The following is a 278325-nucleotide window of genomic DNA, read 5'->3' as shown; positions in this document are numbered from 1 at the left end:
TTAATTTGAAATATTTAAAATAAAAAATCCAGCTTCTCATTCTCACTAGCCACATTTCAAGTACGCAAAACTTCATATGGTTAGTTGTTACCGTAGTGGGTAGCTCAGAATCAGAGGTGGATTTAACGGCGGGTGCACGGTGCGCCCTGGGCCCCGCAAAACCCCAAATTTACTTTTTTCTAAGGTAAGAGGCCCAATATTTTCTTCTGTTCCCGGGGCCTCAACCGACTTTAATCCGCCTCTGCTCAGAATGGACTGTTTCCATCAACTTTGTGAATTTCTCTCCTTTACACTTAACTCTCCCTTCTGAGAACACCCTCTTCCCATACTGCTTCCCCTTATAACTATCATCATCCTTACCGTGTCTGCAACTACTTGCGTATTTGAATAGACTGAGGGTTCCAGGTTGTCAGGGATTGTTTCTTACTACTGTAGCTCCAGTGCTTAGCCTCGCGGCCCAGGCACTTAAGTAGTTTAGTAAATGTTTCATTAATGAGTGACAGAATGGGGGACCTGCTAGATACACTCAAGCCTTTTCCCCACGCCGACAAGCTCCTTACGAGTCTCCAGCGTTTTTCATTTTTAAGCTTTTATAAGCATCATCTTAAAGAAGAGAGAGAAGCGCTAAGCAGCGCTGATGGCAGCAGCTCCCGGGGCTGTCGCAGGGAGCCTCGGCGACCTACGCTCCTGGGCCCGCCCCCTCCCGCCCCGCCCCCTCCCGCTCGCGCCAAGTCCCGGAGTCCGCGCCGCCACCCTCGGCTAGTCACTGCGCAAGTGCGGCCGGAGAGCGTGGGGCGTCTCGCAGCTGCCGGCCGCCGGCCCCGAGGAGCGCGGGGGTTTGCGGCCTGCGTTCGCCGGACTCCGGCGCGCACCACCTGAAGCAGCGAGGCTCAGCCAGCGAACTGTGCCTGCGCACTGGGCAGTGTGACCATGGAGAATCAGGTGCTGACGCCTCACGTCTACTGGGCTCAGCGACACCGTGAACTGTACCTGCGCGTGGAACTCAGTGATGTGCAGGTAAAGGCCGGGTTCGGGCGGCGGGACACGGGCAGGGCCGGCGATCCCGGGACTCACTGGGACCCACCCGGACCCCCTGCTCTTTTGTCCGGGTGTGCGCAGGAGAGCCTGCAGTGCGCCAAATGGGATCCGGGACGCGGTGCACTCACGGTATCCAGCCCGGGGTAGCAGCAAGCCCGGGGCACAACCCCCTGGGGGCTGCAGGTACCTTCGGGTGCTGAGCGATTCTCGCGGGGGCCTCCTCTTTGTTCGTAGTCTTCGGCCTGCTGGAACCCGAGCCTGGCCCTGGAGGCCTGGAGGACGGTCAGGGTTTGGGTTTGCCAAGGCCGTTGGAGGCGTGGGATGAGCTCGTTGGGTGAAAGGTGCAGTGTGCAAGTGACTTGCTGGGCCGTGGGTAGACGTCTAGAGCTGGTCTGAGGTCCATCCAGTCCCTTCGGACCTTCACGAGGCCTGCCGCTGCCTCAGAGTGGCCACACCCACCCCCCAGCCATTCAGTGATGGAAGTCATTCTTGTTAATTCTGAAGTCCGGAAGACCTCGAAGAAATTATTTTTACCCCTTGTTCTGAAGGCTGTGTGAGCTCAGGTTTGCTGAGTTGCAGAGAGAACTTAAAATTATCTTAAGTTACATTGAGCATTTATGTTTTATCTTATTGGCTCCCTTTGTGTACAAGCTGAGGCCTCAGTGGTGGAGACCTCTGGACCCACCCCCCTATTTCTGTCGGGACTGTCCAGGATCCTAGTCTTTGAGGAACTGGAGTTTTAGTCTGGAATGTGCTTTCTACAGCCATCTTTACTCCGTACTCTCCTTGACATGTCTTACTTTGTAACCTCCTTCATTCTACTTAAATTCTCCGAGTTTATGTTTGGATCTGTCAGCCTGTCTGTCATATTGTCTTGCAATGGTGCAAGACTTTTGAGTGTGGTCTTGAATTTGTTGAATTTAATCTTTACATCTGGAATATAAACCTGTTTTCTCATAGAAAGATAAAAGATAATATTGGCCAGAATGCTGTTAAGTAGGCTGTGACATTGTACAGTTTTCATTTAATGTGTTAAACCAGGCTGAATTAAACTTTTTTCTCAGAGGTTGAATAAATGTGCTGTCTCTCCCTTATCTGCTCTAGAGTGTCTTAATAAAAAAGGAAGAAAACAAAGTTTTTCTAGATGGGGATCAAAGCCTCCATGTAGAGAGGCCTTTTTCCAGTAACCAATAAGAAAAGATGTGTAGGCTGGGTAGATCAGTTGATTAGAGCATCATTCTGATACTCTTAATGTTGTGGGCTCCATCCCTGGTCAGGGCACATAGAAGAATTAACCAATGAATGCATGAATAAGTTGAACAACAAATTGGTGTCTCTCTCTCAAACCAAGAAATAAATAAAATAAATTGTCCAGTATGTTACAACAGTCTCTCTCTTTAAGTATTTAGAATTATGTAGACCAATTAAATAAACTCAGACCCTGCTCTTTCTAGATGTCATGTAATAAGGATATAATATTCTGGGATACTTTTGAAGGTACAAACAGAAAAGGTGTTTTTAGTAGGGAAAGGAGTGGTGGTGGTAGAAAGACATTGAAGTCAGTGGAGAAATTGAAGAATGCATAATACTTATATTAATATTTTTTCTAAGATTTAAGGCTTTTAGTTAAGAAACATGAACATGCCAGCCATATTTGGTATATTTAAAAATATGAAGGTATATGTTTGAAATACAGTTAAAGAAATGTAAAGGTGGAGAAAGAAATGGAATTTTCTTTTGCAGAGAGAAATCCTTTTTTAACTTTTTTTGGAAAATAAATCTATTTTTTTAATCAAGTTTTTTAAAAAATTTTATTTATTGATACTTTTTTTTCAGGGATTTCCTATGTACAATTCTGAGGCATTTATTTCAGCAACCATTAGTTTAAAAGCACATGTTCATACCATTTATAAAAAAGTCTTCTGCCACATGTAAGATACTAGAGATTTACAAAGATGAGTCAGACAGATTCAGCTTTCCAAGGGCATACTATCTAGAAGGAAGCACAATATATATAAACCAAAAGTTTTTTGCATAAGTATTTTTATTGATAAAATTGGAGTTGAATATTGAACCAGGCCCCAGGTTTTAAAGGCATTTGTTACTTTTCTTTTGTTTAGTTAGAGATGACTTCCTGAAATAAGATGAAGAATTCTTGTCAAACTGGGAGTAGTTTCCAGAAGAGAAAGGCATAGATTTTTAGATTGTCTGACTTGTACCATGTGAATGCCCTCTGGCTAAAGACTGCTAGGGACAGCTATTTCAACAAATTGAGTTTATTACTCTTTTTAGCAAGGGAGGGCATACCTCACAGTATGTTTTAAGAGGGTGTTAGAAAGAACTGATTATAGGATGTGGACTTTAATGATTCAGGGATAGTCTAAGGATGTGGGGTTTGCTTTAGATGCTGTCATAAAGTGGGGGCAATTTTGTGGTTGGTTATCTGAATAAATATTATCTATAGAGAAGAGAGACTAGCGTAAGAATAAAACTGTATTTGGTAGGGAAGTAGCATTCACTTACTTCAGCCAAGAGAGCAATAGTGTCTGGTATCTTATGGGTGACATAGTGGCCATGTCTGTGCTTGCACAAAGTTATGAAATGGCCTTTGTCTCATTTTTATCAAGGTTTCAGAATAAGCTTGTCTGAGGTTGGTATTCTGCCAGATTGTTTATGTCGAATAACATGCCTTATCTGTGAATGCCAAGCCAGCTTTGTTATGTTAGGGGCTGCTTTTTATTTTTATTATTTTTTAAAACTTGTTAATTCATTGCTCTATGCAGGCAGGACCTGTGAAACCAGTGATTCTGGCTCAAGATGAAGCAATTCGTTTATTTGTTCTATGAAAACTGTTTGTGCAGTACCTACTCTTATCTCTCATTAAGCTAGGACAGCTCTCTGTCAACCCCCTGCTCCCTCAAGGAAGACCCGTAGCTTATGTGTAAGTTTTAGTATTGAATTCCAGTTTAGGGAGCGTCAGTTGTGCTTCCTTCCCTTTCTGAGACAGAGAACCATTTTTTTTTTTAATGCAACTTAGTAAAACATATCTCTGTTATTTCTATGGAGCTGCAGGGTTAGTGGTTGATGAGAAACCACTATGATGTGAAGAGTGATGGTATACAATAAAAACTTTTTTTTTAAGTGAGAAGAGGGGAGATAGACAGACTTCTGCATGTGCCCTGACCAGGATCCATTCAGCAACCTCTGTGTGGGGCTGATGCTCGCTCTGACCAACTGAGCTATCCTCAGTGCCCTGGGACAGTGCTCAAACCAGTGGAACCACTGGCTGTGAGAGGGGAAAGGGAGAGAAGCAGTTGGTCAATTCTCTTGTGTGCCCTGACATGGAATTGAACCCAAGACATCCATACATTGGGCTGATTTTCTATCCACTGAGCAAAAATGCCACAGCCCACAATAAAAACTTTAACAGCAGCCTTGCCTGTGTTTGAAGTGAGCGATAACAAAGAGGCTAGCTGGAGCCGGGGGAAGCTAAGACAGGATTACTTTCAGAATAGAGTTTATTTTCAAGATAGGCATAATGGACAGATTAATGGACAGATTTGTCTCAGCAACCCTAGTTGACATAGCATTTGTTCACTTATCAAGACTTTTGTTTGTTTTAGTTGTGTGTGGACAAAGTGCATAGCTCTAGGAGCTGTTTGAAAGATACGGTCTTGTCCTTACTCAGTAGTCTGGTGGAAAGAGTGGTAACCGAACTCATGAGATTGGGTCCTTGCTCTTCTACTACTATCTGGTGGCCATGGATAATTCTGTTTACCTTGATGAGTCTTGTCCTCTTCATCCAAATAAATGTGAATAGTAACACCTAATTCACAGTATTTGTTTTGAGGTTTGAACTGGAAATTGAATTTGAAAGTGCTTTGTGAATTCTCATGTACTATTCAAGTGTAAGGGATTATTATCATGATGTTAAACCGTAGATGAGAGAAATTTAAAGAGCAACAGATTAGAAGATTAATGCGTAAATGAAAACTCACTGTGCAACAGTATAGCTTTACAAATCAATATTGGAAAAGATGTACCATTCAGGAAATTGTATTGGGATAATTGGTAATCCAAATGGCAAAAAGATAAAATAAGATCTGTCTGCGTACACAAAAAGTCAATTCCAGGTGGGTTGATAACATAAATGCATAAAGCAAAACTACTAAAAGATTATATAAGAGGATGTATGGTATTGGAACAGGGAAGAATGCATTAATCAAGACACAGAAAACATAAACTTTAAAAAAAGGTTTACAAATTTGAGACAAGCTTGAAACAGATATTGTGGCACATATCACTGATAAATGACTAGCATCTTGAATATATGAAGAACTACCTATAGATCAATAAGAAAATATATTACCCAATAGAAAAAAGGGTAGATAATAAAAGCAGTTTAGAGTAAAAGGTAACAAGAATGACCAGTAAACCTGAAGATGCTTGACCTCATTTATAATCCGGCACGTTTAAGTTGAAATGATAGGACATGCCTGGCTTTTGGTGGTGCAGTGGGTGAGCATTGACCTGGAGCGCTGGGGTTGCAGGTTCAAAGCCCTAGGCTTGCCTGGTCAAGGCACATACTACAAGCAAGCAATGAACAGCTGAAGTGTAGCAGCTCTGAGTAGATACTTCTTGCTCCCTCCTCTCTTTTCTCTGTAAAATCAATAAATAAAATCTTTCTTTTTTTTGACAGAGAGAGACAGAGTCAGAGAGAGGGACAGATAGGGATAGACAGACAGAAAGGAGAGAGATGAGAAACATCAATTGTTCGTAGCGGTTCCTTAGTTGTTCATTGACTGCTTTCTCATATGTCCCTTGACCAGGGGGCTCCAGCAGAGGGAATGACCCTTTGCTCAAGCCAGTGACCTTGGGCTTCAAGCCAGAGACCTTTGGGCTCAAGCCAGTGACCATGAGTCGTGTCTATGATCCCATACTCAAGCCAGTGACCCCGTGCTCAAGCTGGTGAGCCCACGCTCAAGCTGGCAACCTCAAGGTTTAGCATCTGGGTCCTGTGTCCCAGTCTGACTCTCTATTCACTGCGCCACTTCCTGGACAGGCAATATAAATAAAATCTTAAAAAATAAAATAAAAATTAAATGATAGGACATTTCATTTTAAAAGTCTAACATTACCAACTATTGGCAAGGTTGCTCAACGATGGGACATTTTTATACAGTGGGAATATTAATTGGTACAAATGGTTTAGAGAACAGTTTGGCGCTATCTAGTCAAGCTGAAGATGGGCGTATTCTTATGACTTGGAAGTTTTGATTCTTTGAGATACTCTTCCATTCATGCCCAAGGAGACAGCATGTTTGTTGCAGCAAAAAATTTAGAAACAATTTAATTCTTACTAACAGAAGAATGGATAGATTGTGGTGCATTTATACAATTGCACACTGTACAAAAGCTAAAATAAATGAAACAGAACTGCATGTTTTTATAAAGATAAAGCTTAGAAATAAAATATAAACTAAAAAGCAAGTTGAAGAATTATATTGATGTGAAACCATTTATGTAACATATAAAATAATGAATATCCAATGTGTTATAAATGAATAAAGAAATACAGTGGAAATGATAAACTCCAAATACCGGAATAGTGGTTACCTGTGAAGATGGGATGTGTTTGAGAGAGGACAGTGGGATTGAGTAATTGTTTAACTGTACCCATTTCTTTGAAAAACAACAACAACACCTGATGGAAATAAAGCAAAATGCTAATGGATGCTAGGTACATGGTGTTTGCTGTATTTTTCTGTGTATGTCTGATTGCTTGAAATATTCCATAACAAAGATTAAATAAGTCTAAGCTGTTTAGAACCACAGTACAAAAACATAAAGTTGTAAAGTAATTAAATAATTTGGTAACTATTGAGTGAGTACCCACAATGGTCCATGTACGTACCTACAATGGTCCACGCACAATGCTAGATAGATACTAGGGAGTTCAGTGGGCCTCATGCTTACTCTTTTTATAGCTCTATTCTGCATATATATTAATTACACATGCCAGCAAAGATAAATACTAACAATTTGAACTAGAAAGGAAAACCATTATCTAAAGAGTTAGGTAGCTCATTGAACTCTATAGTTCTGTCAGATATTATGAAAATGGATGAATTGATTTAATTTCAGTTTATAGAATAGTTTATTATTGAGGCATTAAAGATTCAGAGATTAATAAGACCCAGTCCCTGCTTTCAGGGAACCCAGTTCTAGAGGGGCAGATAAACCAATAAGCAATAATTACAGCTTGACCAGGCGGTGGCGCAGTGGATAGAGCGTCAGACTAGAACACAGAGGACCCAGGTTCGAAACCTCAGGGTTGTCGGCTTGAGCGCAGGGTCACTGGCTTGAGCGTGGGATCATAAGCATGACCCCATGATCACTGGCTTGAGCCCAAAGGTCGCTGGCTTGAAGCCCAAGGTTGCTGGCTTGAGCCCAAAGTTGCTGGCTTGAGCAAGGGGTCACTCACTTTACTATAGTCTCCCTGGTAAAGGCACATATGAGAAAGCAATGAACCACTAAGGTGCCACAACAAAGAATTGATGCTTCTCATCTCTCTCCCTTCCTGTCTGTCCTTCTCTCTGACTCTCTCTTGTCTCTGTCAATAAAAACAAAAACAATCCCCCCCCAAAAACCCAATAATTACAGAACAGTGTGATAAGTATTAAAGGCAAAGACAAGGTAGTAAGGAAGCTATTAATTTTGATACTAGAAGTGAGTAGGTGGGAAGAGAAATTAACATTTGACCTGGGCTTTGAAAGGTCAATAGAGAGGGAATCTTAGAAGAGTATTCTGGTCACTGTGGATTTGAAAGTGAATGATAAAAGGAAATTGATAGAACTCAGCTCCATTTGACTTCACAGCAACCTTTTACCCTTTTCCTTATTCACTTTTTTCATAAAGGCACAATTCCATCTCTAGTAAAAGATGGGCTAAGTTGTGCAGATCAACCTTTCTGCTATAAACAATGAAAACTGTTCAATATAAAATTTAAAATTATCAAGTAGTCAACAAGTTAGAAAATAAAATGGGTACTCAGAAAGGTAAACTGAACTCTGAAATTGCTTTTGCTTTGAGAACATTTGCTCAACTGCATGAATTTGTACTTTGGTTTTAACAGCCTGACAGGGGCAGAGGTAAGATCAAATCCCACCAGAGATGTAGTGTGTAATAGGAAACCCTTTTCTCCATGAACTGCACTTTAGAGGACGACACACTTGTAGAGGAAGGATGAATTAGGGTATGGGGAACAGAGTTAGGCAAGAAGTGATGTAGGTAGGGGGAAATTTACTTCCAAGACATCCCAGAATTTTAGCATATTTACATCAAAACCCTGTTTCCCTTGCTGCTGAGGAACCATACCCCTGATGTGTAGCCTTTTTTTGATTAGGTTTTCTAACTCCCTCTTCCTGACACAGAGATCAATCAGATCATTATCCTAGATAACAGTCTAGGTCAGGGGTCCCCAAACTATGGCCCGAGGCTGCATGCGGGCCCCCTGAGGCCATTTATCCTGCCCGCTCTGTGGCCGCAGCACTTCCGGAAGGGGCACCTCTTTCATTGGTGGTCAGTGAGAGGAGCACTGGAGTACTGTATGTGGCTGCAGCGTTGCTCCTGTACAGTACTACTTCCGGTGATGCGGGATGCACGCGTCATGGCTCCAGAAGCGCATCATATCACTTGTTACGGCTAGCAGTGACAAATATGGAACCGGACATTGACCATCTCATTAACCAAAAGCAGGCCCATAGTTCCCATTGAAATACTGGTCAGTTTGTTGATTTAAATTTACTTGTTCTTTATTTTATTTTATTTTTATTTATTTATTTTTTTTTCATTTTTTCATTTTTCTGAAGCTGGAAACGGGGAGAGACAGTCAGACAGACTCCCGCATGCGCCCGACCGGGATCCACCCGGCACACCCACCAGGGGCGATGCTCTGCCCACCAGGGGGCGATGCTCTGCCCATCCTGGGCGTCGCCATATTGCGACCAGAGCCACTCTAGCGCCTGAGGCAGAGGCCACAGAGCCATCCCCAGCGCCCGGGCCATCTCTGCTCCAATGGAGCCTTGGCTGCGGGAGGGGAAGAGAGAGACAGAGAGGAAAGCGCGGCGGAGGGGTGGAGAAGCAAATGGGCGCTTCTCCTGTGTGCCCTGGCCGGGAATCGAACCCGGGTCCTCCGCACGCTAGGCCGACGCTCTACCGCTGAGCCAACCGGCCAGGGCTTTGTTCTTTATTTTAAATATTGTATTTGTTCTCGTTTTTTTTTTTTAATTTAAAATAAGATATGTGAAGTGTGCATAGGGATTTGTTCATAGTTTTTTTTTTTATATTCCGGCCCTCCAATGGTCTGAGGGACAGTGAACTGGCCCCCTGTGTAAAAAGTTTGGGGACCCCTGGTCTAGGTTCTCAGCCAGTAGTCTATACTGGGGAGGTTTTTAACATAAAGCTTGGCTCAAATGGTCCTTCCACCCCAAGCCTTCATTATTCCCCTTTTCCTAACACTCTTGGCTATGAATAGAGCATTTAGGCTTTCACTGCCCTAATATTACATAGTATACCCCCTGTCCAACCTCTGTCTGTCTTATTGGTTCCCTTTGATGCATGATCGAGCACATATAGCTGAGCCTACAGGAGAAATATGAACTAGTTTTGGCCCTGGAAACATGCTGCTTCTTGCTTATTAATTGAGCTGGGAGGTAGGAGGTGAGTTGTTTCTCATCCACTGGAAAAAGAATTAAGGAGGTGAGTTGTTTCTCATCCACTTTAAATTGTGCTGTTGGGCTCTGGCGGGTTGGCTCAGTGGTAGAGCGTTGGTCGGCCTGCGTGTGGAAAGGTTTGATTCCCTATCAGGGTACACAGGAGAAGCGACCTTCTCCACCCTTCCCTTTCCTCTTTCTTTCTCTCTTTCTTTCTCACTTCCCCTCTCGCAGCTATGGGTTCCAGCAAGTTGGCAAGTTGGCCACAGGCGCTGAGGATGGCTCCATGGCCTCATCTCAAATGCTGAGATGGTTCAGTTGCCAAGCAGTGGAGCAGCACTCGAAATGGGCAGAGCATTGCCCGGTAGATAGCTTGCTGGGTGGATCCCGGTCGGGGCTCATGGGATTCTGCCTCCCTGTCTCCTTACCTCTCACTTCACTAAAAAAAAAGGTGCTGAAAGCATGTAGCAGCCTCTGGGAACAAATGAACAATTTGGAGAATTTCGATCTCTTCTCATCTTCGTTTGAGTGGGGGTTAAGGGAACATGGAGCCTGAGGTTAAGGGAGTGCATGTTTAATTTTTATTTTATTTATTGATTTTAGAGGAAGAGGACGGAAGAGAAACATTGTTCTGTTGTTTCAGTTATTTATGCATTCATTATTTTATTTTATTATTATTTTTTAAATTATTGGTTGATTCGTGTGTGTGCCCTGACCAGGGATGGAGCCCAAAACCTTGGCAAATTGGGATGACACTAAACCAGCTGAGTTACCCAGCCAGGACTGCATGTTTCATTTTCATCCAACCACTCTTAATTCCTGTACCTATTGGGCTTTATTTATTCTTCGTGTTGCAACACAGTCCTTACATTTGGTGAAGCTTTCCCCAATCATTGTTTCCTTTGTGCTTGTTGACTTAACTGTAACACTTACTGCTTTTTACTACTCTTTTGCTCATGAGTGTGTTATTTGTTATTTGATATCTTCTCACGAAATTACTGTTCTGTTCCACTAGATTCTGTGCCTCCACAGCTCAGGGACTGAGACTTAGAGATTGCACTATTTGGGGTTATAAGAATTGACTGGCTCAGTATCTGAGTGTTCTGCACAGTTAGAGCAGTTTATGGTCCTTCTTGAAGGAGCCTACAATCTCAGATGGGTACAGATAGACATAGAGAAACTCTGCACAGAGATGTGAATAAACGACTAAATATATTTTCTGGGGGAGGCACAGCGTAAGAGGTTGAGTCCTCAAGGGGAAGGATGGAGAGAAGTTAGCCCCTGGTTTTAATTTCATTTTTCTCCTCATTAAAATGCCCTTCTTGCATCCTTGGTCTCTTTCCACAGAATCCTGCCATCAGCATTACTGAAAATGTACTGCATTTCAAAGGTCAGTATTGGGGCAAATGCTCCTAGGTCTCTTCTCTACACAGAGGCATAATGGTGGTATCTTTTTATTTTTATCTATTTGTTATATTCACTTTCTACTTATGCTCACTTCTCTGATACTCTTGGGGTAAACTATATTGTCTTGAAATTCATGACTAAGAAAGTCAAAGAACTTATTTAATTTTTTAATTTTAATTTTTTTTTTCATTTTTCTGAAGCTGGAAACGGAGAGACAGTCAGACAGACTCCCGCATGCGCCCGACCGGGATCCACCCGGCACGCCCACCATGGGGCGACTCTCTGCCCACCAGAGGGCAATGCTCTGCCCATCCTGGGCGTCGCCATGTTGCGACCAGAGCCACTCTAGCGCCTGAGGCAGAGGCCGCAGAGCCATCCCCAGCGCCCGGGCCATCTTTGCTCCAATGGAGCCTCGGCTGTGGGAGGGGAAGAGAGAGACAGAGAGGAAAGCGTGGTGGAGGGGTGGAGAAGCAAATGGGCGCTTCTCCTGTGTGCCCTGCCCGGGAATCGAACCCTGGTCCTCCGCATGCTAGGCCGACGCTCTACCGCTGAGCCAACCGGCCAGGGCCTCAAAGAGCTTATTTAAAATCCTGCTTTACCCTCAGGCAATAGTTATAGCAAAAAAGAATCCTGGGCTAGAAATGAGATCTTTTAGACTACCTCAAACAATCATTTACTTCTCTGGACCTATAAAATAGCATATTGGGTTATAAGTTCTGTTTGTGTTTCTCAAACTTAAGGACCTACAGGCATCTGAGAATATGTTCTTAGCATACTCCAGGGCTATAGACCAAGATTGAGAAACATGTTAAGAGTTAAATATGGTCACTTTAAGCGATGTTGGCTTCATTGTGGCTGTGAACCCAGTTGGAACCACAGCCACTGAACTTGTATGGTAGTGTTTGTTTATAAAGTAGCCATCTAGGTTATATATATGTTTTTTAAGATTATAACGAAACCAAAAATTAGAAATTTTCTTAATGAGGCTTTGTGGCCCCCTGATATTACACTTACTGTCCAGTTTAAGAAACACTAGATAGTACCTATGGTTTTTCCAGCTCTGACAGTCGGGTTTTTGTTTTTTTTGTTTTGTTTTTTAAGTGAGAGGTGGGGAGGCAGGGAGACAGAAAGATAGAGAGACAGACTTCCGCAGGTGCCCTGACCAGGATCCACCCAGCAACTCCTTGTAGAGTGATGCTTTACCCATCTGGGGCTGCTGCTCCATTGCTCAGCAACCAAGCTATTTCAGCGCCTGAGGCGAGGCCATACAGCCATCCTTAATGCCCAGGGCCAAATTGCTCCAATGAACCATGCGAGCCACAGCTATGGGAGCGGAAGAGGCGGGCAGTAGAGAAGCAGATGGTCACCTCTCCTGTGTGTGTGCACCCTGACTGGGAATCCAACCTGGGACTTTCACACGCCAGGCCGACATTCTACTGCTGAGTCAACTGGCCAGGGCCAACAATCTGATTCTGTGAATCTGCCTCCATTTTCCTTCACTTTAGTTCAGCAGCGCATTTGCTGCTGTGCCTTGGAGGGCAGGTCAGGATTTATTGTTACCCACTGGGGTGGGAGTCTCCCTAATCTCTTTCTATTCTAGTTCCTAGGAAGGTCATTAGTAAGTGACTAGGGTTATGGGACATTGAAGATTTTGTGTTTTACATGCGATTCCATCTGCCTTCATTAATATACTTGCATGAAAGCACAGCCTGGCTTTTATATCTACTTCTCAAGGTGAGAGCAGTGGTGGCAGCAACTCAGGATTTTTTGTTTTTTGTTTTTTTTTAGAATTATACGCTTGAAAGGAAGTTAAAGTGATAAAAGTGTATCTTGCCACTTGGAGCTTATAGATTGTCCTATCTTGATTTAATGAATTTATGGTCTTAGGAGACAGTAACTACCTGTAGCAAATATTAGGCAAGTGTACCACATGTGGCCGAATGAGGGAAGGGACGCCTAGGAGGGAACCGAATTGGATAGACAAGTCAGAGGGTTAGACGGGGAGTGATCCCAGCAGTCACTGGCACCTAGGCATGGCTGGATTTGGGGAAAGGGGCCATGTCAAAGCACAGGGATGGCCTGATGATCAGCCCAGGCACTTTCCTCCCAGTGCCGTTTGTCCTCCCTTAGGAGTAAGCTGAGACAATTATCTTGCTCCTTTTTTGTTCCATTTGGGATGTGCTAAAGCAGAAAGCAGCTTCTCTACTGTCTATCCCTGGTTGGGAGGAGTTAGGTTCGGTGCTTTCTTTGAGACAGTTCAGCATGTCCGTATACCCGGCAGCTGTCCTTAACCTGGTTTTTCTCTGCTCTGGATTTAGCACCAAGGTACTTGTGAAAGTCAAATTTATATCTGTGTGATATCTTTGGCTTTGCTTTCTGTATTCTTTTTCCTGGCTATTATTTGTGCTGGGCATCGTCAGGGCCACAGTGGAAGATTAGGTAAATACTCTGGCTCTGACCATCAGAAGGACAAATGGAGATAAACTTTTGACCCAGATTTAGCTTATCTATGTAGCTGTTGAGTAGCTAGCTCATCTCCCAAGCCCCACTCCTTTTGGCAGTACCCATTAATAACTGTATGCTTGTGAAAGAACTGCGCTAAGCTTCAGGATGGCCCTTCTCTGCTCAAGGTCATAGTAACCCACATTTCTTTCTTTATAGCTCAAGGACATGGTGCCAAAGGAGACAATGTCTATGAATTTCACCTGGAGTTCTTAGACCTTGTGAAGCCAGAGGTATGTTTTCCCCTTTCTTGCTTCCCTTTCTATTGTAGGAAATAAATACTAGTAGTTTTGTGAAATGGAGAGCAGGGGTTGTAGGAAAGAAGATAAAAACCAAAGGAGAATATAGTGCTTTTATCTGAAAGAGGTTTTAGCTGTACAGGAATGGGGTAGGTCCAAGACCTTGAGGTGAATCTGGGCTCTGCCATTTATTAGCAGTAGGAACAAGTCCCTTCACTTTTTTGACTACCAGTTTCTTTATGTGTTAAATGAAGGGTTGGATAAATGATCTCTAGAGTGTTCTCCAGCTCTGATTTTTTTTTTTTTTTTAGTGATGACAGAGGAGGAGTATGGTACCCATAGAGAGCAGAGTCACATAGGGCAGGTGAAGCCTACACTAGGGCTCTGCTTTCATGTGACTTTGCCAGAGGGGCACTAGACATCAGAACAGGCTGAGGCAGTTGATGTTTGGAAAGCATCCTGGACATACATTGAAGTTTCCCTTCTCTTAGAGCTGGAGGAAGCTTCTGTAACAGGAAGGGAGAGAATCCAATACATGGTATATTTCAGTTTCTAGAATTACACTAGTATCTCTGGGGGCTTGAGCATATTGATTTCTTTCTGTTTCAATTGTTTTAATAGTCAGCAGTAGTTTAAGGGGTAGAGAAGTTCTCATGGGTCTTGCTTTGGAGGCCAAGGGAAAGGCTATATAGAATAATAATGAACTAGAACAGCCAAGAATTTTAGTTTCAGTAGGGAAGACTCCCTAGACTGATTCTTGTGAAAAAGTTGTATCTGATGTGGTCCAGTTCTGGCCTTGATTAGACCTCTCTAAAACACGGACTTTCTATGCCAGGGACTGTCAGCCATTTATTTTAATTCAGTCATCTTCATGGGAATAAAATCTGAAGTGAAGATGCACTTGAGTGATTGGATGTAGGGCCTCGCATGATGTAGATCTGGCAGGAGGCTCATCTGGTTTCTTCTAGGGTAACCAGGAACTGTCTGCCAGCCTTTTTCCCCCCTCCCCTCCCCTCCCCTCCCCTCCCCTCCCCTCCCCTCCCCTCCCCTCCCCTCCCCTCCCCTCCCCTCCCCTCCCCTCCCCTCCCCTCCCCTCCCCTCCCCTCCCCTCCCCTCCCCTCCCCTCCCCTCCTATTTCTCTTTTCTTTCTTTTTAATTTTGAAATTAAATTTAATGGGGTATGACAATAAGAGTACATAGGTTTCAGGTGAACATCTTTATAGCATTTGAACTGCTGATTGTGTTGTATGTCCATCACCCAAAGTCAGATCATTTTCTGCTACTGTATATTTGTACCTCTCTACTTCCATCTCCCGACCCCTTCTCTTGGTAGCCACTTCACTGTTATCTATGTCCGTTAGTCTCAGTTTTCTATCTTACCTATGTAGGGTGTGTGTGTGTGTGTGTGTGTATTTGTCCCTTTTTACTCCCCTGTGTGTGTGTGTGTATATTTGTCCCTTTTTACTCCCCTGTGTGTGTGTGTGTGTGTGTGTATTTGTCCCTTTTTACTCCCCTGCCTTCTGTATCTGCTTTTCTTATCCTGATTTTCTCCTGTGTCATTCATTGGGAGAATCAAAAGACAGTGCTGTTCTTACCGGATCTCCCCTGTACCAGCCCTAGGTCTCTGTTCTCTTTGTGTCAGTACTTCTAGGAACAGAGAGGGAAGGGGGGAATAAGCCTACCCTGCATTTTCTCTGTCTGGTCACACTGGCTTGGGGCAGTTTCAGGGGAAGGAGTGGGGGACGGGAAGAAGGCATTCTCACATTCTCATTTTCTCTCTTAGCCAGTTTACAGACTGACCCAGAGGCAGGTAAACATTACGGTACAGAAGAAGGTGAGTCAATGGTGGGAGAGGCTCACCAAGCAGGAGAAGCGCCCGCTGTTTTTGGCCCCTGACTTTGATCGCTGGCTGGATGAGTCTGATGCTGAAATGGAGCTCAGAGCAAAGGTCAGTAAGGAACCTAGGATCTAGACAGAAATCATGAGGAGCCCAAATTATCAGGGTCAGGCAGAATAAATACAGAGTTACAAACTGAGTTAATGACCTGGAGACGTGGTTTTATAGAAGTACTGGTCACACATTTTGTGGTGTTCCTTAGTGGGATTTGTTTGATTTTTTTTTTTTAATGATTAGACTAGGTGATAGGTTTAGGGGGAGGAAGACCACAGAGGTTTCATTCTTATGCCATGTTCTGGGTACATACTATCAACATGACTTACACTGTTGATACTGATCTTGTTCATGTGGCTGAGGTAACATTGTCAGGTTTCTTCACTGTAATCTTACCTCCTCCCCCCTTTCCATACTGGACTCTTTGGAAGGAAGGTATTATGCACAGCCCATACTTAAGGAGTGGGGACTTATGCTTCCCATCTTCAGGGTGGAGTATCTGCCTACTTTATTTGGAATTATTCTGCATTGGAGAGTATTCTCTCCCATTTGCTTATTCAGTCATTTTTTAAAATATCAGTATGGTCTCATGAATGAATATTTATTTTATAGTTTGAGTTTAATTCAGTATTGTGCTATTTATTTTGTTGCTTTAATTATTTTAGCTTTGGCCCTTAGAACTCTTTCAGTTGGCTCTTTTGTCCCTTTGACAAACTCAAAGTTCCATTATTGTGGGGCACCTTCCTGCCTTCCTACCTTTCTGCCTCTCTCCCTCCCTCCTCTCCTTCCCTCTTCTCCCTTCCCCATCCCTCCCTTCCCTTCCTTTCAGTTTTGAGTTCTTCCTTAATATCTGGCACTGTAAGCTGTTCCAGGCTTTTCTTATATATTCCCTGTTCTAGCCCTAGAATCAACCATTCTTCAAGGAGTTCTGTTCTTTTTATTGGAGAATTGTAGAGGAAACTAATATCTGGGCTCAGGTATGCTCATTGCTGCTGGGGTATCATCACTTCTGAGCCCTCTCAGCTGACAGAACGACAAACTGTATGTGTGCATACTAGCATATACATATGTCTATACATATTTCTGTATATAACCATCTATATACAGTATTAATCCAATATGAGTCCGTACTGATATGGAAACATGATTTTGGGTTTTGGAAAAATTATACTAAAAATCTAGAGGTGTTAAAAAATAAAATAGCAATTTATTTAAATTTCTGTTTTGTTTTTACAACCATGACAAATCTGGATGTCTTTCCAGCTCTAAAATTTCAATTTGTAGTTTGGTAGCTAGCCAATTGGCTTACTTCTGTGAGCACTGGATGGGCATTCTGTGATGCTAATGCTACTCAGTAAAGAGGAGTCAGGCTTTTTGGTACCATAAGCCAGGAAATCTTCCCCAGTGAAGCATGAACACAATTGGAGGAGGTGGCTTTAAGGGAGTTGTATCACTTATCCAGCATGTAGACTAGCGCAAGCATCTGGGAATTCTAACGTGTTCTTGGAAAACTTCTGTCCAAATTCTAGGAGGAAGAACGCCTAAATAAACTCAGAACTGAAAGCCAAGGCTCCCCTGAAAGTAAGTTGCCCCTGCTGCTACGGTAGCTACCAGTTCACTTGTGATGGACACGGGGATATGGCTGAGTGTGATGAGGTAGGAGAGCTAACACTGTGCAGATGAGCAATGAGCAGTCCTTAGCGTCCAGTGCTTACACTGTGTACACTCGCACTAGAAACCTTTTACTTAATGTTTCCCTTTTGTTCGGAGCCTAACATCATCTGAGTATGCCAGGCTGGTATAGCAGTATGGAAGAACCTTAGTCTCCTGGCTGGTCTAATGTTAGGTGACAGCATGTATTATTGCATGGACATGTGAATGTGGGTCCAAGGCTACACTTCTTCCAGCCTGGTGTTTTTTTCACAATTGAGATCTTAAGGGCTGGGCCACAGATAAGTATGGTTGTCACCCTTTAAAAAAATCCATTTCTATTTCTATCTGCCCAACTACTTATAAGCAAGAAGCTCTGTAAGTGTATTATCTTCTGGGTGACATAGATGAAATTCAACTATTTTTAAATTCTTGCTGCATTGAAAGCATTTGTGCTACTCCCTTGAGGGGTGGAGCTGATGAATTCATCAGCTGTGCTCTAAAGAGCTTACATTCTAGAGGGAGGACTCTGAAAGTCTGTAAGTTAACATTAGTGCTGAAAAAAACAATAAAATAAGGGTTCTTCATTTGTTCATACTTTTTCAAGTTTTACGGTTGCTTATTTGGCATGCTATAAATAAGGAACTGGAAAGTTGTAGAGCACTGGTTTTCAAATTGTGTTCCATGGTACCCCAGGGGTTCCCAGAGGTACTTGGAGGGATAGGCCAACTGACAGTTTGACTTTAGTCAAAGCAACTCTGCTTTTGTGTTTTATGTATTGGTGTTGTAAATAAAATTTTTCTTGAAAAGGAGGTTTTATTGCTTTAAAAAAAGATTTGACAACTGCTAATTTAGAGAACTATTCCCTAAGAAAAGCTAGCGGGGGAGACAATTAGTGGAGGTAAAGAAAACAACAACATAAAAGGCTACCTGAGATTTAAATTAACTTTTTGGTTTTAGAGGGATAAACTTTAAAAATATGTAAAAATGCTTATATGTGGACTTTTAGGATGTTAAAGTTTTAACTATTTTATTTAAATTCATAGTTTCCTGATGAAAGAAGTTCTTTTTGTGTGTGTGACAGAGACACACAGAGAGAGACAGAGAAAGACAGACAGGCAGGAAAGGAGAGAGATGAGAAACAGTTCTTTGTTGTGGCTCCTTAGTTGTTCATTGATTGCTTTCTCATATGTGCCTTGACCGGGGGGCTACAGCATAGCGAGTGACCCCTTGCTCAAGCCAGCGGTCCTGTGCTCAAGCCAGATGAGCCTGTGATCAAGCTGGTGACCCCACACTCAAGCCAGCGACCTCAGGGTTTCAAACCTGGGTCCTCTGCATCCCAGTCCAACGTTCTGTCCCTTGCACCACTGCCTGATCAGGCTGAAAGAAGTTCTTTATGATGGGGAAGTGTAATGAGCTTCTATAGTTTTGAAGAAAAAATTTTTAATTAAACATTGTCAGAAGTCTAGCTTTTTTGGCCCCTTAGACTAAGCTTGTTTCTGCTTAACCGCAGTACCTCTTGTGTGAATAATAGAGTATAAACCAAGTATGTGTGCAGAATATCTGTAGTCTAGGATTAAAATTGTGGCAGCAGAATATGAGCCCATAGCTTTTTTCTGAGAATTATCTTTTTCTTTAGCCTACTCCTTTAACTCAACCATGACTCTAAGTTCCTCTTTCCTTTTTTAGTGAGAAAGAGAGGGAGAGAGATGAGAAACATCAGCTTGTAGTTGAATCACTTTGGTTGTTCATTGATTGCTTCTCATACGTGTGCCTTGACTGGAGGGCTCAAGCAGAGCCAGTGACCCCGTGCTCAAGCCAGCAACGTTGGGGTTTCGAACTTGGGACCTCAGCGTCCCAGGTAGATGTTTTTATCTACAATGCCACCACCAGTCAGGCCTTACAGCTGTGTCTTCATAAACTTTAGGCTACAAAATTAATGTCCCTTAGTCTCTTGCCTCTTAATTTGTAATTTCCCTTCTTTGGTTATATCCTCATCCTACGCATCTCCAAAGCCCAGTTCAGATACTTGCCTGTTCCTGCTTCCCCAGTCTAATGTCATTTTCTCATCTTGAAATTTTCGCAAGACATTGCATGTCACTCTAGCTTGTATTATGGTTTTAGATTGTAAGGTCTTTGAATCCCAGTAGTGCCCCTTTGTACCTTGGATATTGTAGGTGCTCAGTTAATCCTTGACTGAATGAATATATCAAGTAACAGAATTTTTTTTCATTATTTGTTCTTTCTCTTTGAGCTAGTTTGACCTGCATGACCTTAAAATTTTCCAGGAAAGAACAAACTATAGATTATACATATTATGATGACAAGAACAGGAGCTGAGTATAGCTTTTCCCCCTACTTTAATGCCTCCTAAGATATATTCTTTTCTTGGATTTGTTATACTTGTATACTTATCCTTTAAGGATAAGTCTGTGGGGAAAGACTGTTGAAAACATATCTTGGAGTACAATGTTCCCGTAGTTTTTCCTTATCTGTTTCTCTATGGTACCAGGAGCCAGGCTGGTGCAGACCTGGGCCGGGTATTTGTATGGGAGCTTGGGGCAACAAGTAGGAAAGAGGGGTGAAGTTATGCTGGCGTGCCCTACACAGCCCTCCTACTGTGAATATGACGGCTGCTCGTACAGTTCACTGCCTGGCTTTGCTTTTCAGCCTTTATAAGCTTGAAGAAAGGATACCTGTTTATGTATAATCTTGTGCAGTTCTTGGGATTCTCCTGGATGTTTGTCAACATGACTGTGCGGTTCTTTATCTTGGGAAGAGGCAAGTACCAAATTTTAATGCTAGTTTTCTTTTTTTAGTAGATTGACGCACTGCTCACCAAAGGTAATACTCTCTGCCTTTTGTATTAGTAGTAACCCATGTTTGTATAGCACTTCATGCCTTTCATTGTACTTTCACATATTTTATTTCCCATGGCCTCTGAAACAGGTGGGCTGATTTTCTGTCTATACAACAGGTGAGGAAGTAGGCTTAGAGATGGCCAAAGAAGTGGTCTATGTCCACATAGCTTGCCAGGGGATATCTTGGGTAGCATCCTTTCTCTAGTCTACTTGATAGTTTGTAACTAAAGAAATGGATGTGATGCTTCTAGTGCCAAAGTTATGCATCCTTTAGGAACCTAAATAATTTCTCAACTGGACTGTTCTAAAACGGAATGAAAGGACTATCATAAAGATATTAGTTTTTGATAAATTAATTTGCACGTTTAACAGAATTCTGGCCGAAGTCAATGACAATGGAAGATATTTGAGAATGTGATCTAAAGTATTCTGAAATTTTATTGTAAACAATAAGTAGATAATAAAATTTGGGATAAGAAAGATAATGGGACAGGAGTTTTTCTACCTGATATGAAAGAATAATAATTAAAATAGTATAGAGGCCCTGGCCGGTTGGCTCAGTGGTAGAGCATTGGCCTGGCGTGCGGAGGTCCCGGGTTCGATTCCCGGCCAGGGCACACAGGAGAAGCTCCATTTGCTTCTCCACCCCTCCGCCACGCTTTCCTCTCTGTCTCTCTCTTCCCCTCCCGCAGCCGAGGCTCCATTGGAGCAAAGATGGCCCGGGCGCTGGGGATGGCTCCTTGGCCTCTGCCCCAGGCGCTAGAGTGGCTCTGGTCACAACAGAGCAACACCCCGGAGGGGCAGAGCATCACCCCCTGGTGGGCAGAGCATTGCCCCTGGAGGGCGTGCCGGGTGGATCCCGGTCGGATCCCGGTCGGGCGCATGTGGGAGTCTGTCTGACTGTCTCTCCCTGTTTCCAGCTTCAGAAAAATACAAAAAAAAAAAAAAAAAGTATAGAATTAGTATGAGAATAGACTAGTTAACAGAGTAGATTAGGTGGCCTAGGACTAGCTCTTACATTCTATACATATATGAATTATATATGATAAAGGAATCATGAACTAATGGAAAGGGAAAGATTATTCAATACTTTTAGATAAATGTTTCCAAGGAAAATTAGTTGGGTTTGGGTACATGAGGGAGCAAGGACTCTGTTTGACTCTTTGTCCTCACACTGTACAAAATTAAATTCCCCCAAAGGATTTAAGAATTATGTGTCAAAAGTTGAACCATAATAGAAGATATATATACATTAATGTTTATAAAAATCTTATGTGGAAGGTTATGCCTTTCTAAGTTTAAAAGCATTGGAAGAATCATAAAGGAAAAGGTCAATATATTTGACTACAATAAAATATCTAAATTCCTATATATCTAAGCCACCCTAGCCAAGACAGCCTTAAAGATGAAAAGAATAGGCCCTGGCCACTTGGCTCAGTGGCTAGAGCATTAGCCCAGCGTGGGGACATCGGGTTTGATCTCTGGTCAGGGTACATATGAGAGGCGACTATCTGCTTCTCCCCCCCTTCTCTCTTCTCTCTTTCCCTCTCTCTCTCTTCCCCTCTCTCAGCCAGTGATTCAGTTGGTTCGAATGTCAGCCCTGGACACTGAGGATAGCTTGGTTAGTCTAAGCATCGGCCTTAGGCTCCGAGGATAGCTTGGTTGATTTGAGCCTTTGATGGGGGTTGCTGGGTGGATCCTGGTCAGGGCACATGCAGGAGTCTATCTCCTCTCATCTTAGTTTAAAAAAAGATTAAAAGTATATTGAGGTTAGTGTGGGGATGGAGGGTTGGTAGGAAATTGAACAAATATTGGCAAGGGTTGATTTCTTTACAATTTATACAAGTTCTTTATAAAGAACTTGTATAAATTGATTTAAAAATGTAAAAACTCTTAACGAATAGATAACCAAAAGTATGTACAGGAAATTCTTAAGAGGAAATAAAACTATTTATTATGTTAAATAAAAAAATTTAACATACAGAAAGAATGTTTAACTTAGTAATGATGAAGAAAGTAAAAAATAAGACAGTTTTTATTACCAGTTTTGCAAAGTTAAAAAAAGATACTTAAATCTAGAGGACATATGCTAAAATAGACACACCAGTGGCTACTGTGAGGGTGTGTAATTACAACAACTCTTGGGAAATCATTGGGTGAAGTAAATCAAGAACCTTAACTGTTCATATCCCTGAACCTGGCAATTTCACTTCTGAAACTATGTTCTAAAGAAAGAATTGAAAGTACAAGAGAAGCTTTTTCAAAAAGATAGACATGGCATTTTTATATTAGTGACAAATTAGAAACTACTTCAGTATCCAGTGAGGCTTTAGAATATGCCCTCAGTGGAATGTTGTGGAACAAATACAGAGTATAGTATTTAAAGAGTTTGTAATAACATGGGAAAATACTGATGACATACTAAAGAAGTAACGTATAAATTTGTTCTTCCAGTTTGAACACACCCATATAAAAAGGAGAAAGTGAACCAATACATGCATAAAGATTGGAATAAAATGCACCATTTTTAAGTGGTTTGAATGTGAATAATTAAAATTTTTTTATTTTGTAAAATAAATGAGAAAAAATATAAGTATAATAGAAAAATAGAAACTCTTTAAAAAGAGAAGAAAACTCCTGTAGACTTGTATTTTTCACTCCTAAATTTTTCCATGTGAGGTTTGTGGAAGGTGAGTTGTAGTTAGTTAGGTCTAGAATCGTTTGAAGGATGTGCACGTTTTTTCAGCCTTCTTTACACCTTGGAATTCTGCAAATCACAGTGTAAACCAACACAGTTGGATTGATTCTGAGCGTTGCTGTGCGAGCCTGCTGGCTGTTAGGTGATGCAGTCCCAAAGCTACTAAGTTATCTGGGTCATGTGTGTTTAAAGTAAGCTGCCTGGATTTGTAATTTCTATTTTGGCTCTGAGCCCCTCCCTAACCAGTTACTAGAATGGAGCTGCTGGTTTAATTCTTCCCTTACCAGTCCTGAGAGAGGTAATAAGGAGCTGGGGCCTGGCACCCAGGGTCATAGTCTGCCCTTGGCAATTTTCTCCTTTTGAATAGAGGATGTTGGTGAATGGCAGATTTCACACATGTATTTGTTTTTTCATGTAAATATGTACTTTGCTAACCTTCGTATGCTAAGAAAACCTGAAGCAGACTCTTGGGGTTATACTCTTGTTTGAGCTTGTCTGGCTCGCTATTCCGTAATACTTTTTTAGTAAATGAATTTTTAATTTTTTCCCCAACTATAATAATTACAGAGGGGAAATCAGAAAGTAAAGACTTAAAAGACTCCGCTATAATCCTGACTTATGAAAGCAACAGGTTCTTGGCTCTTTGGTTCTTGGCATCTTTCCCACATAGCTTCTTGGGACCAATTCCTGAAGTGGATTTGTGAGATTAAAGGACAAATTGTTTTTAAGGGTTTTGATGTATATATAATGCCCCAAAAGAGTATATACTATTTAATACTACCACTATTTAAACCCATATTTCATTAACATATGAGTTGGCTTTTCCTACTTTCAAAAAAGTTTTTTTTCAAATCATAAAATTCAGTGTGCTGGTTCAAGTAAGTGTGTAAAATGGGAAGACGGGAGTGAAGGTGTGGGGCAGGCGGGAGGGCGAACAGGCCACTGCTATTTCCAGACATTGCCTTTTACTCTTTTTTCCTCCTACAGTTAAAAATGATAATTATACTCTGTGTACAAATTTGCGTCTTGCTTTTAAAACTTTATAAGCATTTTAATGTCACTAATATTCTTCATAACTATCATTTTAGAAATCAGATTTCTATTCTTGAATTGAAACAAGAATCAATTTTCCATAAAATCAGAGGGAAAGCCCACAAGATCTAATTTTTGTTTACCATATTGCCACATCTTAAATCACAGTTTTCTATTTCTAAGTATAAGAGGTCTCCCTTTTTTAAAGATAATTTTCCTAGGAGAAATGCCATTTAAAGTAAATCCCCTCCTAAAGGATACCAAAATTTCATTCCAAATGGTGACAAAAAAAGATATGATTGGGATTTTATCTTGAAAAGTGGCATTTAAAATTATGAAAATAAATTTTTATTTTATATGTAACAAAATTTATAATTTTGCATTTTTTTTTTCAAAGAAAAAAATTAGTCAAAAGTTGGAACTACTTATTGGTAGAATTCTTCTGATAAAATTATACATTCATGTAAGGAGATAAATAGTTTGAGAAATAATTCTGTTGGAATTTGCCAATTCATTCACCCTTAATGTATTTTTGTCCCACAGAGTCCTTCTATGACACATTCCACACCATGGCTGACATGATGTATTTCTGCCAGATGCTGTCAGTTGTGGAAACTATCAATGCAGCAATTGGAGTCACTAAGTCACCAGTGATGCCTTCTCTTATCCAGGTATTGAATAGTTGATCTCAAGGGTGGGGAAGGAGAGATTTCAGCGTTTATTTAGTGGGTATGCCACAATTTGCTGAGAGGTCTCAATTAGTAAAAATACCTATTGGCACAGGAAAAGCATTGTTTTATCTGAACAAGGAGGAAAATTTTAAGTCTTAGGAATATTTTCCAAGGTAAACTTTTACTGTTTCAGTTAGACTTCATTATAACATCTTCATGAAATCACAGTTCTATAAAAAGGTGTGAAACTAGGGAAACTTGACTGTCAGGCAGGAGCAGACAATCCTACCCTCAGCCTTCTCAGTTAGCGATATGCTTGGTCTCCTCCCACCTTGAGTAGGTGAAGGCAGTGTAATACGTAGGAAGTCTTTATACTTTGTACTTTCTTTCATATATGAAGGTGGCTCTTCTTACTTATGTGGGGATCCCTCCCCCCAATACATCTATGCCTTTTCCTAATATTTGGATGATTGTTATCAGGAATGGGGCATCAAAGCCTTTTATCCTCCTGTTTCTTAACTATGCAATTATATACAATTAAATACCAACTACCCAGACACAGAGGGAACCAAGTGATTGTTGGTAGTCTTTTCTGGAGTAGTTTTTATAATTCTACCCTTTGTGGTATACCAACTCTGGCGTGCTAATAGTTATCCGTTGCATTGTAAAGGGTGTTAATACAATAGTCTTGTTAATTAGGTTTCCTGCCCTTGGAAAGAGGCTGCTTTGTTTAATTAGTTTATTTATTTTTACTTTTAGAGAGAGAGAGACAGACAGACAGGAAGGGAGAGAGATGAGAAACATCAACTCATAGTTGTGTTGCTTTAGTTGTTCATTGATTGTTTCTCATATGTGCCTTGACCAGGGGGCTCTATCTAAGCCTGTGACCCCTTGCTCAAGCCAGCAACCTGGGGCTTCAAGCCAGTGACCATAGAGTCACGTCTATGATTCCATGCTCAAGCTGGCAACCCCGCACTCAAGCTGGTGAGCCTGCGCTCACAACCCTGTGCTCAAGCTGGTGAGCCTGCACTCAAGCCACGTGAGCCCACGCTCAAGTCAGTGACCTCAGGGTTTCAAACCTGGGTTCTCAGCGTCCCAGGCTGTTGCTCTATCCACTGTGCCATCACCTAGTCAGGCTGTATTGTTTAGTTTAAAAAATAACAAGGGGATAATGAGTGACCCACTAATATGGAATAATATTTTTTGTGTATCAGTGAAGTACAAAGAAGCATTAGGGTCAGTGGTGGGAGTCAAATAATTTAAGAACCGGTTCTCTGAAAGGTAGTTTATTGTTTCATGCATTTAATACTTAAATAAGAAAAGAACAGTAAAAGAGGTACACAAGACTAGATTATAAGTTTTAAAATATTAATGAAAAATATTAAATAATACCTGACAAAAAATAATAAAACTGTTATTTAAGATATACTGCTCACAAAAATTAGGGGATATTTAAAAATGAATGAAGTTATAAAATATCCCCTAATTTTTGTGAGCAGTATATTTCCATATTGCTTCTTGATTGGCATCCTCATTTGCAATTTTCTTTGCTTTTATCCGAGCATCATTGGCTGTGTGATTTATCCTTAACTGTCTTTTCACAGTAGGAGTTGGGTCCCATTCCTTTAGAGGCAGGCTGATTAGACTAATAGTCACTGTGTTTGATATATTAGAAACAGGCGACTTCTCTTCTCTGAACATGCTACGTTCATCTTTGAGAAACCCGTTTCCGCTTCTGCTGAACTTACAGCTATTGTTCTGACAACATTTTTAGCTCTTTGAACACTTTCAGGAATTGCATAGTTCTGGGAATTTTAAAAAAATTCTCTAAGGCACCCACCTTAGAGAGAACCCTGATTACAAGTGCCATTTTAACAATTGGTTTGCCGAACTCAACAAAAAATTAGGTATCGGCTCTGCTGAACCGGTGCGAACTGGCTGAATCCCACCACCGATTAGGGTAGAATTTCTAGGGCAGGATGGATGGGACAGGTTCCATATCACATTGCATGGCTCCAGCGAGTGCTGTTCACATAGAATACAATGTGAATGAAGCCACCAGAAGCAGGGCAATGCCACATGATTCAATGTGAATCAATGTGGGGAACATAATATTGAGTAAGAACTAAGTTAAAGAATAAAATTGTATAGTATGATTTCAGAACATTTAAAAACAGGCAAGCTGAGCCTGACCAAGCTGTGGTGCAGTGGATAGAGCATCGGACTGGGATGCAGAGGACCCAGGTTACCAGCTTGAGCTCCGGGTCACTGGCATGAGCATGAGATAATAGACATGACACCGTGATTATTGGCTTGAAGCCCAAGGTTGCCGGCTTAAGCCCAAGGTTGCTGGTGTGAGTAAGGCGTCACTCGCTCTGCTGTAGCCCCCTGTAAAGGCACACATGAGAAAGAAATCAATGAACAGCTAAGGTGCCACAATGACGAATTGATGCTTCTCATCTCCCTTCCTGTCTCTCTGTCCCTATCTGTCCACCTCTCTGTCTCTGTCAAAAACAAACAAACCCAGGCAAGGTGAAATAGTGTACTGTTTAGGAATACACACATAAGCAGTAAACCTATAAAGAAAGCAATGGAATGGTTAACACAAGATAGTAGTTACTTACAAGGGGGGTGCCATACTTGTAATGTTCTGTTTCTTAACTTGGATTATGCCAACACAAATGTTCATTTGGCAGTATCCTTTAAACCAGGGGTCTCAAACTCGCGGCCTGCCGAACAATTTTGTGTGGCCCGCAGACTAATCCACAGTCTACGGGCCGCACAAAATTGTTCGGCGGGCCGCATGTGGCCCGCGGGCCGCGAGTTTGAGACCCCTGCTTTAAACTGTGTTTGAATGTGTATTTTTTGTGTGTGACAGAGACAGAAAGTCAGAGAGAGGGACAGATAGGGACAGACAGACAGGAAGGGAGAGAGATGAGAAGCATCAATTCTTCGTTGTGGCACCCTAGTTGTTCATTGATTGCTTTCTCACATGTGCCTTGACCAGAGGGCTACAGCAGACTGAGTGACCCCTTGCTGGAGCCAGCGACCTTGGGCTCAAGCTGGTGAGCTTTGCTCAAACCAGATGAGCCTGCGCTCAAGCCAGCGACTTCGGGGTTTTGAACCTGGGTCCTCCGCGTCCCAGCCTGAGCTCTATCCACTGTGCCACCACCTGGTCAGGCTGAATGTGTATTTTTAAAAACATGCTATTTGTGATGATACATTTACACAAACACATACTCATTTATCCAGAATGTCTAGTTTGGATATTGAACTTGTTCCAAAACTAGAGCAGAGGATTAAATCAATTGAGCTCAATCTTTTTCTATTTCTGGGGTTAGGTTTGAGTTAACACATCTATATGTTTTTTAAAATACATTCTAAAACATTTTTCTCTCTTTTGGGTCCTTTTAATAGCTTCTTGGACGAAATTTCATTCTGTTTATCATCTTTGGCACCATGGAAGAAATGCAGAATAAATCTGTGGTTTTCTTTGTGTTTTATCTGTGGAGCACAATTGAAATTTTCAGGTGGGTAGAAATGTTAGGGTGGTGTTTGAATTCCTCCTTTGTATCAGCTCTTTTCTTTAGAGAGTTGCTATCTTATCCAGGATGTCATTTGGTTTGGGATGTGTCTTATCCAGAGTGTCGTTTGGTTTGGGATGCATCTTATCCAGGGTGTAATTTGGTTGTAGCTGCATCTCTGTGCTCTGTAAAAGTGAGGCAGAAGTTTTTTTGTTTGTTTGTTTTGTTTTTAAGTGATAGGAGGGGAGGTAGAGAGACAGACTCCACATGTGCCCAGACCAGGATCCACCCGGTGATCCCAGTCTGGGGCTGATGGCTCGAATCACCTGAGCTTTCCTCAGTGCGGGGGCCAATGCTCGGACCAGCTAAGCTATCCATAGTCCCTGGGGCCGATGTTCAAACCAGTCAAGCCACTGGCCGTGAGAGGGGAAGAGAGAGAGAAGGGGGAGAGGGAGGAGGAAAGAAGCAGATGGTCACTTCTCATGTGTGCCCTGATTGGGGATTGAACCCATATGTCTGCATGTTGGGCCACTGCTCTATCCATTGAGCAAACTGGCCAGGACTGAGTTTTTTTTGTGTGTGTTTTTATTCTTGATTTTTAGAGGGAGAGAGAGAAACATCAATTTGTTGTTCCACTTCTGTATGCTGTCATTAGTTGATTTTTATATGTGCCCTGACCAGGGATCAAACCTGCAACGTTGGCATGTTGGGATGAAGTTCTAAGCAACTGAGCTACCCAGCCAGGGTCTGAGACAGAGTTTTTTTTAAAGCAGACTTTGGATTATTGTTCTAGCCTGGGCACTGGGAGCAGGAGAGATCCAGAGAAATGAAAAGACCCTTACCCTCTAGGATTGTGCTGTCTTGTTGGGAAGAATGGACTCGTTCACATAGAAAAACTCATGAAAGGGCTGAAGAAATATGGGGTTAAAGGAATAATCCATGTTGGATGGAACTAGTGAAGACCAGCCTTCCAGAAGGGATGGTAGAGATGAATCTTTTACTACAAAATTTCTGAAGTTTAAATTGACCCCTTAACAGACTTCCATTCTCAGAATCTAGTTAAAATAGATGTATTGTTCCCTATGAGATCATACATATGGAATACCGTATAATTTGAGGCTAACAGTCATTGGTATACTTAAGTATTTTGATAGCATTCATTTATCCGGAGATAAAGTACCTGTCAATATGTCCGTCATTTTTACCTACTTGGAATGTCAGTCAGAAGTAGGTATAGCTCTAGCCAGATAGCTCGGTTGGTTGGAGTGTTGTCCTGATGCACAGAGGTTGCTGTTCGATCCCCGGTTAGGGCATATATAGGAGCAGATCGATGTTCCTGTCTCTTGCTTCCCTCTCTCTCTAAAATCAATACAATAGACATTAAAAAAAGAGAAAGAACTAGGAATAAAGCCAAAAAGCTTTTGAGCATCCATTCCAGACACTGAACTATTCCAAAGAAGGTTCCTTTGAGACTAATACTTAGTCTGTCATTAAAGAGAGTTCACATTCTTTGAAGATTGGGGGAAGAGCATGATGGCAGTTTGTGGGTAGATAGCCCAGAGTTATAATTCTGTTCTGAAGAAGATATGTGTGGCTAATTGTGAAATGGTTCTGTTTGAGTGATGTTCTAGGGTTGCAATCAGAACCTGAAGTGGATTTTAGCATCTGAATTCCTTATTTTCAATAGGTACCCCTTCTACATGCTTGCTTGCATTGACATGGATTGGAAGGTGCTCACATGGCTTCGTTACACTGTGTGGATTCCTCTGTATCCTCTGGGATGTTTGGCGGAAGGTACTTTCAGGAACCCTAGGTTTTATAGCTTAGCTCCAAGGAATAGCTAAGCCAAGAGGCCAGATCTTTCTTCCTCCACCAAACTTAGTCAATACATGGATGTTGGGCTTTTCAAGATTTGCTTCCTAATGGCTTCCTAGTGGTACCCCAACTGTTCCAGGGACGTAGCTCATTGGGAGGCTGGTGGGCACATATGCATGCTTCCTATTTATATGGTAGTTTTAATTTTCCAAAGCATATTGATGATTTTATTTTATTCTGAAAAACAACTAGTGGGTGAGTCAAGTATGTATTTGTCTCTTCATTTCATAGAATAGAAACTGAAGCCCAGTGTTATCAAATGATTGTTTCTTATTAATTTTCTATTGTCAGCTTGGAGGTTCATCTCAGGAAAACTTGGGGGGGAAAAAAGAAGAGGCATAAGCTCTCTGTGCAAGGAAGAAGGAAGCATTTTTTTTTTTTGTATTTTTCTGAAGCTGGAAACGGGGAGAGACAGTCAGACAAACTCCTGCATGCGCCCGACTGGGATCCACCTGGCACGCCCACCAGGGGCGATGCATTGCCCACCAGGGGGCGATGCTCTGCCCCTCCGGGGCGTCGCTCTGCTGCGACCAGAGCCACTCTAGCGCCTGGGGCAGAGGCCAAGGAGCCATCCCCAGCGCCAGGGCCATCTTTGCTCCAATGGAGCCTTGGCTGCGGGAGGGGAAGAGAGAGACAGAGAGGAAGGAGGGGTGGAGAAGCAAATGGGTGCTTCTCCTATGTGCCCTGGCCGGGAATCGAACCTGGGTCCCCCGCACGCCAGGCCGACGCTCTACCACTGAGCCAACCGGCCAGGGCTGGAAGCATTTTTAAAAAACCCATCGCTGAAACTGGAGGGGTTAGAAGGCTCTGTCCCTATATGGGACTGTATTTTCCTTGTTTCTAACATGCTATTTCTGCTTTCAGCTGTCTCAGTGATCCAGTCCATTCCAATATTTAATGAAACAGGAAGATTCAGTTTCACATTGCCATATCCAGTGAAAATCAAAGTTAGATTTTCCTTTTTTCTTCAGATTTATCTTATAATATTATTTTTAGGTAAGTATTGGCTCTGTAAGAGACTTTTTCCTCTCACTTGTTTAGAGGGTAGAGTTAAATGATTCCAGGTTTAAAAGTCTTTAGGACTCTTATTTCCAAAAGAGTAGCATAGGGTTAGAGAGAGAGTGCTCGCAGAACAAACCCACGAAGAGAGAATGCGCTATATATGGGAAGTATTTCTTCCCAAATCCCATGGTTGAGTTCGCTTTCTTGAAGTGCTCTTGGTCATTAGGAACTCACCATAATATATTTCATGTTTCAAACAATGTAGGAAGCCCTTATAAAATAGAATAAGCTCATTTTCAGAATACAAGTAGCAGAAAGGCAGGAAGAGCAGCCAAGAGGCGCCGTAGCACCCCCACCTAACAACAGGCGGCCCCTCCTCGTGTAAACCTGCCTGCCTGTTTATTAATTTACTTTTATACAAAATATAAATTCTTGCCTTAATTCATAAAAACTAAAAGGGGAAAAAACATAAACCTAAATTATTGCAAATATAAGAGCTTCATAAGCTTCCTAACTTTAAGGACTGTTTACTTTAGATAAAAGTTCTAATATAGTTTAATATAATTTATGTATTTATCCTTGCTTTAGTTCACAAAAGTCTTGAGTTGGCCCTAAATAAGTATGGCTGGCTGGTCACCCAGCAACAGAGCATGTGGCAGCAGAGAGTATATTAGCATCTATTGCTGTGAAACAAAATTACTCCAAAATTTAGCAGCTAGGACAACAAACATTTATTATCTCACATGGTTTCTGAGGGTCAGGAAAGCAGCCTAGTTGGATGTCCTTGGCTGAAGGTCCCTCATGGGGCTTCAGGTGAGCTGTTAGCTCAGCCAGGGCTACAGTTCCTGCAGCCTTGGCTGGGGCGGGAGAACCTGTCCCCGGCCCACTCGTGTAGTTGTGGACAGGAGGCTTCAGGTTCTTGCTGTAGTTCTTCTCCATGTGGCTGCACATGACAGGGCTTCCCCCAGAACAAGTGATCTGAGAGCCAGAAGCCACATTGCCTTTTAAAAAATTTTCATTAATTTTTAATTGTTTGACATGTAGCATTGTATAAATTTAAGGTAGACAACATGTTGATTTGATATATCTATACATTGTAATATGATTGCCACTGTAGTGATAATTTAGCACCTCTGTCATGTTCACACTGCCTTTTATAACCTAATCTCAGAAGTGATATACCGTCACTTTTCCCATATTCTGTTGGTTACATAGACCTACCTAGTACAGTGTGGGAGGGACTACACAAGGATATGAAATATCAGGAGGTAGGATCACTGGGGACCATTTTAGAGGCTGGCTAACCCAGACAGTGTGAGGAAGACCACAAAATGTAAATCTAGAAGCCAGAAAGCCCAGCAGTCTTGGTCATTTAGTGTTGGGGGCAAAGAGACCTACACTTCAGGATATCAGCACATGGCAGAAGCACAGTTAAATAATATACATTATGGATGTAGGTCATTTGGCAAAGGTTAAATTTTATTCCATTTCTTATTTCCTATTTCAGAAAGGGTATACCTTTAGAAAGATTTCTAATCAAGTGTTAAAATGGTTGGCCATTGAAGGGAGTAAGCTTCAGTATGGAAAATGCACTCATCAAAAGAGCTCTTTAGCCCTGGCTGGTTGGCTCAGTGGTAGAGTGTTAGCCCGATGTGCAGATGTCCCTAGTCAGGGATTGGTTCCTAGTCAGGGAACAGAAGAAGCGCCCATCTGCTTCTCCACCCCTCCCCTTCTTCCCTCTCTCTTTTCCCGCAACTATGGCTCAGTTGGAGCAAGTTGGTCCCAGGTGCTGTGGTTGGCTCCATAACCTCTGCCTCAGGTGCTGAGAAAAGCTTGATTGCTGAGTAACAGAGCAACAGCCCAGATGGGCAGAGCACCGCCCCCTAGTGGGCTTGTGGATGGATCCAGATCAGGTGCATGTGGGAGTCTCTCTGCCTCCCCTCCTCTCACTGAGTTAAAAAAAAAAAAAGAGTTCTTTACCTCTATTACTGGATAAATCTACTATTACTGTAATTAGGCTCTATGAGGTGGGAATACTCAAAGTGTTAAAGTATTAGAAAAACCCTTTAAATATTTTACTAAAAAAGTTAGAAGGGTAGAAGTATTTTAATGTACACTGACTCTAGTGGCTTTCTTCATGTTGCTTATGTTGTCACACACTTGTATTTTCAAGATTTTATACTCATATTTAGTTTTCCTACAATGACCATGTAGTTGTCATTATTCTTAAGAATGAAATAAATCCTGAATTTGTATAATTTAGAAGCAGTATAGAACCAGTAACATTGGTATATAGATCAGAGTACTTTTTTCTTTTCTTTTTTTTTGACTGAGAGGAGGGGATATAGAGAGACAAAGTCCTGCATGTGCCCCAACCGGGATCCACCCGGCAACCCCATCTGGGCCATGCTTGCAAACGAGCGATTTTTAGCACCTGAGGCAGAAGCTCCACAGAGCCATCCTCAGCGCCAGTGCCAATGTGCTTGAACCAATCAAGCCATGGCTGCGGGAGGAGGAGGAGAGAGAGAGAGATAGAGAGAGAGAGAGAGAGAGAAAGAAGGGTGGGGCAGAAGCAGATGGGCACTTCTCCTGTGTGCCCTGACTGGGAATATCCACATGCCAGGCCGAAGCTCTACCACTGAGCCAACTGGCGAGGGCCAAAGTATTTTCTTCTAAACCTGCATTCTCTCACAAAGTAAGTGTTTTTAACATTGTATAATGAGGAAACTTAGGTGAGGCTAAGCCACAAAATACAGTCAGTGGTTGAGTAGAATTGAAATCTATTTTTTCTGAGAAAGTCCTATTTTCTAACTCACTAGATTGTGCTTCCTAGAAGAGTGTCACACTTTTTTTTTCCCCCAACTGTGACTCCAGACAGGATCCAAAGAGGAGTTTTACCCATCTCTTCTTAGGGTTTTATGGAGACTTACTTTACCCTTCTGTGTTAGCCTCGTAAGGCACTGCATTAGCCTTAAAAGGGCTTAGAAAAGGGCATCTTAAACTTGCTTACCACAGGTTATTGCATAGCCTTGCACTAAAAATTGGGTTGTTTCTATACTTCAGAGATGTGTATTTTATGTCAGCCTTTAAAAATGAAAAAAATATTATGGACTCCAATTAAGGAAACGTTTAGAGATACTGTAACTGTCATTGAAAAACATCATAAATAAGGTGGGAACAATGGGTCTGTGAAATCTAGGTGGTCTTGGCTGTACAATAATCTTTTTGTATGTTTAAAATTTTTGTAATAAAATATGGGAGAAAATGAAATTGTAAACCCACTGGGAAAAAGTTGAGTTGTCTCTAGTGCATTGTTAATAATTTGTTAAAACTTATTAAGTTGTATTAAGTTGTACTTCCTGAGCAGCTGCAATAAGCACAGAGGGATATAAAAAAAAAAAAAGACAGACAACCAGAGTGTCCCTGCCTAAAAGCTTCTGGTTGTAAACAAGGACAAAGATTCTCATTTCTTTCTTTTTGTGACAGAGAGAGGGACAGATAGGGACAGACAGGAAGGGAGGGAGATGAGAAGCATCAATTCTTCATTATGGCATCTTAGTTGTTCATTGATTGCTTTCTCATATGTGCCTTTATGGGGGGGGTATATAGCAGAGCGAGTGACTCCTTGCTCAAGCCAGTGACCTTGGGCTCAAGCTGGTGACCTCGGGGTTTCAAACCTGGGCTCTGTGCATCCCAGTCTGACGCTTTATCCACCGTGCCATCGTTTAGTCAGGCAAAAGATTTTCATTTCTAATTGGCCTCTTTTCTTTTTCAGGGTTATACATCAATTTCCATCACCTTAATAAACAGCGCAGGCGGCGCTTTGGACAAAAAAAGAAAAAGACTCACTAAAAAGAGACTTAGAGGACTTCTTGCCATTTAGACTTTTGAGCCTAATCTACACTTCTTACAGTTTTACCTTCTTGTACTGATGTAAAAGGTTTTTTAAAGTTAAATGATTCAATTCTCAGTTAGGCTGTCTTCCCTTTTCCCCAGTAACATCCTGAATTTGTGTTATCTTAGTGTAGTACTTGCATGACATCTGCTGGCAGGTTTGTCTTTTGTGTTCTGTTAGTGACAGCAGACTCGGCACAGCCCCACCCACGCCGTGCCCAGGCACTTAGTGTCACACCAGCCAGAGGACTTCAGTACCCTGAACCTACTAGGTATTGGCCGTTCTTACAGCTGGAATTTGTTCTTTTCAGCTATTGACTGTGGAAAAAAAAGCAAGACAGTTTTGCTCTATAGGAGGCTGTGAAAGTGACTCAGGCAGGATCTAATGTATTCTGTACCCAAGGGGTTACTTGTTAAGTGGGGTGGCATTGATTTTTTGAAAATCAATTCAACTCAGTCATTAATAAAACACTTCTGAGTCCAAGCGGGCCTAGAGAACACACATTACCTCTGCATTTCTTGGCCTCTCTAATGATATCTGTTACTATACAGAGCTTACCTGTGTGGGCACAGAATAATTTGAGAGAAACCAGTCAGAACCTTGGAAGACCATGATCACTTACTTCATTCCAAGATAAATCAGAATTATTTTCAACACTAAAAGATGAAACATTAGTTAGAAAACAAGGAGATTATAAGAGTTCCAAATCCAAATGGCTCCAGGGGGTCAGAAGGGTCAAACTGGCCAGAAGACAGCTGCTGGCAAGCCAGACTAAACGCCTCTAAAATTGCCTTTGGCTGTGCACAAACATGAAATGGTCAGTCTTCCCTCCCCTGAACTCACTAAGTCCATTTACTTGTACCTGTCAGAGTAAGTGCTGGGGCGGTTCGTTTTTTGAACAGACCTCAGAAACACCTGCCCTTATCCTGCTGTTGTCTCACCTCTCCGCAGTACAGTGGACAGAGGACTCTGGCTGGAGAACCACCAACTAGCTTGTCCTTTAACAAGGATCCCTGGCAGGAAACTCACCAGCAGAGGAACTGAAAAAGAATCTAGGCAGTATGAAGTTTGGCCACTGTCAAAAACATGTTTTTCCACTACATTCCAAGTAAACCAAGTAAAATGTCTTAGAAGTAACGCCTGTTTGTATAAGAGAATCTAAGGCACGATTGCCCTTTCTGATTTGCCATTCCCATTGTTCCTGGGGAGAGGGGACTGAATGAGTTATGCTGTTTTTCTGAGCCCAAGATGGAAACTTGGTTGGACCTAAAAACATGATTTGCGTAGTAGGCTGGCTGATTTTTTACAAGATCATTGCACTGAAGGATTTTTTTTGCATGTCTAACTTCTGTCAATACTTGTTTGTCTTCACTTCTGATGTTCTTCCACCTGGCTTTCTGTGTATCGGCAGAACAGCTTGCAGTCGGGTATGCCGCCTCTGTGGCAGAATCTTTCATTCTTTTAAGCCCTCTTGTTGCTGTCTGAGAAAGCAAAAGATTGTGTTTCTATTAAAAATTTACAGTCAAAATCCTAATAACTTGTGTTTAAAGATCATTTACTCTAATGGTTTTCAAATTGTTACTGACAAAGTCCTTTGTTCAAACAACACATAATATAGCAGTTCAGCATGTCAAACCAAAACTGATTACTCAGGTTGAAGCCTGAGGAAGTAATACCTGAGGTGGTCCACGGCGCACTGGTAATGTAAATAAATGTAAAGAAGCTATAGGACTTGGCCAAGGCCATGAGGCAGCTGATGAACTGGAAGGATGGCTGACTGCGGTGGCTGTCAGAACCTACCTGGATGGAACCTCGCTTAGGCAGTGAGGCCCAATGGTGTCAGAAACAAGGAAGTCAACATGGAACCCAAAGAACCCTTATGGTTTAATAATCTGTGCCATATAAAAGTGAAATTACATCCAGATAGGACAGACTAAAAGGCAAAGACTCGTTAGTTTCCCAGTGAAACCATTTTATAGAAAACATATTTTTTCATTAAAAAACCCCTGAAGAAACAGTAATGATTTTATATGTTTATGGTTGCTATTTAAAAGTCTGTATCTCGATACCAAAAGCACCTAAGGGTTACCACCAAGTTCCTTTCAAATTCTAAAGAAAGTTCCAAAACTGATGGTGTAAGGCTTGTGCTCAGCAAGCCCCAGACAATCTGGGTTGCTCATTCCAAGGCGGAATCTTGAAAAAGTCCTTATGATCGAGAGAAGATGCCTTTCAGAAAGCCAGAAGACCCTTGCAGGTTAGGTTTCCTGAGGAACAGGGAGAGCTCTGCCCATCACACCTTCAAGCTTCTGAGGTGATGTGCCCATCATGGGAGCAACAGGTGTCTTTTGGGCTGAAAGCCCCAGAAAGCTAAAAGTCAAAGCCCAAGCAGCCAACCACCCTTCGAGCCCTTCTCAGAGAGTAGCAGCACTCGTTCAAACCAGCAGGTGGAGCTTCTGGGGCAGCCTCAGGGAGGTCTTGTGGTTACTGCAGAGGTGAACATTGGAAAACTTTTTACCCTAAATCATTTTCACTTCAAATGATAAAAAGGAGGGCTCCCAAAGACAGCTTCACATTCTTTCAGTGCTGCTCCCAGAGAAGTCTGTCTGCAAAGGTGTGATGTTGTGGTCATAGCCGGCATACTCGGAGGTGCCCGTGCTGGCCAGCTTGAGCTGCTGGGCCGCGTGGGTGAGCTGGAACGCAGCATCGGGGTGGGCCGTGTCGGGCAGCAGTGTGCACTCCCTTTCCAGCATGTCAGCCACCCCTTTGAGCAGGTCCAGGAAGCCAAAGGCCAGGGCAGCCTTTCGTAAACGGTTCAGCTCCTGAAACAAGATTTTAAAAAAGATGTTGTGAAAACACATTTTCCTCATCACATACTTTTTTTTTTTTTTTTTTTAACAAACAAAGGTTTCCTTATTCCAAGGTATGGCTGGGTAAGTAGTTTGTTTACAACCATTCTTGTGAAATACTTTTTAAGAAAATACAACCAACTTCTTAAAAACAGACACATACCTCAACTAGGATGCTCTAATTTCTGGTGGATAATGTATATGATAATTATACTGGTCCCCGCTTCTTGGTGGATTTCTATTCCCACTTGGTTTTCTACCACCTGCCACCCTCCTGACCAGCTCCCTCGTTGGCTCTGTCTACCTACCCAGCCAGTCCACCCTCCTGACCAGCTCCCTCGTTGGCTCTGTCTACCTACCCAGCCAGTCCACCCTCCTGACCAGCTCCCTCGTTGGCTCTGTCTACCTACCCAGCCAGTCCAGCCTCCTGACCAGCTCCCTCGTTGGCTCTGTCTACCTACCCAGCCAGTCCAGCCACTCTTCTGTCTGGAATTATCACATACTTTCTAAGTCCACAGCTTAGAATAAATTCTCCTGGACCCCAAACTTAAACGAGCATTTTATATAAGAACAAATGCTTCTACAGAGATGCCTATAATGAGCGTGTGATGGCATGACTGAGAAGCGGTTTCTCCACAGGTGACCAGAAAGCTGGGCAAGAAAGACAGCTGACTGGAACACAGGTCATCGCCACAATGAGCACTATGGCAAACGTGAGGCACTCTGCACATATCATCTCGGTTACTCATAATGCCAAGCAGGGTTGCTTTTCCTGTTATTCAGGTATGGAGAAAGCTTGTCCCACACCTCAGAGGACGCTTAAACCTCTCATGCCTCTTGGGCTGGGACTCAGGGTGAACAACATTATTTGGAGGAGGCTCTAGAGGAGTCAGGAAGTTTAATCTGAAAGATAGCCACAAAATGAAAGCTGGGGTAGTGACTGGATGCAGAGCAACAGGAAGTGCCCCATCAGTATGATTTAGGCTAGTCATGTCCTCTCTGGGTCTCAATGGCCTCATTTACAAAATGAGAAGGATAACCCCCCTGCAGGGGCTGATGCAATCACCTGGTAGACGCCCTTCCCCGCTCTGGTATATAGGGTTATATAAAACCAGAAAAGCCTGACCAGACGGCGCAGTGGATAGTGTTGGACTGGAATGCAGAAGGACCCAGGTTCGAGACCCTGAGTTCGCCAGCTTGAGCGTGGGCTCATCTGGCTTGAACAAAAAGCTCACCAGCTTGGACCCAAGGTCACTAGCTCCAGCAAGGTGTTACTTGGTCTGTTGAGGCCTCCAGTCAAGGCACATAGGAGAAAGCAATCAATGAACAACTGAGGTGTCGCAATGAAAAACTGATAATTGATGCTTCTCATCTCTCTCCATTTTTGTCTGTCCCTATCTAGCCCTCTCTCTGACTCTCTCTCTGTCCCTGTAAAAAAAAAAAAAAAAAAAAAACCAGAAAAGATATGAGCTTTCTGACCAGTTCTCTACTATCATCTGTTAAAAAGTAAAAAGTGAAAAAGGCCCAGGACAAGTGTGTCACCTTGAACAGACAGCTGATGATTGTTGGCAGAGAGCTCTGCAGGGAGCAGGTCTACAGCCAGAGTGGTCCTCAAGGGCCTTGGGAATCACGGGCTTCAGTTAGGGGGCATGGCAGGCTGATAACTCTGGTTGGCTTTCGCTTGATTTTAACAGCTCACTACACAATTAGGTTTGAAGACAACTGTGACATAAAGGTAATGAAATAACATCCAGACAAAGGCGCATGTATGTTCTCTAGAAGACATGCTAGCCTGGGGTCTGGCTGGCTGTATGTCTATATATTTTTCTGTGTGTGTGTGACAGAGACAGAGATGGGGGCAGATAGGGACAAACAGGCAGGAAGGGAGAGAGATGAGAAGCATCAATTCTTCATTGCAGCACCTTAGTTGTTCATTAATTGCTTTCTCATATGTGCCTTGGGGGGAGGGTTGGGGGCCTCCAGCTAAGCCAGTGACCCCTTGCTCAAGCCAGTGACCCTGTGCTCAAGCCAGCGACCCTGTGCTCAAGCCAGCAACCCCACACTCAAGCTGAATGAGTCCGCGCTCAAGCTGGCAAGCTCGGGGTTTGAACCTGGGTCCTCCACGTCCCAGTCTGACGCTCTATCCACTGTGCCACTGCCTGGGCAGGTGTGTGTCCATATTTTAAGATTAGCAAGCGAGAACTCAAGTGACAACACAGCACAGCTCACACTGCCGTTTCATTTGATTTCGGCCAGACACCAGAGGGACAGGGGAGAACTGAGTGAGCATAAGTGTCCCACACTCCACCATTGGAACTTTATTCCCTCTACCAATGGATCTGGGATTAGCTAGGTATGATTCCTGAGGGCCATCCTTTTGCAGTTCATAAACGTGCAATTTTAGAAGTCATTCCTGAAAGTTCTGGTACAGTAAGAATGTTCTGGGCAATCACCATCCCAGGAAATCACACAATGGTTGGCTGGGGTTGGATGGGATACCGCGTGGGAATGGTGAGAAGGGTTAAGGGCTACGAGGGTTAAGGTCCTTTCCACTCCTTCCCTCAGCTAGTCACAGCAGCCCACCCACAGAGAAGCCCTTCTGCACAGAGCCAGGCCGTGTAAGCACTTCCAGTTCTTTGATTTTGGGCCAAAAACTTGTACTGACTTTATTGATGAAAAACTGAGGCACAAGCCATACATCTCCAGTCCCGGCCCACGCTCGCCCTGCTTCCCCACACTGACTGCGCAAACCATTTACTCTTGGCACCCGGCCCAGGCCTCCCCCTCTCTCCCTGTAATTCTGACAGTCTCACCTTATAGAATGTCTGTGTTTTTTCAGGTAGTTTTCTTGCATTTCTTAAAATCTTCTGTACATCTGTCTATCAAAAGTAAAAAGAATTCAACATTAGAATTCTGTGGTAAAGGGGAAAGAATACAAATAGATGGCTCTAAATGTTTAAAGAAATGAAAACACAAACTGAGCCAGAGTGTCAGAATGAGGATTCCTTCTGAGCTAATGTCACTGTTCTGTTAAACATTAGTAGAGCCCCTCCCTCCCTCAAAGTGCTTGATAATAAATCCGTTGGTGACAGAAATGAACTTGTCTCACAAAAACACACCCAGTAATCATACATACATATAAATATATACGTGGCCAGCTGTTTTTTTTTGATAAGGGTGCCAAAATCATTCAATGGAGGTAAGAATAGTTTCAACAAATGGTGCTAGGACAACTGGAGAGTCACATATAAAAGAATGAAGTTGAACCCTTACTTCACACCATATGCATAAGTAAATCATTGCCCTGGCCGAGTAGTTCAGCTGGTTAGAGCATTGCCCTAACACACAAAGGTTGCAGGTTCAATACCCGATCAGTACATATATAGGAACAGACCAATGTTTCTGTCTCTCTTTCTCTCCTTCTCCTCTCTCTAAAATCAATAGATTTTAAAATATAAACAAACTAAAATGAATCAGAGACCTATAAAACTCTTTGAAGAAAACATAGGGGGAAATCTTCATGACCTTGAATTTGACCCTAATTTCTTAATTACAATAGCACAGCAACAAAATAAAATAATTTATTTGATGAATGTTCATAGCATTATTCAGAATAGCAAAAAGGTAGAAAGAGCCCAAATGTGCATGAACTGAATGAATGGATAAATAAAATGTGTCATGGTTATACAATGGACTATTATTTGGCCATCAGAGAAATGAAGTATTGATATTTACTATAACATGAGTGAACAGTGAAACCATTATGCTTAGTGGAAGGAAACCAAACAAAAAGGGCCACATGTTATATGATGCCATGTATAGGAAATATTCAGAATAGGCAAATCCACACAGACAGAAGACAGGTACGTGGTTCTCAAGGGCTGAGGGAAGATGGCAATACAGAAGAGTGACTTGCTTAATGGGTACCGGGTTTTCTTTTGGCGTGATAAAATGCCCTGGAACTTCTCAACCTGTGGGTTGCGACCCCAGTGGGGTCGCCTAAAGCCATCGGAAAATACATAATGCATATCAGGTATTTACATTCCGAATCATAATTGTAGCAAAATTACAGTTATGAAGTAGCCACCAAAATTATCTTTTGGTCTGGGGTCACCGCAACATGAGGAACTGTATTGCGGGGTCACAGCATTAGAAAGGTTGAGAGCCCTGGCCGGTTGGCTCAGCGGTAGAGCGTCGGCCTAGCGTGTGGAGGACCCGGGTTCGATTCCCGGCCAGGGCACACAGGAGAAGCGCCCATTTGCTTCTCCACCCCTCCGCCGCGCTTTCCCTCTCTGTCTCTCTCTTCCCCTCCCGCAGCCAAGGCTCCATTGGAGCAAAGATGGCCCGGGCGCTGGGGATGACTCTGTGGCCTCTGCCCCAGGCGCTAGAGTGGCTCTGGTCGCAACATGGCGACGCCCAGGATGGGCAGAGCATCGCCCCCTGGTGGGCAGAGCATCGCCCCTGGTAGGCGTGCCGGGTGGATCCTGGTCGGGTGCATGCGGGAGTCTGACTGTCTCTCCCTGTTTCCAGCTTCAGAAAAATGAAAAAAAAAAAAAAAAAAAAAAAAAAAGAAAGGTTGAGAACCACTGAACTAGATAGTAGTGAGGGTTGCACAACATTGTGATTGTACTAAATGCTACTGAATTGTATATTTTAAAATGGCTGAAATGATAAATGTTATGTGTATTTTACCACATAACATACATCCAGAATAAAAAAATTTTTTAAAAACAATTTTAGAAAAATTCAACTATCCTTTTAATAGGGAAGTGCTGAGGTCAGGGATGGCAGAAAAGAGGGAGGCCTGATTTTCTAAAAAAGAGAAGAGACCCTACTGCCGTAGCCATGGAGGATGCATCGTCTCCACGAAGGGGGGCAAGGAGAGACTATGCCAGCAACAGAAGCTACTTCTGCTATTGGGGGTCTGAATGCCTCTTTTCATCTGGCTTATGTTGAACCCACTGGAAGAACAGGAAAAAAAAAAGGCACTGAAATGAGAAAAAGAAGACCAAAAGTGATTTTTAAAGATAGGTATAAAGAACTTTATGTCAATGGAAAAAAAAAAATGTCACTGAGTATCTTGCCTGAAAATAGCCTATGTTGCTAAAAGTATACTCTCAGCTTCCCATGAAAGTGTTTCGGAGGAATCAGTGTAATGCTATGGTATGGGCTCTACTGCAGGAATGAAATAACCACATGAAGATTTTTACATTTTTCTCAAAACTGTTGTTAAGGGTAACACCTATTATATTATCCAATGCCTCAGCATGTCCAAAATTTCACATTAAAATTCAATGCCAGGAAAATGTCTTTCTTAGAAATTGACATTCTTCCTTTTATCAGATCTATAGCCCTATTTAACATAATGCCCTACATGTTTCTTCTCTGACCTTGGTAGCAGGAAGCTTAGAGCCAAATTGCTCAAATACAATGATCATTTTGCCTTGGGTTCAACTGTCTCCCCTTTTCCTCTAGGTTTTGTTATTGCTCTACATTTTGTTAAAAAGTGATTTTGCTGTAGAGTATATCTTTTGCCGTAGGCCACTTCAAATCCTTTTTGGAAATAACGACAAACATAAGAAGTAAATGAATTACTAAGTATCAAAGGAAAGGAAAATCAAATCAAATCAAACGTCTGCCTGCCTCCCAGAATCCTCCTCCTGCCCCCAGTGGAAAGCAACGTGAATGATGTTACCTGCAGGCCACTGGGTTTGATCCAGACAGTCACGTTCTGGGCATAACTGCGCTTGTTTTTGGGCTGCAGGGGGAATGGGCTCTTATTGTCGTCCTCACCATAAGGGTTTTCTTTGGCATCTTAAAAGAAAATGGCATTCTTAAAATGACATCTGGCAAAACACAATCAATTACATTTTCAATTAGGCTAGAAGTTCTTTGAATCATTCAATATTCTGCATCCTGTTATTTCGCTAATTAAGAAAATTCATTAACTTCGGTCAGGGTGGAGAACTTATTTTCAATAAAAAGCCGCTGATACCAGTCTACTAAGGCCCATATAAGTGAAAATCAGCTTACTGTTCTTAAGAACACTTATCTGCTTTATAAATTAAAGTCAGAGAAGATAAAACCAATACATACAAATAATACTAATGTTCTCTTTTTAAGATTTTAAAAATTCATTTTAGAGAGACAAGGAGGGGGAAGGAGCAGGAAGCATCAACTCCCATATGTGCCTTGACCAGGCAAGCCTGGGGTTTCGAACTGGCGACCTCAGCATTTCCAGGTCGACACTTTATCCACTGTGCCACCACAGGTCAGGCCACTAATGTTCTATTTTTAAAAAATAAACATACATACTGAAATTCTGTATAGTTTAGTCAGCATTCCCCAACAGAACTTTCTGCAATGATAGAACGGCAGCCACTAACCCATGATAGAACGGCAGCCACTAACCCATGTGACCACTGAACACTTTTGTGTAGCTAGTGTGACTAAGGTACTAAATTTTATTTTTAAAAAATTTATTATTGATTTTTAGAGAGAGGAAGGGAGAGAGATAGAGATGGAGAAATATCAATTTATTGTTCCACTTACTCATGCCATTATTGGTTGATTCTTGTATGTGCCCTGAACGACGATCAAACCCATAATCTTGGCATGTCAGGATGACTCCCTAACAAACTGAGCTACTCAGTGAGGACCAAAATTTTGTTCATTTTTATTAAATAGTCTCATGTGGCTGGTGGCTACAGGATTAGACAACATAGGTATAGGCACTGGAAAAATTACAAAGGAAAATTATATATAGCCAAATTCAGAAAAAGGGCATAGGAAGAAATAATTTTGGTGAAACATACCCCACCTTGTTATGGCTATTAGTTTATTGCTTCCAGAGAACTGAAACCATATTGGTTTGAGAGCCACGTGGATAAACAAGGGTGCCTTTTTTTCACCTGCTTCCTGAGCCAATGAAACTGCCAGGAACTTACAAAGCACACCTACATCTACTGGCTTATTTTATCATTACCACCCCTTCTGGGGTAGAAAGAGCAGGAATCACTTTCCCACCCAGTCAGGGAGCTTATTATATCCCTTGCCCAATGCTCATGTTGAAAACTGGACTTAGCTCTGGCCAGATAGTTCGGTTGGTTAGAGCACCCTCCCAAAACACAGAGGTTGCCGGTTTGATCCCCAGTCAGGGCACATGCAGGAACAGATTGGTGTTTCTGTCTGTCTGTCTCTCTCCCCCTTCCTCTCTTGCTAAAAATTAATAAATAAACATTTGAATCTATTAAAAAAAATAAACTGGAATTTCTCACTGGAAACTCCAGTTTCTCTCACTGAGCCAGCAGCTTTCTAACCCTGATTCAGTCATTAGTTTACTGCCTTACACTGGCTCCATACCACCTCTGTCAGTTCCTCCTCCTGACCCCTCCAAAAAGTACTGATCCAGCTTCCCAGACTTATTTCCATGACACTTGTCTCTGTAAAAACCTTTGAGTCAGGCCAAGACCCCAACAGTCCTCTCCCATGCAACATGCTTATTTCCCAGCTTCCCGCCACTATTGCTGTTACTTCCCATGCCTGGAATGCTCTCCTGCCCTTGTTCATTCATTCCCTCCCTCACTATTCATTATCTACAGTAATACCCCGCTATGCAGCAAGCACTGTGCTAGGAAGTATGGTTAGAGAAGATACTTCTCTGGCCTCAAGAAACTTATAGAATAAAAATCATTTATTAAATCCCAACTATACACCACATACTATAGATATACAATTTTCTTTACAGCAACCCTAGAGCGTAGATACTATTAGTCCCACTAAATAGGAGGAAACTGAGGCTCAGAGAGGTTGGACCATCACAGGTTTTCACAGCGACTCTGCTGGGCCTGGTTCCAATGCAGCACTTTTCCACCGCTCAGTACTGCCGTGCCTCACCCACCCAGACTTACTGACGTTCCGGGTCCAGATCCCAGGCTATCTCCAACATGAAGTTGTCCCAAGGTTTTATGGCAGTCAGTGATTTCTCTAGACCAGGGGTCCCCAAACGTTTTACACAGGGGGCCAGTTCACTGTCCCTCAGATCGTTTGAGGGCCGGACTATAAAAAAAAAAACTATGAACAAATCCCTGTGCACACTGCACATATCTTATTTTAAAGTAAAAAAACAAAACGGGGACAAATACAATATTTAAAATAAAGAACAAGTAAATTTAAGTCAATAAACTGACCAGTATTTCAATGGGAACTATGGGCCTGCTTTTGGCTAATGAGATGGTCAATGTGCTCCTCTCACTGACCACCAACGAAAGAGGTGCCCCTTCCGGAAGTGCGGCGGGGGCCGGATAAATGGCCTCAGGGGGCCGAATGCGACCCGCGGGCCGTAGTTTGGGGACCCCTGCTCTAGACCCTTCTATTCTATAGCACTCAGTATTAGTATCAAACATTTCAACATCTAGTCATAGCCCAACCTATACTGTCTAATTGTTTGGAACCTGTATGTAGTAACTGGCTTAGCTGACAGAAAATACTGCATTTATGAAAAAAGAACAGGAGACTCTTAGAAATAAGAAATATGATAACAGAAATTTAAGAAGAAAACATTGCAGCCCTGGCCAGGTAGCTCAGTTGGTTACAGTGTTGTCCAGAAATACCAAAGTTGCAGGTTCAATCCCTGGTCAGGGCTCATATGAGAATCAACCAATGACAGCATGAGTAAGTGGAATAACAAATTGGTGTCTTTCTCTCTCTCTCTCCCCCCATTCTCCTCTCTCTAAATTCAATAAATAAAAAAATTTTAAAGTTGAAGATACCTCACAGAAGATAGAAAAAGTGAAAAATGGGTATGCATAGATAAGAAAACACGTACACAAACAAATCATGTGTTCTAGAAAGGAAGAACAGAGAGGGGAAAATAAAAGACATAATTCATGTTCCCAGGACTGAAGAACATGAATTGCCAGATGGAAGGGCCCACTAAGAGCCCAGCACAATGAACAAAGAGATCAACAACTAAGTACAGCATTCTGGAAATCCAGAACACGAGGGACACAAAGAAGAGCCTCGAGGAGCCCAGAGGAAATAGAGATCGGGTCAAAGCCTAGCAGTCAGCATGGCACTACTCTCTCAGGGGCAACACTGGAGCCCAGAAAAGACGACAGAGCAATGCTTCAGAACTCTAAGGAAAAATGATTCCCAACCTAGAACTCAATATCCAACCAATCTTTCAATTGGGTATAGGGGATGAAATACAGACATTTCTTTCTTACTTTCTTTCTTTCTTTCTTTTTTTTTTTTTTTTTTTTTTTTTACAGGGACAGAGAGAGGGATAGATAGGGACAGACAGGAATGGAGAGAGATCAGAAGCATCAATCATCAGTTTTTTGTTGCGACACCTTAGTTGTTCATTGATTGCTTTCTCATATGTGCCTTGACCGTGGGCCTTCAACAGACTAACCTCTTGCTCGAGCCAGCGACCTTGGGTCCAAGCTGGTGAGCTTTGCTCAAACCAGATGAGCCCATGCTCAAGCTGGTGACCTCGGGGTCTTGAACCTGGGTCCTCTGTATCCCAATCCGACGCTCTATCCACTGCGCCACCGCCTGGTCAGGCCAGAGATTTCTAAATATAGAAGATTACAAACATCTACTTCCCATGTACCCTTTTCTCAGGCAGATTCATGAAACAGGAGATCCCAAGGAGAGATGTAAAGGGAAGATTCAGAATGACAATGATGGCTGAGAGAACAAGTCCATTTTATGAGATAAGAGGAAGAAAGACGACTCTAAGAAAAAAAGGACACTGATAAAAAATCCCTGAAGAATGTTTTTTACAATGGTAGGAATTATTGATAGGTGTAGAGAAAACAGCAAAGAAGAAAGGAAGGCAAGGAAGGAAAGAAGGAAAGGAAGGAAAGGAAGGAAAGGAAGGAAAGGAAGGAAAGGAAGGAAGGAAGGAAAGGAAGGAAAGGAAGGAAAGGAAGGAAAGGAAGGAAGGAAGGAAGGAAGGAAGGAAAGAAGGGAGGAAGGAAATGGAAGGGAAGAGAAGAAAGGAAGGAAGGAAGGAAGGAAGGAAGGAAGGAAGGAAGGAAGGAAAGAAGGAAGAAGGAAAGGAAAAGAAAAGAGGAAGAGAGGAAGAGAGGTCAGGAGCAAGCCTGGGGGTACTGTGCTCATCTGCTGCTGGCTTCCCCACCACCTGGCTACCCAGCTCTTTCCTGAAGTCTCAGAGGAACCTTAGTGCCTTTCCAATACAGCTTTCTTTTCAATTGAAGTTAGAATATATGTATATCTGCCTATCAGAAAAAAAGAACAGCCTGGCCTGTGGTGGCACAGTGGATAGAGCACTGACCTGGAACACTCAGGTTACTGGTTTGAAACCCTGGGCTTGCCTGATAAAGGCACATATGACAAGCAACAAGCAAACAATGAACAGCTAAAGTGAAGCAACTATTCTTCTCGTGCCCCTACCCCTCTTCTCTCTGTAAAATCAATACACAAAATCTTAAAAAAAAAAAAGAATAAATATAATTTTAAAAATAGCTGGGGCAGGGAAGAAAGAGTTGCAAAACAAATGTAACTGGTATACCACATGGCTTAGGTGTAAATAACATTTACATTATCTAACAAGGACCGAATACTAATTTAACCAAAAGAACACTATAACCATATTGCAAGGATAGAAGAAGGGAAAAATGTGCTTCTTGGGTAATAGGTGGGTGAAAATGGTCATGGTAAGAGAGCTAAGCAGTCATCCTTAAAAGATGACATTTAAACTGAAAAGTCAAGAAATAGCTGTACACTTACTTAGAAATGTAAGTAAATACCAAATGAAAAATAGTTGAAAGTGGCTGTCTCTAGACCCTGGCCAGGTAGCTCAGTTGGTTAGAGTGTCGTCCTGAAATGTCAAGGTTGTGGGTTCTATCCCAGGTCAGGGCACATACAAGAATCAACAAATCAAAGTGCAACAACAAATCAACGTTTCTCTCTTTCTCCCTTCCTCTCTAAATAAAAAATAAATTGAAAAAATTATAAAAGTGGTTGTCTCTAGGAACAGAATCAGGAGTAGGAGAGGTAGGTATAAATGATACTATTTCGCATACCTTTTATTTGTTATTTGTTTTGTTTGTTTTGAATAATTAAAAAGCAGGATCTATCATTATTATTTATCTACTGTGTCAGGCACTTAATATCATATTTATTCCCTTAATAAATTCTCTCAACAACCCTCTAAGGTAGGTTTTATTATCAATTACTACTTGTTATCATAATGACAAGCCCAACCTCATAAGACTATTGAGAGAATTAAATGAGATGATACATTTCACTGTGTCTAGCTCAGTGTCTGGCAAAAACGTTAATAAAAAATGTTAGCTCTTACAACAGACTCAAATTATTATCACCTAAAAGTATGTATGTACACATTTGTATATGTTTATGTGAATGTGTGTGTGTGTGTGCGCGTGTGTGTGTGTATATATATATAATAGAGAGAGAGAGAGAGAGAAAGAGAGAAGGAGAGAGGGAGAGAGAGAAATGGAGATGGAGGGAGGGAGGGAGAGAATTTCTGATATATACTTTAAGTTGCCTTCAGATGATAGTCATGTTTTCCAAGAGTATTGGAGGGAACCTACACACCTATTTAGGATCGTCACATGATTAAAGGTTACTTAGGGGCCCTGGCCAGTTGGCTTAGCGGTAGAGTGACGGCCCAGTGTGTGGAAGTCCCAGGTTCAATTCCTGGTCAGGGCACACAGAAGTGACCATCTGCTTCTCCATGCCTCCCCTTACCCCTTCTCCTTCTCTTTCTCCCATCCAAGTACTAACCAGGCCCGACCCTGCTTAGCTTCCGAGATCAGACGAGATCGGGCGCGTTCAGGGTGGTATGGCCGTAGACTCCTTCTCTTTCTCTATTCCTCTCCTGCAGCCATGGCTTGAATGAGCAGGTTGGCCCCAGGTGCTGAGGATGACTCCTTAGCCTTGCCTCAGGCACTAAAATGGCTTGGTTGCTGAGCAATGGTGCAACGGTCCCAAATAGGCAGAACATCAGCCCCAGAAGGAGATTGCCAGGGGAGGGACACATGGTTGCTAAGGGATGCAGGTGGACATGCTGCTGCCCAGTGTGGGTCACTCGGTGTGCCCCACTTGCCTGGGTTGCTCACTGTGCTGCACTTGCCAGGGTGACTTGCTGTGCCCTGAACCTCTATGCTTGTCATGCCCAGGCTGCAGTTCTGAGCCCCAGGCTCTTCTTCATGTGGCAGCTGTTGTGGCCTCCAGTCGGAGTGGGAGTTTGTCTCTCTGCATCCCTGCCTTCTCTTCAACTGAAGATGGTTCTCCCTCTTTAGGGACTTCTGATTACTGAGCTGGAGCCCCCTGCTGATTTGTAGGTTTAACTTCTCCAGGATGCTTTGGATGTGGAGCTGTGGTCGCCTCCTGGGTTAAAGAAGATTCTGTCTCATTGAGGGGCTAAGGAGGCTGAGTTGAGACTTCTTGTTGGAGTGATGGAGGTTCAACCTCTTCAGAGGTGTATGAAGGCTCAAGTGGAGGGTTTTGCTGATCCAAAGGTCAGGGCTCGGTTGGCCCCAGGGGTACAGAGATCAGCAGCTCAGGGTCCAGGGCCAACTCTGGAGGCCACAACAGCTGCCACATGAAGAAGAGCCTGGGGCTCAGAACTGCAGCCTGGGCATGACAAGCATAGAGGTTCAGGACACAGCAAGTCGCCCTGGCAAGTGGGGCACACCGAGTGACCCACACTGGGCAGCATCATGTCATGATTGGCATGTCCACCTGCATCCCTTAGCAACCATGTGTCCCTCCCCTGCCTCAGGTCCCAACCTTTATTAGCTTGGGCTAAGAGTGAATGCAGAAGAGCAAGTCCTTCTCCCAGAATCACCAAGAACCAAGTGGTCCTTTCCCTCGCTCCATCCTGAAGAGACCACAACTACCTCCCACTGTGGCTCCACATCCCCCTCACAGTGAGGCAGGCTTTGGGTTGCACATCTGGGTGGCCCCAACTCTAGCAGCCCAGAGGTGGAGGGATGCTGCGGATAAAGAAGGTTAGTGTTTAGGAGGAGGTGCAGAGCTTCCCAAGGAAGCCATAGGGCTTGGCATCCCAGAAAGTCAGAAGTGCTAATCCACTCTGTCAATCTAAATTCTCCCTCCTCAAAGCTGAAATCTGAGGCAGTCTTCCTCCCCTTGGCCATACTGCTTCCCAGAAACGTAGCTGACACACAAAATGAACATGAAGTAGGGCAGCAGGCAGAGGGACACACTTCACAGTTCTAAAATGTTGCTATTTCCTTGAAATTCTCAGTACTCATGTCTGATTTTTAATTCACCACTCTCTGAATCAGTGATGACTCCAAAATTTCTATAGGTGGGGTTTTGGAGGGTAATTCATTCTGGAAAAGAGGGTCTGAAACCAAGTGACTAAGACTTTACAATGGCCTGGGAAAACATTCCCTTCCCACCTTGACTCAATATAGTCCCTAATCTAGAAAAGTAACAATGCCACCTTTCCGAGGTCTACCCTGTTGTGCACATACAGAGAAAACAGGGTGTTAAGGCCAGCATGTTACATAATTTTCTTAAAATACTGTACCTACGTATACCCAATTTGCTTCCTTCACAGCCCTTTTTATATTCTACTTTATTTTACTCCCTGTTTACTCTCTGGCACAACTTCTAGCATCTAAGCTCCAAGAGAGAAGGGGCTGCATTTATATCCAGTGTCTAACACATAATAGTGGTTTTTAAATGGAAATGATTCCAAGATTGGCCTCATACAGGATAGATCTTGTTATAATCAGGTTTCCAAAACCGTTAGCATTGATACTGAATCCCTTCCTTACATACTTTCTTTCTTTTTTTTTAAATTCACTGAAAGGAGGGAAGGCAGAAACAGACTCCTGCATGTACCCCCACCGGGATCCACCTGGCAAGCACACTGGAGGATAATGCTCTGCCCACCTGGGGTGTTGCTACATTGCTCGGCAACCAAGCTATTTTTAGCACCTGAGGCATAGGCCAAGGAGCCAGGGGCCAACTTGCTCAAGCCAATTGAGTCATGGCTGCTGGAGGAGGGAGAGTGAGGGAAAGAGAGAGAGAGAAAAAATAGAGAGAAAGAGAAAGAGTGAGAGAGTAGGGAGGGATGGGTTGGAGAAGCAGATGGTTGCTCCTCCTGCGTGCTCTAACTGGGAATCAACCCAGGTCTTCCACACAATGGGCTAATGCTCTACCACTAAGCCAACTGGCCAGGGTGTGGTCATCAGAGGTTCTAATTTCAAAATTCTAGCTAAGTATTTTCAGAAATCCCACACAAATTAAGTATAAGAAATATTCTATTTCAACTATGATTTAAAAATTTTTAAATGACAAATGCCTGATTTCAAGGTACTATCAGAACTTTACCAAATGCCTATTCAAAATAGCTTTCTAGCCTGACCAGGCAGTGGCACAGTGGATAGAGCATCGGACTAGGATGCAGAAGACGCAGGTTTGAAACCCTGAAGTCCGCTGGCTTGAGAGTAGGCTCATACAGCGTTAGAGCAGGCTCATCTGGCTTGAGTGCGGGCTCATCTGGCTTGAGCATGGGCTCATCCGGCTTGAGCATGGGCTCACCACCTTGAAAGAAGGGTCCCCGGCTTGAGTATGGAATCATAGACATGACCTCCTGGTTGCTGGCTTGAGCTCAAAGGTAACTGGCTTGAAGCCCCAAAGTCTCTGGCTTGAGCTCAAGGTCGTTGGCTTGAGCAAGGGGTCACTCGCTCTGCTGCAACCCACCCCCCACCCCCCGCTGTCAAGGTACATATGAGAAAGCAATCATTGAACAACTAAGGTGCCACAACAAAGAACTGATGCTTCTCATCTCTCACTCTTCCTGTCTGTCAGTCCCTATCTGTTCCTCTCTCTGACTCTCTGTCTCTGTCAAAAAAAAAAAAAAAACTAAAAAAAAAAAAAGAGTTTTCTATACAATTGTTCTCAAGGTATTGGCAAAGTATGTCATAAAATCCTATACGTTGAAATAACTTTGAATTTTAACAATGAAAACAAAAGCCTATTCATCCAAATATCTCTAGTTTAAACAAAATGAGATGATCGGCCTGGCGTGCAGGAGTCCTGGGTTCGATTTCCGGCCAGGGCACACAGGAGAAGCGCCCATCTGCTTCTCCACCCCTCCCCCTCTCCTTCCTCTCTGTCTCTCTCTTCCCCTCCCGCAGCCAAGGCTCCATTGGAGCAAAGTTGGCCTGGGTGCTGAGAATGGCTCTGTGGCCTCTGCCTCAGGCGCTAGAATGGCTCTGGTTGCAGCAGAGCGACACCCCAGATGGGCAGAGCATCACCCTCTGGTGGGCATGCCAGGTGGATCCCGGTCAGGTGCATGCGGGAGTCTGTCTGACTGCCTCCCCATTTCCAACTTCAGAAAAAAAAAAAAAATGATTTCAATTCAGTATCAACAAGTTGTCATCTCTACAGTAGCATGTCATGTGAGCACCTTACATACTCATTTAACTTTTTTTCTCAATAAAAGAAAAACAATCTCTAGTGAATAAGCCTTTTTAAATCTATGATTTTAGAAAATAACCCAGACATATGAAAAAAATAATTTGTTTTACCAAAATTCTGACATTTTTTCAAGAAGGAACTAGACAGCAGTATTCTTAATAAGATAGCAGATCCACACACCTTAAAAATAAGTAATTGCAAAGTAACACATATTTGTATGTGTGATATTTGGGCTGGTATATGGAACAAGTATTGTGCCTCGTGATCACTGCTCTTCTAACTAAACTTAAGCAGAAAACAAAGGGAAAGCTTCAGGTAAAACTCACAAGGTGATACACTTTTTTTGCGACAGAGACTGAGAGAGACAAAAAGAGGGACAGACAGGAAGAGAGAGAGATGAGAGGCATCAAATCTTTGTTGCTGTACCTCAGTTGTTCATTGATTGCTTTGTCATATGTGCCTTATCGAGGGGCTCCAGCCGAGTCAGTGACCAATTGCTCAAGCCAGCGACCTTCGGCTGAAGCTAGTGACCTTGGGCTTCAAGCCAGTGAGTGACCTTTGGGCTCAAGCTAGCAACCATGGAGTCATGCCTATGATCCTACACTCAAGCCATCGACCTCGGGGTTTCAGACCTCTGTGCCCCAGGCCAATGCTCTGTCCGCTGCGCCACCAGCCAGGCTGCTCATTCCTCCTCATTTTCCTTTACCAGCACCCTTTCCACTGTCCCCAGTAGTTGGCCCATTCTAGGGGCTTGGCCCTTCGCTCTTTTTTCTTCTTCTCCTTATTCTATATACTTTCCTGGTGCTAGGGCTTTTTAAAGTGTGGTATGGATCACTTGGATTGTAATCAAGTGAGTAATATTAAAACTGCAAGTTCCTGGGCCTGAATCCAGACCTACTGAATCAGAATCTTTGTAGGGCCCAGGAAACAGAATTTTTATTCAAGTTCTCCAGGTCCAGTTTGTGGACCTCTGCCCTAAGTAATCTCCCTCATGCTCACCATCTTAACTATCAGTGATATGCTTATAATGTAAAATTCTATTTCCAACTATGCCTTCTCTCCTGAACACTAGACTCTTATATGAATTGTTTCTAGGCACCTCCATCTAAATCTCGTAGACATAAACTCAACATGCACAAAAGATGTTCTTCCCAAATCCACTCTTCCTCCTCTGTTCTGTTTTAATTAATAGCACCACCTTTCTCCCTGCAGCCCAGGTCAGAAACCTGGGATCATTCTCAATAATTGTCTTCCCTTTATTCTACCTTGAATATATGTTTTGCATGAATTCTCGTCCTCTCTGTCCCCAGCCACTGCCCCTTGTTCTGGCTTTCACCTTCATATCTTTATGACCATAGTTGACTTCTAACTGCAGGATGCCCTTGCCTATTCAAATCCACACTCGACAGTTCTATTTCTAAATGAAAATTTACTCTCATTCACTTGGATTTCAGTCATATTGCACAACACTAAGGGGCACCAGTAGCTAGAATATAAAGTCTCCTGACCGGTATTTCCCCTGTTCTCATTACAGCCAGATGGATTAGATATATTACTCCCCTTCGGTGACTTCCCAGCATCTGCAGAATAAAGCCTCAGCTCCTCCCATTTCAGATGAGGCCTGCCCTGCTCTAGCCATCGCCATCCTCTGCCCTACCACCTGGCCCTCCACCTCCCGCTCTCACTGTCTGTGCTCCTGGGCACCTTTCTCTTCTGGAGGCGGTCCATTTGTCCAGGATGCCCCTTCTTCCTTCATTGGCTCACCAAATTCCTTTTCCTTTTTTTCCAAAAGTCAGTTAGGATATCTCTCCTCTGTGAAGATGTTCTGAGTGCCCTAGGCAGAAGTGATCCATCCCCTCCTACAGGCCAACTCTGACCTTGTGTCAGTCTGTTTATTATTGAACTTTCCATTAGACTTTGAGTAACTTCTGCTTACTCTTTTATCCCCTGGACCTGGCACAGAATGAGTACCTTGGTAGATGTTCCTGAAACTACGATGGGCCCACACAAGTCAAGGATGACTCTACAGTTGGAACCTGAGTACCTAGGAGTACAAAGGCCTTCATCAGAAGAAGTAGGAAAATCAGAAGGAACAGTTTAAGAGGGAAGGGGTGAGACACGTAAGAACATACTGAGCTTGGGACTGTGGGAGAATATCCAGGCACAGAGGTCCAGCCGGGAAGTGGAAATATAATACGCAAATTCCAGGGAGAGATCAAGTGGGACTAGAGGATATATTTGGGGGAGTCTGAAGCTATAATGGTTGATGAAATAACCAGGAGAGAATATTAATGCCAGAGAAGGCAAAGAACATCATGAGGCAAGAAAAGATGACAAGAAAAAGAAAAGTTGCCAAAGAAAAAGGTTAAGTACTAGGAGAAGGCAGTGTTTGGAAAGCCAAGGGCAAACAGTTTCAAGAAGGAAGGTGATTAAATTATCTAGGAGTCACTGGGATTTACCTGGGCCGACAATTATACTGAGAAAAAATAAGTTTATGGACAGTAGCTTTTCACTCTAAGCAGTTAGAGCATTTATATGTACTTAAAGCAACGTGCATGGTGGTTTCCCAAGCTATGAAGTTAAACAGTTCAAACATCCAACTCTCTTGGAGTCCTCTATACACATATCCGGCATCAGAGGACAGGGCACAGCCAGAAGGGAGAGCAGCGCTCTGACTACACAGTCAGAGCCATTCAGAAGAGCAGAGAGAAAACAAAGTCATGATAAATAAAATCAGATCTGGGTTATACCTGAAATAGGACCCAGCTGTGCCATTCTCCCTAGCCATGGGAGAGGTTCTGGCCCAGGCTCAAAGAGAGACATCATGAGGTTTGATTTCTTCTTGCTGTCAGCTTGGGAGTAGAGCATTCCATGCCATTCAGGACTAGATGGAGAGAAGGTGGAAGATCAGAAGAATATCAAGCCTGTGACTGTTAAATACGTCTAACCTGTGTATTTCTCTTGAGCGACATGGGCTTCAGCTTTGATACAGGTGTATTACTTTTACTAAAGCCAAATCCAAACCTGAAAATGCATGCTGCTGCCCTCTAATATTACCATTCCTTTGGGACATGTATTCTTATTTAATTATGTAGACATGGAACTCAAAAGCAGTCTTAGAAGGGCGGGAGGTGGCTGCAGGGGTGGTGAGGCGTAAGGGCTGTGATCCTTGTCTTCTCAACTGCCTGCCTGAGTCATTCACAGCAGCGCCAGCACAGGGAGACCCTGTAACAACAGGCACAAAGCCACCACCCCGCTCGACTCCCGTTTCTCAAAGGACCCTAGGTGATTTGCATACGCAGAGCCAGTACAAGTAGCGTGGGTACCAAGAAATATAGAAAACTAATACTAAAAAAGAACTTCATTCTTCTTTTTGGACCTGCTAATTTTAACTTAAGCAGAGATGGAACCATGCTTTCTAACAACAGGTGTTACAGAAAGGGAAGTAGGTAATTTTGCAAATTTTGAGACTGCAGTGAATATGGAAATTAGAAGGGCTCCCCTCATAGGGAAGGAATACAGCAGAGTGGTTACAAGCATTGGCTCTGGAGTCAGAATGCATAGGGAAGGATCCTGGCTCTTTCATTTACTAGCTGTGTGACCTTTTTTTTTTTTTTTATGATTATCCTTTCTCCATTGAATAATCTTTTTTAAATTTTTTAATTTTAATTTTAATTTTTTACAGAGACAGAGTTGAAGAGAGGGACAGACAGGGACAGACAGACAGGAATGGAGAGATGAAAAGCATCAATCATTAGTTTTTCATTGTGTGTTGCGACACCTTAGTTGTTCATTGATTGCTCTCTCATGTGTGCCTTGACCACGGGCCTTCAGCAGATCGAGTAACCCCTTGCTCGAGCCAGCGATCTTGGGTCCAAGCTGGTGAGCTTTTGCTCAAACCAGATGAGCCCGTGCTCAAGCTGGCAACCTCGGGGTCTCAAACCTGGGGCTTCCACATCCCAGTCTGACACTCTATCCACTGCGCCACCGCCTGGTCAAGCACTGTGTGACCTTGAGCAAGTTCCTTGACCTCTCTAAGCCTCAGTTTCTTATCTATAGAATGAGGGTAATATCAATACCTCCTTCATAGTGTTTGTGCGGAATTAAATGAGTTAACATATAGAAAGTACCTACAGGGGTGCTTGGTACATGGTAAAATGTTCGATCCATTTTATCAGCATCTTTTTTTTATTTATTCCTACCTCCTCATTTTATGGCTGAGGAGTCTGTTAGTAGCATGCTATAACTGAATCTAGATTTCCTAGATAAAACAGAAAAGAGGAAAACTTCGGATTTAATCTAAGAGCAATATAATAAAAGGCTCATTCAGTACTTATTCTAGGGGATGATTTAAAGAGCAGTTTAGAAGGTGATGGTAGGGGGAAGGATATGTTAGGGAGAGGGAAAAGGTGACAAAGGCCTTTCTAAAGAAAAGTCTGTGAAATACTTCACTTTGTAAACCAATTTTCCTTTCATTTAACCAAAGCTAAAATGTTTTTTACCCTAGTTGAACTATTGCTACCATTCCTTCCACTTTTAGGCTGCCATGGAGCAGGACACAAAAGTTGGGTATTTTGCCTGCAATCTGATTGGCTGGATTTTCATCTTCATTATCATCAGTTATGCCAGTACCCACCTCATCACCTTCTGGGAAAAGAAGAGAAAACAGGTCAGACTGAAATTCGCTAAAAAAAAATCCCAAACTCCAATTATCCTACTGGCTTTTTCTAGCCTTGGAAGAAAAGTATATGCAGTTATAAAAGGAATACATAAAAAATAAGGAAAACTCATATTCTGGTTTTCTATGTCCATGTAAAAATCAGTTTTCATGTTATATGGATTCTATTTGTATGAAATACCCAGAAGAGGCAAATCTATAGTGACAGAAAGGACACGGGTGGTTACCCGGGACTGAGGGAGACAGAGGGCTAAGAGTTTTAAACTCTGAATCTAAAATTGATTATGGTGATGGTTGCACAACTCTGTCAATATACTAAAACTTACAGAATTGTATACTCTAAGTGGGTGAAGTGTATACATGAATTATATTGTATTTTAGTGAAGCTGCTACACAAAAAATCAGCTTTCACAGTTTCTACTAGGACATGCAGCTAGGTGCTCTCTGGGGGTTTCAGGTACCATCTAAACAGAACCACAGATTCAGAGGTGTCTAGAGTAGTCTCAACTGACAGCCCCAGGCAGTACATGGACAGGCAGCCCCTCAAAGGGGAGCATTGTCACTCCATAAATATCTTGATCCAACTCTCCAATTCCAGGGTCTTTCATATACTCTGCTGACAAATGCATCTTCCTACAGCTAACTTCCCTCTGAAACTGTCTGCTCAATCTCATTCAACAGGAAGAATTATCCCAGTTTAGCTTGACATTCAACAGCCCCTAAAACATTGCTACATTCTGTCTTCACATACTTTTCTTTCCACAGTCCCCCCCCCCCCCCCCCCCCCCGCCGCACAAATTCTTCATTTTGCCCACTTTCTTTCTTGGCAATTTATATGGGCATGCAGAATCTCTACCCCCAACCTCAGACCTTAGAAATAAGAAAAACATGGTTATCAATATTAATATCAAGAACACAATAAGGTAAATTATAAATTATAAACAATAATCACAATAAGCCATCAGTGGGCACATATTAAGATTCTGTCTGTGAATCTGAGACGGAAGGTTGTGGAATACCCAATTCTACAATTGAGCTAACAGACATAAATGGAATGTGATCACAACTCAATGAGTAGAAACCTGATGATCATATACAGTGGTACTTTGAGATACGAGCAGACCAACATACCAATTTTTTAAGTTACAAGCCGCGACTCGGTCCATATTTTTGTTCGAGATCCCAGTGAAATTCTGAGATACGAGTAGTGATTCAGGAAACTGCCACTAGTTGGCACATTGGCACACGGGTCCAGTATCAGCAGCACAACATCAGCATCTCGTTCTTTCTCATGTGTTACCCGCAGAATCAAGTTGAATCTTGTGCGCTGTCTCGTTCTTGCATCATTTTTGCATTTTTTACTAACATATTTTGTGTGTTGTCACAGGGCCAAAGAAAGTGAGTGTAAAGGACAGTGGTGAGAAGAAGCGAATGATGTTGATAGAAGTAAAGCAAGAAACAATAGAAAAACATGAGCGTGGTATACAAGTGATTGAACTGGCAAGGCTGTATAACCACAATACATCTATAATTTGTATCATCTTTAAACAAAAGGATGCCATCAAAAGTGCAAATCCAGTGAAAGGAACTACAATTCTGTCCCAATTAAGGACAAATATCCATGAAGAAATGGAGAAGCTTCTGCTGGTGTGGGTGAAAGAGAAAGAGCTGGCAGACTGTAATATGCGAAAAGGCACTTATTATTTATGGCGTCTTGAAGAAGAAAGATCCATCAACCTCAAAAGAGGCAGAAGATACGTTTAAGGCAAGTCATAGATGGTTTGAAAATTTCAAGAAGAGATCTGGCATCACTCAGAGGTGAGGCATGGTGAAGCTGCGAGTGCTGACGTTAAGACAGCTGAGGAGTACATCGCACATTTTGCTGCTCTCAAAGGAAGGCTACATCCCCCAACAAGTGTTCAACTGTGACGAAACAGGATTGTTTTGGGAAAAAGTGCCCCGGAGGACTTTCATCACCACAGAGGAGAAGAAACTGCCAGGTCATAAATCCATGAAGGACCGTCTGACCCTTGCATTGTGTGCAAATGCTAGCGGTGACTGTAAAGTAAAGCCACTGCTAGTGTACCATTCCCAAAGTCTTCGAGCCTTTAAGACTCACAAGATTCTTAAAGAAAAACTGCAGGTTATGTGGTATGCCAATGCTAGGGCATGGGTTACGCGGCAATGTTTTATTGAATGGGTAAATCTAGTCTTTGGTCCTGCAGTGAAGAAGTTTATTTCTTCAAAAAAATAAACTCCCAATGAAAGCATTATTAATCCTTGAAAACGCTCCAGCCCACCCACCTGGTCTTGAAGATGACATTCTAGATGAGTTCAAACTCATGAAAGTCCTCTACCTCCCACCCAACACTTCAATCTTGCAACCTACGGATCAGCAGGTCATTTCCAACTTTAAAAAGCTTTACACAAAGCACTTGTTCAGCCGCTGCTTTGAGGTGACTGAGAATACAAATCTAACCCTTCAAGAGTTTTGGAAAGATCACTACAACATCATGATATGTTTATGCATTATTGACTTGGCATGGCAAGAGGTTACAAGAAGAACCTTGAACTCAGCATGGAAAAAGTTATGGCCTGATGTTGTTGCAGACAGGGACTTCGAAGGATTTGAACCAGAGACTGAGACCAAGACCGAGACCGAGGTAGAAGCGTGGAGGAGATTGTGTCCCTTGGAAAGTCGATGGGTCTGGAGGAAGATGAGGGTGATGTAAATGAGCTTGTCGAGGAACATGAGGAGAAACTCTGAACTGAGGAGTTGAAGGAGCTACAGATGATGCAACATACGGAGCTTCTGCAAGAGATTAGTAGTGAGGAGGAGGTAGAGTCGGAGGAAGTGATTTCTACAAGTGAAATTAAAGACATGCTGGCAATGTGGGAGAAGCTTTCAAGTTTCATTGAAAAGAAACACCCAGAAAAAGTTTCAACTGGTTGTGCTTCAGCACTTTTAATGACACTTGTTTGTCACATTTCTGTAACATTTTAAAAGGCAGGTAAAAGCAAACCTCTTTGGATAGATTTCTATTCAAAAGTCCTGCAAGTGGCCCTGGCCCGTTGGCTCAGTGGTAGAGCGTCGGCCTGGCGTGCAGGAGTCCCGGGTTCGATTCCCAGCCAGGGCACACAGGAGAAGCGCCCATCTGCTTTTCCACCCCTCCCCCTCTCCTTCCTCTCTGTCTCTCTCTTCCGCTCCCACAGCCAAGGCTCCATTGGAGCAAAGTTGGCCCAGGCGCTGAGGATGGCTCTGTGGCCTCTGCCTCAGGCGCTAGAATGGCTTTGGTTGCAACAGAGCAACGCCCCAGATGGGCAGAGCATCGCCCCTTGGTGGGCATGCCAGGTGGATCCCAGTTGGGCGCATGCAGGAGTCTGACTGCCTCCCTGTTTCCAACTTCAGAAAAATACAAAAAAAAAAAAAAAAAGTCCTGCAAGTGAAAGTGCTGAAAGAACAGCCAAAAAGGCAAAAACAGATGATGATTAAATGAAAAATATGTAATCTTAAGCTTAGGTTAAGTTTAAAGTTAATAAAGTGTATTTTTTTACATTTAAGTTTTTGTGGTTTCATTTTAAGAAAGTGCAGTTTTAGTTTTGTTTAAAGTAAAGAAAATGCAGTTTTAGTTAACATTTAGTGTTAAGAAAGTGCAGTTTTAGTTTCTGTGTCTGCATCCCTTCCTCCCTCCCTCCTCCTCTGCCATTCACCTCCATTTGCCTCACTCGTCTGTCTCCAATGTAAGAATACAGTACTAAATAACACTTTTTTCTTTTATTTCATATATTTTGTTATGCATTGGTAAAGTATACATGTATATTTCTTAATTAAAAACATGTCTTTTTTCATAATTTAGGATGGTTTGGTGATGTTTCACAGGGCTAGAATGGATTAAATCTATTTCAGTTATTTTAAATGGGAGAAATTTGTTTGATATACGAGTTGACTGACTTACGAGTTTGGGTACAGAATGAATTAAACTCATATCTCAAGGTACCACTGTACATTTCTTGAAGAAAGCTGGTGAATATAAAGTAGAAGGTCAGCCTAGAAAGAGAAAAGAGAAGTTTCAAGTGCTAAAGCCTAACATTCTCCAGAGAGATGCTGAATTTGGGGAAATGACTTTACAGTTCCTGGAGACCTTCATTCTGTAGTAATGAGCCCGACAAGGGGCTGGATTCTTCCCCTTTACTGAGTATCTACTATGTGCTAGGCACTGGTAGAGAACAGATGTAGATTCTTCCCTTAAGATGTATTTGACTCCACATTCCTCAGGCAACCTGAGAATAACTCTGGCTTCTCGCCATGCTCCTACCAGGAAAGGCAGAGTCCTGTTAGGGACAAAGCGTTCTCATCTCTAAAGAGGACTTCCACTGTAAACGAACAAAGCAATTCACAATAAATACGTGTCAATATGCTTTCTACAGTGTATAGCAGCAGAATTAGTTTTCTAGTATATTAGGCAACATTCCATTTTCTAGTATATTAGGCAAAAATCCAGTCCAATCCTATAACTATTTCTTTCCTCCAAATTATGCAAAATGGGCTACCCTCCTATCTAATATTTAAGAATAACTCTAGATAATAAGACACTTCATATGTATCACTGTATAGGAAGAGAACTCACCTTTATTAAGTGCTATAGGTAGGACCAGATGTCTAGACAGAACTGGGGGACTTGAAATATCAGCTATATCAATAAATCCCACTATTTCCAAATCTGAAAATAAGGAATTAACATAGAATTAATAGGTTCTCTAGAAAAGTATACTGTTTTCTAAGTATTAAATTTCATAAACACAATGTTCAATTTAGGTGCAAATTTCAAATATGATGACTAGAAAGGTTATTAGAAGTTTTTCCAGATAACTCTAATAAATTTTCATTTAAATAGCTCAAAAATAAAAAGTCCTTATTTAATGAATTTAAGTTATATGACAAATCACCTAAACTTTATTTTTATGACGCTAGGTCCCCAGCCAAGGCAAAAGGTTAAAGGTCAAATCCCTCTGTATCATCAGGGATGTTCAAGTCACCAGGAGGCGTCAGAGTCACATATTTCCACAGCTGCAAGCAACCATCCTTGGAGGGTAGAGCTATTCTGAGACAGAATAGATTCTCTACAAAACCAAGGTAGCAGTCTAAATATGACAATGGTATCTCTGTTTTATAGAGGCCTATTAACAACCAAAAATATTTGTTGGAAACCTAACGTAGTGAAAAGTAAAAGTTGTAATCCAAAGTACTTTTTAAAAGTTTTTCCGATTAAATAAATAGTATAAAAGCTCAGAAAACACTAAAAATTGTAAAGAAGAAAAGGTTACTTTATATCATGAAAGGAAACCTCCATTAATATTTTACTGACTTGATTATCAGTCTTCTAGGCATATATACACACTCATATTAAAAAAAACTTTTATAAAATTGGGGTCATGGTAACTACACTACAGATCTAAGATAACAGTAAATCTGCTTCTCTGGAGATTTGCCTTCCTTACTCTGTTTAGCTAAATCACAAATGAATCATCATAAGCAGTTATATATTTTTATTTTGAGTAGAAAATAGTTGAAATATAATCTATAACAAAGATCTTGGACTAAAAGTTTATACAGGAAAGAAAAGACCTATTCAAAGTAACCCATCAAAAAAGGATGGAGGGGAAGTGGAATCTGACTAGTTTGAAGGCAAGAAAATATTTGACATAGCTTAATAAATGCAGTCACAATGAAAGAGATTGATGTCTTACTTCCAGACAGCCAGGAGCTAAAGGCACAAAAAATAAAAAGCCTGTACTTAGCCCTTTACTCTAAAATTCCTTAACACTGTACACACAAGAATGAAACGAACATTTATTGTGCACTTAATTTGAATCATCTATTGATTGAATGATTACCTAGTCAGCATCTACTAAGCATCAGACACTATGCTAGGCACTGAGTATACAATGTGACTGACAGTGATGGTTTAATGTGTACCCACAACTCAAGGAGTCCATCCTCTAACAGGAGACAACTCTCCTCTCCCCTATCCTTGTTACCTTTCACTTTTCACATTGTCAATCTTAGCTAGGAACAGCACCGGCAACATGAACATGTAAAAACATGGCACACTGCTTTCTTTTAGCCATAATATAAGCAGCAGGGCTAGAGAAGTACAATGTATCCGAGCTCAGACTTTAGAAACCATCACTCACCTAGAAATCCTACTCACCTAGTTAATAAGAATGAGAGGAAGCGACTTGTCCAGGGTCACACAGGAAGAGTCACACAACCTTTATATCTGACCTCAATTATGATAATTATGATGCCAATCAATCTTAGTCTCTATTAAGAATTACCTCAAGGATTTCAATGACAGTGAATGTGGCCATGATTTCCAACTCTAGTAATTCGTGGTTATAATTATCTAGGGTAGGAGATTAATTCATGATCTCTCCGTCACCACACAGGACTACTAATCGGCCACCCCTTAAGCAATGCATCCTCCCATCCAAAGTGTATTACTGATGACAACAGCACTCTGGTATCAGAATTTACATTTCCTGGATAGAGTGGAGTAAAAGTCAGACGTTCGGAAAAGATCAGGGTAACAGAACAAAGAAGTAAGTTTTAAAAAGAATTACCTGTATTAATGACTTTAGGGATAGGATCGATTTCCTCATCTACAACGAAAGGCTCCGGCCTGGGGAAGACTTGCACATCAGCGGTCAGGTGGCCACACTTGAGGATGGCATGGAAGGGCGTATATGCCAGATCTATCAGTTTTCTAGAATATGATGAGCAATTGTTATAGGAAGAGTAATACGATACTTATCATTTCTTTCAAGATGCTGTTTGTTTTTCCTTTGAGTTGACTCCAAAACAATGTGACCATTTTGAAATAGAACAAAATCTGACATTTTTGGTGAAGCAATTTTAATTCTGACAAGCCCTAAAGCAAGTTAATCTTTTTGAAATTGTTGAGTCAGTGACAGGAAGTCAGTATCTATAGGCATCATAGATTTATTCATGCTTAATTTAATAGGAGATGATCTTTGTAAAATCACTACTACCAAGCATTTTATTTGAAAAATGTGAAACTTGAGGAAAATAAAATGATACAAGTAGAAGTAGTAAAATAGATATTTCTGGATGTCAAATTATAATGGATTGTAAGAAGGCACACACACAAAAAAATAAGTACATACTCACCCAAACATAGACTGTACATTTTTTAAGCATAGTGGGCCATCAATGGTAAAAATCTGCCCTTCACCATTGTTCAAATCTATGAGACGTTCAAGGCAATCCAAGGAATCAGTGCTCTGAAGCTACAAAGCAAAACAGAGGCCTCGTTTAAAGTGGCACAAAATGCCAAATGATCATCAGCACATCACGGTTACACCCATCACAACAACACAGGCAATAAACATCCTGGAGATGATATTTTAACAATGTGAGAAGGAAAATAATTATAACAATTTTGATTCATAGTTACCAAAAAGGAAATGTCATATAAAATGATACAGGTAGAGCTATTTTGTTCAGATGTGGTTTTACAAAGATTCTCAGAGGTGACTGCTGTTGGTATTTATACAGTATCTTTTCTCTAAAATGTTCCTAATATCTTTTGGTCTTTTGGTAAGTACCACTATTATCTACATTTTCCAGATAAAAAATGGAGATGAAGATAGGTCAAATGAATCTCTTGAGTACAGTAAATGGGAAAACCAGGCCTGACCAGGCGGTGGTGCAGTGGACAGAGCATTGGCCTGGGACACAGAGGACCCAGGTTCAAAAGCCGGAGGTTGCTGGCTTGAGCATGGGCTCATCCAGCTTGAGTGCAGGGTCACTGGCTTGAGTGCAGGGTCATAGACATGACCCCATGGTCTCTGGCTTGAGCCCAAAGGTCGCTGTCTTGAAGACCAAGGTTGCTGGCTTGAGCAAGGGGGTCACTGGCTCAGCTGCAGCCCCCGGTCAAGGCACATACGAGAAAGCACTCAATGAACAACTAAGGTGCCACATAGAGGAACTGATGCTTCTCATTTCTCTCTCTCTTTTTTTTTTTTTTGTATTTTTCTGAAGCTGGAAACGGGGAGAGACAGTCAGACAGACTCCCGCATGCGCCCGACCGGGATCCACCCGGCACGCCCACCAGGGGCGACGCTCTGCCCACCAGGGGGCGATGCTCTGCCCCTCCGGGGCGTCGCTCTGCCCTGACCAGAGCCACTCGAGCGCCTGGGGCAGAGGCCAAGGAGCCATCCCCAGCGCCCGGGCCATCTTTGCTCCAGTGGAGCCTTGGCTGCGGAAGGGGAAGAGAGAGACAGAGAGGAAGGGGGGGGGGTGGAGAAGCAAATGGGCGCTTCTCCTATGTGCCCTGGCCGGGAATCGAACCCAGGTCCCCCGCGCGCCAGGCAGACGCTCTACCGCTGAGCCAACCGGCCAGGGCCTCATTTCTCTCTCTTCACACCTGTCTGTCCCTATCTGTCCCTTTCTCTGTCTCTCTCTGAGTCTGTTGCAAAAAAAAAAAAGAAAGAAAAAGGAATAACACATACATCAGAGTAATGTTACCAAAAAAAAAAAAAAATCAAAGCACACTTCTGTCAACATTCCTGGTGGAATGGACTTAAGAATTCCTATATGAGGCAACTACTCAACACCATAAAGAACATTTTACCACCTGAAGTGTCTTTGTGGGAAGTATGATGGATAAAAAACTCTAGCTATGTTTCCCAAGATAGGGCAACACTTTGAACTTTCAAAGAGCATTTGAGCTCGAGTCTTTTCAAAGATTATTAGTAACCAACCTCAGCTGAAACCAAAAGAGTTCAATGTTACAGTAACCAAATATATATACTAATAGAATATGCATACTAAAAAATAAACTGAGTCCTTAAAATATATCTAATCAAAGTAAAAAGAACTTAGCAAAAAGCATTACCTCCTCCAAATTTGCCATGCACATGATGTATAACTTAGACGGGAAAGGAAAAGGCAGCGGGAACCGGTTGCTCTCACTTCGCTGACTGTGCGTAGCTAGGGAATGCCGCAGCGACCCTCTACCAATGCCAAGACAGCCATCTGTCACCAGAACAACCTGAGTGCAAAAAGTGAGAGGTCTGTATATAAAATAACACTCATTTAAAGCAGCCTCGCTTAGCAATTTCATTTATCCCCAATTGTATTTACACAGAAAACCTACCACAGCAAGATACAAGCAATGATGTAAATACATCTTAACAACATTGTTGAGTGAAAAGATGGCAGACACACGGTATGATTCTATTTACATAAAGTTCCAGAATGGGTAAAACAAAGCTAAGAAAAAACAAATAGGTTATGGGCATGGGGGGGATACTACTAGAAAGGGGCATAAGGAAATTTGGTGGAGTAATGGAAATGTTCTGTCTTAACTGGAGCAGAGGTTACACAGGTGTACACATTTGTCAATATTCAGTAAACTTAAGAGCTATGCATTTTACCATATTTTATCTAATTAAACCTTAAAAGAAAGCACCTAGGAACATTTTTTAAAAAGACAAAAACAGGCCCTGGCCGGTTGGCTCAGCGGTAGAGCGTCGGCCTAGCGTGCGGAGGACTCGGGTTCTATTCCCGGCCAGGGCACACAGAAGAAGCGCCCATTTGCTTCTCCACCCCTCCGCCGCGCTTTCCTCTCTGTCTCTCTCTTCCCCTCCCGCAGCCAAGGCTCCATTGGAGCAGAGATGGCCCGGGCGCTGGGGATGGCTCTGTGGCCTCTGCCTCGGGCGCTAGAGTGGCTCTGGTCGCAATATGGCGACGCCCAGGATGGGCAGAGCATCGCCCCCTGGTGGGCAGAGCATCGCCCCTGGTGGGCGTGCCGGGTGGATCCCGGTCGGGCGCATGCGGGAGTCTGTCTGACTGTCTCTCCCCGTTTCCAGCTTCAGAAAAATGAAAAAATGGAAAAAAAAAAAAAAAAAAAGACAAAAACATTTGTAACTAATTTAGTTAACTATATTAAAATAGAATCTTGGCCCTGACCAGTTGGCTCAGCGGTAGAGCACTGTCCCGGTGTGTGGAAATCCTGGGTTCGATTCCTGGTTAGGGCACAAAGGAGAAGTGACCATCTGCTTCTCCACCCCTCCCCCTCTCTCTGTCTCTCTCTTCCCCTCCCACAGCTAAGGCTCCATTCGAGCAAAGTTGGCCTGGGCACTGGGGATGGCTCCATGGCCTCTGCCTCAGGCGCTGGAATGGCTCTGGATGCAACAGAGCAAAGCCCCAGATGGGCAGAGCATCGCCCCTTAGTGGGCATGCCAAGTGGATCCCGGTCAGGCGCATGCAGGAGTCTGTCTGCCTCCCTGTTTCTCACTTCGGAAAAATACAAAAAAAAAAAAAAAAAAATCTTATCTCTTAGATAAGGATGTGGTATCTAAGGTATCAATGTAAAAAACGGCATGAGGGCCTACTTTACATATCCCTAGAAAGTACCAACACAGAATATGAACCATAACACTTTATTTTCAAAGGTGACAAACTCTACCTCTGGTTAACTAGAATGATAACTGCTTTAAAAATATATCATAAGCCTGACTGGTGGTGGCACAGTGGATAGAGCATTGACCTGGAATGCTTATGTCCCAGGTGTGAGGCTCCGACATCACCAGTTTGAGCGCAGGCTCATCTGGCTTGAGCACAGGCTCACCAGCTTGAGTGCAGGCTCACTAATTTGAGCCCAAAGGTTGCTGGCTTGAAGCCCAAGGTTGCTGGCTTGAGCAAGGGGTCACTGGGTTGGCTATAGCCCCCACCCCCACAGCCCCTATTTCTGGTCAAGGCACATCTGAAAGGCAATCAATGGACAGCTAAAGTGCTGCAACCTGCAAGCTGATGCTTCTCATCTCTCTCCCTTCCTGTTTCCGACCCTTCTCCTTCTCTCTCTCTTTCTCTCTCTCTCTCTCTCACACACACACACACACAATATATATATATATTTTCATAAAAGCCATTTAACTGCACGTGTAAAAGACCTTTAAAACGCATTCTTTTTTTTTTTTAACACAGTAAAGTTTACTACCAATGTTTATTCCAATCAGAAGTCCCTGGAATACTGCAGATTACCATAGAAGGAAGGGAGAAAACTATCTTTTTTTTTTTTTGTATTTTTCTGAAGCTGGAAACGGGGAGAGACAGTTAGACTCCTGCATGCGCCCGACCGGGATCCACCCGGCACGCCCACCAGGGGCGACGCTCTGCTGCAACCAGAGCCACTCTAGCGCCTGGGGCAGAGGCCAAGGAGCCATCCCCAGCGCCAGGGCCATCTTTGCTCCAATGGAGCCTTGGCTGTGGGAGGGGAAGAGAGAGACAGAAAGGAAGGAGGGAGTGGGGGTGGAGAAGCAAATGGGCACTTCTCCTATGTGCCCTGGCCGGGAATCGAACCCGGGTCCCCCGCACGCCAGGCCAACGCTCTAACGCTGAGCCAACCGGCCAGGGCCTAAAACGCATTCTTAATCAACCTGTAATTTGAAAAAGCCTTCAAAATATCCTAGCGATACTCCATAATTACAAGTCATTTTCCTTTTCTTCATTGCTTCAAAGCAATCCTGTTGGGGAGGGGCACTTTTCCAAACATTATGCGGGGATTATTTTAGCTCTCGCTAGCCCATCCTAGTAACTCGGTAGTAACTGGACAGTAAGGGAGTATTAGGTAGTTGCACCAAAGTCCCAAGATTGGCACTTACTTCTACGACCCAGGAATGCTTACTAGAGGTCTCCTGGAGCAATGTCATCTTTTAGGAAGACAGTCAATTGACTACATGGTAATTTCCTCTTCTAGGCACCAATAATTGCTTATATAATCACTTACTTCTGCCACTAGCTTTTTCAGACACTGAATTATAATGAAATATATATTTCATGTAATGTCAAAACAAGGCAGATTTTACTCAACTAATAAAGAGACACAGTCTAGCTGTCTCAAAGGCTGGTTAAAAAAATCCATATTAAAACAAATCTGCTTGACAGTGATTGATTATAAAAATAATCACTAATAACTTCCACCTCTAGTCCAATGTTTAAGAACTGTTCACCCCAAAACTCATCAAGCAAGTCTAAGTGGATTCAAGCCCATTCTCTTGCCCTCAGGGGACAAGACATCTCAAATTTAGATTCTTCCTTTTTGCAAAGAAAAAACATTAAAAGGCAGATATCTTTCTGGTGCACAAAGTCTCTGAGTTTCTTTTCCAAAATTACTAAGACTATGGTGATAGAAGAAGATTTGACTTTGGGTAATAGACACAAAATGCAATATACAGATGGGGTATCATAGAATTGTACACTTGAAACCTATATAATTTTATTAACCAATGTCACCACAATAAACTTAATTAAAGAAATAAAACTACTGAAGAAGTAGCAAATGAAATTGTGCTACTTACAAGCTTCCAGTTCAGAAGATACTGACAACAAAACTTCCTTTATTCAGTATATTGTTAGGAAGATAAAGATCAGTTCCATCTCTTCCCATATTCCTTGGTCCTACATTTGAGTCACCCCTCACCCCCAGGCATAAATATTAGTCACTGATGCCACTGACACTACTGAGAAATCTCATGTTTGACCCTATAATAAATATCATACACTATGGCCCACTGCCTGTTTTTGTAAATAAAGTTTTACTGGAACATAGCCATGCCCATTTATTTACTTATTTTCTATTGCTGCTTTCCTGCTATTAGAGCAAAATTGAGGAGTTGCCACAGACACTTGCAAAGCCTAATACAGAAAAAGTGTGATGACTTTTGCTGTAGACTATAATTTTATGATTTTCCTTTTAGCAGCTTTATTTCCTCCTTAAAATATACTACCACTTCCTAAAGCACCTATGTATAGCAAACTTCCAATACTATTCTTCAGCTACTACTCTGCTCTGATTTAATGCTAATGTGGACCTACTGCAGACAAGTAAAGGGCAACGGATTATATGACATTCATACTCCTTGCTTCTTAGATAATTTAGATAGCTGACATGGTTAAAAGTTTGCTAAATAAATGCAACAATGAGATAATGAAGATAAACTCCATTGTACTGATGTTTACAATTCTATCACTCAAAAAATTAAGATAAACTCTTCTAGGGAGTGCTCTAAAATTCCACTGTGAGCCCTTTGTATTTTATCAAATAATACTAGTTTGCAAAAAGTCAATTTACTAGGAAGATGCTTTCCTTAATGCATAATTGTGCTGCTTCTGAGCATAATAGGGTTGATCTAGTGCCTTCTTTGAAAAAGATACCAATAGCATATAACATAGTTTGTAGAAATTACAATGTGTGCTGTGTTAGAGCTTGAAGAAAATCAAAGCACCTCAGCAGTTAACATGTTTAATTTAGGGTAATGAGAAAGAATTGATAATTACCTGGCAAGGAATTGCACCACCCCATTCTTGCTGAACAATGTTGCAAACACCAACTAATGCAGACTCCAAGCAGGTTTTATCATAATCATCCATATTACTTAGTGCTTCCTAATTGAATAAAAGATACAATTGCTCATTTTAATTTGTTATCAGAAAACAACATAAACTGATAAAAGCATGAATGATATACAGGGGACATTGCTTCTGAGAGTCTCAAAGCACAGGTTCTTAAAAACAGTAAAACAGACTTCCTCAGCTATAAAGGATAATTAAAAGAGCTTCCCTTTATTCTGTCTTCTTATCAGGTAAGAGTAAGCCCATCAAGTTCATATTTTTATAAATGAAACTTGAAGGAAATAATTTAAATGAAGCACTTTTAAATACATTATAAAAATGTCAAAAGTTATTAATTATTTACTTTTTTGTGATAGAGACAGAGGCAGAGAGAGGAACAGATAGGGACAGACAGTAAGGGAGAGAGAGAAGAAGCATCAATTCTTCATTGCTTCTCCTTAGTTGTTCATTGACTGCTTTCTCATATGTGCCTTAACGGGGGGGGGGGGGGCTACAGCAGAGAAAGTGACCCCTTGATCAAGCCAGCAACCTTGGGCTCAAGCCAGAGACCTTTGGGCTCAAGCCAGCAACCATGGGGTCATGTCTATGATCCCACACTCAAGCCAGCGACCCCGCACTCAAGCTCGTGAGTGTCAACAGTTAATAGAAGACTAACAATATCTAAACACCATTCTATACACCTGACATGCATCTAATCATCACAACACCCTATATATTATTAACCTGTTTTTAAAATGAGGGAACTAAGGTACAGAATAATCAGGTAACATCCCATGCCTAGACGTGGCAGAGTCTAGATTTGAACCCAGTCAGTTGGACTCCAGGACTCCAGGTTTTAACAATTACTCTGAGCCACTTACATAATCTCTAAATTTCAAACTGCTGGCCATCCAAAATCCTTAGTTCACTCACTTATAAGACTTCCAGTGTAATTTAAAAAAAGCTTTTGAGTCACTTAAAAAAAGTGAGATAATAAAAGGAATGATTTAACAAAATTTTATTACTTTAAGAATCAAACTACATTAATCCTGGATTTCTAAACTTCCTAGCAATTATTAAACCATTCAATTTAATTTCACAAACACTTATTGATTGCTCACTATGGGTTAGGCACTGCTAAGTACTGTTGGGAATGTTAGTGATTTAGAAATGTCAGAAAGTAAGTTCTGAAGCCTGGCGTGTGGTGGCACAGTGGATAGAGTGCGAACCTGGAATGCTGAGGTCATTGGTTCAACACTCTGGGTTGCAGGGTCAAGGCACATATGACAAGCAACCAATGAACAGCTAGGCTGAAGCAACTACTTCTCGTTCCTCCCCACCCCTGTAAAATCAGTTAAAAAATAAAAAGTAAGTTCTTGAGTATATCATAGACAACACCTTTGGAAGATGATAACCAGTTAATCGAGGTTTAAAAATGATCATTTCTTGGCATCTATTAATCAAAAGGCTATTTGTTAAAGAAGAAATAGAATTTTTAATTACTCCAGAATAAGACTTTTTACAAGGAAGGGCTACTTTTCATCTCCTCAAGTTTTATAGGAAAAGTAGTAGTGTTGAACCCAAAGATCCTGAACATTGGGGAATGGGGCACTGCATCCTGAGAGAATTCTAGAAAACTAATAGAAGAAAATGAGGCAGTTAGAGCTGTGAGGCAACAACTCACAGCTCTAACTCATATCTCTACCAAAGGCATAAAATCTACTGGTTGTGAATTTTTGTTTCATAGCTACTCAGATTTTATACCCACAGACATATTATTAAATAATACCAAGGTCTAAAGATTCAGTACAACATGATAACACTTTTTGCTCCCTATAAATTTGGACCTTGTACATATAATAACTCATTGTTTTTGTACCTGTAAGGTGTTATAATCTCTTGTGAAGGGAACCATCAGTTCCCAGAGTGATGAAAACACCACCAGAGCTGTAAACTCAAGCTTGTAATTTGTGGCCATGTGCTCAAACAGCATCGTCAAACCATGGGCTGCTAGGTGCTTGCGCTGATATTCTTCAGACCCCTCGACAGACACAGGTCGGGTCATGGAAAGGGATACGTCCATTACCACCACTGTTGGCATGATGAGAATGATCCCAATGTCCCCAGGCAGAATGCAGACAGACAGCTATAAACAGAAAAATGCTGTAGAAAATAAATATGATTAAGCTACATGTCGTGGAGTGTAAAAGTATTTTTTTCACCATAATTTTAAACAAACTTCCCAGAAATGAGTGGAGGCAAGCCCTTTAAGTTGAGGTATAGGAAAATCTGCAGAGAATTTAGTGGAAGGAAAGCAAGCAAGCAATCACGCACTAAATGGCCAGAAAGCAAGGATGACCTTAAGTATTTCTATTTTTTTTTTAAAACATTAAAATTCTGGTAGTTCTTGACTTTCATCGTTCCAAATTTTATAAATTTTATACAACTTAACATAACAAACACTCCTACATCACCTCTCCAACACTTAATTTCTTTTATATTCAAAGTAAAATAATTTACTACATTCAGAAAAAGTGAAGCAAGATTATATAAAGTTGTCATTTCTAAGGTAAGTTTGAGTATATCTCAAATGAACGATTATATTTGAATGTATTTCAGGAATTAAATAATATTTTTATTGTTATATCTTATATGTATGATTGTTATATCTTATATGTATATAATTATATACTATACAATTCATTCATGTATATTGAATAATTCAATATTTTTTAGACTATTCACAGGACAGGTAATCATTACCATGACCGATTTTAGAATATTTTTATTACTTAAATAATAAACTCTCTATTCATTCATAGACACCTCCAACCTCAAACTCAGTGCTAGGTAACCAGGAGTCTACTCTCTATTTCTATAGTCTTGCCAATTTGAACATTTGTATAAATAAAATCATACAATATAAATGTGGTCATTTGTGACTGACTTCTTTCACTTAGTATAATGTTCTCTATGTTCATTCATATTCTTGTAACAGTATGGTATTTATTTTTGATAAATTATATTCCATTGTATAGAACTATTTTATTTATCTATTCATTAGTTGATGAACATTTGATTTGTTTTCACTCTTTGGCTATTATAAATAATGGTGCTATCAACTTCATGTATATATGTATTTTTTCTTTTAATTTTATTTTGGACTAGTTGTACCCGGCCACGCGTTGCTGTGGCTCAGTCTGGTTAAATGGAAAAGAAAGAAAAGAGAAAGTGCGCGTTTCTAATGTTTAATTTAACAATGCTTGTGGGTATACAATATTTTTTGTTGTTCCATTGTCTGTGCAGATATAGATTGTCTGGTTTGCCGACTCTAGAACATGCATCATATAATTGTCCATGTGAGAAGCAATCCGTGTCTAGATCTAAACTGCACAATTTTAAAGATTGGCCCTGAGCTTTGTTGATGGTGATTGCAAACGCCAATCGAATTGAAAACTGCAATCTCTTAAATGGAAATGGCATATCCATTGGAATCATAGGAATGTAAGGAATGAGGACATCTTCACCTTTGAAAGGTCAAGATTGTTGCTTCTATAACGTTGCTCATTAATTTTTTTACTGCAAGCTGCGTGCTGTTGCAAAGCTTTGGCTGGTTGATATTTCGCAACATGATAATTGGCATGCCGATTTTCAATTGCAGTACGTGCGGTGGAATCCTTGGCAGATCGAGTGAATTCAAAAATTCTGCTGGGGCCCTGGCCGGTCGGCCTGGCGTGCGGGGGACCCGGGTTCGATTCCTGGCCAGGGCACATAGGAGAAGCACCCATTTGCTTCTCCACCCCCCCCTCTTCCTCTCTGTCTCTCTTCCCCTCCCGCAGCCAAGGCTCCATTGGAGCAAAGATGGCCTGGGCGCTGGGGATGGCTCCTTGGCCACTGCCCCAGGAGCTAGAGTGGCTCTGGTCGCTGCAGAGCGACGCCCCGGAGGGGCAGAGCATCGCCCCCTGGTGGGCAGAGCGTCGCCACGTGCCGGGTGGATCCCGGTCGGGCGCATGCGGGAGTCTGTCTGACTGTCTCTCCCCGTTTCCAGCTTCAGAAAAATACAAAAAAAAAAAAATTCTGTTGGATAATTAACCGCTTCATCTACTTCTACAACAGTGTCGATGGACTTGTATGTGACTGCCTCGCTTTGAATGTTAGACTGAATAATATTGTTAAGTTTGTAGATGTCTTTGTTCTTGGCCACAAGAATAGCTCATTCACTCAGCCAATCGTGATTCTTTTCTTCTTTTTGTTTAGAGACAGAGAGTCAGAGAGAGAGACAGACAGGAATGGAGAGAGACGAGAAGCATCAATCATCAGTTTTTTGTTGCAACACCTTAGTTGTTCATTGACTGCCCTCTCACACGTGCCTTGACCATGGGCCTTCAGCAGACCAAGCAACCCCTTGCTCAAGCCAGCGACCCTGGGTCCAAGCTGGTGAGCTTTGCTCAAACCAGATGAGCCCGCGCTCAAGCTAGGACCTTGGGGTCTCGAACCTGGGTCCTCTGCATCCCAGTCCGACGCTCTATCCACTGCGCCACTGCCTGGTCAGGCCAATCGTGATTCTTATAATTGGTTTGAATATTGGGAAATACTTTTTCAACCAATTCTTCTTTTGATGTCACCTAAATTGCAGAAGTTTTATGAGGCAATGAAATTCGTCCTGAGGTTAGATCAACCGGCACTTTTCTGTTCCCAATTTCCAGCAATTGATATGAGAATATCTCACCTGATCAATTGTTTTGCAGCTGGACACACGTATTTGTAGTTAATTTTAACGTCTTTACGTGTTGCCACAAAGTAGAGCATTTCAGGCAAGCATTTATTTCACCCGCTGGTGTTGATCGAGGCATTACAGGTAATGTTTGCCTGAAATATCCTGCAAGCACTATTAATGCATTCCCAAATGGTCTGATGTTTCTATGCAAATCTTGCCATGATTAATCAAGAGCCTCGAGCGATTTTTTGTGCGCCATTGTGCATTCATCCCAAACAAGAAGTTTGCATTTCTGCAATACTTTACCCATGCCAGAGGCTTTGGAAATGTTGCATGTGGGAGTTTCAATGAATTGCATGTTCAATGACAATTTCAAAGCAGAATGAGCAGTTCTTCCACCTGGTAGCAATGTCGCAGCTATTCCGGATGATGCAAGAGCTCAGGCTAAGTCATTTTGGGATCGAATTGCTGCCAAAAATCAATCTAATTAGGATCGTTTGACCAGTTCCTCCTGGCGCATCTAAGATGATTTCTCCAACCCTGTTATTGACAGTTTGCATTATTTGATCATAAATGCCTTTTTGCTCAAGTGTTAGCTTAGGAATATTTGATTGCACATATGACAAAAGATCACCCGTGTTGTAATTTTGTTCACAATGCAATTCTACATCAAACGAAGCAGCAGCAGATCAATTCGATGATGGCATTCCCAATTGAGAACTTTGTTCGCGATTTCTAAGCACAAATCTTCAATCATTATCAACACTTTGTTGTAGATTTCTGCTGTGAAATCCATGTTCATATTTGAATTTTCCTTGCATATTTGATAGAAAATATCTTCAGCCATGTGCGATTTATATTTCTCCCATAACATTGAAATGGAATCGTAAAATATTTAGTATAGCGTGTTGCTTTTACGTCCAACAGATGGCGCTGTTTTTTCAAAAAAAGCATGTTTTTTTACCCGTCACAGGTGTGACATCCATATAATAGTAGGAATATAAAAACATAAAAACACTTGCGTATTCAAATGCAACGTTGTGTCAAAATTTCAAAGCAATCGGTGAAGAACTTTCAGAGATTTAAGATTTTGAACAAACATTTACATTTTTATTTATATAGACTGAGTTCAGGTGTATAACTTAGTGGTTAAACAATCATATATTTTACATAATGTCCCCTCAATATTATCAGTACCCAAACTGGTATCATAAACACTTATTACAATATTATCGACTATATTCCCTATGCTTTACTTACATCTTTGTGACTATTTTTCAACTACCAATGTGTACTTTTTAATCATTTTTACCTCTTTTACTCAGTCCATCAATCCCCTCCACTCCTCTGGCAAACACCTGGCCACTCTCTTTTTCTTTCTTTTTTTTTTTTTTTTTACATAGGCAGAGGTAGACAGGGACAGACAGACAGGAACGGAGAGAGATGAGAAGCATCAATCATCAGTTTCTCGTTGCGCATTGCAACTTCTTAGTTGTTCATTGATTGCTTTCTCACATGTGCCTTGACCGTGGGCCTTCAGCAGACCGAGTAACCCACTGCTGGAGCCAGTGACCTTGGGTCCAAGCTGGTGAGCTCTTTGCTCAAGCCAGATGAGCCCGCCTCAAGCTGGCGACCTCGGGGTCTCGAACCTGGGTCCTTCCACATCCCAGTCCGATGCTCTATCCACTGCGCCATCACCTGGTCAGGCGACCACTCTCTTTTTCAATGCATTTATTTCACTTTTGTTTGTTCATTTATCTTGTTCTTTAGATTCCACATATAAGTGAAATCATATGGTGTTTGTCTTTCTCTCATTTCACTGAGCCAAACAGTCTTTAGTCTATTCATGCTGTCACAAATGGTAAGATCTCATTCCTTTTCGTCCAACACTTAATTTACTAAAGAATGTTTTTAGTTGTCATATGGTGGTGCTTTTTTACAATCAACCAGTCTTTTGGGCACCATCACTATCTTAATCAATACAACAACAGTATTTGTGCAAGCATTTGTTTAATTATATTGTTGCTTGGTGCCCTCTTTTTAATTAAAATGAATGCAAAATATAAAAATGAAAGGGCTAATAAAATCATAATCCAAATTAGACAAAGCTGAAAATCATTAAGCATGACAAAAGCAACAGACTGCTAGCCTCAGCAATACTCATTTAATATAACCTGGCAACAGGGCTTTAACTGTGAAGGAGAAGAACAAAATTAAAGAATATGCAAGGGCCCTGGCCAGTGGCTCAGTGGCTAGAGACTCAGTGTTGCACCGAGGTCGCAGGTTCGATCCCCAGTCAGGGAACATATGAGAAGCAAACAATGAGTGCACAACTAAGAACAACAAATTGATGCTTCTCTCTCTCTCTCTCTCTCTCTCTCTCTCTCCTTCTCTTCCCACTTCCCTCCCCCATCAAATCAATGAAAACAAGTTTTAAAAAAGAACACATATGACAGCTGGCATTATCCCATGAAACTGTATAAAAGTCGAAATGGAGAAAACAAAGAGTTCTTTAAAATTATGTATTGAGAATTAGCATGAAGAAAACATTTCTGTGCTCAAAAATAAAGAAAAAAGTTCACAGATATATAGACCTGCTCTTGGGAACACAGCTTGTTGCTACTCTATTATTAAGCAAACTATAGTATATTGACACAAAGAAATATATAAATAAATGACATATATAGTTGTCAAAAATATGTATATATAGTATTAGTAACTGGAAAAAGCAGGTCACAGGATTGTATGTATACACTGATTACCACTTCATGAAACTTATATTGTAATATACAATTAGGGAAGACTGAATAAACATAAACAGGTTAGAAATTTAATGTTCACTAATTTCTTTTTTGGAACTTACTTCAAAACACTTAACAGTGGCCCTGGCCGGTTGGCTCAGCGGTAGAGCGTCGGCCTAGCGTGTGGAGAACCCGGGTTCGATTCCCGGCCAGGGCACACAGGAGAAGCGCCCATTTGCTTCTCCACCCCTCCGCCGCGCTTTCCTCTCTGTCTCTCTCTTCCCCTCCCGCAGCCAAGGCTCCATTGGAGCAAAGATGGCCCGGGCGCTGGGGATGGCTCCTTGGCCTCTGCCCCAGGCACTAGAGTGGCTCTGGTCGCAACATGGCGACGCCCAGGATGGGCAGAGCATCGCCCCCTGGTGGGCAGAGCGTCGCCCCTGGTGGGCGCATGCGGGAGTCTGTCTGACTGTCTCTCCCTGTTTCCAGCTTCAGAAAAATGAAAAAAACAAAACAAAACAAAACAAAACAAAAAAACCACTTAACAGTGGTCAGACTGCTTGTTTTGGTATAATTTCCAACTGCAAATGTGTGACATTCTAAAATTCCATGTGTAAATAGGCTGTCGGGAAGTAAGAACACATTGGTTCATGGAAACAATGTTATAAATGAGGGCCAAGGACTCCAGTAAGGTAAGAAACACCTTACCACATAATGACCTGCGATACATTTCAAATACAATAAAGTCTCACCTATCCAACATCAATAAAGATTAAACTAGAGATATAAATTCTTTCCTGACTCCTTAGAATTCCAAAATGTTTAACCATTTTGATACACAAAATGAAAATGTGTATCCCTCTTCTCTGCCTCTTAAACACTGGATGCTAAACATAATCCACATTCTTATGATGACTTGACATCGCCACTCTAACCACAACTACTGCCCAGCACACCGCTACCCTGATGTTTTATCATATTTATACTAATTAGTATTCCCCCAAGTGTGTGCTGCAGAACACTGTTCTGGAGGGATCCTTCAAGGAATATTAGTTCAGGCCTAATTACAGATGCTGAGTTCTACAGCAAAGAATCTAGTTGAATTTGCTAACCCTGTGCTTGTCACTTAACCCTTCTTTCTTTACATAATCGTTAAGGTTCCATAGAATAAATATGCTATAGAATATACATGGAAACAATGTCTTGTATTCAAGAAATCCAGGCTATTGTGCTGTTTTGGTGCTTCCTCTTTATAATTAATTTTTAGACCATTAACTTGCATTTCACTTTTTCTCAGTAACCCTCTGTAATCATCCTCTAATTTGCTGTTTCTTGGATACTATAGGCTGGAGAGCTAGATAATCAAGCTCCTTAAAACTATGTCCAAAGTCAGTGTTAACAGTTCTGAGATTCCGCGGGTTTCTTCTAGTGTCAAATGCATCAGCTTAGGGGTACCAACTTGATACTATTTCATCTACTCAGTTTTGTTTTTTTTAATTTCCTTTCTGGGTCTCAGTTGCATTGTTCAAGTGAGGTCCTGTACAGTATTGGTTCAGTTACACTACATTAGATAATATACTCAGTAAGGGTAGGGATCCTGTCAGATTTTTCCCACCAACGTCTCCTCAGAGCTTATCACAGTACACATGAAGTGGTACATAGTAAGTCCTGGACAAATGTTTGATGACTAATGAACTAGCCCTGATTATCATATATAACAATAACTCTCTGGCAAAACACAAGATGAATTTTAACTCTGGACACCAGAAACCCTTTCCTCCTGTCCTCATTCAAGCAGAGACACCAGCGACTCCTATGACTCTATCGACCTTCACAGTTTATGCAGCTTCCATGACAGTCCCAGTCACGCAGAGGCCTTTACGTTATTCCAAGTTGGGAGTCATAAGGTGTACTACCTTTGCCTCTTAGAAGAATGGGATATAGGATAGATTTATATCAGGTATAAGAAAGTACTTCTGGCCCATGAAATCTGCTGTAACACTGGAATGGGTGACCATAGCAGGCAGTCTTGACTTCTCTCTCTGTACACACCTCCATACTCCTGACTGATGCACTTGTGTTTACCGGCAAATACACCTCCTTAACAATGGCAAAGTCACAGCAAGCCAATTTAGTAATTCAGGTTAGAAGTATAGAAAGAAGTAAAAGGAGGAACTGAATGTTCTTGAAGGATGGTTCACTCAAGCAGTCCAAACCTGATAAAAGAAAATCCCTGCTCAGCACAGTCCAGCAATTTTGTGAGAGCATGATACATTTCTCACTGGGGTTGATTCTCACCTGTAGTCCTCATCCCCGCACCCCACACCTTTACGCGCGTTGTTTACAAACAAGGCGTAGGACAACCTGGGGTCTCTTTCTCAAGAACAGTTTAACCTCATAACAGACCCTAGCCACCTATTTGGCCTCCATTAGTACACATTTATAATCCTTCCCTTAAGGTGACAATGAGCTCATTCATAAAGAATGGATTCTCAGCAGTTTCGCTCTCAAAGCGTAAGAGAGTCAGAGAGAATAACAGAGAAGAGAGGAAGATGATGGGAGGGAAAGAGAGAGAGGGAAAGATATGTGGAAATCTCTTATGGAAGGAGAGGGCGCAGAAGACTGGGCAGGGGCCCGAAATCATGTTTATGCGGGCTCGGAGACCCCCGAACCGCAGCGATGGGGAGGCCGGGCGCCGGGCCCCGGAGCTGGTGCCGCAAAGACCGCACGGAGCGGCTGCCGGGACAGCAGCAAGGCGGCTGCCGGGACAGCAGCAAGGCCGGGCGCTGGCCCCGCGTTGTTCCTCACCCTTCACCCCTGCTCCTAAAAGCCCAAGAAGCGACGAAAGACAACCTGAACCCCCAGCCGCCCCCACTCACCCGGCGCCCAACGCCGGCACAGTCCGTCCACATAAACTTTCCGCCCGCGCGCCGCAGCCGGAACTCTCGGGCCGCGCGGCGAAGGGAACCTGGCGCTGGGACTGCGCGCGGGGCTGGGGCGGAGCTCTAGAGACCGCGTGGGGTGGGCTCCGGCACGGCGGGGCCGCTAGGGGCGCGCTCTTCGCCGCGCCTGTGGGCGCAGGCCTGTGTCCGTGACGACCCCTTTCCGCACAAATCTCCAATTCCGCTAAAGGCTGGGCTGTGTCCGCCGCCTCCCTCTCCGTTCTCGGGCTCTTCCTCCATTTGCCTCTAGCCTCTTGCCCACCTCCCCCTGGTTCCCTTAACTCTGTGACTCCTTCACACTTTTGTCTCCTACTCACCTGGGCCCGTTGGTACCACCGGCCCGACGCACTCTGACATTTGCCCCTCTTCCCCGTCACTTTTCAGACCCCTCGCTCATATTCTCTGAATTAGTTCACAGAATCTTTCTCATACTTTTAAAATTATAATTCCTGTCTGAGGCGTGCTTGTATTAAGCACTCTGTGTTTTTCTTAGCCGACCGGAGCCAATATACACGGCAAGACTTTTTCTCCCGCCTGACCAGGCGGTGGCGCAGTGGATAGAGCGTCGGACTGGGACGCAGAGGACCCAGGCACCAGACCCCGAGGTCGCCAGCTTGAGCGCGAGCTCATCTGGTTTGAGCAAAAAGCTCACCAGCTTGAGCCCAAGGTCGCTGGCTGGAGCAAGGGGTCACTCGGTCTGCTGTAGCCCCACAGTCAAGGCACATATGAGAAAGCAATCAATGAACAAACTAAGGAACCACAAGGAAGAATTGATGTTTCTCACCTCTCCCTTCCTGTCTGTCTCTCCCTCTCTGACTCTCTGTCTCTCCCACAAGAAGAAGAAGAAAAAAAAAATACTTATTCTCTTGGTCTCCCCAGTATGTTCTCACTTGATCCACCCCACTCTCCTTTCGGGGAAGCAGAGGGAACATGCAGTTAGTTCTCCCTACCTTGGCCGAGGTACATTGCTGAGGGGATTTGCACGCAGATTTTCGTGTGGAGCATCATGGCCCCTCACCTACCTCACCTTGGAACACCTGATGTCCCCTCAGCAGCCTGTGATTCAGTAGGGTGTTTGAAGGGGCAAGAAATAAATTGCTCGCTAGCCATGTAGGGAGCCAGGAAACGCTTGCTAGTGAGTTAGGCCTGAACAGATGCCAGCAGGCCCTGGGTAGGTGTGGTTCAAAGAACCGTATTGTACCACAGAGATTGCTAGTGGGAACAGAAGTCTTTACCTCTTTTTCTTTTAGTGGGTGGGATGGGGTGACATAGACAGGGGGTCAAGGAGGCAAAATGCTTTGAACTAAACTACCAAGTCTGACTTTTCACAAGTTCTTCTGTGGGTGAGTGCAGGCTCTAGTTGCTAGCAGTTCTTCCTCGTCCCCTCCTCATATTAGAGGTGGCAGAGGAGACAAGTCAGTTCCTGGGAATGTTCCTGCCAGCACCAGGACCCAAGGGCCTGCAGGCTGTCTTGTTTGCTTCAGAACTGCTCTCCTCAACTTGCTGGTCTCACCATCTTAAGACCTTGTTATGCTTGAGCAGGCACTGGGATCTAGGTAAGTAAGGCTGCATCCTGATTGCTTGATTATAATTCTAATTCTTTCCCTAATGGGAGAGATATGGCCAAGAATGTGTGGGCAAGGGAGTTGTCTAGCTCCCCCTAATGTGATAATGACACAGTCATAGAGTCACTGTTCTCTGGTAGTCCTAAAGCTTAAGTTTACTAGTTTGATGATGGATGATGAGATCTTGGTGACCTTGTTCTCTGAATATAAGCTATCAGGAGACTAGGGAAGTAAAAGAACAATTTATTAAAGTTACAATAAAACCTAGAACTACCAACAAGATTGCATCATAGGGCAACTGGTGAGTGCTTTTGTTTTTGTTTTTTAATTCTTAGTAGAATCCCATTAAAACCAGAAGGTTTTTCAGTGAATATAAAATCAGAGAACATCAGCACAAAGAGCTAGAAGGTCTTGAAGGAGATGTCTTTCAACCCACAGCTGGCTGATGAATTTCTTCTTTCTCACTAAAGAGACCCTCATCATTTGCATATTTCCAAACCCATATTAAAGGAAATCAACAAACAGCATCTTTACATAATCTATCACTTTTTTTTTTTTTTTTTTTTTGCTTTGAAACAGCGGACATTGTTCCAGAAGCTTTGAAAGGCAGAGTGGTTTGGTCTCCAGTCTGGCAGAGTAGAGGTCAGTGATAGAAATAACAGTCTGCTCACAGGACCAGGTACTGAACTCAAGGAAGGTTCATATAGTCAATTCTCCTAGGGCACCTGTTCAAAATTAGACTGGCAGGCTATGTGGACTAAATTGGAATTTTGTGGTTTGGTGCTGGGAATCTTCATTGTTAAGTCCCAAGATGATTTTCCATCCACAGAGATGAAGGGTAAGGAGTGAGTGAAGAAAAGAGGAAGAGAGAGAGAGTGGGGCAAAGCAGTGAGCCCAGATCCCTTTTCTGTTCTCTCCCTTTCTCTCTCCTGTACTGCCTTTTGCCCTGTCTTCCTTCCTGCCTCCTCTAGTCTGGACCTTGCCCACTCCCAAATCATACATCCAAGCTCTAGACTGTCCCGTTCTCCCATCCCCAAACCACATTCCACTATTTTCACCAAAGTGAATGTCAAAAGAAACCGTAGTTATATGACCCTTTTCTCTTCTTAAAATATTTTATTACTGGAAAATTTCAAACATAGACAAAGACAGGGGAAATAGCATAATAAATCTTTGTGTATCCTTTACCCAGCTACTGCTGTCAATTCTCAATCTTATTTTCTTTATACCTTTACCTACTTCCCCCAACATATTATTTTGACGCATAATCTAGATCGAATGAATTTTGTCCATAAATATTTTAGTATGTATCTCTAAAAGACAAGGACTTATTTTTTAATTAATAAGCTTTATTTTTAGAGCAGTTTTAGATTCATAGCAAAATGGAGTGGAACATACAGCGAGTTCCATATTTTCTGTATACACACACACACACACACACACACACACACACACAGCCTTCTGCACTATCAATATACCAAACCAGAGTGATGTATTTGTTATACTCTTATACTCCATGAACCTACATTGACACATCATTATCACCCAAAGTCCATCATTTACCTTAGGGATCACACTTGGTGTTGTATGTTCTATAGGTTTGACAAGTATATAACAACATGTATCCACCATTGTAGTATCATGCAGAGCAATTTCACTTGTCTAAAAATCCTCTGTGCTCAGCCTTTGTATCTCTCTCCCCTGACTCCTGGAAACCACTGATCTTTTTATTGTCTTCATAGTTTTGCCTTTCCTAGAATGTCCTGTATATAGTTGGAATATAATTTCCTCCATGTCTTCTCATGGGTTGATAGGTTATTTCTTTTTAGCACTAAATAATATTTCACCTTGTGCCTGACCTGTGGTGGCGCAGTGGATAAAGTGTTGACCTGGAATGCTGAGGTTGCTGGTTCCAAACCTTGGGCTTGCCTGGTCAAGGCATGTATGGGAGTTGATGGTTCCTGGTCCTCCTACCTTCTCTTTCTCCTTCCCTCTCCTTTCTCTCTCTGAAAAATGAATAAATAAAAGCTAAATATATATATAAAATAATAATAATAATAATAATAATGTTCCACCTTGTAAATTGGGTTCCTTTTTCTGTCTTTCCGGACTGTATTGAGACTGTATTAGGTAGTTAGTATGAGAAGGGAAGTAACTAAATCCGGTTCTGCCTGCAGGAGTCTAAAGGCAAGGTGAGCTGACTAGCAGAGGTCACCCCACTACCCAAGCTTGCAACATTCAGAATGACTCCGGGACACCCAGACATGAAGACAGCTTTTCCACCGGAGTGAGGCACCTTTGTGTACTTCAGGAGAGGAAGCTGGGTACCTTCTTACTGTTATAGGCCACTCAGGGGGAAGTAGGGCAGGGAGAGGCCGTGAGGGATTACTTGCTATTTCCAGTGAAAGTAATCAAAGTGACATGCTATTCATGTACCTTGGGGGAAATGGGAGGGGAGAAAGGAGCAGTAAGTGTCAGGCAGAGTCAGCTGAATGAGTGGAATGGCTGCCAGACCCAGAAGTAAGATCACAAGACTCCCAGTTGCCTCACTTCCTCCCACTCCATTCAGCTCCAGCCCTGAGTGGGAAACACAACTGCTGGGGTATGTTGAGATGGTTCAGTCCGCTCTGGGGAGATCTGTCCGTGCTCTTTACCCCAAGGATTTTCCTTAGGCCTAATAAAATATTTTGCATGTGTGAAAGCCTTTAAAGTTTGTAAAATATCTTCCCCACATTCCCTCATTTTAAAAGAAATAGACTATTTCTTAGAGCAGTCTTAGATTCACAAAAAAATTGAACAGATATTTCCTTATTTCTCATATCCACCTTATAAATAGGTAGGTCTGGTATTATTATTTCCACATTTACATTTAGAGTACATTTGGAATCACACTGTAGCAAATGCAGCTTGGTGCTAACTGAGGTCTTCTGATCTCTTAAGCCCCAGGCACTTTCTCTTAGTTCCCACACAGTGAGTTGGGAATCTTTCCTTTCCATAAGCATGGAAACCTCAGACCACCTCTCATTCCCAGAGCTTCTTAGAAGCAAGTTTGAGAAGTTCCCCCAGTTTCTTCCTTGACTGTAGGGGCCCAAGAAAGCCCATCTGTGTCCCTGGTGGAAGGTGCACCCTCTTAGTCTCTGGCAGAGGCACCCGGACCCAGAACTTGTACAATGCCCTATAAGCTTCTTAGGAGTGGGTATTAGCAGGGATTGAATATTCTTCCCCTGAGATGCCCTTCACACCCGACCCTGCCTTGAATTAGGATTCCATAGGCAAGCTGGGGTCAGGCGAATGGGGTATTCCCTACCGTCTAGCTTCAGAACAACTCATTGAGACCCTGGATTTTGACAAGTTTCCAGAACTGAGAAGACACCCCAGATGTCCATGTTTGAAGGTAAATGATGTGATTAGTAGGACGGATCAGTTGGGATGCCAGCTCAGCTCTGTTATATAACATAGGCATGCCAGAAAGAGAGACCCTCTGCAGATTCTTTTGGAGATTTGAAATGTTGCATTTATGGCATGGGAAAGGATGGTCAGGGAGATGGCGGAAAGACAGTTATAGGGATCAAGGACAAAGAGGGACAATCACTTCTTTTGTGGTTCTCCTTTTGCTTGTCTCTCTTGATTTTTAAGACAATTGCATTAGCATCTCTAATTCTTGTGGTGTGCTGGAAAGATTGAGGCATTAGAAGGCTCATCTGCATTGATACTCAATAGCTATGTGACACTGAGCAAGTCACACAAGCAAGGTCTCTCTGGACCTCAATTTCTTCATGTCTCAAATGGGGAGATCAATAAACAGTGTTAGTAACTTCTTCCAACTTTAACCACCTAAGATTCTGTGGGTTCCTCGCCTCACTTCTAATTACTTCCTATGCAAAACCGGTCATTTCTAGTTAGTGTTTTGTAATAATCTGTGGCCATTGATTAGCAATTTCATAAATATTTACTTGGACTGGGCCTTATTGCCCTTTGTAAACTGAGGATTCTGTGAGAGCCTCTCATGTTCTTTCCTTCTGTGTTGTTACATAAAATAGCCCGTATGAAGCACTTGATTCTGCCCAGAGCTTGTCACAGCCCTTATGTGTGTTACTCTCCCAACATTCCTATGACTAGGCATTGTTATTACTATTAACATAGCTAGATAATGTTATTACTATGGTTACTTCTATTAAAGTGAGTTAAGTTAAATTTAAATTTAAAATATAACATCTGTATGATAAAAAGGTTAAATGGTCAAATTGAACAATAAGGTATACCGAAAAGGAAGTCTTCTTTTGACCCTAGCCTTTAGTTTCCATTCTCCAGATGTCCTTCCAGAGATTATCTTTGCATAATCAGCATATGTGATGCCCCCTTCACAGATGAGGCATGGAGACTCAGCCTGTCCAGGGTGACACAGCTGGCAAGCCACAGAGCTCGGAGTCCAGGCCTTTGACTCCATTTTCCAGTCATCACACTGTCTGGGAACCATCATGACATTAACATTTAAGTTTTATCCTCTCTGGATGATATGGTATAATTGTGCTGTCAGTTTGAAAAAAACATACAGAGTCTTGATGTCTCTAGCACTGTCTTCCACTGCTGCCTCTTTTTGTCTAAAAGCTTATGCCTTTAATAAGGTGAGATCTGTGGCCTGGGGCACCAACTACATATGAATGAGCTCCTAGCAATTCAGGTTTGGACCCGAGTAGTGCTGACAGACCTTGGGTGGACCCAGCTTAGGAACCTAGGCTGTTGGCATGCTTACATAGCAGAGGACCCCTGCATAGTCTTTCCCTCATGAGCAGGGGGTAAAGATAGTTTTACTCCAACTGAAACAATTGTCTTCCACCACAAAGGGCCCAACATGAATCATTACTGTCTTCCAGATGAGGGTTTGATGGATCCCAGTCTTCCTCTTAGGGACAAATAACCTATTTTTTTTCTCTCTCTCTCACTCTAGGTTTGTGGATATTTGCTGGCTGGGTTTCATGGAGAAATCTTCCCTGATCACCAACCTGAATCCCAGAACAGCCTCCATCTTTCAATGGACAGAATGAGAGACCTTCTGTAACCCGGCATAGCTGGCCATCATGGGGAAATTAATCAGGATGGGAACACAGGAAAGGCGGTTACTCCGGCCAAAACGGCTTCAATGGAGTCGCTTCCTCTTCCTACTGGGAATGTTGATCTTCGGTTCCACCTATCAACACCTTAGGAACCCCTGGGGCCTCCCTTCACTGTGGGCAACAGTCTCTTCCCAACACCTTGTAAAAGTGGCCAGCCGGGACATTCCCAGCAATGAGATGATGATGGTGAGCAGTGATCCTTTAAAAGCTAGTTCTAAAATGGAGGGTGAGACACTGGCACCCCAAGTCACAATGGGCAAGGAGGAAGCAACGCCTGGCATAACAATGGAGAATACCCCCAGTACACCCAGAAGAACTGCCAACATCTCTCCAACAATACCCAAGAATAACTACAGCCCAACAGCAGCAAGCACAGGAAGAGTGAAGGAAAACACCCCAGCCCCACCAAGCGGAGTGCTGAATCACTACATCCCAACCTCAGGTGGATCAGCGGTAAAGCATTATACCCCAACAACACCTGGAGGAGAAATGAAGCGCTACAGCCCAACTCAAGCCAAGGGAATAAAAAAGTACATCCCATCCCCATATGGCAGAATTGTAAACTCTGCACCACCCACATATATTACAATGCCAAGAAGCCATGAGATCACCTCCAGAACAACAGTGAACGATAGTGAAACTATGGCAACCTACAAGATTTTGGAGACCAGTTCCTCCAAGGGAATAGTGGAGGAAACCACCCCAACTCCTCTCAAGGGGATAATTGATAATACCCCAACTTTCCTGATAAATGACATAGAAACAAACATCTTGACTTCTCCTAGGAATATGGTGGAAAAGGACACCCCACCTACTCCCAGAAGAGTGAACAGTAACGGCTTAGCCAACCCTCGGGGGATAATGGGAGAGAACAACCTGATGACTTCCCAGAGGACGGTCTTAGAGCACACTGCAGCCACCTCAGAGGGGCAAGTGAGCACTAGCACCACGACAGGAACCAAAGCCTCTACTGCTACTTGGAGGGTTAGGAATCCCTCATCCAGAACCAGTGCACCAACTGTGGGAATGTCTTTAGCCACCTTCTTGGGGCTGGCAAATAAACCTACAACACCAAGCACCTCAGCAACCCCCAGTGTTAGGGCAAATCCAGCCACTCAGGTTCATCACTGTGTGGTAGTGGAACCAGCTCCAGCCAAGCCCACCATCCCCTCCTCCAGCCTGACAACGGCCCTGCTCCCAGAGGTGCCCAGTAGCAGTCCCTCTGTGCTGCCTCCCAGCTTGCCAGACCACCTCCCTAAGGGAGAGTACCCTCCAGACCTGTTCAGTGTGGAGGAGAGGCGACAGGGCTGGGTGGTCCTGCATATCTTTGGCATGATGTATGTGTTTGTGGCCCTGGCCATCGTATGTGATGAGTTCTTTGTCCCTGCCCTGGGCGTCATCACAGACAAGCTACAGATCTCGGAGGATGTGGCAGGTGCCACATTCATGGCTGCTGGAGGCTCTGCCCCTGAGCTCTTCACCTCCCTCATTGGCGTCTTCATCGCCCACAGCAATGTGGGCATCGGCACCATTGTGGGCTCTGCTGTGTTCAACATCCTCTTTGTCATCGGCACCTGTGCTCTCTTCTCCCGAGAGATCCTCAACCTCACCTGGTGGCCCTTGTTTCGTGACGTCTCCTTCTACATCCTTGACCTGATGATGCTCATTCTCTTCTTCCTGGACAGCCTCATTCTCTGGTGGGAGAGCCTGCTGCTGCTGCTGGCCTATGCCTTCTATGTGTTCACCATGAAGTGGAACAAGAAGCTCGAGCACTGGGTGAAGGAGCAGCTCAGCAGGAGGCCAGTGACCAAGGTCATGGCCCGAGGGGACTTCAGCAAGGTGAGAACGGGCTAGCCTTCTCTAGCCCCTTTGTGGCGAAAAGGTGGGAGGGGCTGGGACTAAAGAATGGGAAGTGCCGTGTCAGACCTCAAGAGATGGGTGCTCTAGGGCCTTTGCTATTGACTCAACATTTAAAATATTATCCTCTGTCAGGCACTATGTTGGGATCTTTGCCAAGAGTGACCTCGGGTCAGCCCCCAGTCATCCTATAAAATGGTTATTATTATGATTTCCCTTTGGCAGGGGAAGGAACTGAATCCTAATGAAATCAAACCACTTGTCCAATGTCATAGAGCAAATAGGTGGTGGAGTCAGGATTTGAACTCAGATTGGTCTGACTGGGTCTTTAGAAATGACATTTGAGCTGGGCTTTGGAAAATGTCCAAGGAGATATCAGGCAGGGAAATGATAATCTCTCCCATGTGCCTGGTGTTTAGGGTTTATCTAGCACCCTCACCCGCATTTAATCGTATTTGTCCACATTCCAGACTTGGAGGCTCTGGTTTCTTGGATGGGGTCCGAGAAAGTGGGGGGTAGGGGGGACAGGGGAGGATTTCTTTGGTTTTGTTTGTTTTTAAAATAGTGAAGATGAGAGCTCCACTCACCACTGACAAGCCAGCCCTGGGAGCAGCCTTCTCTCTGTGCTGACTGGAGGCCAGACACCAGGAGCGCTAGCCCTGTGGCTTCCTCCTGGCCCCAAAGGTCCTTTCCGAGAAAGTCTCTGTCCCATGAGGGAACTTCCTACCAAATTCATTGCATAATTCAGTAACCTGGGAGGTTAAATTGGAAACATGTTCTCTGAAAATTCATCTCAAAGTTGTTTATTCCTTGAGACTGCAAAGCGAGGGCACCATAGGGCACACAGACCCCATTTCTCTTCTGCTCCTAAAGGTTGAGTTTGGGCGAAAGCTGGCTCATCGCCGGTTTGTTTCAGGTCTCAGAGAAGCCACTGGTGTAAGCAGAAATTTGCGTGCAAAGAGTGGAAGGACTTAGCTACTTTAATCCAGAGCAGTTTTGATGAGTGGGCAGGACGGAGACCAAACTCAGCAACACGACTAGGTGGGATGCATGACCAAAGGAGATAAAACGTACTTCCTTTGGGATTTTTAGAGGTAATGTGGTATTCTGGCCAGAGCATGAAACTAAGAGTCAGGAAACCTGGGTTCTTTTATTTTTTAAGTGTTTATGTATAATTTCCTTCTTTTCATTATTTTTTTATTTACTAATTTTTTTTTAGAGAAAGAGGAAAGGAGAGAGAATGAGAGAGAGAGAGGGAGATAAGACCATCAATCTGTTCCTGTATGTGCCCTGACCAGGAATTGAACCAACAACCTCTGTGCTTTGGGACAAAGCTCTAACCAACTGAGCTATCCAGCCAGGGCCAGGAAACCTGGGTTCTGATCCGATTCTGCCTCTTGCTAATTGTGTGACCTTGGACAGGTTCTTCTCCTTCTTTGGGGGAAGTGACAAAGTCCAGCTAAGCACCAAAAGGTCCTGTCTAGTTCTAACATTTATTGATAATGTCCTGTATCCAGGTGAGTTCGGTTCTGGCAGGCCCAGCTCAATGTTTATTCGTCTGGTCTGATCAACTGAGCTCCAGGCTTTATTTGCAAACTTTTCTTCCCAAAAAAGGAGAAATGTCTGCCCAAGGTCATACAGCCAGCAGGTATCAGAACTGGTATCCAGGGTCCTAACCCTCGTTTAGCGCTGTTTGCTGTGAGACTGCTGCTCCATGAAGCTAGAGGCTTAAAAAAGGCAGAGAGGCTCAGAGTGTCACATCACTCACTGTGAAGAAACAGGGGCCTCCTTCTAATGAAGTCCTCAGGGCAAGCCTCGCTAGGGGTGGCCGTGGCACCTGGTACTCTCCTCTGAGAGAAACATTTAATGCCTGGTAGACATCAGGCCTTCAGTTTTCAAAATGCCTCTGACTTGTCTCCCAGTCTTTCATAGTAATTCTGTTTTTATTTAAACTACAAATCCTGAATTGGCCATTTTGTCAGAGCTAGCCCATCAAAGCAAAGCCTGCCCGGGAACTGAAGCAGAATCATGCTTTCAAAAGAGAATGTGTAATCTACTTCAGGGACTTTTCAAGGGCCTTTGTAACAGCCCTTTGCCAACTGGTGAGAGGGGGTGCTTATCACAACTCTGCTCTTAGCAATTTGTTGAAACAGATCTAGTATGATTTTTAATTATCAGAATTATTTTGTTAAAAGCAGATTGAATTACTGGCTACACTTGAAAGCAAATCTATATATATTTAAAATAAAAAACCTATAGTTTAGACTTTCTAGCACTAACCACTGCCTCCTAAAAATTATTCCAAATAACTCAAGAACTATATGTATACTTGTTTTGAAATGGTTTTTAAAAGCTGTCTGGATTTGGAGTTTCGCATAGGTTTCTTATAGCCAGAGTGGGGGGGGGGGGGGGGCGGGGACTGCCTTTGCCTGTATCTTATCTCTGTGTTTGGCTGGCCAAGACCGATGATCTGGTTAGAGAGAGATTAGTTATCCTGAGTTTCAGTGACATACTGAGGGCAAGCCATTCTGTTTGGAGTTCATGAAGCAAATCTCTGAAAATCAAGTCTTTGATCTAGTAACCTGGGTTGGTGTTCATTTTGGTGGTTCACGCAAGAGTGCCTACCCACCCCTGTAAATTATTTTACTTTAACTATGAAAATAAATATGGCTTGCTCTCTTCCTCACTTTTACTGACTTAATGGGTTCACAACTCTCCCTTCTTTGAGTATGACCTCAGGAAAGCAGGGGGCCAGGGAAACTAGTTTTATTTAATCAGCTATGCTTCTGAGGTGAGGCAGTCAGAGAGAAGTAGGCAAGGCCAGACAGGGTGGTAGGGAGCCGAGGAGGATGGCTGGGAGGCGGGGTCAGAGCCACAGCTGCTTAGGAAGTTTAAGGAGCAGGAAGAGGAGGGCAGTGGCATCTGCTCCTCTTTGGAGAAAAACAGGAACAGGAAAGACACCCACTTCCTCTGTTGCCAGACTGGGGTGAGGTGTGAAGGGGGTGGCCACACCATCAGGCTCATCATTGCTACTAAACGGGGAGACAATCTTTGTATCTACGAAAGGGCTGAGCCCAGGGTCTCATCCTCAGCAGAAGCTCCATATTATTTGGTTTAGTTTCCTCAGGGAACCCGAGCAGTTTCAAGAGAGAAAGGAGTGGGGAAGGGAATCTGTATTTATGGAGGGCCTATTCCGTGCATACATTATCCAACAACTTCTCATGAAAACCCAACAAGGAATAGATGGTTGTTCCCATTTTGCAGATGAAGAAGCTGGGAGCTCAGAGTAGATGATTAACTCGGCCCGAGTTACATGGCTAGTTGGAGGTCTCTACCACTGGTATATAAATCTGTATATCTGGCTTTTAACCCAGGGTCCACTGCTCACACTCCCTGTCACCCTGGGCAAGTCAATGCAATTCAACAAAGCTTTATTACTAAGCACTGAAATGGAAAGCAGTGTGGGAAATGATAAGATTGTGTCCCATCCAGGAGAGGGACAGGCATAGGCAAGAGTAATTGTAATAAAGGGAACACTGGGCAGAGTGCTACAAAGTCACTTTGCTTTTCATCCAGGCCTAAGATCGCTCATCTGAAAAGTAAATGGGATGAACTAGTGCAGGGGATGGCAGACTTTTGTTATAAGGGACAGACACAAAATATGTTAGCCTTTGTGGGCTGTATAGTCTGTCACAACTACTCGACTCTGCTGTGTGAATGTAGCCACAGACAATATGTAAACGAATGGGAATGGCCATTTGGTGTTTTTCTAAGAGCAGCGAAGTCACAGGTTTCTCCTACCTGAAGAACTTGGGGACCTAAGATTGGCAGAGAACGATTCATTTCTTACTGAATATGCACCCAGTTCCTATCTGTGGAGTTTCTAAGCCAGAGTTCCCTTCACTTTACTTTTTTATTCTGCTCTGATCATCTAGAACCAGGATTAAAAGTTTTTGGGGAATGATTCTAATCAGAATTTAATTAAGAGTATTTTCAGAAAAAATAAATGACGTAACATCAGACAGAGACACATAACAACTATTTAAGAGTCTCTTTTTTGACACTGGCTGAAAAAACAAATCCTAAAATATGTCAGATAACATTGTCACACTGAGGCATTACCTCAATAAGGAAATGGTAAGTGTTTGTATGGTTATCAACACATTCTACTTAGCTCGCTCTGCAACTTTATACCTGATTTTGAAGCTCTCAGTGTATTTGTTTTGGCAAAAATGAAAGAAGTATAGGATCTGCCTTGACTATAGATACTCAAAGAAAACCAACAAGCAGCAAAATTGAGGCGCTAGCCTGTATTTGAAGGACGATGGGCACTAGAGAGAGAGTTTGAACTTAGCTGAGAAGGACCAGACGTTTGCATGAGATGCTGACTGGGAAGACAGCCCGTGGGATGCCAGTGGTGAGAAGGGATGCGAGGCAGGCAGTGAGCCTAGTGCGGGCCCCTTGGGAGACGCCGTGCCCACATCCTGACCCTCAAATACTCCAGAATGTGAAAGTCTGAAGGCAAGTCTGCCACTCTTTCCTAAATGCATCAGCGACTGCTTTCTTCCTGGCAGGATTGTTTATTAAACCAACCAACAAGACCCCCAAGCAGGCAAACGTGGGGCCTCCTTAGGTTTTAGGTCAAGGGTGACATCTGCCCCAAGGGCTTCCCTCAGTGGCCTGAACTGCCAGCTCCCGGCTGTGGAGGCAGGGCTGCCAGGGCCCCTCCTGTGTCTGTGGGCAGGGACTCCACTGTGCTTGCGAGAGCCCACCCTAGCCTGGGCTGAGTCTTCCCTCTTTTAACTCCTTGAATAATAGTCAGCTTCCCCCCAGTTAGCAGGAAAAGATGGCGAGAATAGAATTCTCAATTGTTAAGCTTCCTTTCCTCGTAAGATTTTCTTAAGCTTTCCATGGTCCCCTGCTAGGGGGTGCTAGCAGATGACAAAGTGAATGCATAAGAAACAAACAGACATTTACGAGAAAAACTCAAGCATGTGATCATGCCTGGTGCAGTTTCTTGTTGTTTTTATGGGTGTGTGTATGTTCGTAGTTGAGATTTTACATGTATTCATGCAACACAGCACGCCTTCTACTAGTGTATATAATGGGATTAAATATGAAATTAGGTATTCATTGTATTCTACAAAGAACATGATTTCTAGATGCTCTGCCACCTATATAAATCAGAAACATAAGTTCAACAGAACAGTTTTTTAGTATGGAGGAATGGACACATGGATGATAAACAAGTACAAGATGATCTCAGAGTGTGACAGGTGCTGCGAAGGAAATGAGAGCATGAGGTGAGGAGTGACTGTAGCTAGTGGGCCCTCTAGCGAGAGAGAGAGCTGGGGGAGGGCTCTTGGAGGAGGAGAAATCCAAGTAGAGCTCTTCAAAATGAGAAGAGAAACACCCCATGTTCTGAAGAATTCCAGAAGGGAAACAGCATTTGCAAAGGCTCACTGTGGGGAAAGAGCTTGGTGCATTAGAGGAAAGAGTTGGAGGCCAGTCTGGTTAGTAAGCAAGGGGAGAGTGTCACAGGACAATGCCCAGAGCGGAGGGTGGGAGCTGCTGCATGTGAGGGCCATGGACCGGATATGGAGTCTGGGTTGTAGTTGAAGCTCAACATGAGCCGTATTTAAAAGGTTACTTCCTAACTGCTATGTGGAAATGAATTTTTTACGTGTACAGGGTGGAAGCAGGGAGTCCAGTTAAGAGGCTGTTATGGACATCTAGTATAGATAGATAGATTTGAGAGATGTTTTAAATACAGAATCATCATGGCCCTGCCTATTGGCTCAGTGGATAAAGCATCAACCTGGAGTGCAGATGTCCCAGGTTTGATTCCCAATCAGGGCACACATGAGAACCGACCATCGGTTTCTCTTCCCCTCGCTCTCCCCTTTCTCTCTCTCTTCCCCTCTCTCAGCCAGTGGCTTGATTGGTTTGAGCACTGGCCTCAGGTGCTGAGGATGGCTCAGCTGATTTGAGCATCCACCCCAGACAGGGGTTGTTGGGTGAATTCGGTTAGGGTGCATGAGGGAGTCTGTCTCTCTATCTTCCCTCTCTCACTTAAATAAGTAAGTAAGTAAATAAATAGATAGATAGATAGATAGACAAACAGAGTCATCTGGACTTGGTAAGGAAGTGGATGGAGGGTGAGCGAGCAGAAGTCAGGGTTTCTGGCTTGAGCAGCAGGGGCAGACGCTGGCGCCAGGGAAGACTAGAGGAAGAACAGGGCTAGGGAGACTCAAGAGTTCCTCCTCAGGAACGGCGAGTTTGGGTGCTGTGTCACCTTCCGGTAGAATGTCTAAGGGCCTGCAGCTTAGGAGCAAAGTCTGGACCGGAAATGGAAAGTTGTGCATCACTAATAAATGTATGGCAATTAAAGTCAAGGACTGGCCAATGCTACTCTGAAAGAGAAGAAGGGGCAGTCTCGGATTAAGCCCTAAAGAACTTCCATTAATTTGGAAAACATTTATTGAATCCCTTTGTAAGAAGCCTGTGTAGGATCTGGAGATACAGTGAGAAATGAGGCGCAATCCCAGCCCACAAGGAGCTCAGACTAGTGGTGGAGTGGGAGTCGATCCACGTTTTGTGGGGCTCAACACTCAAAGAAAAAGAATATAAAACCATTGCTACAAAATTAAGCACAGGTCTTGACAAGGGTTAGTGTAGGGGAGAGATGAGTACTAAAGTATAAACTTCATTAGCTCCCTGGTAAATCCTCCTCAGTGGGGAAGACAGACATGGAAGACTAATACATACCACATCATGTGTGATGATACAAGTAAGTGCCGAGGGATGTTACACTGCAAAGAGGTCACATCTCAACAGACCAGGGAGTCTGAGAAGGCTTCCTAGGGGAGGTGACGCTTAGTGGAATTTTGAAGGACGAGCAAGGGTTGGCTGACTGAAAAAGGAGTATGAAATCTCCTAGGTATGTAGAAAGGCCTGGGGAATGAGAGAGCTTGAAGAGACTGTAGCCACACTGTCCAGTATTGTGGCTACTATCAACATGCTGCTCCTTAGCTCTTGAAATGGGGCTCATTGGCACTATGGAAAACAGTGTAGAGGTTTCTCAAAAAATTAAAAACGGAACTGCCTTATGACTCAGCAGTTTCACTTCTGGATATATATCTGAAGAAACCCAAAACACTAACTCAAAAGACTATATTGCACCCCTATGTTCATTGCCGTGTTATTTACAATAGTCAAGCTAGGGAAGCAACTCAAATGTCCATCAGTGACAAGTGGATAAAAAACACTGTGGTAGGCCCTGGCCGATTGGCTCAGCGGGTAGGGCATTGGGCAGCATATGGCTGCCCCAGCTTTGATTCCTGGTCAGGGCACACAGGAGAAGCAACCATCTGCTTCTCTCCTCTCCCTCTCCCCCATTGCTCCTTCTTCTTTCGCAGCCAGTGCCTCAATTGCTTTACCCGTCAGCCCCAGAGACTGAGGATACCTCAGTTGGTCCTAGCACATTAGCCTCAGGCATAAAAATAGCTTGGTTGATTCAAGCATAGGGCTCAAATGCGCGTTGTCACATTGATCCTGATTGGGGCACATGTAGGAGTCTGTCTCATTATCTCCCCTCCTCTTACTTAAAAAAAAAAAAAAAGAAAAGCTGTGGTACATATAGGCAATGTAATATTACTCAGCCACAACAAAGAACAAAATCTTACCATTTGAACAGCATTGATGGACCTAGAGGGTATTATGCTAAGTGAAATAAGTCAACCAGAGAAAGATAAATGCCATATGATTTCATTTATATGTGGAATCTAAAGAACAAAATAAATAATCAAAGCTGAAACAGACTCATAAATACAAAGTACAGACTGATGGTTGCCAGAGGGGAGGAAATTGGGGGACTAGATGAAAAAGGCGGAGATTGAGAAGTACAGATTGGTAGTTACAAAACAGTCATGGAGATGTAAAGTACAGTATAAAAACTATAACCACTAAATTGTAATAATTAAGTATGTTACCATTTGGGCACTGGAAATATTAGGGGGAACACTTTGTAAAGTATATGATTGTCTAACCACTATGTTGTACATTTGAAACTAATACAAAAAATATTGAATATAAACTGTGATTGAAAAAAATAATAAAAATTTAAAAATATAAGCATGTTAAGAAGGTTGACATTTATATACAGAAAAAGAAATGGGACTAGCAGGTATGAAAAAGAAGGAAATTTTACCCTTTGCGACAGTATGGATGAACCGAAAGGGTATTATGCTAAGTGAGGAAAGCCAACCAGAGAAAGACAAAGATGATATGATTTCATTTATATGTGGAATTTAATGAACAAAATAAACAAACAAAATAGGAACGGAGACATAGATACAGAGAACAGACTGACAGCTTTCAGTGGGGTGTTGGAGGACTGGATGAAATAGGTGAAGGGATTAAGCAAGAAAAAAACCCCTAGGCCCTGGCCAGTTGCTTCAGTGGTAGAGTGTCAGACCGGCATGTAGAAGTCCTGGATTCGATTCCTGGTCAGGGCACACAGGAGAGACACCCATCTGCTTCTCCACCCTTCCCCCTCTCGTTTCTCTCTATCTATCTCTTCCTCTCCCACAGCCAAGGCTCCATTGGAGCAAAGTTGGCCCGGGCACTGAGGATGGCTCCATGGCCTTCACCTCAGGCACTAGAATGGCTCTGGTTGCAACAGAGCAACAACCCAGATGGGCAGAGCATCGCCCCCTGGTGGGCATGCTGGGTGGATCCTGGTTGGGTGCATGCGGGAGTCTGTCTCTCTGCTTCCCTGCTTCTCACTTCAGAAAAATACAAGCAAACAAACAAACAAACAAAAAACCCCCAAAACTTGTAGACTCAAAATCAACATGGTGACTACCAGAGGGAAAGAGGAGTGGAGGAGGTAGAAGAGGGTAAAGGGGGGATAAATGGTGACAGAAGGAGATTTGAGTTAGGGTGGTGAACACACAATACAATATACAGATGATGGCCTGACCAGGCGGGGGCGCAGTGGATAGAGCGTTGGACTGGGATGCAGAAGACCCAGGTTTGAGACCCTGAGGTCGCCAGCTTGAGCGTGGGCTCATCTGGTTTGAGCAAAAAGCCCACCAGCTTGAACCCAAGGTCACTGGCTCCAGCAAGCGGTTACTCGGTCTGCTGAAGGCCCGCGGTCAAGGCACATATGAGAAAGCAATCAATGAACAATGAAGGTGTTGCAATGTACAATGAAAAACTAATGATTGATGCTTCTCATCTCTCTCCGTTCCTGTCTGTCTGTCCCTGTCTATCCCTCTCTCTGACTCACTCTCTGTCTCTGTAAAAAATAAATAAATAAAGTTAAAAAAATATATACAGATGATGGATTCTAGAATTGTAGGCTTGAAACCTATATAATTTTATCAATAAATGTAACCCCAATAAATGAAATAAAAATATTTTTAGAAAAGAAATGAGGCTAGTAGAAATTGCTATAAATGTAAAATACACATTGGGTTTCAAAGGCTTAGTATGAAAAAAATGTAAAATATCTCATTAATACAATATTTTAGATATTAATTATGTTGAATTATATCTTTGATGTATTAGGTTAAAGTATATTATTAGAATTCGTTGTACCTCTTTTTTACTTTAAAAATGAGACTACTGAAAATTAAAATTATGTATGGGCTTGCATTCTGTGTGACAGCTGGACTGGAGGAAAGCAGGAGGGGGGTGTCTGCTCAGCCTCGGAGCCTGGGCTCCCCTCTGAGGACAGTGGGCTCCCAGGATGCAGGTGGGGGGGCGTGATATGTTCTGCTCTGAACATCACTGACTGTGGGGTGGATAATGAACCAGAAGAATAGGTCAGTAGTCAGGAGCTGCTGCAGGATTGTAGGCAGGAGTGGAAAGATGAGACCAAATTTGAGGGCTTTCATGAACTGGGTCCGACAGCTAATGGGACGTGGGTTGTGAGGGCGAGGGAGGAATCTGGGTAGACTTTTGGGTTCATAGCCTGAAGAAATGAGTGGATCGGGGTGCAAGACTGTACTTAGTGAAGGGATTCAATGAGGGGTCACCAACTACAGTGAAACTTGGGTGAAGGCAGGACTCAGATCAGGGGTTCAGTAAATATTTGTTGAATGAATGTTTTTAAAAAATTAGACTAAAATGTGTGTTTCAGGAAATGGGGCAGGGATGTGTATCTAGAAGGGGAAGGTCAGTGATTAACTGCTACATAAGTGGGAGATAGAGATTTAAAATCAGGAGGACAAGCCCCCAGAGAGGCTGCCATATTTCCTCTCTAAGGTCCTATGAATAGCTGCAAAGGATGCCATTGCTCGTTCTCAGCAAGATGCAACACAGGTGCTGGGGGCGTGGCTGGCATGAAGACATTCCCTTCAGTTTCCTCAGCCCCTTTGCTAATTTTCATGAAGGGAAGAAAAAGGTGGGGTGTTGAGGTTGAAGAAAGAGGAAGAGCATGGTGTGGTGTGAGAGGTGGACGTGGGAATGTGTAATAAGGGCATATCTGAGAGCACTTACTTGTACCCATAAATGGACGCATTAGCCACATCCAAATGTAGACAAACATCACGTCCATTTACGTCAATAATTTGAAACAGAGACACTAAGGAATATAGATTTGACCTCATTTTCTTATTATGTTTGGTAAAAGAAATGTGATTTAGTAAAAAAAAAAACAAAAAACAACAACCCCACAACAAACGACCTTGAATGGAGATTAGGAGATTGGGATTGTCACTAGCTTTGTGAGTGCAGGCAAGTCACAGAGTCTACATCCGTTTTCTCATCTATCAAAACAGCAGTGATAACACTAGTATTGTTTATTTCATGGAGTGAGTAATATTGAATGAGAAAATGGATGTGAAGGGCTTCAGAAAGTTAGAAGTGCACACTGAGGTTAGAAGATATTGATTGATATGTGCAATGAACCCATAGAGAAGTGTTTTGGCTTGAATAAATCTCAATTGCAGGGAAATCAGTAGGCATGGCATCATGAGGCAAAACGGGTCTCTCCTGACCCTCTTTGGACAGAACCAGCCACCCAAAGGGTAGCCTGGCCCCTCAATCATTCTTTGCCTACAAGAAGAACTCACTGGATGAAGGTTGGATATGATAAATAAGGAGATGGCTGGGCCAGTGTGTGTGTGTGTGTGTGTGTGTGTGTGTGTGTGTGTGTGTGTGTATGTGTGTGTGGTCAGTGCTGTGGACTTAGTATCCCAGTAAACTTAAAGATATGTAGTGAAAGAATCAAGGGATTTGTTCAGAAAATCCACAGTGCTCCTTCCCCTTCATATTCAGACTGGTTATTTCTGTTCTGTTACATTCGTTTGTGAGGCAAACATGATAACCGGCTACATTTTGGAAACAAGACTCTAATTCATTTGTATATTTGTTCATCCATTCATTTGTTCATTTACTGTGTATCCAGCATTTAAACCTCTCCCATCCTTCAAAGCTTACTCAAATTCTATCTACTTCAGGAAGCCTTCCTTGTTCATCCCAGCAGAGCACCTTTATCTATGCATCTCATTTCTTGAAACACATTATTTTTTTTGTCATGTGTTTGTGTTTCATTTGTCTCAATTCCTTTCTGGACATAAAATCCATGTTCTAAACATCTTTGTATTCCTATAGCGCTAGCACAGCACCATGTAAACAAGTGGGTGCTCAGGAAATAAGACGTGAATGAGTGAACATATTGGGTGGATGGATGAGTGGGTAGCCCTGGATTAGGCAATATTTTCTATATTTTCTGAGCTGAACAGAGAAGAGAATGTAGCAAGTCCAGTTCTAGTTCTGGCCATGGAGGTTAGTGAGTTAGGAAAGGCCATGGGAAGGTGAAGACAATGCCTGGAGCAGCCACTAGTGACCCTGCTGCCTGAAGGTGGCACTAGAGGCCAGTTGGGAGTATCTCCTCACTCACCTACAGTGAGCACCTACTGTGTACAGGTCGCTATGCCACAGTTCAGGGGAACAGAGATGACTGTATTGTAAGTTCATTGCATGGCAAAAAAATATGGAGTCTAGCTGGGTAGACAACTCATATATATATGAAAAGTTAAACAATGATTTTTTTAAAAAACTTCAAATGGCAGTAAATGCGAAGTGGCAACCTAGTGGTCCAGACAGTACAGACTGTGGGCTTGATCCGCCTTCATCTTGGTTTCCCAGGGCTGCCCCACTTCCCAGCAGGCTGCCAGGCCACTTCCCTAGGACACTAGCATTTATCTGTTTACAGGGCCAGATTTTGGTATCACAAAATGTGCTCCCTGTTGTTATATAGCTTTTGAGGAGAGATTATTAGAGTAAGCTCAAGTGAGGGTGAGGTGGAAGGGGCCATTTGGGAAAGCTTTATATAAGAATCCACTCTGAATTTTCTGAAAATCTGGTGACAGGCAGGCATTTTAGGCAGAGGGAAAAGACATGCATGAGAGACTAGGAATTAGAATAGATTAGGTATATTTAAATTTTTTTAATTTATTGATTTTTAGAGAGAGGGGAAGGGAGAGAGACAGAGACACAGAGAGAGAAACATCAATTTGTTATTCTATTTATTCATGCCATAATTGTTTGATTCTTGTATGTAGCCTGACCGAGGATTGAACCTGCAACCTTGGCATATTGAGATGATGCTCTTATCAATTGAGTACCCAGCCAGGGCCTATATTAGGTATATTTAGAGGACAGTTCATTCATTCATTTAAACAATTTTTAAAGTTTATTTATTGATTTTAGAGAGAGAGGGAGAGAGCGACAGGAACATAGATCTATTCCTGCATGTGCTCTGATCAAGGGGTCAAACCCATAACTTATGCGTATGGAGAGGACACTCTAACCAACGAGCTATCCAGCCAGGGCAGTTTATTCATTCCTTTAACAAATATTTATTAAACCCTTGCAGTGTTTTTGTGCTGGACACACATGGTAAATGAAATAAATAGGCAGTCTACCTTAAAGATGGTAGTGGGGCAATAGATTTGCACGTTTGTTAACATACAAATAACACAAAGTGAGGAAAGTGCTACGAAAGAAATGAAGTCTAAGAAGAGAAGCAGACAGGCACTCCATGATGAATTTGAGGGACTGAAAGACAGGCAGTGTCACTGGCCCATAGTGAGTAATGTGTGCAGGCTGAAGCCAGGCTGTGGAAGGCCAGGTCATCTCCGGACGTGTTTCTGTGTTCCAACCTGGGGGCTTCCTGGAGAGAGAGGGAAGTAGGGAGAAAGAGTGAGGGTCTCTCCAAACATCTTGTGACTCCTGTCCCTGTTTGCAGCCAGGTGATGGGGCGGTTGCGGTGGATGAGCTGCAGGATAAGAAGAAGCTGAAGGTGGGTGCCATGTGGAGTCTGCCCAGTGAGGACACTGCGGGGTCTCAGAGGACGGCAGGGTACTGTAGCCCTGATGCTGGGGGTCTTGGGCTGGGCTCTGGCCTGGGAGTGCGTCAGAGTGAGCCAGGGAAGGAGCGGGCTTCTTTGCCAGAGGGATTCTCAGCCCAGGCGGCCTTGGGGGAGGTGCTAGTTTGGGAGCTAGCCCATCACTGCTCTCTTTGCCTCGAGCTCACTGTGTGAGCTTGGGCTTCAGATTCCGCATCTGTATGATGATTTGACTAGATGAACTCAAGTCCAACTTTACAACCCCAACATGCCATCATTGATCAGAAGCCCAATTATCTGTGGCTTTGGGATGCCCAGAACTAGGAGAACCGTCAGAGAAGCCCAGGGGGCAGGGGAGTCTGAGGTTTCTGAAAAACTGTCTTAGCTGCCTTTGGCCTCTAGGGTATTTGGGAAGAATGATGAGGACCTTAGAGAGGAGGGGCTGGTTCTGAATGAAATCTTCTCTCTTCCAAAGAAAATCCCTGGGCCTGCTATAAAGTGCTGGGTCACCACAGCCACCAGATGGCAGAGGAGTTCAGAGCCAGAGGGAAGGAAGGGGAAGGTGAAAGGGGAGGAGGCCTAGGCTGGGGCCGACAGAGGGACTGACTGAGCAAGCGTTTGTCTGTCTGGGTGCTCCCTCCTAAATCTCTGTGTGTCACTAAGAATAAGTGTATGCCGTGTCTGTGTGTCTGCACCTTCAGATGTATGTGCCTGTGAGGGTTCTTGAGCACACGGGTAGAAAAAACATCTGGACTGAGAATCAGAAGACCTGAGTGCTAGTCTTGACTCTTCATTTAGGTATATCCAGTGGTGGGAGTCAAATAACTTAACAACCGGTTCTCTGCCCTAATGACCATTTTGAATATAAAAAAATGATATACTGAAAGGTAGTTTATTTCATGCACTTAATATTTAAATAAGAACAGCAAAAGAGGTACACAAAACTAGATTATCAGAGTTTTAAAATATTAATGAAATAATATTAAATAATACCTGACAAAAAACAATAAAACTGTTAAGATATTTCCATATTGCTTTTTGATTGGCGTCCTAACTTGCAATTTTTTTCACCTATGGACAGAATGAATATTACAACCAGCGCTTAGAATACGCTGCTGCACAGATGAACATTTAAAAAAAGTAAGGAATGTAAATTTGTGATTTCCACATTGGGCGGCTGCCCACCTTAGAGAGAACCATGATTACAAGTGCCATTTTAACAACTGGTTCGCCAAACTCAACAAAAAATTAGGTGTCAGTTCTGCCAAATCGGTGCAAACCAGCTGAATCCCACCACTGCTTATACCCCTCGGGAACTCGATGAGTTTTCATTTCCTTTTCTGTTGAAGGGGATCACAGCCTTCTTATCCCTGGGAGTGGGACAGAGGTAAAGCACCACGATACTGTCTGCGACTGTGCAGGGCTGTACCCACGTGCAGGGGTCTGTCTGCGTGGGGTGTGGGTGAGTGTGTGCTTCCATGGAGGTGTCCTTGGGGGATAGACAAACCCCAAACCCTTGGTAACGTGGTATCCTCAGTGCACGCTGTCTGCTGCTCCCTGCTGAGACCTTGGGGGAACTGACTCCGTTTGTGGAATTAGCCAGTCATGGAAGAGTTGAGGGGAGGCTGAGAATGAAAGTGTAACTCCCCTGTTGAGGTGAAGGACAAAGGGAGGCCAGGAGAAGGCTTTCTGTGCTGGTCTCTCTGGGGGAAGGCAGGATTACGTGAGGCCCGTGGGCGGCCCCCTAGCTCGGGCAGAGGCCCACTGAGGCCTGTGCTGCTCTCTCCTGCTCAGCTCCCGTCCGTGCTGACCCGAGTGAGCAGCTCGGCCTCTCTGCACAACAGCACCATCCGCAGCACCTTCTACCGGCTCATGCTCCACAGCCTGGACCCTCTTGGGGAAGGTAAGCAAGGCCTCCCCAGACCTGTGTGGTCTCCCTGTCCACTCCTTCTCTCCTGCAGCTGGACAACACCTGGGGCCTATGAGCCTGAGCAGGGGGGTTGGGTGAGGGCGGCAGTGGTGGAAGAGCAGAGGAGAGTGTGTGCAGTCCGTCTGGGAGACAGGTCCAGACAGACACACAGAAGTCACTAGGGGAGGAGGAGCCCCGAGGAGCCAAGGCCCTTAGGTTTCCACATCGCATTATTTCCCTACCTCTTGGTCCTCTCTTGTGAAATGAAGAGGTTCACCTGTAGTCAGTGAGGCCATGAATGCCAGGTGCCCTGTATTGTTGCCCCCAGTATTTTCCCTGCACAGCTCACCACCCACGAGTGACGTCTGTGTGTCCCACAGAGTCTCCTGCCAAGCAGCGTGGCTCAGGCTGACTGGCCAGGTCACTTCCGGTGGAACCTCCTCTAGGGGCCAGAAGCCGTGGTGGCACCTCTTTTTCTTCTGCATTTAGCTCTTGTGTCCTAGGAAGATTGCTAACCCTCCCCCACCCAGGAATCCTAAAGGATGTCCTGGGAGCTGCCAGGACCACTTCTGGGGGTGGGGAGGGTCAAGTTGATGTCCAACTTGACAAATGATGGGGCAGCTGAGATTCTTACCACCTGTTTTACCAGTTCCTGCCTTCTGGCCTCATCCCCAAAGAGCTGCCCCCAACATGATTCTGAGGCCCCCAAAGGCACTCCTCAAGTATGCGCCAGCTCTCCATGGGCCCCTCCATCTCTGCGGCTCTGTGCAGAACTGGCTGCCCAGGCAGGAGGCCCCTCAAAGGGAGGTCGGCCTTAGGGCAGCAGCTCAGGGGCTGGAACTGCAGTTGAGCAGGAGGGCTGAGGACTGAGCTGTCTATGACACTAGAGACTAACCCTGGAGCTCCAGGGAGCACCCTGACCGCCCTTCCTAGTTCACGGGCAGATTTGGAGGGCTCAGAATTTCCTCCGGCCCTGAAGTATCTTCTTCTGACACAATATTGGGATTTGGGGTGTTTAAAACAAGTATGTTGTACTGTGAAAAGCAGAGTCAAAGAGAGGGTGATGAAACCTTCCTTAGAAAGTCCTCAAGGCGAGCCTCGGCAGACACAGCGAGGCCACCGCCAGCGTCAGCCCAGAAACAGCTCCGCTGGGCTCTGAGAGCGCCCCAGGAGCCCCAGCAGCCGTGTGTCTCAGCGCCCACATTGGGAGGAGAGCTGCAGCTCTGGGCTGTGCTTGGCCACTCCTCAGGGACGCACTGACTCTGGCGAAGTCTTAGAGACTCTCCTCAGTAGGCCCTCAGGGCCCTCTGCCTGGGCCACTTCCACGCCCAGCAGCGCCAGCTGGCCTGCTTGTCCTAACGGGATTATGTGATGTCCAGGCCAGGCCGAGGTCAGAAGAGATTGATACTAAGGAGATGATCTGCGGCGCTGAGAGCTGAGAGGCCGTGTGAGAAAACTGGCTCCGGGGGAGCCACCGGCCATCCTCCAGGGAGGAGTCACGCGTGGTCCACTGTGTGCGTATGTGGCATGGGGTGGCTTCACTGCGAATGACCCCTGAGGTGCTCTGGGATACAGTCCTGCGCAGAGAGGCTGGCCCGATGCCACACCCCGACATGCCGTCCGGGAGGGCTGGGGCCGCGCAGGCTGTGACAAAGGCCTTTGTTCCCAAAACTTTCCAGATGCACGTTTGTGTTTCCACATGCGGTTTCCAATGGCTGTCCAGATGTTTCCACCCCTTCTCAGATGCCAGCTCCTCCACAGCGCTGATCTGTGGTCTGAACTCCCACCCTAGGAAGGGGCTTTCCTTCTCCAGGATGCAATGACCCCCCCTAGGAAGGGGCTTTCCCTCTCCAGGATGCAATGACCCCCCTTAGGAAGGGGCTTTCCCTCTCCAGGATGCAATGACCCCCCCTAGGAAGGGGCTTTCCCCCTCCAGGATGCAATGACCCCATGCCACCTCTGGCGATGTTACTCGGATGTGTGTGTGTGTGTGTCTGTGTGTGAGAGAGAGACAGACAGAGACGGAGAGAAACAGAGAGAGGCCCTGTAAGCTGACCTGCTTCCTTGCTAGCGTGAGAAGTGAGAGGACAGTGTGTGATGAGGGAGGAAACGGAAGGAAGGGAACTCGGCTTTCATGTCAGTCCCTCCAGCCGATGGTCAGCAGATGTTCTCAGCGCCAGGACTGGACCCAGGGGAGCCCGTCTTGCTCCACAGAAGATACCAGGGCTTGCTCAGTGCCAAGGGGGCACTGGTCTTGTTTGGATGAAGGAGGCAGTGGAGTGCTTGCTTCCTGACTTCCTAGTTTTGACAAGGACTTCCTGGGCAGGCCCACCAGGACACTTTGAAGGGCCACACGTGACAGAGTGGTGGCTTTCTACAGGACGGAGCCTATTGCCAGAGGGGGCTGCAGGCGAACCTTCTCTAGGAGTTTAGGAAACAGGTCGAGAGGAGGGAATTACAGACCTGTTTATGTCTCCTTCTCACCCTGGACCCTGGCAGAGTTGGGTCTGGCCAGTTTCCCAGGTTGCATCTGCTCTGCCTCTCTGGACGGGAGGGCCGTCAGGGTCTAACCCGAAGGCCCTGGAACGTGGGGCCTCGTCACTGCAGACTCGGTGGAACAGCTGCTCTCAGCGGCTGCTGCTGATTCAGCATTACTGTCAGAGCGGAAACTGATGCACTGCTTTCTAGGGCCAGGCGCTTGCTAAGCACGTTTGTGTGTACATTTATTCCTTCAACAACTCTGTAAGATTTTGCAGATGGAGAATCTGAGGTTGAGAGAGGTTAAGGAATCACCCAGCTTGGTCCACAGCTAGCAAGCAACAGAACTAGGATTCAAATCCAGGCTGCCTGGTGCCAGAAGCTGAGCTAAGATAATATTTAATTACATAAATTAATGTGTTTTTGTTTATTTTGTTTCACGGATCCCCACGTCATTGCGCTGAGTATATCATGGTGTTGCCTTTTTAGAGGAGGGACACTGAGGCTTAGAGAGGGTCCACAGGGTTTCCAGTGTCCCCCAGTGTCCACAGGGCAGAGCCAGCATGGGACTCAGAACGACTCCATGGCACTGCTTGGTCCAATCATTGGTACCATCATCCTCGCCCTCCCACAGTGCCCGGCCGAGGACGACCCTCACGGCCTCCGCACCTCGGTCTCCCACCTGGAATTATGCACAGAAAGCGTGTTGCATGATTCCTGGAACACAGTCACATTGGAAGAGAGCTGCCTTTTCCATTTTCCTGGCCTGGAAATCAGGGCAGCACATTCTGTGCACAGCGCTCAGTGGGTCTTCAGCACAGCATGTGCCCAGGGTCTGGAAGGGGCCCTGCTGGGTTCAGGTGTCATGGTTCAGAAAGGGTGAGGCAGGCAGCATGGCGGGCAGCCCTGGAGTTAGAGCAAAGCTTGTAGTAGATTTATAGAAAGTAAGCTGCCAAGGACCTCACAGGTAATCTAGTTCAAGGATGGCAAACACACCTCTGTTGTCACTCCTTCACTCCCTCCCACTGCAGACGTCCCAGTCACTCAGGGCTCCCTCCTACCAAGCCTGGATGAGGTTCCTCCTCAGGTCAGCACTGCAGCGACCACCACCGGGGCTCCCGAAGGAAGTGAATCCTGTTTGTTGTCCCCAAGACTAACCATTTGATTTTGCCAGAAAGAAGATAGGTCTAGAGAAGGGAAGTGACTTGCCTAAGGTCACAACCAATTAGTGACAGTGCAGGGAATTTAAGACAAAAGTCTGGGAACTGGGCACCACGACAACCTGGTGGGTCTAGAATCCAGACATCGTGACTCCAGGCCAGCCCCTTCCCACCCCTTCGGCCGCCCTGGCTGCTGCTGACCAGCCTACCCGAAGGCTGTGGTGGGCGTGCTCTGGCCCCAGGTTTGTCTCCTTTTCCATTTGCAGCAGCCCGTTCCTCCAAGAACAAGGATGAGGAGAGCTTGAATCAGGCCAAGCCTCAGATCAAAGCAGAGAGCAAACCAGAAGGTGAGAGGATGGCAAGACCAGCGGGTTTTCCCCGCCACCTCCCTCCCTCCTGTCCGCCAGGGGCGGAGGATGGCCTCAGCCCCTCCGAGCCAGGCAGATGCAGTGAGAGCTGGTGCTGCCCAGCCGGGCAGTCCTCCAGTGCCCCTCCCGGGGGCAGTCCTGCACAGCGCCCTCTGTACTCTCTTAGATGGGCAGGCAGGGCCAGGCCGAAGGCTATTGAACTCTCACTACTTTTTTGCTAACTCTTGTCCCAAATTAGACTCTATGGGACTCTATTTCTTCTTCCTGACGCTTCTACACAAGGATAGTTCTGCCACGGATTGGTCTGAGACCAGCACCCCAGTGAGAGAAGGCCACCAGGGGTCTGGTGACACTGAAGTCCAGAATCTCTGTGGCTTCTGGGGTAGGAAGAGTGAGACAGCTACTGCCCAGTGGACTCGGTAGAGCACCCCAGCCCTATCTGATGTACCCAGTAACCCTTGGAGGGAGGTAAAGTAACAGTCATTGTTCCCAATTCTATAGACAAAGGAGGCTCAGAGGGGTCAAGTGAGTTGCCCAAAGCCAAACAGCCAAGAATTGAAAGAGCCTGTACCTAAACTCAGCTCTCCAGACTTTTCAAGGCTTCCTAGCTGCTGTCTTTGAAATCATTAGGGTTGTCTTCATGTCCATTGGGGCTGGGGCTTTGCCCTCTCTCTGCTCCATTTGCCCAAGCTGTTCACAGTATCCTTGACCACATTAGCCAGGATGGAAATATCTGTGAATATAGGGGAAGCAAGGATGGCCACTTCCCTGCTGTCCTGTCATCTGCACCTATCTCTGTGGATAAGACGATAACAGTTTACCTCACATCATTTTACTTTTCCTACCAACAAGAAATTCCCCTTCTGGGACCCTGTGGACAAGTCCAGTAGCCTGTAGCCACTCACATCAGTCTCTGCCAGCTGCCGTCAAACCTGGAGCCTTCTGACCTATCCCATGTTTATCCTTTAAAGAGGAGGAGCCAGCCAAGCTCCCTGCGGTCACGGTCACACCAGCCCCTGCTCCAGACGCCAAGGGAGATCAGGAGGAGGATCCTGGCCGTCAGGTAGGCACCAGCCTCTTTCCAGGTGGAGGAATTTGAGAGGCCCAGAGAAAGACTTGCCGACCCCAAACCCTTCCTTCCTGAGGGTCTGCTACTTGAGGTCCATTCCTCTGGGGCAAGCATCATGAAGATCGGCTACCTCATGGGCCCGCTTAACACCGGTTAACAGCATGACACCTTAGTCTGAGTGAGCTAATGTATATATGAGACTGTGTTGCCAACGGCCACATGCTGTAAAAACATGAGGAATAACTGTTAGGGGTCTGTCAGCAACTAGGGGGCAGTGAGACCAGTCAGCTCAAAATGCCAGAGGGAGGCTTGCCGGGTAAAGGCCTAGGAACCGTCCGAGGTGTCTCGGCCTTGTCTGCAGGGCCTCCCGAGCCCCGACACTGCTTTACAGCCTCGCAGCCTCTTTACCACGCTCCAGCCAAGCTGGACTTCTTGTCTCCATGCTTTTCCATGTCCAGGCCTTGGACACAGTCTGCTCCCTGTAGATCGCCCTTTTCCTCTATCTTCGGATGTCCTAATCTCCCTCCAGGCCTGTGCAAATGCCTCCTTTGCCACGAGGCTCCTCTGCTCCCCGCAGGCTGAGTGCCTACAGTACATTGTCCCTCTCCCAGGGCTCTGATCACTGCCGTTCTTGTACTCTACTCGAGTCCCTCCCAGTTCTGCTGCCAGGTGGCGAGCTTCCTGAAGTCAAGGCCCGATTCTGAGTCCTCTGTCTCCCCTCCAGAGAGAAACTCAGTGCACATGGCTGTGCTCACTCGGGGCTGAGTTACTGGCAATAAATAAGCATTCAGTTCACAAGTTCCCTTGCTGTTTTGTTTTTTTTTGGACACCCAGAAGCACTCAATTTTATCTCGTCCTTAAGCCAGCTATTTGGAGTTCAGTGTCTAAGACAGCTTCATGGTATCATGAGTGTCCTGAGTAGGCCCATGATAGCCAGCTCAACTAAAAGGGAGTAAGAGGAACCCCAGGGAAGAATATGAAGCTTGGTGTCACCAGGAGCCAGACCTAAGCCTGATAAGGTGCCTGTGACGCTGATGGCTCGTCACTCTGTGCCCTGCTCTCCCCCACGCCCCGCCTCTGTGTGCAGGTTCTGTAGCTTGGCCTCTCCCGGCAGCCTGGCTCCATTTGCTTCCTTATTTGCTCTCACAGCCCTTCACTGCTACCCCGGGTCTCCGGCCTTCAGGGGCATCACCCTGTGACTGGCTCTTAGTCAGGGATGAGAGAAAATTCATTCAGACCAGGTCATAGGGCAGAGAGCTGCCTGTGTCCAGTGGCAGGTAGAGGTGAGGTGCTTTGATTTCAACATGGAAGAGGGAACATTAGGGGTGACAGTTTTTAGAGAATAGGGTACAGGCTGGGCAGATGCTCTCATACCTTTTGGTTTAAATCAGGGGTCTCAAACTCAACTCAGCATGTGGGCCGCAGAGCAAGATCACAGCCGTTCGGCGGGCCGCACTAGGTCTACAAAAGACAACTGTTATGCAACACTTTTCTCACTGCAGTTGAAAACAAAAAAAAATCAGTACAACAAGCACAATCGTACATGCAGTTTACTCAGGGTCACAAAACGACCAGAAACTGTAGTTCGCATCATAACTGCTGTTAACTAAGCTAATATCTAGCTAGGATGCTAGAGAAATGAAAAATACAAGTAGGCCCCTAGGCTTACTTAATTTTATCCAAAATATTTTGAACTTCGTGGATTAGTCTGCGGGCCGCGAGTTTGAGACCCCTGGTTTAAATGACTTGTCATCTTCTCCAGGAAAACTTTTCTCCTGAGGGGACTGGGAGGGGGGCAGGAATTACTTCAGACCAATGTCTTCTCCCTCTTCAGTCCCAATGCAAGGCAAAGCCTCAGAGATAGAATATTTGACTTCATCAGGGGTTCTCAACCCTGGTTGCATATTAATTTGGGGGAGCTTTAAAAGATGCCTGGGCCCCACCCTCAATCAATTAAGCAAAAATAGCTGGGGTGGGTCCTTGGGCATGAATGTGTTCAAAGCCTCCAGGTGGTTTTAACATGCAGCAGAGTTGAGAGTCACTGAGCATCTCTTGGGGGCTGGCTGTGTCATGAAATTTGTTACAGAAAACTTACTCCATGAGCACATATACCAGGTCATTTGTTCAAGGGATTGGACCAGCATGTTGCTGTAGGTTATTTGGGAGTCTAATCTGAGGAATTTCAAAATCCATGGCATTTGAGTCAGTCCATGGTTCCCAAACACTGGTCTGCAGGTGGACCTATTGGGAATCCTTGTGAGCATGTCAAAGTAGATTCCTGGCTTCCAGTCCCAGAAATTCTAATTCAGTTGGTCCAGGTGGAGCAAGAAAATATGTATTTCTAATAAGCTCCCTATACTATGAGGTTTGGAAACCAAAGATTTCATTTGGCCCTGGCATTCGCAAAGCAGGGTGGGTTGGTGAAGAGGCCAAGAGTTGGATTATCCGTATTCAAATCCCAGCTTCATCACTTACAGACTATGTGGACAAGTTATTTAATGGGCAAGTTATTTAATTACTGGACAAGTTATTTAATGGGCAAGTTATTTAATTACTCTTTACCCTATCAGTGTTTTTCAACCGCTGGTCTGTGGACCATTTTCGGTGTGTGAAAGAGTTAACCATTCTGATGTTGTATGAAGCTTATAGACTCTATAATCACTGGGTCTATAATCTTCATACAGCATTGACTGCCCTAGTTTCTCTATCTATTAGATGGGTTTAATTCTATCTATATCACTCATGAGACATAGTAACTGCTATTATTATTATTATTATTATTAATTAGACCACTTAGTATGGAGCCTGACACCCTCAATAAATAGGTATTATCATCATTTTATACACATGAGGTAATAAAAGTTTATGAGTTTAGTAGACACTGCAATGTGATATAACCACCAAAAAATATCATGCAACATTAATGGAAGCATATTATCTAAGGCAAGGGAGGTGATAATCCTATTAACACTGTGCAATGTTCTGTGTTCCATTTTAGAAGCCTCTTCATGGGATATAAGCTAATTAGCATGAGTACATCAAGATGGGGATGCAGGCCATTATATGGGCGAGTGACGGAAGGGCCTGGGCTTCTCTATGCAGGGAAGAGAGCTGTCCCATGGAAGAGTGATTAGCTTTGTGCTATGTGTCTCCGAAGAGTAAGCCTATATACAGAGGGTAGCTTCTTGGTATCAGTCTGGCCTTCAGATCAATCAGAGTCACCAAAGATGACAGAGGCTGCTTTAGGTGGTGAGCTCTCCATCTCTGGAAATGATGAAATAAAGACTAAACAACCTCTGGGTAGGAATGTTGTGAAGGGAATTTTGCTGAATAATTGCACTAGTTTTCTCCTTATACTCAAGTTTTTAGATACATTTGAAGAGATGAGGAAGAACAACAAAATAACAGGAAGAGACTGGAAGGCAAGCAAGCGGAGAAGTAATTGCATGTTAATCTGTTGTCTTTGGCTTGCAGGAAGGAGCTGTGAGCACAGGTGAAATGACAGGGGAAGAGGTCGGAGCTCCTGGTGAAAGTGACAGGGGAGAGCACAGTGGAGGTGGAACGCAACTAGAAGGCGCAGGTGACGCTAAAGCAGAAGGAAAAGGAGACAATGAAGGCACAGGTTCAAGCCAAGCAGGAGCTGGTGGTGAGGTGGGAGGTGATGAAGCCGAAGAGCAGGAGCTCAATGCTGAAAATCAAGGTGAAGCCAGAAGTGACGAGAAAGGTACGGATGGCGGAGTGGGAGGTGGTGGAAGAGGCGATGGGGAAGAGGAGGAGAAGGACGGTGAAGTTCCAGTGGAAATCAAAGGAGACGGTGAAGGTGAAGGTGAAGTCCAAGCGGGACCAGATGGCAAAACGAACGGTGATGAAGGTAAAACCAAAGAGCAGGAGACAAATGCTGAAAATCAAGGTGAAGCCAGAAGTGATAAGAAAGATGGAGATCGAGAAGGGGGAGGCGATGGAGGTGACGGTGAAGATGAGGAAGAGGAGGAGGATGAGGATGAGGATGAGGATGAGGAGGAGGAGGAGGAGGAGGAAGAGGAAGAGGAAGAGGAAGAGGAAGACAATGAGGAGCCTTTGTCCCTGGAGTGGCCCGAGACCCGGCGGAAGCAGGCCATTTACCTCTTCCTTCTGCCCATTGTGTTCCCACTGTGGCTGACAGTGCCTGACGTCCGGAGGCCGGTGAGTCTGCCCAGCCGGGCCCAGGCTGCCCATCCCCAGGAAGCAGTGGGGTCTCTGGGAATCCCACCCAAGAGGAGGAAGAAGACAGGGTTAACTGGCTTGGCAGGGCTTACCCACAGAGAGGGTCTGGGTTGGAATGTGCAGCCCTGGAGGGGACCTAGGGCTTGCAAGGCCTTAGAGCAGGGGTCCCCAAACTTTTTACACAGGGGGCCAGTTCACTGTCCCTCGGACCATTGGAGGGCCCGACTATAAAAAAAAACTATGAGCAAATCCCTATGCACACTGCACATATCTTATTTTTAAGTAAAAAAACAAAATGGGAACAAATACAGTATTTAAAATAAAGAACAAGTAAATTTAAATCAACAAACTGACCAGTATTTCAATGGGAACTATGGGCCTGCTTTTGGCTAATGAGATGGTCAATGTCCGGTTCCATATTTGTCACTGCTAGCCGTAACAAGTGATATGACGCGCTTCCGGAGCCGTGACACGTGTGTCCCGCGTCACCGGAAGTAGTACTATACGTGAGCGATGCCCCGCTTTGCAGCGCAGCCATATACAGAACAACAGGAGCACAGGATGCGGATCCTGTGCTCCTCTCACTGACCACCAATGAAAGAGGTGTCCCTTCCGGAAGTGCGGCGGGGGCCTGATATATAGCCTTAGGGGGCCGCAGTTTGGGGATCCCTGCCCTAGAACATGCGTATTTCCACCACTATAAGTAATGTGAGGTAGTCTCAGTATCTTGATTTTAACATAGGAACGAAGCCACTACACTCCTCCGTATTTCATAGGGTTACTGTGAAAACCCTGGGTGACATGCAATTTTCCCCCAACACTCCTATTTTATAGGGAAAGATCTAACTAGTGTACCCCACCCATGCAGTCTGTATTCTGTCCCTGAGTCTGGAGAGGGGTAGGGCAGACAGGTTGCAGAAGCCAGATTCAATACCTGGATTGGTCCCGTTCCAGGGCAAGCAAATAGCTCTCTTCACTTGAGGGCGACTGCTGAACACCCTACTGTCTGACTGCCCTGTGGGCCGCCAGCCCTGTCCTTCCTCAAGGTCCTCAAGGACAGGTTTCAGCTCAGACATCTCTAGATCCTCTCCATCATCCTTCCAGCAGATCTTGTCACTGCTGCTGGGGCTCCCTCAGAAGGTCCAAAGACCTTCAGCTTCTGCAACTTACTTCTCTTTCTTTTCAAACTTTCAACCAGGAGTCTAAGAAGTTTTTTGTCATCACTTTCCTGGGAGCCATCCTGTGGATAGCCATGTTCTCATACCTCATGGTGTGGTGGGCTCACCAGGTGAGTGGGCAGCAGGAACTGAACCCTGTATCAGCGGGTCCCAAGGACGCTTCTTCCCTTCAGGGTAGATTGCCAGTACCTAGGGAATGGTGAGGAGCAAGTGAATTTGTACAGTTTTTGTATCGTTTTTAAAGGCAGACTTTTTATTTATTTTTTGGATAAGACATGACTTTATTGGTCTTTGAGGGGAATCTGGTTTTAGGGGGAATCACCAGCGCATCACAACTGAGCCATTAATCTTGTAGCTTCGTCAGCATTAACTGATCTGTTTTCATGACACTGCTGAGGACTCAGCCGTTTCTGCTGAGGCTCCAGGGAAAGGCCTGCGGAAAAGTGGGCGAGCTCCTTCTGTATATCTATGGACGCTTGGTTCATTCGGTGAACCTTCTCATCATTCACAATGTTTATCTTCTTAAGCTTAGTGGTAACTGATTTTGCTTTACTTTTACCCTTAAAGTTTTTCTGGCTGGCTATTTGAAACACACTCCTGGGCTTCTGCCCTTTTCGTTTGCTCTTGGCCATTGTCAGGTGTGGCACACAAGTGACATATACGTGAGCCGTAAGATGTATAAGAACAGGTGCTATCACAGGTAGGCTCGTGGAGGAGGTAATACCCTCCAGCCCAGGTTACACCACGGGCACGCACAGGACTACCAACGCAGACTTCTTTATTCCCGTGAATGTAGTGCTCATGTAGTTAGTCACCTTGTGGCCTGACCTGGAAGGCCCTTCACAGTCCGCTCTCTCGTCCTCGTTCCCTGTGTCTCTCAGGCATCTCCCACTCCCCTCCACCTGGCGCATCGGACACACTCCTGAGAGCGAGCTCAGCCTGGCCTCCCCTGGCATTGTAATCAGTCTGCCTCTGAGTGCCCATGTCTTCTGTTCTCCCTGGGGCACTGCACTGGGCCCAGAGCGGTAATCACTGTTTACCAGCTTGGCTCCTTCGCTAGGCTGAGAGGAGGGTCGGTGTACTGCTCGCTCTTCTCTCCCCAGCCTCTTGGTTCCTGGCACACAGCAGGTTCTGGGAATGGAAATGTGACACGAACAGATAGATCTTTGGAGGGAAGGGCAGTTCTTTTAGAAGTAGAAGTGCTGTTGTTTGAATGACAGTGAGAGGTGGTATCATAGATGGACTTTAGTCCAAGTTAGACAAGAGCAGTCATTCCCTGAGCCTGGAGCAGGGGCCCCGCCCTCTCTCTCTGTGGCCATCTCCCCAGCGGTCAGTTCCACCGTCACCCTGCCTCACCCAGGCCAAGGGGCTGTGCTGAGCTCCACGGGAGGTGTTGGGCTTGCACATTGACATGTGGTCGGTGCTTTGAAGAGCCTTAGATTTTCCACCTGCTGTTGCCATGGTTTCTTATCACTGTTACTGTCTGCCAGGTTGGTGAAACAATAGGGATTTCTGAAGAGATTATGGGTTTGACGATCCTAGCAGCAGGCACATCAATTCCTGACCTCATCACCAGTGTGATTGTCGCTCGGAAAGGCCTGGGAGACATGGCCGTGTCAAGCTCTGTGGGGAGTAACATATTTGATATCACCGTGGGGTGAGTGGCAACGTTGCTTTCTAAGGCATATTGAGTAACTGGAAAACCTTGTGTGGGCTCTGTTCACGGTTTTCTGCTTCATTTATTATACATGGAATAAAAGTGTTTATATTATTAGTTTCTATATGACAACAAAGTATCCTCCCTTTTCATTTATCACAGCCAGATGAAATAACAGAACCAAAATGCTGCCTGAAATGTAACTGACTGGAGTTTATAGATGAATTGAAAAATTAAGTCCATTAAATTCCATGACCAAATACCGTATGTCAAAGGCTCTCCTCACGACCTGCAGAGTGATGAAGGTGGTGTAGGGACAGTGATTCGGTCTCACTTCCTGATAGTCCTACTCCTTTGCATCTGGGCTCCTGCCAGCTGGAAAAGCAATTTGTATGAACAAGCAAATGCCGCATCCTCCTGCGCCCATTCCCTTACCAACCTGGCTTATTTTCATTTCCCCAGTCATGTGCTGGACTTGAATGCTGGCTCTGGTTTCGTTAATTTGAATTTATTTATGTGTATGTGTGGGTGGGACAGGGAAAGGGCATAGGAGCACCCTAATCACTGAAGAATTTAAAGATATATTATCCTGAGCTGGGCCTTATTGTAAAAATTTATAGAGATAAGAGTCACACATCAACAGATCTGGGTTAGTCATACAGAAGTCATGTAGTATGAAGAAACAATACTCAGACCCAGAAAACTTCAGTTTTAATCTCGGCTCTCCCAGTTATTAGCTGTGAGTCCAAGGGCAGGTCATTTAATTTCCCGGAACCTTAGTATTCTCATTTGTGAAACAGAGCTAATATTTTCTGCTGTTTCATAGATTGTGTGTGTGTGTGTGTGTGTGTGGAAAATGAGTGCTTTGTAAATTGTAAAATAGTTTATGGGATGATTGTAAGCACGAAGAATGCTCACACGGTTCCTTCAATCCTGCAGCCTGCCTGTTCCCTGGTTGCTCTTCTCTCTCCTCAACGGACTGCAGCCCGTCCCTGTCAGCAGCAACGGCTTGTTCTGCGCCATCGTTCTGCTCTTCCTCATGCTCCTGTTTGTGATCTCTTCGATTGCGTCATGCAGATGGAGAATGAACAAGATCCTGGGCTTCACAATGTTCCTCCTTTACTTTGTATTCCTGATAATCAGTGTGATGTTAGAAGATCGAATCATATCCTGTCCTATATCTGTTTGAGTCAGAGTCACTGTTGTTCAAAATGGACATGGATCAGAAAACCATGCCAGAAGTTACTGCAGCTCTTGTTAAATTACAGAAAGAATGAACACTGTCCAGGAGGGTGAACTGAGAGGCTGAGAGCTGCTGATGGACATGTGCTACAGGAGTGAAAGGTTCTCACTGGAAACACCTGCGGCTCATTGTGGATTAGCAATCTCACCTCAGGAGGGGTGGAGTTCCCACTCCAACTGAGACAGACAGCTGTCACCTGGAGACCAAGAGTCGGACCCTGGGAGTCAGAGGGTTTTCTACATGAGATCACTGGGGCAAGGGTGGGGCAGCACAATCACTCCCAGGCTCGCAGTCCCTGATCCAAAAGATGCAGACGAGGTCTGTGTCTGGCCCTTCTGGCACCTGCCCCAAGCACACGCTGCCATTTGCTGTCTCCTCTTTTTCTGTTCAAAACATGAGGTTCTATCAGGTTGTAGTCATTACTGGTTCAGTTATTGGGGAGTTTGAGGAGCTAAGGCTATAGGGAAAAATGAAGTATAACAGGAATCAACTATCATTAGTAAAATGTGTACTAATATTTTACAGCTTAAAAGGACTGCGTTAGCTCTTATTGCATTGCTGAAAAGTGAAATTAAAAAATAAGTAACCCAAGAAATTAAATTTTTAATCTGTCCTTGAATTGGAAGGAATGGATATTAAGGAAGGAAAGCTACTCTGAGGGCCATTTAGAAACATATACTTATTAGAAAATCCAAGTTAGTGTTGTCTCCATCAAGTGGTCACTTTGAGGGGTTGGACATTTAGCACAGCTGCACTGGCCCTGCCCCTCCAGTGTATGCTCACGCAGCAGTGCCAGCTGCTGCTGCCCAGTGAGAAGCCACAGAGTTCCAAGTCAGGAGGGCCTCGTCTGGTTTATACAGGAAGGGGCCCATTGGAGCAATGCACTTTTGTATGTTAACCTACAGAGGATCCCAGAGCAAGGAGATTGATTTCTTGTGTGACTTACATGTGGATGTTAAGGCAGTTACAAAGGAACCCCCCCCCCCCCCAAATGCTTACTTAGCACAATGGCAACACGGTGAGAAAAAAAAGTATTACTCTTTCCAAGGTAGCTAGTGTAAGGGACATTTGTTTTTAAAAATTGTGTGGTTGTTTCAACATTTCAAGTGGAATTGAAGTGCTTGTATATTAAATACCACTGCTTGCTGCTTTGACTGGCATCAAAGGACACATTAAAAACGAAAGAGTTCTATGTCCCTGCTTTCTCAGCAAAGGGAGCTGGGGTGACTATAGATTATATGGTAAAAATAGCTGTATTTATGAGCACGAGAGAGGATTCACTGAAGACTAGAAGATAGAAAAGGTGTGCTGTGAAAATAAAAATCAAACATTTTGGTGTTGAAGGGCTGTGTTCAAAGTACTTCAGACCATAATCCATCTCTTAAGATGGGTTGGTTAATTTAATTAATGGCCTCACTATCCTAGGATTCACATTCTTTGGAAATGACTTTTATTCAATTTCAATAAATTGTGAGTCCCAATTGTATTTTATTTTTACAAACAGATGAGTTCATCTATACCTTTAGGTCACTTGGTCAGAATGCTCAAGAGAAGCATTCAACAGAAGACCGATGGAGAATGTGGGACCATGTTCAGATTCCATGTTCTTAAATTAGTCATCTTCATTCCTGACGCTGCTGTACCGCCAGGTCTCCATATGCCATGGCCTAAGAATAGGAGGAGAGGACAATGCCTGTGGAAGGGAGATCCCTATGCCAGGACTCTGGGCGCCAGCCTGGTTTCTGCAGCCAAGTCCAGCTAGCCTTGGGGAATTCGCCTCCTCCCTAAGGGCCCAGATTCTCATGTTCTTTCCACAATGGCCGAGTGGCGAGTGATAGACAGTGGAACTTTCTGTAATGATAAAGCACCAGAGAGCCACTTCATGGTGAAAATCAACTCTACTGATCTGACAGCCTTTTCTTGACCAGTGTGCTGAATTTCTGGCATTGCTCTTTGCCTAGAAAGGAAGTTCTGATCACTTTACACTATGACAGAAAGGGTCAAGTACATAAAATGCAAGCTGGGTCATGATGGATGAGTTGGAATTCAAGAAGAGGCAGGCGAGAAAGATTTCAGAAAGATGGAAAACTTATGTAACTTTTAAATGATCAATTTGTTATGCTTGGAAATTAAAACTTTTGCCATACATTTACAAATCTCTAATTTATTAAAATTGTGCTGTTTTAGAGATAAAGTGTCATCTTTTTTTTTTTAATATTAATATTTTTTTATTAAATTTAATGCAGTGACATTGATAAATCAGGGTACATATGTTGAGAGAAAATATCTCTAGATTATTTTGACATTTGATTGTGCTGTATACCCCTCCCGCAAAGTTAAATTGTCTTCTGTCACCTTTTATCTGGTTTTCTTTGTGCCCCTCCCCTCCCCTAACCCCTCTCTCCTTCTTCACCCCCTCCCCCCCCCCCAACCCCCCCGCCCCTGTTGCCATCACATTCTTGTTCATGTCTCTGAGTCTCATTTTTATGTCCCTTCTATGTATGGATTCATCTCAGTTTTTTTTCTGATTTACTTATTTCACTCCGTATAATGTTATCAAGGTCCATCCATGTTATTGTAAATGATCCGATGTCATCATTTCTTATGGCTGAGTAGTATTCCATAGTATATATGTACCAAAGTTTTTTAATCCACTCGTCCTCTGACGGACACTTGGGCTGTTTCCAGATCTTCGCTATTGTGAACAATGCTGCCACAAACATGCGGGTGCATTTCTCCTTTTCGAGCCGTTCTATGGTGTCCTTGGGGTATATTCCTAAAAGTGGGATAGCTGGGTCAAAAGGCGGTTCGATTTTCAGTTTTTTGAGGAATCTCCATACTGTTTTCCACAGTGGCTGCACCAGTCTGCATTCCCACCAGCAGTGCAGGAGGGTCCCCTTTTCTCCACATCCTCGCCAGCACTTATTCTGTGTTGTTTTGTTGATAAGCGCCATTCTGACTGGTGTAAGGTGATATCTCATTGTGGTTTTAATTTGCATTTCTCTAATGATTAGTGATGTTGAGCATTTTTTCATATGCCTATTGGCCATCTGTATGTCCTCTTTGGAGAAGTGTCTATTCATCTCTTTTGCCCATTTTTGGATTGGGTTGTTTGTCTTCCTGGTGTTGAGTTTTACAAGTTCTTTATAAATTTTGGTTATTAACCCCTTATCAGATGTATTGTCAAATATGTTCTCCCATTGTGTAGTTTGTCTTTTTATTCTGTTCTTGTTGTCTTTAGCTGTGCAAAAGCTTTTTAGTTTGATATAGTCCCATTTGTTTATCCTGTCTTTTATTTCACTTCCCCGTGGAGATAAATCAGCAAATATATTGCTCCGAGAGATGTCGGAGAGCTTACTGCCTATGTTTTCTTCTAAGATGCTTATGGTTTCACGGCCTACATTCAAGTCTTTTATCCATTTTGAGTTTATTTTTGTGAGTGGTGTAAGCTGGTGATCTAGTTTCATTTTTTTGCAGGTAGCTGTCCAATTTTCCCAACACCATTTGTTAAAGAGGCTGTCTTTACTCCATTGTATTTCCTTACCTCCTTTGTCAAATATCAGTTGTCCATAGAACTGTGGGTTTATTTCTGGGTTCTCTGTTCTATTTCATTGATCTATATGCCTGTTCTTATGCCAGTACCAGGCTGTTTTGAGTACAATGGCCTTGTAGTATAACTTGATATCAGGAAGTGTGATACCTCCCACTTTATTCTTCTTTTTTAAGATTGCTGAGGCTATTCGTGTCCTTTTTTGGTTCCATATAAATTTTTGGAATATGTGTTCTATATCTTTGAAGTATGTCATTGGTATTTTAATTGGTATTGCATTGAATTTATAAATTGCTTTGGGTAATATAGACATTTTAATGATGTTTATTCTTCCTAACCATGAGCACGGTATATGCTTCCACTTGTTAGTATCTTCCTTGATTTCTTTTATCAATGTTTTGTAATTTTCCGAGTACAAGTCTTTAGTCTCCTTGGTTAAGTTTACTCCTAGGTACTTTATTTTTTTGGTTGTAATTGTGAAGGGGATTGTTTCCTTAATTTCTCTTTCTGACTGTTCATTGTTGGTGTATAAAAATGCTTCTGATTTCTGAGTATTGATTTTATATCCTGTCACTTTGCTGAATTTATTTATCAGGTCCAGTAGTTTTTTGACTGAGACTTTAGGGTTTTCTATATACAATATCATATCATCTGCAAATAATGATAGTTTTACTTCTTCTTTTCCAACTTGAATGCCTTTTATTTCTTCTTCTTGTCTGATTGCTGTGGCTAGGACTTCCAGGACTATGTTAAATAAGAGTGGTGAAAGGGGGCACCCCTGCCTTGTTCCTGATCTTAAGGGGATTGCTTTTAATTTTTGCCCATTGAGTATGATGTTGGCTGTGGGTTTCTCATAGATGGCTTTTATCATGTTGAGGTATGTTCCCTGTATTCCCACTTTGCTGAGAGTTTTGATCATGAATGGGTGCTGGATTTTATCAAATGCTTTTTCTGCATCTATTGAAATTATCATATGGTTTTTCTCCTTCTTTTTGTTTATGTGATGAATCACATTGATTGATTTACGAATATTGTACCAGCCTTGCCTCCCCAGAATAAATCCCACTTGATCATGGTGTATGATTTTTTCCATATATTGTTGGATCCGGTTTGCTAATATTTTGTTGAGGATTTTAGCATCTATATTCATCAGAGATATTGGCCTATAATTTTCTTTCTTTGTGTGGTCTTTGCCTGGTTTTGGAATCAGAATTATGCTCGCCTCATAAAAGGAGTTTGGAAGTCTTCCTTCCTCTTGAATTTTTTGAAATAGTTTGAGAAGGATAGGAGTTAGTTCTTCTTTGAATATTTGGTAGAATTCCGTTGTGAAGCCATCGGGCCCCGGACTTTTCTTTGTTGGGAGTTTTTGATAACTGTTTCGATCTCCTTTGGTGTAATTGGTCTGTTTAAGTTTTCTGATTCTTCCAGATTGATTTTTGGAAGATTGTACGTTTCAAGGAATTTGTCCATTTCATCTAGGTTGTCTAGTTTTTTGGCATACAGTTCTTCATAGTATTTTCTTACAATATTTTGTATTTCTGTTGTGTCAGTTGTTATTTCTCCTCTCTCATTTCTAATTTTATTTATTTGAGTCCTCTCTCTCTTTTTCTTGGTGAGTCTACTTAAAGGTGCATCAATCTTGTTTACCTTTTCAAAGAACCAGCTCCTAGTTTCATTGATCCTCTGTATTGTTTCTTTAGCCTCTATGTCATTTATTTCTGCTCTGATCTTTATTATTTCCTTCCTTCTACTACATTTGGGCTTTACTTGCTGTTCTTTTTCTAATTCTTTTAGATGCAGGGTTAAGTTGTTTATTTGAGCTTTTTCTAGCTTCTGAAAGTGTGCCTGTAGTGCTATGAACTTCCCTCTCAGCACTGCTTTCGCTGTGTCCCATAAATTTTGAGTTGTTGTATGCTCATTGTCATTCGTTTCTAGGAATTTCTTTATTTCTTCTTTGATCTCATTCTTAATCCATTCATTATTTAGCATCCTGCTATTTAGTTTCCATGTGTTTGAGAATTTTTGAGCTTTTCTGCTGTGATTCATTTCTAGTTTCATGCCGTTGTGATCGGAGAAAGTGCTTGATATGATTTCAGTCTTCTTAAATTTGTTGAGAGCACTTTTGTGCCCTAACATGTGGTCTATCCTAGAGAATGTACCATGAGCACTTGAAAAGAATGTATATTCTGCTGCTTTAGGGTGAAAGGTTCTGAAGATATCTATTAAATTGAGTTGATCTAGTGTTTCCAATAAGTCTGCTGTTTCTTTGTTAATTTTCTTTCTTGAGGATCTATCTAGTGATGTTAGTGGGGTATTGAAATCCCCTACTATTATAGTATTGCTGTTGATCTCGCCCTTTAAATCCATCAAAGTCTGTTTTATATATTTGGGTGCTCCTATATTAGGTGCATAGATATTTATAATAGTTATATCTTCCTGTTGGATTACTCCCTTTATCATTATGTAGTGGCCTTCTTTATCTCTTACTATATCCTTTGTTTTAAAGTCCAATTTGTCTGATATAAGTATTGCTACCCCAGCTTTTTTTTCATTTCCGTTTGCATGAAACATTTTTTTCCATCCTTTTACCTTCAATCTGTGTGTGTCTTTTGTTCTAAGGTGTGTCTCTTGTAGACAACATATGTATGGGTCCTGTTTTCTTATCCACGCAGCTACCCTATGTCTTTTGATTGGATCATTTAATCCATTTACATTTAAGGTTATTATTGATATGTAGTTGTTTATTGCCATTTTCTTCTTTAAAGGTGTATTCCTTTTTCTTTTTTTTTTTTTTTTCTGTATTCTTTTCCCACTTTATCTGTTTACACCAGGCCCCTTAATATTTCCTGCAGCATTGGTTTGGTTGTAATGAATTCCTTGAGTTGTTTTTTGTCTGGGAAGCTTTTTATTTCTCCTTCAATTTTAAACGATAGCCTTGCTGGATAAAGTAGTCTTGGTTGTAGGTTCTTGTTCTGCATTACTTTGAATATTTCTTGCCATTCCCTTCTGGCCTCAAGTGTTTCTGTTGAGAAGTCAGATGTCATCCTTATGGGGGCTCCTTTGTAGGTGATAACTTTTTTTTCTCTTGCAGCTTTTAATATTTTCTCTTTATCGCTTAGCTTTGGTATTTTAATTATGATGTGTCTTGGTGTAGGTTTCTTTGGGTTTCTCTTTAATGGAGTCCTCTGTGCTTCTTGGATTTGTGAGAGTTTCTCTCGCATTAATTTAGGGAAGTTTTCAGCTATGATATGATTGAACAAAGTCTCTATCCCTTGTTCTTTTTCTTCTTCTTCAGGAACCCCTATGATGCGGATGTTATTTCTCTTCATGTTGTCACAGAGCTCTCTAAGAGTTTCCTCTGACTTTTTGAGTCTTTTTTCTCTTTTCTTCTCTGCTTTCATGCCTTCATTCCAGTTGTCTTCTAACTCGCTGATTCGATCCTCTGCTCTATCTATCCTGTTTTTAATTCCTTCCATTGTGGTCTTTATTTCTGATATTGTATTTGTCGTCTCCAACGGATTCTTTTTTATACTTGCTATTTCTTTATTTAGGTTTTCAAACTCCCCCTCCATTGTTGTTCTAAGATCCCTAAGCATCCTTACAATCATTATTTTGAACTCTGCATCTGGAAGTTTGATTATTTCCATATCACTCAGTTCATCTCTCGAAAGTGTCTCTTGTGGTTTCATTTGGATTGCACTCCTTTGTTTTCTCATCTTCTTCTTCTTTTTTTTTTTATTTGTAGAGTTGATTGAGTCTAGGCTTGGTGTTGTCTGCCTCCAGTTTTCAGTTGTGTTATTTTTAGGTCTTCGTGGGTTGGTATCAGCTATTATTTGTAATCCACTTTCGGATTTGGGCAGCTTTGAAGTCTTGATTTGTTTGTTTTCTTAACAGGTGATAGTCTTGTTAACTGATCTCAGCAGGGGGCTTCCTAGAAACTGTATCCAGGAATGCTGTGGGTGTAACCTGAGACGCTGAAGGTCTCTTCCTCCAACTAACCTCACTGGGGGCAGGGTTTTTTCTCTCAGCTTCAGTAGGGGGAGGTGTATCTCAGATCTCCATGGAGACCTGAGTTACTGCCCCTCCTCCCCACTTCTTGTTTTCAGCTGTGTCTTGTTGTGCTGATTGGAGCTGGATAGCTGTCCGGAGATCTCTGATCCGGAAGCACTTCAGCTCTGTTTTGTGAAAGGTTCAGTCCCTCCCCCAGCTATGGCCGCCTCCAGCACGAATGAGTCAGCTTTTTTATTTTGTTTCTTGCATACCTTAGCCCCTCACAGTCTGTCCCTCTCCCTGTCTTTTCCACTTGGGAGATAAGCTGGTCTTTTCAACCCACCTTGCTCCCTGGTCGCCAGGTAAGTGGCTGTGAGCAGTAGTTTCTGCTCTTTTTCCTCTGTGAAATCCTCTCTGGGCTCTCAGCCTCACCCCCCTCCTTCCCTTCCTGTAAGCAGAGGAGATTCAGGCACTCCTTACCAGGATTATTGTGGCTTCCTCTTTGCTCCTTGGTTTTTGAGAGCTGTTCTTGCAGTTCAGTGTTGGTTTTTCATGTTGATTTTTTCTAAATTGATTTGTATTCCAGTTTGGTGTTGAGAGCTGGGTGTCTGTGCATCCGTCTACTCCGCTGCCATCTTCTCTCTCGATAAAGTGTCATCTTAAAATGGCAAGTTAATGGTCAGATGTTACTCTCATTTGATAGGCAAAATGATCTGTATTTCAGGTCATTTATTCAGCCCAGAAAGCCTGAACCGTCCCCACATGGGTGTCTGAATTGGAAGACTGACTGCATAGACGATTTCTCCTTCATCCCCCCTGAGGCTGCACTTTCTTGATGACCCTGGTAATAAATTTGGGCCAAATTTCTAAAAATGTGAAACTCTTCCTAATTTAATGGGTTAAGGTTCTGGGCTACATTCCAAACTTATAAAGATTGGTTTATGTTTAAATAGTTATTATACATTGTGAACATTATATTGCACTCTCGTTGATAGATCTAAAAATGTTTCTATCAAATTATAGGGCTGGCCTTTTATGACACTGTCTATATCATAATTATTATTTATTTAAAGATTGAGTACCACCTGACCAGGTGGTGGCGCAGTGGATAGAGCGTCGGACTGGGATGCAGAAGGACCCAGGTTCGAGACTCCGAGGTTGCCAGCTTGAGCACGGGCTCATCTGGCTTGAGCAAAAAAAAAGCTCACCAGCTTGGACCCAAGGTCGCTGGCTCCAGCAAGGGGTTACTCAGTCTGCTGAAGGCCCGCAGTCAAGGCACATATGAGAAAGCAATCAATGAACAACTAAGAAGTCGCAATGCGCAACGAGAAACTGATGATTGATGCTTCTCATCTCTCTCCATTCCTGTCTGTCTGTCCCTGTCTATCTCTGCCTCTGTAAAAAAAAAAAAAAAAAAAAAGATTGAATACCAAAGGCAGCCGGAATTGGAATTTAATATTTTGGGCAAAGCCTGGTAGATACAAATGAAGAACTAGCTGATCTACGTGCCCAATACCCTTGGCTCTGACCCCTTCTTTGTGGCAGGTCCCGCTGTAGGCGGACTGGCCTCTATGGAAGGTGCAGACAGAGCTCACGGTCAGGCTGTCTGTTCTGAGGGTGGGGCCTGGGGGCCCTGGAGCCAGCAGAGCACCCTGGCCCAAGGTGGCCCACACACTAGACACTGCTTCTGCTCTTCAGACCCTTCACTGTGATGAGCAGGAAAAACCTGGGGAATTTTATTTATAGAAAATTCCATCAGTTGCTCCAGTGGTTTTAACACAGTACTATGTTTGAAAAGAAAATCTTTAAATATGAAAGGAGGAAGTCAGCCAAATGAACAGCAACTGTGGAAAGGACTGCCGTAATTTTATCAGAAGAGTCTGTTACCATCTCAGAGAATAAGCTCATGCACACAGACTTAAAAATATTATTTCCCACTGATTTGAGATAGTAGAACATCAACTCACTGTTCCTCTTAATTGTGCACTCACTGGTTGCTTCTCATCTGTGCCCTGACTGGGGATTGAACCCCTGACGTCAGTGTTGGTGTGCCAGGATGATGCTTTATCGATTGAGCAACTTGGCCAGGGCAGAACTTTTAATCAGATATGGACATCCCTATATTAATTTCTGCACTGTTAATTTTGTAAACAAAAATAATGAAGCCAGCAAATGTACTTACTTTGAGGCTGGAGGAAGAAGGTAATATGAAAGGATGAAAAGAAGAAACCAAGTACTGAGGATATGAAGGTAAGCTGGTATGCAGCTGCTAGAGAATTCCGCTGTGTCTGAGCAGAAAGGGCGGGGCTGCTGACTCCAGCACAAGGAGGGACAAGGCAGCCTGCTCTTTCCCTGCCTGCTCTGAAGTCAAGTGCCTCCAAGTAGCTTTCAAGTTCTTGTGGGAGAAACAAAGTAAAGCTGGGCCATACACATTACCATAGAAGTGGATATTTTCTTACCATATCCTTACAAAGTATTTAGAGATACAATGTAACAGCCTTCTACATACAGCAGGCTAACACTTGGCTAGTTGCACTGAAATATCATAGTAATCACCAGTATTTTACTTAGTGTAAAATAAGTATCACCTAAAATGCTGAAAGGACATTTTCAGGGCCCATTTCTCTACATACAAAAATAGAAAGACATATTAAAATAACTGATAATAAATAGGCTGGTGGTTTTAGAATTTTAAAACAAAAACAAACAACCCAAACAATCAGAAAAGACAAAAATCAGAATATGAACAGGCTGCATAATTCCCTACTAGACAAGAGGATGAAAAAGTTGAATATCAAAATATACTATAAAATATATACAAATATGTGACATTCAACACACACACAATTGAAGGAAGTAGTAAACAAGTTATACCAGGACAAAGAATGATTTATTTTCAACTATTAAACATATAAACAAAACTAAGAGTAAGAAAATAAGCAAAGGGTATTTCTTTCCAACACAATTGGCCATGATTCTCCAAAATGTATAGTCAACAGAGAGAAAATTGAAGGAAAGTGCGAATAGTTATTTTAAAGGCTGATCTATATTTTAATTTTGGTTTGAGCAGAGTTGACCACTTCCTATTCATGTTTTAGGTTTTCTTTTTAAAGACTAAATTTGTACAAATAATATTCCCTGGGGATTAAAAGTAGGGGAACCAAAACCCAACCAAAAGCAGAAACAAAACTTTATATGTGGAGGCCTTGAGGAAATACAACTTATTTTCACTTTTCCAAATAAGTTTGATCCACAAAGAATGGCCTTTACCTCATCTTTTTTGGTCATATATTTGAAATCAATAAACTATAGATTCATATTGTATTAAAAAATAAGGTAAACAATAGTGAAAGCTGTTCTTATAAGGGAAAACAAACAAACACCAAACCACCCGGAATAGGACCCTGGAACCCTGCTTGGACGGATGTTTGTGGCCAATGCAAAAGCCTCACCTATCATGTTTCTCACTTGACAACTTTCAAGTGATTTAGAAAACACAAGACTCACTAGAATGTGAAGCTTGGATTCAAAGAGAGAGATAAAACTGGAGTGGTATTTACAAAGGAGAGGCAGATATATGTGCATAGCACCAGATTTTTCAAGTAAGCAAGTTCAGCCCCAAACTAACTGAACTGAAATTTTACATTTTTAAACTCTCCCATTATTTAGTAGAGTAGAAAGCTGTGAAATGTTTCAGCCTGGTGATATTCATTAATAATGTGAACTCAAAAGGTGCTTTTTCTGCAACTGAACTGATTCTAAGTCTCAGGGCTTCTTGATATCTCCAGTCTAAATGTCTGAGTCTCCACTGACTTTACACATATAATTTGGTACCATCCATTTTTTCCTTTGAAATTGGCTAGGGAATTCCTTCCTTAAGGACAATGTGTGCAAACACACACACACACACACACACACACACACACACACACTGAAAATCTATAAATAATTCTAACAGCCAAAGAATACTCTTGATCAGAAATTACCCCATAAAAGTGGTATTAGAAATAATGGGACTAAAACTATTTTTTAGTCTGTTTTAGAGTTTACCCATGGTACGTAAACATTCAATTTACTGTCTGATTTCTGGATATTTCTGGACTTTAGATTCCATCAACTTCAGATTTTGAAGGCTTATTGAAAAGTCAAGTTCCTCAATATGGAAAATTCTCTCTGGCTTTACTTTTAGAGAGTAATTACTTTTCTACTTCTGAAAATATATTTTTAATATTTATATGTATATATAATATTAACAGAATACTCCAGTAGGCCATATTCCCAATAAATATAGTACAATTTGCATCATAGCCAATATTTTAAATATTAAGGTTAAAATTTAGAATAAATTGTCTGACATTTTCCAATGTATTTACGTAGAATATTAAAACTTACATTGATACTTGGCTCTGTAAACTGTTTTCCCTGGGTACTGTGTTTGTCTATCAACATAACTGTGGTGTGCGGAACAGAACTGCAGAAGCAGACTGACACTCTCTGGCTCTCCATCCACAGGCTCAATGAGTCAGTCTGGGCGATGTGCACACTCGCCGTGACTCACCCACCGCAGTCAGGCGTAGGGGTACTAACATGCAATTCTAGGACAACACGGACACTAGCACTGACATTTTTGAGTCATTCTCCCAAGTAATAAAAAAATATATATATATTATACATATATAGATAGATAGATATACATATAGAGATCTTCAGCTGTACTAATTACTTCAAATAGCAGACAAGGAAAATAAGCACTTAATTGCTTGCTTCATAAGTTTAAGTTCACTTTAAGTTTGCTATATTAAGTTTAAAAATTAAAAAAATATCAACTTACTATAAACAATTTAAAATATGTATAATACAACTTCATGGTCAAAACACTTGACGAGTCTATGAAAACAGGAGATACTCTGACCCTACATTAGTTTAAGTTCTATACATGAGTTTTCAATCTGTCTCTTCCAAGAGAAACCATAAAACAGTTGTTTTATTTTACGGGAACTAATTTTGTTTAGGGATTTCCTCATCACAAAAATAATTACTTGTTACAGGTAAAGTAAAGAAAAAAATAAAAAGAATGAGAAACAAAGTGGCTTTCTCCCCATTTGTCACTATTCTCATCTTAAAACATTCTGTACATAGCTATATGCACATTCTGAACCATTTACAAATTCATTTTCAAAAATTGAAGAAAAAACATTTAGAGTCTAAAAGTGTTATTTTATACATTGACTATACAATACATACTTAAAGTACACACACACACACACACACTCTCTCTCTCTTTAAAGATAAGGTTCTCCAAAGGTTTTCCGACACTCCATCACTCCCGTACTTGGTGGTCTATCACAGTTGTGTGTACTTTTGACTTGATTAGGTGTGAGGCGATCATATGCCATCTTGTATTCCTTATCAAATACATCTGAAAAATTCCATAAAGAAATAAAGGCATGAAGAAATTTTCTTTGATGTTGACAACAATCAAGTTCTATCATACTACAGAACCGCAAAATTAAAAGCCCAGAAGGAATCTCGAGGTAATTTCTGACAACTAAAAGACCACAAAATTTCAGAGCTGGAACATGGGGACTTTAAAATTGCATAGCATTTTAGAGCTAGAATACACAGAAAAGTGAAATTTAAAGTTTTAAGATGCTAATTAAAAAAAAATTTAAATTGGGGAAAAATATATATAAATAAAATTCATTATCTTTTTAAAATTGAATTTATTGGGGTGACATTGATTAATAAAATAGGTTTCAGGTATACAATTCTATAATACATCATCTGTATATTGTATTGTGTGGTCACCACCCCAAGTCAAGTCCCCCTGCATCACCATTTATCCCTTTACCTCTCTACCTCCCCCAAAGCTCCTTTCCGTCTGGTAATCACCATACCATTGTCTGTGTCTAGGAGTTTTACTCTTTGCTTAATCCCTTCACCTTTACAACCATTTGAACTATACAGTTCAATGGTATTACAAATATTCATAATGTGCAACCATTATTACCATCCATCTCCAATAACTCTTTTCATCTTGAATAACGGAAACTCTGTGCCAATGAAACAATAATGCCCCATCTTCCCCTCCTCCAGCCCCTGGCAACTACCACTCTACTTTTGTAAGTGGAATCATACAGTATTTGTCTTGTGGTGACATATTTCAGAATTTCCTGCCTTTGTAAGATAGAATAATATTCCACTGTATGCATATACCACATTTTTTTATTCACTCATATGTCAATAAATGCTCGAGCTGTTTCCACATTTTAGCTATTATGAGTAGAGCTGCTGTGAACACGGCTGCACAAATATCTCTTTGAGACCTCACTTTCAAGTCTTCTGAGTATATACCCAGAAGTGGGATTGTGGATCCTATGGGAGTTTTTTTTAGTTTTTATTATGTATTATTATTAATATTACCAAAATATTAAAGTATCTCATATCAAAAAAATCAAACAATTCTATTATATTAATATAATTTAATATTAAAATAATAAAGATGACCAATATGAAAACTATACTATGCTATATAAATATTGCATGTTACACATTATGCTGAATTACCTATATCAATGTTTTCTCTTCCCAGTGCCACAAGTGAGAGAAATAGTATTTCTCTATATAAACTCCTGAGGGGAGGAAAGAATGGAGAAGGTATTACTATGCATGTAGTTTATTTATACTCTACAAAAACTTTTATGCTAATGAGCATAAGATATGCTAACAAATTATTAAGCAAACAATATTAATATGCTTAGAGGAATAATACATTCATTTACAATAATGACTTACCTCTGTCTTTTAAAATGAGGACATTTATTCAGTGTCTCTAAAATCTGACTCATTGGTCCATAGACATCATTCATTTTAATGCTTTTTACCATATTCTTCAATAGTTCCTCATTAAATGAATTATCACCCTTTTGCAATAAATGGACCATTGGATACTTCTGGGCTGTAAGAGAACAGGAGAGCAGTGAAGGGAAATGTTCTGTGGAGAAAGTAGAACATAATTAAGCAGCAACTGACAGCTATCAATAAAGTCACAAAGCACTAAAAGTAAACTAAGAAAAATAAAAGAATAGAAATTTAAGAATGAAGAAAAAAGGAAAAAAATAAAACAAATAATGATAAAAATAAAAATAGGCCTAAAGCTTTTTGTGGCCTCAAAGACAAAAATTAAAACTGTTTTCTTGAATACACAGCCTCTGGGAAGAGCATCATGACAGCAGCAGCCCCGGAGGAAATAATAGTGAAAAAGTAAAAAGATGTTAGGATAAGCCATGTGCCAAGAGCAGAACTCTATAAAACAGCCCCTCCAGCGCAGACACAGCACTACTAAAATCACAAACAAAATAAAAAATCAATAAAACTGGCGACCTCCATAAAGAATGGCACTAAAAACATCAAACTTAACACTCACTCTCAAACAAAAGAGTACGATTTTGACCTGTAAGACAAAGGTAGTAGAGTAAAATAAAGGTTGGTTGTACATTCGTTTAGGCTATTTAAAGAAAGTAAAGATCACTCTCATATGAACAAAGCCAGCATTATATGACAGCACTCACTGTGGGCATTCCAGAGGATGTACAAGGGTTGTCCTAGGTCCTGATGTAATTTCATATTGTCCCACAGCATTTGTATTAAAACATATTTACTATCTTCAGACATGCAGTGGCGGGGAATCTATGTTGAAGAATAAACATTCATTAATGATCCTTACATAATGTTTTGTAAATATCTTTTTTCTTTCAGAGAGTGTGAGGGAAGCAAGGGGAAGGAGAGAGGGAGGGAGAGGGGGAGAAAGAGAAAGAGAGAGAGAGAATCATCAACTCGTTGTTCCACTTAGTTGTGCACCCATTGATTGCCTCTCATATGTGCCCTGACCAAGGTTCAAACCAGCAACCTCGGGGTCAAACTGGTGCCCTCAGGATCGAGCCAGTGCGGCGACCCCAGATCAAGCTGGTGACCTCAGATAGAGCTGGCAACCTTGGTGCTCTGGGATAACACTCTGTCCACTATGCCACCAGCCAGGGCTGTAAATATCTTAAAAAGACCCTTATAAATATTTTGTAGGATGTATGTATGCAAGAGAGACAGAGAAGAGAAAATGACTAGTTTGTAGGCATTTTATATGGACTGAAGGAAGATGGGCTGAATTGAGAATCTAATCTCTAAAGTAAAGTGATCTCTGCTCTAAAGTAGATTTTACAAAGTACTGAGATCAGTGAGAAAGGAAGGATGAAGGGCTAATCTCTCCCAGCTTATGACCGAGGGTACAAACAAAGATAGATCAAGCAGCCCAAGGCCCTAGCCCAGAGAATTCTGACTGAGTTAACCTTTGGTCATTCATTCATCACGTACTGAAAATCTTTTTTTTAAAAAATTTTTAAAGATTTTCTTTATTCATTTGAGAGAGGAGAGAGAAAAAGAGACAGAGAGAGACACACACAAGGGGGGAGGAGCAGGAAGCATCAACTCCCATATGTGCCTTGACCAGGCAAGCCCAGGGCTTTGAACCGGCGACCTCAGTGTTCCAGGTCGAGGCTTTATGCACTGCGCCACCACACGTCAGGCTTACTGAAAATTTAAAGCTTGTGCACAATCAGAGCCTTAAAGTGCAAGAAAGGAGAAGACAAAGCTTCTGAACTTAGAGACTTTGCAATTTAGTGGTGGTGATGACATATGAAAAAATAAAAAACTCTTTTATAGAACAACATATCAAAAATACAAATGAATATATAACAAACTGATTACCTAAATGTTAAGCAAAAATTCAGAATAAAGGAATGAAAAGAATGGTAGCACATGATTGTAATATAAATTAGAGACATTCTCTTAAAAAACTGTTAGGCCTGTTTTTGAAGGAGGTACGAGACATGAGTGGGGCCAACTCACAAGCTTTTCTCTTAGGAGTCATTTACAGTTTATGCTTGAGGCCAAAACAAAAATGCAGGCCCATTTTGTATAAATTTACAAGGAGGCTAAACAAAATGACTTAAGACTGTAAGAAGAAAAATTATTTGTGAATACAATTAAAATGATCATATGATTAAGATGGTTATTAAAATAGCATCAACATTAATTTTTTGTCATTAGGAATAGGCAAACATTACAATGCTGACAATACTTAATTTTTACTCTCATACCTTTGAATACTTGTTACAATGCTCAGAAGAAAGAATCAACCCGGGTAAGTTACTGGGTAAGTTGAGACGTCTAAAATACCACACTAGGTTCCAAAAAACAATTGGATGATGGTCCACAAAGTCTGCCACTGTTATTGCATGATCGCCTTCATTTTCCAATAAGCTTTCAAGTTCTTTCCACACCACTAAAGGACTAAGATATGGGACAGTGATAGGATCTGGACTTGGGAGGTGCCATTCTAATCCTAAAGAATCCTGTTGAATAAAGAAAAACCATAAATGACAAATACAAGACTGCTGAGACTAAGTCCTTAAAAAAAACTCCTGTCAATGATTTTTATGTAAGTAGAAAGACACTGTGCTTGTATCATGGACAAGAGACTCTTCTTGATAATAATAAAATTGAAGCTAATAAGGCTGTTTAGGACAAGGTGAACAAAATCATGTAAATCAACAACGTTCAAATTTCTATAAACACCAAATACATACTGTAGGTCCTTGTAAAGTAGTTGGCAGGCTGCCGGTAGGAATGAGCTTCTGCCCTCCGGGGTCTTCCTTATCCAGGGAACCGTAAGTACTGACACTCCTGGCCATTGGAAATATTGGACACTTCGATATAGCTGTTTTTGACCGATCAGCAGGGATCTGAATACTTCGAGTGTATGTGTTTTCCAGGAGTTTAGATTTGCTTGGGCAATGAAAAAAACAAAAAGCGTATCATTGTCTAGATTTACTTTATTTCATCTTGAAAAACCATATTCTTCTCTTTAGCACCAGAGCTGGACAGGGCAGAGTAAATTCAAGGAGCTCAGGCTAAGGCTGGGCAAGAGCATATACTTTTAAGTAGTCTAGTCATGGTAAATTTCCTTTTTATCCAGTGAACTTTAAATATTCAAGAGTCATTCAATTATTCAAAACATTTCACAGACAATTTTTATATAGCAGGCACCACAGTGAGTCCAGAGGACACAAAGCAGAGAAAACGGGCATATTCCTTCAGCTAGTGGGGAGATTCCTATCTATTCACAAGATAGTGGCAGTCCAAGAAAAGGCTACAACAGACCTGTCATGAAAAATAATGCACACACAGATTTGTGATTTTGCTGCCTACGCATTTAGGATTAAAACAGGTCATGTTAGCCTGCTAGTACTATGTGGGCATTTTCTTTTGCACACACAGTTACCAACATATTTTCATCTGCCCAGGTATCTATGATATATTTGGCACTTCTCCAAAATGAAGTTGATTTATGCATTTGTTTTAAGCTTAGATTTACTTATATTAGGCTTACTATGTAAGTCTTAGTTTAATCAGTTCCTTTATCATAAACCTCCAAATGTTTTCTTAGATTATTCAATATTCCTAAGTAGACAATTAAATATTCTAATAGCACTAACTTAATGTTTGGAGAGACAGAGACAAGAGAAAGGTAATTCATTATAATCTTCAAGTGTTCTACAAAATGTCTACCTTTAAAATACTAGTAAATATGGTAATATATGAATTATATAGCTTACACCCTAGGAGTTCATAGAGCATAAACTATAATGGTTTAAACATTTAGGGTATTAAATAATTTTAATATTATTTTATTTAGATGTAAGAATTTAAGATTATGAATCTATTATACATAGAAATCTAAACCTTAAAATGGTCAGCTAACTTTTGTCATGATCAAAAACATGTATAATTGTTAAAATATCATTGCACACAATCATACTCACCTATTTAAATCAAAATTCCCTTGAACAGAGATAACAGATGTGTCAAGACCAGAGGCTGACGTTGAGATACAAGACTGCCTTGTCTGACTTGAAAAGGAGGATGGAAAACGTATATTTTCTGTAGATGGACTTGACTTCAAAAAGTATCTGTAATGGGAATCAAAGGAGCTTACTGAGAAAAGAGAGATTCCAGGAAAGGCGACCCTTAAACATGAAGGAAAAAAGCATAAATCATTACCTTCCAGGTCGTCTTAAATCTCTTATTTCGATATTCAAAAAGGGCAAGAAAAGATTGCCACAAAACGGGCATGTTGTATTGAGATTGGAATCATCTGCGGTCCAGCCAGCCATGATTTCCTCGTCATGGACAAGACAATCACAAGTTCTACACCGAGAACAACTCGAGATGAGAACCTGTGGGAGGAAACGGCACTGTGTAGAGTAAGCTGGTTAGTGCAGATCATAAATTAAAAAGCCAGTTTGATTCATAAATCTACGGGGAAACCAGAACTCAAAAGGATTCAGAAGCTACAAACAAAACATGAACTCCATTGTGCACTATATAATATACTCATCTTTAACTATATGTTTCAACTACATCTAGTCCAAAATTTTTGCGTGAAAAGGAAACTTGCATTTAAGTGAACATTTTAATCATTATAATTACTATAAAACCTGCTATGGTTTTATTAATGGAAAAGTAAACACAAGCATTAAGTTGTTAATACCTAAAATAAGTATTTGTAATTACATAGAGATCTATGCTACTCAGAGTGTAGACAGGTCACCAAACAAGTGTTGGTCTTCACACTCTTACAGGTTTGTGATGAGGTAAGAAGTTGAGAAGATGACATAGGAACCTTTAAAGTAATTTGTCATTGCTGTAACTTCTGAGTGTGGGATCAACAAATTTACAAGAGTATCAGCCACGACATATTGGAAATTAAAAAAACAATAAACTCCTGGTCTGTCACTATACAGTTTAAGAAGTATTGTTGTATATAAATATAAATACTGTATTTACATTAACAAAATATAGAAATTTCTGAAGTCACCAGAAACTTTATAAATGGCAAGATCAGTACTCATCATTTATATTCCAGCTGCATACAAATTTATTTTCCAATTTTAAGCAAGTTAGTGTGAGATACCAATCTCACAAATGTATTTGAAAGCAATTTTTACTAAAAAATTAGGGCAAAAATTTTAAAGGTAAATACGAGTAACTTTTTCATTATAAGAAAATGAGATAGGGCAGCACATCCAGCAGATATCTACATCAATCTGATACAAAGAATGAAAAAAGCTGACACAAACGCTGAGCTGCTTCTTATACCCTCCTCAAACAAGTGTCTTGCACAGAAAAGTCAGCTGTATTTAAGATGTAAAATAAAAATTCAAAGAGAACATACACCTAACGAAGAATAACTTTAAATGTTGAAAATGGAAATGCTTCTATATGTTGATAGATCACAAAGGAAGCATGGAACTTTGTAAACAGAGGTAACGTAGTATGACTTCAACAATCTGAAATACTAGATATTTGAAGCTTATACAGATGCGACATATATACTGAAATTTTCAGATGCTACTTATTTAACATTTTATTACTCTATCTAAGACCATCAATACTTAAAAAAATAAATTTCAAAAAGCAGTACATAAAAATGGTCTTTTGATTAAAGTTGTACCTCCATTGCATAGTTCTGGAAGATATTTGTATTACTCGTGTTGCAGGAAGATGCCACCTCTGATTTCCCAGGTAAGGCAAATTTTGACAGGGATCCTATTTATTATTAAAAAACAAAGCATAAAACCATTAAAATTGATGAGAAAATGATATGAGAGTCTTTCACTTTCGTAAATTCTCTGATAAAATGTCAAACTGTTCTATTAAAATATTAAAGGTAATTTAAGAAAAAATAAACAATGAAAAAATATTTTCAATGCATGCACTGTTTTCAATGCATGTTCTAATTCTTCTGATTCCCACACGCTAGGTGTGTTCATCCACCACTCACTTGCTTATTAAGCACTTCGTGTATACAGACCAGAATGCATTCAAGTTGTTAGCAATTGCTATTTTGCTGTTTGTGTTTTCCATGTTAAAAATACTAGAAAGGCTTTAGTTCTAAGGTCTCTAAAGAGTAAAATAGCTAATCTTATTTCAAATAATGAAAGTATCTTTTAAGATTTGGCATAGTAATCTTGCTCTTAAACACTAGAAAACAGTTTCCAAGTATATTCGTAAGAGCAAGGGGATATTAGCAGGTATTAAAACAACAAAAAGTAAGAGAATTTCTGTGGTCAAATCAATTCTTGACAGTGACTATATCTTGTTAATAAAACTGGAGGTAATCTATACCTTTTCTATACATTTTTTCCCAGTAGTCACTAAATTTCTGAATAAGCACTGGTATTTTAACAGATAGAAAATAATGTGAACTACTCGTTCACAAGAATAGAGAGGAGAGGAAAACATGTTAAACACCACCATGGGGATGCAACCAGTATAATCCAGATTAATACCCTTACTGCTTCAGCAAAGAAATAACAAGGGGAAACAAAGCTGGCTCCGGAGCCACACGGGCCCTAGGCCTGCCCCACAGGAAGCCTTTAGAATCGGACGTTTAGAGCTGGTTTAGAGCTGGTGTGAACCACAGTTCTTGCCGGGATGGTCACCGTCTGTAATCCTTCTCTGGCAAAGCTAGTTTCGAGTTGCTTTCTAATACTTCGGTTTGCCTTGACTAATTCAATCAGTTATGTGGGCACCTCTGTATCTAATTAATCGTCAACAAAGAATAAATACTCATTTTAACAAATATGAATCCGGTTGTGAGCTAAATTTTATTTGCTTAGCATACCAAACTGTTCTTGTATATTAAAAAAATAAAAAAGGAGGGTGGGAGCTAATCACCACATTTCTTCATGAATATATGACAAAGGGGGACAAAGGGAACAAAGATAAAAGGGAGTTAATAGACGTATCAACCAAATGCAATGAGTAGACCTTGATCCCAATTCGAACAAATCACCCAAAAAAGGGCTTTATGACATAATTGTGAAAATTTAACTAAATAAATATTTAATAAGATATTATATGATAATTATTGTCACATTAAAAAATAGAATGGTAATACAATTATGTTTTCGAAAATGAATGTGTCACAAAAGATATATACTCTATGAGTTCACAAAGTATTTAAAAATGGCCATACTAACATACTATGTTATTAGAAGATAACGTTTAGGCCCTGGCTATGTGACTCAGTGGATAAGGTGTTATCCCATTGGCCCTCTGTCAGAGTACATACAAGAAGCAATCAATGAATACACAACTAATGGTTTAACTAAGTGAAACGAGTTGATGCTTCTCCCTCTCCTTCTTCTCTTCCTCTCAAATCAATGGAAAATTTAAGGAAAAATAAAAGGTCATGTTTAATCCATGAAGGGAGTGACAAGATCTGGGCAGGAGAGGAGCTTTCTGGATGCTGTTAATGTTCTATTTCTTGATCTGAGTGCTGGTTACTCAGGTTTCCTCAATTTGTGAAAGGTATTTACAAACATGAAAGTGTACACATTATATGTATAACATATAATAAGATAAAAATAAATTAAATAACTTTAATAATTTAAAAATATATGTCCAGGCCAGTGGCTCAGTAGATAGAGCATCAGCCCAGCTTATGGACATCCCAGGTTCAATTTCTGGTCAGGGCACACAAGAGAAGCAACCATCTGCTTCTTCCCCCTTCCAGCTCCTCCTTTCCCACTTCGCCTCCCACAGACAGTGGCTCAACAGGTTCGAGCGTGGTCCTGGGCATTAAGGATAGCTCTGTTGGAGCACATCATCCTCAGGTGCTAAAAACAGCTCAACTGATTTGAGCATTGGCCCCAGACAGTGTTGCTGGGTGGATCCTGGTCAAGGCACATACAGAAGTTTGCCTTATTATCTCCCCTCCTCTCAGCTTTAAAAAAAATAAAATAAAAAAATATAATATCTAAGTCTTTATATTTTAGAGCAACATATTGAAGTATTTATAAATAAAATTATATGTTGTCTGAGATTTACTTTAGTGGGGAAGAAAAAATTGTTGGCAGCAGAGGGGAGATAAAAAAATAAAACAAGATTTGTCATTTGTAGATAACTGCTGAAGCTGAATGAAGTGTACATTGAGGAGCAGGGGTTATTGTACTATTCCTGCTGCTTTTGTGGATGTTTGAAAATTTCCATAATAAAAGCTTTTTAAAATAGTAAAGGTACAAATAAAACAAATTATTATATTCATTCATTCCTCACATCATATGCCAAGATAAATTTCAAATGGATTGAGTATCTAAATCAGAGGTCAAATCTACTTTTGTATAGCCACAAGCTAAGAATGACTTTTATTTTATATTTTTGGCACGTGCACATGTGAGAGAGACAGAAAGACAGACAGAGACTGACAGGAAGGGAGAGAAATGAGAAGTATTAACTTTTAGTTGTGGCACTTTAGTTGTTCACTGATTACTTTCTCATATGTGCCTTGAGCAGGGGACTCCAGCCGAGCCAGTGATCCCTTGCTCAAGCCATCAACCTTGGGCTCAAGCCAGTGACCTTGGGCTTCAAGCGAGCAACCTTTGGACTCAAACCAGCAACCATAGGATCATGTCTATGGTCCCATGCTCAAGCCAGTGACCCTGCACTCAAGTTGGTGAGTCTGTGCTCAACCTGGTGACCTTGGGGTTTTGAACCTGGATCCTCAGCATCCCAGGTCAATGCTCTATACACTGTGCCATCACCTGGTCAGGCGGCTTTTATATTTTAAAGCAGTGGTCCCCAACCCCGGGGCCGTGGACCTGTACCGGTACGCAGAGAAAGAATAAATAACTTACATAAGTTTTGTTTTATTTATATTTAAGTCTGAACGATGTTTTATTTTTAAAAAAATGACCAGATTCCCTCTGTTACATCCATCTAAGACTCACTCTTGATGCTTGTCTCGGTCATGTGATACATTTATCCGTCCCACCCTAAAGGCCGGTCCGTGAAAATATTTTCTGACATTAAACCAGTCTGTGGCCCAAAAAAGGTTGGGGACCACTGTTTGTTTTTTTTTTTTTTTTTTTTTTTTTTTTACAGAGGCAGAGATAGACAGGGACAGACAGACAGGAACAGAGAGAGATGAGAAGCATCAATCATCAGTTTCTCGTTGCGCATTGCGACTTCTTAGTTGTTCATTGATTGCTTTCTCACATGTGCCTTGACCGTGGGCCTTCAGCAGACCGAGTAACCCCTTGCTGGAGCCAGCGACCTTGGGTCCAAGCTGGCGAGCTCTTTGCTCAAGCCAGATGAGCCCGCGCGCGACCTCGGAGTCTCGAACCTGGGTACTTCCGCATCCCAGTCCGATGCTCTATCCACCGCGCCACCGCCTGGTCAGGCTGGGGCCACTGTTTTAAAGCATTGTTAAAGGCCCTGGCCAGTTTGCTCAGTGGTAGAGCGTCGGTCTGGCGTGCAGAAGTCCCAGGTTCGATTCCCGGCCAGGGCACACAGGAGAAGTGCCCATTTGCTTCTCCACCCCTCCCCCTCTCCTTCCTCTCTGTCTCTCTCTTCCCTTCCTGCAGCCAAGGCTCCACTGGAGCAAAAGATGGCCCGGGCGCTGGGGATGGCTCCTTGGCCTTTGCCCCAGGTGCTAGAGTGGCTCTGGTCACGACAGGGCGACGCCCCGGATGGGCAGAGCATTGCCCCCTGGTGGGCGTGCCGGGTGGATCCCAGTTGGGCGAATGCGGGAGTCTGTCTGACTGCCTCCCCATTTCCAGCTTCAGAAAAATACAAAAAAAAAAAAAAAGGACAAAAGATGTGATTAAAAAAAGATGTATGGTGACCCAGAAAACCTAAAACATTTATAATATGGAGGTACTTTACAGAAAAATTTGCTGACCACAGAAAATATTACAAAGGAAACCGAAATATCAGAAGAAAACACTGGTGAACCCAGGGAAGGGCAAATCTTTTCTAATGACTCAAAATCCAGAAGCAAGAGAGGAAAAGACTGATAAATTTGATGACATAAAATTAAGAACTTATATGTGACAAAACCCCTACAAAACTTGATAAACTTAAAAAAACTATCTGCCACTTACATAAAAGAATTAATTCCTTGACATAAAAAGAGCTACTAAAACTTTTTTTAAAAAAAGACCAACAAATGAAATGTAAGCAAAGGATAGTCCACAGAAAAAGAAATACAAATAGTCCTTAACCATATAAACAGATCCTCATCTTAGTGTATAAAAGAAGTACTATAAATGAAAACTAAACTAAAATACATTCCTCACCAATCAGATGGCAAAACCCCAAAAGTCTGTCAACGTATTTTGCTGACAAGGCTGTGAGGAAATAGGTACTCTTATATTTCCACTACCAGCAGGAATGCAAAATAGCGTAGCCCTGAGGAAGGGAACTTGGCAATACCACTTCAAGGAAGAATTCTAAAGTATCTTTCGAAGTACCCTGGCAAAAATATAACATGATATATGTGCATCATAGTATTATTCATAATAGTCAAAGCCTGGAAACTTATAGTCCATTGACAAAGAAGTATTAAAGTATGATACACTGACACATGATGAACTATGTAACCTAAAAATGAATGAGGGACAATGTCATGTGATATTTAATGATCTACTGTTAAGTAAAAAACACAAGGAATGGGAAGGTATTTCTAGTATGTTACCTTTTGAATTAATAAGACAGAGGGAGGTAATAAGAATACATACACGTGAACATGTGTGTCTGTTAATTTTTAAAAAGCAATAATGGGAGAATAAACCAAAATGAATAAAAATGGTTGGTTACTTCTAGGGGCAGGGAGAAAACTAGATGAAGGGGTGGGGACAGAAACTAGATTTCTCTGAAAGGGCCTTGCTTGGTTTTCTATTGTTTTGATTTTGAAGCCACGCAAATCTTTTACAAAAATAAAACATAAAGAAAAATAAAGTGAAGGTACAACCTATGAAATGAAGTGTGACAGAAGTGTTTGAACAAACCTTCTAGGGTGGCAGAACTTCCTAGGCTTGTTCTGCTGAAATCAGTCCCCTTAGTCCCTGGGGTGGCACTGCACTCTTGGGATAAAGTGGCTCCTTCCAACTCTGGGCAGATATCTTCATCTGTTAAAGAGGTAGATTCAGAATCCTGGGCTCCCACTGAAGAAAGACTGGTACGATCAGAACTTTGATCCTAAGGACATAATTATAAGCTTACTTTCATATTTAGAGTTTATTATTTAAAAAGTTACTTCTAAGGCAGAGGAAGTACTTAATTACTCAGATGATCAGTTTTAACTTCTAGAGAAAAACAACCAATTTTTCAAGGGCATACTAATTTGGACCAAGATGTGCTACAGATAATTTTTTAAGAATATTTTTTAGTTAGATCAAAGTAAATATCTGTTAATAAGATAACTTTGCTGAGTTTAAATCTCTATTTAATGTTAATTTTCCTATAATCTATCTGCTCCTGTATGTGCCCTGACTGGGGATCGAACCGGCAACCTCTGCACTTTGGGCCAATGCTCTAACCAATTGAGCTATCCAGCCAGGAAAGGAAGAAAAAAATCTTAATATCTATAATTCTACTGTCCAGATAATACAACTTATTTTTTTCTAGTCATGTGTGATACTGAGTTGTTATTTTTAAGATTATTTGAATATTTTTATTGGCTTTATGGCTATATTTCATTGTATTATTTAAGTGGGTTTTCCAGGAATTACAAGCTACTCACCTAATTATTTTCAGTCTATTTAGGGTTAGTACTGTATCACTTCAAATATAATAACATAACTACAAGGTGGGGCAAAAGTAGGTTTACAGTTGTTCATATGGAAAATAATACAATAATTAATAAATAATACAAAAATAAACTGTCTCATGTACTTACAATTGTAAACCTACTTTTGCCCCCACCATATAATAAATGTCAGTAGAGTGAGTCCCTTTACCACTATAAAACATCTACATGTAGAAAATCCCATGAGATAATGTTACAATTTTTATTTTAGAAAATTGCAGGTATTTTAAGAAATTTAAGAGGTAAAAAAGTAGCTTTTTTTATATTAAACAGCTATTTACCACCTGTTTGCTCCTCCTTCATTCTTTGTGGTATCGTTTTTTTTTTCAGCCTGAAGAACTTTCTTTAGCACATCTGGCCAATATTCTTCCCCTTTATCTAAAAATGTTTTTATTTCACCTTTACCCCTGAAGGACATTTCCACCAGGTGATTCTAGGTTGTTGATATGTCTTTTCTTTCAACACATTAAAGATGTTGTTCCACTATATTCTTACCTCCATAGGCTGATGAAAAATGCACATTCATTCAAATCGTTATTCCTCTGTAGATAACGTGTCATTTTTCTTTAACTGCTTTTAAGAATTTTTTAAATTCTTGTTTTCTTTTTCCAGCATCATTTTCTTATTAGCAGATGCATTATCTTTGGTTTTTAGTAGTTTGCTTATGTGTGTGTAGGTATGGATTCTTTGAGTTTATTGTGTCTATAGTTTACAGAGTCTCTTGTATCTATTTGTAAATCTAAATCTTTTATCAAATTTAATAACCCCCAAATCTCTGAGTTTCTGTTTATTTTCATAAAAAAATCCATCTTTCTCTGTTCTTCCAATTGGATAGTTTCTAGACTCTTTCCTCTGGCATCTCTATTCTTTAATTGAACCCATCCAGTGACTTTCAGTAAATTTTTTTAGTTATGTATTTAAAAAATGTGTTCTATTTTCTTTCTGAGAATTACTTTCTTTTCATTTATTTCAAACATGTTTTTCTTTATCTCAGGGAATCTAGTTGTAATCGCTGCTTTACAGTTTCTGTCTTATAATGGTCTAGTATCAAGGCCAGCTCAGCATTATCTTTCCCTTCAGAGTTGGTCATATTTTCCTAGTATATTAAGTATCAATTAATTTTGGATTCTTTTTAGACACTGTGAATGCTATGTTGTGTCTGAGTACTGTTACAATTTCTTGGAGAATGTTGATGCTTTTGTATTAGCAGGAAGTCAATTCAGTTATTTCAGATTATAATTTGTACTTCAATCTTTTGAGATTTGTATGGGCCATACACAGAATTAGGAAACCCCTTCTTTCAGATTTCCCTCAAATGTTCCAACCCACAGAAATCCCCTTCCCTGGTTCCTCTGTCCAGGAAATATGGGGTTTCTCTTAAAGTTTTAGCTTCCAGAGTTGCCATGCCACATTGTGACAGGGACCTTCTTTTGAGGCAAATATGAATGAGAAAAGAAAATGGGAAATTCATATCTGTGTGAGTCCCTCCTCATAATCTGCTTTTATTTTTCAGAATCGTCACAGTTGTTTTTGCATTTTGTCTAAAGTTCTTGAAGTAATCAATGCGAGGGATGGGCTTTAGTGACCTTAAGTTACCACAGTGGAACTGGAAATCTCACCTTAATTTTTAAAGAATATTTTTGCTGGGTATAGAAAAATAGGTTGGCAATCATTTTCTTTCAGCACTCTAAAGGTCAGTGTATTTTGATATCATAATTTCTGTTCAAAAGTTAACCATCAGTTTCTTATTATTGCACTTTTGAAGGTAATATGTCTTTTTTATCTTACTCTTTCTAAGATTTCTCTTTTATTTCATTTTTATCTATTTAACATTACATGACTATGGTTTTCTTTGTTTTTCTTCTGCTTGAGATTTGTAGATATTTTAAATATGTGAGTTGATATCTTTGGTTAATTTTCTTTTGAAAAATTCTTGGCAATTAGCTTTTTTTTTTTTTTTTTGACAGAGATAGAGTCAGAGAGAGGGACAGATAGGGACAGACAGGCAGGAAGGGAGAAAGATGAAAAGCATCAATTCTTCTTTGCAGCTCCTTAGTTGTTCACTGATTGCTTTCTCATATGTGCCTTGACCTGGGGGCTCCAGCAGAGTGACTTATCTCTTGCTCAAGCCAGTGACCTTAGGCTCAAGCCAGCATCCCTGGGCTTCAAGCCAGTGACCTTTGGGCTCAAGCCAGTGACCATAGGGTCACGTCTATGATCCCATGCTCAAGCCAGCGACCTCGCAATCAAGCTGGTAAGACCACGCTCAAGCCAGCGACCTTGGGGTTTCGAACATGGGTCCTCCATGTCCCAGTCCAATGCTCTATCCACTGCACCACTGCCTGGTCAGGTGGCAATTAGCTTTTTAAATGTTCCTTTTATCCCATTCTTTCCTCTTATTCTGGAACTCAAATGCATCAATGTTAGGCACTTTCACTAAAACCCACATTCATTTGTGTATTTTTCCATTTTTTTCCCTGCCTTTGCTTCAGTATGGATATTTTTTACCAACTCCTCATCTGGTTTACTAGCCTTTCTTTTCTCTGTGTTTTGTCTGCTATTAAAACCAATGACTACATTCTCAAATTTTGTATCGTTTTCAATTCTAGAATTTATACTTGATTCTTTTTTTTTTTTTTTTTTTACAGAGACAGAGAGTCAGAGAGAGGGATAGATAGGGACAGACAGGAATGGAGAGAGATGAGAAGCATCAACCATCAGTTTTTCATTGCAACACCTTAGTTGTTCATTGATTGCTTTCTCATATGTGCCTTGACCATGGGCCTTCAGCAGACCGAGTAACCCCTTGCTGGAGCCAGCGACCTTGGGTCCAAGCTGGTGAGCTCTGCTCAAACCAGATGAGCTCATGCTCAAGCTGGCGACCTCGGGGTCTCGAACCTGGGTCCTCCGCATCCCAGTCTGACGCTCTATCCACTGCGCCACTGCCTGGTCAGGCTACTTGATTCTTTTTAATAATTATCTGATGAAATTTTCCATCATTATAGCTGTTTTGTTTTTACCTTTTCCCTTATTTTTTTGAACATAATTATTTCAAAATCCCTTGCTTGCTAATTCAAATATTTGGATGTCCCAAGAGTCTGTTTCTACCATTTGTTTGTCTTTTGTTTTCTAGTTATGGTCCTGTCTCTTGGTATAATTATTTTTTAATTGAATGAAAGACTATAAAAAATTACATGAACCCAGATGATACTGTATTCCTCCAGAAAGGGTACACTATTTCCTCTTTTAGATAAGGGTGAGTTATTTTAATCTAACCACAGACTGAGCTGAGTCAAGTCCAGGTTTCAGTTTTGGTCAGGCTCAGTCTATCTCCAGTTTGCCAATATTCCTAAGGCATAGCTCTGCAGGACTTCCAACTAAGGGCCTAGTGTGTTTACCACCACCACCATCCCGTTATCTAGCAGCTATTATATCTAGCTATTATATCCCTAGTACCATAAAACTTCTGAGATCTGTCTGTTACAAACTTTCCACTTACCTTTTTTAGCCTCCTGTCTCACGCAGTTTCAGTATTTGAAAAATATCTTGAAGGAAAATAATGTGTATTTTAAGATCCTCAAGTCTCCAATTTTGTCTCTCCATCTCTATAAGATCCCCAAAGCTCTGCTGGCCTCCATCCCCTCTCCACAGCCCTCTGGTAAGGCAAAGGCTGGATTTGCAAGCTCTTGCTCTGTGCTCAACACAAGCAAAAGCCCTCAGGGAAAAATTTAGCTGTAGAACTTTAGCTCACCTCCACAATTCTCCTCTCTCTAGAATCTTGCCCCTCTAATTTCTAGTTGCTTTAACTTTAAATAGCTACTTTCTTTTTCTTTTAAAAAAATTTTATTTAGAAAGTTAAATTTAATGGTATGACATTGATCAATAAGAGTACATAGGTTCCAGGTAAACATCTCTATATCTGAACTGTTGATTGTGTTGTATGCCCATCATCTAAAGTCAAATCATTTTTTGTCACTGTATATTTGTCCTTTTTTACTCTCCTCAGCTACTTTCTATATTTTATCTAGCTTTTTGTTCTTAGGAGGTATATAGGTCCATCACGAGCTGCTCCATCCTAACCAGGAGGAGAAATCCTATGTCTGGCTGCTAATTTTTGAAGGCATGCTGGACATTGTGTCTGAAAATAAATCTGCATTTGAAGGAGATGAAGTATTTTCATATAACGCTATATTTTATTCTAGCCACAAATCACTTTCTTTCAAAACTGAACTATAAACATAACCTTAGTGACTTTAATTTCCTTTTGAAGTTTTTATTCAAATTCAAAGTTCAAATTCTGATACTTAAGAAACCTTACACATCCCATGAATCTTTTTGTAAAGCTGTATTTAAAGAGAATGTAAAAAACCAGACATCTTGGCAAGTAAGGGACTTGAGATGGTGAAGGAGGATAAAAGGAAAAGTAGAAAATACTAACCAAACTTACCTTAGATGATGTGGTATACATGGCGAGTCTTGAATACAATTTGCTAGCTCTCTCTGCAACCCCTTTTCCAGCAGTGAACATACTGTTCCTTAGAACATCTAGTTTAGGTACCAGTAGTGTATCTAAATTAAATGAAGGTGAGGAATGGGTTACTGCATCTCGGGATTCTTCCCTAAATGGGCAAGAAGGTGAGAAGGCTGGAGAAGACCAGAGTCTATCCCTTGGTCTGTCTTCACTCTTTGTATAACTTTTAGATTTGGTAAGTTTCCCTGGCCTAGGGGAATTAGGAGGCAGGCTAGATCTTCTACATGCCTTGACCAATGTTGGACTTTTCTTACTGGCCGTTTTATCATCACATGCCCGTTGTATATCAATGCTTGGTGTCCTACTTGTCAAAGGACTGGTCATGTTATTCATATACATCACAATTTCTTCAGCTAAATCACGCCTAGCAGATGGTGTGGAAATGCTTTTGCTGCTATCATCTTCATCTTCTTCCTCATCCTCTTTTTGCTGCTGTTCAGTCTCAGCAACCAAAAGAGAGAGGGGATCAAATCCTGTTGCAACATCAGTTTTTTCAAAAGGTTTTACTGAAAAGCTGCTGTTCAGACGTTGAATCCTTTTGGAATTCTGTGTAGCAACATATCCCATTTTTGACCCATAGGTTTCATTGTCTAAGTCTTCTAAGTCAAAAATAACTGGAGAATCCACTTTATCTGTCAAACAATTAGAACCATAAAAAGGTGTGTCATCATCACTAGATTCCTTTTCTAGACTGTCTCTTTTTGATCTTAAAGATGGCCTTCCAATATCAAGACTATTGGGTCTTGCGCTTTTTGAGATAACATGTGAAAGGATTTTTGCATCAGCTCCTAATTTTTCAACCATGTCTCCAGGGTTTGCTTCTTGGTTAATTCTATTGAGCATAAGTCCCATCACTACTCCTCCACTAAGATTGCGGCTTCTGTTTCCCCAGGACATCTGCTGTTGCAAATCAGGCTCACTGTCATCTTTATGTCTTTTCCTGAAGCATCTACTTTGAATGTTTCCTGCTTCATTTGTATTCTCAAAAGATGATATTAAGAGGGGCTCAGATGTGTTTTCTGAAAAATAAGAAAAGTGTTTGTAGTTATGAAAAAGGTAATGTGCTAATAATATAAGTTGTCATACATATTTAAAATACTAGTAATAAAAATGGTAATAGCAAACACTCATCAAGTGCTGCTATTTGACTGATACTATACTAGGCACTTTACTTACATTATCTACCATAATTATTATTATATTATTATTTTTTTAAATTTATTCATTTTTAGAGAGAGAGAGAGAGAGAGAGAGAGAGAGAGAGAGAGAGGAGGGGTGGAGGAGCAGGAAGCATCAACTTTCATATATGCCTTGACTAGGCAAGCCCAGGATTTTGAACCGGTGACCTCGGCATTCCATATCTACCATAATTATTACAACATCCTTATAGGCTGAGAAAAAATGACATTCAGAGAGATTAATTATCTAGCCCAAAGTTAGCCAGTCCTTAAATGACAGAAATGAGATTCAAATCCAAATTTAGCTAACTATAAAGAGCATACTCCTAGACATTAGGATGCATTGCTTTTTAAAACTTATAAATTAAAATTAATATTTACTCATGGTATATTTAATAATAATAATAAATTCATGTTAATTCCACTAAATTGATTAACTAACAATGGTCATAAAACTGTGGTGTTTTAGATGACCTTAAGAGTCTGAGTCTTCTGCCTATAATAATGAAAAATTAAACCTATTACACTACACCAAACCAAATATAAGGCAACTGTGGTACATTATCTATAAATAAAAATTATTTTTAAAAACTTCAAATCCTTATGACTATAGATGTGAATAAAGAAATTTACCTTTGCTTTATATATTGATTGCAAATTTATACCAGTCAAATGTAAATGGCCACTTTCTATTCAGAAACATTGTTCATTGCTTCTTACCAAATTACTTAGGTACCAATACTGAAAGTACAACTCCAGATTTCTGATCACTTTAATTGTCCTCACTTATGTGAGAGTCTTCTAAATCCTGAGACTAGGTATGGTATTGTCAACAATTCTTTCTTTTTTTCTAGTTATAATTTTTCCATTGATTTGAGAGAGAGAGGAAGGGAGGGGGAGGGAGGGGGAAGGAAGGGAGGGAAAAAGGGGGGAGGAAGGGGGAAGAAGGGGGAGAGAGGGGAAGGATGAGGGGTAGGGAGTGAGTGAGTGAGAGAGAGAGACATATCAACTTATTTCACTTAGTTGTTCCATTTAGTTGTATATTCATTGATTGCTTCTTGTACATGTCCTGACAGGGGATTGAACCTGCAACCTCTGGCATGCCAGGTAGACACATTATCCACTTGAACCACCTGGCCAGAGCCTCAGTTATTCTTTTTTATGTGCTTCATCCAACAGAATTAGCTCTCTACAACCAATTATTAAAAATGTGGCTTTTTTCCTGCCAGGTGATGCATTCAGGTATCAAGGATAGGAGAGAAGAGGTAATACTAGAGACTATCAAATTCTACAAACTAAAATTGTTTAATAAGCATATACCATTAATAAGCAAAACAGTATAGCAGAGAGATAAATTTATTCTTTTTTTTTATATTGGCTTATGATTAAGAACATAAGAAACCAAGAATATACTCTCTTCTGATAATCTAGGAAACTATCTGCTTGACAGGCTACTTATCAAAGACTTGGAGGAATCTTATAACCCAAAGATAATACTCTGGGATTGCATTTAAATAGATGTGCAAGGCTTCCCTTGCAAAGTCAGAACTATCCTATGGTCTGAAGACCAATACAGCTGCTGGTTTTTCAAATTATACCAGGTACTGACAAACTACACCTCTGAGCCAAATGTAGCCTGTAAACTGTTTCAAATAGTTTTTACATTTAAAAAGGGTTGTAAAACTCACACACACAAAGAATAGGTGATGAGACTATGTTGTGGTTTGCAATGCCTAAAATATTTACTATCTGACCATTTACAGAACAGCTTATGATTCTAAGTTTACATATGTGCTAAATTCCATGTTTTATATAAACTGCTCTGGATCTGCATGCCTCTAACACAGAGGCTGCAAACTCTTTAACCTCCTTGAGCCAGGTGGCTCTACGATATAATTCTGGACAGTGATATTAAAGTAGTAGTTTTTGAGGGTTTCTGGAAAAAACTTCCTGGTAAAAAGGGGATAAATGTGGTTACTGGCCCCCTTCCCCATTCTTTCTGCTTTGAACAGATATGTGATGTCTAAAGTTGCCAGTCGCTATATATCATCATGGTTAGGTCCAGAGAACTGATGACAAAATTCTTGAACCAACACTTTGAGCAATTGTTCACCTTTGAATGTTTTGAGAAAAACATGCTTGACTGTTAAGCCACTGTTAGCCATATTCTCTGAGGCTTAAAGCTGAAAGAATTCCTAGCTTATATACTAGCCCCTTTTCAGATCTTTGCTCATGCTGTATTCCCTCCCACCACACAGTCTTTCACCTACTGCTTCCCTCTGCTTGGGAGCTTCCCTCATTCCTCCCTGTCCTCATCTGTCTCCTACTCATACTTCAGGGTCTAAGCTCAAAAACCATATTCTCAAGGAACCTTTCCTGACCAATGCTGCCCCAAACCTAGGATGTGTTTCTCTATTCTATGTTCTTGTGGCAATTTATAGCACTTTTTAAAAAAATTAATTTTAATGGGGTGACATTGATAAATCAGGGTACATATGTTCAGAGAAAACATCTCTAGGTTATTTTGACATTTGATTATGCTGCATTCCCATCACCCAAAGTCCAATTGTCTTCTGTCACCTTCTAACTGGCTTTCTTTGTGCCCCTCCCTCGCCCAACCCCCTCCCACTCCTCCCCCACACCCCGTAACCCTCACAATCTTGTCCATGTCTCTGAGTCTCATTTTTCTGTCCCATCTATGTATGGAATCATATAGTTCTTAGTTTTTTCTGATTTACTTATTTTGCTCAGTATAATGTTATCAAGGTCCATCCATGTTGTTGTAAATGATCCGATGTCATCATTTCTTATGACTGAGTGGTATTCCATAGTATATATGTACCAAAGCTTTTTAATCCACTCGTCCACTGACGGACACTTGGGCTGTTTCCAGATCTTTGCTATTGTGAACAATGCTGCCATAAACATGGAGGTGCATTTCTTCTTTTCAAACAGTGTATGGTGTTCTTGGGGTATATTCCTAAAAGTGGTATAGCTGGGTCAAAAGGCAGTTCGATTTTTAATTTCTTGAGGAATCTCCATACTGTTTTCCACAGTGGCTGTACCAGTCTGCATTCCCACCAGCAGTGCAGGAGGGTTCCCTTTTCTCCAAATCCTCGCCAGCACTTATTCTGTGTTGTTTTGTTGATGAACGCCATTCTGACTGGTGTGAGGTGATATCTCATTGTGGTTTTAATCTGCATATCTCTGATGATTAGTGATGTTGAGCATTTTTTCATCTGCCCATTGGCCATCTGTATGTCCTCTTTGGAGAAGTGTCTATTTCTTTTGCCCATTTTTGATTGGATTGTTTGTCTTCCTGGTATTGAGTTTTACAAGTTCTTTATAAATTTTGGTTATTAATCCCTTATCAGATGTATTGTCAAATATATTCTCCCATGTGTAGTTTGTCTTTTTATTCTGTTCTTGTTGTCTTTAGCTGTGCAGAAGCTTTTTCGTTTGATATAGTCCCATTTGTTTATCCTGTCTTTTATTTCACTTGCCCATGAGATGGCGGAGAGCTTATTGCCTATGTTTTCTTCCAAAATGCTTATGGTTTCATGGCTTACATTTAAGTCTTTTATCCATTTTGAGTTTATTTTTGTGAATGGTGTAAGCTGGTGGTCTAGTTTCATTTTTTTGCAGGTAGCTGTCCAATTTTCCCAACACCATTTATTAAAGAGGCTGTCTTTACTCCATTGTATGCTCTTACCTCCTTTGTCAAATATCAGTTGTCCATAGAGTTGTGGGTTTATTTCTGGGTTCTCTGTTCTGTTCCATTGATCTATATGCCTGTTCTTATGCCAGTACAGGCTATTTTGAGTAATGGCTTTGTAGTATAACTTGATATCTGGAAATGTGATACCTCTCACTTTATTCTTCCTTTCAAGATTGCTGAGGCTATTCATGTTCTCTTTTGGTTCCATATAAAGTTTTGGAATATGTGTTCTATATCTTTGAAGTAAGTCATTGGTATTTTAATCGGTATTGCATTGAATTTATAAATTGCTTTGGGTAATATAGACATTTTAATGATGTTTATTCTTCCTAACCATGAGCACAGTATATGCTTCCACTTGTTTGTATCTTCCCTGATTTCTTTTATCAATGTTTTATAATTTTCCGAGTACAAGTCTTTAATATCCCTGGTTAAATTTATTCCTAGGTATTTTATTTTTTTGGTTGCAATGGTGAAGGGGATTGCTTCCTTAATTTCTCTTTCTGAAAGTTCATTGTTAAGTGTATAAAAATGCCTCTGATTTCTGAGTATTAATTTTATATCCTGCCACCTTGCTAAATTCATTTATCAGGTCTAGTAGTTTTTTGACTGCGACTTTAGGATTTTCTATATACAATATCATATCATCTGCACATAATAATAGTTTTACTTCTTCTTTTCCGATTTGGATTTCTTTTTATTTCTTTTTCTTGTCTGATTGCTGTGGCTAGGACTTCCAGAACTATGTTGAATAAGAGTGGTGAAAGGGGGCACCCCTGCCTTGTTCTTGATCTTAAGGGGATTGCTTTTAATTTTTGCCCATTGAGTATGATGTTGGATGTGGGTTTGTCATAGATGGCCTTTATCATGTTGAGGTATGTTCCCTGTATTCCCACTTTGCTGAGAGTTTTGATCATGAATGGGTGCTGAATTTTATCAAATGCTTTTTCTGCATCTATTGAAATTATCATGTGGTTTTTCTCCTTCCTTTTGTTTATGTGATGAATCACATTGATTGATTTGCGAATATTGTACCAGCCTTGCCTTCCAAGAATATCCCACTTGGTAATGGTGTATGATTTTTTTCATATATTGCTAATATTTTGTTGAGGATTTTAGCATCTAATTTCATCAGGGATATTGGCCTATAATTTTCTTTCTTTGTGTTGTCTTTGCCTAGTTTTGGAATTAGAATTATACTCGCCTCATAAAAGGAGCTTGGAAGTCTTCCTTCCTCTTGAAGTTTTTGAAATAGCTTGAGAAGGATAGGAGTTAGTTCTTCTTTGAATATTTGGTAGAATTCACTTGTGAAGCATCAGGCCCAGGACTTTTCTTTTTTGGGAGTTTTTTGATAACTGTTTTGATCTCATTTGTTGTAATCGGTCTGTTTAGGTTTTCTGATTCTTCCAGATTAATTTTTAGAAGATTATATCTTTCAAGGAATTTGTCCATTTCATCTAGGTTGTCTAGTTTTTTGGCATACAGTTCTTCATAGTATTTTCTTACAATATTTTGTATTTCTGTTGTCAATTGTTATTTCTCCACTTTCATTTCTAATTTTATTTATTTGAGTCCTCTCTCTTTTTTTCTTGGTGAGTCTGGCTAAGGGTTCATTGATCCTGTTTACCTTTTCAAAGAACCAGCTCCTGATTTCATTGATCCTCTGTATTGTTTCTTTAGCCTCTATGTCATTTATTTCTGCTCTGATCTTTATTATTTCCTTCCTTCTATTAGCTCTGGGCTTTACTTGCTGTTATTTTTCTAGTTCTTTTAGATGCAGGGTCAAGTTGTTTATTTGAGCTTTTTCTAGCTTCTTAAGGGATGCCTGTAATGCTATGAACTTCCCTCTCAGTCCTGCTTTTGCTGTGTTCCATAAACTTTGAGTTGATGTTTACTCATTGTTTGTTTCTAGAAATTTTTTAATTTTTTCTTTGATCTCATTGTTAACCCATTCTTTTTTTTCTTTTTTTTTTTTTTTGTATTTTTCTGAAGCTGGAAATGGGGAGAGACAGTCAGACAGACTCCTGCATGTGCCCGACCGGAATCCACCCGGCACGCCCACCAGGGGCGACGCTCTGCCCACCAGGGGGCGATGCTCTGCCCCTCCGGGGTGTCGCTCTGCCGCGACCAGAGCCACTCTAGCGCCTGGGGCAGAGGCCAAGGAGCCATCCCCAGCGCCCGGGCCATCTTTGCTCCAATGGAGCCTCGGCTGCGGGAGGGGAAGAGAGAGACAGAGAGAAAGGGGAAGGTCGAGAAGCAAATGGGCGCTTCTCCTATGTGCCCTGGCCGGGAATCGAACCCGGGTCCCCTGCACGCCAGGCTGACGCTCTACTGCTGAGCCAACCGGCCAGGGCCCCATTCATTTTTTAATAACATGCTATTTAGTTTCCAAGTGTTTGAGTATTTTTCAGTTTTTCTGTTGTGGTTGATTTCTAGTTTCATGCCATTGTGATCAGAGAAAGTGCTCGATATGATTTCAATCTTAAATTTGTTGAGACCGCTTTTGTGTCCTAACATGTGGTCTATCCTAGAGAATGTACCATGAGCACTTGAAAAAAAATGTATATTCTGCTGCTTTAGGGTGAAAGGTTCTGAAGATATCTATTAAATCCAGTTGATCTAGTATGTCCTTTAAGTCTGCTGCTTCTTTGTTAATTTTCTTTCTTGAAGATCTATCTAGTGATGTAAGTGACCTTCTTTATCCCTTATGATAGTCTTTGTTTTAAAGTCCATTTTGTCTGATATAAGTATTGCTACCCCAGCTTCTTTTTCATTTCCATTTGCGTGAAATATGTTTTTCCATCCTTTTACCTTCAGTCTATGTGCATCTTTTGTTTTAAGGTGTGTCTCTTGTAGACAGCATATGTATGGGTCCTGTTTTCTTATCCATGCAGCTACCCTATGTCTTTTGATTGGATCATTTAATACATTTACTTTTAAGGTTACTATTGATATATAATTGTTTATTGCCATTTTATTCTTTAAAACTGTATTCCTCTTTTGCTATATTCTTTTTCTCCTTTGATCTGTTTACAACAGGCCCCTTAGCATTTCTTGCAGCCTTGGTTTGGTTGTAGTGAATTCCTTGAATTTTTTTTTTTTGTCTGGGAAGCTTTTTATTTCTCCTTCAATTTTAAATGATAGCCTTGCTGGATAAAGTAGTCTTGGTTGTAGGCTCTTGTTCTGCATTACTTTGAATATTTCTTGCCATTCCCTTCTGGCCTCAAGTGTTTCTGTTGAGAAGTTGGAAGTCATCCTTATGGGGGCTCCTTTGTAGGTGATAGCCTTTTTTTCTCTGGCAGCTTTTTAATATTTTCTCTTTATCACTTAGCTTTGGTATTTTAATTATGATGTGTCTTGGTGTAGATTTCTTTGGGTTTCTCTTTAATGGAGTCCTCTGTGCTTCTTGAATTTGTGAGATGTTTTCCTGCCTTAATTGAGGGAAGTTTTCAGCTATGATATGTTTGAACAAAGTCTCTATCCCTTGTTCTTTCTCTTCTTCTTCAGGAACCCCTATGATGCGGATGTTATTTCTCTTCATGTTGTCACAGAGCTCTCTTAGAGTTTCCTCAGACTTTTTGAGTCTTTTTTCTTTTTTTTGTTCTGCTTCCATGCCTTTATTTATCTTGTCCTCTAACTCGCTGATTCGATTCTCAGCTTCATCCATCCTGGTTTTAATTCCTTCCATTGTGTTCTTCATTTCTGATATTGTATTTGTAATTTCTGATTTTTTTTTATTATTTCAATGTCCTTTTTTATATTTGTTATCTATTTAGGTGTTCGTAGTGACCATCTATTGTTGTTCTAATATCTTTGAGCATCCTAAAAATTGTTATTTTAAACTCTGCATCTGGTAATTTGGTTATATCTGACTCATTCAGGTCTTTTTCTGGGGATTACTCTTGATTCATTTGTGTTGCATTTCTCTGCTTTCTCATTTTGTCTGTGTAAAAGAAGGCTTTGGCCACTGGAGTCCACTGGGTGTTGCCTCTGTGTTCCCTAGGTGTGGTCTCAGCACTTCTTCACAGTACTTAATCTCAGAGCATTTTCACATTTACTTGATTATTTGATTAATGTTTTCCCATCTCACCTGCTTCCTCACATGTGATCTTAGCCAAAAGGCCCAGAAGTGATACTACACCACCTACTTGCTTTATGAAGACAGAGACCATGTTTCTTTTTTGTTCCTTATTATTATATCCCCAGTAGCACCTGGCATATGGTAGCATAAATTAGGAGCTCAAAAATAATTACTGAATGAATATTTTCCGCTGGGAAACAAATGTCACAAATACCAACCCATAATGTAACATAGTATAATATATTATCATATGACATATCACAGCTAAATATGGTAGCTAAAGAGAAAAAGTAAAAACACACTAAAACCAGAATTGGGGTTAGAAAAAAGGATGCATTCATATTCAGAGTAAATTTCCAGTGGTTGAACTATCAGTTCCATATATACTTATTGAAATGTTAAATTCTCAAGATAATTATAAAGTAACTATAGGGTGATGATTTTATTTCAATATCCAATCACACATTAAAACATCTCTGCTTATTTTACTCCCATATCTTTTAAAAGCTGTCAGATTATATATATATATACACACACATACATTTATATGTATATATATATATCTGAAAAAGGCTTTGAATCATAACATGTACTAATATATAAGAAATTAGATATTAAAAAATAAGTATTCTTGTAAATCCCATATTATCTAGTTTTTGGAAGTAATAATAAACCCAGTACTTAGCAGATGGAAAAGTTTTCAAACCAAAAATCTTAAGGATAAACTAACAACTCTAATTTACACCTAGGACATCTATTATAGGCTTTAAAAAGTTAACTTGTTGAGAATAGAAGGTAACCAAAAGCCAGATGATGAGTCAGCTGCTGCTTACTCTGTTTATAATCATATTAAAATAGAAAATTCATCTAGTTCTTAGCTTTTTCACTCATATGTGGGATATAAACGTAAAACTCACAGTCACAGACAACAGTATGGAGGACACCAGGGAGAAAATGGTGAGAGATTTTGGGATTAAAGGGGCCAAATATATAGTGAGGAAACATGGTTTAACTTTGGGTGGTGGGCACACAATGCAGTATACAGATCATATTATCACAGAAACATACACTTAATACTAATAAGATCTTATTAACCAATGTTACCCCACCAAATTTAATGAAAAACATAAATAAAATAGAAAGTTCATAAAAACAGATCTTAAGGAAAAGGTAAGCATGAAGAGTGAGTAATAAAAGAACAATACAGCAAAGACTATTAAAGACAAGTTATTATGTTATAATTAGACATATATTAGGAAGGACTAAATGGGCCCTGGCTGGCTGGCTCAGTGTTAGAGTGCTGACCCAGTGTGTGGAAGTCCCAGATTGGATTCCTGGTCAGGGCACACAGGAGAGGTGACCATTTGCTTCTCCACTCCTTTATTCCCCCCCCCTCCTCCTGCAGCCGTGGCTCAAATTGAGTAAAGTTGGCCCCAGGCAATGAGAATGGCCTCATGTACTAAAATAGCTCAGTTGCCAAGCAGTGGAGCTGCAGACCAGCTGGGCAGAGTATCCCTGGTAGGGGCTTGTCAGGTGGATCCGGGTTGGAGCACATGCTGGAGTCTGTCTCTGCCTCCCCACCTCTTACTTAATAAGAAAAAAAAAGGGGGGAGGGAGGACCAAATGGTTGTGAAGTAATTCCATGATAGCAATGAAAAAATTTTAAATGTTTAAGTTATAACAATTATCTGACACAGAAATGCAAAGTAAGACAGTTGTAGATCCTTTACCTCTGCAGTGTACAAGCAGCCACAAGCTATATACATGAATGAATGAGTGTGGCTGTGTTCCAATAAACCTTTATGAACACTGAAGTTTAAATTTCATATAATTTTCATGTATCACAAAATATTATTCTAATTTTGATTTTTTCCCTACCATTTAAAAATTAAAAACCATTGTTAGCTTGTAGACTGCAGGCCCAGTTTGGCCCAAGGGCTATATATAGTTTGCCTACCCCCAGAGCTAGAGGCACATCTGACTATGTTACAGAAAAACAAACATCATTGCATAAAGACTATTTACAAATGGAGATATTTCAGCCTTAAAAGCACAAGTCCTTCATTATTCGTTTAGATCAGTGATTTTCAATCATTTTCATCCCATGGCACACAGAAACTAATTACTAAAATTCTATGGCACACCAAAAATATATTATTATTTTGGTCTGACAAAAAAATAGGTATAATTTTGATTCATTCACATTGAATGGCTATTGTTGTGTTGGCTATTGTCATTTTTTAATTTGACAATCTAAGGGAAAAGAGGTCAGTGCCGCTGACTAAACAGTCAGGTATTGCATGTTATAAAATTTCTTGCAAAAGGTTGGTTGAAAATTGCTGGTTTAGATTACATGATGCAGAATTGAGCTATTACAAAAATAAAATAATTATGTGATCAGACTATTACTACTAGAAACTCTGAATCTTATGTCCACTTAATCCCCCTAAAATGATCTGATGAAAAATTTGTGAGATCACAGATCCTAAACTGACTTTTCCATTAACTATTTAACTTGTGTACTCTGCCAACAGTACATTTTGCCTTAGTTTTCTCATCTTTAAAATGGTGCTAATAACCCCTCTCACTAATAATAAGCATTAATGTATTAATAAATATAAATAACATGTAGAAAGCTCTTTGAAAAGAAAAAATATTAGCTGTTATTACCTAAACTGAAGGACTGTCATTTTATTTCTGAAAAAACAGGAACAATATAAATACTAAGGGACTACAGACTTCATTTAAAAACTAAGTATACAGTACCTTCAGACTAATCATCTGAATTGCTACTACTTCCTCTTCCTAAAAGTCCCAATAGTCCAAACTCAAAAGATAGTATGTAGCTCCTAAGTTTGTCCCTATACTTTGTTATCATAAAAGCCTGAATAAAGTATAAAATATAAAATTCAAGCTACTATGCTATACTATGAGAGGCTGCAGAAATATTAAAAAAATAACCCTGGAGGATTATGTCTTGAAAAGAAATATTCACTAGAAATATAGATAAAGTCATTCTGCACAAAGCAGAGGTATATTATTCAACTCACCTGTGCTTTCTCCCGATATTTTATCAGCAGTGTTGTTTGTACCACTGAGGCGAACTATATTGGAAGAACTTTGATAATTGAGCTTAGGAAGGCAATCAGCACTTCCTTTTGCACTCTCGCTCTCTGACACTGTAAAGATTAAAATGAAATTGTTAAGATGAGATCTATATACATCATAGAAGGCATAAAAAGAAATAGCCTTTAGTTCTAAATATTTATCCTTTAAATAGGTAGTAAGAAATTATTGAACACCTCTATATTTGTCAATCACAAATAAGTAATTACACTAATCTGAGGCCACAGGTATATATCAAATTACTAAGTATGGTCATGCATGAGGTCCATAAATACCACTGTATATTTCTTCTTTGGTTGTGAAACACTGCTTTTGATGGGAAGAGGCAAGGAGGAAAATACAAGTCATAGACCATTAATAAAAGCATTAAAGAAACATATTGTTAAACCTCAGAGCCTGTGTTTGAAGAAATATAGATTTCTACTACAAGAAGAGGAGTTTCTGATTAGAGAGTAGTTGTACAACTGAGACTACACTTCACACATGAAGATTTATATGCTGGAATATTAGGGGGTGAAGAGGGCTTGTAATGACAGGAAAAGGGAGTTATAATGGGAAAGTGAAAAATAAAAAGTACTTTTATACTTAAAGCCACTTGTATTTAATACCTACAGGAACTAGAATCACTCCCTTTTTTATCTTTTTCTTCTTGAATGTCCTCAATAGACATATCTCCTCTTCTAATTTCATCTTTAGATAATGAATTATATCCAAGATCAGACTGGCCACCTGGGGAAAAAAAGAAAAGAACCCCTAAGCTGTTTATGATAAACTTCTTTAGTGAGAACTGGAATTAGAAGCAATACATTAATGCTTGGATTTACTTATAGAAATTTTTCTGGATAACTTTCAACTGAAAGCATTATTTTGTTAGATTCCAACCACAATCTCTATTAATGTAAGGAAGAGATAATCTCAAAATAATTTATTTTCGGCTCCACATTGCAGTCAAAAGTACATACATTCACACTATTCTCTGAGCTCCAAAAGACCAGACAAACCAGACATTCTTTATATAAGTCCATGAACTTTCTAGGTAAAAGTTTGAATTGCAACTAAGAAATGCAGAAAAAAAAATCTGCATTCATAATAGAACCTTCGCACATAGGAAGCTGAACATAAATTTACCCCAAAAATGGGTTTATTTAAATTTGAAAATAGGTAATTAACTTTTTCTGAAAATTCAGTTGAATAATTACTGAATTGCACATAAGTACAAATACATGGGAATATGAGAAAAGAATCGTGCTAAAGTTATTGTTAAAAAAAGCAAAAGTTGCATTGTAGAAGAAAACTTCTAATATGTTATCCATTGTTGTGTTAAAGAGGTTCTCTACTTTTGAGCAAATTATTTTCACTAGATTAGCATCAAAATACAAGATTTTGAATCCTAGTTCTCTATCTTAGCAGACATTATTTAAACTAAAACATATAACCTTTTTGTTTGGATCTCAAGTTCCAAGATTTATAATATACAAGCATATCATGAGTATATGAAAAACTATATCTGAAATGGTATATATACTGTACTTGCAAAGAAATATCTAAAAAATGGTATTAAGTAGCACTAAACATTTACTTTAATATATGTTACACTTTTGAGTTTGTAATTTTGGTAATCAATTTTTAAGTTCTATTCCCCAAAAAACTACAAATTACAAATGTGAAGATAATCTTGAAATTCATGCTTTTATTAGGTTCTGCATTGTTTTAAGACAGTCTTTTTAAAAAAGTCATAGTTAAAAACAAAAGAGACTTTTTTATTTTTAAGAGCTAATGCCTGAGAATGACTATTACAACTCTGGATTATATTCATACTGCATGATTAGGAACTAAAACCAGCCATGGAAAAACACAATTAGCTTATATTTATATTCTAAAAAGTAGTCATGAAAGGAGACAGACCAAAATGTTACTGTTTTTGGAGATAGACTTTATATTTTATTAATGCTTGGATTTCTACATTTAAAATTTCTGTCCATTAAGAGGTGTGTCTTATATTAAAAAATCATGTGCAAGGTTTTTGTTTTGTTTTGTTTTGTCTTAATTAAGTGAGAAGCGGAAAGGCAGAGACAGACTCCTGCAGGTGCACTGGCCAGGATCCACTTAGCAGGCCCCTACCAGGTGATGCTCTGCCTGGCTAGGCTGCAGCTCTATTGCTTGGCAACTGAGCTATTTTAGCACCTGAGGCTGAGGCCATGGAGCCATCTTCAGCGCCAGGGACCAACGTTGCTTGATCCATTTAAACCATGGCTGCAGGAGGGGAAGAGATGGGGGGGGGGAGGGTGGAGAAGCAGATGGTCACTTTTCCTGTGTGCCCTGACTGGGAATTGAACCCGGGATTTCCACTTGCTGGGCCAATTCTCTATTGTTGAACCAAGCGGTCAGGGCTCATGTGTAAGTTTTTAAATGTAGTAACAAAAAGGTCAGAATTAGTGAAGTAATTTATTTTTTAAAATGTTTCCATTTTAATATTACTTAGAGAAAGTTTATTTAACAAATTTTATATTGTAATGATACTAATGCACTCTTCAGTACTAGAATGATACAAATTTTATACATACTTAAATTTTTATTTGTAACTTTTTATTTTAATGGAGTTTAACACTCATAGGAAATTGCAAAAATAATATAGTACACAATAAGTTGATATTGATATGGTACTATTATTAACTCAGATAAGGGCTATAATTTTCTTTTTTAAAAAACTCTAATTACATTTTCATAATTACAAAAAGGAATTTATCCTGCAAAAATGATGATGAAGAGATCCGTGTGCCCTCCAGAGTTAATTGGATTATAATGGACTAAATGCTTGAATAAACTCTTAAACTTTTATTTCTATTCAAATAAAGACTGAATAAAAGTTCATGTAGTTATTAAATACAATATCAAATCAAGTACCTAACATATAAAATTAAAGTGACAGTTAAATACATCATTGGAAATTAAAATTCAAAAGACAGGCTAGCAAATTTAGTTTTTAAAATGCACTGTAATAAATGTATACATAAGCACACACAAACCTGTACTAGATCTATCATCAGTAGCATATACTCTGATTAAACCCGTATTAAAAGGTGCCTGCTCCACAGTGTGTGTCCCATGACCACTATCCATGCTGCCATGACTAACAGCATCCAGGTCACTGCCATCTGCTTAAGAACACAATTTGACAGCATTTTACTACTCAGGGAGATACCAAAAACACACATTAGTTTGTTGCTCAACTTTATATCTACCAATACTGAACACAGAAAGTGTCACATAATTAGCAAAATACAACTGTAACAAAGAACCCTATCATGAATCATTAAGGTATACTACAACAAGACAATGAAAGGTGGATAGTTTAAGTTAAAAGAAAAAAAGTAAAGTTTTGTCTTTTTTAAATGTGAAGAAGGCTCCCAATATCAGAATTTGCTTAATGACAACACAAACTAGAAAACATTCAAAGACTTGACTTGGGGTGGTGGTGAACACACAACATGGTGTACAGAGATGTGTTGCAGAATTGGGCACCTAAAACCTGTATAATTATGTTAACCAGTTAACCCAATAAATTCAATTAAAAATACAATAAAATTTCTAAAAAATGTAAAATATAACCAGTCAATTAATTTAAAAAAACATTAAACACATATATTCCTTAAAAATCTTTAATTACCTGAGAGAGTTGTTTGTGATAAATATGCATGCTTCTTTAAAGCTCTTTTGAACTGTGCTACTCCTAAAACAACGTTTCTTAATTTTGTCCAAAGAAAATAGGCATTATGACTTCTCGAAGGCCAGGTACTTTCTAAAACAGCCTATTTGTTCGACAAAATAAAATGATTAGTATAATAGTTTTTATAAATGAACACATTGGCTTAAGAGTCAAACTAAAGAATATCTAAGTAAATTTCATAACACAAAATAGCACAAAATTTTTTACTTGATATTTTAGATACTCTCAAATAAATGCCAACCCCTGCATCAACAATTCTGCCATTAAGTTAAGGTTATATAGTCACAAAAGCTACATGCTTTCTCCATTAAATAAAAGTAATTACCTTATTATAATAACCATAAGTAATGGCATTGGGGTCAATACCAGCTTTATGCATTTCAAAAAGCACTCGAACAGCAAGCACTGGCTGATCATACTGTCCACAGAGCTGCATAAGAATGCGGTAGCACACCTGAAACACAGTTACAGAGACAAAAGTTACAGAGACAAAACATCTGTGTGCATAAGTCTAGAAACAATGCACTTTAAAGATAATTGTTACCTCATCAGGTGGATCTATCTTCTTTGACTGCATTTTTTTAAGCACATCATATGCTGTCTTCAGAGCCCTGACTTTTGAATGGCATACTTTCACATAAGCTGGGAGACAAATAAACCACAGTCCATAACAGTGGCGCAGTAGGCACCTAGACCACATCTGTGGAATGGAAGAATACCGCTTGGCAATTTTATGGGCTGATTTAATTTCCTGGAAAAAATATGCAAGGATCTTATTAATAAATTTACACACATAAGCATCCTTATTTAACTGCATGTTGAACAAGTACAAGTCCCCTCTTTTTATAATGTTTCCTTAACAAAATATGTTTATAATTTATATTCAACCCTCTGATTGAATTTGTATTATATCATATATAAAATAAAGTTCTAGGACAAGAGAACTAGTTAATTTTTTGATGTCTGCTTACTCTAAATTATCTCTAGAAAGCTTCAGGGAGATTATTCTAGTCATAGTTATATATGAGGTAATATAATATATATATATTTTTTCTTTTTTTTATTAAGTGAGAAGCAGGGAGGCAGAGAGACAGACTCCTGCATGTGCCCTGACCAGGATCCACCCAGCAAGCCCACTAGGGGACAATGCTCTCTGCCAATCTGGGGCCACTGTTCTGTTGCTCAGCAGCCAGCTATTTTAGCGCCTGAGGTGAGGCCATGGAGCCATCCTTAGCACCTGGGGCCAACTTTGCTGGAACCAATCAAGCCATGCCGTGAGAGGGGAAGAGAGAGAGAGAGAGAGAGAGAGAGAGAGAGAGAGAAAGAGAGAGAGAAAAGGGAAGGAGAAGGGGTATAGAAGCAGATGGTTGTTTCTCCTGTGTGTCCTAACCTGGAACCGAAGCTGGGACTTCCACATGCCAGGTGGACATTCTACCACTGAGCCTACTGGCCAGGTCCAGGTAGTAAAGTATATTAAGGGAGGACAGTATCATATTTATTTTTGTTCTAATATTTGATTACATAAAGAATGCAAAATTCTCAAAGCACCTGTTTTGTTCTTCTGAACATGGGAGAAGGGCTACTAGGACTACTTGATTTTGAAGGCAATGTGCTCTTTCGTGTTTGTAGAAATCCTTCAGGCCTCTCAAATAAATTGTTCCTAAGAACTGGAAATCCATTATATCTGTTTTTGAAAAGAAAAAGAAATCCTCAAGCATACAGAGATTATCATACTAGTTATAAGCTAAAAAGTATATGACCAATAACCTCTTAACTTATAATTTATTTTTACTATGTTTCACTATCAGACTATGATAGATAATAAATAAATATGTTAAAGTTGCTTTTCTTACTATAATATTTAGAAATATAATAGCCAAACTCAAATATATATTTTGGAGGAAAAAATTTTGCTGAATTGACATCAAGCTACAAAGTATTTCAAGCAAACTTTGTTAGTATTTATGTAAATATATAGTAAACTTATCAGATAATATGACGGTAAAGGGTCCACCAAATCAGTACTTGCGAATAGCGCAGTTATTAATATCATTGCTTTGGATTAACTTATTACTGTAGAACCTTTCTCTTAAAAAGATGCAAATGAGGGGGGCGGAAGATGGTGATGTTCCAACTTCCACCTCCCAGAACCAAAGGGGATTACAACTTCATTTTAAGAACAATTATCTGAAAAACCAACTTTGGGTAAACCAAGAGGAATCTATAACCAAATATCACTGAAGAAGCCACACTGAGACTGGTAGGAAAAGCAGAAATGCAGAGAGGGCTGCCCAGCTTCTGGCAGCAAGCGGCAGCCCAGAGGGACTCACATGGTGGTGGGGTTTTGCCAGAGAGGGGAGGGCCGTAGACCCCAGGACTGAAGCCCCAGCCTGAAACCCTGGAGCCTAGAAGAGGCATAAGGACAGTATTTAACTGTGAAACAAGTCAGGATACTGTTCGTGAGAAAGAGACAGATTTCTCAGACCCAGGATTCGTTTTAAAGGGACTATGCAGAAAACCTCTTTCACAACCACTCACCCAGGGCTCCAGGGGATGGGGAGAGCTGAGAGGACCAGAGTAGGAGGAAGAGAGTGTAATCTAGGAGGCACAGGGAGAAACACTTCGAGGAAGAGCCACCCTAACCCCTGGGCTGAGTCACTCTCCAAATATAAAGTGAATATTTTTCCTGGAACCAGCAATACCAGCAAAGGGAAGCAGGTCACCAGCCAAACAGAAGCTCTCCTGCTACAGTCAGAGCAGAGTCACTTAGAAGCAGGGAGCTCATCAGGGATACAGTATTGAGTGTGGAGGTGTGAGCTACAATGCCACCCCCACACTGCTGAGTGCTCGCCGGAGGGCAGGTAGTGGCAGGATGCAGGAGTGCAGTCCCATTCACAGGGGTGGAAGCCAGGAGCTGGCTGCCGCTGCAGCCCAAGTGTGTGAATGCAGGCCTGCCTGTGGGGGTGGAGTGGAAGCCAGGGAACCTGCCTGGGCTTGCGACCCAGGCGCATGAAAGCAGTCTCGCCCATGGGGGCAGTGTGGAGGCTGGGGTCGGCCAAGGCTTGCAGCCTGGATGTGCGAACGCAGTCCTGCCTGCAGGGGTGGGGTGGAGGCTGCAGTGGCATGCCAGTGCTGACAACGAGGTGGCAGCAGCAGTGGTGGCAGGACTGCGGAGAGACTGCACCTCAGGAACACAAAAGCCACATCCATTGGATTCCTGTAGCTACACCCTTCTGAGGGCTGAAAAGAAAAATATAAAATAAAATAAAATAGGTTGGATAGAATCACACCTGAGGCTAAGGGGAAAGTCACATCCAATACCTTACCTAACCCCTGATTTATAGTACTGAGCCCAATAAATAGCCACTAATAAAAGGCGGCAGAAAGCGGATCTCAGGGGTACCTGAACATTTAACTGAACATCCTCCAGGTCAAAAGTAGATAAAAGCCAGCCTAAGTTGATATTAACAATGGCTCCTGGGCTCAGTAGAGGCAGCCACAGGATCTGGATGACCTGTTGCTCCAAAAAGATAGATAAGGGCCAGTCATAGGCAGCGACCCCCATTGGTCTGTGCCAGGCTCTGGCCAAGAAGGTCTAGGGAGGGCACATCCAGAGGCCAGATACGAGAGCATCAGTTCAGGACTTAACAACCCTTGTTAGAGTGACATCTTAAGGAAGGGCTCCTCACACCCGACCCAGTTAAGATATAAAAATGGAAAAGAGGCTCTACTAGTTAAGGAGACCACAAATCAAACAAGGGAAGACAGAAGAATGTAAGCCAGGCGTCCCCAAACTATGGCTTGCGGGCCGCATGTGGCCCCCTGAGGCCATTTATCCGCCCCCCCCGCCGCACTCCCGGAAGGGGCACCTCTTTCATTGGTGGTCAGTGAGAGGAGCACTGTATGTGGCGGCCCTCCAATGGTCTGAGGGACAGTGAACTGGCCCCCTGTGTAAAAAGTTTGGGGACCTCTGATGTAAGCCATATGAATCAACATAAAAAATTTCCAGAAAAAGATCTGAATGAAATGCAAGTAATCAAATTACCAGAAGCAGAGTTTAAAATGACTGTTAGGATGCTTAAGGATCACAAAACTACATTGGATGGACTTAATGACCTAAATAAAGAAATTGTAAGCATCAAAAAGGACACTGAAATCATAAAAAAGAACCAGACAGAAATGACAAACACAATATCAGAAATGAAGACTACACTAGAAAGAATGAAAAGCAGGCTGGATGAAGCAGAGGATTGAATCAGTGACTTAGAGGACAAGATAAGCAAAGCACAGAAGCAGAACAGCAAAAAGAAAAAAGGATCAAAAAAATCTGAGGAAACTCTAAGAGAGCTCTGTGACAACATGAAGAAAAACAATATCTGCATAATAGGGGTTCCTGAAGGAGAAGAGAAAGAACAAGGGATAGAGAACTTGATTGAAGAAATTATAGCTGAAAATTTCCCTAAATTGATACAGGAAAGAGTCATACAGGTTCAAGAAGCAGAGAGAACCCCATTAAAAAAGAACCCAAAGAGACCTACACCAAGATACATCATAATCAAAATGCCAAAGCTAAGAGATAAAGAAAGAATACTAAAAGTTGCAAGAGAAAAAGTGAATCACCTACAAAGGAGCCCCCATAAAGATGGCATTTGACTTTTCAACAGAAACGCCTGAGGCCAGAAGGGAATGGCAAGAAATATTCAAAGTAATGCAGAACAAGAACCTACAATCAAGACAAAAAAACCCCCCCAAAATTCAAGGAATTCATCCCAACCAAATCAATGCTGCAAGGAATGTTAAGGGGCCTGCTGTAGACAGAAAAAAGTGGGGGGGAAAATCTAGTAAAAGAGAAATGTAGATTTAAAGAAAAAAATGGCAATAAACAACTACATATCAATAACTTTAATTGTAAATGGATTAAATGCTCCAATCAAAAGACATAGGGTAGCTGAATGAATAAGAAAACAGGACCTGTACATATGCTGTCTACAGGAGACCCACCTCAAAACAAAAAATAAGCATAGACTGAAAGTAAAAGGATGAAAAAAAAATTTCATGCAAATGCAAATAAAAAAAAGCTGGAGTAGCAATACTTATATCTGACAAAATAGACTTTAAAACAAAGACTATCATAAAGGATAAAAAAAGGTCACTACATAATGATAAAGGGAGCAATCCAACAGGAAGATACAACCATTATAAATATCTATGCACCTAATATAGGAGCACCTAAATATATAAAGCAGACTTTGATGAACATAAAGGATGAGATCAACAGCAATACTATAATAGTAGGGGATTTCAATACCCCACTAACATCACTAGATAGAACTTCAAGAAAGAAAATTAATAAAAAAATAGCAGAATAAAGGGACACAAGAGAACTGGATTTAATAGATATCTTCAGAACCTTTCACCCTAAAGCAGCAGAATATACATTCTTTTAAAGTGCTCATGGTACATTCTCTAGGATAGACCACACGTTAGGACATAAAATGAGCCTTGACAAATTTAAGATTGAAATCATATCAAGCATCTTCTCTGACCACAATGTCATAAAACTAGAAATCAACTACAATAGAAAAACTGAAAAACACTCAAACATTTGGAAACTAAACAGCATGTTATTAAATAACAAATGGGTTAACAATGAGATCAAGGAAGAAACCAAAAATTTCCTTGAAACAAATGAAAATGAACATACAACAACTCAAAATTTATGGGACACAGCAAAAGCAGTCCTGAGAAGGAAGTTCATAGCATTACAGGCATCCCTTAAGAAGCTAGGAAAAGCTCAAATAAATAATTTAACCCTGCAACTAAAATAACTAGAAAAAGAACAGCAAGTAAAGCCCAGAGGAAATAGAAGGAAGGAAATAAAGATCAGAGCGAAAATAAATGACATAGAGGCTAAAGAAACAATACAGAGGATCAATGAAACCAAGAATTGGTTCTTTTAAAAAGTAAACAAGATAGATGAACCTTTAATCAGACTCACCAGAAAAAAAAGAGGACTCAAATAAAAAAATTAGAAATGAGAGTGAAGAAGTAACAACCGACACAGCAGAAATACAAAGAATTGTAAGAAAATACTATGAAGAACTATATGCCAAAAAATTAGACAACCTAGATCAGTGTTTCCCAACGTGGGGCCCACGCCCCACAGGGGGGCAATTCGATAGTTAAGGGGGGCAATTTGAAAATGGACTCAACACGACTTTAACTCTTTCGCCCCGGGCCATTTAGATGCAATGCTAGATATCTGTGCCAAATTTAACAAAAAATGCAATTCTTAAATAATTGTGGTAAATAATTATTAAGTATAATTTCGTTTGACGAGACCAAAATATCAACTGGGTGATTGGCGTCGTTATTCTCACCTAATTGGCCCATCGCAACTTCTGTAGTGTTTCACATCATTCAGTTGGTGTTAATTTGAAATAAGTGTCAGTCAAAACTGTTGTAAAAGCTCGTTGATTTAATAAATATACATATATATATATATAGTATAGATATAATTGGTAAGTATTTGATTTTATTTTTATCAATATTAAACTCTTTATTAAGTACTTCTTGCATCGGGGCTAGAAAGCACTAATATTTTATAAATATTATTGGGGCTATAATAGTGCATGCACGACAATTTTAATTTTAGAAGCATAACTTTCCAGAAAATTTTGTCAAGTGGAAAAAATATAGATACCTTTTGATTTGCAGTGGTAGTATAGTAAATGTGTTATATACATTTAAATAAATGTGAATTTTTAGTATACGTTTACTCTATGTCACATTGAATATATTTTAACACATATTTTAATATTAGTTTTTAATTGATCTTATTTTTATTTCTTATAGCCCATAGTAAAATGAGTGGTGCAAGCAAGAAAAAAACTCGTCAATATTCGGAGGAATATTTAAAATTTGGGTTCATACCCGCTGCTCACGATGAGCAGATTCCTTTTTGTCTTTTATGCCAGCAATGCTTGACCAACGAATCAATGAAACGAGGTCGTCTTGAGGCGCATTTGAAGGCGAAACATAGTGCTCATATTAATTCAGATTTGAGTTACTTTAAAACTTTAAAGAAAAATTTTGAAAAAAGAACAACATTAAAGTCTCTATTTACTGCTCATACTTCAACTAATAATCGTGTTCTTGAGGCTAATTATCAAATTTCTTTATTCATCGCTAAAACTGGAGAAAATCACAGTATAGGAGAGAATTTAATAAAACCGTCAATGTCAGCATTTCTTAAAACGGTTCTTGAAAAAGATGACAAAGATGTAAAAGCTATGCCACTCAGTGACAATACTGTTAGCAGAAGAATAGACAAAATGAGTGAGGATATTGAAAAACAACTTATTGAAAAGCTGAAAACAAGAAAATTCTCCTTGCAAATGGATGAATCAACTTTGAGAGACAGTGAGGCAGTATTGATAACTTACGTAAGATATATTGATAAAGGACATTTTGCTGAAGAAATGTTGTTCTGTAAAAGATTAGAAAGCACCACTACCTCCAAAGATATATATAATAAGCTAAAAAACTACTTAGATGTCAATGATATACCAATGAAAAATATAACATCTTGTGCTGCAGATGGTGCTCCTAATATGATGGGCAAGAAAAATGGCTGCTTAAAATTGATGAAAGATGCGAATCCAGAAATGATTCTTGTGCATTGTGTTATTCATAGGGAAAACTTGGTAGCTAAAAACATCTCGCCTGTTCTGAATGAAGTATTACATACAGTAATAAAGTGTGTTAATGCTATTAAAGCTAGTGCCAAATGTGAGCGTCTTTCAAGCTATTTTGTGAAGAACAAAATGAAGACCATGTGAGACTTTTACTTTATACTGAAGTAAGATGGCTATCTAAAGGAAACTGTTTGAAAAGATTTATGGAACTGTTTGATACTCTTAGTGATTTTTTAAGTGACAAACCTGAAATGAAGTATCTGTTAACAATAGATGGTAAAGCATTTGTGAGTTATGTAGCCGATATCTTTGAAAAACTAAATATATTAAATAAGCAACTTCAAGGAACAAATAAAACTCTTGTCGATGCAAAAGCAAAGATATTTGGTTTCATTACCAATATTGAGTTATGTCAGAAACATATTAACAACAAAAACTTGAAACAGTTTCATTGGCTCCAAAAATGTGAAGTAACTGATACCGCTTTACTTGTTATTGTCAATCATTTGAATATTCTATCGGCTGATTTAAAAGAAAGATTTTCTGATTTAAAACAAATTGATTTCCCAACATGATGATGCAGCCAATGTTAGTGGATTTGTCTGATATATCAAATATGCAGTATTAAGAAGAACTCACAGAATTGCAAAATGATGAGTCAGTTAAAGCTTTATTTAATATCAAAGGAACAATGGCATGGCTTTGTGAGGAAACAGAAATCAAATACCCAAATTCAACCAAATGTGCAAGAAAACTATTGCTCCTGTTTCCATCTTCATTTTTAGCTAAATGTGGATTTAGTGCTGTAAATGATTTACTGGTAAAAAAAAAAAAGAAATCAGCTGGATATAACACAACGTGGAGACTTGAGACTAAAGCTAACCAAATTGGAACCTAATATAAAATCTCTGTGCAGCAAGCATCAAGCGCAAGGATCACACTAAATTAAAATAATAAATTAATATAGAAAAATCTGTATAAAATTATTTGGAATTTAAATTTCTGTTTTTCATTATATGTTTTGAAATTTTACTTACTATGTTTTGTTAACAATTTCATAGTGATTTCTTCCTAGAACCTATCATTTATGTTTATTAAGTGAACAAATCAATTTTTTAATGTTAAAAATTATGTATGTTACATGGGGGGGGTGACATAAAAATTTTAGAAAGGTTAAGGTGGGGCATGGCACAAAAAAGGTTGAGAAACACTGACCTAGATGAAATGGACAAATTCCTTTAAAAATATAATCTCTCAAAAATCAATCTGGAAGAAATTAGAAAACCTAAATAGACTGATTACAACAAATGAGATCAAAACAGTTATCAAAAAACTCTCAACAAACAAAAGCCCTGGGTCAGATGGCTTCACAGGTGAATTCTACGAAACATTCAAAGAAGAACTAACTCCTATCCTTCTCAAGCTATTTCATAAAATTCAAGAGGAAGGAAGACTTCCAAGCTCTTCTTATGAGGTGAGCATAATTTTAATTCCAAAACCAGGCAATGACAGCACAAAGAAAGAAAACTATAGGCCAATATCCTTGATGAATTCAGTTGCTAAAATTCTCAACAAAATATTAGCAAACCGGATCCAGCAATACATGAAAAAAAATCATACATCATGATCAAGTGTGATTTATTCTGGGGAGGCAAGGCTGGTACAATATTCGCAAATCAATCAATGTGATTCATCACATAAACAAAAGGAAGGAGAAAAACCACATGATAATATCAATAGATGCAGAAAAAGCATTTGATAAAATCCAGCACCCATTTATGATCAAAACTCTCAGCAAAGTGGGAATACAGGGAACATACCTCAATATAATAAAGGCCATCTATGACAGACCCACAGCCAACATCATATTCAATGGACAAAAGTTGAAAGCAATCCCTTAAGATCAGGAACAAGGCAGGGGTGCCCCCTTTCACCACTCTTATTCAACATAGTTCTGGACATCCTAGCCACAGCAATCAGACAAGAAGAAGTAATAAAAGGCATCCAAATTGAAAAAGAAGAAGTAGAACTATCATTATTTGTTGATGATATTATACTGTACATAGAAAACCCTAAAGTCACAGTCAAAAAACTACTGGATTTGATAAGTGAATTCAGCAAGGTGGCAGGATATAAAATTAATGCTCAGAAATCAGAGACATTTTTATACACCAACAATGATGTGTCTGAAAGAGAAATTAAGAAAACAATCCCCTTCACTATTGCAACAACAACAAAAAAAGTACCTGGAGTAAATTTAACCAAGGAGGTTAAAGACTTGTACTCAGAAAATAATAAAACATTGATAAAAGAAATCAAGGAAGATATAAACAAGTGGAAGCATATACCATGCTCATGGTTAGGAAGAATAAACATCATTAAAATGTCTATATTACCCAAAGCAATTTATAAATTCAATGCAATACCAATGACATACTTCAAAGATATAGAACAAATATTCCAAAAATTCATATGAAACCAAAAGAGAATACAAATAGCCTCAGCAATCTTGAAAAAGAAGAATAAAGTGGGTGGTATCACACTTCCTGATATCAAGTTATACAGTATTACAAGGCCATTATATTCAAAACAACTTGGTACTGGCATAAGAACAGGCATATAGATCAATGGAACAGAACAGAGAACCCAGAAATAAACCTGCACCTTTATGGACAATTGATATTTGACAAAGGAGGTAATAGCACACAATGGAGTAAAATCTCTTTAACAAATGGTGTTGAGAAAATTGGACAGCTATTTGCAAAAAAATAAAACTAGACCATCAACTTATACCATTCACAAAAATAAACTCAAAATGGATAAAAGAGTTAAATGTAAGTCATGAAACCATAAGCATCCTAGAGGAAAACATAGGCAATAAGCTCTCTGACATCACTTGCAGCAATATATTTGCTGATTTATCTTCACGGGCAAGGGAAATAAAGGACAGGATAAACAAGTGGGACTATATCAAACTAAAAAGCTTTTGCACAGCTAAAGACAATATGAACAACAACAAAAAAAGACAAATCACACAATGGGAGAACATATTTGACAATATGTCTGATAAGGGGTTAATAACCAAAATTTATTAAGAACTTGTAAAGCTCAACACCAGGAAGATAAACAATCCAATCAAAAAATGGGCAAAAGAAATGAATAAACACTTCTCCATACAGATGGACATACAGATGGCCAATAGGCAGATGAAAAAATGCTCAATATCACTAATCATTAGAGAAATGCAAATTAAAACCACAATGAGATACCACCTTACACCTGTCAGAATGGCGCTCATTAACAAAACAACACAAAACAAGTGCTGGAGAGGGTGTGGAGAAAAGGGAACCTTCCTGCACTGCTGGTGGGATGCAGACTGGTGCAGCCATTGTGGAAAACAGTATGGAGATTCCTCAAAAAATTAAAAATGGAACTGCCTTTTGACCCAGCCATCCCATTTTTAGGAATACATCGCAAGAACATCACATCAATGATTCAAAAGAAGAAATGCACCCCCATGTTTATGGCAGCATTGTTCACAATAGCCAAGATATGGAAACAGCCCAAGTGTCCGTCAGTAGACGAGTGGATTAAAAAGCTGTGGTACATATGATATATACAATGGAACACTATGGGGGCCATGAAAAAGAAGGAAATCTTACCTTTTGAAACAACATGGATGGACCTGGAAACTATTATGCTAAGTGAAATAAGCCAGGCAGAGAAAGAAAAATATCATCTAACCTCACTCATTTGATGAATCCAATGAACACTATGAACTGAGGAACAGAATAGAGGCAGAGGTGGGATCAAAAGGACCAGAGGGAAAGGGGACAGAGGGAAAGGGGATAATAGGAAGGGATCAGAAAATGGAAAGAGATTGGTTAAATTATACACACATCACACAACGTTATAGAGAGCAGAAAAGCTAATTCTGGAGGGAAGGGGGAGGGCACTGTGGGGATGTTGTGGAGAACATGGGGCCAGGGATGCATTGGGGGAACACTAGAATCTATGTAAACACAATAAAAATTAAAATTAAAAAAAGATGCAAATAACATTAGCTCAACAGGATAAGCTCCCATGTTATCATGAATTGGTTTATCAGGTTAGATAGCAGGTTCAGGGCCACATTTATGAGAAAGAAAGTTGAAGAGCTTGGAGAAGAGGAATAAGAGATTAGAATAAGTTCCTCTATGAGGAGGCGGTTTAATTTGGGTGCTAGAGGAAGGTGGTTAGGCATTTAACAAGTAGCAGAGCTAGGAAAAAAGACAACCTGAAGAATGAGGAAGCTCCTGAGCAGCAAACTTAATCTACTTTATTATATTTTTAAAGGCATAGAAATAGTTTTAATTAACTATTAAGAAGAAAACTATATAAAAAAAGATGGTTAAATTTATCTATTACATATAGGCAAATTCAGCAGAATAAAAAATATTGGTAATGACTGAATTTTAATAAAATATCAAAGGAGTAAGAATAAAATATCAAAGAAGTCCAGGAAAATCATGTCAATAAAAAACAGATTGTATATACATGGTATCTGGGTATCTTGTGGAAACTTACTGCCTTATCATTTTATGTAGAAAATGTAAGTATATGAATCATCTTGTATTGAGAGGACTCACTGTGCTCATTACAGACATTTACAGTAAGTTGTTTTTTGAATAATGGGTGTGATTACACCAAAGTTATATTGTGTAGTCTCACAGGGGAAAAAATGACTTAGATTCTTTAAAAATAGGAACTTTTAAAATTAAGTAATTTTCTTATTAAAGGACTGAATCTAAAAGTAAAATTTTAATTAAAAAAAGTAAAAACCAAACCACAAAAATACCCAAAAGTATATTAATAAACATACCAAAAGAAGTCTTAGAAAAATAATTACAAAAGAAATAAAAGAAATAAGATTGCTTAGAAAAAAAAAGAGAAATTAGGAGAAATATTTTAAATGTCTTTGACAAAAGGCAGACTTTAAAAAATGACATGAACAACTTCATCAATAAACGAAAGGAATCAAGTGGCTGATGAATTAATCAGCATTCACAAACATCTGTTACACCACTTTTTCAAATTTAATAATTTGGGTTATAAATGAGGATGTTTTGAAAAATCTTTTTTATAATGAAAATAACAAACTGTGACTTAATGAATGATAGGTGAGAAATGGTTTTAGAAGATTTAAATAAAATAAGAATTACTATTTAAAAATAAAAAAATATTTTAAAATCTAAAAGGAAATACCACTTGAAGTAAAAATAAATGTATACTGGAAACTATAGTATATTGCAAATGTATGTATAATATATATCTAGATATATAGATGTTAAACATGTCTACTATCATAACCTTTATTTCATTGTCTCAGAATTTCTCTCTTTCCCACTAAATTTGAAGGCAGGAACAATATATCATTCAAGACTAAATACCAAACACTTGTTAGTATCCTACCAAAGTTCCTAATGATCAATTCCAATAGTTCTCAATTTCTGTGACTTAAAAACTCACGGAAAAACTAATAACCTAAAAAATATGTCATCCAAATCAAGGTCACAAATGTTGATTCTAAGTGAGATTTAATCTTTGGTAAATGAATGTCACATTAACCAATGTGTGAGGGAGGGGATGAAAGTGAGCAAACCAGCTTTAGTGAGAAACAAAAATCAAAATTCTGTAATAAAAGTCCTACATTTGGTGGGGTAGGGTCCTAACTGAATTTAATCAACAGTATGAGAACAGATACGTATGCAGATATAGTTTCCCATTCCCAAGTCTATATTATGCAAAATTATATGTTTTTTTCTTTTTATACCTCAAACTTAATAATGGATGTGGGATAAGCTTGCTTACCACCTAAAAATTAGGGATCTGTAAAGTTTGGATTTTTGAAAATACTACAGTCCTTAGAAAGCTACGTCACAGATGGTGGATTGCTTCTCTCTTTCAATCTCAAACATTCGCTTCTTGAATACCTGTACTGTAAAGGGGGCTCTTCACCATTGGGTAGATGGGGGATCTCAGGTGGTGTTACAAAAACAGTATGTTCACTTTTGAAAGATTCATCCAGTTCTATAAGTCGCACTTCACCACTCTTGTCCATATCCACCTGAAGGAGTTTGAAAAACATACATTACAAAAATACATTGGTTAGCCAAATGTTTGTAGGGGAATGGTTAAATAAACCATGGACACAACTGGAGACTACAGAGCTTTTTTTTTTAAAGCAAGTTCTCTATGTATCACTACAAAAAGATCTCCAAGATAATTAAGTGAAAGTAACAATTCATTGTATATAATGAACTATCTTTTGAGTAAGGAAGAGGAGAAAATAAGAACATGTATTTGCTTTTTGGTTGTATTCGCATAAAGAAATACTAAAGAATACTAAGAAAAGTACCCATATGGGGAAGGGGAGATGAACAGAGTGAACAAGGATGGGTCAGGACCCAGATTTCCCTATGTATATGTTTTTATATTATTTTGCATTTTGAACCATGAGAATGTATTCAAGAAACAATACTTTTTTTTATTTTTTTATTTTTTATTTTTCTGAAGCTGGAAACGGGGAGAGACAGTCAGACAGACTCCCGCATGCGCCCGACCGGGATCCACCCGGCACGCCCGACAGGGGCAGGGCGACGCTCTGCCCACCAGGGGGTGATGCTCTGCCCCTCCAGGGTGTCGCCCTGCCACGACCAGAGCCACTCTAGCGCCTGGGGCAGAGGCCAAGAGCCATCCCCAGTGCCCGGGTCATCCGTGCTCCAATGGAGCCTTGGCTGCGGGAGGGGAAGAGAGAGACAGAAAGGAAGGAGGGGTGTGTGTGTGGAGAAGCAAATGGGCGCCTCTCCTATGTGCCCTGGCCGGGAATCGAACCCGGGTCCCCCGCACGCCAGGCCGACGCTCTACCGCTGAGCCAACCGGCCAGGGCCAAGAAACAATACTTTTTAAAAAATGTATGTTAAAAAAATGAATATGTATGCGCTGAGAATACTGGGTTCTTTCTTTGATTTACACTAAATACAACAGATTTCCCTAAGTTCTTTCAGTATATGTAGAAGTACATTTGAGTTAAGTTCTAGCTACATCAGTATTGAAAGCACTTTAGTAATTCTACTTCTCCGAGATATTTTATGGCAAGGTAATATATTCATAAAAAAATGAAAACTTCAGAGTCTAAGCTGCCCAAAAGGAGCTCATAAAGAACAAAAACATTGACATTAATTTTTTTTAAATGTTATGCATATGACAAAATATAACCCACAGAACTTTATTAGGTTAGATAGAATGACTATCACATATCAGTTGGGAATAAATGGGAAAGTAAGACTTGTTAACAAGTTAAACATTGAAGATAAGATTATAGAGTAGAGTATTACAAAAAAGGACAGGATAGCTCTTAATTTTCTTTTAACTTAAAAAGAGTTGGTATATTCAATGTCATCTTAAACTGTGGGTTATAACTTCACAGCATTACATGCTATAATCTCCAAGATTCAAAAATGTTTTTAATGGTACATCCTACAGTAAACTAGATAACAAGGCAAATTTCAGAATTATAATTAATGACAGGAGAAAATGTTCACAAAATAATGACAAATAAAAAAACTAGAATAACTAAATCACACATATACTATGATTCTAATTTTGTAAAAGAGAGTATGCATATTATACAGATAGATGTATTTGTGTGTGTGCTCTCTCTCTCTCTCACACACACACAATGATCAAAAAGCTACTTCTGAATAATGATATTACTGGCAATTAATTTTCTTCTTTATGTTATTTTCCAATTAAAATATAATGAATATATATTACTTTTATTTACTTTTTAAAAATTACAAAAGTAATAAATTCTCAGAATAAAAGTTTAAATAAGGTAGAACATACTGTTTTTAGAATAAGCACTTATTTCAATTTATGTTGAAGGATATTTAAAAATTAATCAAATAAAAGAATATATCTTTATTTTTAGCCTGTCAAAAAGACTTTTATGTGGTAAAAACTCACAATGATACTATAACTACAGTAAGCTGAACAATCACATACCCTGCTGGTACTCAAAATTGGTAGTCCTTTTTAGGAAATCAAAATGTATTTAAACATTAAACACATATGTTATTCTTTTTTTTTTCTTCTTTTTTTTCTTTTTTTTTTGCATTTTTCTGAAGCTGGAAACAGGGAGAGATAGTCAGACAGACTCCTGCATGCGCCCGACCGGGATCCACCCGGCACGCCCACCAGGGGCGATGCTCTGCCCACCAGGGGGCGATGCTCTGCCCATCCTGGGCGTCGCCATGTTGCGACCAGAGCCACTCTAGCACCTGAGGCAGAGGCCACAGAGCCATCCCCAGCGCCCGGGCCATCTTTGCTCCAATGGAGCCTTGGCTGCGGGAGGGGAAGAGAGAGACAGAGAGGAAGGCGCGGCGGAGGGGTGGAGAAGCAAATGGGCGCTTCTCCTGTGTGTCCTGGCCGGGAATCGAACCCGGGTCCTCCGCACGCTAGGCCGACGCTCTACCGCTGTCATATGTTATTCTTATTCTAAGAGAAGGACCTAACATAAAAAAAACCTATCAGTATGAAAGATGATTTTTTTGCATGACTACAATGCAATAAATTAGAAGTCATCTACATGTCAAAAAATAAGTAAATGAATAAAGTATGATAAATGGATAAAATATACAATCATTAAAATGAAAATAGCAATGATTATGCAGACTTTTGGTTGAACAAGACAAATTACATACAATTTACCTTTGATGCCTTGTGAAATCCCACCAAAATTCGAGTAAGGGAATTGAATATATAACAAATACAAAATGAGCTGAAGAGAGGACACCAGCAGAGATGGAGTTCAAAACATTTCAGAAGCAACAAAGTAGATTGATGTGACCAGTGGAAACTGAAAGCCACAGATCTGTCACTGGTGAGGGGACAGAGGAAAAGAGCCAAAAGCAATCCATTTTGCTCTGTAGCGATCCAGAAAGGTCAGGAATGAAAAGTACTAGATGTCTTTGAAGATCAAGTGCAGGTGGGAGGAGAATTAGTCAAAAGCTTGCATTTAAGGACTCTCAGATTCCTGGCCCAAGCCAGTCCAGTTAGATACTACCTCTCCCTAACATGGAAGAAGACTAGATTGAGTTTTTCTGAGTGAACCAGAGGGACTTTAGACTTGAGGACACTAGACAGGGCTGGAGGAGATGAGGAGGTTAATTAAAACAGGTGTAGTGAGTAAAAGCCTACATGTTACAACAGGGGATAACCTCAATTACTTTACCCACTCAGCTCGGAGAAGACTGACAGTCAGCTTTTGCTCCCCAAGCTAAAGACCTTTTAGGGAAACTAACCTAAGAGGTTAGTTTTCTTTCTGAAAGAAAAGAATTACAAACACTGATCAAACACAGACTCTAATGAAATAGTTGAGTTCCTTTATGATCATCTATCTCTCCAAGCCTCACCTTCCCAGAATTCCAGTGAGTTCTTTGTGCACAACCTTGAAAATGAATACCAACCAAAGATCACACAAGGAAAACCAGTAACTTCAAAAAGAATAAAATAAACAAATATCAAAATGTGCTCAGAAAAAGAAGAGACAATGCAAGAAGGAGGATAAAAACCTTCAAAATAACTAAAATGAATAGGCCTACGTCCATGACACAAGATGCTAGAAAAAAAGGGGGATTCAGAGAATAAAAAAAGCTAATGGAAATTACAAATATGATTACAGAAGTAAAAAATACACTATAGGCCCTGGCCGGTTGGCTCAGTGGTAGAGCGTCGGCCTGGCGTGCAGGAGTCCCGGGTTTGATTCCCGGCCAGGGCACACAGGAGAACCGCCCATCTGCTTCTCCACCCCTCCCCCTCTCCTTCCTCTCTGTCTCTCTTCCCCTCCCGCAGCTAAGGCTCCATTGGAACAAAGTTGGCCTGGGCGCTGAGGATGGCTCCATGGCCTCTGCCTCAGGCGCTAGAATGGCTCTGGTCACAACAGAGCAACGCCCCAGATGGGCAGAGCATCGCCCCCTGGTGGATGTGCCGTGTGGATCCCGGTTGGGTGCATGCGGAAGTCTGTCTGCCTCCCCATTTCCAACTTCAGAAAAATACACACACACACACACACACACACACAGTACACTATAAAGGCTGGAAAATAAAACTGAGAAAATTTTCCCAAAATGTGGAGATGAAAGACACAAAATCAGAAAATGGGATGAAAAATGATAAGAAAATTAAGAGGATCAGGCCAGGAGGGCCAATATCTAAATAATAAGTATTTCAAACCCTAGCTGGTTAGCACTGTGGTTAAAGCACTGTCCCAATAAGTTAAGGTTGTAGTTTGATTCCTGGTCAGGCACAACATACAGGATCAATAAACATGTAGGTACATAGAAAAACAAATTGATACTTCTTTCTCTCACTAATATCAATAAAATTTTTTTTAATGATATGTATTTCAGAAAAAGAAAAGAGAAAATTGAGAAAAATTAAAAGGAAAAAAGTAAGAAAATTCCCCAGATTTTGAAGGAAATGAGCCCACTATTAAAAGGGCTAATAGGTATCCAACTCAATGAAGAAAAGGCCTACACCAGGCATAGCCTTCAGAAATTTTAGAGTACAGTATCAGGGATATTTTAACACTTCCAGAGAGAAAAAGAGATCAAGCACAAATATCAGAAATCAAGATGGTATTAGACTAGATGTCATTCTCAACAATAACACTTGCAGCTAGAAGACAATGCAGTAATGACTTCAAATTGTTACATCCAACTAAATTAGCAATCAAGTATTAGCGGAGAATCAAAAACTATGCAAACAAACAGGGCATCAAAAATGTACTGTTTCTCACTAAGCTACTGGAAGATGTTTTCCACCATAACAAAGAAGTAAATCAAGAAAGAAGCTATTGAAGCCAGAAAGCAGGGGATCTAACTCCAGAGAGAGGGCAATATAACTACCAAGATGATGGTGAAGAAAAATGATGATAGATGAGAAAGCAATGAGTTCAGATTGGAACATAAAGATGGAACACTCAGCAATTTAAAAAAAATAGCACATAGATTATCTCATATGTTAGAATAATTGAGATTAAAATTTTTTCACTTTTGGGCCCTGGCCGGTTGGCTCAGTGGTAGAGTGTCAGCCTGGCATGCAGGAGTCCTGGGTTCAATTCCCGGCCAGGGTACACAGGAGAAGCGCCCATCTACTTCTCCACTCCTCCCCTTCTCCTTTCTCTCTGTCTCTCTCTTCCCCTCCCGCAGCCAAGGCTCCATTGGAGCAAAGTTGGTCCGGGCGCTGAGGATGGCTCTGTGACTTCTGCCTCAGGCGCTAGAATGGCTCTGGTCGCAACAGAGTAACGCCCCAGATGGGCAGAGCATCGCCCCCTGGTGGATGTGCTGTGTGGATCCCGGTCGGGCGCATGTGGGAGTCTGTCTGACTGCCTCCCCGTTTCCAACTTCAGAAAAATAAAAAAAATAATTTTTTTTTCACTTTTGTAGAAGACTTTGGAGAGGAATTAATAGTACACACAAAACGAGGAACAGTGGTTATTAACTTCAGGGAAAACAAAATCAATACATGAAAATCAGTTTAATCATCATTCTACACAAAGTGGTAATTATGCCTGGCCAGATAGCACAGTTAGTATAGCATTATCCTGATATATCAAGGTTGTGGGTTCAATACCCAGTCAGAGTTCATACAAGAACCAACCACTAAATGCATTAAGTGGAACAACAAATCAATGTTCTCTCTCACTCTCTCTCTTCCTTTCTCCCTAAAATCAATCAATAAATTAAAAAATATTTTAAGTGATAATTATATTAACAGTGAACAACCATTTGACGAAAAGTCATGTTATAACTACACAGGGAGAATTGTGATGGTGGTGGCAGAGAGACATTAATAAGCAGCAATAAAAAATTCATTATTTGGAAATCTTAAGGTAAATGACTGAAGAAGTATCTGAAAGAGAAAGCAATGACCTCTGGGGAGCAGGAACTAGGGGTGAAAAGGAATGGAACCTAGCTTTATAAAATTATTTGACTTTCTAAATCATATCATGTTTTAATGTGGTAAAGATAAAAATTTACTTGAAAAATATTTGGCAGCAATATTAAAAGTGGTTATAAGATCTGGTTATATAAAAAATTAAGAAGCTATATTGTAATTATATAAAAAAACTCTGAAAGTAAATGTAAAATGTATATTAGATCATTTGGCTTACAAAGTTTTTTTCTTTTATTTTCCATACTTCCTGTTACTTTAGTCATTTAATAAAAATGTTAAAAAATTAAACTTTCAATAAAAACAGAGAATACCTAAGACAAGTATTTTAAAAAACATTAGGAACATTTCAGTGATAAATCATATATAACCCCAATAGTATTTGGCATCCATGGGCAACCCAAAACAAAAGAAGAGCTCTATACACAAATATTTTTATGCAGAGGAAATGGTTTTATAATTATAAGGTCAGCAACGATAATGAAACTGAAGAGAGCCACTGGAATAAAAGGTTTAAACAAATACCCAAGGTCATTGGAAAGGAAGCTGGAAACTACTCCCATATCTATGATGGAACATTCTTTCTTTCTTTTTTTAAATTTATTTATTTTTAAAATTTATTTTTAATGGGGTGACATCAGTAAATCAAGATACATATATTCAAAGATAACATGTCCAGGTTATCTTGTCGTTCAATTATGTTGCATACCCATCACCCAAAGTCAGATTGTCCTCTGTCACCCTCTATCTAGTTCTCTTTGTGCCCCTCCCCCTCCCCCCTTCCCTCTCCCTCTCCCCCCTCCCCCCGTAACCACCACACTCTTATCAATGTCTCTTGGTCTCACTTTTATGTCCCATATGATGGAACATTCTAAGAGAACTTCTTGTCAATGAGCACCAGGGGCTCTTTGTTTCGTTTGTATTTTTCCAAAGTTAGAAGCAGAGAGGCAGTCAGACAGACTCCCGCATGCACCCGACGGGGATCCACCTGGCATGCCCACCAGGGGGCAATGCTCTGCCCAGCTGGGGCCTTGCTCCATTGTGGCCAGAGCCATTCTAGCACCTGAGGCTGAGGCCATGGAGCCATCCTCAGTGCCCCAGCCAACTTTACTCCAATGGAGCCTTGGCTGTGGGAGGTAAAGAGAGAGAGAGAGAGGAAGGAGAGGGGGGAGGGGTGGAGAATCAAATGGGCACTTCTCCTGTGTGCTCTGACTGGGAATCAAACCTGGGACTTCACACACCAGGCCGACGCTCTACCGCTGAGCCAACCTGCAAGGGCCAAGCACCAGGTGTTTTAAAATTTTTATTTATTTAAAAAAAATATATTTTTAAAATTTATTTAACAGCTTCTCTCTCTCCAGACCTGTGTCTACTTCTTACTCTCCAGCCACTATGCATAAAAAAAGCCTGGGGACAACTGCTCTAATTCTCCCCCTTCTCTCCTTCTTCACCTCCCTCAGCCAGTGGCTTGGTTGGTTTGAGCATTGGCCTCAGGTGCTGAGAATAACTTGGTTGATATGAGCATTAGACCCAGATGGGGGTTGCCAGGTGGGTCCCAGTTGGGGATCATGTGGGAGTTTGTCTCACTATCTCCCTTCCTCTTAAATCAATCAATCAATCAATCAATAAAATCTTTAAAAAAACAACAAAAATAAAGGGGTGTATACCAGGCTTTCCATTCCACTATAAAGTTACTCTTTCCTTTTATATAATTAATATGTATTTTGTGTGGAGGTACTTTAAAACTATATAAAATTCTGTTTCTTATCAGACTCTTGATTGATATCTGTGTAGACTAATAGTTTCCTATTTTATTTAATGGGTTACAATCTATTACTGACTTTAGACATTTGAATCAAACCAGATGTAGCCATTGAGAAAGTTCCTTTAAACTGGCTTGTGTTTCTGCATGTTGTTTCTGTAAAAACATGTCTATCATTCGTGGGGCAATTTCTTGTTTTCTAGCATAAGCTACTTCAGGACTCATTCGTACTTTCCTTGCCCTAGACTTGGGACCAATCATTTCTCCAAGGAGTCCTGGTGGAGAAAGATATTTAGGAACCAAAATCTGTACATTAGGTGTACTCACTAGTATTAGGATATGGCTGCTCCCAGGTCCTCTCAGTGTACAGAGCTAAGGAATGTAAGTATGTATGTGTGTGCACTTAGATTATTTATGCATCTTTTTATACATATTAAAAACCAATGAGGCCTGGCCTGTGGTGGTGCAATGGATAAAGTGCTGACCTGGAAATGCTGAGGTTGCTGGTTCGAAACCCTGGGCTTGCCTGGTCAAGGCACATATGGGAGTTGATGCTTCCTGCTCCCCCCTTCTCTCTCTCACTCTCCTCTCTAAAATGAGTCTTAAAAAAATTAAAAACAAACAATGATGCATGGCCTATGGTGGTGTAGCAGAGTGTTGACCTGGAATGCTGAGGTCCCCAGTTCAAAACCCTGGTCTTGCCTGGTTGAGGCACATACACTTCTCGCTACCCCCACACCCTCTTTAAGATCAATAAATAAAATGTAAAAAAAAAAGAAACAACAACAACCAATGATATCATATGGAACCTCCAATTGCATTCCAATACTACAGGGTTTATTCTGATTTTCTCCTTTTCTCTATTAGTAAATCCCTTCTCAGTCACTGGAAAAATTTATTATCTTTAATACACTTATTATTTTATCAATCCCCTATATGTAACATTCTCCCCTCTTCACCACCACCCTTCCCCCATGCATATACCATATTTCTCCATGTATAAGATGCTTCCTTTTTCAAAAATTTGGGGGTCTAAAAACTGGGTGTATCTTATACAGTGGTTGTAGAAGTGTGGCATTTTAAATGCCATAGATGGAACTAACAACGAGGCAATATATGAAGACAGTAATTCATCATCAGACACAGATGAGGACAAGCTAATAGATGGGAGTTTTAACAGTGATGAGGAACTGTATGAATTTTATGATGAATAAAACTTGAATTCAATAACTTTATGTAATACATTTTTTTTCAAATTTTGGGCCCCACAATTAAGGTGTGTCTTATACATGGGAGCATCTTATACATGGGGAAATACAGTAACTACTTTACCCTAATTTGGCATTGACAGCTCCTTCCAGGCCAACCCCTCTGCCCCACCAAGCTGGCATCTCCCTCATCCAGATCAAATTCTGACATTCCATCTGCTATGCCTACCCAATGGGGACACCCTCCCTACCGTACTCTGGCACTCTACTCTGTCCTCATCTCTGCATGGATGTCCTTGTTCTGCTTAGGTCCTGACCCCCTGCAGCAGTCTATCTGCCAGAATGGACACTCTCTCTCTTTGGCTCATCTTGATTCTCCATGCTAGGCCACCGTTTGCATGGGTTTTCTCCTCACCTGGCATGGGCTCTGACACCCATGGCTGTTCTTCCTTCCGCACCCCAGTCGGGATTTGAAACCTTTCTCAGGGTCACTGTCCCTAACATCCCCTCTCTCCAGCATAGATATCCTACCTCATGAAATTAGGACTGAAGGAAAAGGGAAAGTTTCATACATGAAGTTAAAATATAATTAATTCACTTAATTTATGCTACAACTTTCTCTCAAATTGTAGAAATATTCAGGTGATATATTCATTATGCTCTATGCCTATGTCTCAGCATGTGACAATCCATCTTAGACAAAAAGGGGAGGTGATAATTAAGAATGCTCAAGTTTGAGGTCTACAGGCTCAAACAAAACTCCTACAGTCTGTAAGTGGGCAGGCAGGGTTACAGACCTGACTGCCAAAATAAAACTCATGATTTAGAAAAATCCTGCAAAGTATTCCCAGGAGGTTGTTGGGTTCTATAATATCTGGTAGGCCACCAAAACTTTCATGATAAAGGGTCAATGATGGAATGAAGTTAATTTAGATTTTGTTAAAAGCTACTACAAGTTATAAATAGAAAGTACAATTCCTAACATTTATAACAGTCATACAAAACAAGTTAGAGCATTGTAGACAAACTTTTACTTACTTTATCTACACAATCATCAAAAAACGCCAGGCTTGCATCTTTATCACTGACAAAAGAACATTCCTCAATGAAGCGAATAAACATTTGTGTTTTGGTCATCATGTTATAGAATTTTTGATGTGATCGGTCCCGGCTTCTTAAGAAAGCTATTTAACATAAATTTACAATATCAGAATACATTTGATATAATATCATTTATAGAATCATAGAAATTTTAAACTAGAAGGAACTGGATCAACATGTTATCTATACTTTACCATTTTGCAGAAAATAAACTAAGACCCTGAGAGGGGACGTGACCCGACAAAAACAGCAACAAGAAAGGAACTTGAATCCAGACCTTTCAAACTCTCATTCAGAATTGTCTCTGTTGTCCCCTCACTATCTTGAAGATTACACATAAACTAGTAAATGTGGAAGCATTTCAAAACTGCGTTGCATGTTATATGCATGTGGCTCGTGCTCTCTCTTTCCAGAGACGTGTAGCTTTTTCAAAGCAACAGTTACACCGCCTCTAGTATTCATTTATGTTTATGTCATACTTACTGCAACAGGGTAAAAGTTTATTTCCTGATTTCACACTTCACCTTGCTCACTATTCTCAATTACACAACACTTGGGTTTTCTTTTGGGCCCATGAACCCAAGCTCTTGCCAGCTCCAGGGACTTTGCATAAACTGTTCTCTCTTCTACTTTCCCTTTGCCTGGTTAATTTCTGCTCCTCCTTTCGAAAACAGCTCAGATGTGAATTCCTCAGAAGGGCCTTCTGTGATCTAAAGTTGTGAACTGAATGTTCATTTATATTACTTTCAAATTGCTTATCTTCTTCACTATAAGCTCCATGGGAGAAGTGACCATGTCTCTCTTTTCTTTCTTTCTTTTTTTTTTTTGTGTATGTGTGACCATGTATCTTTTGCATACCACTATATGCTTAATGCCTATCATTTGCAGGCACTCAATATAGATTTATTAAAGGAATTTCTCTTTTAAATGTTAAATACTGAAAAAGAAAATAAATAAATACTATGATACATAATGCATTTTAGGGCTTCCCAACATTTTTTACTTTGTGGCATAGACAGAAAATAGTATTTGTAAAGCATACAGAAGTAAAACAAATGAGTCTGCTCAAGCCTGGAGGTGACTATCCCAGGCTACTCAGCATGCCCCCAACATTGTCTGGCTGTCCTGGAAACTAACAGCGACAATATCAACAGACCTGTGACACAGTGCAATTGTACATGTTTAGAAATCTCTGAACTTTTCAAATAGTTCCTCGTGCATACTTTGCCAATGAGATTATATTGAATGTGCCTGAGAAATAACTAGTCCTATAAAAATGGACTACCAACAGAGCTGTTATTTACATACTCTCAAAATAGGTATATATTTTGATAAATATGAGCTATTAACCCAGAAAGCAATTAAATCATCACAAAGTTAAGCTCAGTAATATGACAGCTGTAAAACTATGCAATCACTCACCTTGTAGGGCAAAGAGAGAACTTGCATCTGTGGCTGTCTCAGATGGGGCTTGTGTTATTGGTCTTAAGTATGATCTATAACCTTTTAAAATAGAGGCCATGAAACACAAAAATGCCTCTTGGATTTCCAAATCTATCATGTGCAACCTCTTTCCAGAATTAAAATCATAGTCATTCATTGTTAAGTCCATTAGTCCATCATCTCTTGGTCTCTGCTGCACTGTGAAGAAATACAGTGTTAGTGTTTTCTCCAAATTGTCAAAACTCATGTTGGTAATTGTACCAATATAAATCTATTGTATATACATATCAAGTCGTTATGTTGTACACCTTAAATTTACACAGTCCTCTAGATCAATTATATTTCAATAAAATTGAAAGAAAAAAATTCGTTGTTTTCAAAAGGGCTCAAGCTACCTCAACCTTTGTTTGTATAACTTCATAATATGTAAGGCCTAGCAAAGCTTGCTGTATCACTTTTTAGGCTCTGCTGAGTATTTACATTTTACCCAATTAAACATAAAATGATCCCTATTTATCTATCATAAAAAATGTTCATGTTCTGAAATAACTATATATAGATTAATAAATGAAGATCCTAACAAACATATCAACTGGACACAGGGTTAAACGCAATAGTCCTTTCCTCTTTTTTTTTTTTGGACAGAGACAGAGAAAGAGTCAGAGAGAGGGACAGATAGGGACAGACAGACAGAAGCGGAGAGAGATGGAAAGCATCAGTTCTTTGTTGCAACACCTTAGTTGTTCATTGATTGCTTTCTCACATGTGCCTTGACCAGGGAGCACCAATAGAGCAAGTGACCCCTTGCTCAAGCCAGTGACCGTGGGCACAAACCAGCAACCATGGAATCATGTCTTTGATCCTACGCTCAAGCCAGCAACCCCGTGCTAAAGCTGGTGAGCTCACGCTCAAGCCAGATGAGCCCATGCTCAAGCCAGCGACCTTGGAGTTCCAAAACTGGATCCTCCGCATCCAGACTGACGCTTTATCCACTGTGCCACTGCCTAGTAAGGCCTTTCCTCTTTTTAAGAAAGAATGTAAGTGCTTATAGGAGGAATATTCTGAGATTAAAACGTGAAAATCAATGCTTACTATTCCTTGAACAATTCAATCCTAAAGCCATTAGGTAGTAAAAGAATAACTTTATAGTAGAGAAGACACCTGGCAGACACCACCTAATGAAGTGATCAAAGTGAACATCATCATCAATAATGGGACAAACTGATACAGTGCCCAATCTGATAAGGATGCTATCTATAAAAGGAACTCAGTATCACTTCTGCAAGACTCCTGTTAAATATGCATAATCTGTATTTATCATGAGAACATTCAGACAAACCTACGTCACAGACCATTCAACAATAGTAAGGTTCATCTTCAAAAGTGTCAAGAAAATGAACAAAAAAATTAACTGTTTAAAGAAAAGGACACAAACGAGACTTGAAACTAAATACAACATCTGATTTGGAAATGGATTCTTTTGCTGTAAAAAACATTATTATGATAACTAGTAAAACTCAAATCTGGTTTGAGGATAAGAATAGCAGTAATGCTGAATGTGAATTTCCTAATTTTCATGGCTGTACTGTAGTGATACTGCAGAATGTACTTGGTGGTAGGAAATACATTCCATTTGAAAGTGATAGGGCATTTATTCCCAAATGGTCAGGAGAAAAAAGTTTGTGGTCGCTTCAAAATTGAAAAGCTTTTTAAAATATGAGGAACAATAAATAACCTTACAAGTTTTTTTTTCTAAAATTCTTATCTAAAAAAGTAGCAGTGGCCCTGGCTGGTTGGCTCAGTGGTAGAGCGTCGGCCTGGCGTGCGGGGGACCCAGGTTCGATTCCCGGCCAGGGCACATAGGAGAGGCGCCCATTTGCTTCTCCACACCCCCTCCTTCCTCTCTGTCTCTCTCTTCTCCCGCAGCCAAGGCTCCATTGGAGCAAAGATGGCCCGGGCGCTGGGGATGGCTCCTTGGCCTCTGCCCCAGGCGCTAGAGTGGCTCTGGTCGCGGCTGAGTGACGCCCCGGAGGGGCAGAGCATTGCCCCCTGGTGGGCAGAGCATCGCCCCCTGGTGGGCATGCCGGGTGGATCCTGGTCGGGCACATGCGGGAGTCTGTCTGACTGTCTCTCCCCGTTTCCAGCTTCAGAAAAAATACAAAAAAAAAAGTAGCAGTATTAGATAGAACATGGGCGTTGAAACAGAAGGCCTGGGTATAAATCATGTTTCAACTGTGTGATCTCTAAGAAGGTACTTTATCTCTCTCAACCGCATTATCCTCACCTCAAAGTTGCAAAGATAAAGAATGTATGTGAAAGTGTTCTGAAGCTATAAAGTGTTATATAATCCTCAACGATCAGTATTGTTTATAAGTCTGTAGTTTTAAGCTTTAAGATTTTGCCCATCAATAGATTTAGACGGGCTATTTCACTGATTTTCATAATATTTAAATATTGTTACAAAAGCTGCTGGATTTCTCAGCTATTCAAAAGAAGTACATGCACTTTTAGAAAACAATTAACTAGGTAGCTTAAACTCAAATAAAATTCCATACATAATTATTTGTCCCATAAGATAAAATTTTATTCATTTGATGTCATTTTTTTTTTTACATCCCAGTGTTTATGAGCCATTTCCAAATTATCTACTTGTTGTGAGGTTTACTTTGTAAATACTCTTTCGTGTCTATTTCCAAGTGTACTATAAGCACCTTGAACCCTCAGGGGTATAAGCCACCTTCTCTGTTTATATTTCACCTAATACATAAATGAGAACCTAAAATATTACTACAAAATCACTTACTATTTTTCATACAAGAAGTCTTATGTAAATTATGGGCTCTGAATGGACCATTGTTATAAAATACTAAGAGAATTAAATAAAAAGATTTAATTTTTCTTAGTAATTATGGATCACTGTCAAAAAAATTTTTTTTGAGAGGACAGGGGAGAGAGAGACAAAAAGAGAGAGAGACACACTGATTTATTGTTCCACTTATTTATGAATTCATTGGTTGATTCTTGTATGTGCCCTGACCGAAATCGAGCCCACAACCCTGACGTATGGGAATGATGGTCACCTGAGCTATCAGGCCAGGGCCTATCAAGATATTCTTACATAAGCTTTTTACTGAAATATTCCATATCCTAACCAACTTTCATTTTTGATTAATTTCCTAATGCTTTTAGAAAGTTTCTATTTTAAAATTTTTTGAGGTAAGCACAGTATTAAGATCCATAATGCTAAGGTGAAAAGCATATGATCTAGCTCTCACCCTATTGGAAATCAGCATTTTCTAATGTAATTTAAACCGTCTATATCAGCGGTTCTCAACCTGTGGGTTGCGACCCCAGTGGGGTCGCCTAAAGCCATCGGAAAATACATAATGCATATCAGGTATTTACATTCCGAATCATAACTATAGCAAAATTATATTTAGGAAGTAGCCACCAAAATTATTTTTTGGTTTGGGGTCACCACAACATGAGGAACTGTATTGCAGGGTCACGGTATTAGAAAGGTTGAGAACCACTGGTCTATATTATATTTTCAAAACTAACTTTCTATTCCATGTAGGAAGAAAATACGCAAGTGGAAATGCTTTTTTATTTTTTTCCAAAGCATTTTAATAAAGGTAAAATGAAAGAAAACAACCGCTTTAACCTCTTTTTGAATTTTATTATTCTAAAATGGTTCTATAAAATTTGTGATAGATATAAAAAATAAATTTTATAAATCTCCCATTTGGCTTCTAACAATTTTTTTTCAGTTTCTAACAAATTTTGCACTAATGCTCATTTGCCTTTAAGATTTTAAAAACACTTTCCTTAAGATAAACACTATCCTTTTACAAGTAAGGCAAAGTAATTGGAGTCCCTTCCTCAGGTTAAATTACTTCCCTTTAAGTTAGACACTTACATTTTGTCAATTGCTGATGCAAATTATTCAGTGTGTTCATCAGATTTTTACATGGTTTCTTTGGAAGTATCTTCCAGGCTACATTTTTCTTGTCACCAGTCCTGAGATTAAATGGCAAAAATAATATATTTGTTAGATGGACCTTTTGGGGGGAAAAATAAAGGAAAGCACATACCTAATATATATAAAAGAAAACATATTGAACATAAAATGAAACAACAAAGTATTCCAGGTAACAGGAGAAAATACTGGGGTAAACTGAGATGTTCAATATTCAAAAATTAATTTATATGAGGGTGAAACCTTGCATTAAATATAGCTCAAAATTAGGAATTATGTTGGTACTTAGTAAATTCCACTTGCACTTAAACTCCACTTGAGTCTCTAGACACCTAAATATTAAGAAAACCCTACTATGTGAAGATTTATTTATTCTATATTCTAAGGAAAACCACTGTAGAAAACGATTGATAAAGTTATCAAAATACTTTGGTATATTTAAATATGGTTTCTTAGTTTCCTAAAAGTGACATTTATTTTTGTTTCTTTCAGAAAAGAAATAATCTATAATATAAATTAACTGAGTAAACTACAACATTCAAAATACTTTTATAATGATAAAAGTGGGTATGTACTTGAAAGTGGTATCCCTGTTTCTAGGACAGCACAGTTGTTCTTTAAACTACATACGGGGTAGGAGAAGAAAAGAGCATGGTGATAAAATAGCATAAAGGTTTTGAATTTAATTACAGCTTTGTTTATTTCATTCTTTATTAAATCTTTTTTCTACTTCAACAGCAATGAATATTCATTTTAGAAAACTTGGAAAATGTATACAGAAAAAGGAGAAGAAAAGTAAATCACTCATGCGCTCACCACCAAAGACAGCAAGGTATGTAGTAAAACTTGCTGAACTTATTTCCCCCAATGTTCCCTAAACTTCCCACAGAATAAAAAGGGCAAAGATCACTGAAAACTAAACAAAGAGAAAAGGGAGGATGGGAAAGCTTAAGCTGACAAAGAACAACTGTCTTGGGATCTCCCTACCTTCCCACAAATGAGTATAAAAATATAGATAGGACAGGGTCAAATTGCAGCTGTCCTGCTGTGAAGGTTTTATCTCATCTATAAAGTGACCAGGAGCATGAAATCCTACATTACAGTGAGAACACAACATACAAACACTATTTACTTCATTTTCATTTTTATTTTGCAACACAGCACTCCCACTGTACCTTATCATTCACTGTATGCACGTTTCCCTTGCTAGACTAGGAAGGGACTAGATGATGACTAGACTAGATGATGAACAACTTAAGAAAAGGCAGTGTACTTGGCTTGCCTTTTTATTACTGGTGCTCAGCAAAAAAGGTATTCAAGATATGTCTATAGCATAAATGAATAAAAAAGACTTTGGTAACATTTCATTACATCTAATTATTTACTCAAGTAATTACTTTCCTTCTCTTACCCTTGATATCTTCACTTTAAAACTTGGCTGAGTAGGGCAGTTTTATTTAGCACCTGAGCTTGGATCTATGATAGCTTTCTGCATTTTCATTCATGGTAACATCATTTACATAGTTACTATTACATAACTAGCCAATAATTAATGGTAGATGTATTAGTTTGGAGTCAGACAGTGATAGTTTCAAAATCCAGTTCTGGCAGTTTGACTTATGTGCCTTTTGGTAAATTACTTACAAATCTAAGCTTTGGTTTTCTTATCTGTCACAGGGTTAATAAAAACCACCTCACAAAATACAGAGAACAATATGAGATAATTTAGGCTATGCATATCAGGTACTAATTTCCCTTTCTTCAGACATTTCTTGACATTCACAATATATTCTGCATTAAATGGATCTAAGAGTCAGAAAGAAAAAAGGAAACTGAAAATTCCATACACAGAATTTAATTTTCTTTCAAATTTCAGGTTGAGGCTCTAGAAATTCTGGAAGAAGGGAAGTAGAAAGCTGTGGGTTTACCAGTTCAGTTCAGTCCTCCCATATGTTTGTTAGGATGATAAGATCAAGAAGGAAGAATACTGATGAGCGCAAATGACTCAAGTTTCTTTGAGTCTTTAACTCATTAATGATCAAAACAGAAAGATAAAATAATAATAAGTTATTTTAACAAATTGAGGGAAAGTATAAAAAGAGGGAAATGTAATTTACTATGTAATAAACATAGTAGATACTCATTTCCTACCCTTCATTCAATTTTTAAAACATTGTATTAGGTAACATTAACAACTGGCAAATAAAAGAGATACTTTAATATTTAAAAACTTAAATATTCCTGGTAAAGAATTACATATTCCTGGTGAAAAACCTTTAACTCTATCAATTCCATATATAAAATGGCTTTTATGCACAAAGTACATCCCATATTTTCTTGGTTAGGCTTTCTCTGAATAAAAGCTTTTTGACAGCTTACATATGTTATAATTGAAAAAATTTTTTTGCTAAATATTTCTGATGATGTAGGTATTTGAAGTTCTGATGTATGACAAACTAGAATTAATGTAAGATTTTGGAATTAAATCAAAAGGCTCTAACATAGCACATGCATATTTAAAAATGAAGAAAAACCTATTTCAAATATACATGCTTAAGTTGTAAAAGGCTAATCAGTACTAGCTTTTGGGTTTTACTGATAAATTAACTTGTAGTTATTTTAAGTATGACCTGTGAAACACAATAAATTAAAAAATTAAAAAAAAAAAAAAAGAAAGACGACATGATGAAATGAGTCTTTCCTGAGTCACACAGAGCTGTGCTAGGGTGGGACTGGAAGACTGAACTCTGACCCTGCGTCTTGTTGTTCAGTTCTAATCACATTTTCTTGTAATTTATTTATTATTCAACCAATGAATGAGTCTGTCATGTGCCAGCATTGGGGCCTTGATATCAAATCCTGTCTTAGCCCTTAGGCAATTTCTTGCTCAATTGTGGGCAGAATACATAAGTATGATCAGAAAAATAGTGATAAAAAAATATTTGTGACATCCACTGTAAGGCAATAAAAAACCATTTGGGAAATTTGTAGACCCTAATAAAACAGGTATCTTTTGGAGAAAAAAGTATGTCCTGTGAATTCAATGTGGTCACTTCACCAATTTCCTCTCCCCTAAACAGCGTAAGTATAATTAAACTAAAAATAATGATGTAAGAGAAACACAATTGTAAAAAAAAGCTATAAATATATAGCTCTAGTAGTGCAACTTAAATATTATTCCAATAAAAGAGGGAAACATAAAATCCTTACACTGCTAGGGTATAAAAGTAAGAAAATTATGTAGAATTTAAAAGTTATTTAAAAATTTAAAAATATTACATTAATTTTGTTATTAAGTATCAGTATTCTAATAGCAGCACACTACACTAGAAATAAGATTGAAATATGAAATCAAGGAATAGTATTTTAATTCAATTTGTGTTTTACCCATACATACATGACTAAATACAAATAAACTTTTTCTATTTCTAACCTCAATTTCCCCTCTGCTAAATTTCTAAGTAAGCACAAGATTATAATGTTTCTTAAATATTTAAAAAGCTAAGAATGAAAGGTACATTTTCTTCCTCATAAAACTTTCTCCAATGCCCTAAATCTATCCCGCTGCAGCATAGTAAGAGCTAATTCAAAGATGATAATAGTTCAAAACACAAAAATAATATTGCTGAAGGGAAATCCTAATAAGCCTTTATAAAATAAACAATTATATACATACATTATGAGGTAAATTTTGGGTGTAGAATCACTAAAATGTACTTACTGAGAAATAGTGTTGGTATCTAGGTCAACACAACTAACATCTGGTGGAGGGTCATAGAGATCAAAGTATCTTGAATCAATTCCTACTATGAATGGACATGGTGCACTCAAGACATCGGCTAAAGCCAGTGGGCAGAGAGGAACATACGGGCATGGCCAGTGGAAGGGGAATATCATCTTGGATAAACAAAAGATAGCAGAATATTTAGCTTTTTGACACTGAAGCATAATTTATCAGCATGCACACAAAAAAATGTTTTTTAAATATTTATCATCTAAAATCTAATGCTTGAAAATGCATTAAATAATTTTAACTAGTGTTAAAGATAAGAAAATTTAAATGGTTTTCACAACATAAAAACTCATTACACTCTGAATTTTAAACATTAAAATAGCTTTAAGTTATCTGAATATATTTTCACAGTAAGAAACTGTGATACTCACAGACACTAATGCTTCTGTCACACTCGTGAGCACAGAAGGCCGTAAGGAATGAATGAGAATCTTATGTTCTGTTACTGCAAACACCAGTAGGGTCACAGCATTTTCAGGGCCTAAATTCTGAAGTAGTGTTGAAAACTTGCCACCGCTGTCAACCCAAACAAAAATATGTAATTAATAAAATAAAGATCCAATAACCTCATTACCCAAAATAATTTTTTTAAAAGTTAATAATTAGTATAGGATTTGTATCATATATTCAACTTTAAATGTGACTGTTGATCTGATGTAAGGAAAACACTCCATCAGAAACACACTCTGAAAGCAATGGAGATTTTTATGGTTTCAAAATCATTCAATTTGTCAGCATTGTACTCAACATGGAAAATAAAAAGGTTCCTGCTTTATTTTATAAAGATCTACCACATAAAGTCCAAATAAAGAATTTGATTATTGAGAGGGATGCTTTGATTGAAAGTAAATCCTTTAATGAAAGTTTTGGCTCATTTTCCATTGCAATAATCAGAAAAACTAAATGACTTACAGGCTCCACCTCCCTTAAGGTAAATATATATGTTAAAATTTTGATTTAGGAAGAGATTATCTTTCATATTATAATACTAATAGGAATATGAAGTCAAGAGCTACCAAGGGATGATATACACATACAAAGCAAATTCATAGCCAAAACTACAGTAACAAAATATTGTGTTGACAAAGAAAGTAATTCAATAAGCCAACAAATATTTTGTCTATATAATGCTAAATAATTGGCTTTACTGAATTAAAATTTTTTTTAAATAAAGAAAAACTAGTAACAAAAGTTTTTGGAGAAATGAAGAAATATGTCCACAAGCCTGACCAGGCAGTGGCACAGTGGATAGAGTGTTGGACTGGGATGCGGAGGACCCAGGTTTGAGACCCTGAGGTCGCCAGTTTGAGCACGGACTCATCTGGTTTGAGCAAAGCTCACCAGCTTGGACCCAAGGTCGCTGGCTTGAGCAAGGGGTTACTCGGTCTGCTGTAGCCCCACAATCAAGGCACATATGAGAAAGCAATCAATGAACAACTAAGGTGTCGCAATGAGAAACTAATGATTGATGCTTCTCATCTCTCTCCGTTCCTGTCTGTCTGTCCTTAACTATACTTCTCTCTGGCTCTCTCTCTGTCTCTATATATAAAAAAAAAAAGTCCACAAAACACTTGTGCCTGTTCATAGCAACATTATTGAATGAATGGATAAATAAAATGTGAGATTTTCACAAACTGAAAAATTTGTTGGAAATAAAAAAGAAATGAAGTACTGATACACACTACAATATGGATGAACCTTGGAAACATTCTGCTAAGTGAAAGAAGCTAAACTCAAAAGGCCAAATATTATGATTCCACTTATATAAAATGTTCAGAATAGGCAAATCTTTAGAGACAGAAAGCAGATTAGTTATTGCCAAGGGTTGGGAAGGTATGTGTGTTTGTGTATGTTGTGATAGGAGAAACAGAGAAGGTAAACTGCTTAAAGTATACAAGGTTTCTTTTTTAGAGAGATGAAAATGTTCTAAAATTGATTATAGTGATAGTTACAGAACTCTGTGAATATAACCAGTAAACTGTACAATTTAATTGGGTGAACTGTATACTATTGTGAATTATATACCAATATAGCTGTTAACAACAACAAAAAAATCCTTGTATAATTTAGAATCATTTTTACATAGTCTCAGCCAGTACTTCTAGTTTATTTTTGGCTTAAACAAAGGTTAAGAAAACACTGGTCACTCTGGGCCAAGACCTAGTGATGAAATAATTTGCAATTCTTACAAAATTAATGTCAAAGATGGTACCAAGTCTCCCTTAAGTATGTGCTACAAACAGATTAATTATATTGTATCTATTTTTCTGTTGGAAAAATTATACAACTAATTAAATTTCAAGAAATGATACCATAGAAAAGAACATTTCATAATTTATCTGAACTCTTAAGGTGATAAAATACATTGTTCTACCCCATGGTTTAATATATATTTATAGGTATCTTTAGTTTGAGGTGGAACTGAAAATTAATTGCATTTGAATGTTCTTCAAAAAATATTTTAAGCTAAAATAATTGTTTTCATAATCTACATACATATGTACCTATTTATATAGTAATACTTGATGAAAACAAATACATACACAAAATACCAAACACTACTGTAAAAGTCTTTCTTTTTCTTTTTTTTTACAGAGACAGAGTTAGAGAGAAGGATAGGCAGGGACAGACAGAAACGGAGAGAGATGAGAATCATCAATTTTTCGTCATGGCACTTTAGTTATTCATTGATTGCTTTCTCATATGTGCCTTGACCGTGGGGCTACCGCAGACCGAGTAACCCCTTGCTCAAGCCAGCAACCTTGGGTTCAAGCTGGTGAGCTTTGCTCAAACCAGATGAGCCCGTGCTCAAGCTGGCAACCTTGGGGTCTGGAACCTGGGTCCTCCGCATCCCAGTCTGATGCTCTATCCACTGTGCCACTGCTTGGTTAGGTTAAAAGTCTTTCTTTAAGAATATTAACCTCAATATTAAGTATAAGGAATACAGATTAGAAACAGTTAAATGAGAAGTATCATATTTCCATCACCATTTGAAATTTCACCTAGCAAAGAGAGAAAATATATATTTGAATATTATTTTAGCTCACACTAGATTTAGCGAAACATAAACAGAAATGAAGTTTTACTTGCCTTAGTGGAAGAGGTGAAGAAACAGGCTGACTGAGAATCAGGTTATCATGTGGTGATAACTGGAAGAAGATTGAAAATAAAGTATCTGAAATATAAACTTTTAAAACACCACTTTCTGGGAAAAACATATAGACTAATGATGATGCAGTTTCAATATTATTCATTCATCAGTGTAATCACTAAGATCCTGAAAAAGATGTCCTGATCCCTGGCCTCTTCTGACAACCAACTTTTCTACTCTAAATCCTAGATTTTTTCTGCTGTTCTTCAATGTTTCCCTGATGCCATTTTAACAAATCTGTATTCAAAGACTAAATTATTCATTTACTACCATAAAACCAGAGTTAGCAAACCTCTGGTCTCCAGGGCAAATCCACAGGCCATCTGTTTTTATAAGTAAAGTTTATTGGAACTCATCATTTACAAATTAACCTCTAGCTGCTTTTGTGTAGTAACAGCAGGACTGAGTAGTTTCAACAGAGATAAGCATGACCTGTAAACACTAAAATATTTACTGTTTGGTCCTCAACAGAAAAAATTTGCCAACTTCTGCTATAAAACAAATCTGTTATGTGTATTCAAACTGAGTGTGCTATCTATATTCTGGCACCAAAGACCAAGAAGTAAGACAGGGATAATATGTAAATGTGCAGGCATTATAAAACTTATCAAATGATATTTTTCTAGACATTTTATCTGTAGCAATATAATAATGCAACTATTTTATCTACATTTTTAAGTTTATGCAGATTTTCACATATTTGTAAATATCTATTTGCTAAATGACTTCTAATTTTGAATGATACCCTATTAAGGGCTATAAATACAGTAAAGCATAGATAGTGATACTACATAAAAATATTGTCTTATATAAATCACTTCATAAATTATTAAATAAGCAGAAACTCATATATCAAGGGTACAAAAAAAAGTATGAACAAAAGAGGAAACATAAAGTCAACTGGGAAAAGAGATGGGGAAAATAATTTATTTTAAGCTTCTCCTGTCATAAAGATATTAGCATTCCTTCCTGCTATATGAAAACACACTTTTCCTTCTATGTATTCTAATACACAACTTAGGGAATAAATGCCAAAGCCACAGAAAACTTAGAACAAATTTAAGAAAAGAAGTTCCTTTTTGTGTTCATAATGTCTACTGCATCTTTAATTCTGCAACCCTTTACTTAAAGGAGAAAAATTAGTTGTCTGAAAGGCAGGTAATAAGACAAGAGGTGCTCAAACTTCAAAATTTAAATTGCATCTTATTCTCTTTTGATCTCATTTGATTGTTTTTCCCATTTAAAATTATTATTCTTATGTTATGTTTTGACAGAACCAATATTTATTCAACTGGGCACACATATAAGAAAATCTTACCTGAACTAAAATCCGTGGTCTCTGAGGAGATGGAAAAGGAACTTTATGCATAAAATGAGAAATATGCCTTAAAAACAAACAAACAAAAAGCCGATTGATTCCAAAGTGAGTACCATATGCTACAAAGGTCAACATGTCACCACAAGTCCAAGTTAAGTCAAAAGCTCTATGAACCTATAATTTCGAAATCCCTACTAAAATGAAAACAAGTGAACAACCAAAAATCATTTGTCCCATTAAAGTTGCATCTACCTAAATTCAGTAACTTCTTATATTAATAGTTATTTGCATTCAACACTATTTGTTATTTATATCTCAAAGATCATTTTAACTTTTACCTCTCCCTACGTAGATAATATTACAACATATCAGAGATCTGGACATCAACAAAGAAGCTAATTTGTATATTTGTAATATACCTTTTAATCAACTGCTCATATTTTAAAAGTGAAACAACGTTTAGAGTGCTCCAGAAATATAGAAGGGTTTAGTTGTTTCTAAAAGATGAACAATTACAGACCCGCCTTTTACTGAACTTTGCTTTACCATGCTTTATAGATGCTGTATTTTTTACAAACTAAATGCAAGATCCTCCACCAGTAAAAAGATTACAACTTGCTTTATTACAATACTTGCTTTATTATGATGGTCTGGAATGGAACTCACAATATCTCTGAGGTTATGCTTATACTTTCTATTAAGAATAAATATTCTATTACTGATTTTATGGTTTTTCTTCCAGAAGAAAATGGATAATAAGCTAGATTGAAGTGTTTTGTATTGAACACTATGGAAAAGAAAAAAGGCAAAAATAGTGAGGCCCCCCCCCTTTTAGGAAAAAGTTATTTTATTTCTGCACTACTTTTCTTTTTTAAACATTATTTCAAAATCATCTTGGTTTCAGATCTGGGATAATTTCAACTGAATAAAGAACATTAAAAAGGAAATTTATTAATTTTACAGGCATGTTTTGACTGCTTGCTATGCATACAATACTGGCAGACATTATGGGAATTATAAAAAAGTGTATACTATCACTTTAAACTATGGAAGATGTCCATGAGCATATTTGGTACATGATATATTGTCTTTGATATTTGGTCCTGTTGACAATGTCCATGCTTAGAAAACGTCCTAGGGTTCAGATAGCCCATAACATTTATTTATACTTTTGGCTTACAGGATTAATACATAAAAAATACTATGAAATTTTATTTTATTTATTCTTTTTTTTTTTTTTTTTACAGAGACAGAAAGAGTCAGAGAGAGGGATAGATAGGAACAGACAGACAGGAACGAAGAGAGATGAGAAGCATCAATCATCAGTTTTTCGTTGGAATACCTTAGTTGTTCATTGATTGCTTTCTCATATATGCCTTGACCGTGGGCCTTCAGCAGACCGAGTAACCCCTTGCTCAAGCCAGCGACCTTGGGTCCAAGCTGGTGAGCTTTGCTCAAACCAGATGAGCCCGCGCTCAAGTTGGCGACCTTGGGGTCTCGAACTTGGGTCGTCCGCATCCCAGTCTGACGCTCTATCCACTGCGCCAGTGTCTGGTCAGGCTGAAATTTTATTGATCCAATAATTGTGTTGTGGCTGTACTTACTGCCAATAACCCTTCTCGCCTCAGTAACCTAGCTGGTAATGACACACAAGGTTAGGCAGATGGGTCAACGTAGACCAAATGTCTCCATGGATGTTCTGAACAGGACCAAATCTCTGATCATCCCTATAATATATAAACTGCATCTGTCAAGTCTAGGTGTAGTGACAAAAAGGAAAATACACAATTTTCTGAAAGACTACTCAAATGCCCTCCCTTTTCCACCTACTTACGTGTGTGATGCCAGGTTCATATACTTCAACCCACACAACATATTGCAACAGATTAAATACAGAAGCACATATGAGAACCTACCTGTGTCCAGTTAATCCAGATATCAGATTTATAAAAATGTAAAACAATGTCACTCTTCTCACTAATTATTTTTTGTTTTGGAAAAGTTATTTTTCAAAAAACGATACCTATGTTAACATGTAATGGGTTTATTATTTTTAAAAATAAGTTAATAAATACTTTTAAAGTTCTCAAGTTTTAGTTTCTATTATAATAAATAGCAACAGATATAAGATATAAAAAAAAGGGTTCTTTGGCATCGTTGGTCTTTAATAAGAGTATAAAAGGGGTTCTGAAACTACAGAATGTGAGAACTGCTGTATTAGAATACTGACAGTAGGAAAGTGCAAGGAAAAATTAAAGAGTAATACTGTACACCAAATGTTCTTATGGTAATTCTATCACTTTCCAACTGTCATGAGAGAGAATCCAGCCTAACAACACAGAAGAAGTTAAGTGATAGGATGGTATAAAATAAACAGTAGTCAGACAATGGAGATATTAAGATCTCATTTGTATCTTTATATTACTTTATGAAACATTATTTAATTTTAGTCTTAAAGTAAATCATTAAAATTTTTAAAAGAATAAAGAATGCACTTATTTTTTCTTTAAATATATATCTAAAAATAGCAAGAAATATTTTTAACAGTTAATAATAAGCTCAAATTATATGTAAAATAAGAATTACAAAACTTTTTAAAATTCTACTTAGGATCTCCAAAACTCATAAGAACAGCAAAAAAGAAACACTTATTTTTTTCCCATTGATTTGAGAGGGTGGGGGGAAGGAAGAAAAAGAGAGAGAATGGGGAAGGGAGGGGGAGAGGGGAGAGGTGGAGAGAGAGAGAGAGAGAGAGAGAGATAGAGAGAGAGAGAGAGAAGCATCAACTTGTTTTTCCACTTACTTGTTCCCCTTAGTTGTATCCTCACTAGTTGTTTCTTGTATGTGCCCTGACCAGTGATGGAACCCGCGCCTTTGGCATGCAGGCACAACACTTTATCCACTGAGCCACCCAACCAGGGCCATAAAACAGTTACTTTTGTTAGAGATAAAGTTATTTAAAATAACATGACTTAAAAAGTATAATAGTGAAACATTCCTAATTAAAACAACAGTTATTATTTCTAAATAACACCTGACAAATCTAGTTTCCATATAAAATTTACCAGTACAATTCAATAGCCAGTACAGGGACCACACATAATGGAGAGATCTGCCAAATTTTGAACCAAGAAGTCTTCTCACTTACTTCTCAATTGGAAGAACATGAGGTCCAGAGATGGAATAACGATACAAAAAAGTCAGAAACTTCCTGAATGCATCAAAAAAAGGCCAGTGAGAAAGAAGACAGATGCATTTACTAGTGTGAACTGTTTTGGAACTATCAGATTTCCCATCTGCTGATGATGCTAAACCCAAAAGAAGTCTCTGTTTTTCTGTGAGGTTTTCCTCAGGATATGATTCGTAAAACTGAATAGCAGCACCATAGACCTGAAAAATAAGTAATGTATTTAGTAAATACACTTTATATCATTTATTCAAATCACATCATTAGTTAAATATTTAATGAATGAGCCATTATGAGCCAGGTCATTATAAGCCACTAAATGCCTGTGAGTCAGGCAAGGTGCCAAATACCAGGAACATAATAGTAAACAGACATCACTTTTTGCTTTCTTGAAGTACATTACAAAGTAAAATAAAATTTAAAAACTCACCAAGAGCTACTCTCACATTATTCTCTCTCTCTCTCTCTCTATATATATATTTTAAAAGGTGTTTCAATTAGGGCCCTGGCCAGCTAGCTCAGTGGTGGAGCGTCGGCCCAGCGTGTGGAGGTCCCAGGTTCGATTCCCAGTCGAGGCACACAGGAGAAGCTCCCATTTGCTTCTCCACCCTTCCCCCTCTTCTTTCTGTCTCTCACTTTCCCTCCCTCAGCCAATGCTCCATTGGACCAAAGTTGGCCCCTGGTGCTGAGGATGGCCCCATGGTCTCTGCCTCAGGCTGTAGAATGGCTCCAGTTGTAACAAAACAATGGCCCAAATGGGCAGAGCATCGCCCCCTGGTGGGCATGCCAGGTGGATCCTGGTCAGACGCATGCGGGAGTCTATCTCTGCCTCCCTACTTCTCACTTCAGATAAATACAAAAAAAAAAAAAAGTGTTTAAATCAGATTGCATTTGTTTTACAGAGAGTGAAATAAATTATATCCATATTCTCTACAAGAAAATGATTAAGAGCTATTATTTAGCAGACAGTGGTACAATTTTAGATAAGGAAATAGAAATTCCAACTTTAAGGAATTAACTGAATTTCTCTGGACCTCAATTTCTCAATCTATAAAACAAGAATGTCAGACTAGATGACTCCCAAGGTCCCTTTCAACTAGAATAGTCTATGATTCTAAACGCATTGCATATTTAATAATTTCTTTGGTATTACTTTCAAAGCTTCTGTATCCCAGAAAATAAAGCAATGAAGGATCATCATTTCACAATTTAAAAATCTCTCACCATATTCATAAGAAAAGCATTTGGGTATATGGAAGAAAATGAAAATACTCTCTTCCTATGTCACTGTATATAGTTACCTTAATCAAATGAAAAAGGTATGTACAATACAGTAGATTCAGTTTAACCAGTTATTTTTTCCTACTGTTCCTTGCATTCTATAAAATTTAAATTTAAAATGGACATAAAATTTGCTGATACAACTTGTTAAAACAGTACCTTTTCAGCTGAGGCTCCAGTTAACACAAATGTAGAAAATACAGGGAGAGGGTATTTGCTATTTGGTGGCCAACATTCAATAGTTGCACCCATTGGTAAACAAAATAGAGGAACAGATTCTGAAAGTGAGAATGACTCATAATCTTCTTGAGGATATCTACAAATTAGACCTATAAAAACAACAATAAATATCAGGTAATAATCTCTTGAATTTATGTGCTCATAATTTGAATGATGCTTAAATACTTTATTTAATACATTTCAAAGTTCAAAACATTGCATATATGTATGTTCATCAAATAACTGAGTGGTTCAATAGGATTCATATAGATTTTAGTACTCAAACATTATAACTATTTATATTAACTGCTTAATATTTATCCTGCTTTATCCACAAAGGCTAAGTAAGGCAAACAAGATTATCCTACAGAAATATACATAAATATACACATACTCAAAAATTCAGTGTGGTCACACTACCTTAAAGTACATAAATATACTTTTTTAAAAAATGTTTCAGTATGGTTACCTGCATATATCCATTTCATCAGCACTCAATAACTTTCCCCCAGGAATTTTTACACATTAAAATAGACATTCTCTAGGAGTATGTTTATCTATAACTTCTGGTACAAATACAAGAAAAATACTAATAAAAATATGAGACATATATTTACAATGTTTTTAATATCAACTCAAGCCCCACTTCTAAAACATCCCAAATTATATGAAGATAGGGTTTCACATGGCCTATCATCTCATGTTAAAAAAACTAGTTTGGAAAGTGGTCCAGGAATCTTATATTGAACACACCCTCCAGCAGAGTCTCATACTGGATTTTGTGGGACTAGAAATAGAAACTGGGTTCCCTAAACTTGAACAGTAAAAATCAAGTGGAAACCATCACTAGATGTGATCTTAAAGACAAAATGATAAACTAGGAATACCAGTGGTTGTTCTGTCACTAATATCTGTGTGATTTTGGACAACTCATATACTTCTAAGATTCTGGTTTTCTCGTCTATAAAGTGAGATGAGCTAGATATACTAAGGTCCAAGGCAGGTATTAAATTCTCTAATTATATGCTGGCCAGCTAGTTGATCCCATGAGGGTCTACAGTTAATTGTCCACTACTCTCTCAGGTCATAAGGCAACAGCATAGGCTTATTTTTTCTTCTTTTCCAAGTGAGAGAAAGGGAGATAGGGAGACAGATTCCCACATGCACCCTGACTGGGATCCACCTGGCAACTCTGTCTGGGTCCAATGTTCTACTCATCTGGGGCCATGCTTGAAATTGAACTATTTTCAGCACCTAAGGCAGAGGCTCAACAGAGCCATCCTCAATGCCTGGAGCCAATGCATTTGAACCAATTGAGTTATAGCTGCAGGAGGAGAAGAGAGGATGATAGAGAGTGAGAGAGAAGGAGGGGGTGGAGAAGCAGATGGTCACTTCTCCTGTGTACCCTGACCGAGAATCAAACCTTGGACATCCACACACCGGGCTGACGCTCTACCACTGAGCCAATCAGCGAGGGCCAACCTAGGCTTTGTGATGAGGTCCTTGCTGGGTGGCTCAGTGGGTAAAGTGTTGTCCTGGTACACCAAGATTGTGGGTTCAATCCCCAGTAAGGGCACAGGTGAGAAGCAACCAATGAGTGTACAATTAAATGGAACAACTAAGTGGAACAAGGAGTTGATGCTTCTCTCTCACTTTTCCCCTTCCTTTCTCTTTTTCTCCCTTCTTCTCTTTCTCTCTCTCTTTCTCAAATCAATGAAAAAAAAATAGTAATGAACTGCAGATCCTAAAAAATCAAAAGTAAAACAAAAATAAAATTCTAGGACAATGATTTTAAAACTATGTTATTTAAAAAACTGAATCTGCTCTCTTGAAAGTAAGATCAGTATGTTTGATATTTTGAGGTTTCTGGCAAATAAAAATTTTATCTATGTATTATAAAATCACAAATTAGTTTATAATATTTCAGATTATTATGAAACAATTACATATGAGCTGTAGATTTGATTAAAATTTGATATAAATATTAAAGAAACATTAATTTAACCAGAAAATACTTTCTCACATTTTCTACTGATTTAAAAACTTAAAGAGAACTAATTTCTACTTATTATTTATTTATTTAAACCTAACATTAAAAAAACCCATCTTCTTTTAATATTAACCTTTCATTAAGCATACAGTAAATGTGTGAATGAAAACAAAACAAGGCCCTGGCTGGTTGGCTCAGTGGTAGAGCGTCGGCCTGGCATGCAGGAGTCCTGGGTTCAATTCCCGGCCAGGGCATACAGGAGAAGCGCCCATCTGCTTCTCCACCCCTCCCCCTCTTCTTCCTCTCTGTCTCTCTCTTCCCCTCCTGCAGCCAAGGCTCTACTGGAGCAAAGTTTGCCCGGGCGCTGAGGATGGCTCTGTGGCCTTTGCCTCAGGTGCTAGAATGGCTCTGATTGCGGCAGAGCGATGCCTCAAGATGGGCAGAGCATTGCCCCCTGGTGGGGATGCCGGGTGGATCCCGGTCGGGCGCATGTGGGAGTCTGTCTGACTGCCTCCCTGTTTCCAGCTTTGGAAAAATACAAAAAAAAAACAAAAAAAACCCACAAACAACAACAAAAAAACAGACTCAAAAGACACGAGTTATAGTCCCAGTCCTGACACTAACATTGTAAGATGGGTTTTGTTTATTTTATTTAATAGTAAGTACTAGCTGCATAATACATTTATATATTAAGTACCCCATGAAAAATTATACTTACCAGCTTTGTAAGATATAGTGTTAGTCTTTGCCACCGATTTTTTATAACATAAGTATACTGCTGATCCCCACTGAATCAAAAAAGAAAATATCATTAATTTTAAAAGGTAGTAACTTTAATAAAATAAAGTCTCTTTGATCTTCCTAGTATATATAATATTATCTAAGATTTAAAAGATTGCTCTCTGTTAGCTATTTTCAGTTCACTACTATACTGTAGCACTTAAAACAGTGCCCATTATGTAGAAATGTTTAATAAATGTGTTAAATAAGACAGAACATATTTGTGTACATATGATAGAATATCTGCATAAACCAGTCCAGGAGGACAGATTCATAGAAATGAAGACAAATATATAGAGAAAATAAACATTAAGAAAATATTTTTAAATATTAAGAGACTGCTATAATAAAAATCCACCTACTCACCACCAAGATTTAACAAATGTTAACAATTTATCATATTTGCTTCAAATATTTTAATTTATAGAGAAACAAAAAATTATAGCTTTAGCTAAAGCCTCATCTTCCGCTCCTTTCTGTTCTCCAGAGTTAACTGCTAACCTAAAGCCAGTACATTTCATTTAAATGCATTTAAAATTTGTCTACTATATAAATATATTTATCTATAAGTATGTATCATTGTTTTGTGCATTATAAATTTTACATAAATGATGATAAGATGAACATATGTTTTTATGGCTTACTTTTTTACTCATTAATATGTTTCTGAGAATTAGTGAAGCTGATCTAATGTCTTTTCTTTTTTTTTAAAAAGACTTTATTTATTGATTTTATGGGGGGTGGGGAGAAGCAAGAAGTATCAACGCATAGTTGCATCACTTTAGTTGTTCATTGCTTGACTGTCATATGTGCATTTACTGGGCAATCCCAAAGTTTTGAACTGATGACTTCAGTGTTCCAGGTCAATGCTCTGCCCATTGCACCATTACAGGCCAGGCTGATCTAATTTCTTCATCTGAACTACTGGACAGTATTCCATTAATGAATGAATCAGTTTATTTTACCCATTGCCCTACTGATGAACACTTATGGTTGTTGTTTTTTTCTTTTGGCTATGATGAGCAATGATGCAATATATTGACTCCTGATCTAGAAATTTTTCTTGCTTTCTTAACCATTTTTTCTGTGTCTCCAGGAGATAAATTGTTCAATTGTGCTTAGGATATTAAATTATGCTTATTGCTGTGTTAGAATTTTGTTTGTGTAAATGTTTTAGTATTTTTGTATCAAAAGAATGGAAGTATAAAAGTGAAGTGGATATTATGAATATGTAAAAGTCAAACTGGACTTTATCAGGTGAGTAAAAAATTTATAAATAAAAAACTCTCTATTGAAAAGTTCCAACTCCAATTTCTAATAAGCCACATTTTGTGAGGACAAAAAACTTTCAATGATAATCTTTGTGATGATAAAAAAGGAAGTATTTGTTTATTTGGATATAGTAGAAACCAAAAGGAATATTCTAAAATTAAAAATGAAAGCTCAGAGATACAGAAAAATTATGAGACTCTGGAGAAAAATAACCATAATATCAAAACTACAAGAGAGCTTTCTAAACGTTTTTACGACAAGTTTCAGCAAAAAGAAAGTAGGAGGGACTATTGTTCTAAAAATACTTTAAAGGTTTAACTCATATAAATTATACTTACTGTGATTTACCATGTCAAAAACATACTTTCATATACTTTTATTTTTCCAGTAATTAGGTACATGATTTAATTACTTGCTTTATTAACAACAAGTCAAAAACTGAGGAGAGAGTCCCAAATTTGCCAAGAGTTAAGGGTGTGATTCAAAACTCCCAGACTACAGATCCTTAACTACAACTTTTTGCATTTTTGTACCATATGACCATTTTTAAGTTTTCTTCCAGCTCTAAAATATTATGATCCAATTCTAAATCAATCAAGGTCCAAATCATTTAAGCTTATGGTTCAAAGGTTTTTTTTGTTGTTTTTTTTTTGTGACAGAGAGAGAGACAGAGAGAGGGACAGATAAGACGGACAGTCAGGAAAGGAGAGGGATGAGAAGCATCAATTTTTTGCAGCTCCTTCGTTGTTCATTTATTGGTTTCTCATATGTGCCTTGACTGGGGGGCTACAGTAAAGCAGAGTGACCTCTCATATGTGCCTTGACTGGGGGGCTACAGTAGAGCAGAGTGACCCCTTGCTCATAGCTAGCGACCTTGGGCTCAAGCCAGCGACCTTGGGCTTTAAGCCAGCAACATTTGGGCTCAAGCCAGAGACATGGGGTCATGTCTATGATCCCATGCTTAAGCCAGAAACCCCATGCTTAAGCTGGTGAGCCCACGCTCAAGCCAGTGACCTCAGGGTTTTGAACCTGGGTCTTCTGCGTTCCAGTCTGACATTCTATTCACTGTGCCACTGCCTGATCAGGCTGGTTCAAAGTTTTAAAACTAATAATTCTTGAAAACTGTTTCTGTACATAAGCTTAATGGGCGGTGAAGAAGTAGAGGAGGTTTTTTTGAGGCCAAAGCTGTAAGTGTGGTACAAAAGTCATGAAGAAACTTGAGGAAAAATTCAAGCCACATTTTCTCATTGTTCATTAGATTATTTTTTCCCTCCTGCTTTAAAAACCTAGTAGACATACACATTTAGAAGTCATCCACACAAAGCCTCAATTTATGTCATCAAGGGTGTGAGTTTAGGTGGTAAAGATAAACAGTTTGTAGACTAACCTTTGGAGCATTACACTATGTAGAGGCTGGACAGAGGGGAAAGAATCAGCAAAGTCAGAAAAGAATGATTGGTAAGGTAGGAGGTAAAAGAAAGAGAGAACATGGAAAAAGAACACATCTTCTCTTGCCACTACTGTTTCAAAAAGGAAGAAATGATTATGTCAAAACCTACTGAAAATAAGATAAAAACTGATCATTAGATTCAACAACAAAAGCAATCTTGGCAGAATGGGGGACAAAAGTGTAATTGAAAAGAGTTAAAGTGAGGAAGAGGACAGAATATAATCAACTCTTTTGAAATGCTTTATTATAAAGGAGAACAATGAAATGGGACAATAGGTGGAGGGGGATAAAGTAGTCAAGTTTTGTAAAGATGGGAGAAACATGGTTTGCATGCTGGAGGAAATAATCTGATAGAAAAATGAATGATTCACAAAGAAAGTAAGAATTGCTAAAGCTATGTTCTCAAATAGGTAAATATATGGGATCTAGTACACAAATGGAAGGAGGGATTAACCTTGGCTAGTGTATTACTTTGGCGGTAAGGGGGAAATTTTAAGAAAAAGTTTTTTGTGCCTGGCCAGGTGGTGGCGCAGCAGACAGAGCATTGGCCTGGGACACAGAGGACCCAGCTTTGTCACCGGCTTGAGTGCGGGCCCATCCAGCTTGAGTGCTGAGTCACTGGCTTGAGCATGGGATTATAGACATGACCGCATGGTCACTGGTTTGAACCCAAAGGTCACTCGCTTGAAGCCCAAGGTCACTGGCTTAAGCCCAAAGTTGCTGGCTTGAGCAAGGGGTCACTTGCTCTACTGTAGCCTCCCCACCCCAGTCAAGGCACATATGAGAAACCAATCAATGAACAACTAAGGTGCCACAATAAAGAACTGATGTTTCTCATCTCTCTGACTTCCTGTCTATCTGTCCCTATCTGTTCCTCTTGTAAAAAAAAAAAAAAAAAAGCTTTTTGCATAACTCCTTTTGAAAGTACAACTAAAATAATTCTCTAAAAATATAATATCCAACATCTTTAAAGACATATTTTTAACTCAGTAATTGTGCTATAGTCTTTTCCAACCAAAGATTTTAAATTATGATCTTTTCATCAGTGGCTAATTTTATCAGTACAAAAGAGTGACTTACCATACTGTTATTGAGATTCTTGTCGACTTTGCAGAATGTGTGTGGTGGACTTTCTCCTTTACTGGGTATAATAATACATATGTCTGTGACAGCCAACGTATTCTGAGTCATGTTTTCAGAGGCTCTTCGGTAAGTGATATAAATTTTCTGTGATGAGGTACTGCCGCTAATATTTGCAGGGCGTCCATAGGGAGTACTCTGAATAATTTCACACCCCTGTTTTAATCTTTCTTTCCAGTCATATAAGACCCTAAAAAATAAATAGAATAAATAAATACACAAACATAAAGCACCCTCAAATATGAAAGGTAAGATTATCAGGTACCATAAACTGATCCTTAAATGCAGCAAAGATTCCAATCTTATTCTAAGTTTGAATTGCATAGTCCCATATAAAATTATAAGATAACCTGTTTTCTCTACCAAAAATTTAAATAATATAAGAAAAATCAGATTAACCTTTGTGTTCGTTGACATAAACCATAGGATGGCAACAGTTAAGTGCAGTGGTACTTGTTTTAGCATTCCATTTAATGGATTTATTTATTCATTTTTGTCTCTAAAATGAAGCACTTTTTTGTGAAAAAGTAAATTTGTATTGTGGCCAAAATTAAAATTTCACAAAAGTCTCCTACACCAGAAGATATATAATTTTTACTTGGGCCCTGGCCGGTTGGCTCAGCGGTAGAGCATCGGCCTAGCGTGCGGAGGACCCGGGTTCGATTCCCGGCCAGGGCACACAGGAGAAGCGCCCATTTGCTTCTCCACCCCTCCGCCGCGCTTTCCTCTCTGTCTCTCTCTTCCCCTCCCACAGCCAAGGCTCCATTGGAGCAAAGATGGCCCGGGCGCTGGGGAAGGCTCTGTGGCCTCTGCCTCAGGCGCTAGAGTGGCTCTGGTCGCAACATGGCGACGCCCAGGATGGGCAGAGCATCGCCCCCTGGTGGGCAGAGCGTCGCCCCATGGTGGGCGTGCCGGGTGGATCCCGGTCGGGCGCATGCAGGTGTCTGTCTGACTGTCTCTCCCTGTTTCCAGCTTCAGAAAAATGAAAAAAAAAAAAAATTTTTTTACTTGGACGCTTTTACTTCCAATACTTCCCTCAGGTTTAAGAGATAATTTTAGGCTTTCAAAAGAAAAAATAACCTCAAAATTATGGGTAAAAGACAGGTTTGTATGTGTTTTTTTTTTCTTTCTTTGCTGTGGTAATAGCATAGGGTTTTCATAAAGGGTAGGCCATCCTTAAGTCTTCTAAATTCTATACTTAAAGTACTTGGGGACATTAAGAAAATGTCATGTTTGAATAATATAGTTTATTCTTTCACATAATTCACTGATTTGACTTTGAAGCTGTCTTTGAAATGATTAAAGATAATTTAAAGTCCTATATAAAGTGTTTTAGCTATAGATATTGTTATAACAGGCAAGTCTTCAATATCAATCACTATTCTCTTTTATAAAATCCCATTATACAAAGAAAATTTAGCACTAGAAACTGGTCAAATTATTTCTAATATAATTTTCAATTTCCCTTTTTATCCTGATTGTCAACACACAAAAAAATTTTCTCAACATTTAAAAAATTTAGAGCTAAATTGGGTGGTTAATCATAGCAACTATGTATATTTTATTGTTGGCTTAATTCTTCCACCTCCTTTTGATCTTGCTTTCTTTTTTATGTATTTTGTTCTTTTTTTTTTTAATCTAAAAAAAAGACATTGTAACAGAGAGAAATTAGATACATCTGAATTCAAATTCCTACCACTAGTTACTAGCTATATTACCTTAGGGCAGTTACTTAATCTCTGAGCATTATACTACTCAGCTATAAAATTTAAAAAACCTAACTCATATGATCTTGAAAAAATTAGATGAGAGTGTAAGTAAGGTCTCCAAAATAGTGCCTACCGTATCGATGCTCATGGAAAACAAGAAAAGAAAAATAGAACACAGGCAAACAAACCATCATTTATTACCTCAAATTCTTAAAAGATAATGGAATGTAAATACATACAATACATAATATACCTTTTATTTAATTAGATATTATGCTGTTCATATTTTAAATTACTATTTTTGATTTTTATACTGTTAGATAACTTTTCTTGTCTAAACGGTGAGCTTTTAAGGCTATAAGATAAATATATGGAAATTGGTTGCATTTTTATAAACCAATAATGAACTATCAGAAAGGGAAACTAAGAAAACAATCGCATTTATAAGTGCATCAAAAAAAAATTAAAATACCTAGGAATAAATTTAACTAAGGGGTAAAAGACTTGTACTCAGAAAATTATAATACACTGAAGAAAGAAACTGAAAAAGATACAAATAAATGGAAGGATATACTGTGCTCATACATAGGAAGAATTAACATCATTAAAATGTTCATTCTACCCAAAGCAATCTATAGATTCAACACAATTCTTATCAAAATACCAATGGTATGATATATTTCACAGAACTAGAAAAAATATTCAAAAAATTTATATGGGCCCTGGCCGGTTGGCTCAGCGGTAGAGTGTCAGCCCAGTGTGTGGAAGTTCTGGGTTTGATTCCCAGCCAGGGCACACAGGAGAAATGCCCATCTGCTTCTCCACCCTTTCCCCTCTTCTTCTTTCTCTTTTCCCCTCTCTCAGCCAAGGCTCCATTGGAGCAAAGTTGGCACGGGCGCTGAGGATGGCTCTGTGGCCTCCGCCTCAGGCGCTAGAATGACTTCGGCATTAGCAGAGCGACGGCCTACATGGGCAGAGCATCACCCCCTGGTGGGCATGCTAGGTGGATCCTGGTCAGGTGCATGTAGGAGTCTGTCTGACTGCCTCCCTGCTTCTAACTTTGGGGGAGAAAAAAAATTTATATGGAACTACAAAAAACCCCAAAATAGCCACAGCAATCTTGAGAAAGAAGAACATTGGAGGTACCATGCTACTTGATATCAAACTATACTACAAGGCTATAGTAATCAAATGGTATGGTACTGGCATAAAAACAGACATATAGACCACTGGAACAGAATAGAGAGCCCAGAAATAAACCCATGCCTATATGGTCAGTTAATATTTGAAAAAGAAGGCAAGAACATGCAATGGGGTAAAGACAGTCTATTCAATAAATGCTGTTGGGAAAATTGGACAGATACATGTAAAAAAAAAAAAAAAAAAGAAATCAGACCACCTTCTTACACCATATACAAGAATAAATTCAAAATGGATTAAAGTTATTTTTTTTTTCCTTAAGTGAGAAGCGGGGAGGCAGAGAGACAGACTCCTGCATGCACCTCAACTGGAATCCACCCAGCAAGCCCCCTACTGGGCGAAGCTCTGCCCATCTGGGGCCGTTGCTCCATTGCTCGACAACTGAGCTATTTATTTTAGTGCCTGAGCCGAGGCCATGGAGCCATCCTCAGTGCCTAGGGCCAACTAAGTGAAATTAGTCTGGCAGAGAAATACAAATATATAATTTTATTTATATGTGGAATCTAAAGAATAATATAAAGGAACAAACAGAATAGAAACAGATTCACAGCTATAGAGAATAGACTGACGGTTGCCAGAGGAGAGGGAGGGTTGAGGGACTGAGTGAAAAACGTCAAGGGATTGAGAAGTACAGATTAGCAGCTACAAAATAGTCACAGGGATGTAAAGTACAGCATAGGAAATACAGCCAATAATATTGTAATAACTGTGTATAGTGCCAGATGGGTACTGGAAGTATCATGGGGAACACTTTGTAAAGTATTTATATATGATTGTGGGTTTTTTTGTTTTTGTTTTTCCAGAGATAGAGTCATAAAGAGGGATAGATAGGGACAGATAGGAACAGAGAGAGATGAGAAGCATCAATCATTAGTTTTTCGTTGTGACACCTTAGTTGTTCATTGATTGCTTTCTTATATGTGCCTTGACCGTGGGCCTTCAGCAGACCGAGTAACCCCTTGCCCAAGCCAGCGACCTTGGGTCCAAGCTGGTGAGCTTTGCTCAAACCAAATGAGCCCGTGCTGAAGCTGGCAACCTCGGGGTCTCGAACCTGGGTCCTCTGTATCCCAGTCCAATGCTCTATCCACTGTGCCACTGCCTGGTCAGGCTATGATTGTGTTAATGACTATGTTGATACCTGAAACTAATATAAAATAACACTGAATGTAAGCTGTAATTGAAAAAAAATAAAAATAATACAAATAAATAAACTGTAAGGTTTAAAGGCAAGAATGATGTCATATTCTTTAAAATGACAGCCATATAAGGGTAGCTTTAAGAGTGGTTAATTTAGCCCTGGGCAGATAGCTCAGTTGATGAGAGTGTTGTCCTAGTATGCAAAGGTTGCTGGTTTGATTCCAGGTCAGGGCACATACAGAAACAAATCAATGTTTCTGTCTCTTTCTCCACCCACCCCTACTCTCTCTCTAAAGTCATTTACAAAAGTAAAAAAAGAGTAGCTAATTTATTCATTTTAATTCAAGTCTTTTCCTATGCTTGGAAAATTCCTCATCTCTGCTCTAGGGAACACCAATGCCCAAATTTTATCCACAAGCTAAAATTCTGATGATAGTAGTGTTAGGAGCAACTTACCTAATCTTTTGAAAACAAGATCTAAAAGCTGGCTTATTTTTCCAAGCCAATTACTAAATATGTAAACTCATATAACAATATAGTAGTTGTTTGGTAACCAATTTAAAATTATTGTAATTAACAGACAGAGACTGCCTGGCCTATGGTGGCACAGTACATAGAGCACCAACTTGGAACACGGACGTCATGGGTTTGAAACTCTGGGCTGCCTGGTTAAGACATGTATGACAAGCAACCAATGAACAACTAAAGTGAAGCAACTACTTCTCAACCCTCCACCTCCTTTCTCTGTAAATAAAACTTTTTTTAAAAACGGATGAAAACTGATTTTTAAGGTAACTTTTTTATATCAACCATTACATAAATTATATCTCAATAAAGCTGTTATATTAAAAAGGAGCACAAAGTACAGTATAATATCCTAAGGAAAGTACTAATTTACCTCAAACACTTACCTTGTTTGATGCATAGACTTAAGCATCCATTTATAATGATAATTATAGTGGACACTTAAAAGCCATCCTTTTCTCTCTCTTTTTTTTTTTTTTTTTTTAATGATAAAATCTTCATTATTTGAACTATAATGACGGTTTTTTTTTTATAATAAATTTTTATTAATGGTAATGGGATGACATTAATAAATCAGGGTACATATATTCAAAGAAAACATGTCTAGGTTATTTTGTCATTAAATTATGTTACAAACCCCTCGCCCAAAGTCAGATTGTCCTCCGCCACCCTCTATCTAGTTCTCTGTGCCCCTCCCCCTCCCCCTAACTCTCTCCCTCCCTCCCTCCCATGTCCTCCCTCCCCCCACCCCTGGTAACCACCACACTCTTGTCCATGTCTCTTAGTCTCATTTTTATGTTCCACCAATGTATGGAATCATGTAGTTCTTGTTTTTTTCTGATTTACTTATTTCACTCCTTATAATGTTATCAAGATCCCACCATTTTGCTGTAAATGATCTGATGTCATCATTTCTTATGGCTGAGTAGTATTCCATAGTGTATATGTGCCACATCTTCTTTATCCAGTCTTCTATTGAAGGGCTTTTTGGTTGTTTCCATGTCTTGGCCACTGTGAACAGTGCTGCAATGAACATGGGGCTACATGTGTCTTCACGTATCAATGTTTCTGAGGTTTTGGGGTATATACCCAGTAGAGGGATTGCTGGGTCATAAGGTAGTTCTATTTGCAGTTTTTTGAGGAACCACCATACTTTCCTCCATAATGGTTGTACTACTTTACAGTCCCACCAACAGTGAATGAGGGTTCCCCTTTCTCCACAGCCTCTCCAACATTTGCTATTACCCGTCTTGTTGATAATAGCTAATCTAACAGGAGTGAGGTGGTATCTCATTGTAGTTTTGATTTGCATTTCTCTAATAACTAATGAAGCTGAGCATCTTTTCATATATCTGTTGGCCATTTGTATCTCTTCCTGGGAGAAGTGTCTGTTCATGTCCTCTTCCCATTTTTTAATTGGATTGTTTGTTTGTTTGTTGTTGAGTTTTATGAGTTCTTTGTAAATTTTGGATATTAGGCCCTTATCAGAGCTGTTGTTTGAAAAAATCATTTCCCATTTAGTTGGCTGTCTGTTTATTTTTATATCAGTTTCTCTTGCTGAGCAAAAAACTTTTTATTCTGATGTAGTCCCATTCATTTATCTTTGCCTTCACTTCTCTTGCCATTGGAGTCAAGTTCATAAAATGTTCTTTAAAACCCAGGTCCATGATTTTAGTACCTATGTCTTCTTCTATGTACTTTATTGTTTCAGGTCTTATATTTAGATCTTTGATCCATTTTGAATTAATTTTAGTACACGGGGACAGGCTGTAGTCGAGTTTCATTCTTTTGCATGTGGCTTTCCAGTTTTCCCAACACCATTTGTTGAAGAGGCTTTCTTTTCTCCATTGTGTGTTGTTGGCCCCTTTATCAAAGATTATTTGACCATATATATGTGGTTTTATTTCTGGGCTTTCTATTCTGTTCCATTGGTCTGAGTGTCTATTTTTCTGCCAATACCATACTGTTTTGATTATTGTGGCCCTATAATATAGTTTAAAGTCAGGTATTGTAATGCCCCCAGCTTCATTCTTTTTCCTTAGGATTGTTTTGGCTATTCGGGGTTTTTTATAGTTCCATATAAATCTGATGATTTTTTGTTCCATTTCTTTAAAAAATCTCATAGGGATTTTGATGGGAATTGCATTAAATTTGTATATTGCTTTGGGTAATATGGCCATTTTGATTATATTTATTGTTCCTATCCAAGAACAAGGAATATTTTTCCATCTCATTGTATCTTTTTCGATTTCCCTTAACAATGCTTTGTAATTTTCATTATATAGGTCCTTTACGTTCTTTGTTATGTTTATTCCTAGGTATTTTATTTTTTTTGTTGCAATCGTGAAGGGGATTATTTTTTTGAGTTCGTTTTCTAATATTTCATTGTTGGCATATAGAAAGGCTTTTGTATGTTAATTTTGTATCCTGCGACCTTACTGTATTGGTTTATTGTTTCTAATAATCTTTTTGTGGAGTCCTTCGGGTTTTCGATGTATAGGATCATATCATCAGCAAAAAGTGATACTTTTACTTCTTCTTTTCCGATATGGATGCCTTTTATTTCTTTGTCTTGTCTGATTGCTCTGGCCAGAACTTCTAGCACCACGTTAAATAAGAGTGGAGAGAGTGGACAACCCTGTCTTGTTCCTGATTTAAGGTAGAAAGTCCTCAGTTTTATGCCGTTTAATAGGATGTTGGCTGATGGTTTATCATATATGGCCTTTATCATGTTGAGATATTTTCCTTCTATACCCATTTTGTTGAGAGTCTTAAACATAAAATTGTGTTGTATTTTATCAAAAGCCTTTTCTGCATCTATTGATAAGATCATGTGGTTTTTGTTCTTTGTTTTGTTGATATGGTATATTACGTTAACCGTTTTGCGTATGTTGAACCATCCTTGAGGTTCTGGGATGAATCCCACTTGATCATGATGTATTATTTTTTTAATATGTTGCTGTATTCGGTTTGCCAGTATTTTGTTTAGTATTTTAGCATCTGTATTCATTAGAGATATTGGTCTGTAGTTTTCTTTCTTTGTGCCATCCTTGCCAGGTTTTGATATGAGGGTTATGTTGGCCTCATAGAATGTGTTTGGAAGTATTGCTTCTTCTTCAATTTTTTGGAAGACTTTGAGTAGAATAGGAACCAAGTCTTCTTTGAATGTTTGATAGAATTCATTAGTATAACCGTCTGGGCCTGGACTTTTATTTTTGGGGAGGTTTTTAATAGTTTTTTCTATTTCCTCCCTGCTGATTGGTCTGTTTAGGGAAAGCCATCCTTTTCTCATACTTTAAAAATAATTAAAATTTTTATGATCAGGATAATACATTATTTTGGTACTTTTATGTAAATGTTTTTCTAATTCTCTTCCCTATCTTTAGAATTAAAAAAAAATTCATTTTAGAGAGAGAGAAATTGAAGGGGGGAGGAGCAGGAAGCATCAACTCCTATATGTGCCTTGATCAGGCAAGCCCAGGGTTTTGAACCAGCAAACCTCAGCATTCCAGGTCAATGTTTTACCCCAGGTGTGGCAACAGTTTTTGCCCCCAGGCCAGATTAGAAAGAAAACTTTTTTCACAGGCCAGACGAAATATTAAAATTAAAAAATGTAGCCTGACCTGTGGTGGCGCAGTGGATAAAGCATCGACCTGGAAATGCTGAGGTCGCCGGTTCAAAACCCTGGGCTTGCCTGGTCAAGGCACATATGGGAGTTGATGCTTCCAGCTCCTCCCCCCTTCTCTCTCTGTCTCTCCTCTCTCTGTCTCTCCTCTCTCTCTCTCTCTCTCTCTGTCTCTCCCTCTCCTCTCTAAAAAAATAAAAAAAAATAAAATTAAATTAAAAAATGTTAAATACAAAAAGAATTCATTTAAGTAAACAAAATTTTATTATGTAATTTGTTTATAAATAAATGTGAGTGAAAAAAATTTTAATATACAATATTATTTTAATAAAAATATAATTACATACTGTATAAATATCCAAACTATTGCAATTAATAATCAAAACAATATGTAATTAATAGAATGAGCTTGAAGGGGTTACATCACAAGAAAAACAATTATTTCATTTTACAAACAGCCTGGACACGTTTTCAGTTATCAACTGCAGCTATTGTCTATGCTACAATGCCACTTGATTCAGCACACTTGACCACAAAAATAACAATTTGTTTGACCTTGGGTGCACACTGGCAAACTCCGCTTAATGTGGGTTTCACATTGCCGCTAAATGTCAAACAATTCAAAAGTTGTACATCTTTATAATGAAATTTTTTTTAAAAAATGAAGTATCGTGAATCCATTTGACTAATTATTGGAAGTTAACCCTAGGTTAGTCACACGTGGAATTCTTTTCTGTGTATCACTATCTTCTTAAATATTTCGACTTTCAATAATCAAAGATGCTTCCACTTCTGAGTAAGCTGAGATTTTAAAGTAGTGGAGAATATTAAAAATTTAATCGCGGGCTGCATAAACTCATTACGTGGTGTGGGTTCTATGTTAGCCATGCTTGCTTTGCCCACTACACCACCACAGGTCAGAACTCTTCCCTACCTTTAACAGAAACTCAGACATGATGCAAGTGCTGGGAACCTGTAGGACAAAGGGACACTGAAAACATACAATGAACACAGTGACAGAATACCGGATTCTGGATCTAGACATGTCTATTTTTTCTAAAGCTGCCATACATCTATTAATGAAAAAAATGTGGTTAACTTCAAAATCTTCAAGGCATATTATTTGGATCCATAATAATAATATTTCTTAAAAAAGACTTACCCCAGATCCGTAAGTGGAGGCTTATCTCTTCCTCTTCTGTAGCAAAGGTAAATCTGTGGCCCCACCAAACTTCCATTATTGAGGTCAGCTGACAATCCAGTTGGGGTAACATCAATACACGTATAATCCCGTGGCACTTCCTCCCCAACAGATTTAATAATAACTGAAACATCCGTGATAGGTTCTTTGGGTTTAGCTACTTTATGACAGGCATCATTGAAGTGAATTTCTTCTTCAAGAGGCTTTGAAACATCAGTTAATCCTGCTACAACAAAGTAGTCAGCAACACGAGGCCCCTTATCTTCAATCATCTTCCATTACAGAAGGTTACATCTAAAAGGAAAAGGAAAAGATTAACAGTTTCCTATAATAAGCCAAATAAATATAAGTGGTTTGTGCACAAAAAGAAACTACAAAAAGAGTACTACCTCATTGATGAATACACTAGTATAATTTCACTTTCATACATAAAAAGTATGCCTCTTAAAAAAATAAGAATATATTTAGCATTATTTATGATTATAAAAGTCATGCAAGAATTTCTATTTTTGGCAATATGGATGCTTAACTCCCCATATTCCTTTTTCCGTGTGTGTGTGTGTGTGTGTGTGTGTGTGTGTGTGTGTGTGAGAGAGAGAGAGAGAGAGAGAGAGAGAGACAGATATAGAGAGGAAGGGAGAGAGATGAGAAGCATTGATTCTTCTTTGCAGCACCTTAGTTGTTCATTGATTGCTTTCTCATATGTACCTTGACTAGGGGGCTCCAGCAGAGCAAGTGACCCTTTGCTCAAGCCAGTGAACTTGGGCTTCAAGTCAGTAACCTTTGGGCTGAATTCAGCGACCATGGGGTCATGTCTATGATCCCACACTGAAGCCAGAGATCCTGTGCTCAAGATGGTTGCGCTCAAGCCAGCGACCTTGGGGTTTTGAACCTGGGTCCTCCACATCCCAGTCTACGCTCTATCCACTACACCACTGCCTGGTCAGGACCCCTCCCCTTTCCTTTTAAATGCATAGGTTAATATGTAAAAATGTAAGGAAAATCCCTACAGCCTATAACAGTATGGAAAACAAAGGCTAAAATGCAGTATATATAGCTGATACTGGAAAGGGGAAGTTTGCTGACCTGCTCAGTAATCAAGGGGTTTGTGTTTTAAAAGTTAACATAGAGACAGGGGACAAGGCCCTGGGATCACATAAGCTAGGGGATTGGAACTGAGACTCTGTATAAAGTCAAGAGCCTCAAAGGACTACAGCCCCACTTAAAGAGTGGATTTTAAAAGTCCATCAACTGGTACATAACAAAATTTGCCTCAATCTGAGCCCTATTTTGGAGGTACAAAGCCTTCTCTTGGATATGGGGTTTGACCTTAAGCCATGGTCCCAGGAAGCTCCAAACTGAGGTATTAACAAAGACTGTGTTCCCAGGCTAGTGATAGGGGTACCTGGGAAAGCAAATGCGACAGTTCTAGAGGGTACACCCTCAACCCAAGTTATCCGCAGATATAGCCCAACTGAACCTGACCACCTATTCTATAACCACAGAAACAAAGAAAAATCCACTCTGATTGAGTCTCAGCAGATACAACAAACATAACTTCAAATCATAAAAATAAGGCAGAGATTATAACAGGAATGCAAGCTTATAACAAATTCAAAGAAAAAATCCACAAAAAATCCACCACGCATTTGCAAACACTTTAATAGCAAAATTTCCTTCAGTTGTTTAGTATTACTGAAATTTTATTTGTTTTCTTTAATTAGGAGATTTCCCCTCCATAGTACTGTCATTACTTACATAACAGTTATAGAAAAAAAAGTTTGCCTGACCAGGCGGTGGCACAGTGGATGGAGCATCGGACTGGGATGCTGAGGACCCAGGTTCGAGACCCCGACATTGCCAGCTTGAGCGCGGGCTCATCTGGCTTGAGCAAAAAGCTCGCCAGCTTGGACCCAAGGTCGCTGGCTCCAGCAAGGGGTTGCTCAGTCTGCTGTGGCCCCACAGTCAAGGCACATATGAGAAAGCAATCAATGAACAACTAAGGTGTCGCAACAAAAAACTGATGATTGATGCTTCTCATCTTTCTCTGGTCCTGTCTGTCTGTCCCTATCTATCCCTCTCTCTGACTCTCTTTCTGTCCCTGTTAAAAAAAAAAAAAAATTAATCTAAAACAAAAATGTCATAAAATGTGTCTCATGTTAGCCTTACAATAGTTCCAATGAATGCAAAGAAAGGATTCTGTGGACAAATAAATTAGGTATATATACTAAATGCCTCTTTTGTATACTTACAATGTGTAAAAATACAAAAGCCTCAGCAGTTGCTGATAAAGGTACCTGATTAACTTTATTTAACCCAGAATTCCCCTAGTCTATTTGAACAATGAACCCTATTTTCCTACTTAAAAATTAGAAAGAAATCCTTGGAACATGCTTTAGAAAATGCTAGTTTAAAGTAAACAACTGTCGACCTGGAATCCTGAGGTCGCTGGTTTGAAATCCTGGGCTTGCCTGGTCAAGGCACATATGACAGTTGATATTTCCTGCTTCTCCCTCTTCTCTCTCTCCCCTCTCTAAAATGAATAAATTAAAAAAAATAAGCAATTGGCCCTGGCCGGTTGGCTCAGCAGTAGAGCGTTGGCTTGGCGTATGGATGTCCCGGGTTCATTCGATTCCTGGCTAGGGCACACAGAAGATGCGCCCATCTGCTTTTCCACCATCCGCCTCTATTTCCTCTCTGTCTCTCTGTCTCTCTTCTCCTCTCACAGCCAAGGTTCCATTGGAGCAAAGTAGGCCTGGGCCCTGAGGATGGCTCTGTGGCCTCCACCTCAGGTGCCAGAATGCCTCCCCTTGCAATGTCAGATGGGCAGAGCATCGCCCCTTGGTGGGCATACCGGGTGGATCCCGGTCGGGCGCATGCAAGGAGTCTGTCTGCCTCCCTGCTTCTCACTTCAGAAAAATACAAAATAATAAATAAATAAATAATAAAAAAATAAACAACCTTCTTGTACAGACTATAAAATATCTGAGGGCTAAGAAATTTTTATGCAGCACACTTGTTTATAATAATCACCATATTTATCATAATCCCCAAACTCATTTAACTTTCTATATTCCTAATATCATGAGTTTTCAGAATTTCTGTCACATTTCTTGGAATCCTGTACTCGATGCTCAAATATACTCTATAAATATTCTCCCTATATGATTAGGAAACAAGCCTAAAGAAGGATCAAATGTTCCTCCCTGCTTTACTTAGATATATATGCCTCCTACATAGCAATTCCCTTACACATAAAATTTTTGCACAAGATAACGGGCTTAAACTTTTCAGAAACACTTTCTAGTTGAAAGTAAAGAAGTAATAACCTGTTATTCTGAGAAAACTCTTTTAAACTTTGAATAGTCACTCTCAGCTGACTGACTCTAACAGGTGTTCCACAAAAACAAGCTGTGTTGCCAGGTTAACCATCAATTCATTCTCAAATACATAGTAGAAAAACAAAAGCACTTTTGTATTTAACTTTTTTTGTTCATATCATTAAAGGGTCTTTGAAATAATCTTTGATGGCTGCATAGTATTTTATTTTATGGACATAACATTATTGATCTATTTCCTTATTGTTGATAATTTACTACTTCTACTTTTTAAATGTTTTTTAAATGCTGTAATAAATAACCTTCAACATAAGCCGCTGGCTATAACTCTTATTTCTTCAGAATAAATTTAATGAAATTGAATTACTAGGTCCAAAGTTACATAATCAGACTCTTTTAAGTGTTTATGTGCTTTTATGTGTCCATGAATTTTAAATTATAAGCTTTTGATAGACACTAGTCTTAAAAAATACCTTGGTAGAACACTTTCCTCTCTTTATAATGAAAAAATTGAAATTTTTTCCTTTTCCTATACTCTAACTTCATGTTATTTAAACTAAAGCATATATTAGTTATATGTCTTACTATGAAGAAGGGAAAGAGAATGGAAATATAATAGTATCATGAAAACATATATACATATTTAACAAGGTCTTTGAAAACTACTGTTTTAGCAATTGAAATAAATTGCTAATATACGAATAAGCAAATATTTAGGAGAAATTTGTATGAAAATTTTATTTGTGTTAGATCTTCCTAGTTCACAATTTATTTTATTTTATTTTTTTTACAGAGACAGGGAGAGGGATAGACAGGGCCAGACAGACAGGAATGGAGAGAGAGATGAGAAGCATCAATCATTAGTTTTTCGTTGAGCGTTGCAACACCTTAGTTGTTCATTGATTGCTTTCTCATATGTGCCTTCACTGCGGGCCTTCAGCAGACCGAGTAACCACTTGCTCAAGCCAGCGACCTTGGGTCCAAGCTGGTGAGCTTTGCTCAAACCAGATGAGCCCGTGCACAAGCTGGCAACCTCGGGGTCTCGAACCTGGGTCTTCCGCATCCTGGTCCGATGCTCTATCCACTGTGCCACCACCTGGTCAGGCCTAGTTCACAAATTTTAATAATTTGTTTTCATTCACAATTAAATATAGTAAATAGGGAGCCCCGGGGTCGGTTACAATCAGGCCCCCTCGGCTGCTGCAACGGCTCAGATGGAGGCCCCGCCGGCCTCGGCAGCATAGCCTCTCCGGGGCCAGTTGGGGCTCTGCGGAGCGGAACGGAGATTGGGCCAGGGCTGGGCGCGGACAAGGTAGGAGGCCAATTGGCCGGCTCGCCCACACGGGGCGGATGCAGCGGCGACAGCGCGATGGACCCCATAGAAGAAGAGAGCTTCGTGCTGTCTTCCTCTTCCGCCTCTGATGCAGAATTTGATGCCATGGTTGGATATTTAGAAGACATTATCATAGATGACGAGTTCCAGTTGTTACAGAGAAATTTAATGGACAAGTACTACCAGGAGTTTGAAGACACGGAAGAGAATAAACTCACCTACACGCCTATTTTTAATGAATATATCTCTTTGGTAGAAAAGTACATTGAAGAACAGCTGTTGGAGCGGATCCCTGGGTTTAGCACGGCGGCCTTCATGACAACTTTACAGCACCATAAAGACGATGTGGCTGGTGACATATTCGACATGCTGCTCACATTCACCGACTTTCTGGCTTTTAAGGAAATGTTTTTGGATTACAGAGCAGAAAAAGAAGGCCGGGGACCGGACTTAAGCAGTGGTTTAGAGGTGACTTCATTGTGCAGGTCACCCTCTCTGCCAGCTTCCCAGAACAGCCTGCAGCACTAGGCCCAGCCCAGCAATGAGAGTCCAGACTGCAGCAGCCCCGTGTGCTGGGAGAGGCTTCAGCTGCTGACGGAAGAAGAGATCTTGGAGAGCGGTTCTGTTCTGCAACTCTTCAACATCAAGTATTTTTTTTTTAATTTTTTATTTATTCATTTTAGAGAGAAGAGGGAGAGACAGAGAGAGAGAGAGAGAAAGAGAGAGAGAGAGAGAGAGAGAGGAGAGAAGGAGCTGGAAGCATCAACTCTCATATGTGCCTTGACCAGGCAAGCCCAGGGTTTTGAACCGGCGACCTCAGCATTTCCAGGTCGACGCTTTATCCACTGCGCCACCACAGGTCAGGCAACATCAAGTATTGATGGGTCAAAAAACAACCATGTGACCCTCCTGGGACCTGTTTCTTTGGAAACACCTTGTGTTGGCCTAGTACCCCTCCCTCAGTGGACATTTCTCTCAGGGGCTCAAGTCCAGCCCCTAGGGAGCAAGCCCACACCCAGCACCTCACGGGGGCCCCTCTCCAGCACGTGTTGGTATGTCAGCATAAGTTTCATCCTGCATAGTTTTTCCTGTTTGGGAGTGTGGGTCTAGGGCTTTACTCAAGCCAGCTCCCTATCTTGAAATTTCCAGAGCTCCTGTTGTCATGGCGTGTCTTGGCTGCAGAATTCAACTGAGAGAGATGTTCTTGGACTTAAAAGCTACATGTTAAAGTCAGTTTTCCTAGTCTTACATTTGTAGTCCCTGTGTCACTATGTCTTCTGGTCCTGATGTAATCCCACTGTTTCTAGAACTCTAAGTATTTTTGAAAAACTACTTTTTTTTTTTTTTTTTTTTTACCATTTTTCTGAAGCTGGAAACAGGGAGAGACAGTCAGACAGACTCCCGCATGCGCCCGACCGAGATCCACCCGGCTCGCCCACCAGGGGCAACGCTCTGCCCACCAGGGGGTGATGCTCTGCCCCTCCCGGCGTCACCATATTGTGACCAGAGCCACTCTAGCGCCTGAGGCAGAGGCCACAGAGCCATCCCCAGCGCCCGGGCCATCTTTGCTCCAATGGAGCCTTGGCTGCGGGAGGGGAAGAGAGAGACAGAGAGGAAAGCGTGGCGGAGGAGTGGAGAAGCAAATGGGTGCTTCTCCTGTGTGCCCTGGCCGGGAATCGAACCCGGGGAAAAACTACTTTTATAGATGAGTACTCAGGCTAACTTAGTGGATGTAATCTGGAACTTCCACGATTACCCACTTCAAGATCAAAGTATTATATGCTGTGCGCTTTTTAGTTGTTCATGCCATGAGAGCAGAAATGCTTCCTGTGTTGGCGTCCCTTTAACTGGGCACGGGTGAGCGTGCGCTTATGCTGGAAGTAGACTAGGTGTATCTTTTTCTCCTTTCCTTATAGCATGTTAGGTGTTTGTGCAGGTTTGCTTGAACTTTTTCTGTGTGAACCAGTTCATTAGGTTTTCTGTCGGGGTAGATGGTCTGCAGAATCTTCCTACCAAGACCGTGTTCCTCCGCTGGTCCAGCTCAGCACGAGTAGAAACAGCGAACGGCTTGCCTGCTTATCTGTGTGCTTTGACGTAGTGCGTTGCCTTAGCACTGGTTCAATAGAACATGACTGAGCCCTGGCCGGTTGGCTCAGCGGTAGAGCGTCGGCCTAGCGTGAGGAGGACCCGGGTTCGATTCCCGGCCAGGGCACACACGAGAAGCGCCCATTTGCTTCTCCACCCCTCCGCCGCGCTTTCCTCTCTGTCTCTCTCTTCCACTCCCGCAGCCAAGGCTCCATTGGAGCAAAGATGGCCCGGGCGCTGGGGATGGCTCTGTGGCCTCTGCCCCAGGCGCTAGAGTGGCTCTGGTCGCAACATGGCGACGCCCAGGATGGGCAGAGCATCGCCCCCTGGTGGGCGTGCCGGGTGGATCCCGGTCGGGCGCATGCGGGAGTCTGTCTGACTGTCTCTCCCTGTTTCCAGCTTCAGAAAAATGAAAAAAAAAAAAAAAAAAAAAAAAGAACATGACAGACCGGAAAGCATGGGTGTCACGTCTCTAGAAAGAGAAAATAGCTCAGGTCCTCGTGTGTATCTTAGATTTTTTTTTTTAAGTAAAAATAAGACTCTGTACTGACTTTTCACTTGGCTGTTGTGCTTTTAACGGATTAGCTGTAGGCTATGTGTTTTCTGTACTGATGTGGCGCTTATTAAATACTTGTGTACTGTGAGTAAAATTTAAGGTGTTAAAAATTTTTTTTAAATAAATAAATATAGTAAATAACTAATAAAAAGGAATTAGTTTTTGTTCTTCATCAAGACATATAATAACTAATTTTAAAGTGGTAATAAAATCCTCTTACTTTATTAACAGAAAAGTAAATTATGTATCACTCTAGTTCATTTGCCTTGTTATTTTTGTTTTCCATTTATTAATTTAGGGGCAGAGAGTAGTTAGAAAGGTAGACAAAATATTTGTTTAAATTTATTTATTGATTTTCAAGAAAAAGGACAGAGAAGAGGGGAATGCAGGGAGGGAGAAAGAAGGAGGAAAGGAGGGAGAGGGAGGGAGGTAGGGAAGAGGAGAGAGGGAGGGAGAGGGAGGTATTATATTACATCTGTTCAATGTAACACAGATAACTTGAGGAATTACCTCATAAAAATGTTTATAGACATCATCTTAAAATTTCAGATACCTGCTTAGCTAATATTTCACTTCAAATTACATCTATTTTCTTTGAGAATAGCAAACAAGAAGGGTGTGCTCTTTATTCCTTAAAGGTTCATGAGAACTAAACTAAAAATCATTATAGCCTGGTCTGTGGTGGCAGAGTGGATGGAGCGTGGACCTGTAACACTGAGGTCGTCAGTCAAGGCACATATGACAAGCAAGCAATGAACAACTAAAGTGAAACAACTATGAGTTGACACTTGTTGTCCCATCCGTCTGTAAAATCAATAAATAAAATTTTATAAAAAATAGAAAAAAAGAAATCATTACAAGACAGTTCTTACCCATTTAGCAACTAATGGAGACTTGTTTTTCTCCCTTTCAGTCTCTGCCCAATCAATTCAGATACTTTTTTATTTTTTCTATAGCTCCATTAGGTCAGAGTAATTAAGCAATTGCTACTTAGGCTAACCCTAAGGACAAGAAAAGGCAAGAGTGGAAATCAAAGGTAACATTTTAACAATATATGAAAAACAAAAAATCTGAACCTAAAACTTTTACCAAAGTATAAACTATTACTGAAATGGTAAAATGAGCAAACAGACCTGATAAATAATCACAAATTTAAGATATATATAAAAATGGTCAATAACTCAACAGACCAACTCTACTGCTCTTCCTTCCAATTCACCTACATAAGCTAGAAGAAATTTTCCTTTTTTAAACATAACTCTACTGGTAAGAACCTAAATCAACTCATCTATCTTACAGTATCAAAACTACACTAGAGACCCCCCCCCCATCTCATCTTCCTAAAACTCCATCTCTCATTTTTCATTCAATCAAGGTAATTTATCTACTGTCCTTCAAAAGTAGTTTTGCTCTTTTCTTCTGACAATACACTATTTCCTCTTTCTAGTCAATATATGTTCATATTTTTCAAAAAATTTAAATTTATATGGATTTTCATTTAAACTTTATGCGTTGTACAAAAGCACAGAAAGAAAAAATTCAGTAATTCCATACACAAATATGGTTTATATTTGACAATACTTCCTAGTTTCCTTTGAGAACAGAAAATATCCTTCTTTACCCTCATAAACAGTTATAATACAGAATACAAATACTTATATATTTTTACTCATTTAATAAGCATTTTCTAAACTGCTATAATATTCATAATCATACTAAATGACTATACAGTGACTATACAGTATTCCATCAAAAAGAAATAGTATATATACTGTAACCAGTACCCCAATTTCCCATTCCTAACTAGTCCCAAAGTATAGTAGAGAGGTACTTTAAAAATATTTGTTTAATGAATGAACAGTTCACATTATAATCTTTCTCAAGCATATTATACTAAACATAATATCTTTTTATTTTTATTTTTAGCAAGAGAGAGAGAGAAAGACAGACCAACAGAAAGACAGACAGGAAGGGAGAGAGATGAGAAGCATCAACTCGTTGCTGCAGTAATTTAGTTTTTCACTGACTGCTTTCTCATATGTGCCTTGACCAGGGGGCTACAGCAGAGTGAGTGACCCCTTGCTCAGGTCAGTGACCTTGGCTCAAGTCAGCGACCTTCGGGCTCAAGTCAGTGACTACGTAGTCATGTCTATGGTTCCGCACTCAAGCCGGTGACCTTGGGGTTTTGAACCTGGGTCCTCAGCGTTCCAGGTGACCCTCTATTTATGGCGTCACCACCTGCCCAGGCTATTTCCTATAATTCAGAATCAATTTTATAAACTTCAATTACCATCAATACTGTAGTTACTGAATGTAGGATAGACAAAGGTAAACTTACATGATCTGAGAGTAGTAACCAAAAATCAAAACCATCAGGACCTTAGGCAAAATTAGAAATTTATACAAGAAGTAATTGAATCATTCATTCAATAAATTTTTCATAAATACTAAGACCTGACACTATTCTAGGAGCCAGTGACAATACTAATGAAAGCAACAGGCTCTGTTTTCAAGATGTTTCTTTATTTAGTTTTACTTTTCCACACTTCCTTATTTATTTATTTCACCTCTAGCCATTTTTTCTCCTACCTCCCTTCCAGATTCCAAATGTTTGCCTTCATTATGTCCAAAATTCCCTACCATTATCTCCCCCCAAAGCCCCATATATACAAACATGACAATTTCTATTTTATATCCCTTTTCCCTATCTCCTTGAAAACTGGCATTGTATATAAATTTTGAAAGGAAAGACATCTTATTTATATATCATATTTAAAAGCAGGTTAACATCTTTAGAAAGGATTAAATCCACACCAGGCAAACTTGACTTTTATTTTTTATTTTTAGTTTTATAGAGAGAGAGAAGAAGAGAAAGAGAGGAAAAGAGAGAGACAGGAAGGGAGAAAGATGAGAAGCATCAATTCATAGCTTTATCACTTCACTGGTTCATTGACTGCTTCTTGACTAGGGGCTCAACTTGAGCCAGTGACCTCTTGCTCAAGCCAGTGACCTTGGGTTCAAGCCAGCAATCATGGGATCACATTGATAATCCCATGCTCAAGTTGGCGAGCATGGGCTCAAGCCAGCGACCTCGGAGTTTCAAACCTGGGACCTCAGCATCCCAGGTCGACACTCTATCCACTGCACCACCACTGGTCAGGCACAAACTCGACTTTTTAAAAGTAAGTTTTATTGCCTGACCTGTGGTGGCACAGTGGATAGAGCGGTCACGCTGAGGTCGCTGGTTCGAAACCCTGGGCTTGCCTGGTCAAGGCACATATGGGAGTTGATGCTTCCTGCTCTTCCCCACTTTCTCTCTCTCTCTCCTCTCTAAAATGAATAAATAAATAAATAAAAATAAAAGTAAGTTTTATTAACCTAAACTGATGAACTATATGGAGCAAACTTTTTTTAAAAAGATTTACTTTACTTTTTTTTTTTTTTTTTTTTTTTTTTTAAGAGAGAGGAGATAGAGAGGAGCAGGGAACAACTTGTTGTTGCTTCTTACATGTGCCTTGACTGGGCAAGCACAAGGTCTCGAACCAGCTACCTCAGCATTCCAGGTTGATGATGCTTTATCCACTGCGCCACCACAGGTCAGGCTGTAGCAAACTTCTTGAGTAAGGGAAGCTCAGTTGTTTACTAGTCTACTTTGGAAGCATCTCCCCCTCTCAATACCTATTCCCAAGCAAAAATCAACAACAAAAAAATCAAAGCACAACTGTGTAATTTGACAGCATCCTTATGAAAGATTACCAACCCCTGATTTATTTTTTTTTTTAAAGTTAAGATAGGAAAAATGGACATTTAGAGGGGAAGGGATCTTATTATTAGTCACAGCCTAAGTCCTCATTTTATAACAAAGAAAATTGAAGCACAAAAGATATTTTATTTAAAGATATCTAGCTATTAAGTAGCAGCCTGGGCAAGAACTCAAGCCCCTTAATGCAGTGTTCTTTACATTTGAGGAGCTACCTCTAATAAATGGTCATTAATACTGATCAAGGGCATATCTTAAGACATTTTTCAGTAAGTTATTTTGGGTCACTTGTTACTCATCATCATTATATGGTGAATATATGCCAAATTCTGATTTAAATTTTTGGTAAATTAAACTTTCAGTGTTTAATACAAAAAATAGCTAATAGAAATAAATCAAAATGAAAAACAAAACACTACTTACACATTACTGAAAGTCTTTCTCTGAAAATGATGTCAGATCTCAAGTTGTGAATTCTGCAAGCCTCAGAGTTTGAGAAATACTGTATTGAAAAGAACAAGAATTAAATTAATTCCAACCAAATATTTCCCCCTACAATGTCTTAAAGTTCTTTAACAAAGGTAATTTTTAAACAAAATGCTTACATATATTGTATTCATATGGTTAAAAGCCAATAAGTAATTTTCAAATACCAGCTCTTCCAGAAAACACATTTCAGTCAAGAGCAGACACAGCAGATAATGGGGAGAAAAACGGGAAAAAAAAGAGTAATGAGTAAATATTCAGAAGCAAGCAGTGTGAGAAAGAAAAACATGCCACTTCCTGGGAAGTTATATATAGTATCTCATTCCTAGAGGAAAAATATACACATTTAAAACAACTTAAATATAAACTCAAATACCTTCCATATACATAAGAAGTTTCAAAGAAGTCAATACCCAAAAGTATTTTCCCTTTATTACGAATTCCTTAAATACTTATATTAAAATTGAATTAGTTCTATCAAATCCTTAATATGGTTGAGATCTCATCAAAGAACCCAGGTCTTCTATCCAAGATAGTATTTCCTTCAATGATAATACTTTTAAATTAATTTACAGTAGCATTTACAATATCAAATATTCATCTTTGACAGAATAAACTCCCAAAACCTCTTTGATTCCATTAATTCTTAAACCCATTAAAAGAATTAACTGACCCATTATTAGAAATAAATTTTCTAAAAACACAGAAAATGAGACATATAAAATTAGCATCAGTTATGTGTTTGAAGAGTTGTTCTGCTAATTAAACAACACATCCAGCACATCATAACTATTCCTTTACTTTCTCTACATGAATAAGAAAATTTAGAGTAAAAAGAAATAGGCAAAATTGCCCTGGCCAGTTGCTCAGTAGTAGAGCATCGGCCTGATGTGCAGGAGTCCTGGGTTCGATTCCCAGCCAGGACACACAGGAGAGGCGCCCATCTGCTTCTCCACCCCTCCCCCTCTCCTTCCTCTCTCTGTCTCTCTTCCTCTCCCACAGCCAAGGCTCCATTGGAGCAAAGTTGGCCCGGGCACTGAGGATGGCTCCACGGCCTCTGCCTCAGGCGCTAGAATGGCCCTGGTTGCAACAAAGCAACGCCCCAGATGGGCAGAGCATCGCCCCCTGGTGGGCATGCCGGGTGGATCCCGGTCGAGCGCATGCAGGAGTCTGACTGCCTCCCCGTTTCCAACTTCAGAAAAATACAAAAAAAGAAAAGAAAGAAATGGGTAAAATCTATTCAGTAGTAGAGCATCCTTTGATGTAAATGGAAAATCATGATGCACAGAGTAATATACCAGTGTCCTTCCTAGAGCTACATATGTTAAATTATCTTTCAGCACAGACTCCTTTAAATTGCTTTTCTAAACATATATTATATTCATTTCAGGTGTACAACATAATGATTTGATATTTGTATTTATTGTGAAATGATCACTACAATAAGTCTAGTTAACATCTGTCAACATAGTTACAGAATATAAAAAAAAATTTTTCTTGTGATGAGAACTTTTAAGATCTACTCTCTTAGCAGCTTTCATTTATGTAATACAATATTGTCTATAACTATAGTTACCATGCTGTACATTACATTTTCATGAATTACTTATTTCCTAACCAGAAGTTTCTACCTTTGACTATTCACTGTTTTTGCTTACACCTTTCCCCCTAATTCTGACAACCAACAATCTATTCTCTGCATCTATGAGCTTGATTTTTTGTGGGTATTTTTTTTTCACATTCCACATATAAGTGAAACTATACAGTATTTGTCTTTGTCTGACTTATTTCACTTAGCATAATGTCTTCAAGTTCTGTCCATGTTGTCACAAATGGCAAAATTTCATTCTTTTTTATAGCTCAATAATATTGCATTGTGTGTATATATATTCACATAAATATACACATAATACACACATGCCTGACACATACCCACACACACATATATATACACACACATTTTCTTGATTCATTCAACCATCGATAGACACTTATGTGATTTTCATATCTTGGCTATTGTAAATAATGCTGCTATGAATTTGAGGATGCAAATATCTCTTTGAATTAGTGTTATGTATGGTCAAATAATCTTTGATAAAGGGGCCAACAACATACAATGGAGAAAAGAAAGCCTCTTCAACAAATGGTGTTGGGAAAACTGGAAAGCCACATGCAAAAGAATGAAACTCGACTACAGCCTGTCCCCGTGTACTAAAATTAATTCAAAATGGATCAAAGACCTAAATATAAGACCTGAAACAATAAAGTACATAGAAGAAGACATAGGTACTAAAATCATGGACCTGGGTTTTAAAGAACATTTTATGAACTTGACTCCAATGGCAAGAGAAGTGAAGGCAAAGATAAATGAATGGGACTACATCAGAATAAAAAGTTTTTGCTCAGCAAGAGAAACTGATATAAAAATAAACAGACAGCCAACTAAATGGGAAATGATTTTTTCAAACAACAGCTCAGATAAGGGCCTAATATCCAAAATTTACAAAGAACTCATAAAACTCAACAACAAACAAACAAACAATCCCATAAAAAAATGGGAAGAGGACATGAACAGACACTTCTCCCAGGAAGAGATACAAATGGCCAACAGATATATGAAAAGATGCTCAGCTTCATTAGTTATTAGAGAAATGCAAATCAAAACTACAATGAGATACCACCTCACCCCTGTTAGATTAGCTATTATCAACAAGACGGGTAATAGCAAATGTTGGAGAGGCTGTGGAGAAAGGGGAACCCTCATTCACTGTTGGTGGGACTGTAAAGTAGTACAACCATTATGGAGGAAAGTATGGTGGTTCCTCAAAAAACTGCAAATAGAACTACCTTATGACCCAGCAATCCCTCTACTGGGTATATACCCCAAAACCTCAGAAACATTGATACGTGAAGACACATGTAGCCCCATGTTCATTGCAGCACTGTTCACAGTGGCCAAGACATGGAAACAACCAAAAAGCCCTTCAATAGAAGACTGGATAAAGAAGATGTGGCACATATACACTATGGAATACTACTCAGCCATAAGAAATGATGACATCAGATCATTTACAGCAAAATGGTGGGATCTTGATAACATTATAAGGAGTGAAATAAGTAAATCAGAAAAAAACAAGAACTACATGATTCCATACATTGGTGGAACATAAAAATGAGACTAAGAGACATGGACAAGAGTGTGGTGGTTACCAGGGGTGGGGGGAGGGAGGACATGGGAGGGAGGGAGGGAGAGAGTTAGGGGGAGGGGGAGGGGCACAGAGAACTAGATAGAGGGTGGTGGAGGACAATCTGACTTTGGGCGAGGGGTACGCAACATAATTTAATGACAAAATAACCTAGACATGTTTTCTTTGAATATATGTACCCTGATTTATTAATGTCATCCCATTACCATTAATAAAAATTTATTTAAAAAAAAAAAAGAATTAGTGTTATGGCTTTCTTTGGATAAATACTCAGAAGTGGAATTGCTGGATCATTTGATAGTCCTGGTTTTAATGTTTTAAGGAAGCTTCATATTGTTTTACACAATAGCTACACACCAATTTCTATTTCCACCAACAGTGTACAAGCGTTCCCTTTTTTCCACATCCCTACCAACACTAGTTATTTCTTGCCTTTTGATTACAGCCATTTTAACAGGTGTGGGGTAACAGCTCATTATGGCTTTAATTTGCATTTCCTTGGTTAGTGATGTTGAGCAATTTTTCCTGTACCAGTTGTTCATCTGTATGACTTCTTTGGAAAAATGTCTATGCATATCCTCTGTCCATTTTAACTCAAATTGGGTTTTTTCTTTTTCTTTTTTATTTTTGCTGCTATTGAGTTATATTTGTTCTTTACATTTTTTGGATATTACATGATTTGCAAATATTCTTTCCCATTCAGTAGGGGGCCGTTTTATTTTGTTGATGGTTTCTTTTGCTATGCAGAAGTTTTTTAGTCTGATGTAGTACTACTTGTTTATTTTTGCTTTTGTTGCCTTTACTTTTGGTGTAAAATCCAAAATAACATCAGCAAGACCTCCTGTCAAGGAACTTACTACCACCTTTGTTTTCTTCTAAAAATCCTATGGTTTCAGGTTTTACATTCAAGCCTTTAATCCACTGAATTAATTTTTGTGTATGATGTAAGATAGTGTGTTCCAACTTCATTATTTTGCATGTGGCTGGCCAGTTTGCCCAATACCATTTATTAAAGAGACTGCTCTTTTCCTAGTGTATAGTCTTCACTTCTGTCACAAATTAATTGGCTGTATATGCATAAGTTTATTTCTGGACTCTATTCTGTTCCATTGATCTATGTGTCTGGTTTTGTTTTTAAAAGTCAATACCATTTTGTTTTGTTTACTACAGCTTGGTAATATAGTTTGAAATCAGGGCATGAGATGTCTCCAACTTTGTTTTTTTCCTCAAGATCGCTTTGGCTATTTTTGTGATTCCATACAAATTTTGGAATTGTTTATTACATTTCTGTGTAAGATACCATGGGTATTTTATAGGGATTGCACTGAATCTGTAAATTGCTTTGGGCATTTTTGGCATTTTAACAATATTGCTTTTTCCAACCCATGAGCATGAAATATATTTCCATTTATTTCTGTCTTTGCTTCTTTCATCAGTGTGTTATAGTTTTCATGTACAGGTCTTTCACCACCTCTGTTAAATTTACTTTTAAGTATTTTATTCTTTTTGATGCAACTGTAAGTGGGATTGTTCCCTTATCTCTCTTTCAGATAGTGGTTACTAGTATATAGGAACACAACAAATTTCTGTATATTTATATTATATCCTACAACTTCACTAAATATATATGCACAGAGTGACGTGTGAATGTGCTTCCTATAGCTATGTATGTTAAATCATCTTTCAGGAAGACTCCTTTAAATAGCCATTATGTTTTTAAATTGAATTTATTGAGTGACACTGATTAACAAAATTGTACAGGTTTCAGGTACACAATTCTACAATACATCTTCTGTAAAATAGCTATTATTATTATTTTTTTTTTCCTCTGAAGCTGGAAACGGGGAGAGACAGTCAGACTCCCGCATGTGCCCGACCGGGATCCACCCGCACGCCCACCAGGGGCGAAGCTCTGCCCACCAGGGGGCGACGCTCCACCCATTCTGGGGGTCGCCATGTTGCGATCAGAGCCACTCTAGCGCCTGAGGCAGAGGCCATAGAGCCATCCCCAGCGCCCGGGCCATCCCTGCTCCAATGGAGCCTTGGCTGCAGGAGGGGAAGAGAGAGACAGAGAGGAAGGAGAGGGGGAGGGGTGGAGAAGCAAATGGGCGCTTTTCCTGTGTGCCCTGGCCAGGAATCGAACCCGGGTCCTCCACACGCTAGGCCGACGCTCTATCGCTGAGCCAACCGGCCAGGGCCATGCTATTATTTTTAAATGAAACTTTTTTCATTTGACATAATTGTAGATTCACATTCAATTGAAAGAAATAACAGAGATCTAGTACACCTTTTATCCAGTTTCTCTCAGTGGTAATACCCCATAAAATTATGGTACTATATCACAGTGGGATATTGTATTGGTGCAATTTACCTATCTTATTTTGACTTCCCTGGTTTTACTTGTATTCATTTGTGTATTTGTGCATGTGGATTTAGTTCTATGCAATTTTATCATGAGAGCAGCTTCATGTATTCATCGCCAAATTCAAGATACAAAACAGTTCCATCACAAGGATCACTAGTGTTGACATTTTATAAGTCCTGTCCCCTTCCCACCACTGTCCTTAATCCCTGTGGAGTGGTATATATTTTTTTACTAAAAAACATATACAGCCTACGAAAGGAAAAGATGCCTCCAAAAGCAATACCCCTTACAAAATAGGTACAGAAACAAACCAAAGAAAAAAGCATGAGCATATGTGGTGTGGAAAGACTTGTTAGTCACATTTACTCAGCCATCTGGAACATTATATTTGAATATAATTATACAAACATATAAATGCAGACATATGTATGCATACAAAAGATAAGGACAAAGAGTGCTCTTCTACTGAATCACAGTGAAGATCAATCTCCTTAGTTCTGAGATAAAATTTTCTATTCTGGTTAAATTACAGACTGGATCAAGTGAACAACATAAAATAATGCTACAGAACAACTGCAATGGAGATTCCTAAATGTATAAGAACATAAAAAGGAGTCATTTACACTGTGTTCAGGGGCAACCCTGCCTCTCATGGAGAAATTAGGTTGGCACTATAGTAGCTGGTGTCCCCTTGAGAATATAGATCTGGTGTGAACTGAACAGGAACCAACTGGAAATAACTGAGTGTTAACATACAGATACCTCTTGTCTCTCCAGGCAGACTATAAACAATTGAAAGGCAGGAACTCTGTCCTTCGTTTCTTTTGATTCTGTCACATAAATTATGGCAGTTAAAAACACATGGTAGGTGTGTAAATATTTATTAAATGAATGAGGTCAGCACAGCAGACAAAAAATGGGAAAGTTAAGACACTGCAGAATCATAGGACTTTAGAGCTAGAAGGGTACATGGGAATTTAATTTTAATTCTTCTTTTTATAATGGAAGAAATTGAGGCATGTAAGTTAAACAGCTTGCCTAACATAAAATACATCAATTTATAACTTAACTCTCATTTGATTTGGAGTGCTACTATACCATGCTTCAGTTCACAAATGGAAGAGAAGAAAGCAATTCCCTGAGCAGACCTGTGTTAATTAGGAAATACGGGCTTTGATGGACAAAGAAAATTCACAGGTACCTGGGAGAAGTTAAACCGGTTGAAGAGAGTAGGGCAATAAACAGGTAATAAAAAGAATGAATGACCTAATATAAGAGAGAAAAGTAAAATAGAAGACGAAAAAGGTTGAACAAAGAGATATGGTAAGAAAAGGAATAAAAAAGATTGGGGGAGTATAAAAGGTATAAAAGTAAAAAAACTGCAGGAATGAGAAGAAGTGAGAAATTTGTAAAGACGGATGAGGAAATGGTATCTGGAGAATTTTTAATGCTATTTACATTCTCTTAAAATAAAGAAAGTATAAGATTTACCAGTCCTACAGTGAAATCATATTCCTTATTTTCTAACAGTAACAACAAACATCAATTACCAATCTTGTACTGAAAATCTGTTCATATTCAGCACTGTGTATAAAATTCCAATATATGGTGCTTACCAATCTAGAGCGAAAGGGAAGCCTGGTTTTAAATTTTGTCTCTTGCACCATCTTTATTTATTTTTTATTTAATTTCCCATATACATACCATTCCCACATCACAGAGTTCTTACTTCCTTTTTGAATTATTATAAGCATTTGTTAGCTGGTATCTAAAATGAATTGTTGCCTCCACTGGAATCTTCCCAAAAGTTTCTCTCAATCACACAATATCTGGTTTTTCTTCTATATTTCACAGTCATACATACACAAGATACTTGAACTAGTATTTACTGGGGTGATTAAAAATACATTTACAGCTTAGCTGGTTGGCTCAATGGATAGAGCATTGGCCCGGCATATGGACATCCTGGGTTCGATCCCCGGTCAGGGCACACAGGAGAAGCAACTATCAGCTTCTTCCTCCCCTCCCCTTCTCTCCCACAGCCAATGGCTCAATTGAGCATTGGCCCTGAACACTGAGGATAGCTCAGTTGATCTGAGCATTGGCCCTAGACAGGGCTGCCAGGTGGATCCCGACTGCGGCGTATGTGGGAGCCTGACTCATAATCTCCCCTCCTCTCACTTAAAAAAATACACTTATATAAGTTGAGTAATCTAAAATTCAGCTATACTAATATATAATACAAATAAGATCCACTGAATAAAAATATAACCTTTCTCAAAAGTATAGATACAAGATTTATAGTTCTGTCATTTGATTAAAGCATAACATTTAAATTTCTTATCTATTTAAAGATACCTTAAGCTTTTTAAAAAATCCCTTTCTACATTTCCCTACAAATTGTAACAAATAACAAGTTTACTTGTTAACAAACACCTGAAAAGGACTTTGAAAATTAATAATTGAAAACAACTTTGAGAATTGTTATTCTCCCAGTTAATAATGATTACTTTTTTGATCTATAGAACTTTAACTAGATGATCAAAGACTACAAACAGTTTACACACAAGGAAAACCAAATATTAACATGCTTGAAGAATTGTTAGCCATGCAAATAATTTTTTTAAACAAACTGTGAAGTACTATATTATTCAATAAATTAAAAAATATGAATAAAATCATTAAACCTAATGCTGATTGGTGGTGTTGTAAGACAAATAAGCACACTTAAAAACTGTTAATGGCACTGTGAATTAGAACAATTTTTCTAAAAAGTAAGCCAGCAATTACTTAAAACTAATTGTACTCTTATAACAATTTATTCTATTCTGGTAAAATCATCAAGAAAAAAATTATTTTAAAAAAATCGAACTGTTGGTTTAGATTATTTATAACTGTATGCTCTTTAAAGGTTCACAGAATTTTAGAGTAGAAAAGGACTTAAATATCTTTTGGTTCAATCTTATCATTTTGTTGATGACTAAATTCAAGGGTAGAAAGGCAAATGTGACTTGCCCAAAAGTAGCTCAGTTCATCAGTAGAAGAGCAGGGCCTGAAAATTCATTATCCTGGATCTCTTTCTATTATACTATGTAGACTATTATTCACACAAAGCCTGAAACAATGACCCAGAATTGACAAGGATCAGCTCCAGATCAGTTTAGTGAAGCCAGATGATACATTGTTCTTTCTAAACCTTCTGATGGCCAGCAAGCGGCCTAGACAAAGGATAACTTCTATTCTTTAAACTCCCTTAACTTATTTTTATCAAATCAAACCAACTTGCAGGATCTTCCTTTTCCTCATAATCCCAAGAAAATGTGTTAATCCCACTACCTGTTCACTTCCAAATTTATATCACCCAACATGACTCTCTATTGAGATCCAAAAGGCCTACATGAAAACTCTATTTGTATATCTAATAGCCAAAACAGAACTATTTCTATGATAAATCTCCATCTTTAGACCTAAACCCACTTCTCTGCCACACATACTTACACTCTAAAAATTCAGCAGGAGGGGCATAAATTTGAACTGGGAGTTTGCCTGTACATATTATTAATCGAAGTAGTCGATATTCTCAAGGGAATAAGGGCTCCAGGAAAGAAAGAATAAACACTGAAGGAGTGCAAGGGAGGGGTCGGAAAAAAGTCCAAGAACAGAATGACCTATTCCAGAGCAAACAGTATTTATGGTTCACACAGAACACGTTTCTTAAAGCATAACAAACATCCTTAGAAAACTAAAGTAGGACATTAGGAAAAGAAGTAGTCATAAAAACAACTAGATATATTGGGTGTTAAAAATATAATAATTTAAAATTTTTAAGTCAGATAGGTTAAATAACAAAATAAATGTCACCGAAAATAAAATCAATTACTGGATGACCAGATAAGATGTTAAGATATAAAGAAACTGAAAATATGTTTAATGAAAGTTTTAAAATAGGGAGGCATAAGAGAATGAGAAAGACAGCCCACACACTGAGAGAAAATATATGTGAAACACCTATCTCATATAGGACTGCTACCAAAATACAGTGTGGGGCAAAAGTAGGTTTCTAGTTGTTCATATGGAAAATAATATAACAATTAATAGATAATAACATAAGAATAAACTTTGCATTTTGCATTCTCAAACTGTAAACCTACTTTTACCCCATCCTGTATATGTTTCTGACCATAGGACATTCTGGAAAAGGCAAAACTATGGAGATAGTAAAAAGGTCAAGTATTGCCAGCAGTTAGGGACGTGGGATAAACACAATGAGCACAAAGGAAGTTTAGGGCAGTGAAACTATTCTGTGTAATACTATTATGGTGGATACATGTCATTACAAATTTGTTTAAACCCACTGAATCTACAACACAGAGTGAACCCTAATAGAAACTATGTACTTTAGGTGATAATGAAGTATCAGTGCAGGTTCATGGATTGTAACAAATGCACTACACTGGTGGGGATGTTGATTGTGAGGGAGGCTGTGTCTGTGTTGGGGCAGGAGTGTATGGAACTCTGGACTTTTTGTTCAATTTTGCTGTGAATCTAAAACTGCTCTAAAAAATAAAGTGTGTTTAAAAGGAAAAAATAAAAGAATTAGCTCTGAACCCTCCCCAAATATGTGGGCTAGAAAAATTAGAGCCAACATCTAAATAATAGAACTTTCATAAGGTGAGAAAATAAACATTAAATGAAGATGAAAAAATACTTGAGAAATAATAATCATCAATAATTTTCAAGAATTAAAAATCTGTCAGTTTGATATAAGAGGTAAGAAAAAAAATAACTAGATACCTTAAAGCATATCAAAAAATACCTCAAAGTAAAATTTCTAAAAATTCCTAGAAATAAAAAATAGTTTACCCCTCAAAAAAAAATCTAACTCTAGACTTCTAATCACTAACACTGGATGTAAGAAGATAATAAAGTAATATTTTTTAAATATTGAAAATAAATTATATATGTGACCTACTATCATTTAATGCACAAATAAAGATATTAGGAATATAAGTTTCGATGGTTTTACCACGAAAACTAAACAAAAAAATTAAACTATTGGTCTAAAAGTCACTTAAGTTATATAACTTTAAAAACTCAAAATTTTAGTAACATAATGTGAGAGAAAACACTGTTGTAGGAAAATAAACAAACCTAGGGGACACTATAAAATATGGCAGGAAAGAGTGAGTAAATAACTTCAAGGTTCACTATTGCTCAACAAACAATGGGAATCAGGGGAGCGAAGGAAGGGGGAAGGAATAAAAAAGAAAATTCATAATAATCCTGAACACCAAAAGTCTAAAGAACCTTAATGGTAGGGGCGGAGAGGAGGGAAGAAGAGAGGACTGGGAGAGCCAATTAAGATAATATGTCTTGTTCAGGCAGAAGACACAGATAATCAATACGCTTAAAAAATTGGTAGACAAAAATAAACATGAATCAAAGTAAAGCACCAGAAGAATAAAAATAGAATACATAAGTTTCAGACTGGCACCAAAATTTGTATTTTTCTTTAGAAAATAGGAAAAGAAAAAGAAGAAAGGTAAATAGAAAACATAAGAAGGCAGGAATAAATCCTAATATAATAATGAGACAAAGTTTAGCATACTAAGAAAACTCTTAGAAAGTACTCTTGGAGGTGACATGCTAGCCTTCTTACTGATTCTTGAACAAACCAGGCATGTTCCAGTTTCAGGATCTTGAATACTTTCTGCTCTGTCTGCCTGAATAGCCTTGCCCTATGCCAGCCGAGCCAGCTGCATCTTCAGGTCCTTCTGTCTAAAAAGTCACCTTCTCAGTAAGGTTTTCCATGACCCTCGATTTAAAATTTCAACAACCTCCCACACCTGACAGTATTCTCTTTCCTTGTTTTAATTTTCTTACCTTATTACTTTTCACTAACATACTACATATTATACTTATTCATTTTATTTATTATCTCTCTCAACAAGATTGTTAAGTTCAGTGAAGGTGGGATTTTTTCTGATTTAGTCTTTGCCATATAACCAATGTCTAGAGCAGTACCTGGAAATGGTATGTGGTCAGTATTTGTTGAATGAATGAATGAATAAACCAACTGAAGTGTCTATAAGTAAAGAAATAATTTTTAAATATGGCAAATACCATGAAGCATTCAGAAGCAATGAAATAGATGTAAACAGCAACATCATTTTTTTATTTAATTTTGAATGAAAATAGTAGGCAATAAAAGAATCTACAGCAAAATATCATTTATATAAATTAAAGACATATATTCAAAAGAGCCACCTATAGTTTTCAAAGATGTATTCAAGGTGATATGCTAAACATATTAAAGTGGATACCTATGGGGGAAAGGGAGTGAAGATGGAGAATAAGGAGGGTAAAACAGAACTAAAGCAGGGCCCTGCAGAGGCCAACGATGAAAATATGCCATGAAATAAAGAAACATGACTAAATCAATTCACTATGCCCGAGACGCTCTCACCCAACTTCCTCCCCTCAAAGAGAAATAGTTAACCACTGGTTTTAGCAAAACTCAAATCATTGTAACCTTAAGAAGACCCAGTTCAGTAAAATATTAGTAAGAAAGCAAGACCAACTGGAACGAGCTGAGGAGAGAATGGAAGGTAAGGAGGATGACACATAACCCTTTGTAGGAGTTTTGATGTGAAGAGTGGGAGGGAAATGCAGTGATAAATGTATGGTAGAAGACATAGTATCAATAGAGGCTTTAAAAAAAAATGAATGAAATTAAGGGGAGGGAGTTGGCAATAGCAATCATCCATCAGAAAGAGAAAATGGGGATAAAGGAGAAAAAAAGGATGACTGTAAAAGCAAAAGCCTTAAGAAAGTATGAAGAGATGGTATCCAAATATATATACATATATACATAGAGGGTCTGATTATATAGGCAATACAATAATATATAGGCAAGGATTCATCTCATTGTAAAAACAAGCTTTCAATAATAATATATTTAACAATACTTTTCCTGAATATTCACGTGATGTGGGTTCTTAATCTTTTTTTAGGTCATGCACCCCTTTGAGAATCTGATGTGTGCTATGGATTGTCTCTTCCTTAAAATATACCTACAGATATTTGGATAAAATTTTACATACAACTTTGGGAATTTTGCTAAGCCATACTCACCAAGCTAATCCATACACAAGTTTGATTTTTTACTTTTTAATTAAGGTACAACATACTTAGAGAAAAGTGAACAACTCTAGGGATTTCATAAAGTGAACACACCACCCATTATAAAACCCTCCCACATCAATTTATAAAACATTACTGTTAATAGGAAGCCCCCAATTCCCCTCCAACCTTCCCAAGAAGAATACTATCCTGACTTTTACCACTAGACTAGTTTTGTCTGTTTCTGAACTTTATATAAATGCAACACAGAAGGATTCATATATTCTTATTCTTTTGGTCTAGCTTTTTCACTCTACAGTGTTTTTGAGCTTTAGTTATACTCATGCTAGTTTTACATTTTGAAAATATATCATAATTTTGTTTATTTGTTCTATTGTTAATAGAATTCGGTTTGTTTCCAATGCTAGGGTATTATAATAATTACAAAGTCATGTATAAGTTATTATACATATTTTGATGCACAAATGAATACATTTTATTTTTAAATTTTTTTAGAGAAAGATAGAAAAGAGGTGAGAAGTATCAACTAGTTGTGTCACTTTATTTGTTCATTGATTGTTTCTCATATATGCCTTGGAGGGAAAGGGGCTCAAGCCAATCCAGTGACCCACGGCTGCAAGCCAGCAACCTTGGGCTCATGTTAATGATCCCATGCTCAAGTGGCCGAGCTTGTGTTCAAGCTGGTGACATCAGCATCCCGGATCGACAGTCTACCCACTGTACCACCACTGGTCAGGCCATATGCATACATTTTAAAAAGTATATTGCCTGACCAGGCAGTGGTGCAGTGGACAGAGTGTCAGACTGGGACGCAGAGGACCTAGGTTTGAAGCCCGAGGTCACCAGCTTGAGTGCGGGGTCGCTTGCTTGAGTGTGGGATCATAGACATGACCCCATGGTCGCTGGCTTGAGCCCAAAGTTGCTGGCCTGAGCAAGGGGTCACTTGCTCTGCTGTAGCCCCTGGTCAAGGCACATATAAGAAAACAATCAATGAACAACTAAGGTGCTGCAAAGAAGTTTTGATACTTCTCATCTCTCTCCCTTCCTGTCTGTCTGCCCCTATCTGTCCCTCTCTTTCTCTGTCAAAAAAAAAGTATACCTACAAATGAAATTGCTAGAATATACAGTATTCATCCTATAAACTAGGATATAGAGTAAATGTCCTATATATCTGGTACATAATGTCAGTGCTCCAAAGTGGTTATAATATGACCTTATATTTGATGGGTAAGATGATTTAGAAAATTTTTCTTAAACTGCAAGCAAAACATTCCACTAATTGAGCTCCCTAAAAAATTAGTTTGTTGTTGTTTTGTTTAAATTAAGTCTCTCTGGCTCTATCCAGTGTTAGATTAGATTATCAGACAAGCAAATAAGCATGTGCTTAACCCTGGTTGGCAAATTGCAGCTTGCGAGCCACATGTGGCTCTTTGACCCCTTGAGTGTGGCTCTTCCACAAAATACCACGTGTGGCGCTACCTCGATAAGGAATGTACCCACCTATATAGTTTAAGTTTAAAAAATTTGGCTCTCAAAAGAAATGTCAATCATTGTACTGTTGATATTTGGCTCTGTTGACTAATGAGTTTGCTGACCACTGGTAGGGTATTGCAAAAAAAGGGGCAGCAAAAAGTTTAAATGTAATTCACATAATTTTATTTAAAATTTAATAATGAGGTATCATTTTAAAAGTCAGAACCTTGCTGATTTTGCTGACCTTTTGCTTACGATATTTTATGGTTTGGAATTGATTTTGTTTTAGATTACAGAAGTGGCACCAGAATCACTTCAATGCTTGATAATATAAAGGGTTAGAGGCAGGAAATTATACTTTCTCATTCATTCATCTAACAAATACCTATTGAATGTATTTTGAAAAGCACATGTGTCAGGTGTTTTTTATTTTGTTTTGTTGTTTTAGTTAACATCCAAACTCCCTGCCTACATTTTGAGAATCTGCCATTATATATCATTATATATATTCTGGAAGGATACTGGGCCTTAGAGTCAACCATGGGAGCCAACAAGAACAGACATTGCTTCCCTATTTAGGGACCAGGCACTTAGTTTAGTAAATCAGATGCTTTCACGCAGAATTTGAATCTAGAGCTAAAGTTGCAAAGACAATTTAAATTCATCTTTAGGACAGTGACACAGAGCACCCACAGAAGTGTTCCAGCAATGGCACCCAGTGTCCTGCAGGGGAATGCTGGTATTTTAAACAGGAGAAGGATATTTCTGTGGCAGAACTTTGGCTATGGTCTAGCAATGAGGATGGCTGGGTGGTTTGTTTCCTATTTGTTCTCAGAGTCTGGTTCTTCAGTCTTCCAGTCATATCTGTAAGCTAGCTAATATCCTTTCAATAAATTTCTGTTCTTTTGCTTCAGTTAACCAGAGTTGATTTCTGTTGCTTGCATCCAAGCATCCTGAAATGATAACCCTACCATGTGCCAGGCACTGTACTTGGAACTGGAAAAACAATGACAAATAAGATCTGGCCCTGCCTTACGGAAGTATAATGGAGGATGCAGACAAGTAAACAAGCAGTTATAATAAATGATGAGTCTATATATGAGTGGTCATAGAAAGCACAAGAAAGACACGCAGTTTAGGTCTGAGGAGTCAGAAAAGAAAAAGATACCATTTAAATCTTGAAATATGAGGAGAAAAATAGAGAGACAAAGGGCATTCTAAATATTATAAAAGGAGCAACAAGTAGAAGGCCTATCCTTTTCTATGTTCATTGCCTCCTTCCTACAGAGTATATCAAAAGCATATTTGAAGGACAAAAGAGACAAAACAACAAGTAGAAGGCCTATCCTTTTCTATGTTCATTGCCTCCTTCCTACAGAGTATATCAAAAGCATATTTGAAGGACAAAAGGACAAACCCACAAGCAGACTGGTGGGTTTGTAGAAGGAGATAAAAACAGTCAAAATTTGTGACCTTGGTGACAATGGTGGTATTTTTGAGCTTACTATATGAAAACAAATCTCATGTTTGAAACATACCCACCTACCACAATCACTGTTACACCCATAAAGCTGGCCACAATTGCCTCCCCCTTCTCTCTCCTCACCTACCTCAGTCACTTCTCAGAACAGTCAATTATGGAGCTCTGGGTTTCGGGCAGTTTTTTCATTTGGTTGGTTGGTTATTTGTGATGGGGGTGGTGTAGGAATCATGAATGAGTAGATAAAGGAATTGAAAGGAGAAGTAAAGGTGTTAATCAACTGATCGGAGTAGTGAAGCACAAAGCATTCTGCTAACTGCTTATACTGATTAGTTTTGCTAAAAGGCAAGTACCAATCTACAGGAGAGAAAAAAAACTAATGTAAAATAATATTTTACAAAATTATGTGTGTGTGTATATTCTTCCCTCTAAAATTGTAAAATTTCAGTATGATTCGATTATTTTTAGAGATTTATCTGTTAAAATTATATTAGGCTCACACGATGTATTGTTTTCATTGTTTACTTTTACAAAAACTTGGATCTTCATAAGTTTTATAAGCTCTAGCATCTTCAGTCATCCACTTATGAAGGTCTATGCTTGAACAGGAAAAATCGCCATAAAAGTAAACTAACAATCAACCAACCAACCACTATTTGAAAAATTTGATAGAGCCCTGGCCAATGGTACAGCGGATAGAGCACTGAGGTCCTGGGTTTGATCCTGGGGCCACCAGCTCGACCAGGGGCACCAGATCATCCTGAGGTTGCCAACTTGAGCCCCAGTGAGAACTGGATACCGAAGGTGCTGGCTTGTCCCCCGAGGTCTTGGTTAGAGCCCCAGTCAGGGCACATATGAGAAGCAATCAATGGCACACCTAAGTGGAACAACAAGTTGATGCTTCTCTCTTCCTCCCTTCCTGTCTTAGAAAAAATAAAATTTTTTTTTTATTCTTAAGCGAGAGGTGGGGAGGCAGAGACTCTCTCATGTGCCCTGATCGGGATCCACCTGGCAAGCCTACTAGGGGGCAATGCTCTGCCCATTTGGGGCCATTAGCTCTGTTGCTTGGCAACCGAAGTATTTTAGTGCCTAAGGTGAGGCCACAGAGCCATCCTCAGTGCCCAGGGCCAACTTTGCTTGAACCAGTAGAGCCATGGCTGAGGGAGAGGAAGAAAAAGGGGGGGGGGGGCTAGAGAAGCATATGGTCACTTCCCCTGTGTGCTCTGATTGGAAATCAAACCCAGGACTTCTATATGCCGGGCCGACGCTCTACCACTGAGCCAACTGGTCAGGGTGAAAAAAATTTTTTGATAAAGGAGACTGAAAGCAAATGATCAGTGACATTTCATATTCAAAAAGTGACATTAAAGTTATAGAACAAAATTATTTGAGTCGTCTAAAATCTACAATCCTCCTTTGAAAAAAGTAGTGTTCACTGTCATGTGAAGGATAGATACGAAAAAATAAGTTTTCATTTCAGTTTCATTAACTTGAATAGTGTAAAAATTCAATTCAGTCACACCAAACTCCACATCACCTTTGCAAATTCATTTTTTTCTGTGAGAATGCCCCTGTTCAAATGGCCATGTGTACATAATATTTGAGACCGGTTCTTTGAAGCCTTCTTTAACCTCTTTCCCTAGGACAGACTGTCATTCTCTTGTCTTATGCTTCAAGAACATCCTATACAGGCCTGGCCAGGTAGCTCAGTTGGTTAGAATGTCATCCTGATATGTCAAGGTTGCAGGTTTGATCCCTGATCAAGACACATACAAAATCAACCAATGTTTGACCAATGGTGCTGCAGTGGATAGAGAGCTGATCTGGGACGCTAAGGTCCCTGGTTCAAAACCCCAAGGTCGCTGGCTTGAGTGTGGGCTCATCAGTTTGAGCACAGGCTTGCCAGCTTGAGCATGGGGTCACTGGCTTAAGTGCAGGATCACTGACATGATCCCAAGGTCATGGGCATAAGCCCAAAGGTCACTCTTTGAGCCTAAGGTCGTTGGCTTGAGCAAGGGGTCACTAGCTCAGCTTGAGCTCCCACATTAAGGCACATATGAGAAGCAATCAATGAATAACTAAAGTGAAGCAACTATGAGTTGATGTTTCTTATCTCTCTCCTTCCTCATTCTCCCTTCCTGTCTCTCTTTCTCTCTAAAAAACAAACAAAAGAACAACCAATGAATACATAAACAAGTGAAACAATAAATCTCTCCTTTTCTCTCTAAAATCAATCAATAAAATGAGTATCATATACATATTTATATTACAATTATCACACTAATACTGGACTCATTTCTGTGAATATCTATCTACTCTTCAAAACGAGATTAGAGATTCCTTGAGAGTAGGCAATGTTGCATTTCTATTTCTGTAAATATCTGTTTTAGCACAATCTTTAGCAAAGTAAATGCAAGCAGTCAGTAAATGCTTCTTAAATAGAGAGGGACATGACATGTTAATAATGACATTACCATAAAGTTATTTGTGTTCATAAAAATCACATGACTCAAACTTCAAATTCTGTATGCTGGAGCTAAAAAAATCAGTTCCATTCCTTTTTATTTGAAAAGGGGAGATGTTTTTACAGCTTTCATGATAATCACCTATGGATTTGGGATGAAATAATTTAAGTTCCTTACTATGATATAAAACCCAAAGGATGGTTTCTTTATTATTTCAAAAAACCTTAATTTTATTTTATATTGTTTAATATTCCTTTGTAATCACCACCTTTTAGGATATTTATTTGGCTACATGCCTCTCCTTCTGAGAATCATATGCCCTGCGCCCACTCACTAACATAAAAAAATGGTGCTGAAACATTCCGGGAGACCTTAGCTCCCTCCATTAGCCATAGCTGGCGGGGCTAGACATCTAAATCTCCCTGGGGTTTAAATGGGATCACAGAACTATAAATGAATATATAAATTTAAGAGTTAGAGGGCTTGTTTAGCCATGCACAGTGGTAAAAGACAACATGCAGAGAGGAAAAAAAAATGAAGTGGCAAATAGGGAGAAGCAGAGAGACCATGCCGCTCCAGGGTGGTGAGAAAATAGTGGCCAGTGTTACTGATGAGTCCCCGTCCTGGCTCCCCTCCCCCTCGTGGAGGCTGGCTGTACTTCTGTCTTTGGGTACTGTGAAATCCCCAGTATCCTTGCTATTAACATTAATTCCCCCCTTTTTCAGTTAGCTTGAATATGGTTTTAGTACTAAACAAACCAAAGAAATTTGATTTTAAAAACCTCCAAAAAGAAAAGGTCATGTTGGAATATCAAAATGTCAGTTAATCAAAGGAGGGAAAAAAAGCCTTGTTAAAAAAAAATGGTTATTACATTGGTATCTGCAGGCATTCCACAGCATAAGAAAATGAAAAATAATCACCACCCATAACAGGTTCAAACAACATCCTATAAATCCAACTCCAACACAGTTGTGAGTCAGTATGAATAAAATTCTATTTCAAAGTTCAGAAACAAATGAGAGATTAAGGGATAGGGAATGACTTAGAGCTTATTAGAACAAATTATTTTTTAAAGAAAAATAATACTACTTACTACAATTTTGACCAAAAGGGGCTGTGGATAGGTCCCCCCCCCCCAGTAATAATAGCCAGTCCTATCAAACAAACCTCAATAACATTACACGGTTTTTCCCATCCATATATATACCATTCCTCTTAAATCCTTGCCACTTCAGCATCCTCAACTAAAATGCTCAGTGGTAGAAGACAGTGACCTATAAAATAAGGAAGCATTTCCCAGTAGAAGTCATTACATGGCATTAGCTTCTAAAACAAGACTGATGTATTATTATGTTTTCTATTTTATTTTGATAGTGTGTGAGAAGTTTCTTTTTTCAACCCAAACTATAAAAAAATTTCTTTAGTAAGTTTTCAAATGGATGGTGAACAAGAATGAAGACTAGTAACTTGTCCAGTCACTTTGTTCAAAATAAGGCAAACTTACAATTGTAAGAAACACTGAATAGTTTGCTTCACATAATCAAAATTTAGGAAGACTAGGAAAATCTAGAAATGTAACAGCAAGTTCAGAGATAGAAACAAACAAAAGAAAACAGAACGTACTTCTATCAGATTCTGGCATTCAAAAAAAAGAAAGGGGCTGACATTAAATTTAGGGTAAAAGAAAAGGTTTACAAAAAATTAAACAGTGACTGCCATAAAAAACATTTTAAGTAAACAAGTTTCACTTGTTTATAATAATGAAAGAATGCAAAGGCATAAATTTTAATGACTTATACTGGCCCTAGAACATTCCCCGTGCTATACTTTACATACCTGTGACTATTTTGTAACGACAAATTTATACTTCTTAATACCCTAACCTTCTTTACCTACCCCCTCCAACCCCTCTTCTGAGAATTTATTTTAAACCAAAATGAAGGAGTACGTGCAGTTTTGGCCCAGAAGTAGTTGGTAAGTTTTCAATTTCCCAATTTTGCCTCCTAGGTCAATCTTTCTCTACAACATGCTTCAGTTTATCACCCAAGTTAATAAAATGTACAAACTTTACAGAGCTATCACCCTCACACCTCAGTCTAATATAGAAAAGGCTAGTTAAAAGCTATATAGTACAGGCTATGTGAAGGTTAAGAATAAAGGGCATTCCTAGAGTTTAAGCAGTGCTAGTAATAAAAAAATTGCGCTGAAATTTAAATAACTAATTAAGAAATGCTAATCTTCATTTCAAATTTGTGACAGAATACCAAATGTTGGAGCTATTACAGACAAAGGTTAATGGTCAACTTGCCATGACAGTCTCAAAAGCTAAGAATATACTTTTGAAAATGCAAGGTTAGATGATTTTTTCATTCACTCGAAAATTCTGGGCTAGTGAGCAGGGGAGACACACACACAAATTAAAACATTCTAAGGGCAATAACAGCTATAATAGGTTATTTATTGAATATTTACTGAGTGTCAGCCACTGTTCTATTGATAAGTGCTTTACTTGCATTAACAAATTTAAGCCTCATAACAATCTTATGAAGATATACTAACAAAGCCAGATTTCAATCCCAGACAATCTGCTGAGAGAAGGTTTCTCACTTTTGGAGAAGGGGGATAAAGCTAAGAGAAACCATGTGGTAGTGAAGTAGAATCAAAGAAATCAGTATAAACTCATGTTTAACTTCATATAGATACAGATGGTAGACAGAAGGATAGTTATGTTTGAATATGTGGGTTAGAATAAATTTCCTAGATCTGTACCCTGAGAGGGCCTGGAAACAATGATACCCCGGCTGCAATGAGCACCCCCAGTGCCCAGATCTTGCCTTCTAGTATCATTCTCTAATGACAGTAACCAGGGATCCTTGGAGATGTAGGGCTGAGGTAAGGAGTGGACAAGATGAGCCCAGAGCACCCTGCAGTGCCAAAGAGTAAACTCAAAAAGCAAAACGATGGGGTATATATCCTGATGGTTCCAGGAGCCAATATGAAAGATGTGGAACATTTGGACAACAAAATTAATAAAATAGTATAGGATTAGAACCAAGTTATAAAATGAATATCCACGAGTCCATACTAATAGAAATAAATGACTGAATAAATGGGCATAAGAGAAAAATCTCCCTTACAGAAATAAGTGTAAATATTTCCCACTCAAGTAGTTAACATTTGACTCCCCACCCACTGAGTAGGTGGGTCTGCACTTAGTGACTTGTTCCCAAAAAGCAGAGTATGGGAAAACTTCACAGTCGAGTAACCTGCAAAACACTACCTCAGCTAGATGATCGAGGTTAAAAATGTCAGCGATAAATCACACTAATAGTATGTACCCTTGATGGCATTTTACCCCTGTGGTCATCCTCCCCTAAACCAATATCCTCAATCTAACTGAAAAAATATCAGATAAACCCAAATTGAGGGACGTTCTACAAAATATCTGACATATACTCCTCGAAACTGTCAGTCATCAAAACAAGGAGAATCTAAGAAGCTGTCACAGCCCAGAGGAGCCAGAGGAAACATAAAAACTAAATGTACTGTGGTATTCTGGATGAGATCCTGGAACCCAAAAAAGACATTAGGCAAAAACTAATGAAATCCAAATAGAATTTAGACTTCAGTGAATAGCAGTGTTCCAAAGCTGGTTTCTTTGTTGTGACAATGCAGACAGAAGTGTCAGATATTAACAATAGGGGAAAGTGGATGCAGGGTATATGGTAACTTGCTGCACTTTTCTGTAAATGTAAAACTATTCTAAAATTAAGTTTATAATAATAATAATAGTTATTGCCTTAACCAGACAGATTTTAGTCCTTTATGTATAGTGGGTTGGACCAAAAGAGAAATACAGTTAGTACTGTGCAAAAACAATCTCAATACTGATGAACAGTTTATAATATTGCACACGTAAGTATGTATTTCATATGTGTAATTTTTATTCCTTAGTTTGTAAACACTTTAGAAGCAGAAAATTCTCCTCTAGCAGGAGGCCACTCAAATTTAGAACTAAAGCAAAATTGTGGTACTAGTTACATTAATAAAAATTCTACCTGGGCCCTGGCCGGTTGGTTCAGTGGTAGAGCGTTGGCCTGGCGTGCAGGAGTCCTGGGTTCGATTCCTGGCCAGGACACACAGGAGAATTGCCCATCTGCTTCTCCACCCCTCCCCCTCCCCTTCCTCTCTATCTCTCTCTTCCCCTCCCGCAGCAAGGCTCCATTGGAGCAAAGTTGGCCCCGGCGCTGAGGATGGCTCTATGGCCTTTGCCTCAGGCACTAGAATGGCTCTGGTTGCAACAGAGCGGTGTCCCAGATGGGCGGAGCATTGCCCCCTGGTGGGCATGCCGGGTGGATCCCGGTCGGGCGCATGCGGGAGTCTGACTGCCTCCCTGTTTCCAGCTTCAGAAAAATACAAAAATACAAAAAGAAAAAAAATTCTACCTGTTTTTTTAAGTCTACAAAGTTTAAATATAGTTTTAGGTAAAATATACTTACAGTATATTACTGAAACATTTCCTCATAGTTTCAGGAGAGGAATGTAAATATATATTTTCAAGAAGTACATTGGAAAGCTCACTAAAGCCATACTGTAAAATTCACAATAACTTGGGTCCATAATGGTCATTGTTCAAGAGATTAGGAAACTTCATAAAACAAATAGAAACAAACTTTCCTAACATTTGTAACTATCTTGACTACATTAAAAAAAAAAAAAGACCCTTGTGACACAGTGAAATACTTGGCCTCTCTGACTCCATCATATTCAAACCTACTTTGTCCCCAGGGCCATCTGGTTACCAGCTTCTTGCATATAGACATGCTAATCATTAGAAGAATTCTGCTTGCAACTTGAGTTTCATAAAAACAGCCCCTTACCATAAAGCACTTCTTCCCAGGAGGTAAGGGAAGTGTGTTTGTTTTATCAAAGATTCGCAGGAACCGCATGCCCAAACTCACATCAACTAGGGTCAACAGACTAAGCACAATATCCTTGGATGCCTGCCAGTGCCCAGATGTCAGTGGTAGTCAATCACCTCTTGACCCTCCCATTTTCCCCTTCCCTTGACATTAAAAAAAAAAACACAACAAAAACCTGAATTCAAAAAATATCAAACAAAATAAAATAAAATAAAAACTAAAAAAAAAAAAAAGATAAAAAAAGCAAAAAAAAACCCCAAAACACCTGAATTCAATAATCCTTTCCTTACTCTAAAGTAAACTCTGAAATTTTGAGTTTTGGCCTTTCAGAGTGTGGGGCATATGGTCTTCTCACAAATCAGAAAGAAAAAGACAGTCCAATAAAAATATATAAAGGAAAGGTAGAGGCAAATTACTGAAGAGATAACAAAAATGCTCATAGATAAGAGAAAATTAAGGGAAATAAAATAGATATAAAATGTTATTTTACACCAACCAGATTGGAAAAAAGTCAGTCTGGCAACACTAACTGCTAGTAAGGATATGAAGAAACAGAACTCTTTTTTTTTTTGGTCAATATTCTATCAATATCTTAAAAAGGGAAGGAAACCTGCTTCTAAGATACAGTTATTTGACAATAAGTATATAACCTGGAGAAACTCTGGCATGTTGCTTGAGGAGATACAAGGATGTTCATTAAGATACTACTTATAACAGATAAGAAATGAAAACAATCTAAATGCTCATCAATAGAAGAAATAATATATTACAGTATATTTATTGAATGGGACATTACCTGCCAGTCAAAATAAATGAACTAGACCTATTGGACTAAAAAGGATGAGGGGAGGGGTGGTAAAATTTAAAAAGAAAGTTTCAAAATATGTTATAGCCTGATATAATCACATTGATAGCTGTTTAAATTTACCAACACATTTAAAAAAATTTTTTTTAAATTTTTATTTATTCATTTTAGAAAGGAGAGAGAGAGAGTGACAGAGAGAGACAGAGAGGAGAGAGAGACAGGGGGGAGGAGCTGGAAGCACCATATGTGCCTTAACCAGGCAAGCCCAGGGTTTCGAACCGGCGACCTCAGCATTTCCAGGTTGACGCTTTATCCACTGCACCACCACAGGTCAGGCCACCAACACATTTTTTTAAAGTTCCAGGTACAGTTTTAAACACCTTCTGTAAATTAGCTCATTTACTTTTACAACAACCTTATGATGTAGAGACTTCTATGATCCATATTTGATAGATGAGGACAAGGAGGCATGAAAATATTTTAAAACTTGCCTAAGGTTATAAAACTATTAAGCAGCAGAATAAAGATTCAAACCAAGGCTCCAAAGTCCACACTCTTCAAAAGCAGCCAAAGAAATGCCATGTACTGTTTATATATATAATTTATAAAAAGGTAAATCAAATTTATCATACCAATTGCTTCTGGGAAAGAAATGAGGGACAGAGAGAGGATGAAATTGGGGACAACAAAAGAAACTTTAACTTGATCAGCAGTGTTCAAGTACAGTATAAAGTTATACACAGCTCTTCTATAATTCAGTGTGATAAATATAATATATATACTTCTTTTATATTAAACATGTATGTGACATAAAAATGACAAATGTTAACATTCTGTATGGTGGATATGTATATATAATATTTACTATTTTTTATAATTTTCTGTATTTTTAATTTTTTTTCCATAATAAAAGGGCTTTACCTATAAAACAATATTACAACAAAAATAAAATTTTTTTTATTAGACTTATTGGGGTGGCATTGGCTAATAAGATAATACAGGTTTCAAGTGTACATTTCTGTGATACATAAATTAAAAAGAAATTTAAGATACTTCTAATCTTAGCTTTTATTTGGAAATGGAAACAGTTAAACTGTGAGTTTCAGTATGTATATACACTAACATATATGGAAAATGTATTTTACATGGATCTAAATAGATACTAAAAGTATATCAGAAACAATATCTCTTACTACACACTTTGATGGCTCACTATTCTCATTGAAAACAGCACTAGCAGGAAAACTCCCTTGATCTCTTTCTACATAGTTTTTCTAGATAGTTTGTCTCTTCTCTGTTCTACTTGTTTGCTTTTTAAAAAGAGAAAGCAAGAAGAAGGTACTAAGAAATTGTCACACGCTTTACAAATAACAATAACATCCATGAATGAACATATATGCAGCCTTTGTGAATATGAGATTCCCCAACGTACAATCAAGTAATGTTCTAAAAATGTACCTATAAGTTGGTTGTCTGGAACTCAGAACGTATTTACCATAAAGAAAGTTAAAAGAGGATATACAATGCAAGGCCATGAGCAGTGAAACAGGAAAAAGCAGAGGACATAAATGGCCTCATAGCCCAAAAAGAAAGTGTTCTCAACAATTTGAGAACAAAAATCATGTCTCACCCTTGAACAACACAGGTGTGAACAGTACAGGTCCATTTACACACAGATTTTTTAATAAATTTTTATTAATGTTAATGGGGTGACATCAATAAATCAGGGTACATATATTCAAAGAAAATATGTCCAGATTATCTTGTCATTCACTTATGTTGCATTACACACAGATTTTTAAAAATACATACTGTAAATCTATTTTCTCTGATTATGATTTTCTTAATGTTTTCTTACATTATTGTAAGAATACAGTATCTTATATACATATATAACATACAGAATATGTGTTAATGGACTATTTAATAGTATTGGTAAGGCTTCCTGTCAGTAGTTGGGTATAAGTAGTTAAGTTTTGGGATACACGCAGATTTCTGGGGGATCAGCACCCCTAATACCTGCATTGTTCAAGAGCCAACTGTAAAAAAAAAAGAGAGAGAGAAAGAGTCAACTGTATCTGACACCTCAAACATTCAAAAACTGCTGCTACTGACTGATGAGGCAATGAGAAAATGACTTGAGTTAAGCAGTCCATCAATAGGTGGCACTGTCAACACAGAACAGGTGTTAAGACCCAAACAGAAAAGACGTTGGAATATAATAATGTGCGTTAAGACTAGCAACCACATACTTAAAACTATTACCAGGCCTGGCTGGGTAGCCCAGCTGACCAAGGATAGCAGTTTGATCCCCAGTCAGGGAACATACAAGAATCAACTAATGAATGCATAAATAAGTGGAACAAGAAACTGATGTCTCTCTCTCTCCTCTCTCTCTCTCTCTCTCTTTCAAAATAATAAATAAATTTTAAAAAACTATTACCAGCTTGGTATTGCTAATGAAAAGAATACCTTCAGCTAAATTATTAGCTGTTCCCAATACTGTGGATTGCATAGCACCACATTTTGAGTTATTTTTGCTAATATGAATCATAAGATCATTTCTCTGTTGGAGCAATGGTTATGTGGGATTTTCAGAATACCTCTCCTGACTCCTGAAAATATTTTAATGTCATTTTTTGTGGTTATTAGAATAATATTATTCAAAAAACAGAACACAGAAAATTATAAATACTAAAATAAAAGTTACTTATAAGCCTATCATCCAGAGATAACATCTTTTGATATTTTATGTATTTCTTGCCATTCATTTGGCCATATATGTGATATGTTATAAATAACAACATAGTATATATTTCTTTTTAATACTTTTTAATTTTTTTACTTATTGATTTTAGAGAAAGGAAAGATAAAGAAAGGAGGGGAGAGGAACGAGAACCAGTTGCTTCGCGTATGTGTCTTGACTGGGCAAGCCCCAAGTTTCAAACTGGTGATCTTAGAATTCTAGGTCGATGCTTTATCCACTGCACCATGACAGGTCAGGCTATATTTCCTTATATTCTGATTTTTCTCTCAACATATTATACTTTCTTTCTTCTTCTTCTTTTTTTATTATTATTTTTTTTTTTTTGTATTTTTCCTGAAGTGATAAGTGGGGAGGCGGAGAGACAGACTCCTTTATGTGCTGGACCAGGATCCACCCAGCATGCCCACTAGGGGGCGATGCTCTGCACATCTGGGGCGTTGCCCTGTGGCAACTGGAGCCATTCTAGCGCCTGAGGCAGAGGCCATGGAGCCATCCTCAGTGCCTGGGCCAACTTTGCTCCAATGGAGCCTTGGCTGAGGGAGGGTAAGAGAGAGAGAGAGAGAGAGAGAGAGAGAGAGAGAGAGAGAAAGGAGAGGGGGAAAGGTGGAGAAGCAGATGGGCACTTCTCCTGTGTGCCCTGGCCAGGAGTCAAACTCAGGACTTCCACATGCCAGTCTGACACTCTACCACTGAGCCAACTGGTCAGGCAACATATTGTACTTTCTCATGTCAATAAGTATTTTTTAATATATGATTTAATAACTGCATCCATCACATGGATTAATTATCATTAATTTCACCATCCCCCCTATTATATGGCATTTTGACTGTTACAAAATTTTCCCTATTACAGTGACACACTATATAAGTTAATCCTTTTGTATATATACAGTTCTATACTGCTGTTTTAGGATTCAAAGTGGTAACAATCATAATACAGTAATAGAGAGCTTGACTTCTCCCAACCACAAATTCTACTGAGCAATAATCTACGACATTAAAAAAAAAAACAAGAAAGGGAGAGATTTTTGTCAACTTTTCTTCAGTCATTCTCTTATTCCATATCTGGTAGGAAAGAAGAAGGTCCCCCAAAGCCTCTGACATCAGAGAGGACAAGAAGAACAAGTCAATTTTCCTGCTAGTTTTCCACTTGAAATAATAAACCATCAATTTAAAATAATAAACCATCAATTTAAATAGGAATAGCACAGATCTGTAATATATCAAAAATCTCTATCTGTCCAGGTTTTCATCATAAGTAGACTGCTTAGAAAATATTTGCAGACAATAAAGGATAATGTAACTAGTATCACTTAATAAAAAAATCATTTTTTGTTTACAATTCTGCCATGATTTTATTATTGTTTGAACAAATTAATAAATGTCATATACTCTATCTTTTCCTTCTTATAGTCTAATTATTCCAAATATTACTCAAGTTGCCATAAATAGGCCACCAGCTTCAGAAGCTTAGAATCAATAACTATTTAAGCCAGTGGTAATTCATGTGGAAAAAAGTTCAGAACAAATCAGCATCAGCTTCCTGGCTCTTTTGCACAAATAGAAAATTTATATTGCTTCACCAATTTTCAAAGTCTAAATTTGTGTACATAAACTCAAAACTCAGGCCAAAATTTACTTATATTTATACCCTATTAACTTCCCTAACAAGCACATTCTTATAAAATTCCACAATAAGGTAAGTCTATGTTTAATCATTCAAAAAAAAGAAAACTATGTAACATATAGTATATATAATGATAATGGTGATGACATTTGCTATTCTGAACTCCCACTGAGAGCTGCAGTTCAAAAGGAAATTGTGAAAATAATGTAAAAGTTACTCAAAATGTGTAATTCTGGCCAAAACAAATGAAGTTCTTATAAAAGAAGCCGAATACAATCTTTTGTTTCATTACAAGTTCAAATATAGTAGCTCAGAAATTCTGTATACTTACATTTCAAAAACTGAATCCCCGAACTAGCTACTCTGAACATACACCGAATAATCTGCCCAAAAGTCCTTACTTACTATCTAATCTTAGGTCTCCCAGAGACTACTTTTTACAGTAATCTCAAATGTACTACAATAGATTAGTGTAACCTGGGCTACGCTGTTTACAGGTACCTCGCCTCCTTCTACCTCAGGAAAGAGAAAGACTATAAACACCAAACAACACCTTATGATCTTGTAAAATCGCTTTTTTTTTTACATTTGGGCTACGATTTTCATTAATGTATAATATATTTTCAAGAATAACATATTCACGGAGTAATACAATTTCTGCCCTCACGCGTCTCTAGAAGGCTGACACGCGTTTTCTCCCTAAATAAATACATGCCTGTTGACTGATGCCTGTCCTGCTGTTGCAAACAAGAAATAACTGTCCAGTAAAACAAAAACCCTTCACTAGAGCTCCAGGCGTAACCATACGTTTGCATTAAAAGCACACTGAGACAATAACAAAAAATGTACAGCACATCTGTCATTAAAACCACGATAACGAAAAGCTGTCCGCTGCGACCCAGTTTTAGGTCACAAGCTTTTTTCCTTTTTTTCTCCTCCCCGTAGAATGCGATAAACTTCAAAGGGAACGGTGGCGACCAGGAATCGTTTCACACACACCCCCAAAAAAAGACTGGGGGGGGGGGTGGAAACTGGCCAACTTGGACGCTGACCCTGCTCACGCTGGCCGGGGTGAACTAAGCAGACCCCCGGGAGGGAAATCGGGCCTCTGGGGCCCCGCCTGGCTCCCGCAGCCGCAGGTTTAAAATACCGAGCAGGTGGGATTCCAAGAAGCCACCTCCGCCTTACGTAACGGGCTTGTCAAAAATCCCAGCTCCAGGACCTCCCCTCTCACCGCCCCGGTTCCCAACCCCACCTCCCAACAACAGGAGCCCCAGGCCAGCCCCGAATAGAAAACCCGAACGAAAACACGCTAACCCCCACGCGTCCAATGCAGAGGCTCAGCGCTCCTCTCAGCACCGCCGCGCCATCCCAGAGCGGACCGAACCCACGGAGGACGGGCGGGCTCCGAGAAGCCCCCGGGCGGAGGTCGCGGCCACCCGCGCCACTTCTCTGAGCCCAGCTGGCCCGGTTCCCGCACCCACGGCTGTCACCGCTCCGGGCCGTGACAGCTCCACATGCCACCGCTGTCCGCGTAGCCGCCCCCGCACTCACCTCACCACTGGCTCTGGCGCGAGCAACGGGTTGAGCTGGGAGAGCGGTGCCCGGTCGCCTTTACGAGAGGCGACGGGACACGAGGAGCTGAATGCCGCGGCGATCTGAGCCTGCTTAGCTCATCCCCAACCCAGCGCTCCGCCCTGCGCGGCACCCCCGCCCGTCCAGGCCTGCCGTCTCAGTCAGACGGGACGCCCCCGCCCCTTGCGGCCGCTGCTGCCTCCGCCTCCTTCTCTGACTCCAGCCACCGCTAACGCCGCGGTTGCGACCAGCGCCATCTTGGCAGTGACGGAAGGGGGCTGGGGCAGTGATCGCGGCCCCCAAGGGCCAATCGCGAGCGACATCTAGCCATAGGGGGCGGGGTTGTAGCTACCGAGACTGATTGCGTGAGAAAGTAGGCGGGGCTTAGCCGCTGACGCGCGGTGTTGTTGGGGGAACGCGCTGTGGTTTCCCCTCTGGTCGGGAGATTCCCCAGCCTGAAGCTGGCGTGGGCGAGACACACCTTCTGTTCTCCTTTCACCACTTGGAGGGTCAGGGATTCGTCTTGGGCTAACTGACCTGTTTTCTCCCTTCTCTGCAAGTGCCTGGCAGTGCCTAGCCTGAGCTCCGCGCGTCTGTCAGAGTAGCCGCTCCTCCCCTGAGGGCGCTCAAATTCCCCAGGAAACCCCCTAAGGGGCTAGCGACGACCTAACAGGTTTCGGTCCCAAGCTACTGAAGGTCGGGTAAAATAGGGGATTCAGTAGGGTTCTCTGAAAAGTATGTAGATAAAACACCTATTGTTGACTGAAGGGGTGTAGATTACATTGAATTAATGGAATAGGGCCTATTTAAACCTGGCTATGGCTCCACCATAAGTGGCTTTTGGCAAGTTGCCTCTGAAAAATGAGCATAATAAAGGTTGATTACCGCTACAGGGTTGCTCAGAGGGTTAAATTCTGTAATACACATGAAGTGCTTGCATAGTGCCTGAAAGTACTCGATAAATGTTAGATATTATTCCATGGACAAATGAAGGAAGAAATAAGATCCTAAGAATTCCTCTGGTTTCAAGTCAATTTTCCTAAAATGCATGAAATAGGTACTGATCTCTTTTACTAACCAGGTTTATAGCTCTATTCTTCTGTCTCCATAACTTCCATTGTAGTATTCAGTCAACCAACGAACAATGAAACAAACACTGAGGGGGACACAGTGGTGAGAAAAACAGGGAAGGTCTGCGTTGGTGGAGCTGACTGTCTAGTGGGAAATAGAGGGATAAAAAATACTTAACATTTTGGCAGGAAAACATGCTACAAAGGTTATGAACAGATTCTGGGCAAATAACAGGATAGCTTGTGTGTGTGTGTGTGTGTGTGTGTGTGTGTGTGTGTCAGAGAGAGAGACAGACAGACAGATAGAGACAGGCAGGAAGGGCCTGATGAGAAGCATTAGTTCTTCCTTGCAGCACCTTAGTTGTTCGTTCATTGTTTTCTCATATGTGCCTTGTGTGTGTGTGTGTGTGGGGGGTCTACAGCAGAGAGAGTGACCCCTCACTCAAGCCAGCAACCTTGGGCCCAAGCCAGTGACCATGGGGTCTATGATCCCACACTCAAGCCAGATGAGCCCGCGTTCAAGCTGGTAACCAAGAGGTTTTTAACCTGAATCCTCTGTCCCAATCTGACAGTCTATCCACTGTGCCATCACCTGGTCAGGCCAGGGTTTCTTTGGGGGGGGGGGAGCAGAGGTGAGGAAAGGACCCTCTGAGGGATGAGAAGGAGCCAGTAATGTGTGAAATGAAAAAGGAATATTTAAGGCAGTGGGAATGACTGTGCAAAAGACCTGTGGTAGGAAGGAGCTTGGCTATTGGAACTGAGTGGAGTCCATGGTGCTGGGGAATGCATAGTGCAAATAGGAACCTGGCACCAGACTTGAGAGATGAGTGAGGGCCTAGGAAGACATAGAAGAAGCAAGGTTGGATTTTATTGTAACTGAAAGCCATTGAAGCATAGGGAACGGCTCTGTTAAAGCAAAGATGTTGGAAACAGTGATGTTTGCATTCTAACAAAGCAAACAACAACAACAAAAAACCCTGGGCTTGAACCTTTTCAATACAAAGTTTGTCACATTGTGTGCTCTGAACTTCAATTACCTTATTGTTAAAAAACATGTATCACGTAAGATTGTGTATAGGAAAATACTACTAACACTGAAAATTGTTAAATAACGTAAGTTGTTTGTGTTTGGTATGTTAGGTTAATGTTGTGTATAGTTGCATAATCAAAGCTGTTTGATAAGTGCACTTTGAAAATTGATTATAAGCATTAATCAAAATCAGTCATTTTACTAATTTTTGCACAACATGCCAGGAGTAAAGAATATGAACTGTTATAAATGCATGTGTTTTTTTTAACTTTTAAAAAAATTTATTGAGGTTTTATAGAGAGAGGAAGGGAGGGAGACAGAGACAGAGAGCAAGAGAAACATCAACTTGTTTCACTCATTCATGCCGTCATTGGTTGATTCTTGTATGTGCTCTGATCCAGGATGGAGCCCACAACCTCAACTTGTTGGGATAACGTGCTAACCAACTGATACCCATTCAGGACGTAACTGTGTAGTTTCTTGATGCTGTAATTTTAAATGTATTTTTAAGCACTTAGCTCTGCATTTTCTAATAAAAATTTGCTATCCAGACATGGAACTTAAAAAAATGTTATTGTGGTAAAATATACATAAGATAAATATGCCATTTAATTGTTTAGTGTACAGTTCAGTGGCATTAAGTACATTCACATTGTTGTGCAAGCACTATCCATTTCTAGAATTTTTCATTATCCCAAACTAGAACTCTGTTCAGTAAACAGTGACTCCTATTCTACTTTTTACAACATTTTTTAAAGCTATCTGGTGAATCCTCCCCACTGCAGAATGGCAAATGGCCTTGGTGATTAATAGAATTATTTGCTCCCATTGATTGAAGGGTTCAGTGGACTGACTAGACAATGTTAGTTTGAAACTACCACCAAGAAATAAGGATTATCATAAGCTTTGAGCTCAGATGGCTAACACATCATATTAATAAGGAATACCAAAACATGATCAATTAATTTTTAGCACTTAAAAACTTGTAAATGTATGCTCCAAAATAGCCCAACCTGTTCCTACATCTATGTGAAACAACTCTAAATGTATATCTTTTTTTTTTTTTAATTTTTTTTTATTTATTTATTCATTTTCGAGAGAAGAGAGAGAGAGAGAGAGAGAGAAGGGGGGGAGGAGCTGGAAGTATCAACTCCCATATGTGCCTTGACCAGGCAAGCCCAGGGTTTCGAACCAGCGACCTCAGCATTTCTAGGTCAACGCCTTATCCACTGCGCCACCGCAGGTCAGGCTAAATGTATATCTTTTTAATGCTATTAATTTTCATTTAAAAATACATGATATCATCTCTGAGTAAATTTAATTTTAAAAATCACTCTTTTGTGAACAATAAAATAGAAAAGGACAAGAAAGAAGAAAGCTTTTTTTTTTGCCATATTTTAAATAGCCAATCATTTCATACAGTTATGAAGTTTTTGACCTGAAAATACTGAGTTGATAACTTTTTTGTTTTTTAAATACATTCTGGATGCTGCATTTCTTTTTTTTTTTTTTCTTTTCTTTTTTTTTTTTTAGTGAGAGAGAAAGAGAGACAGACAGACAGGAAGTGAGAGAGATGAGAAGCATCAATTCTTCGCTATGGTATCTTAGTTGTTCATTGATTGCTTTCTCATATATGCCTTGACTTGGGGGCTCTCGCAGAGAGAGTGACCCCTTGCTCAAGCCAGCAACCTTGGGCTTCAAGCCAGCAACCCTGGGGTCATGCTTATGACCCCATGCTCAAGCTAGTGAGCCCACACTCAAGCTGGTGAGTCCGCACTCAAGCTGGTGAGCCCGCACTCAAGCTGGTGAGCCCCGGGTTTCAAACCTGGGTCCTCAGCATCCTAGGCCGATGCTCTATCCATTGTGACACCACCTCATCAGGTTGGATGCCACATTTTAACTCCATTAAACAAACTAAGTTTCTTTTCCAGGTTGGACTCTTCTTTTCCCTTGCCCGTGTCACCCACAGTGTTTTTAAACCCAACATGATGGCATGGATATAGTTAGTCAGGGATTGCAAAGGAGAGGTTATAGCATAAAAAGGCACAAGGGAACTTTTTGGAGATGATGGCTATGGCTACTATCTAGATTATAGTGATAGTTTCACTGGTGTGTACATGTGTCAAATTTATCAAGCTGCATACTTTAAACATGTGTAGTCCTCTGTATATCAATTATATCTCTATAAAGCTGTAAAAAAAATTTAAAAGTCCAGTTGGGAAACTCCCATGCTTTCCACATTGGACACAGATTTAGCCTTTCATTGATTTTAATTGTTGGGATACCTATCAGGTTCATTTCTCTTTGAGCAGTAGCTTGGGTCTACAGCCATACCACCCCGAACGTGCCCAGTCTCGTCTGAGCAGTAGCTTGGTGTATCAAAACATTTGACTAGCAACGGAAAGCACTCTCTTAATTGGCAAAAAGATTCAAATGTTTTCATCTACAATACAATATACCAATTAAAATATTATAAACATAGCTGCAAATATAGTTTACAGAGTGGGATTCTAAAAAGTTTTAAAAGTTGAAAAGGTATGAAGTGGGTTTTTTTTCTTAATCAAAGAAAACACTTTCTAAAAGAACATATTAAAAAGCAGTAGAAAACAATAATAAGCAGTACTTGACTGCATTCTCAGGAAGTGCCATTAAATACCTCAGAACCCTTAACAGTCATTTCATGAGTCATCTCACCATCCCAGGCACATGTCATTGTAGTCACAGTTAAACTTAAAGCCTAAGTGAGATTTGGGCAAGGGAGTTTAACAGTGCAGATATGGGTCAAATAGAAAAATATGCCTTAGAATTTGGGTCCCATGCCGTTTTTGAAATTATGTCATCTTTTACATCTGGAATTCTATATGACTATTTCCTAGAAGTTATTTTTAATATTGTGGTTTGAACAATGCATGAAGGGAAACCTATGAAACCATTAACAGTTTAAATCACAGGAAGCTCAAACTGTTGTACAGCCTAATCCTCTCCACCTGTTAAATCTATTCACTTTAATTGCTATGCCAGAAGTTTCCCACATCTTTAAATAAAAACCTGGAGCCTTCTACAAAGCAGTTTTTGCTATCTATGCCATTGGGTTTCCTTCTGGGTGAGAAAGCCTTCCACCAGGTATTTATGGTTCTTTTAGAAACTCTGAATGTGTTCCAAAGCAGAACACATGTTGCCACATTCTATTCATTGTGAAACAGTGTTAGAATGGCATTCCAGAGTATTTAATCCACAAACTGACATATATTGGCAATGCTGTCAAACTGTCGATTTATTTCTTAACACAAATCTGATCAAATACTTTGGAAAGGAAAATTATCTGAAGAACTTGCGAGAATAATAATGAAAAATGCCATGTTGCAAATGATAAACTCTAAGCCTGATATTTGAGAGGAGTGTCCAGGGACAGTGTGAGCCTCTGTGTCTACCCTCTTGGTGGCCAGTGGAGGAGTCATATCTTTGATTCAGCACTTTTTCACAAATACGAAAATTATCACTTCTCAACATCCTCCTCAAATGAATGCTTTTATCTGTCTCAACAATTCCTTCTAAATTCAATTTTCAGTCTTTAAATAATCTGAAAAATAAGATTATATACTGTTTCTTTTTAACTATCATTGTCCACAGTCAGGTATGCCCCTGCCCCCTGGCTTTCTTTAAATGATAGGACAAATTTTTATAACATAAGTTCATGTCAGTCAGTATTTATACACAAAGCATTATGCTGGGCACAGAAGGAAAGTGAAGATAAGCACCAGGTATATAACTCTAATAAAGATGAGACTGTTAGAAGTTCTACAGTAAGCGGATGAACTTGCTGCTGGGCAGCCTGGGAGAGCTGAGTGATTAATTCTGATTGTGAGATTGAAGGTGACAAATCTGCAAAATTTGAACCAGTCCTGAGAGACCTTTGACCCAGGGCATCATTGTTTAGGGCAGAGGTCCCCAAACTTTTTACACAGGGGGCCAGTTCACTGTCCCTCAGACCGTTGGAGGGCCAGACTATTAAAAAAACTATGAACAAATCCCTACGCACCTGCACATATCTTATTTTAAAGTAAAAAAAAAAAAAGGGAACAAATACAATATTTAAAATAAAGAACAAGAAAATTTAAATCAACAAACTGACCAGTATTTCAATGGGAACTAGGGGCCTGCTTTTGGCTAATGAGATGGTCAATGTCCGGTTCCATATTTGTCACTGCTAGCCGTAACAGGTGATATGACATGCTTCCGGAGCCATGATGCGTGCATCCCATGTCACCAGAAGTAGTACTGTACGTAAGCCATGCTGTACTCCCGGAGCACAGGATGAGGATGGATCCTGTGCTCCTCTCACTGACCACCAATGAAAGAGGTGTCCCTATCGGAGGTGCAGTGGGGGCCGGATAAATGGCCTCAGGGGGCCGCATGTGGCCCGAGGGCCGTAGTTTGGGGACCCCTGGTTTAGGGTATGAGAGTGGTACAAGGCAGTAGCAGCGTTTTTTTTAAGTGAGAAGAGGGGAGATAGACTCCTGCATGTGCCCCAACAGGGATCCACCAGCAACCCCAGTCTGGGGCCAATGCTCCAATCAACCCAATTATGCTTGAACCAGTCTAGCCTCTGGCTGTGAGGAGGGAAGAGAGAGAAAGAAGGGGGAGAGGGAAGGGAAGAGAAGCAGATGATTGTTCTCATGTATGCCCTGACCGGTGATTGAACCTGGGATGTGTGCACCCCAGGTAGATGCTCTATCCACGGAGCCAACTGGCGAGGGCTTACTCTGAATCTTTATAATAAATGCATTAAAATTGTTCACAACAAATGGAAGATGCTTATAAACTGTTTCAGCACTTTGTCTCTCTGGGAGTGGCCAAAGGTTCAAATATTTCGGAAGGATGGATAGCTGTGCTGACTTGCAGGAAATATGAGTCAGCTTTTCTCATGTACTCAGCACTGTTATTACAGCTAGGATATTTGGGAAACATTAAGCTGAACAAATCAGGCACTGTAAGTCTTCTTTTTTATTGATTGGCCCAGACATGCATCCTGCAAGGGTAGACAACAGGGACACCCTTCTTATTGTCAAAGCTTAAGGAACCCTGCTGGCAAGAGGAAACACCTGCAATTGAAAGAAAACTTTAAAATAAAATATTTCTGTTTTCTATATAGTCCCTCAGACTAGAAGACAGACATCTCTTTAGTCCATTCCTGTCTTCTTTGCTTCAAGATTGTGTGTTCAACTGCCTCCAGACATCTCAGTACCCAGTGCACCTGAAACTCAACATTTTTGAAGGTAAAATGTTTACCCCAAACCTATTTCTCCTTTATTTTCTAATTTCTTGTATAGTACCCATACACTAGTCACAAAGGTCAAAACCTGTGAGTAAACAACTCCCGCTTTGTTCCTCATTCTTTAACAACCATCAAAACCAATTAATATCACTTATATACTTAACATCAATTATATCCTTCCTTACCTCTCTATCTACATTCGCACTCACCTAGTTCAAACCCAAATTTCTTTTTTAACCTGAAATTTTGCTGCAGTCACTAATTGGATTCCCTATCTCCTGTCTTTGCCTCTTCGGTCTATTTCTCTTTTTGTTGCCAGGCTGATCTTTCTAAAGAAGATATACGATCAGTTGTTCCAGACATAGTTTGAGGTTGTTAGCTTCCTCCTCCTCTCTTTCTATTCTTGGTAGAAAAATTCATCAATGTCCACCTTTCATGTTACCTAAGAAGAGCAGGGCATTAGGGTATATGCTTCATTCTCCCCAGTCCCTCTCCAGTTCCAACACATTTAAAACTCAGGACACAAGGTTCTTAATTGAGAGAAAGAATTTAAGCCTCAAACCCATAAGCCCCTCACTTCCCTTTCCCACATGGTGTGTACAAAGAGATGGATTGGTTAGTTATATCAAGCTCGTTGTATTAAGGGCAAAATTAATCCAGAAGAGAAAAACTCTAATAATTAGCTTATTTGGTATTTAGAGAGTAATAGACTGTTAGTAATGAAGATTTAAATTAAAAACAGATCCTGACCAGTTAGTTCAATTGGTTAGGGTGACATCCCAACATGCCAAGGTTGTGGGTTTGATCCCAGGTCAGGGTACATATAAGACTCAACCAATGATTCTTAGAACAACGAATCAATGTATCTCTCTCACACTTGTTCTTTCTCTCTCCCTCACCCTTTCTCTACCTCTAAAAAAATCAATAACTTTTTAAAAATAAAAACAAAAAAGAACATCAAAGCCACTTCTAGGGCTATTTTAGGCTCTGTAGTGTTAGTGTCACTTCATTATCTCCTAGAAACAGATATTCTTCCTCTATGTTCTCTGCTTATAACCCTGCATTTTTCATGTTTTGTTGTAATTATTTTAACATCATACTTAAAATTTAATAAACATCACCTTATTGATTTAATAGAATTTAGATCTTGTAACAGTAACTACAGAGTTTAAAATTTTGCTAAAAGAGAAACAGAAGAAAGTTGATATGAGTCTTTTATCTCAATGTATTGGAGCTGAAATGGAAGAAAGGCTTTTAGAGAGGGAACAATAGGGCAGTGCTGGCAAACTCGTGCCTGCCTGTGCAATGCTGTCTGGAAGACAGTCGTGGAGAAAGAAGAGCCACAGAATGCCTGATGTTGGATTGAAGAGAGTGTATAACGATACAGCTCATTTTAAACAAACTCTGTGATAAAAGAGAATTAGTGAAGTTATGAAAGAGACAAGAAACTTTCTTCTATTTCATGTTCCCCTGGTGATCACATAGTGTAAGGCTCTGTTTGCTACGAGGTTAGGAGCAAGAATTGAAATACTAAAGGTAATAAAAATTGACTGCAAAGGAAAATCTCAAGGGTAGAATTTTCAGGTAACGTAGGGAAAATGGATAAGGGTAGGGCTAAATGTATGGGGCTATAGAGCAATTGAGGTGGGGCAGGCAATTAGGAATGGCTTAAAAATGTATCATCTGACCCACATCATGATGACTTTATGGGAATGACACTTTCATAAACTGACTTTATATTTCTCTGACCCAGAACAAAGGATTTTTGAGGAGGAAGGAAACTTAGAGATCATCTAGTGACCATTTCATTTTCCCATAAGTGGCCTTTTGCCTACCTGTGATTTTTCCAAGGTCATATACATCCAATAGTGGGAGGAGAGTTAGGACTGGAGTCAAATCTCCAGATTCCCAGTTCTTTGATTTCTCCACTACATAAATATCTATCAGTTTCAAGAATTCAGTATTCCAAAGTTCCTATGAAGTAAGCTGAATACACAGGAAAATCCTTATTTTGGCGATGAAGGAACTAAGGGTCCTAAAGATGGAGTGAAATATAGTTAATAGTATTATAATAACTATGTATGGTGCCAGGTGGGTAGCGGAAATACCAGGGGGATCACTTTGTAAAGTATATGATTGTCTAACCACTGTGATATATATATATGTATATATATATGAAACTAATACAAAATAATATTGATTATAAACTTTAATTGAAAAAACTTAAAAAAACTTCATTAATTTTTAGAGAAAGGAAGGAGGAGAAAGAGAAAGAGAGACAGAGAGAGAGAGAGAGAAACTTCGATTTGTTGTTCCATTTATTCATGCCGTCACTGGTTGATTCTTGTGTATACTGACCAGGGATTGAACCCACAACCTCGGCATGCTGGGATGACACTCAAACCAACTGAGCTACCCAGACGGGCCAAAAAAGAGTTTTTTAATAATAATAATAAAAAAAGGTGGAGTGAATTTATCAAATCACATGAATGAACTAGACCAGAGCCCAGGCCTTTATTTTGTACTGTTATATGTTATGCACTGTGCTAGGTACTATATAGCAAAGATTACAAGACTAAAAGATTTATTTTGCCAAACTAGATTTCTATTTTGCAAGACTAAAAATTGAATGTTACCTAATTATCAGGGAAATGCACATACCTTTTGGGGGCCGATAAGCTTAGCAGGAAGTAAATATTGGAGTACTACAATATTGGAAATATTTCACTTTCACCAAAGGATGAGTTTCAGATTCTATACTGTATTACCCCAGTAATACATCTATCAGATGGGCAAACTTTGAAAAGTCTGACATTACTAATGGTTATTGAGGGTATAGATAACTAGAATTCTCATGCTTTACTGGCGTAAATGTCAAATGGCCCAACCCTTTTGGAAAGCATTTTGGCAGTATTTGGTAAAATTGAAAATGCATATACTCTACAAAATAGTAATTCCATTTCTGGCAATAAACTACTATAAAGCAATATTTTGAAACTGTGATTCATGATCCATTAGTGCAGTTGTTCTCAACCCCCGGGCCGCGGACCGGTCCGCAGAGAAAGAATAAATAACTTACATTATTTCTGTTTTATTTATATTTAAGTCTGAATGATGTTTTATTTTTAAAAAATGACCAGATTCCCTGTTACATCTGTCTAAGACTCACTCTTGACGCTTGTCTCGGTCGCGTGATACATTTATCCGTCCCACCCTAAAGGCCCGTTCGTGAAAATATTTTCTGACATTAAACCGGTCCGTGGCCCAAAAATGGTTGGGGACCACTGCATTAGTGGATTGTGAAGTCAATTTAAGGGTTACAACAAACATTTTTAACAGATGAAATAGAACAGAAAATATCAGAGTAAGGATTGTTTTGTGAACTTTTGTGTGTCAGGTAGGTTCTCCCTCTCCAGGACTGAAGCTTTGATTCACCCAGATGCTAGGAGGGTTGGCTGCCAACAGCTTTTAGAAGAGAGCTACTTGCCCAAGGTCAGACCCTCCTCCTCGGTCAGCTAAGGGATCACCACAGACAATGCAGGATCACCTGAGGCCTTTGTAGTCACTTCATTAGATCCCAAAATTCCTTCTGCCCATTTCTGCTTCCCTCATTCCCCCATAGGTGCTTATCCTGGTACACTCCCCAATAAACATCTCACACACAAATTTCCTTTTCAGATCTGCTTTCCAGCCAATTCAACCTGTGATGATATATGCGTATATGCATGTGTAGGATCTGAATGCAAAATGATATCTCACCATGTACACTGGCCATAAAAGCTTGAAAACCCCTGCACCTAGAGAAACTCTTGCATATGCACCAGAAGACACAATGAGGGCATTCATTGGGGTATTGCTTGTAGATGATGACTGGACAAAAACTACATGTTTATAATTATGCAATGGAATGGTATACAATAATTAAAAATAGTGAAAACGGCCCTGGCCGGTTGGCTCAGCAGTAGAGCGTCCGCCTGGCGTGCGGGGGACCCGGGTTCGATTCCCAGCCAGGGCACATAGGAGAAGCACCCATTTGCTTCTCCATCCCCCACCCCTCCTTCCTCTCTGTCTCTCTCTTCCCCTCCCGCAGCCAAGGCTCCATTGGAGCAAAGATGGCCTGGGTGCTGGGGATGGCTCCTTGGCCTCTGCCCCAGGCGCTAGAGTGGCTCTGGTCGCGGCAGAGCGATGCCCCGGAGGGGCAGAGCATCGCCCCCTGGTGGGCAGAGCAAAGCCCCTGGTGGGCGTGCTGGGTGGATCCCGGTTGGGTGCATGCGGGAGTCTGTGTGACTGTCTCTCCCCATTTCCAGCTTCAGAAAAATACAAAAAAAAAAAAAAATAGTGAAAACTACTGACATCTATCAACATGGACAAATCTCTAAAATACTAGGATATATACCAACTTCAGGAGAGCGGTTACCTCTGAAGAAGGAGCCTGGGAAATAGGATAAAGTTGGAGCTTCAGTTGTAGCATTGTACTGCTTTTTTTAAGAAGCATCTAAAAAAATATGGCAAAATATAGTATTTGTTAAATTGATAGAGAATGGGGCAAAAATATGTTTATAGTTGTTTGTATGGGAAATAATGCAATAATTAATAAATAATAATACAAGAATAAACTGTGTTTCACATACTCACAACTGTAAACCTACTTTTGCTCCATCCTGAATGGATACATGGATTTCTTTTTCCACTTTTCTATATGTTTAAAATATTTTAAAATTAAATTTTATTCAATGAATAATTATTACAGAAAATCTACACACAAAAACAAAGCATTTTTAACTTTATCTTACTATCAGGAAGTAGTGAAAGGACAGTTAACAAGGTCACTTCCTCTTATACAAGAAATTTGCTCAAAACTTAATGGCTCATGAAATTCAGACATTCCAGTTATAACTGTTTGGCTGATTTATTGTAAGTTACTTTTTTTCTTCCTTATTTTTATTACTACCAAGTTCCATGTAATAAGAACAATACTGTAATCTTCCACAAGTGCATTAAATTTTGTTGACGTTCACTTTTAAGAGTTTTGCAATAATTAAATATGAAAAAATACAAATCCTATATGCACAAGGAACAAGGATAGTTTTCATTATTTTCCAACATTTTCATAAAGATTTTTTTGTAATTTTTAAAAAAGATTTATTATAAAGTTTACATATAGTAAAATAAGTTTTTCTAAAATGTATAGTTTGTTGAGTTTTGGCAAATGTATACACCTGTGAACCATCACAATCAAAATATCGAATATTTCCATCACCCCCAAAAGTTCCTCATGACCCTTTATAGTCAATCTCCCCAACCTAGCCCATGGTAAACACTGATTGTATTTTTATTTCCATAATACTACCTCTTCTTGGATGACAAATAAATAGAATTATACAATATATAGGGTTGGGCAAAATTAGATTTACAGTTGTAAATATGTGAAACAATGTATTCTTATTATTTATTAATTATTGTATTATTTTTATATGAACAACTGTAAAGCAACTTTTGCCCACCCTTTATAGCCTTTGGGGGTTTTTTTGCACTTAGCATAATGCATTTAAGATTTGCCCATGTTGTATACTGCATGCGTCAATGGTTTCTTCCTTTTTATTGCTGAGTAGTATTCCATACACACTTTGTTTATTCATTCTTTAGTTGAGGGACATCTGGGATGTTTCTAGTTTTTGGCGATTATAAATAAAGCCTCTATAACATTGGTACACAGGTTTTTGTATAGACATATGCCTTCATTTTTCATTGGTACTACAGGGGGTTTGTCAGGTCTTATGATAAGAGTATGTTTATGTGAAACTGTCAAGCTGTTCCTCAGAGTGGCTATATCCT

General features: G+C 39.8%; 5 protein-coding genes, 1 non-coding gene and 1 pseudogene across 18 annotated transcripts; 3 read left to right on the top strand and 4 right to left on the bottom strand.

Moving 5' to 3' along the window:
* Positions 1 to 760: 760 nt before the first annotated feature.
* HACD3 (3-hydroxyacyl-CoA dehydratase 3) lies at positions 761 to 36519 on the top strand. Its single transcript, XM_066273412.1, has 11 exons — positions 761 to 1017; positions 11100 to 11142; positions 13821 to 13894; positions 15684 to 15848; positions 17321 to 17372; positions 20112 to 20222; positions 24576 to 24703; positions 28121 to 28233; positions 29915 to 30021; positions 30967 to 31098; positions 34880 to 36519. Exons 1-11 carry the CDS (start codon positions 931 to 933, stop codon positions 34954 to 34956), a joined length of 1089 nt encoding a protein of 362 aa, XP_066129509.1. The 5' UTR covers positions 761 to 930; the 3' UTR covers positions 34957 to 36519.
* Positions 33965 to 34087, bottom strand: LOC136336698 (small nucleolar RNA SNORA26). The gene has a single exon (XR_010731527.1). It is a non-coding gene; the product is annotated as a small nucleolar RNA SNORA26 (small nucleolar RNA).
* INTS14 (integrator complex subunit 14) lies at positions 36195 to 82208 on the bottom strand. 7 transcript variants are annotated; one of them, XM_066273408.1, is made up of 12 exons: positions 82111 to 82208; positions 73276 to 73559; positions 71343 to 71450; positions 66898 to 67053; positions 65169 to 65287; positions 64601 to 64743; positions 62605 to 62697; positions 57801 to 57945; positions 56049 to 56182; positions 43541 to 43659; positions 40659 to 40724; positions 36195 to 37818 (listed from the first exon to the last, which is right to left on the bottom strand). In XM_066273408.1, exons 2-12 carry the CDS (start codon positions 73495 to 73497, stop codon positions 37567 to 37569), a joined length of 1557 nt encoding a protein of 518 aa, XP_066129505.1. In that variant the 5' UTR covers positions 73498 to 73559; positions 82111 to 82208; the 3' UTR covers positions 36195 to 37566. The 7 variants fall into 7 exon arrangements, with proteins under 7 accessions (XP_066129505.1, XP_066129504.1, XP_066129502.1 ...); XM_066273407.1 differs by lacking the exon at positions 82111 to 82208 and adding an exon at positions 81731 to 81837; XM_066273405.1 differs by lacking the exon at positions 82111 to 82208 and adding an exon at positions 81731 to 81813 and having other exon boundaries at positions 73276 to 73542.
* A 4370-nt stretch (positions 82209 to 86578) lies between these two features.
* On the top strand, positions 86579 to 119101 carry SLC24A1 (solute carrier family 24 member 1). 5 transcript variants are annotated; one of them, XM_066273400.1, is made up of 10 exons: positions 86579 to 86752; positions 88307 to 90311; positions 103591 to 103644; positions 105484 to 105592; positions 109503 to 109583; positions 110576 to 110667; positions 114148 to 114855; positions 116075 to 116164; positions 117545 to 117711; positions 118651 to 119101. In XM_066273400.1, the coding sequence occupies exons 2-10, from the start codon at positions 88437 to 88439 to the stop codon at positions 118898 to 118900; spliced, it is 3426 nt and encodes a 1141-aa protein (XP_066129497.1). In that variant the 5' UTR covers positions 86579 to 86752; positions 88307 to 88436; the 3' UTR covers positions 118901 to 119101. The 5 variants fall into 5 exon arrangements, with proteins under 5 accessions (XP_066129497.1, XP_066129498.1, XP_066129499.1 ...); XM_066273401.1 differs by lacking the exon at positions 103591 to 103644; XM_066273402.1 differs by lacking the exon at positions 109503 to 109583.
* LOC136335068 (ribosomal biogenesis factor-like) lies at positions 116356 to 116815 on the bottom strand. The gene has a single exon (XM_066276081.1). The coding sequence runs from the start codon at positions 116684 to 116686 to the stop codon at positions 116384 to 116386; it is 303 nt and encodes a 100-aa protein (XP_066132178.1). The 5' UTR covers positions 116687 to 116815; the 3' UTR covers positions 116356 to 116383.
* An 11000-nt stretch (positions 119102 to 130101) lies between the features above and the next one.
* DENND4A (DENN domain containing 4A) lies at positions 130102 to 265357 on the bottom strand. Of its 3 annotated transcripts, none has more exons than XM_066273332.1 (33): positions 265095 to 265357; positions 235225 to 235303; positions 223691 to 224023; positions 214273 to 214522; positions 210409 to 210478; positions 207641 to 207810; positions 206162 to 206403; positions 203014 to 203080; positions 201635 to 201693; positions 198916 to 199060; positions 198473 to 198648; positions 194692 to 194792; positions 190752 to 190970; positions 189267 to 189412; positions 179234 to 179367; positions 167113 to 167248; positions 166109 to 166315; positions 165890 to 166018; positions 165505 to 165646; positions 164864 to 164995; positions 162450 to 162566; positions 161762 to 161890; positions 149651 to 150753; positions 144404 to 144593; positions 139063 to 139157; positions 137610 to 137785; positions 137372 to 137518; positions 136136 to 136334; positions 135647 to 135901; positions 134066 to 134183; positions 133290 to 133452; positions 133062 to 133126; positions 130102 to 131913 (listed from the first exon to the last, which is right to left on the bottom strand). In XM_066273332.1, the coding sequence occupies exons 3-33, from the start codon at positions 223999 to 224001 to the stop codon at positions 131777 to 131779; spliced, it is 5730 nt and encodes a 1909-aa protein (XP_066129429.1). In that variant the 5' UTR covers positions 224002 to 224023; positions 235225 to 235303; positions 265095 to 265357; the 3' UTR covers positions 130102 to 131776. The 3 variants fall into 3 exon arrangements, with proteins under 3 accessions (XP_066129429.1, XP_066129430.1, XP_066129431.1); XM_066273333.1 differs by having other exon boundaries at positions 164864 to 164992; XM_066273334.1 differs by lacking the exon at positions 164864 to 164995.
* On the top strand, positions 228437 to 228959 carry LOC136335074 (ADP-ribosylation factor-like protein 2-binding protein pseudogene; annotated as a pseudogene).
* Positions 265358 to 278325: the final 12968 nt, after the last annotated feature.

This window comes from Saccopteryx bilineata, chromosome 4 (genome assembly GCF_036850765.1).
Source record: "Saccopteryx bilineata isolate mSacBil1 chromosome 4, mSacBil1_pri_phased_curated, whole genome shotgun sequence".
Classification (NCBI taxonomy): domain Eukaryota; kingdom Metazoa; phylum Chordata; class Mammalia; order Chiroptera; family Emballonuridae; genus Saccopteryx; species Saccopteryx bilineata.
The sequence above is the reverse complement of the archived record's forward strand: the minus strand, read 5'-3'. Positions and strand labels throughout refer to the sequence as shown.

Bases quoted from the DNA above. Each gene is read 5' to 3' on its own strand.
- LOC136335068 (XM_066276081.1), bottom strand. From the start codon at position 116,686: ATGGCCAAGAGCAAACGAAAAGGGCAGAAGCCCAGGAGTGTGTTTCAA.
- HACD3 (XM_066273412.1), top strand. From the start codon at position 931: ATGGAGAATCAGGTGCTGACGCCTCACGTCTACTGGGCTCAGCGACAC. The intron at 20,223-24,575 runs GCAAGTACCAAA...TTTGTCCCACAG, and splicing joins GTTCTTTATCTTGGGAAGAG to AGTCCTTCTATGACACATTC. The intron at 24,704-28,120 runs GTATTGAATAGT...TCCTTTTAATAG, and splicing joins TGATGCCTTCTCTTATCCAG to CTTCTTGGACGAAATTTCAT.
- DENND4A (XM_066273332.1), bottom strand. From the start codon at position 224,001: ATGATTGAAGATAAGGGGCCTCGTGTTGCTGACTACTTTGTTGTAGCA. The intron at 194,793-198,472 runs GTAAGTACATTT...ATTTAATCTCAG, and splicing joins GATACCAACACTATTTCTCA to GACTGGTGACAAGAAAAATG. The intron at 137,786-139,062 runs GTACAACTTTAA...TTCCTCCCACAG, and splicing joins TCCAGAACTATGCAATGGAG to GTTCTCATCTCGAGTTGTTC.
- INTS14 (XM_066273405.1), bottom strand. From the start codon at position 81,763: ATGTGGACGGACTGTGCCGGCGTTGGGCGCCGG. The intron at 64,744-65,168 runs GTGAGTATGTAC...ATCATATTCTAG, and splicing joins AATGTACAGTCTATGTTTGG to AAAACTGATAGATCTGGCAT. The intron at 57,946-62,604 runs GTGAGTTCTCTT...TTCTTTTCCCAG, and splicing joins ACCTATAGCACTTAATAAAG to AAGGTGATGAGGTGGGTACT.
- SLC24A1 (XM_066273400.1), top strand. From the start codon at position 88,437: ATGGGGAAATTAATCAGGATGGGAACACAGGAAAGGCGGTTACTCCGG. The intron at 110,668-114,147 runs GTAGGCACCAGC...TTTGGCTTGCAG, and splicing joins AGGAGGATCCTGGCCGTCAG to GAAGGAGCTGTGAGCACAGG. The intron at 117,712-118,650 runs GTGAGTGGCAAC...TCAATCCTGCAG, and splicing joins ATATTTGATATCACCGTGGG to CCTGCCTGTTCCCTGGTTGC.